The sequence below is a fragment of the Diceros bicornis genome, chromosome 39, assembly GCF_020826845.1.
Source record: "Diceros bicornis minor isolate mBicDic1 chromosome 39, mDicBic1.mat.cur, whole genome shotgun sequence".
NCBI classification, from domain to species: Eukaryota; Metazoa; Chordata; class Mammalia; order Perissodactyla; family Rhinocerotidae; genus Diceros; species Diceros bicornis.
Window position 1 is genome coordinate 11,129,893 of NC_080778.1, and position 261,531 is coordinate 11,391,423.

The 261,531-nt window shown below is 42.8% G+C and overlaps 1 protein-coding gene and 1 long non-coding RNA gene across 2 annotated transcripts; one reads left to right on the top strand and one right to left on the bottom strand.

The window, feature by feature from the left end:
- Positions 1 to 1,861: 1,861 nt before the first annotated feature.
- TULP4 (TUB like protein 4) lies at positions 1,862 to 229,316 on the bottom strand. The gene is given in 16 exon segments (XM_058534065.1): positions 1,862 to 2,625; positions 4,328 to 5,713; positions 5,716 to 6,821; positions 9,229 to 9,372; positions 12,255 to 12,348; positions 13,599 to 13,743; positions 17,068 to 17,212; positions 24,580 to 24,814; positions 25,871 to 26,095; positions 37,119 to 37,285; positions 42,308 to 42,442; positions 44,965 to 45,145; positions 71,886 to 72,047; positions 79,187 to 79,315; positions 167,655 to 169,880; positions 229,260 to 229,316. Coding segments are annotated over 15 exon segments (4,623 nt in total). The 5' UTR covers positions 167,907 to 169,880; positions 229,260 to 229,316; the 3' UTR covers positions 1,862 to 2,508.
- Positions 26,012 to 28,755, top strand: LOC131399669 (uncharacterized). The gene is made up of 3 exons (XR_009217183.1): positions 26,012 to 26,138; positions 26,396 to 26,473; positions 28,694 to 28,755. It is a non-coding gene; the product is annotated as an uncharacterized LOC131399669 (long non-coding RNA).
- Positions 229,317 to 261,531: the final 32,215 nt, after the last annotated feature.

Here is a 261,531-nt window from a genome sequence, read left to right on the forward strand (position 1 = left end):
ATTTCCCCCTATATTTACTCTGATTAAGAAAAGTTCTAAAATGTACCCTTTCGTGGTCTTTACATCTTAAAGACCAGGCAGAACTTTAAAAACGGAAACTTATTCCTAATAATTCCTTCCTCTGCTACTCTCTTCCTAATAAGTCTCCTCTCATTTCATATCACCTTTTATTTTTAATTAAAAATAAAATTTCCAAGAGAAGGGGAAATATTATCTTAGGCTATGTTATCTCAAAGAAATCTTCTCCTTTGTATATGATCAATACCACAAAATGCAAAAAAAAGAGTTACTTTTAAAGGATTAATAGGATTTTTTTCCCAATTAGAAAAAGTTATAAATTGTCCAGCAAAAAAACCTTCTACCATATCCTCTTTATTTCTTGCAGCAAAATATACTGCTACCAAATAAGTCATTACAAACATACTATTTTTCTAAATAAATAATAAAATGGGCATAACTCACCAGTACATAGTAACAAACTAATTCCTAAGAACACTATTAAAGCAAGATAAATAATTATCTTTTGGACAATAAAACAGGGGAATTGCATTTAAATTATTTTAGAAATAGGCTATAACCATTATTGCACAACTAATAATAAGCAATGAAACATCGGAACAAGCTACAGAAACTCATAAAAGAATTATATAATTCTGAATACACTGCTAAATTCTTTCCGGCAGAATTTACCCACCAAAGAATCAGGTTCAATATTTTAAAATATAAAATGGGAAACTCTGGTATTAGCTGGAAGATGGTCTTCACCGTATTTAAAACCTCACCTGTTTTTTCGCAGTCTGGAGAGAACGGTGAGTGATACCATCTTGCTCTGGGAAAGGAACGGGCCAGTGTCTTTTAAACCCAAACAGGGAATTAAAAAAAAATTATTTTGAAAATACTTTTCTGCAGTATCTTCCACTTGTCTGTTTCCAAACAAAATCCAAATTTAGGACCCTAAGCTAGTAGACAGTTCTTGTGCTCCTGCCCTACCTAAACAACATTACAGATGTGAATAACTGAAAAAGAGGAACTGGGGCTTGTTCTCAGAGCTGAATGCCGCCCAAGGCGTCCCCTGAGGAGGGGGAGGTGGGTGAAGATCATCTCAGTGGACTTTTTTGGCGCAATTAACAAAGAGTAGTCAACCAACTACCTAAAGTCCCATAATTTAACCACTTTCTCCCAGTGGTTTATTTCCTCAGTAAACAGTCTGTACAGTTACTAAACAACTTTTTTTTCCCCTAGAGATTTTTTTTTCCCTAGAGAAGATTGTGAGACTTCTGTCAAAGAGTTGACTATAACTCTCTTAATACCCTGGCAAATGCTTAAAATTTTTTTGTTACATTTCTAATCTAGTGGAAACCATTTCTAGTCAATAGCATTTCAATGTAGCCAAGAAGAGGAAAGGAGGGCTTTCAATTGGTATTGTCAGCCTTTTTAGAAAGGGTACAACAGAGTCATCTCACGGGAGAGAAAATGTCCACTGCTGCATTTTCCAGATTAAACAATAAAAGGGGTGGGGGAATAAAGGCTGCTTCTCAGCTGGTGGGCATCCAGTGACTAACCACCGCGGCAGCTGAGAAAATCGCTACCCCACCGCACGCCGGGATCTCTCCACTTCTGTCTCCTACTTTCTCCCGAAGTCAATCATACTGAGTCACTGAGCCTACGGAATTGTGACATATTATAAAACTAGTGGAGTCTTCACTGTAAACATCCTCCGAAGAGGAGCGTAGCCCTTGTACGATTTCAAGTCACGCTGCGTGAACCGCCCGTGCGTACATGTGCAGGAGTTCCCTCCTCACCTGCCGTCCCTTCCCCTACATCTTCATGAGCGACGCCTATTTATACCAGGTAATAGCACCCCCATACAAAGCCTACTTTTATTAGTCAAACACAGTGCATTTGCCAAAACACCCTTCATTAATCAAGTCACCTCTGGGGGAGTAACAGAATATGTGTGAACTAAATGTTGTTCCCCCAAGAGAACCTGTACCTTCAGGATTTTTGGTTGTGTCTTTTAAAAAAGTTTTTTGTTTTTACACTAGTGGTGATGTTGGAGGAGTAATAAAAGCTAGACATTGTGGAGAATGAAAAGCACGCATACTCCTTAGTCTAAAAGAATAGCAGGCCAGAAGGTAGTCCATGTTTCTGCTGAAGGGCCCCTTGTCCCGCAGCTCACACAGGCACACCAGGAGGACATTACCACAGCAACCACGTTTCCTGAAAGAACACCAGGTGCCTCGCACCCTTTGCTTCCAAATACCTCTCTCCTGTGTTTTGTTTTTGTTTAAAAAGAAAGAAGAAAGAAAGACAATAAAGGAGAATAAAAGCCCAAACAAACGACAGCAACTGAAGGTCAGTGCCTGCCCCGGGCCTGACAGACGTTTCCAGTTCTGCTCCTGTCTTCTGGTCCCCAGACCCTGGGGCCCGGGCGGGCTCCTCGAGCATCTCCCATCAGGCCCCTCTGAAAAGGCTCCTCTATCTCTCCTCCTCCACACAGCAGTCTCTTCATTTCAGGCGCTGAGTCACGTTGGCCAGGGCGACGGCGAAGGCCTGCACAGCGGAGAAGGGGTACTGGAAGTCCAGGATGTACGCATTGCCGTCGATCCTTCCAAACTGCATCACCTGGGGGGCGAGGGAGGGAAGCAAAGACATTAAAGCACAAACAAGGCGGGACACAGGGCAGCCGGGTCTGGGCAGCACCTGTTGGAAGCAGACAGCACGGCCTACGAGATGCCAACAAAAGTGACTCTGATCAAGCTTCTCAATCTAACTACGAGTTTGGTGGAAATAAAGGAGCGGAGGAACATGTTAAACAACGCAGTGGGGAGACAATGAGCAGACTTCAGGGCATGGAAAGCTCCACAGGTCAAATGAAGGGGCTTCCTCATCCAGGAAACAGAAAAAGGAAGAACAAATAGGAAGAAGAATCTACAGGCTAAAAGGGGCTGACAAGAAGCATTAACTGCAACTGTCAATGTCACTACTCAGAGAGGGGCAGAATGCCACCGCCTCTTTCCCGAGCCTGCTTGCCCTTGTCATTTCAGTACTCATGGGGACCACGTGACACTATTATTATACAACATGTTATGTATACTTATTTGTTTATTGTCTTTCTTCCATTTTGTAAACTCCATCAGGATAGGGATTTTCTGTTTTCCTCATCGATCTAATTTCAGCACTTAGAGTAGGGGCTGGCAAACTCTCTGTAAAGGGCCAATAATATTTTAGCCTTTGTAGGTCATACGGTCTTTGTCACAACTACTTAACTCTGCTGCTGTAGGGCGAAAGCAGCCGTAAACTATACTTAGTGGATGGGCGTGGCTGTGTCCCAATAAAACTTTATTCATAAAAAGCAGCAGCAGACGGACTGGCCTGTGGGCCATACTCCTGGCTCAGAGGATTGCCAGGCACACAGCAGGTGCTCAATCAACATTTGTTGAGTGAAGTAATGAAAATGAGATTTAAACAGAAGTGAAGGGAATTCCAGGATGGTGGAGGAGGGTAGTTCCAGAACAGTAGCTACACAGCAGGGCTGGGGCAACCGTTCCAGGTTGGAGCAGGAAGAACCGACAAATTACCCAATGTGTTTGCACCAAGAGGGGATTTGCATTCTGCCAGGGGATCAGTGAATGACTTAATAATAAATACACAGAGAAATTAGCAAATAAGCAAGCAAACAAAAACTGGGTAATTATTATGTCTGGGGGAAAAAAACCACGATCCAATAAAAAAAGAAATGTGATTAAACCATATCACATAGCTCAGCTCTGAACAGTACTTACTGGCATAAGGAGGTGACCAATGACTACTGATTCAACTGGGAAGGGGGGTAGGGAAAGTTCTCCTGTGTGTAGTCACAGGGTGGGGGTGAAGAAAACAAACCCTCACGTTCCTCAGGAAGAAGTCAATACACCATGCTGAAAACTGAAAAATCAACAAATAGTAGACACCCTGTTCTTTACAAATATGGTGGCAAATGCCAGAAAAAAGCCAACAGAGGTGGAAGCACTCTGGGGGAGGCTGAGGTTTGGGAGCGCCCAGGGGCCTGTTAGTGGTCCTCTCGGGTCTTGTAGAAGCATTTGACTTGAAAAAATCAGTACATGTGTTACTCTGATGAGAAATAAAGACAAGACAGCAAGGGGTACACTGAAAATCACAACTCCAGTGGGCCCCGAGAGACACCAGCTGTTTTCCACATTTCCCCTGCGGCCTTTTGAGACGCGCCCCTCCAAGGCCAAGGCACTGATACCTTGCCCCCCCTTAAAGGCCCCCGAGGCCCGTCAGGATAAGACAGCCGCACCGTGGCCCCGGGCCAGGCTCTCACCTGCCGCCCCTCCAGCTCGATCTGGAAGTTCTTGGCCGACTCCTGGGTCACCCGCCCCCCGAAGTCCAGCTGGTACACCTGCGTGGCCTCGTTCCACAGCGGCTGCTTGTTGGCCATGACGTACACGAAGCCCTGGCTGCCCAGCCGGCCGTCCTCCCGCTCGCTGGCCCTGCGGCACTTGGCCTCCTCCGGCTCGCCGGCCGCGCGCAGGCTGCGCTTGCCCTTCCAGCCCTTCCTGCCGCCCTGGCTCTGGTTCATCAGCTCGTCCCCGCTGACGAACAGCTCGGGCTCGCTCTCCGAGCTGTCCTGGAACTCGTTCGTCTTGTTCAACTTCTTCGACTTCAGCTGGTCTTTCTGACTCTTCACTTTCTTCTTCTCCCTCCCCAGGCGGGGGCTGGAGATCAGGGAATTAAAGTCGCTCAGAGTCCGAGCCTCCTTCTTCATCTTGCCCTCTGTGATGGCCTGAACGTTCCCCTCCTCGGCTCGGCTGTCCAGGCGCTTCCGGTTCTTCTTCCCGAATTTCTCCGTCCGCTGGGGGACTGGGCTTTCCGTCAGGGAGAGGACTTCCTGGAAGTTGTCAGCGGTCTCTACCATCACCTCTGTGCCCAGGTGGCTCTGGAGGTCGGCAGGCGGTGGGGACACAAGGGGCTTCTCCACCACCAAGTGTGCCTTGGGGGGGAGCGTGCCCTGGGGGTTCTGCACAGGCGGGCACGCGCTGTAGGAACTCCAGGGGTGCAAGGCGATAGGTGGCGGCTGTAAACTCGAGCACGTGCTGCTTCCTGGATACATGGGGGGCAGGGGGCAGTAGGAGAGGGGGGACGGGTAGGCGGGCTGCAGGACCACTGCGGGCTCCTGTTGTGCAAACTGTGTCGGGGACAGGGCGTCTTTCGGGGAGCAGGGAGCCTGCACTCCCGGCAAAGGGGGTGTGTTATAGCTTCCTGGGTAGGGCACTCCCATCCCATAGCCCGTCTGGAAAGTGGCAGTCGGGCTGGCGGGCGACTTGGGGGAGACGAAGGGCACTCGGGACACGTCCAGGTGCTGGCTCTGACCTGCCATCAGAGGGGACAGTTTCAGGGGGTTGGGCACTGCAGTCTGTGCTGTCCTGTCCTGGGGAACCCAGATGTCCTCCCCCAGCACGGGGTCCCACTGGTAAGGGGGCGGCCGCTTCCCGGCCACCGCAGCCTCGGGCAGCGCGGGGTGCCGCAGGGGCTTCTCGACCGGACAGTGCTGGCCCAGCGCCTCGTCCTCGGTGAAGGCCGAGTTGACATAGTCGGCGCGCTCGCGGGCGCCGTCGGGCGGGCTCAGGAGGCTGTAGGAGGACTGCGAGGACAGCGGGGACGTGCCGGCCGCATGCGCCCCCGCCCCCCGCGCCCTGCTCGGCGCGCCCGGCCGCGCCCCCCGCTGCACTGGCTGCAAGTGTAGAGGGCGGGCGGCGGCCGCGCGGGGAAAGGCGCCGCGCCCTTGGGCTTGGCCGGCGGCTGCGGCGGGGCGCGCGGGGGCTCGGCCAGCTGCGCCGCCCGCAGCGCCGCCTCGCGGTTGTTCCTGCGCAGCGTGGCGTGGATGAGGCTGCTGTCCGGCCTCTGCGCCGCGGCCCGGGCCGGGCCCAGCGTCCCGGCGAGGTCGGGATACGGGGGCGGGTCCCCCGGTGGGATGGAGTAGCGCGGCACCGTCAGGCGGTTCAGGGTCGCGCTGGTGCAGGGCTGGGGGACCTTCTTCTCGGTGGCCGTGAGCCTCAGGGTGGCCGAGCTGCCTGGGCCGGGGAGGGTGTAGGTGTTCTGGGCGCAGAGCATCCGCGTCCGGGGCCGGCACACCTCCTCCACGTTGCCGCTGCTGTCGAAGGTGGTGATCCTCTCGTAGCCCAGGGGCGTCTGATAGTGCGCCGCCGTGGGGTACAGCGAGAAGTCACCCTTCTTCAAGCACACGTCCACTGGGGGCTGTGGGGGCGGCAGCGGGGGCGGCGGCGCTGCCGTGGTGGGGGCGGCGGGGATGGTTCCTGGGTAGGGCGGTGGGGGGTTCATCTTCGCCACCTGGACCTCCTGGAGGGCACTGAACACCACGGCATCCCCCTCGGCAGCCAGCTGCGGCACCGGCCGCAGGGCCTTGGCTGGCTTCTGCAGGTGCTCGTGGTCTTGGTCTCCGTGGTCCACCACCGACAGCTGGATGGCCCCCTGTGCTGGCGGCGGCAGGGACAGCTGAGGGGGGTTCGGAATGATGCGGCCCATCTCCACACCTCCGAAGATCACCTGTCCGGGGTTTGAGTAGCGGCTGGAGATTGCGTATGGGTTGGCACTGTCACTTGCATGCTCAGCTGCCCCCACGGCCGTGGTCTGGTTGGTCAGGACGTCCAGCTGCACGTTCTGATTGGCCAGCAGGGACTGCACCAGTCCTATGCTCTGCGTGGGGGACATAGCTTGAGCTGAGCTGTGGATGGGCGCGATGGGGATGTTCACGGTACACGGTGGGTTGTTCTCAGGCACGCCAGATGCTCCCGTCACTGGAAGAGTAGAAAAACCAACTGCTTACAAAACAGTGCCATGAAACTGGGTCAGAATAAGCAACTCATCTAGGCCTTTTACATATAAACTGTAATTCCTACAGACAGATGCCTTTGCCTGGGGAAAGCTGGACCCTTCCTTCAAGTTACACAAAGCTTCTCTGATGTTTCTGTAAGGACACTGGCAATCGGTGGGCTCTGGAGCTAAGGGCATTGTCAGAGCATTTCAATGAATACTTCTGAACCTTCTGAGTGTGGTGCCACGTGTCTGAATGGTACCATGGCAAATAAATGTTTAAGGACACTTTTTACTCATGATGGTCATAAAACGGCCCATTCTTATGCAAGAGGAGGGCAGTGGTACAGTATGAAACTCCACTGAGGACTCAATGCCTAGGCTTCTGAGTAGGTTTATCCAGGGTTTTGGATTGGTTAGTGTGGGAAGTGTTGTGGTGCAGATGTGTATCTGAAATTTGTACGTAAATTAATTTTCTGTAAATAGAACCATGTAAAATGCAGTAGAGAAACCCATGATAAGAATCCTCTGGCAGATCTGCATATGAGGGGAAGGATCATTTCCTAATTTAACTGCTTTTTAGCATTTCAAACAGTATATAAGTTAGAGCCACACTGATTAAAACTCTGTAAATCCACCCTATTTGCACACAGGAGGAGTTTAATGGACTGTGCGTTTGAGCAATCATCTGCAGACCACACGCAGGGGCTCAGCGCCACTGTTCAGTACTGCCCTTTCTAAAGAGCCCACAGAGCACTGGAGGTCTGCTCATCTGGGCCTAAGTGCCACGTGACTATGAGCACGTGCGCAGGAAACAGGCATTAACAGGAAATTGCACAGGCTGGCTGACCTTTCACCAGAACTAGAGAGAGAAGCCAGTAGTCCATCAAAAGCTAAGCCCACCCTTCGTGCCTGTGACAGACTCATCCCCCTTCCCTGGGGTCCTCCACTGAGATGTGACTGTCTCCTGGCTGCAAGAATCTAGGTCCTGTCTCAAGTTTTCTACGATTCCTGTTCAGATCCCTCTTCCAGATGCTCTCTCCTCTGTATGGAGTACTGAGGGCAGGCGTCTTCCTGCTGAAGGAGAGTCTCTCTGTTGCGTCACCAGCAGTAAGTGTAAGCCCTGAGACAAATCATTCCTCCTTTCTCTGGGAACCACAGACAGTGACGACAACAGCAGCAACAGCTGAGCACGAGAGAGCTAGATTAGCCACATTCCGGGAGAACGGAGGGCGCTAAGGGGAAAGTGTGAAAGCCACTTCTAAATCCAAGGTTCTGAAATAGCAGGAGAGCTGCTATAAAGCTCGTGTGTGAGGCTTCACCAAACTGCAGGTTTATGTGGTTGCAAAACCTCGCCCATTAGTCCAGAACATCTGCTCCACCCATGAGGAGAAGGTATACCTATCAGAGAACCAAAGATGGCTACTGTCAGAAAGTACAGTAGAATAATTTTACAGGCAGAAATCTGGCTGAGGGAAGGTCAACAACGCCCCCAAGTTCAGAGCCCGAGTTGGGACGCGTGTCCCTCCCTGTCCCACGGTGAGGTCCAGAGCCCCCCGTTTGAGAACGACAAGAAACAGGAGGAGTCAGTGGCCATGTACGGTTCCTCTGGCTCAGAAGCCAGAGGCTTTCAGAACCTTGCTTGGTTCTAAGTAGAGGAGCCTCTATATTTATAAAATTGCAGGTGGACTTTTTTGAGAATAGTTACATATATATAATTGGTGGACTACTTAGAAATCATTCTAATAATCAAAATAGGATCCCCCTGGTAGAAAAGACTTAAATTAAGATGCTATAGATCTGAAAGTTCGTAAGTTGAGATTTTAAAAACTTATACCAGCTTTGACCTTGAACTCAGACCTGGCCTCTATGCACTGAGACACGCTCTGCACATTAGGAGGGAGACGTTCCGCCCCGGAGGTGGGGCAGGTTTGAGAAACTGGGCTCTGTGGCACCACAGGGAGATCCCATTCTCTAAGCAGGGATTGAAAGGATGAGGGCTAGCCTGGGGTCGGTGAGACTGGGTTTCAGTCCTGACTTTACTGAGTCCGGATGAGTCCTGTTAACTTCCCTATCTGGGCATATGACTAAGAGGACTACCGAGAGGATAAAGTGAGATGGTAGAAGTGCTCTATGATCATGAGCCATCATGGCCACCTCATCGTCCTTGCTCTGGTAGCTCCCCTCCTCCCCAAACCAGTGACAGTAGGTGACCTTTCTCCAGTGACTCGCCACCACACCCACCAACCTTACTGAGGAAGTTGTACCTTTTCCAAACCGAGGCTGCAGGCACGGACTGACATGCTGGCATTCTTGACTACTTACCACTCTGTCCCCGTCACGACCCACTAACAGAGGGCTCGTGACAAACCAGTTGATGTGTGAACACACCTGGTAAATCATCCTCATCTTCACTGAAAACATTCGGGTTGAAGACAGGTAAATTAACATACTCCATGGAAATCTTCCGGACCTCTGGGAGATAGATGGTCATCTGCCGCGGCTGGAGATGCAGGAGGCTGGTTTTATAGATTACTGGTGGGAGGAGGAAAGCACGGTTAATAGAGACAAGCCAGAGGAGAGCCAAGGCATCAACAGTCACGGGAAGAGACGTGGGGTGACCTGCGTGGGCAAGGCCGGAGACTCTGAGAGCAGCTCTCCACCTCCCCTGGCGCACGACTGGCCACCCCAGCCACGGACTGGATTCGGGAAGAACAAATTCTCAGTCTAGCCCAGAATTAAAAACTTATCTTAGACAAATTCTTTTTTAGAATGAGCTGGGGTATGACAAATGTATTTTTTAAAAATCCCATCTGCAATCACAAGGATAACTTGGTGGAAACGGTTGTGATAACCAGAGAGCCAAGCTCAGGGGGATCTCGGGCAGTCAAGCAGCTACTGGAGGGCAGCTACGCGGTGAGCAGGAATGACACTCGGGCTGTATTCGGGACTGGATTCTGGGCTTCCTGACTTCCAGTTTCATGCTCAGGATAGAGAATCACGGAGAACTTCCACACAGTTTCTTTAAACGCTAAGATTTAATTTCATTAACAGGGACATTTAAGAGAAGGCCTAGACTGCAACTAAAATATTCAGAGAAGACAAAACAAGTTAAAAAATAATGAATCTGAATTTAAGTTTCACACTAGGTTAAAATCAGGATGAAATTGTCCCGTCAACTTTCTCTTATGTTTAATAGTCTTTCCTACGAGATATGTAGAGGTTCTTTAATTATTCTTATTCTTATTTTTTATTAAGATGAGCCAAGTTCTACCTGCGAGACTGCCACCTCGCAGCCTGGTGGCTGACTGGCCAGCACTCCCACAGCTCCAGGCCTTCTGCTCTGAAGCACCGTCGTAAGGCTGCTCCTTGGGCTTGAGTGGGCTGAGACGCATTTTCCACGCCAGGGGTCGTTACAGGTCTTATTCATGTTTTCCTCTCTCTTGCCCACAAAAGAGAGTTTGAATTTTGTCTCAAAAATTCTGGATGGTTCCATATAGCTTAAGAATTAATGCATTAAAGTGCTATTCTTTGTTGTTCAGATTGACAAAAGGAAGTAAAATTAAAAATCTCAGGAGGGATTTAAAAAATAATATCAGTTGCCTCCAGGGAAAAAAACTAGGTGGTTGGGGGTGAGGATAAGAAAGATTTTTACTGTATATTCTTTTAAATCTTTTGAATTTTGAATTTATTCCACATTTTTAAAATTAAGAAATGCAAAAAATTAAAAACAAAAATTTCATGAGCCTGATCATTCTAATTGAAGGAAACAAATTTCAATGTAATTATCCAATTATTCAATATAAAATATCCAACAGCACTCACTTTTTGAATCTAACAGAGTGTCAAAGATTATTTAATAGGGCGCCATATGTAACAAACCCTCTAGAATCCAAGAGTTAATTTCTTCTCTCTAGTAGAATCACGTGGAAAATTCTTTTAGCTTGACAAATGAAAACGCTCTTTTTAAAAAGGTCAACGATTAGGACAATGATTTCACCGCAGTCACACACCAAGCTTTTGTCTTGGGCACTGAGATTCCTAATACAGACCCTCCCATCTTAAGGTCCTCCTTGACTTCTTTATGGATCTACTCAACATCCAAGAACTAAGGGCAGAATGAGAAGACCCACTGAGCAAATGCGCACGTCCATTCCTTTTTTCAACGTTTGCTGTAGGCAGATGGCTAAATTCTCAGATTACAAGTGTGGGGTAACCATGCCTCTCACACAGTGGTTATTAGAATCACCATACATGTCATGAGGGTGCTGCTGAATTACTGAAGAGCAGGCTTTTGTGGTCATGAGAGGGTTTCCCGGCTGTTGAAAACATAAGAGATTTCTCTCCATTATGTGAATGGATTGTCTATTGTTATTTCCTAAGTCAGTTTTATGTTTTACTTTTATTCTTTTTTTCCTTTGAGCTGAGAAACCTCAAAATGAAAAATCCAAATGCAGCACCATTTAATGTCTCTGAAGATGCATACACAGCAACAGGTCTTTTTAACATCTGCTTTTCAAGAATTATTTGTTTTAAAGGATCTGTGTCTGAAACAACTCTAATGGGCAGATCCAGAATTTTTCAAAAACTATTTTTAGTAGGTTACACAGACCACATTCAAGATGGGGCCACTAGCCATCGGTGAATCCCACTGGCTAAGCTGGCCTTCTAGAGAGATGCGTGCGTGTTACATGATCAGGCAACGTAGCAAGGTGGGGGACAACACAGGCCCTTAGCCCACACAGGGATGTGGCCATTAGGATGAAGCTGCTTTGAAAAGGACCTTCTGTCATTTCACTCCTTCACAGTCCCCTAGTAAATATGACACGTCAGTCATTCAAGCAGATACAGAAGAGAAGGCAAATTCTGGGTTCTGCCCAGCCTGGTTCTCCCTGGGTTCCATTTTCCTCGATGTCTCAAACTTCTCATGGAGAGGATATTTATCTGGTACTTAGAAATGAAATCCAAAAAGATTTACCACTAAGAACTGTACTAACAGTCAGCCAACTTCTCCTTAAGGTCTTGAACACTTTCTTCTTGACTTTCTTCAGGAGTTTCTTTTGACTCAAGAACCTAAAGACACTGGTACCAAAATCTGTCCACAGTAAAAGGCCAGAAATCAAAGTAACCAGAAGCCTATAAGAGCTTTGATAGAGATTTCGGCTATTTTGTCATTTTTGTAAGTCAGGGCTTGTATAAAAAAACGAAAACACCACTGGCAAAAAAACAATTTGAGTGATAATTCTAATTTTTGTGAAATCAGAGTGGCTAGAGTCAAACTTCGGAGGTAAAATACATGCTCATCTTTTGGTGTCATAAGAGCTCATTTTCTACATTAGGCCACCAAAGGTTGAAATTGCTTATTCAGCCTGAGTTCCAACCAGGACAGCGGGCAGAGAACAGGACGCAGTTTTTACCTGCACCGAGGTTGGTTGGCAGGAAAGCAGCCAAGCCCACAATCTTAAATTTGGTTCCCCAGATATTAGACGTGACCTGAGCAAGATAGTTGTGCTGTGGGAAAAAAAAGGAGAAAAATCACAATCTATTTCCATATTTTCTATTGATCACTCAAGAAGTGAGGATGTTAACACGTTTTGCTTAAAAAGCCACACGTGGGCACTGCCAGAAATATTCGCTCTCTGTCATTCCACTGTTTTTAAGACCAGAAGCTGCCTACAGCATGTCAGGCGCCCATTTGCAAGTGGTGGCTCAGCGAGCTGTCATTCTCAGGTTGGGAGTGGGGGCGGGTGTGTCCCGGTGTGTCCACATGTGTGTAGGTTAAAAAAGGCACAAAAGTGATTTGGGCACTTGTTTCTTTACCTCTCCTTCCTCCCAGTCACTGAACCAGAGAGAGCACCTGGCTCTGAACCCATTTTCATCCTTGATATTTCTCCTGGAAACATCAGCTGCACTGATACCAGTATATCCCAAAACTACCCAATTATCTGTTTCTTATTCAATCAAATTTTTAAAAATTTAAGAAGTTATCACTATGCCCAAACCATGCATGAGTGTGTGTGTGTGTGTGTGTGTGTGTGTGTGTGTGTGTGTGTGTGCAAGGGCAATAATAAAGATGAATAAAATACAGCTCCTCAAAGAGCTTAGAACCTAATGGAGGAGAGAAGGCCTGTAATTATTTATATACAAGGAAGTGACTGAGAAATGTCCTAAGGGAGTTACAAACAAGATGCTCTGGGATTACTGTGGCTGAGCCAGGGGAGGAAGCCTTCACGACAGAGGGGAAGTTCTATCTGGAAGCACGTGGGCAGAAAGGAGGGTGAGGAGATGGAGCAGGTTACCCAGGCAGGGCAAAGGCACAAAGAGGGGAAGAGATGAGTCAACAGTGTGGCTCTGGCACCTGGAGAGGAGGGGGCGTCGAGGAGGACAGGAGGGAAAGACAGGCCAGGCCAGGCAGTGGGGCTGTGACCAGGGATTGGCTCCTGCCGACACTGGAGTCACTGAAGGCTCAGAAGCGGCTTGAGGGAGCAGAGGTGAGAAGTGTGGCTGTGTCTCAACCAGAGCTACCTGTGATGAGATTCCTGTGGCAACAGGGGGATGCCTGAGGTGGGAAGGAGGTCCCTCGGGATGTGGAGGTGACGGGGCATGGAGGAGGGCAGACAGGCTCTAGTTCTCTACACCCGTGTCTGCCACTGTAGTGACAGGCACGGAGAGGGGGGACCGAGGGTTCAGCGGCCATCAAGCACACACTGAGGAGGGGAGCGGAGCGTTGGATCGGGGGACCACCCGAAAGCCGACACTACCTGAGTGATGTCTTCAAAGGGAAACTCTCTTCGCGTCAGGCTGGGCGAGCCAATAGAGGGCTTGCGCATCGGCAACCGTGGAGACCTGGAGATCTCCTGCGCCGCCCGGGACAGCTTGGGGGACTTCCGAGCCTCAATGTTGATCCTGCGGAGGCAAGGCCCCGAGGGTCAGGCGCCCCAGTGGGGACGGTGCCTGCACTCCCAGCACTCCCTTCACTGTCGACCCGTCACCGTGGATGTGCCACTCCCAGGGGCCAGGTCCCTTAATTTACCCAGGCCCCGTCCGCCTGCTTCTGCCTTATGAACACAAGGAAAGAAGGACAGAACTGCATATCAAATAATATATATTCAAAAACATAGTGAGGTTCAATCGAGCGATTCATTTGTAAAGAACCTCAGAGAATTAACTTTCTACTGAAAACTTTCTACTGACTAATAGTAAGTTTGGAATTGTGCACATGTCTTCTGCCAGGGGTCTGCAAAATTTGTCCTGCGGAAAGTGGCGGGTGGAAGAGGCGTTTCTCACCTAAGTCCACAATGGCTTTATAGTTCCTAACACAGTGCTGGGATGTCAACAGACTTACCTAGCATCTCCCCCCTGCAATATTGACATCAAATCAGTGGATCTAAGTTTTTCTGCTGCCTTTTGATCCTATGTTATATCTCTGGTCCTCAGTTCCTTTGTTTATAACATGAGGACACACGTGTTTAATGCCAGTCTACCCCAAAGAGAGTGTTATAAAAGTGAATATGGTAAGGTTGATGACATTCCCTGAAAGAAAAGCATTAAGCCTCACAGATACTGCTTGAGAGCTTGACAAGACACCTAGGGCTCCCAAAGTGTGGGAGGACAGGGGGACCGAGCTGGTTAAAGCTCTGAGCGAGGACAACTGGCCTGGCTGCTGCGTAGGGGCACTCAACACTGAGAAAGACGGAAGGAAAGAGGACCAGCTCCAGAGGCTGCAACATCCGGGAGCTTTCCAGGGACATTTACAGGTGAAAAATTTGGTTGCTTATGTATTAAATGTCCTCTTCTCCTTAAGCAATGGGAAAAGCCAAAACACTGTAGAAGTGTAGAAAAGTTCATAATTTTATTTGCAATTTTAACAAGCCTAGAATAAAGATGAAAAAAATAAATCGTACAGATTGCTGGATATCTGGATATCTATATGGGAAAAAAATGAACGTTTACCCCTAACTCACACTATACACAAAAATTAATCTGAGGTGTAAAATTAATCCGAGATTTAAGTGTGAAGGCTAAAACTATAAAGCTTGTAGAATAGAGCAGAAGAATGTCTCATGATCTTAGGGTAGACAAAACAGCACAAAAGCATTTCCTAAACAGCACACGAAAAGTGCTAATCATAAAAGAAGAAATTCACGTTAGACTATACAGCAATCCATATATCTGCTAAAGGACTCATAGCCAGAATACATGAAAACTCCTACAACTCTAAATAAGAGAAAAACAACTCAATAAAAAATGGGCAAGGGGCTGGCCCAGTGCTGTAGTGGTTAAGTTCGCGCGCTCCGCTTTGGTGGCCCGGGGTTCAAAGGTTTGGATCCCAGGTGTGGACCCACGCATTGTTTATCAAGCCATGCCGTGGCGGTGTCCCATATGAAGTAGAGGAAGATGGGCATGGATGTTAGCCCAGGCCCAGTCTTCCTCAGCAAAAAGAGGAGGACTGGCATCGGATGTTAGCTCAGGGCTGGTCTTCCTCACAAAAAAAAAAAAGGTGCAAAAGACTTGAACAGACACTTCACAAAAGAAGATATCCAAATGGCCAATAAACATAAAAAGCTGCTTAGCATCATCAATCATTGACGATATTAGGATTAAACTACCATGAGATACCACTATACACCCACCAGAATGGATAAAATTATTTTTTAAAAATGACAATACTCCGTAGGTGAGGATGGAAGTAGCTAGAACTCTCATATACTGCTGGTGGGAATTTAATGGTACAACAGGCGCCTTGGAATACTGTTTGGCAGTTTCCAATAAAGTTAAACATACGTCTACCCCGTGGCCCTACAATGCACTCCTAAGCATATACCTGAGATAAATGAGTGCATACACCCGTAGAAAGTCTTGTAGAAGAATGTCTACAATGGTTTTATTCATGATAGCCCCAAACTGGAAACTACCAAATATTCAATTGGTAAACGGAATAAACAAATTGTAGTATATTCATTACAATGGAATTCCACACAGCAAAAAAGAAAAACTGTTGATACACGCAACAACATGAATGAGTCTCACAATCATTATGTTGATTAAAAAAAGCCAAATAAGGAAATAGGACACATGGTTTGACACCATTTATATGAAGCTCAAGAGGAAGCAAAGCTAATCTATGCTGACAGAAGTGAGAGCAGTGGTTACTCTCAGGAGCGGGTGTCGAATGGGAAAGAGTACAAGGGAACTTTCAGGGATGATGGAAATATTCTTTATCTTCAACTGGGTGGTGAATACACTGGTTTACCAACTGCACAATGCACTACGTGTTTACAATCTGGGCAGGTACGTATCTGCACGTACATTAGACCTTCATTTCACACAGCATCAAGAATTTCAGAGCTAGAAGGATCTTAGTGAAGATCTGCTCCACCCTTTAACGTCATAGACAAGGAAACTGGTCTCCAGGTCATGGATCAACGTTACATTCTGAGGTTACAGAGCCCTCGGTGGCAGGGTCAGGACGAGCAAGGCAGGGTTTCTTATCTATGACACTGCAGGCCCTTCCATCTGCTTTTAGCTTTTTGCCACTCTTTAGGACAAACCCTTAGGATAGAAATTTTTTTTTTTTTTTGTGAAGAAGATCAGCCCTGAGCTAACATCTGATGCCAATCCTCCTCTTTATTTTTTTGCTGAGGAAAATATACCCTGGGCTAACATCTGTGCCCATCTTCCTCTACTTTATATGGGACGCCACCACAGCATGGCTTGACAAGCGGCACATTGGTCTGTGCCCGGGATCCGAACCTGTGAACCCCGGGCCGCCGAAGCAGAGCACATGAACTTAACTGCTATGCCACTGGGCCGGCCCCCCAAACATTTTTTTTAGAATACTATTTTTTCCAATTACAGCATCAAAGGCATTTAATTCGGCATTCCTTTCAACACATTACATACACTGTAAAACCTCTGTCTTACTTTTCTCAAACCAGAAATAAAAACAAGTAAGCCAGAAAGCTACGGCCACCCCTGCCACCCACCACCAATGCTGACCCCTAGAAGTTCTGAGGATTCAGCAAACTTCTTCCTGGGGATCTTTTGCTATCCTGAGGGGAAGAGTAAAGGAAAGCTATAATTATCACAGGCAGATGTTCCAGACGACAGATGTGGATTGCCTCTTGCTATGCTCCTCTGGTGTGGGTTAATGGGATTCTGCTGCAGACACAACACAGACACACCTCCAGAGGCTCAAAAAGGGAGGACACCCCTACAGACCAAGATTACCTTGGGAGTTTGGGTGATTTGCTAGCTCGGGAGATTTTGGGAGATTTCTTGGCAGCCCAGTCGTCACTCAGTTCGATGTCACTGGAGTCTGAGCAGTTGCAGCTGTCGATCATGGTAGAAATCAAGCTGTTTCCATAGATTTCATCTGGTAAGATACCAAGCAGTAGATTTTAGGGAAGTGACATCAGTTAGACCCTCACGATGATCATTACTAGGAACTAATGACAGCCTGACCCTATAGGCCACCATTTGAAGTCCACAGGTTGAAACAGAAAGGAGCAGAGCATTGTCTTTCTTTTACATTTTTATGCTATTATATTTTCTAAGCTAAAGTAGGCCATTACTTCTACGGTTAGCAAATGGGCGTGGAATTTTAATGCCTCTGGAATGTACAACAGTCTGGCACCGTTTACTGTGCCAAACCTGGAAACAAAACGGCCGCGCTATTGTGCCTCACCACACACCAGGCTCCATCTGAGTTCACACGGGCAGCCTGGGAACCCAGGCCAGGTAAGGGGCTTGCTAGTCAGCTAGTCTGACTCCCCCAGAACCTGCTTCTGCCCTGGGACCGGGGAAGGCCCTTGTTGGTTCTGGGCCTGCTCTGGACTCAAGACCTGGCAGAGTCAGGTCTATTTCAGGGACTCCGAGAAGTTTATGTCTGGCGTGTCAGAACCGTCTCCTGGAACCGCCAAAAGGATGCTTGTGGGTGGGGAGGGGGTGGCTATCCCACCTGCTAGAGGTGCCTGCCTGCTTCGAGCAACGGCTGGAAGAAGACCTGTGAGGCAGGGCTTTCAGTGGGAGCTTTGGGTTCTCCTGAGGGTGCCTGCGTGGAAGCCACTCAAAACAACCTTGTCAATTGGCCATTAGGTAGAAGATTAGAGGCCCCAAGGCAGAAGACGACAGACACAGCAACGGGGCCATCACAAAACTGCAGAGTAGATGAAGTCCATGTTTAACATCCTCCTCAAAACCCCTTCTCCTTTGCTGCCTTCCTCACACAGCCTCACATCCCCTCACATCCCTTCACCACCCAAACCCTGCTCTGCCCTACCTCAGGTCTGCCCTCACTGGAAGTACCTCATTCTTCAAAATCACTTTGTTTTGCTGACAAAAGCCTCATTCCCTCAAGGCACCAAGAGCCTTGCCAAGCAATAAAAAAGCTGCATCATTCAATCACAATGAAATAATTTATAGACTATGAGCGATTTTACCATTCAAAAGGGCTGTTTACATTTGAAAGGATGAGTTTGTAATCCAAACTAATCTCTGTTTCTGAACACGTGGAGGTGACATCTGTGTGGAGGTGACATCTGTGAATGGGGCCTCTCTGAGGGCCCTGGAGGCAGGTCAGAACAACTTGGCGTGCTACTTGGAAGGAGACTAGCTGACGCCCGATCGGTGTTACTACATCAGCCTCTCCAACTACTTCCTGAATCAGAAGGCACGACTCGTGAATCCAGCAAGCTGGAGTGGTGTGCATCTGAGTTCCATCAAATAAAAAGGCTTAATTCACACGCCCCAAGCAGTGCTTTACATTATTTAACTTAGGAGCCCTAGATCAAAGGAAGCTTGGCCACGATTCCAAAACGCATGTAAGCCCACAGAACGCTTCCCCTGTGTTCACGAGCACAGAGCCAGTTCACCGACCTGAGGAAATTCAGTAACGTATTGTCCACTCAACTCCTGATCGACTTGCTGATGCCGGGGTTTTGTAATTGCTGGATGTCATACCCTTTGCTTTTTTCCTTTACTCACGTCTTAGTCTGTGTGGGCTGCTATACCAAAATACCACAGACTGGACGGCTTATAAACAAGAGAAATTTACGTCTCACAGTGGGGAGGCTGGAATTCCGGGATCAGGGTGCCCGCATGGTGGGGTTCTGGTCACGGCCCTCTTTGGGGTTGCAGACGGCTGACTTCTTGCTGTGTCCTCACATGGCAGAAGGGGCTACTTTCTGGAGCCACTTTTATAAGGCAATAATCTCATGATTATAAAGGCTCCGTCCTCATAACCTAATCACCTCCAAAGGCCCCACCTCCTAATTCCATCACACTGGGCATCAGGATTACAACATATGAATTTGGGGGGCATAAGCATTCATAACCACTTTTATTTTATTGTCTGTCTCCCCAACTAGTGGAAGGAGAGTTGCCTGTCTCGCCTCCTGCTGTAACTCTAGAGACCAGAACAACGCAGAGACTCGATAAATACTTTCTGAAAGAAAAACGAGGTCTCTCCCTGACGCCTGGCTGCACCCCAGACTAACTGCAGCAGGATCCTGGGAGTGGACGCGGGCACTGTCGATTTTTAAGGCTCCCCAGTGATTCCCATGAGCAGCCAGGGCTGAGAACCACTCGCCCAGGAGCAGAAGGACTTCCCCATAGAACGGACTTAAAGGGGGCGGCGTGAGAAGAAGGGAGTTGCTTTCTGAGACAAGCCCCAAGTCCTGCTTGTTCAGTGTTACAGTTACACACTTGGAGGCTCATCACTCTGCTCCCTGTCGTCAACAACTAGAAATTCAGTGCAGCACGTCAGAGTAAGACCCAGGGAGCCTGGGGGTGATGGACATCTGTACCTCTTATTTCTAGAGATTCTGCATCATTAATTTATCATGAAAATTCTGGAAGAAACATCCAAGTTGTAGAAAAATGTAAGTTGGGATTCCTCTTTGAGAACAGAAGGCTGAACTGTAATGTTTGGGGCTTCACATCCCAGTTTTGTCAGTTTGCAAGAATATGCTTATTTCATCTGGGTTGAGGCCTTTTCAAAACACACAACCCAAATCAGGTATCTTTTTAGAATTTGAAAAAAATCTTTAAGCACAGTTTCAAAGCTTTTAAATAAAAGTTCTGTCTTAGTCTGCTTGGGCTGCCATAACAAAATACCACAGACCAGGTGGCTTAAACAAGAGAAATTTATTTCTCACAGTTTGGGAGGCTGGAAGTCCGAGATCAGGGTGCCAGCATGCCAGATTCTGGTGAGGGCTGTCCTCCTGGCCTGCAGACGGCCACCCTCTCACTGTGTCCTCACGTGGGCTTTCCTCAGCGTATGTGTGTGTGTGTGTGCAGAGAGATCTCTCTTCCTCTTCTTACAAAGCCACCAATCCTACTGGATTAGGAGCCCACCCTTACAGCCTCATTTAACCACAATCACCCCCTAAAAGCCCTGTCTCCAAATACAGTCACATGGGGGTTAGAGCTTCACCATATGAACTTGTGGGGTAGACACAATTCAGTCCACACATTCCGCCCCTGGTTGCCCCCTCATTCACATCCTTCTCCCACGCAAAATACATTCATTCCATCCCAACACTCCCAAAAGTCTTAACTCACTCCAGCATTAACGCTAATGTCTAAAATCCAGAGTCTCATCTAAATATCACCTCAATCAGAAATGAGTGAGAGCCGAGATACGACTCACACTGTGGCAAAACTCCCTTCCAGCCGTGAACCTGTGAAACCAGACAAGTTACGTGCTTCCAAAACACACAAGACGGCGGCGGGCCAGGCACAGGGTGACATTCTCATCCCAAAGGGAGACACAGGAGAGAAGGAAGGGCCCCAGGCAAGTCCAAAGCCTAGTAAGGCGAATTTCTAGACCTTAAGGCTTGAGAATAACCCTCTTTGGTTCAATACTCTGCCCTCCAGGCCCACTGGGGTGGCAGTGTCACCCCACAGCTCGAGGTGGGGGTCCCCACGGCTCTGCGGGGCTGGGGTCTTGTCCTCAACGCTCCGGGCAGAGGCTGTCTAGCCTGCTGAAACTGAGGCAGTGGCCCTGATGACCTCTGAATCGCTTTTGGGGTCATTTTTCCCTCTTGAAGAATAGTGCATGTTCCTAGCTGACCAGCTCCATCATCCCGTCCTGTCAAATCCAGGAAGTCAACAGCCTTCCTTCGTCTCGGCCCGTATGGACAGGCTGAGAACTTTCCAAATCTCCAAGTTCTGGTTCCTTTTTGCTTAACAATTCCTTCTTCAGTCTGTCTCTCTCCTCTCTCATTTTACTATAAGCAGTTAGGAGGAACCAAGCCAATCCTCCAAAACTACTTAGAAATTTCTCAAATATCCAATTTCATTTGCTTGCAAGTTTTTTTTTTTTTTTTTGTGAGGAGGACCAGCCCTGAGCTAACATCCAATGCCAATCCTCCTCTTTTTCTGCTGAGGAAGACTGGCGCTGGGCCAACATCCATGCCCATCTTCCTCCACCCTACATGGGACGCCGCCACAGCATGGCCCAACAAGCGGCGCATCGGTGCACACCCGGGATCCCAACCGGCGAACCCCCGGGCCGCCGCAGCGGAACGTGTGTACCTAACCACTTGCGCCACCGGGCCGGCCCCTGCTTGCAAGTTTTATCTTCCACAAAACACTAGAACACAGTTCAGCCAAGGTCTGTGCCACTTTACAACAAGGCTCGCCTTCCTCCAGTTTTCAATAACATGTTCCTCATTTCTGTCTGAGACCTCACCAGATATGGCCCTAATATCCATATTTCTAACGTGTACCTCAAAACCCTTCCAGCCTCGACCCACGACCCAGTTCCAAAGCTGCTTCTACATTATAGGTATTTGTTACAGCAGTTCCCCACTTCTTAGTACTAAAATCTGTGTTAGGGTTCTCCAGAGAAACAGAACCAATAGGAGGCAAATATATATACACACACATACAGAAAAAGAGAGAGCGATCATAAGGAGTTGGCTCACGCGATAATAGAGGCTGAGAGGCCCCAAGGTCAGAGTGCCAGCCTGTCTGGGGTCTCGGCTTGTGGATGCACACCTTGCTGTGTGCTCACGTGGCCTTTCCTCAGTGTACGCGTGCGTGTCGAGAGAGAGCTCTCCCTCTTCCTTTTCTTATAAGGCCATCAATCCTATCCAATTGGGACCCCACCTTCCTTAAAAGCTCTATCTCCAAATACAGTCACATTGCGGATTGGCATTTTAACACGTGAATTTTGGGGGGACACAATTCAGTCCATAGCAAGCTCTGACTAAAGATTTCCTTTGGAAAATTTGTGAACTTTTGCTAAAAAAAAATTATTGGGATTCATGCTATCTATTATAAAAACACACAGTGGTAATACTGAGAAACACATTTGTTAAGTTACTTGGGGGACATTTACAACAGGGGATCAAAAACTTCAGAGCATAGCAATCCCCTGGGGCCCCCACTAAGTTGCAGATTTCTAGGCGTCGCCCCCAACGTGCTGAACCAATCTAAGGGGCAGGCCTAGGAACCTGGATTCAAGTAAGTATCCCAGGCGATCTGCAGGAAGGTGGCCCGGGGACCACATCTAAGAAACGACGACATGGAGGACTGAGAGAGTTCATCAGCTTCTCACGATGAGCAAGTCCTGGCTTCTCAAAGTCAGGAATCCTCTCCTCTCTGAACCAGGTTACATCTACCACTTGGTTGGCAATTAGTCATGTTCTGCCTTGTGACACATCTTCTGTTTTTGTCTCGAGTTATTTAAATCTTGACTTTTTTATTGAACTTTTCAAGTGTTAAGTTGTCTTTCACCCAAAAGGGATCATGAACTCCCTGAAAGCAGAGATGCCCCGGCACTGCTTCACAACCACAGGAGACTCGAGGACCGTGTGCAAGGCAGGCACTCAATAAGTCCCGCCTATCTGCTTTGCTTTACAACTTTTTCATTATAAAAACACAACACCTCCTTCCCCACAGGCCTGTTAGCAACCGGGCCAGCCTGTGTTGGGAGGAGCTGACAAATGTGACCACTACGGAGAAGCAGGCCCTGGGATGCTCAGGTCAGGTCCACGCAAGCAAGGTCTTAGGAGGCTGCAGCCTTGTCCCTACAGCACAGCCCCCACTGCTTCTGTCCTGTTCTTCAGTGGGAAATTGATGCACCGGAGCGGGGGAACAGAAGCAAGCTCTTCACGTAAGTTCCCGTCAACACGGAATCCGAGCATAGGTTTTATAAAACTGCATACACGGGAGGAACCTTAGAGACAACGACCCCGCTGAGAACCGGCGATGCGCCCTCGGGTTCAGGACCTTTCCCAAGTCCCACCATCAGTCATCTCTAACCGCCATGGCTCCTGTCTTCTCTCTTCCCCTGAAACTGCAACTTCCTTCTAAGTTCATGTGCACTGCTCTCTGGCTTCTCTCACTTTGCCTTCCTTCCTTCTGAATCTTCCCTCTCCCTCCTTTCCACCTGCCTCCCTACCAGCCTCCAATTCTTCTCGCTCTCCCTGCTCTTGGTACTAGGTCATCACATGACTCAAAAGACGAAATAACTGACTAATATCCAATTTTTAAAGTATAGTTTCACTGCTTTCAATTTTACGCGCTAACACTGACAGCAGAATGTTGCTACAGATGCGGAGCATTCCAATAAAGAAAAGCAGACAGCAAGTGGATCGACTGTAAAATACTGAGGTGGGCAAGTGAGGCCAAGGTTGAAAAAGCCCATTGCACGTGACACTCGGATAACTGGTGATGCTACACGGCGCAGCGGCTTCAGGGACAGAATGGGGGCAGAGGCCAGTCTAACGGGCGGGAGAGGGAACAGGAGCTGTGAAGTGGAGAGAAGAAGTACGCACTAATGAAAACAAATCTAATTCAACCCACGTTGTCCCATGGTCAGGCGCTTGCCAGGCACTGGGGGTACAAAGATGACTCAGTTCCCTCCCTCCGGGGCCCTCATGATTCAGGGACTGTGTGCCCCGAGGGATACCAGCAGCTCAACTGACTGACGGGCAACGGGCACAGAGGGGAGAGCTGCTCACTCCACTCTAGGTGATGGGCAAGATTTCACAGGGAGGCGGCGGAACGTTTGAGCCAGCAGGTACTGTTGACAGAGGCCACAGGCCTCGACAGTGACTACAAACAAAAAGAGCAAAGTCCCTTCCCTGGAGGCTCACACTCTAGGGTCCCAGAGAGAGGTGTGCAGTGAGCACCCTGAATACGGCAACGGAGTCATGAAGATTGGTATAAGAGAGTCTTTAGAAGGAGGGAGTGACTGTCATGCGAAAATCTTCACGGACCAGCAAGAAAGTCTCCTTGGTCATCAGCTAAAAAGCAGCTAAGGGTGGCTTAGCGAGAGCAGAAGCAGGATCCCAGCAGGAGGCTGAGGAGCAGGCTGAAGGTCTGAAGCGTTTAATCCTGTCACTCGCTCTGGGGGGCAGCGACGGCACCTCACTGCTGTTTTGACTGTCTCAATAGCACATTAAGGCCCTCAGTGGATACCTGACAAATAACTGAAAGAGGAGGCTGCCATTCCCAAAAGGCCCGTGCCAGCCTCCCCTTGATGACAGCCGATGTCTCCTCCCCCCACAGCCCCAGCCACACGGAGCCTCACGGAACGCTCTTAAAAACCCGTCGGACAGTCCACTTAGGGAATCGGTAACTTCAGTAGGATTTTGGAAACGGAGTAGCTTCAAGGATGTTCCACGCTAGCCAAACTTTCACAGATAGGCGTTACCTTTGCGTGGGCAGTCAGGAATACTAGTCCGCACCCCCCGAGAGGGGTCTGCAGTCCCTCGGCGAGGGGCCCACCTGCTTTGCTGTCTGACCGCGGGTCCATGATGACGAACTCCGGCCGCAGCTTGCTGACGCGCCGCCCCTTGAGGACGGGCACGAGCCCGCCCAGGTACTCCAGGTAGAGCGTGTAGCACGGGCCGCCCACCTCCGGGTCGTCCTCTGTGCGCTTCATGGTGCAGTGCAGACGCTCGTTGCCGGCCGAGGGGTAGCTGACAAAGTCGCGCATGTTGTTGGGGTCCGGAATCGGGGGCTGGAGGCAGGACGTGGAGAGAAAAGAGTGTGCACGTCACTGATTACCCTGGTGGAGCACTGGCTGGCAGCTCGGGGAGGATTAACTGTGCGGTGCGGAACAATGACTCCCAACTCTGGGCGCACGTCACAACCTCCTAGCAGCTTTCAGAGACCTCAGCCCGGATGCCACCACAGACGATGGAACTGGAATCTTGTGGGGGTGAGCCTGGGCATGTGTATGTTCTAAAAACTCCCCAGGAGATTTTAACGAGCAGCCAGGGTCCAGAATCACTGGTGTGGAACCAAGAGTGTAAAGCAACTTGAAGAAAATATCACAACAGATTCTAAAACTCGGATGTTTTAGGAAAAAAGTAACCAAGAAGTCAATCTGATACTTAGAAGCAGAGACAGAAAACAAAAAAGAGAACACAGGAAGCAACCTACGTGCCGAGGGCCAGAGGGAACGGGGAACCCACACTGGAACAGCCACAGGCAGGTCCAGTCCACATACTACCATAGCGACAGACCAGTTCTCAAGCTCCAGTCAGCATAGAGGACGCTGACAACGAGGGCTGGGTGAGGGTCGCCCCTCCGCACAGTGATGAGGAGAGCAGGCCCCAGGATTGACAGGGTCCCATCCTGACCGTTCCCCTAACGAGCCACAGAGCAAGTCCCTCACTTCTAAGAACGCGTTTCCTGCTTTCTCAAGAGGGGATAACGGCAGCATCTGCCAGGGAGTCAGGACTGAACAAGGCAGACTGATCATCAGGACGACAACGGCAGCCATGCTCAGGATACTGCCTCTGCCATGAGAAAGCTAATGCCTATCACACAAGGTGACTCTCTTGTGGACACTAAGGGTGATGCTAGGGACAGACTGCATGTGTGGGAGACCAAGGTGGGACTTTGCGGAGCTGCACACCTTCATCTTGCAGAGGAGCAGACGTGACTTCTATGCTCCTGCTCTGGGATTCTCGCCTGTGTTCCCTGTCTCTGCCCTGCTCTTGGCGAGCCTTCGGGAACAGGCAGCCAGCACGAGTGAGGAAGGAGGAGAAGGTGAGTGGAAGCGTTTTACCTTGATGGTGGGGATGAAGGCAGTGGAGAGGTAGGAGCAGAGGCGGGGGGGCAGGGTCAGCTTGCTGACATCCTTGTCCTCTCGCAGGGCGCTGGCGATGGCCTGCTGGCACAGCAGCTGCAAGCTGGACACGCGGTGCTCCACACGGACCACGTACAGGGCTGGTCCTGATGCCATCAGCAGCCGCGAGTCCCGGTGTCCCCAGCAGATGGAGATGATGGGGCGCTGCCAAGAAGTGAAGGGAGACTACACTTAAGCTGTCGCTCTTGTAAGCAAAGATCATGCATGCTTGTGTCAAGCCAAATCAAGTGACCTGATAGTTCTTGAGGATACTGGTTTTAAAAAGCACAAGAGAGGATGTTAAATACCATATTACAAAAATTCAGTATTTCCATTGAAAAGCAGTTAGATCCCCAGGCCACAGCACAAAGCACTGGAATAGTTTTATAAAGTTCTTTTACACGTATTATCTCATTTAATTTGGTGCCATAAAACCTAACTTAGCTCTTATGACGTTTCTCCCAGGAGATGCAATCAGCCTGGGGGACTGTACTGCATATTCCTTACTGAAGCTCTGCTATCTGGAACCCCAAGTAACTGGTGGTAGGTATTCCCATGGCTTGGGAAGGTGGTGAGGAGGCAGACCAGACGGCTCTTCCCTTTTGTCCCGACAGGGAGCATTTTAGAGTCAAACCATCATTGGATTTGGGGTCACAAGCTATGTGACCTGGGAACTATGATGTAACCCTTGGAAGTCTCCTACTTTCTCATGAGCAAAATGGGAGCTGTGAGGACTAAAGGAGATGAAAGACGTCAAGTGCTTTGGGACCTATCACCAGTTATAACCCATAGATATTAAGTCACTGTTATTCTCAGCCATTCTCGAGCTGATGGGGCAGAAAGAAAGTAGAAAGCTATCTGGAAAGGGGAGAGAGGGGAACACAGCTCCTGTGGCAGCTGCTCGAGGGGTCTGTGGCCATCATTTGCTTTGAAAAGGCAGGCTGAAATCCAAATGTGCAAGTTAGAAACTAGTTGTACTGAAAAAAATCCAAAGCTTTAGGGGTGCCATCTATGTAAGATGAGCCAAGGAAGAAAGAGGGAGGTGGAGGGAGTGATGGAGAAGCAGCGAGGGAATTTCTTCACTCCGATCTGGACAGATGGAGTTCTAATTTAATGAGGTCTTGAGGGGTTTCAATGATCAGAAGTGGGGCTATCAGATCTTTTATACGAATGACAGATAGGAACAGAGTTTTCACAACACTTTAGTGACAAACATCAAGATAAAAGGAACACATGAAGACGCTTGCTTAAAATAGCCTCCAGGGTCGGCTAATCCTGGTTTGAACTTCAAAACACAATGCCGGGCTGAAGATAATTCATCTTCCATTTCCATCACAGTGAGGCCAGGCAGCCACAGCCTCCTGGAGGAGGACCACGGAGCCTAGAACTCAAGTCTGGGGGCTTCCGGCGTACTTCCAAGATGGGCCTCCTTCTAAGAGGATCCCACGCGGAGGGTAGACCCCAGAGAGGGGCCTGTTAATTTAGAGCAAGGCAGAATCTCTGCTGAAGACAGGGCAGACAGCACATTAAAAATACACACCAAATTTATTTGGTATCATCAACCCCCTTACGTGCAGGTTAGGACTAAAGTTCTATTCGTACCAAAGTCATGCTTAATCTTAAAGATACACACCACCCGCCACCCCTGAGCCTCCTAAGATAATATGTACAACTTAGAGCTCAAGTCACGAAGGACAGTTTTCACTTAGCACAATCTGACCGGTTGGAACTGGCTGCAGAAATCTCAGACACTGCTTTCTCCCAATTTCCCATTACTTTTGAGCCCATTTATCTGACATGCCAAGGGTTATGATGTATGAATTACATATATATATATATTTTTATCCTCCTGTGTCCTTCCTCCGTCTGGTTCTGTTTTTCATAGTAACTATCTCTATGTAACAGTTGATTACAAGTTTGGGGAGGATCTTACATACTTATCATAATGACAGTTTTATATATCTCTTACGTCTTTGTACAAAGGAACTTAAACCACTTACAGTTTCAAACTGGATAAAAATCCTCTCTGTTACATTTACATGTACAATCACTAAGCATCATAACAAAAATAACAATTATGTCTTAAAAACTTAACTACGTTCCAATAGCACATTGAGTTATCTTGATAAGCACATATATTATCTCATTTAATCTTAACTCTACCACGTAGGCATCACTATTCCTATTTAACATATGAGGAAACTGAGCTAAGAGAAGCTAAGTAACTTGGTTACAGCCAATAAACAGGAGAGCTGCAATTCTCACCCATTTCCCTCTCAACCCCACAGCTTATGCTCATCTTACTACAAGGTGCCACCACTCTCTTTTTTTTTTTTTTTTTTTGTGAGGGAGATCAGCCCTGAGCTAACATCCGTGCTAATCCTCCTCTTTTTGCTGAGGAAGACTGGCTCTGAGCTAACATCTAGTGCCAATCCTCCTCCTTTTTGTTTTCTTCCCCAAAGCCCCAGTAGATAGTTGTATGTCATAGTTGCACATCCTTCTAGTTGCTGTATGTGGGACGCGGCCTCAGCATGGCCGGAGAAGCAGTGAGTCGGTGCACGCCTGGATCCGAACCCGGGCCGCCAGTAGCAGAGCGTGCGCACTTAACCGCTAAGCTACGGGGCCGGCCCAGTGCCGCCTCTCTTAAGTGTCAGTATAGCGATACAACCACCTAAGAACGCGTAATGGCCCACTACCAAACTTAACTATCTGCCCATCACAGATAATAACGAACCCAAATTCTCCCCTCTGGTCTCCCCTTAGTTCATTTGCTCAAGGCCATTTTACCCAGAAACAAACCAAACAACATGTCTGTAGAAGAGACAAATAGACAAGAGGAGAAACTAGCTGCATACACAGCCAGCCAATGGACAACGACTGGAATGATTCATTACAGCAGAAAAGGATCCAGAGGTCACGTGGGCCCACAAGCAGGGATAAAGCAGCCAAGGAGTCCTGGTAGAGGAGCACGAAGCAGCAGTGGGGCAGCCTGTCTCCGAGGCGAGCAAGGGCCGTGCTACTTCATGCTGGGCCTTGCAGCAACGAGGAAACTGAGAATTCTCAGCACGAAGTGAAAGGACCGGACGCCTGGAAGCTAGAGCCCAGGAGAAGAGAGCTGGAAGCGTGCAGCCTGGAGAGGCGGCGCTGCAGGGGCTCAAGGAGCAGCCGTTCTCTGCAGCCAGGTCACCAGGAAACCGCCCCTTCTCCCCGCAGGACGAGACCACCAAGGGCACTGACGGCTCAGTAACCTGGGCTGTGGCCTTCACCCGCTCAGGTCAGTGACAGTTTATCCATTTCAGCAAAGGGGGGAACACATCCTCATCTAATAAAAATAAGTTAAAATAACTAAATAATTAAAAATAATTACAGCATACACTCCACGTGAGACAATGAAGTAGCAAAATACATACTGTACCCTTGCCGTAATAAATTTGAAGGCTGTCTTAGGAAAATAAGGAAGAATTTATAAACAGTGAGAGGTGACCCTCTTGTCTGAAGGTTTTCGAGGTATCGCTGACGTGGGGAAATCGATTACTGTAATTAACGTCGAGTGTGAGGCTGGGCGGCAGGGCTGTGACCTCTCAGGATCCCCTCTGGTCCTGTGAGCCCGCAGAAGATCCTTTATGTGGGATCTAACACACCACACGGTGCTTATAGTTAACAATACTGTACTGTATACTTGAAAGTTGCTAAGAGAGTAGATCCTAAATGTTCTCACCACAGAAAAGAAACGGTAATTAATTGTACACCTTAAACTTACACGATATTCATGTCAATTATATCTCAATACAGCTGGAAACGAACACAAACAAGAAAATTAACACACACAATATCCTTTTATACCTTTATACTTTTTTAATACGTCATCTTGCTTTTTTAAAGTCTCACTTCCTGTTGGTGCTCATTTCTCTGTGCTGTTTACTGGTACTCTAGCCTACAGAGCCCTCACTACAGATGTTCTGCCGTTTTCAGAAAGAACAAGAGTCGAAGTGGAGGAAAGTGCACATGCCTGCAGGCATGGGGTGTAGGGCATCTTGATTTAGCAGTCTCACAACCAGCAATTTCTGCCACTCCTTCCTCTAGGATCTGCCACGCTGGCAGAACACGAGTCCGCCCCATTTGCCGGCCCTCAGCCCTCGCCCACAGCGCGCCGTCCTCCCCAGGAACTGCTCACCTATGGGGACCAGCTGCGGCAGAAGAGAAACATACAAAAGATCAATTCCCATAAACCCGGGAACACACAAGGGTGCACACAGACGCAACTCCCACAGATTAATGTTTGTGTTTGAACAGCTGCCATCTGCTAGGGAAAAACTCAGTTGTAAATCTGTGGACTTAATCTCTTTCCCAAATCACACAAAATGACTATTTTTAGAACCGTGAAGTTGATAACATTCAAATCTTCATTTGCGTAGGGAAGTTCATATATTTTGCACGTCTAAATTCGAGGCAGAAGGGCAAGAAAATGAGCTGTGTTTTCGGGAGCATTAGTGTGGCGGAATCTAGGGCTTTGGTGAGTTTGATGGAACAACGAGAGGTGTTACTCAGCTGGAGAGGCCCATGCGCTGTTCATGGGGAGGTTAGGTGAGTGGTTAATGCATAGTCAAGTTGTCCCCAAGTGTCTCCCTCTTGCCACGTCTGATGCTGAGCCATTTCACAGAAGTGCAGTTACCTGGTTCACCTTCCTTCCCCTGCTAGAGCATCACGGGATGTGTTAGTAAATGCCAGTTTCGACCCCTTATGGCACATGAGGAAGACACACTATATACCCCCAACCTTATCTCCTGCCGCTATATAATATACGCCATGCACCCATGCGATCATTTATTCATCTACTGAGTTGGCAATGAGTCATTCAGTAATATCTGTTAAATGTGTCCAATGGGCCAGCACATTCCAGGTGTTGGGGGTTGACACTGAATCAAACAAATTGCTGGCCCTCATGGACCTGACACTCTGAGGCTGGACGGAGACAGGTAAATACCCAAGTCTCTCTGGCAGGGGCCACCTGATACTGTCAGGCAGTGAAAAGCCTATGAAGTGAAAAGAGAGACAAGTGGCCAGAGAAGGTGCAAGGGGGGTGGCTTCAGCCCAAGGCAGGAAGAGAAGGCTGCTCCAACGAGGGAGTCTCACACGAGGCCTGACTGAGAGGAGGGAGTTTCCTTATTGTTTTAATTGGAATTGGAAGCTTCCTCACTACATCACTATGTTTGTATACAGCAGTGAGTTGTATGGAGTCTTCTAAAAACTTCAGAGATGAAAGATAATTTCCAGATTAAAGACAAGCTGCTCAAGCAGGATTAGAGTCAACAGACAACACAAGGGTCAACAGCAGCCACGCTGGCCCGAGAGGGAAGGCGAGGCCGCCCGAGTGCACGGTTTCCAGCGGGTGCGCCCAGCGGAGGACTGACTCCCGGGCCCATGGAGCAGTCCAATCCCTGGGAAGGTCCCCACAGCCCTTTCCCACACTCTGGCCCTCTTTCTCAGCTCCCCCTAAGAAGAAGGTGGGCATCTCTGTCTTAGAGGAAACGTACTTCAGAAGCTGAACAGCCCCTGGCAGAAGGGGACGTTTAATGTTTGTGCAATTGTGTACAAAGAAGGAAAGCTTTCTAGAATAGTTCACTCTTAAACAGACCAAGCTGGTGACTGGTCACCATCAAATTGTGTTGGTTGGAGCCATGGACAGTTTTGAATACTAAGCTACAATGGTGTGGCCACCACCGAAGTTGCAGTAATAAAAGCCAACTCAGGATTCAGTCACTGAAATCTCCATTTTAAAAGCATACACTCTTCTCGGGGCCGGCCCGGTGGTGCAGCGGTTAAGTGCGCGCACTCCGCTGTGGCGGCCCGGGTTTCGGATCCTGGGTGCGCATCAACGCACCGCTTGTCAAGCCATGCTGTGGTGGCGTCCCGTATAAAGTGGAGGAAGATGGCACAGATGTTAGCCCAGGGCCAGTCTTCCTCAGCAAAAACAGGAGGATTGGCAGATATTAGCTCAGGGCTGATCTTCCTCACACGCACACACAAAAAAGCATACACCCTTCTTGTGTTTTGTAAGCAGACAACCCCAGGAAGGACTTTCTCATCTGTTGACAGCAAACAACAGGAAAAGCGCACCTATGGCAGCTTCGTGAGAACAGTGGAGTCAATCCTCAACAGAAGGAGGCCAAGACATTTTTGCCAGAGGATTCTCCTTCAAGAGCACAGACGTCTATACCCACAGATGCCATCTCTGATTTAATTTTTCAGTTCCTACACCTACATCTTCTTCCTTTTCTTTCTCTCTTAATTTTTTTACCCAAATATATTACATCAACAACTGAACATTATAGAATATAAGGTGACTCCTTCCAACTTGCCTTTAATGCAAAAAAAAGTTCATAAAGCTAAAAAAAAAAAACCAACCAACCAACGAAAACCCAGACCCAAATTACTGAAGCCTGCAAACTTCAGTCAGTAGTGCTAATTCTAAATATCTGTTGTCTGATTATCAGATATGCAATTATATATATATATATATATATATATAGACGGTCACAGATAACAGCTAACGAGATGAATTATAGAATTTCAAATTACAACAAGTAGGAAGGAAAGGAAAATAAATTGTAGCGTATTTCCCTATAAGAGCTTCTGCCATTTACACGTAAGGCATTGCTGTTATGTGTAAATCAGGAGAATCAATTTTAAAGCCGAGGCTGCAGAAGGTTTGTGTTGGGCAATGGCTTTGTACGCAATAACCTACAATGTAATTAACTTGGAAATAAATTATCCAATCTAAACTGCATTTAGTTCTTTTCATAAACAGTCCAATAAATTGCCTAACTTCCTTCCTGCTATACAAATGTCCCTGCCTTTGGACAACTTGAATAGCATAGTACAGATAACATGTGATTTTAGAATCATTACAGACAAGAATTAAGTTGGTGCTACATATAATTTACATTGTACTTGATTTTTAATCTCATCATTATTTAACTTTCTATTATTGAGGCAATTTTTTCAATGATTGAAGCAGACCCTCAAATGAAAAGAAGAATCAATAATTTAAAATGCTGAGACACTATATGGACATTTTTCCCCAAAGGAAGATCAGCCCCTCTCTTGTCCCTGAGCCCCAAATAGTTTAAATTCAGGACTTACGTTAGTTTCATGAGACAGTTGATGAGGCCGTTTGCAGTGGGTAAAGCCTTCGAACTTCTACTACATTCTAGGCACACTGAAGATCAGGAAAATAAAGAAAATGTGGTCTCTGACTTCAAGAAAACAAGACAAATAGACAGAAAAGTCTAATATATGCCTGAGGTATTAAGCGCCCTGAGGGTACATTAGAGAAGAGGGGTGGCATTTGCTGGGAAGATTTACCAAAGGACCTGACTGTGCTGGTATTAAGGAGGATGGATTTCCCCAAGCTGAGATGGCAGGAAGAACATTCCCCGAAGAGGGAACAGAACGCCGGCAAGAAAGGTGTCCTGCATCAGACAGAAGAGTGGACAACGTTGAACGTACTTGGAGTGTGTTTCAGCACTTTGAGCCACACATATTCTAATAAATATGCAAGTCTTAATTCAAAATGGATCAAAGACCTGAAGGTGAGACCTGAAACTATAAAACTCATAGAAGAAAATATAGGCAACACACTATTCGACATTGGTCATAAAGGAATCTTTTCAGATGACATGCCTACCCAGACTAGGGAAACTAAAGAAAAAATAAACAAGTGGGACTTCATCAGATTAAAGAGCTTCTACAAGACAAATGAAACCAGAATCAAGATGAACAGACAACCCACCAACTGGGAGAGAGTATTTGCAAAACATACATCCGACAAGGGGTTGATCTCCATAATATATAAAGAACTTACACAACTGAACAACCAAAAAACAAACAACCCTGGGTCAAAAAATGGGCAGAGGAAATGAACAGACGCTTCACCAAAGAAGATATACAGATGGCCAATAGGCACATGAAAAGATGTTCAACATCACTAATCATCAGGGAAATGCAAATCAAAACAACACTAAGATATCACCTCACGCCTGTTAGAATGGCTATAATCACCAAGACAAAAAACAACAAATGTTGGAGAGGATATGGAGAAACAGGAACCCTCATACACAGCTGGTGGGAATGCAAACTGGTGCAGCCTCTATGGAAAAAAGGTATGGAGATTCCTCAAAGAATTAAAAATAGAGATGCCCTATGATCCAGCTATCCCATTACTGGGAATCTATTCAACGAATCTGAAATCAACAAACCAAAGAGGCTTATGCACCTATGCACCCCTATGTTCACTGCAGCATTATTCACTATAGCCAAGAAGTGGAAGCAACCTAAGTGTCCCTCGACTGACGACTGGATCAAGAAAATGTGGTATATATATACAATGGAATACATAAAAAAAGACAAAATTGTCCCATCTGCAACAACATGGATGGGCCTGGAGGGTATTATGTTAAGTGAGATAAGCCAGAAAGAGAAAGACAAACACTGTATGATCTCACTCATATGTGGAATATAAACCAATGCATGGACAGAGAAAACCGTACTGTGGTTACCAGGGGCAGTGGGGGTGGGAGGTCGGCACAAGGGGTGAAGGGAGACATATATATGGTGATGGACAAACAAAAATGTACAACCCAAAATTTCACAATGTTATAAACTATGAAAACATCAATAAAAAAAAAATGAAAGCCTTATTAACTCAGAGAGAGCTGAAAATTCCCATCCTCGCCTACTTGTCTTTCAGTTAGGCTAGGGATAGAAAGCTAGCATGAGATTTGACTGGGAAGGGCACAGAGCTCACGGGTTCAAACAGTCAACACAAAAAAGTGAAGAAAGCATATGTTGACAACTGTCCATCCACCAGTCCACTGAGCAGATATTTACTGAGCACCACTGTGTTCCAGACAACGCACTGGCAGTAGGGTCACAATTGTAAACAAGGTAGTCTCTCCGTCAATCCCAAATCTGTGGGACTCCAGTATCTGTGCTTATTTTGCCCCATTCCTTGGCCTCACGTTGATGGCCTCCGCTCTCCTCCACTTCAGCTATTCCCCGGGTTTGCCTCCCCACTTAGAATTACTTCACTTCTAACACAGGAAGCTGGATTTCCTATCCAACCACAACTTCCCAGCCTCTACTGATCAATTCTTGAAAATGCCTTATTATGACCTCACATTCCCCAGTCTCAGGTCATAAGGCATCTACCCACCCAGATTCCATGGCTGCCCATTTTTATAACATCCTTAGTGGTTCCCTAAATTTCTTTCTCTTTTTTGTCTTTCTGTTATAGTAATCTTTCCAATTCCTAATTTTAGGCAATCTGGACCACTTCTGCCTCTAGGGATTGTAGAGAAGGCATGGACAGCACTAACTCTCACTTTCAATGAACACTATCCAGCTTTGGCTGGGGCTTAATTTCAGCTTATTATCTTGAATGGTTCCTGCATCATATTCCTGTACACTAGCACTCAGAGCTTAGGGCTCAGTGCCAGCTGCACAGGAGCCCCTGAAAATACGTTTGCTGGATGCTTGAACAAATGAGCAAACAAATATGCTTGTGTGCCTATAGAAGATATTACATTGTCAAAAGATATGTTTAAATCCTACAACTCAACAACAAAATCCAAATAAACCAATTAAAAAATGGGCAAGGGTCTTGAATAGACACTTCTCCAAAGAAGACATACAAATGGCCAAAAGCACATGCAAAGATGCTCAACGTAACCAATCATCAGGGAAATACAAATCAAAGCCACAATGAGATACTACCTCACACCCATTAGAATGGCTACTATCAAAAGAATAGAAAATAAGTGTTGGTCAGGATGTAGAGAAGCTGGAATCCTTGTGCATGGTTGGTGTGAATGTAAAATGGTGCAGCCACCGTGGAAGATAGACGGCAGTTCTTTGAAAAACTAGAAATAGAATTACCATATGACCTAGCAATTCTACTTCCGGGTATTTATCTGAAAGAACTGAAAGCAGCATCTCAAAGAGATATCTGTACACCTCTGTGCACAGCAGCATTATTCCTAATAGCCAAAAGGTGGAAGGAACTCAAATGTCCATTGATAGATGGATAGATAAACAAAATGTGGTATATACATACAATGGCATATTATTTAGTCTTAAAAAGGAAGGAAATTCTGATAGTGCTACAACACACACTTGGAGTGTGTTTCAGCACTTTGATTCACACATATTCTAATAAATATGAATATGTGTGAATCAAACTTTGGATGGATGAACTTTGAGGACTTTGAGGATGGATGAACTTTGAGGACATTATGCTAAGTGAAGTAAGCCAGTTACAAAAAGACAAACATTGTATGATTCCACTTATATGAGGTACCTAGAGTAGTCAAATTCATAGAGACAGAAAGGTATAGAGTTTCAGTTTTACAAGATGAAAAGGTTTTGGGGATTGGTTACACAACAATATAATACACTTAATACTACTGAACTGTACACTTAAAAATGGCTAAGATGGTAAATTTTATGTTATGTGTATTTTACCACAATTAAAAAAAAAGACATATTTAAATAATTAATGCATCTAATTACAAATTTCGCCAGATCTGCTGTACCTGCCTCTCTGATGAGCTGGGTAAGGTTAGGACAGAGGCCCCTCATTGTGCATCAATCACCAATGACCTCCCAGACCCGTCTCCACTACACCCTACTAAGCACTTCATCTTCCACCATAACAGATGCAGACCAGAAACAAACTGGTCTAAAGATTTCTGGGAAATGAAAACAGATAGAAAGGGCCCACTTGTGCATACTTTTTTAAAGACCTTGAAGCTTTTTTACTTGTTGTTTAACAATAATTTAGCTGAAATGTACAAGTACATTACTGGCATAGCAAACATAAAGTCAGAGTGAATAAACGAAGGTTCAGCATTTACTTCTGCAAGTTTCTGATGTCTTTTTCAGACTGAAGACAAACACCAGCTCCTCTGCTCACTCACTGTCCACTCATCCGACTGGGGAGTGGAATAAAGTATTCTGGCTAAAAGGCACAAACTTCTTTTTCCCTTATTTCTTCTAGTTTATACCCCAACAAAAGATTAAAATCTGTCAAAGATAATTACAATGAGCATAAGCGACTCGTGAGTATTTAACAGAGATCGGGGCCTCTAACACAGTGGCGTCACAGTGAGTGTCTGACACAAGTCCTTACTTGCACAAGCGTGTCCAGTGTGAAGATGTGTTCCCCGCGAACATTGTAGAACTTGACCATGGCACTCTTCAGAAGAGGGCCGTTGGGAAGGTCACCAAGCTGGGTTTGCCGTTCCATACCAGCGACTGCCAGGAGGTCTCCCTGTGTGCACCACTGGGCCACCACCTCTGAAACACAAAGAAGAAACGGTCAGCATGAGGATGGGACCCTCTCTGAACCTTTCACTTAAGCAGTTTAAAAACAGAGCTGCTGAGCAAACACAACGGTGGCTCTTCCCCTTTCTCTCATGAAGACAACAGCTACCCGTCTCTGAAGACAATATAGACTCTATTTAAAAACAGGTGTTTATTACATGGATGGGGATTGCAGGTCCCCTGAAACATAACTAAATCCATCAAAAATCATATATGATAAAGCTGGCATGTTAAACATCTAACTCCAATACCTGCATTTCCATAAAGGCACCTGCAGAACTGAGACAGCAGGTAAGATAATAAAACCTATGACTGTACATCCTAGGTGGCTGCCTTTCCCACTGCTGTGCCCCCACTCCCAGAGATGGCTCAGAGGGTTTACAAATGCTCAGAGCCAACCAAGAGCAAAGCCTACATTTATATTCATTTCACTTCTGTGCACCACTGGGCAAAGTTCAGATAAAGGATATATCTGCATATGAAGGCCTTGACTTTTAGTCAACATTTGGATGTCGTGGGGGCTTAGGAAAGAAGATAAATACTTCTCGTGGGTGGTAGTGTTGTTAGAGAAACTTCCCCACTGGAGGTGTGATGCCCACCTACAAGGCATTCAGTACCTATAAGAAATGGCTATTAAATGGTTTGTCTAATCCCAATGTGAGCAATTTACTTATTCTTGCTGGTAAAACACGTTATTTGTACTAATAAGATTTATAGCATAGTTTTCTCCCTCAAGACTCTAAACCCATCTCTGATCCTTGAAATCTGGAACCCAGCGCCCTGTTCTGCAGAGAGGCTGGATGGAATTTAAGGGTGCTCCGCCACGACAGTGAAGTATTTCAGAGCCGAGCCTAGAATTCAGAAGCTCCTGAGCTCTATCAGATCACAGCACCCTTCTCTTATTCACGTGCGGTACTGATTCTGATGTTAATACCAGCCAGCGCATTCTGAGGTCACTGATGTTCCTTAACTTCCCCTTGAAGATGGGACAGTGGTTCCTGGGAAAAGATGGCTCTCAAGACCCAGAGAACCGAGAGCTTGCTCGTCAAGTTAGCCACAGACAGAAACTGGAGAGGAAGAGGTAGCAGAAAGCTGAGCAGAAGCAGCAATAGACAAACACAAAATGAAAACTTCTATAATCTGAGACAGTGAAAGCAGCAATAAGGAGTTTTTTCCTTTTTCTTATAAAAGGATACAACTAAGCTTACGTACAAACCAAAAAGAATCAAGTGAATATGCTAGTGAATGAGATTTTAAACAGATGAGAGGGGAAGCTAGGACTCCTGCATTTACTAAATGTGCTCTGGACATCCAACTGGCCCAGTCGCTCCAGTGAAAAGCCTGGTCGGGACAATGAAGCTGAAATGACCTCTGGATGGCAGCTTTGGACACACAAGGAAGTCAAAGGGAGGAGCAACTGACACCAACAAGTAAAGATAACGAAAGACGGAGTCTACCGTTGTTTAGGAGGGAAATGTCCCTGCGATACTGCAGAGATAAAGACGACAGCACCCAATTCCCGAGGGCCCTCAGCTGACCCACTCTGCTCAGTGGGCGAGTGAATGCTGCACCATTTTTTTTTATTTATTTTAAATTTCAATCATTTATTTGAATTCTGTCACATGGTGGTTTTTACCAACAGAGAAGTGTTTTGTTGCCCCTGCAGGGCTGACCTAGACACACAAGCCATTCAGAGACGGCTCGAAGACTAACACAGTGAACCTGAGCACTATGAGCCCAACGGGTACAGATCTCCGCCAGCCCAACTGTGGGAGGAGACAGCACCACGGACCAACACTGCTCTACTCAAACCCACTCCTGACCCCCTCAGTGTGCCCAGTCAAGTGACACAAAGGAAATTCTGCAAAGCAAAGAAACAAAGCCCAGGGGTTTGAAAATTCTTTTATTTTAAGACAAATGTGGGGTGAAACGAGAAGTCCCTTCGAAAGCATGCTTTACAGCAAGAGACGCACTGGCTTGGTCAGAGAATTTCTGAACTCATGACTGAATCATTTTTCCTTGAAGGGCAGCAGAATGTGCCACCCCAAAATGTGCCACTTTGGCATAAAGATTATTTTGAGCTGAAGGCAATTGAGAGGAAGCATGTACAAGAAAAGCTCTGTGCCCTCCCTTATTTGCCTAAAAGCGGGACATACATTTTCAAAGGGGTCCCCTCCCCCCTTTCTACCAGGAAGGACAGAAGTTAATCACTGGAGACAACTCTAGACCCTGATCAGCCAAGAGGACACCAGAGGAATTCAAGTAACAAACTTTAGGAACCAGCCCTTATCTTCCATTAGTTCCTCCATACATTTACCTTCCCACAATGTGCGGCCCTAGAAGTTCAAAGCCCTTTCCTCCGTCTCGTCACTTCTCTACAAATGTATTGCTCTTTGGTTAACATGCTATATAAGCCACCCCTTGGAGTTACTCATCTCTGCGTGCTTCCAAGAGCAAGTGCAATGCACGTGTTAATATACTTCTGTCTGTTTTTCTCTCCTCAATCTGTCTTTTGTCAGTCCAACTTACAGGGCCCCAGTCAGAGAGCCTAAGATGGGTAGAGGGAAAACAGTCTTTCCTCCCCTACATCCTCAAGAAAGAGTAAAGTTACAACAAAGAGTAAAAACCCCCAATAAGGCGAACCAATTTACAGTTCATTTTTTGATAGACAGAAGCCCCCAAAGCTGGGATACTCAGAAGGCAGAACTTCCTCAGCAAACATCTCCAAAGCAAAATCCCCCCTCCCGCCATGGGATTCTGCAAAGATGAAGTCTGACAGGTGGTGGGGAAGAGGGCTGCTCACGGGGAATACGAGCTCTCTGGCATTCTAAGTTCTTTTGCACTTGACGTAAATGACAGTACTGATGGTAAACTAGAGAATATCATGAGTCACCTTTCTTCACTGGATAAGTTCTCTGAGGATAGTTCTTAGACAGACAGAGCAAGATGAGACCCTTTCAGTCCACTTTAGGAGACAAGTGGCTGACCTGTCTAGGACAGGACAGATTCCAGTGGATGGAAAAAGATGCCGTGCGCCATCTTTGACAGCATTCTGACTACCTCTTCCCAGTATTTACTAACATATCCCACAAAGCAGTGGACAAAAAATAAATTAATTAAAAAAAAACTACTGCTGTTCAAACCACATGTATGATTGAGTCCTTAAAATATTCTGCAACCAAGACAGAAAAGGAAATTGCCTCCATTCACGCAGCACCCAGTGGATAACAGCAGTTCACTGAAACTTCATCTGACTTTCAGAAATTAGGAAGACTCAGTGCAAATGCATCCCCCCCTCCATGAAACTGTAAATGATTGAAAACATTTTTAGATTAGATTTAGATTTCTAGTCAGGCAATGAAAACAGCACTAAATTTGCCTGTATTTTTAGGATAAAACTCAACTCAAAAACTTTCACATTTGGGAGGGCTACTTTGGGTCACCTCCCCACGTCACCTCATATGTGTCCTTAATCCTTTACTGCAAAGTTGCTGGGAATGTGCTAGAAGTGCTGCTCCAACACAGTCTAGTCTGATAGACAGAGAACAAAATAATACATCTGAGGAATAAAAAAATAAAGTTTCCATAGGTAGGCAAGATGGTAAAAAACTAGAAAAATTCACCTTATAAAGAATGCAAAGGAACTGAGTGGTAATTACGTTATTTTCAGTGCAGAATTAGACATAGGTTCTGATGAAATTAAGAAACTTGGTTAAAAGGTTCAAAAGTAGAATTTTTGAAGAAAAAAGTAATGCTTGAATTTACGAAACATATGGGAGAATTTATGATGACCATCTCTATATATTAGCTCCATGAAAGACAAAAAATTCATAAAAGGAACTTAGGAAAAGCCCAAGGAATTTAAGTCGAACATCATCAGAAAAAAATACTTACTCGGCTCTTACTGGGCCCTTTTGTGGTATAAAGAAGGACTTCTACATAGTTCACGTCCCTCAGGAGTTTATAGGCTAAATAATTCCTTACAGTTAAGAGTTCTGAAACAGCAAAATGGGACACTCAAAAGAGTAAGTATAACTTGCTTCTAAAAATATTCCATAGTTTTAAAACAGAATTACTAAGTGCTTGGGAGTGTGCAGGCAGGTAGGATGTGTTCCAGCCAATCAACAGTTAAGTATATGGATTTAATTCTCTACAGCCCTGTGATTCCTGAATAATGCAGACAAGAAGCACAGGGCCACGATCTGGTCTGATGCCCAGTTTTGAATGACAGCAGCAATTTGAACTGAAGGTTCTGGAATGGCCCCCACCTCCCATTCAGAGTACAGCAGGTCCCTTCAACATCGAGGACCAGAGGCAGCCCAGGAATTTCCACACTGCACCATTCAACCCTGAAGAGACAGAACTGTTTCTTCATTGGGGTCACATCAGTAGTATTCTCGAATTGCAAAATTCAGAACACTCTGAATGCCGATGGACACCGATTTTCTATTGAGATAACAGCATTTCACAATGTCTATCAAGAAGGCATCAGCACCTGACTGCTGACCTTCACATCAATGCCTCAGCAGGGCAACTGTGGATCCTCCACAAGTCTGTCAAGGTAACTTTATTGCACAACCATCAGTTCCTTACTAAGCCTTAAAATTACAGGGGCTTCTGAGTAAACCGTCTCGTGCACTGTCTGCTGTCTCAGGAACGGCAGGTGCCACCGTCCAACACCATGCAGACATGGCGTTGGCCAGAGGCACACACTGTACACCCGAGAGGGATCATTCTTGTCAGAGCAGGAAAAGAGCAGGTGAAGACGCAGACTGACTGTCAGGAATCCCTCGTCAAGATAAGACTGGGTACTGACTTGTCAGACAAGCAGAGGAGTGAAAGGGAATGACCTTTATTAACAGACTCCATTAAGCCCAGAAGAGGTCACTGCAGAGGACAGGAATCAGTAAGTACTGGGTGGACGACACCCAGCCTGGAAGGCAAATGTGCACAGGGCTGGTGTGTGGGTCTGGGGTCACGTGCAGCCTTCTGTACCTTTCAGCCCTGAGCGGATGACAGTAGGAGACAAGTCGTCGTAGCTGTTCATTAAGCTGATGTCTCCCGAGGTGAAGCTGACAGTGAGCAGGGGCTTGATGTTCTGCATGGGGATGGGATACGCTGCTGGACCATCTGCGGGAACAAGAAGTGCTGAGTGAAAGGGAGGCAACGAGCATGCGACCCAAATCCAGGTCTGCAAGGCTGCCATCTTGCAGAGGGCCTTAAAAATCGCCAGACGATGCAGATCAGACCCTGGATGAGGCAACATCCTACACCACTTGGGAACTATACAAGGCCATCAGAGGAGTGCTACTAGAGAACCCTGGAGATGCAGGATGGGAGAGGCAGCCCTGGAGTGGGGTTCCTTGGACTCTGTTGTGTGGTAGTGAGAACACGTGTGACAAGTTTATTAACTGGTATGTTAATATGTTGTATGTTTCTAATGACATGTAAACATAAATCATTTTAATGTCATATAATGCATAAGGATGGTGAGAAGAGGGATGAAAACGTTTTCTTAATCCTGATCCAACATACAAAGAAAAGCTGCTTTTCAACACTGACTGCTCTTTCATTGAATGTTATAGGAAATGAGCAGCCACAGCAGCCACCATGAGTTCTTTGCTAAGTTTTTACCAAAAGAGACCCCAAATCTGGAGAGAAGGCTGAGGTTGGACGTCACTCATAAAGAATTTTGCTACATCTGCAGTGCACATAAAGAAAATCCTACTTCGTAAGTTCAAGGTGTACTCGTGGATGTTAAGGAAGGAGCCATGGTGGACCATGTTCTGGATTCTTTCATGTGTTGTTTCAAAAAGTGAAAGTCAGTCCCTCCCACAGGCCAGGGTGAATCAGGGCTCTGTCAGAAGACTCCTGCAGGCTTCACACCCACGCTGCTCGTCTCTGGCAGCCACACTGGCAGCTATCCAGGGCGGGCCAGCTGACATCCGCTCGCTCACTCTTGACTCAGCCCCGCCTGCCGAGCATCCCGTTATTGCTTTCCTTTGCTTCACTTTAAGATGCTATAGGTACCTACCTCTGTGCTCACATTCCCTAGGCCACCAGGAGAAAACATGCTCTATCTGAAAGGCAGATCCCAGTCATCTTCCAAATTACCCCATTTCTTCTGAGAAGGGTAACTGGTTAGACAGCAAACAGGGACTAAATTCTACTCTTAGACTTACTCTGGACTTGCTTTATAAACTTGGTCTCTGGATTTCATTTCTTCCAATAATAAATGGGGATAAGTAAATCGCCATTAAAACTAGTAAAGTTCTGTTTTAAGAGAATGCTGAATCCACTGTTGGAAGACACTGACTGTATCACTGAGGCTGGAGAAATGATGACCACTTCACTCAAGGCTGCAGTCCTACTAGGAAAGGGCATGGTTACCTCCCAGATAGATTTATGGATGCTAAGAACACTCTCCCTCCCAAGACCCACTGATCCTGAAACACTACCACTGATCTGAATTGTTTTCTATGTGTGACTGTCATCTTCTCCTTAAATGAATGAATGAGTATGTATATGTCTCTGGGAAGTATAATGTATCATCATGTCTGGGACAGGAGGGAGAAGACAAAACAAGAGCACTCCAAGTGCCAATGGAGGCAGATGCTGATGGGAAGAGAATTAAAATATTTTCCCTGGAACAGCCCTTCATAGGACGAACATGCCTACAGTCAGAGGGAAGGGTAGAAATTGTCCAGTGTTTGTCCTTAGCCCCTTAAGGGCACTTAGCAAGCAGTATGACCATGTCTCATCAGGGAGTCATTCCTTTCCACTATTTCACAATATATTTTCTTTTAAATAAAGAGGTTGGTGCAGGGGACGGGATGTTGGGGAAGAGCCAGAGCTTGAGCAGGCCAGAGCTGAATGCTGACATTGGTGATGGCTCGCATCAAGATCAAAGGCTTCTGCTTTTTATGGGGAGGGAGAAGGGTGTCTCTGACACATTTGAGGGATGAACCAACCGCAAGAGAAGGAGGCTGGAGTCTGAAATCATCCCCACCAAGAGTCTGAAACGATCTTTCATTATTGGTCCAAATGCTAAAAAACTGGAATGTCAACTAATCTAATCTAACATCACTGTGAGGCTTACGGTGGGGGGAGGAGGGAAGGGCGGGAGGGCGGGAGGCAGACTCTTCTGAACTGGGAAAGGGAAGAGGTTCTGCCTGAAATAAAGACAGCAACACGGATATCAGCCCAATGTACTGGCCTTCATTACGGGCAGAACTAATCCTTTCTCACACAACTAAAGCTACAGGCTTTAATAACATCAGGGAGCTGGAACACCACACATTAACTTATAGTAACAGCACAGCTTATTCCATCTTCAGCTCTCTTTATTCTCACTAAGCAGCTAAGCCCCCAACACCCCAGGGGACACAGGAAGGGTCGTGAGTCTCACTTTATATCTACGGAAACCTAAGCCAATGGAGCTTCATCAACCTGCCCAGTGATTCTGAGAAAAGGGATGGCAGAGAGAAGAGTCAAATTAGACCAGAGATTAGCCCTGTCCTGCCTTGCATTTCAGTTCGAGAACTCTTCCCAGTAAGTTAGGGTGCAGGGCATATGGTGGACCTCTCCCTTCCTCCTCTGAATGAGTTCACTCTCCTTTGATATTATTCTGTCCCCCAGAGCCAGCGAGCTACCTTGGGGTGGGGAGTAGTCATCTGAGTCAGTGTCGCTCTCGCTGCTGTCCTCCACCAGGAAGGCAGGGTAGTTCCAGGACATGCTGAGGATGCCATCTGACTCGTGCAGCAGGACGTGGGCCAGCATCCTGCCATGACAGTCCATGACGATCACCTGCCCGTCAGCCGTGCCGAACAGCACCTACAAGCAAGGAGCAGGACCCTTGACGGACGGGGAGAAAGGGCTGCGTTCTTAGCAATGCTCGTCCTCTTCCCTTGTTTAGAAGGACAAAACATAGTTAGAACTAAAAAAACAGGCCAGTTAGGTAACTGAGGATACACAGAGCGTTAAGTAGTAGAAACTTAGCTGCTTATTACTGCAAGAATTTTAGTCCTCTAAGACTGAAATGTGAGTAACAGCATAATAAATATATCGTTATGTTGCATGGACATTTTTAAATAATACTGGCAAAATCATCATTTCACTTTTTGTAGGTGGTTTTTGTTTGCTTGTTTTGTTTTTTTGGTTGGAGGAGGAGAGTTAAGAGGACGACAATATTCACTTATTTTGCTTGAAAAAAAAAAGGAGCAGCAGAGGTTCACTGTTAAGAATTTCTCAAATTTAGAAGAAAAACTTTAGGTGTATGTTTGACCAAAGAGAAAATACATTTGGTTATGTCAGCATGTTATCTAACCATAATTGGAAAATAAAATACTCCTGAAATAGTCTGTCTAATGTTTTATTTCACTGAGAAAAATGCTATTAATGTATTATGTCATAACGTATCAATGGTATTAATATATTCATTGAGTGCTTACTGTGTGCTAAGCACTATACTAACAGCTTTACCTTATTAACTGTCAAAATAATCCTGGAGCTAAGTCCCAGCATCACTGGTATGGAGCTCAGAGGGGCCTGACGCCTTGGTGTGCTGAGGGCTCTCCTAGGGAACTGCCCCCCTTCACCGGCCCGAGCACACTCTCAGGAATGTGGTGGCGGGCAGGCAGGCCCACGGCCGGAGCCACAGCACAGGCAGGCAGGGCGAGGCTGGACAGGGGCTCACCCCCCGCCATCAGAGTGGCAGAGGGCAGCCCCCAGCAGTGGGAGGCCTCCCTGCCATGGGTGGAGTCATCCAGCTGGATGTCCCTGACAGGGACCTCCACAGGGAGACGCCATGTTATCTTCTGCATTGTGTGTGGGCTCTGTAGTTTCTGCATCCATTGCCATTAAAAACTGCATCTCTTGTGTCTAATGAGATTTGTCTGTCCATCAGCAACTCATCGTGAGAACCACGTGAATTATTTCCATTTTACAGACGCGGAAACAACTTGAGAGGTCAAGTAAGTTGACAAAGCCATTCACTAAGTGGCGAAGCCAGGGCTATCTAACTAGAAAGACCAGGATTTAGACAAAGGGAAAGTTATTTAAAGCTTTTTAGATCCTTGCCTCTTTCTGCTTCTAAGATTTTGATGTTAAGCTCCTTGGGGCAAAGACTGTCCACGGTGTACCTCCGGCACCTAACAGAGCTGTGGGTACACAGTGGACACTCAATATTTACTGTTAAATGGATAAATTAAAGCCAGTGACAATCAAAAGGCAATTTTAGGACATCAATGCTGATGATTAAGACAGATTAATTGCAAGGGAAGATATATACCATTTAAGTAGTAATATGCTCACAGAATTTACAGAGCTGTTTTATCTATTTTTTGTGTGTGTGTGAAGAAGATCAGCCCTGTGCTACCATCTGCCAATCCTTTTTTTTTTTTTTTTTTTTTGCTGAGGAAGACTGGCCCTGGGCTAACATCTGTGCCCGTCTTCCTCCACTTTGTATGGGACGCCACCACAGCATGGCCTGCCAAGTGGTGCGTTAGTGCATGCCCAGGATCCGAACCCGCAAACCCTGGGCCGCCGCAGCAGAGTGCGCGCACTTAACCACCTGCGCCACCGGGCCGGCCCCAGAGCTGTTTTAAATATAAATAAATCAATTGTCTATAAATATTGCTTTAAACATGATCTACATTTTAATGACTGAAAACCAAAAAAAAGGCTAAAACAATTTTCCCCAGAACAGTGATGAATCCATTACCGCATGTCACTTAAAGGAAAAACAGACAAACTACTAGGAACAAAGTGAAAATCGTTTTAGAAAAGTTAAATATTTGGCTGCCAACAGAAGAAATAAGTATCCACTGGTAAGCGTGCAAAGACCTCAGGCGACCCAGGCACAGGGATGGAGACACTGGGGCACCGGGTCAGACCCGCGGAAGCCCTGGACGAGGCAGGTGCCCAACGAGCTTGGTAGGCAGTTTTCAATACAATAAATACGGAACATGACTTCTTGTAACTTGAACTGAAATGTATAATTTACATATTTCAAAAGAATAAGATGTGTGGGAACCACACTGTAAGGTGAACGTCGTGGGGGAGGTCCCCGGGAAGCGGGCTTTTCTTCTCTTCTCACTCGTTTGCTCAAGCGTGTTTTGAAGATCAGCTATGTGCCTTGGTGCCAGGTGAAAGGGGTATCTTATCACTTACGACCTTTGTTTTCAAAAGAGACAGCTCATGAGCAGGCAACAGCAAACTATTATTCTTCACGAGCACTCGGGGTTACTATCCATCAGTCCCAGACCAGTTCCCTGACGGCCCCACTATGGGTTCTCACATGACCCTACAGTCCTCCATTGGCATAACCAACATTACTCTCCTGTCTTTACTGTGGGATTATTTGATGGCCGTCTGACTCCCATGCTCGCCTGTGAGCTTCTGAGGACGTGGACCATGTCTGCTCTGCTCTCTGCTACCTCCCCAGGGCCTGCATGTTAGATGACATGTGGCAGTAAGTACTTGTAACGCCTCTGCAGTGAAGCATCTTTTTTTTTTTTTAAAGATTTTATTTATTTATTTTTTTCCCCCCAAAGCCCCAGTAGATAGTTGTATGTCATAGCTGCACATCCTTCTAGTTGCTGTATGTGGGACTCGGCCTCAGGATGGACAGAGAAGTGGTGCCTCGGTGCGCGCCCGGGATCTGAACCCGGGCCACCAGCATCAGAGTGCGTGCACTTAACCACCAAGCTTGTAACGCCTCTGCAGTGAAGCATCTTTTGAGTAATACAATTTTCCATTTTAGAGAAGAAGAAATACCAGACAACAGCAGACACCTAATTCCTGAATAAAGGACTGGTAATTTAAGGCGTTATCACTGTTCAACATCACACCAAAGCAAAACAGAATAAAAAAATCAGCCCCCAAATTCCCCACCATTAATCAACTCCAACTATAGCTCTCTTGGGAAGATAATGCACTGTTAAGGTTGGGGAGAAGGAAAAAAGCAGCACGAACAGTCTAGTTGTCAAGCAATGACAGAGGAAGTTACTTACTTGGTTTCGGAACAAGTATGTCACAGATAACTGAAGAACACTGATACAGCATGCAATCAGATTTTTAAAAATCTCCTCCATTACAAGTTCTTTTCATGCCTAATCACTTCCGAGAGAAAGCTTATGTGAGCCACGGAGTTCAAGAGGGCAAGACAGAAAAGTCTAACAATAGTGAACAGACACACGGGCAAGTGCATCAGTCTTTGCTGCTTGCTCCCCTAACTCTGGTGCTCCACATAGATTCGTGCCGACTCCTCCTTCCCGGGCCCTGTCTCCTCTTCTCTCTCTACAAGATCCGGTCACGTCCAGGGCCTCAAAGACCCCATTCACGCTGGCTCCCTGGCCAGGCCTCTCCCCTAGGCTCCAGACTCACACACGCAACTGCCTAGCTGCCACTCACCCCTGGACGTGTCGCAGGCCCTCTGCGTCCACGTGTCCCAGAGGAAACGCACGATCTCGTCCTTCCCCAACCAACACACACACAACCTGGTCTTCTTCCAGCAAAGACTGTGGCTTGTGTTTTATCTCTGACGTCCAGAACAGTGTCTGGCACATAACAGGTGCTCAGACATCACATGTGAAAGCTTTTGGGACGCACCACACAGAACTGATCTCACTCTAATCGTGACCTCCACAGCACTCTAAATTCGCTGCTTTTGTATGTCTGTCTTTCCCACTAAATCACGAGCTTCTCAAGAGCAGGTCCTCACGCCCAGTTCTCACATGCTGCTTGTCATGCGTGGATGCTCAGAGACTACTAGTAAATGAATTTCTGCCCAAAGCTTTGGCTTTTTCCCAAATTTTCCTACAATGAAGCAACAACTTCTTTCCTTTCTTCTTTAAACTATAAACCAAGGCTTAGCTCCTCCCATACAACTGGTCTCCAAGACACTTTCAACTATGGAGGATGTAAATTTCTGTCTCATATTTTTCTTGCTGTTTTCTCTGGTGGATTGCAGGCTTCACGTATGGGCAGGGATGATGCTCCCTCTGTAACGTGTATACCAAGAAGCAAACAAGCTGGTGAAGCCTGCGGGTCCTCAGGCCATACCAGTCAATGGCTGTCTCTTGATTCAATTTATTTTCCAACCTTGAAAATACTTATTGCAGGGCAGTGTTTAATAGTAACACAATTTTTAAATAATTATAGTATCCACATATAATCTCTTCATTTCAATGTACTCCATTCTAAACTACTTTAGATGCAATTATTTTAAAATATAATTATTACCAGTAATTTGACTGAACCAAGCCATAAGCCAAAGGGGGCAGGAAGAGGATACAAAATCATTCAAAAGATTTATGTTTTGCAAACAGTGATGATATCTCATTAGTAACTTTATCTTTGGAGACTGGTACTCATCAATATTCTTGAATAAAGACCATATTAGGAAATTTCAACTATAAAAATACATGCTTCTATAAATGGTCACTTCTTTCGTAGTACAGTTTAGTAGTATTGGAACTAGTTCCAGAAGGAGTTGACTTTTTTCCCATTTATTTGCTTTTGTGATTTTAAAGCTGGGGGAGTAGGTAACAAAGTGATGACAAATTCCTACTAGTAACCTCAGCCTCGCTGGTGGCAAACAGTTAAATGTGCCACTATGGAGAGAGGAATGAAGGGACAAGCTGTGATGTCCCCTTACTCTTTGGAAGGAACCTTCTGTTCTGAGGTGCCACTGAAGTACAATTTTATTTTATGAAGATTTCCCTGTTGGGTTTCAGAACTCTAGCCTTCTAATGTGCTTCAAGGCCAGATTTGAATATCTTGCAACTAAAGAACAGAGTCACTGAAATCAGACAGTTGTAAATGACAGAACTGCTCGATTAACAGAATATTTCCTGGTTTAAAAAACAAGATGAAATGTAATTTCACAGTTGACTATAATAATTATTTCTAAAATAGGTATTTTCAAACTTATTCTGATAAATATGAGGAAGTAATCTCACCCAGAGTATCTACAATAAAAAATTTGCATCTTGGACTAAATATGTAATTTTGAAGTCACTTCATCTCTTCACTGCAGAAAAGATCACTTATAAACTAACCCAGAAAGATGAGAGACTATCCTATGTTTAAAGATTTTCAGAGAAAGAGATATTCTATCTGCCTCAGGCATCGAATTTAATGTTAAATAATTCCCATTGCTAGAACATTCTTCCCCAAATCTTTCAGGTTCCATTTTAAAGTTCACTTACCCTTCTAAGACACCTACACAGTGATTTCTGGGGGTGGAGGGAAATAGTTTGACTACACGGCTAATTAAAAAATGCATTTAACTAGGGTATCTCCAGAACGCTACACAAGTAGCTGGAAACACCACTGAGCTCTAGAGAACAGAACTGGGTGGCTTGGGACAGTGGAAGAAAGGGGCCTTTGTATCACATAGCCTTTTGAACATTTAGAATTTATATCATGTGAAGATACTATTAAAAATATACTTTAGTATACACTGAATGAGGTTGAAAGAAATGTTTCAGGAACACAGCCCTCTATCAGGCCTTTGGAGCATGGCGAAATGCCCAGGGTAGCCACTCATCATGCGATCCTTGGGGGTGAATGAGCACCTTTAATTTGGGTGGGAGATGCTGAGTGATGCTGGAATCTGCTTAGCCTGGTTGGTGTAGACAGTCTAAACCTGTTGCAGAAACATCCTTTCCTTTGCAAAGGAGTCGGGACTGGTAGTCAGCTGGCTGGGGGTTTGGTTCTTTTTTGATTCCTAACTAATTATGTAACTTTGAATTGGTCATTTACCTCCCTGAGAGCTGGTCTCCTCTGTCAGCTAAAAGAGTTTTGTGAGACGAGCTCTCAAATCCTTTCCTGTTTCAAAATGCTCCAAATCTTTAAAATATATCTAAATATATTTCTCTGACAATAGTAACTTCTCCCTGTGGCTACTAAGAAACTTCTTCAACAAAAGGGCTAAGAGGAAACGATTTCGTGGTCTGAGGTGAGAAAAAGCCTCTGACTCTGTAGGGGCTGTCGGGGCTCAGTGACGGGAGCAGACGCAACAGCACCTGCGGCTGGAGTCAAAGATAAACACAGCTGGACACTAGTTAAAGAAGAAGGGATGGTTTTTAACCAATAATGACTACAGCATGAACTGAACTCAACTTCCATGTGTGCAGAGGTGACCGAGCATTTTACAGGGAGAATGGGAGAGTAGGGAAGGAGGCGGGGGGGCGGGGATCCAGCACAGTCAGGGAAGTGGAAACCTACAAAAAGCAGGAAGCAGGGTTTGTCAATGTGACTAGGTCATCTGGGTTTGCCAACTGGTGCTTACCCAAGTTAGGGTCCTACCAACGCACAGAGATTGGGAGATAGGAGCCCTACTGTCAGGTGTTATCTGGAAAAAACAGTAAATTCTTTTGGCAGCCTTGAGGCTTCCCAGGCAAGAACGTAAGGGGGCTGGAGTTATTCTCAGGGACACAGCTTGAGTTGAGAGTAACTATGCTCGTGCTTGTGCAAATCTCTTAGAGCATCTGTGTGTGTGTGTGTGTGTGAGAGAGAGAGAGAGAGAATGAAATCATTTGTGATAAGAATCTAGTTTTATAGGCCAAGGTTGAGGCCTAGTGGAGAAGAGGGTTCAGCAGGGCCTGCCTAGAATTTCATCAGGAGAGTGTCTGTCACTGGTAGTGGCACACATATCACCTCCCCCTAACGTGACACAAAGATGTACTCATTGTCAAGCGTAGGGCTGTCAGAGCAGCAACACATTCGCAGTTCAGGAATGCCACAGGGAACCCCAAGAAGTTCAGTTTTGTAGTTCAGCCATCTAGACAAACACGCGTGCATGCAAGCACTCTGCATCAAAACCAAGGCCATTATCACGCTGCAGCATTAACACAGACATAGTAATATAGTATGGACAATACAACACTAAATTAACAAGAAACTGACTTTAAAATAAATTTAGACCCCCAATATATAATTTTTGTGTTGTGGTAAGAACATTTACCATGAGATCTACACTCTTAGCAAACTTTTAGGTGAACAATATAGTATTGTTAACTACAGACACACTGTTGTACAGCAGATCTGCAGAACTTACTCATCTCACATAACTGACACTTCATACACATTGACCAGCAACTCCCCGTTTTCCTCTCCCCCCATCCCAGGGCAACCACTATTGTACTCTCTGCTTCTATGAGTTTGATTATATTAGATACCTCGTATAAGTGAGATCATGCAGTATTTGGCCTTCAGCAATTGGATTATTTCACTTAGCATAATGTCCTCAAAGTTCATTCATGTATGACTCAGCCTTCTTTTTGAAGGCTGGATAGTATTTCGTTGTATGTATACAGCACATTTTCTCTATCCATTCATCCATTGACGGACATTTAGGTTGTTTCCACATCTCGGCTATTGTCAATAACGCTGCAATGAACATGGTTGTGCAAATATCTCTTTAACACCCTGCTTTCAACTCTTCTGGGTAATTACCCAAGAGTGGGATTGCTGGATCATATGGTATTTCTATTTCTAATTTTTTGAGAAACCTCCATATTATTTTCCATAATGGTTGGAATATTTTACATTCTATCAAGAATGTACAAGGGTTCCAATTTCTCCACATCCTCACCAAGCCAAGTTATCTTTTGTGTTTTTGATAATAGCCATCTTGACAGATTTGAGGTGATATCTGATTGTGACTTTGATTTGCATTTCTCTGATGATTCGTGATGTTGAGCATCTTTCATGTACTTGATGGTCACTGTACGTCTTCTTTGGAGAACTGTCTATTCGAATCCTTTGCCCATTTTTAAATCCGGTTATTTGCGTTTTTTGTTTTTTGCTATTGAGTTGAAGCAGCTCCTTATTTATTTTGGATATTAACTGCTTATCAGATATATGGTTTGCAAATATTTCCATAGGTTGACTTTTCACTGTTAATTGTTTTCTGTGCTGTGCAGAAACTTTTTAGTTTGATATACTCCTACTTGTCTAGTTTTGCTTTTGTCGCCTATGCCTTTGGTGTCATATCCAAGAAATCATTGCCAAGACAAATGTCATGAAGTTTTCCCCTATGTTTCCCTCCAGGAGTTTTATTGTGTTTAAATCTTTAATCCATTTTAAGTTGATTTTTGTATACGGTGTAAGAGACAAAGGTCCAATTTCATCCTTTTGCATGTGGATATCAGTTTTCCTGGCACCATTTGTTGAAGAGACTATTGTTTCCTCATTGAGTATTCTTGGCACCGTTGTTGAAGACCATTTGACTGTATATGCATGGGTTAATTTCTGGCTTCTCTATTCTGTTCCACTGGTTTCTATGTCTGTATTTATGCCAATACCACACTGTTTTATTTAGTGCAGCTTTGTAATATATTTTGAAATCAGGACATGTGATTCTTCCAGCTTTATTCTTTCTCAAGATTGTTTTGGCTATTCCAGGTCCTTTGTGGTTTCATTTAAATTTTAGGATTGTTTTCTTCTATTTCTTTAAAAAAGCTATTGGGATTTTAATATGGATTGCACTGAATCTGTAGATCACTTTGAGTAATATGGACATTTTAATAATATTAAGTCTTCCTTTTTTGTGTGTGTGTGAGGAAGATCAGCCCTGAGCTAACATCCACGCCAATCCTCCTCTTGTTGCTGAGGAAGACCGGCTCTGAGCTAATATTGTCAAGCCTCCTCCTTTTTCTCCCCAGAGCCCCAGTGGATAGTTATATGTCATAGTTGCACTTCCTTCCAGCTGCTGTATGTGGGACACGGCCTCAGCATGGATGGAGAAGTGGTGTGTTGGTGCGTGCCTGGGATCCGAACCCGGGCTGCCAGTAGCGGAGCGTGCACACTTAACCGCTAAGCCATGGGGCTGGTCCTAAGTCTTCCAATCCATGAACATGGGATGTTTTTCCATTTATTTGTGTCTTCTTCAATTTCTTTCATCAACGTTTTCTAGTTTTCAGTGTAAAAGTCTTTCATCTCCTTGTTAAGTTTATTCCTAATTATTTTATTCTTTTTGATGCTATTATAAGTGGGATTTTCTTACTTTCCTTTTCAGACAGTTCATTGCTAGTGTATAGAAACACAAGTGATTTTTGTATATTGATTTTGTATCCTGCAACTCTACTGAATTCATTTATTTTAACTGCATGTGTGTGTAGTTTTGAAGGTTTTCTAAGATCATGTCATTTGTAAACCGAGATAATTTTATTTCTTCCTTTCCTATTTGAATGTCTTTTATTTCTTTTTCTTGCCTTATTGCTCTAAGAATTCCAGTACTATGTTGAATAAAAGTGGAGAGAGCAGGCATCCTCATCTTGTTCCTAATCACACAGGAAAAGTTTTTAGTTTTTCACCATTGAGTATATTAGCTGTGGGATTTTTATATATTGCCTTTACTATGTTGAAGCAATTTCCTTCTATTTCTAGTTTGTTGAGAGTTTTTATCATGAAGGAGTGTTGAATTTTGTCTAATGCTTTTTCTGCTTCTATTGAGATCATCATGTCACTATTATTCAATAGTCTGTTAACATAGTGTATCACAATAATTGATTTTCCTACACTGTTCAACATTCTTGCATCCTACAGATAAATCCCACTTGATTATTGTGTATGATCCTTTTAAAGTGCTGTTGAACTTGGTTTACTAGTACGGTCGTGTGTCGCTTAACAATGGGGATACATTCTGAGAAATGCATTGTTAGGTGATTTCTTTATTGTGCAAATATCACAGCATGTATTTACACAAACCTAGATCGTACAGCCTACTACACACGTAGGCTATATGGTATAGCCTATTGCTCCTAACTACAAACCTGTACAGCATGATACTATACTGAATACCATAGGAAACTGTAACACAACGCTAAGTACTTGTATATCTAAACACAGAAAAAGTACAGTAAAAAAATACAATATAAAAGATTAAAAAATGGTACACCTGTATAGGGCACTTACCATGAATGGAGGCTGCAGGACTGGAAGCTGCTCTGGGTGAGTCAGTGAGTGAGTGGTGAGTGAATGTGAAGGCCTAGGACATTAGTGTACACGCCTGTAGACTTTATAAACATTGTACTTAGGCTCAATTTATAAAAAATATTTTTCTTTCTTCAATAATAAATTAACCTTAGCTTACTGCAACTTTTTTACATCATAAACTTTTTATTTTGAACTTTTTGACTCTTTTGTAGTAACACTTAGCTTAAAATACAAACACATTATGCAGCTGTACAAAGATATTTTCTTTCATGTCCTTATTTTATAGGCCTTTTCCTATTTTTAAAAATTTTTATTTTTTTACTTTTTAAACTTTTTTTTTTAAAAACTGAGACACAAATATATACATTAGCACACGCCCACACAGGGTCAGGATCATCAGTATCACTGTCTTCCACCTCCACATCTTGTCCCACTGGAAGGTCTTCAGAGGCAATAACACACATGGGGCTGTCATCTCCTATGCTAAAAATACCTTCTTCTGGAATACCTCTGGAAGAACCTGAGGTCTGTTTACACCCACATCACCACAAACGCATGAGAAATGCATTGCACTATGACGTTATGACAGCAACGACGTCACTAGGCAATAGGAATTTTTCACCTCCATCATCTTAATGGGATAATAACTTTATGGGATCATTGTCATATACGCAGTCTGTCACTGACCAAAACATTATGTGGCATGACTGTAGTTATTTGAGGATTTTTGTACCTATGTTCATCAGGGACACTGGACTATAATTTTTTTCTTATATTGTCTTTGCCTGACTGTGGTATCAGATTAATGCTGGCCTCACAAAATGAATTTGGAAGTGTTCCCTCCTCTTCAAGCTTTTGGAAGAGACTGAGAAGGAATGGTCTTAATTCTTTAAATGTTTGGCAGAATTCACTAGTGAAGCCATCTGGTCCTGACATTTTCTTCGTTGGGAGGTTTTTGATTACTGATTCAATCTCCTTACTGGTTATGATCTGTTCAGATTTTCTATTTCTTCGTGATTCAGTCTTAGTAGGTTGTATGTTGCTAGGAATTTATCCATTTCTTCTAGGTTATCCAATTTGTTGGCATATTATTGTTTATAGTGGTCTCTAATCATCCTTTTTATTTCTGTGACATCAGTTACAATGTCTCCTCTTTCATTCCTGATTTTATTTATTTGCTTCATCTCTCTTTTTTTGGTCACTCTAGCTAAAGGTTTGTCAATTTTGTTGATCTTTTCAAAAAACTAACTCTTAGTTTGGTTTAATTTTCCATTTTGTTTTCTTATTGCTCTAATCTTTACTATTTCCTTCCTTCTGCTAACTTTGGGCTAAGTTTGTTCTTCTTTTTATGGTTCCTTGAGGTGTATAGGTAGATTATTTATTTGAGATCCTTTTTCTTTTTTTTATTATAGGTATTTATTGCTATACACTCCTCTTAGTCCTGCTTTTGCTGCAACCCATATGTTTTGGTATGTTATGTTTTAGTTTTCATTTGTCTCAAGGTATCTTCTAATTTCCCTCTTGATTTCTTCTTTTACCCTTTGGTTAATCAAGAATGTGTTCTTTAATTTCCACATATTTGTGGATTTTCCAGTATTCCTTCTGCTATTCATTTCTACTTTCATTCCACTGTGATTGAAAAAGATGATTCAATCTTCTTAAAGTTGTTAAGACTTGCTTTGTAACCCAACATGAGATCCATCCTGGAGAATTTTCTTTGTGCACTTGAGAAGAATGTATATTCTGCCTCTGTTGGGTGGAATGTTCTATATAGACCTGTTAGGTTCATTTGGTTTATAGTGCTGTTCAAGTCCACTATTTCCTTATGGATTTTCTGTCTGGATGTTCTATTCATTATTGAAAGGCGGGTATTGAAGTCTCCTACCATTACTGTATTGCTGTCTATTTCTCCCTTCAGTTCTGTCAATGTTTGCTTTATATATTAGTGTTTTATATATTTAGGTGCTCTGATGCATGCATACATATTTATAATTGTTACATATATATCTTCCTGGTGAATTGACCATTTGACTGGTATATAATGTCTTTGTTTCTTCTGACAGTTTTTGACTTAAAGTGTCTTTTGCCTGATATAAATATAGTCAGCCTTGTTCTCTTTTGGCTATCATTTGCATTCAATATCTTTTTCCATCCTTTCATTTTCAGCCTTTATATGATCTTAAAGCTAAAGTGAGTCTCTTGTAGGCAACATATAGTTGGATCTTGTTTTTTTAACCCATTCAGCTACTCTGTGTCTTTTGACTGGAGAGTTTAATTCATTTACATTTAAAGTATTATTGATAGGAAAGGACTTACTACTGCTATTTTGTTAATTGTTTTCTGTCAGTCTTGTAGTTCTTTTGTCCCTCTTTTCCTTTCCTGCCGTCTTCCTTTGTGTTTCACTGATTTTTGGTATTCATATGCTTTGATTCCTTTCTCTCTTGTGTATCTTAGGTATTTTGATTCCTTTCTCTCGTCTATCTTCCATAAGTATTTTCTTGTGGTTACCATGGGGCTCACATAAAACAACTTTTAGCTATAGCAGTCTATTTTAAACTCATAACAACATAACTTCAGTTGCATACAAAACCTACTCTTTTACTTTTCCCCACTGAAATTTTATGTTACTGATGTCACAATTTATATGTTTTTATATTGTGCATCCATTCACGTTTTTATACTTATTTTTAATATTCTTGATTTTGACTTTTATACTAAAATTAAAAGTGACTTACCCATCACTATTACAATAACAAAGTATTCTGCATTTGTCTATATATTTACTTTATCAGTGAGTTTTGTATTTTCATATCATGGCTTAGCATCTCTTCATTTCTTTTTTCCCTCCCATTTTATTGAGAAATAATTGACATATATCACTGCATAAGTTTAAGGTGTACAGCATGATAGTTTGATTTACATATATTGTGAAATGATTACCACCATAGGTTCAGCTAACATCGATCATCTTATATAGATACAATAAAAAGAAAAGGAAAAAGGAAACATTTTCTCCTTGTGATGAGAACTCCTAGAATTAACTCTCTTAACAACTTTCCCTATACATCATACAGGAGAGTTAACTATAGTCATCATGTTGTACATTACTTTCCTAGCTCTTATTTATCTATAACTGGAGGTTTGTATCTTTTGACCACTTTCCTCCAATTTTCCCTCATCCCACCCTCCACCTCTGGTAACCACAAGACTGATCTCTTTTTCTATGAGTTGGTTTTTTGTTTAGATTCCATATATAAGTGAGATCATACAATGTTTGTCTTTCTCTGTCTGATATTTCACTTAGCATAATGCCTTCGAGGTCCATTCATGTTGTTGCAAATAGTAGGTTTTCCTCATTTTTAATGGCTAAATAATATTCCTTTGTATATATACACCACAACTTCTTCATCCATCCATCCATTGATGAACACTTAGGTTGTTTCCATGTCTTGGCTATTATAAATAGCATCCTTTCATTTCAACTTAAAGAACTCCTTCTAGCACTTTTTTTTTAAGGCAGGTCTAGTGGTGATGAACTACCTCAACTTTTGTGTGTCTGGGAAAGTCTTTCTGTCTCCTTTATTTTTGAAGGACAGTTTTCCTGGGTACAAAATTCTTGGTTGGCAGTTTTTTCATTCAGCACTTTGAATAAATCATCACACCCCTTTCTGCGCTGCAAGGTTTCTGCCAAAAAAATCTGCTGATAGTCTTACAGGGGTTCCTTAGTATGAGATAAGTCACTTTTTTCTTGCTGCTTTTAAAATTCTCTTTGATTTTGACTTTTAACAGTTAGATTATTATGTATCTCAGTGTGGATTTCTTTAAGTTCACCTTATTTGGGCTCCATTGGGATTTCTGGATCTGGATGTCCATTTCCTTCCCCAAATTTGGGAAGTTTTTGGCCATTCTTTCTTTGAGTAAGCTTTCTGCTCCTTTCTCTCTCTTCTCCTTCTGGGATTCCCATAATGCATATACTGGTCCACTTGAGGGTGTTCCACAAGTCCCTGAAGCTTTCTTCACTCTGTCTCACTTTTTTCTTTTTTCTCCTCTGACTGGATAATTTCCAGTGGCCTGTCTTCCAGTTCACTGATTCTTTCTTCTGCTTGATCTAATCTGATGCTGAAATCCTCTAGTGAATTTTTTCATTTTGTATTCTTCAGCTCCATAATTTCTGATTTTTAAAAAAATTTTCTATCTCTATGTTGAAATTCTCACATTGTTCATGCATTGTTCCCCTGACATGGTATAGCATCTTTATGATTGCTATTTTGAATTCTCTGTCAGGCAAATCTTATAATCTCCATTTCATTGGGGTCAGTTTCTGGAGACTTATCTTGTCCCTTGTTTGGGACATATTTTCTTGTTTCTTCATTTTCCTTGACTCTCTGTGTTGCTGTCTGTGCCTTAGACAAAACAGTCACCTCTCCCAGTCCTCATGGACTGACCTTGTATAAAAGAAGACCCTCGTTAATCAGCCTGTTCAGAGATTCTGGAGGCCTCTCAAATCATTGTGCTAATCCAAACCACTGTCTTTGTTCTTAGTAACCCCCAGGTGTCTAGAGTATGCCGGGTCCTGTCAGTGCTCTGAGACAAAAGCCAGTCCCTCAGGCAGCCCCCATAAAATTGGGAACATTGGATATGGTCGAACTCCTTCCCTCCCCAGGTAGAAGCTGGGATCTGGGGTTTTTCACCAGCTCACTCTGCTTTGGGCTGGGGAGAAGGGCTGTGTTAAGTGCTACCATGCTAGTTCAAACCACCATCTTTGTTCTTAGTGACCCTCAGGCATCCCACCACTCCTTTGAGACAGGAGAGACAGAAGAGACAGAAACCAGTGCCTAAGGCCAAATCCAGAAAAACATGAGGATGTTGGATGTACTGTCCAGTTCTTTCCTTCCATTCCCAGGGAGAGGCTGGGAGCCGGAAGTTTTCTCCCAATCATATGGTGCTTTGCCAGGGGTACTGATTATGGCAAGAGGATATCTCAAATTTTCCTACCAGCTTTGATGTGGCTGGTTTCACATTTGCCTGGAGTGCAGGAGCCTCTCAACTAGTTTCTGGATTTCTCACAAAGGGAACTGGTCTGTGTACTGTTGACTTGGTGTGTCTGTTAGGGAAAGGAGGGTCCATGGCTTGCTATTTCACCATCTGGCTGATGTTACTCCTGTTCAACATATTCTTCAGAAGGTGTATGTTATAACAGCCAGTGTGTATGAATAACTGTCTCCCATCTTTCATTCTTAAACTATATTGTTAAATGTAAACTTTAAGAAAGATTTTTATTTATCATATTTTATAATTTATCTATACTGAGTGTTTGATACAGCAATTCATCAATGATCTGAGTCCAGAGATAACAAAGAGCAATTTAATTTTTAAACGTCTTAATTGCCACTCTCAGTCAACCAAAACATCAACAAAAGAAAATAAAAGAAAGTACAAACACAGCAGCTGCACCTGTTTTTGCTAAAGAAATCTGTTCTCTTCTATGAAGAGCTCAACAGAATTTCCAGAATGCAAATAAAAGAAAAATCTAAAAAAAAACTGAACAATATCAATAGTTGTATAAAGATAGCTAGGAATGGTGGGAGGCCATCTCCTGCCTTCCTTTCCTGAGTATGTTTCCATTAATTTCCTTAATTGTTACTTACATCCTCCTTGCCTACTGTGGCAAGAATCATTCCTATATACGTTCAGTTAAGGGCTTTAAATAAAGATGGGCTTCCCTTTTGCATTACATGCACTACTAAAAAGTCATGGGAAAATCTAATGGGGATGGAGGGAAGATAATCACTCTTTCTGTTGGTTTAGATTAAATCTAATTTCAAAACTGTGTTCCCATAAGTCACTAGGCAGGAGCTCTACTCCACAGGTCCTTTAACCTACTGACAGTTCACTCATCATTGAGGGTCTCCACCATAAGAATGGATCAGTGAGGTGTTACTCTAGTGAGTTTGTGGATTAAAAAATAATAATAATAAACAGTGAGTACAAGAACTTGTGTGAGAGAGATTTCCATGTTATTTTCTTGTTGTATTGAGCACAATGGCTTTCAAGTCCTTCCAGGGAAGCTAAAACCTACACAATAATTACTACCTTAAAGGACGAGGTGCAGGCTCACTGAGGGAGGTGAGAGCAGCACTGTGGGGGCAGTTGGCTGAGTCATCCCATAACCCAGCACTTAAAGGGCCAACAGAGGGAAATGTGTTCTTATAGCGAATAAAAAAACTCCATGCAAATAATAAATTGTGACTCTTTTTATCTTGGTTTTGTAAAGCCTGACTTTTTTCTATCAGACAGTATGTCCATCAATGTGGTAGTCATTACCTGTATGTCAAATATCAGTAAATTACTTTTCACTTATAAAACTGTGGTGGCAACATCACATTTTTAGCTGAGCAAGCAAAGAGTTACATCACTTTTTAAAAGTTTCCTATATAAATCATTTCCTATCTTACAGCACAAGACCAAAAAAAAACCTGGGAATGAATACCCATCTCCTCTGATCCAACAGACATCCTCCTTGAAAGCCCTCTGCTAATCCGAGTCTCAGACAAATTATTTACTTTTATCTGACAAGAACCTCCTTCAAAGAAGAAAAGAAGTGGTGTGATAATGGCACTGTGGTTATGGAAGCAAATGCCACATTTTCAAGAGTTATATTGAAGTACGTCTGGGTGCAAGGACACACTATCTGGCATTTGCCTTAAATACAGCAAAGAAAAAAAACATAAAGAGATAAAAAAGCAAATGTGGCAAAATGTATGGGTTCTTTATTCTACTGATTTTTGCTATGTTACTCAATTTTTTTTATAATCAAAGTTTAAAAAATTATATAATTAAAAAAAACCCTACAGAATCATTTATTACTTGGAATACTTTTAAGGAGTTAGCAAATCTCCTTGAGTTCTATGTTGGTACTTCAATCATAACCCTATATTTAAAAAGTAAATAATTATTCTTTTCAACTAATGTGTTAAAACTTTAAGTGTATATGAGTATCTACGATAGTTCATTTTTCATCAATTCATATCGATGAAAAGATATTGTACAGTAATGATTTTTAAAAATATTTTTAATTATTTTAACTAAATGAACTAAAAATCCTGCACTGAAACATCCCCATTAATAATCCTGCTATACTAACTACTCAAGCCCTGACACAACTCCACTCCAAATGGGAAATTAAGGACATAGTTTTTGCAAAGTATGGACATAAAAACAGCTTTCATTTCATAGAAGTCACAGAGGTACAATAGGCACTTTTAGTGATTTTTCTTGTTGTTGTCCCCATCATGGCACCAACAGGATTTAAAGCTGTTGTACAAACCCCACCGATTGTATCAGCAGACACCAGACATCAGACCAGGCAGGAAAAAATCAGATCACATTTTGTAAAAAACCTCCTTTCAGCTGATGAGAAGAAGCTTGGGACCTACCTTTTGTATCCAAAAGTAAAAAGAATAAACTTCCCTCTTTTTTTTTTTTGAGGAAGCGTGGCCCTAAGCTAACATCTGTTGCCAATCTTCCTCCTTTTTTCCTGTATTTTCTCCCCAAAGCCCCAGTAGATAGTTGTATGTCATAGCTGTACATCCTTCTAGTTGCTCTATGTGGGACACCACCCCAGCATGGCCTGCTGAGTGGTGCGTAGGTCCACACTCAGGATCCGAACCAGCAAACCCCGGGCCGCTGAAGCGGAGCATGCTGGGCCGGCCCCAAACTTTCCCTCTTTCTGTGTTAAAAAACACAAAACAAGAAAACAATAAAACACAAGAATGGAGGCTATGGAAAGAGATGCCACCCCCACTTACACCTGCATGTGCCAAGACCTGAAAAACAGAAATGGTTATTTAATATGTACCCATCTAGACTCTTCCTATCTTATTTGAAGTCATGGTTTAAGGCGCCTAAGAAAATATTAGGCCTATTTAAGTATTTAAGACCTCCTCTATTTAAAAAATGTTTTAGTTTTTGTAAACAGACATTATCTCTACTCACGGAAAAATAAAGTGTGGACTTTTAGCAAAAAGATATATTAGGTGAAGAATTCTCATTTCATACCAAACAACTATCTTCTAAACAAGGGTAATTTCTACAGAATATTCTTTTAAATACTCTCATGTGGATATTTAAAATATAATCACGATTACAAAAACTCAATTCACCTACATTTTTAATCTACTATATAAAGTGAAGTATACCTGTATTCCATGAGGACTACTAACTTCTGTAGCAAATGCTTAAATATTCCAACTATGTGACAAATATTTTTTTCTTAACAGAACATTCCAAAGGAGAAACCACTGGTTATTTATTATAACTGAAGGTCAAGCATAATATATATCTACTGAAATCATGGTTTTCACTTGTAGGATGGCACCTATAAATACTTTTGAGAAGAAAATTTGTTTTTACAGCTCTGCTTCTCTCTCCTCTACTGTATAGGATTGTGCTCCTGATACATCTTCTAAGTTCGTCACCATCACACGATACCCTCTACTGTATAATTTAATCATGGTTTGCATCTTTAATAGCCTGGATAAACTCTATGGAGTAGTTAATTATCAGTACTTCCAAAATTTATGAAGAACAAGCATTTGTCTTTACGATTTTTTTTAAATACTGACTTGTGTCCTCATTAAAGGAAATGAGCCTTAAAGTCTCCTTCTTGTGGCTATAAACTTCCTAAATGTAATTATAGACGTTCATCATGAATACAAGTCATAGGCACACTGGGTAAAGAGGAAAATTTCAGCATATTAACACAGAAAAGTCTGCTGGCTCATGATGCATAAAGATTCTCATTACTGTAGAGAAGAGATGGAGAGAGGGAAAGAGAGGGGCCAGATACGACATAGGAAGAAAAGATGAAATAAGTCCTAGGGTGGGTGGTCTGTGAAGATGTCATCAATCCTATCCTGCTGTCCTCCGGCAGCACCACAGGGACACACGACAGGAAACAGGAACATGTAATCTTTCAAAGACTTTCATCCAAGGAAATCACGTAGATTTTCTTGGTAGGGTATCCTAAAATCTAATAATTTCCACTAAGTTGGATTTTCTACGTCACGGATTAAGATGAAACCGACAATGATTCACATTCAGAAACCATTCTTGGATTTGAGTGTAAAGAAGAATTCAGATATTACGATCCCCATTCGAACTGCTTTCCAAAGGAGGGATAACCACACAGCCCAAAAAATGAAAAAACAAAAAAACACCTAAATCAAACAAGCCCTAATGAAAGACTCCACACCAGTACTGGCAGATGTGAAAAACCAAAAATTAAATAGCAAAGGAAGTTAGGAACCAGACTATGTAAGGCCTCACGTGTTAAGAGTTTATCCTGTAGATTTTCCCTCAAAACAAAATCTAAGACACAATCCCAGTATTATATCTAAAAGAGACAGAGGTGGAGCTGTCCTGGGATCGGGTCTAGGTGTTCTTGGCCCCATCCTCCCTGAACCCCACTCCATCCCCTGCCGCAGGAAGGCAGTGCTACTAAACTCCCTGAGGAACACAGTTTGCAAGCCACTGCTGTTGGCAAAGGGAAATCTCTGAATAACTTCCAAGATGTGAAGAGCCACTCATTCCCTCACTGGACATGAACCAAGAAAGAGGGAGCCCAGTGTGGCAGAAGCAGTCACTGAACACGACAGAAGGAACCAGCCAGGGAACAGAGTTGAAGAAGAGGAGAGATGGGAAAAACTTGAGAGTCACCAAATCAACCAGCCCTACTCCAGAATTCTAGGTAGATGAAACCTTAAATACTTTCATTTAAGCTAGTCTGAGCACAACCATCTTTAACTTTTCAATATAAATAAACACTCCCTGATACAAAAATATTTAGGAAGCAGAATCAATAGGACTTGGTGACTAAGTGGAGGGTGAAGATAAGGAAGAGGGAAAGTCAAGCATAATTCCCAGTTTTTGGCATAAGTGATCCGCAACAGAGGAGGAAGGCAAGGATGAAGACCGACAAGGGACATTTGGACCAGGTGGGATTTGAGCAGGTCTAGGCTGATGGTCTCCAGGCAGCCAGTACTGGTGTGAAGGACAAGAGGCAGAGATGAGCACAGCCCAGATCCTGGAGAGTCCGCAATGCACAGGTGGGAGCTGACAAGCTGTGGCAGTGGGAGAAATCACCCCAAGGATAGAAAAAAGGGGATAAGGCCCCAGGTTGGACCCCTATAAACAGTGGAACCAGAAGAAGGAAGGAGTGCAGGGGCCCGAGGCGGAGGTGTCAGCAAAGACAGCAGCTGGGCAAGGTTCCCAGGAGCAGGGCGTGAAGGATGGTGCTGGGAAGAGGCAAGACAAGGCTGGACAGGGACTGGGTTTGGCAATCGAGGCCTCCCTGGTGGCTGGGGACAGCAGTCCAGAAAGCACGAAGCCTGGTGTGGGGACTGGGATCGGAGACGCAGTCCGCAGGGGCCAAGCAGTGTGAGTGGGGCAGAGGCAAAGTGAAGCTGCTTCGAGAACAGGCTTCACCTGCAGCCAGAACCAGAGAGAAGATGCTCCATGGCTCCGGGGACCCGGGGAGAGAGACAAGTCAGCCTGAGCAGAAACCAGGGTGAACTGGAAAGAAAGGCCAAACAGCAAGGACTGAGGTCAGTGGAAAGGACTGCTGACTCGGAGGGGAACCTGCAAACCTCTGGACGAAACGTATCGATATTTGATCCAGGGCCGCACAGTGTGTGAACATGGGTGTCGCTAACTTCCCTCAGCGTACACAGCTTTAATGCCTTGAGATCGCCTCAAAATGAATCCAAAATTGTTCATAAACCCAACTCTGTATGTGCCATGTTGCAGGAGCTATGGTAGAGAAGGGGCACTGGGGAGGAGGAAGAACACAGCCACCAGCCTGAGAAGCAGCTCTTTGCAGAGCTCCTGTCCCCCTGGCAGAGGAATGCTCCTGGGAGCCTTCTGGGTCTCTCTCAGGAAGGGCGGGAACTAGGGAGAGTTTTCTCCCTGTGTTGGTTTAGGGATGCTGTTTCCCTCAGAACAGTAACCACAGAAGTCTTCCTCCTTTACCCTAACTTCTTCAGACATGAGTTTGCGGCTTTTTCCTTGTGTCCAGTCCTCTGTGGACACACACGCACCAGCTGCTCATCATCCTCCTAGGAGAGCCGCGCTCACGCCCAGACACACCAGAGCATGTGCCAGCACCTCCACCTTTCCTGATGGAAATGCATCTCAAGTTCTCAACAGCCTTTTCCAGTGGAAAGGCTCTCAAAGTGAACTGATGTCGTGCTCACTCAAAGCTTGCTGGATGGATATTTGTGAACGTATATGTCTCAACGTGCTTTCCTCTATCAAGAGGCCCGGTATTCTCCCACACCTCCGGAGAACATAGAAGGAACTAAGCATTCTCTTCCTACACATGGTGCTGTGATGCTGGGCATTTCCTAGTGCAGGGGATCAGAATTGGTCACTTCAAAATATGTGTCTTTGTCTTGATTATTTTCTCTGAAAGGAACTTTGTCCCCCACCCCCATTAACTGCCTAAAAGAATTTAACTCTGGGTATGGATAGACTGGGAGGGTCCTTGCTAAGCCCATTCCAAGTAAAAGTTGAAGTTATCCTTTGTAAGAGACATTTACCTTTACAAGGGAAATCTCCATTTGCAAAGGTATCTCCCTCTCTGAACCAGGAAGAAGGGGGGATGACCTTATCTCTAGAAACTCTTATCAGTGCAGAAGGTGAGGGCTTAAATCTGCATATTAACCTTACTCTTGTTTACTGTGCTTTTCTGGTAATCTCCCACAACTGACTCCCCCCACCCCCAACATCCTCCTTTGGTTACCTGAATATGCTATTTAAGGTAAAAATCGCTGTCATTTGGAGAGACACTCAGTTTTCCCGGGCCTCTCCGATGTACACGTTATAAAGCTTTATTTGATTTTCTCCTGCTATTTGGTCTCATGTCAATTTAATTTGTAGCCCAGCCAGAAAGGACTCAGAGCGGGTAGAGGATGGTCTTCCTCCCCTTCACTAGTAATCACAAAAGCCTCATGGCTGCATTACCTTTGATCAACTTTGGATCCACAGACATTTTTTTCCAGCCATATTTATATTTTTTCTTTGACATTTTCTATTTACACAATTTTATATAATTTGTTTTGTCTCCCAAGCCTTACAAATATTGTTCTATTTATAAACACATGCCAAGTTTATCAAGCCAAGTTTATATCATTGTCTCTTCAGTGAATTTTCTATTCTTCAAAATATTTAAAACAATTTTTTTGGTGAAGAAGATCGGCCCTGAGCTAACACCTGTTGCCAACCCTCCTCTTTTCCACTCGAGGAAGACTGGCCCTGAGCTAAGATCTGTGCCAATTTTCCCCTATTTTGTATGTGGGTCACCGCCACAGCATAGCTTGATGAGTGGTGTAGGTCTGCACCAAGGATCCTAACCCAGAAACCTGGGCCGCCAAAGCAGATTGCACTGAACTTAACCACTACGCTACCAGGCCAACCCCTACAAAGTACTTTTTATGAGTCTATTATGGACTTAATGTTTGTGCCCCCTTAAAATTCATGTGTTAAAGCCGTAACCCGTAATGTGACTATATTTGGAGACAGGGCCTGTAGAGAGGTAATAAAGGTTAAGTAAGAACATAAGGGTATGGCTGTAATCCAATAGGACTTGTGTCCTCATATGAAGGGGAAGAGACACCCAGGATGAGAGCACAGAGAAAAGGTGATGTGAGGACAGCAAGAAGATGGCCTCAAGAGAAACCAAACCTGCCAACACCTGACCTTGAACTTCCAGCCTCCAGAACTGGGAGTAATAAATGTCTGTTGTTTAAGCCCCCTCTACTTATTTAAGAATTAAGTAGAATTCTATTATGGCAGCCCGAGCAGACCAAGTCAGAGTCCTCACCAACTCTGCAAACTCCAGGTAGGATCACATTCCCTTAATGCAATTTAATGGGAGACAAATTTCAGCCTGAAATGAAACACATCACTTGATAAAATTAGCTATAGGTGTAGATGAAATTAAAAACATGCTATGAAAAACAATTTTGTTTTTACAAAGTTTCCATCAAACTCAGCAACTCTCATAGTGGGATAACATGACATCATATACCTTTTAACGTGGTTCAGTAAGAATAATATGATGTCGCCTATAAAGCATTCTTACCAAAATGGTTTAATCCAACTCTAATCTAGACCTAACTTCCAGTGCATAAGAAACACAGGAGCTAGTGGAAGAAGTTAAATGATACTATGAGTAAACAATCCGACAGATCCAGAATGGGGAACATTCTACAAGGCAACCACACCAAGCTCATCAGAAAGGCAAGGTCATAAAAAAAAAAAAATGAAACTGTTCTAGACTAAAGATATAACAACCAACTTCTATACATGAACTAAACTGGATCTTGGTTCCAAATATCAAAAAAAGAAAAAAAAAAGTCTATAAAACACATTCCTGTAACAATCAGGGAAATACGAAGATAGCCTGGATACCAGATAACACCATTGCTCATTTCCTAGGTGAGACAATGTAGGAGAGAATGACCTTATTCTTAGGACACGGATCTTGAAATATCTAGGAGTGATGTGCCATGATGTGTACAACTTACTTTCAAAAACAAGACTACCAAAAATGTGTGCATGTGTGAAGAGAGAGGGAGGGAGGGAGGCAGGGAAAGAGGAAGAGAGAGCACACAAATATGGTAAAATGTCAGCTGCTGAATTTAAGGAGGGTTTATTCTTTCAACTTTTCTGTAACATTTGAATACATGCATAACGGAAAGTTGGGGAAGATTACACCAAACATATCTAGATCAGGATTTGAAGGAGCAGACTCTATGGACAGAATCCTATGAGCTCCCAAAATTCTCTGCAAAGTGATATATATAACTATGTATGTATACGTGCACATTTTTCCAGGGAAATGGTTCCCAATTTCCACCTGATACTCAAACTACTTTATAATCCCCCAAGGGGTATATAAATCACCACTCTAGAATGAAGAAAATATATGACAAATAGAAAAATAGCTAGACTTCAAACTCACTGCTTATATTTTTAAAAGTTCACAGGAAGCAGCCTAAAACCCCATCATGATCAGAACTATCTCAAGAGGTGGGGAGGCTGTTTTACTGTACATTAAGGGTAGGAGGTTCTCGGGAGCCGGGAAGAGATACAGCCGGCCTCCTGCAGTCCACACCCCGAGATGGAGGAGGTGCCGCTTCAAACACTGACTCCCAACGTTAAGAGCTTGGGACACTGCATTACAAACATTAGGTTGTCTTCATACTCTTTTCTCGTTAATAATTTTCAAACCAAGCAAGAGACAGGAAAGAGGGACAGAGATGCAGGAAGCGATGTTATTTTTCCACGCCTCAGTTGAAACGTGACCAACTGAGTCTCCCACACGTCTCTTCTCTGTGTTAAATTCTTCCAAGGACTCTCACTGCTTCACTGGTCTGCAACCTTTTTTTAAAGGCAGTGGAGCACTTTCCTTGAACAAAATCCTACCCATTAGCCCTAAAGACAGAACCAGTAAAAGCAGTCATCGGGAGGGAGGCCATGGGCCAGGAGCCCAACCACCTGCCAAAGCCGCTCTCCGTCCTGCCAACAGGTCTAAGGAGCCGAGTCCAAGATCCCCAGGCCGGCTTCGAAGCTGCAGCCCATCTCCGCTCCATTGTGCCCACGACGCCATGCTGTCTGCTACCTCGGCAACTCTGCCGGGATACAGTACAGGATGCTTGTGGGTCTGTCTCCTCCACCGGCCCCAAGCAACTCAGGCAGGCGCTGCATTTTACTCACTGTGTCCCTAGCATCTCTGGGTCCCGAGCCTGTCACACTCCAGGTGTGCTGTCTGCTGGGGACACTGGCTGGCAAAGCTCATCAGGGGGCCAGTGACATGAGCCTACGGGTTCCATCACTCCAGGCAAGGGAAGAATGTGAAGCCCAGACTTCCACTTACGTGTTTTTAAGTGCTTTCACATCTGTTCCCTCATTTGATCATCACAAAAGCCCTGGGAATCAGGCAGGAAATAATTCACACCCCTTGTCACAGAGGAGGAAACTGACGCAGGGGGAGGTTAAATGCTAGTGCAAGGTCACTTATGGGGCCGCAGCACACTTCTCTGAGCAGGCTCTAGGGGCAGTAAAAACCTACAAAAATAAAACATTCTCATAAATAAATCCAAATCTTTCATATAGACACACACATATGCTACGGGATAATTAGAAGCCTTTGGGGGAGGTGGAGGGAAGAAACTTGGAGTTGAGAATATCTTTTTGTAATTCTCATAATACTAATTTTGAGAAGAAAGAAAAAATATTGGCCATTTATACTTGAAAAAAATGGAAACGTGAAACAGTGACTAAGAAGAAAGCAATTCAGTAAAAAAAAAGGTTCAAAAATAAAAGAGTTTTGTATTATACTACTTGCTTTTACCAGTATTAACCTGAAATCTCTGGTATAAAGTGTTCTGGCATTCTACAGATTCTGCTGTACTTGAAAAACACTAGCTTTACATTTACAAAGGTTTTAACTAGTCAACCCTTATATTTAAAACATGAATTACTGATATATGATTTTATTAGGTTATTACATATTATTTTATTATGAAAGTAAAACAGACACATTAAAGAAAGTTTTGAAATTAGGTTTTAGAAAATGACCCAGAGGCTCAACACCATAAAATAACAACCTACTCGTGGTATTTTGATTCATTTCCTTCCAGTTCTTTTTACTATGTGGACGGGTTTCTTTTGGGTGTTTTATGATGTGGTAATCACACCACAAATGCCATTTCTTATCCTAATTTTTTTTCTCAATGTTATACCATAAGAGCTCTGCCAGATTATTCCATCATCTTCGTAACCACCATCTATAATTTACCGAATGACTATATAATCCTTTAAGTGGTTATACCACAGTTTACTTAACCATTCTCCTATTTTTAGACAAGTAGGCTGTTGCCAAATTTTTACTATCATAAATAATGCTTTAATGACTACAACTTTTATTTTCTTCTGTTTCTTTTAGATAAATTCCTCAAGTACATTACCAGGTTAAAGTGGATGATAATTTCTAAGACTTTTGACATACACTGCCAAATTGCTTCGCCAAAGGTCTAATACACATTATCACCAGCAATGAAGGAGAACGCTTATTTGACTGAACTCTTATCAATAATCAGTAAATCATCTGTATCATTTTACTGCTATTTTTTGCTAATAAGTGAAAATACACCCTCACTATGCTACTGTGCATTTTTTCCCTAAGAATGTATACTTTTCCACCCTATGATTACTGACTAGTTGAATTTCTTTTGTGAATTATTTATGACCATTATCCATTTATCAATTGGCTATTTATGCAGATTTGAAAGTAAATTTGTATGAATATTTTCTATAATTAAAATGTTAATTCAATGTTTACCATATTGCTGGGAAATATCATTTCTCCAATCTATGGGTCATTTAAAATTTTTGTTTTGATTTTTACCCGGACATGTTCACTGTTCTTTTCCTTTCTGATTCTTTCAGAGGCTTTTGAGCAGCTCCCCTTCCCCTGACCCCCGTCTCTGTGACAGTATGGAACTCACTTCCTCCTCAGCCCACGTGGCTTTAACACTGCACATGCACATTCAAGAGGCTTTACCTGCTGGTCATCAGGCGTCCATATGCCACATGTGATCTGACTTTCCAAGTTGATCTCAGATGACCAATGTCTTTGTCCACTGACAGAACCAACCAGGACAAACCCATCTCGATATGAAATAAGTGCTTGAGTTCCATCGTGGCTCCACGTGAAGTCACTCACCTTTGAGACACACACAGACAAAAGGAGTCAATCTGTAATCTGAAAGGGAAAGCACTTTTATCAAAGACTAGATATAGTCACCAACTTAGCTAAGACCTGGTAATGTACTTAACTTTGGCTAAGATCAAGATGGCCTTAAAGAAAACAATATAATATATATAAAAAATATATATTATAAAATATGTATGTATTATAACAATAATATATAATATAAAAGACGTTATTTGAAAAGCATGTGTCAGCGTGGTGCTAAGTGCCTTGCACACGTTAATTCATTAAGCCTCGCCTGGGGGAGGTATCATCATGCCCACTTTACAGGGGAAACAGACACAGGGGACAAGTAACTTATCCTGGGTCACACACAGCAGGTGAGCGGCAGAGCCAATGATCTAGGCTGTGTGGCTCCAGAGTCCTTGCTTTTAGCCACTGTTCTACAGCCTCCCACTGACGGTGAGCAGCAGATCCTCCATCAGTGTCTCCTAGTCACTTATCAAAACAGTAAAGGTCTCAGGTTCTGATTACACACCTGTCTCAGTCTTGTTAGCAACATTCCCTCAATCAAAATGAAATAAAACTTAACTGGAAAACATTACTTATACTTGGGTGGTGAGTTTTATCAAATGCATTTATTCAAATGATCACATATTTTTTCTCTTTTAATCTATGATTGCAGTGAATTACTTCTATAGATTTCCCAATATTTTACTATCCTTGCACACCTAGAAGAAGCCCAACCTAGAGGTGAAGTACTGTATTTTATACACAGAGTTGAAGTTGATTTGCTAATGAATTTCTATATCTGTATTTATGAATGAAACAAACTTGTGATTTCCTCTTTTGGAATGTCTTTGCCTGGATTTATCAGGGTTTTATGTTGACCTCTCAGAATGAGTTGGAGAGTGGTCCCTCTTTTTCCACTGCCTGGAAGAAATCTGCATAAACTGGGATGACCTGTTGCTTGAAAGTTTGGTACAACATGCCTGTAAGACCGTCTGGCTCTGTATTTTTTTGTGTGAAGATTTTTAACCATTGCTTCAATTTATTTAACAGTTTTAGTACCAGTCCAGCTTTCAAGTTTTTTATTTCTTCTTGAGTCAGTTCTATTAAATTATTTCTTTTTTAGGAATTTGTCCATATCATGTAAGTTTTCAAAATTGTTGGCAAGTAGTTGTTGCTAGTTTATTATCCTTTAAAAACCAACTTTATTGAGGTATAATTTACATACAATAAAATAAAGTTGCCCTTGGCAGTCAACCCCTACCATCACCCTTGGTCTGAGGCAACCAGTGGTCTAATTTCTGTCGCTAGTTGGTTATTCAAGAATTTTGCAAGAATGGAACTACATAGTATGTTCATTTTTGTGTATGGCTGCTTTTACTCAGTATAATGGTTTTGAGAGTATTCCGAATTCTTGGATGCAGCAGTTCATTCCTTTTTATACATGAGTAATATTCCATTGTATACATAGAGCACTATGTATTTGTCCACCCAATTTCGGGGCATTTGAGTTGCTTCCAGTATTTGGCTATTATAAAAGTGCTATGAAGATTCATGTGCAAGACTTTTTGTAGACACAGGGTTTCATTTCTCTTGAGTAAATGCTTAGGAGCAGAATTAATTGCTGGGTCACACGGTAACCGTATGTTTAACTGCATAAGAAATTACCAAACTCTCTTCCAGAGTGGTTATGCCATTTTATACTCCCAGCAGCAGCATATGAGGTATAGTAGGGCCACACCTCACCAACACTTGGTGTTGTCGGTCTTTTTTACTTTAGCTATTCTAGCAGGTATATAGCAGTACGACATTGTGCTTTTAATTTGCATTTCCCCAATGACTAATACGTTGAGCACCATTTCATGTGCTTATCGATCATTTGCACATCATCTTTTGGGATATGTCTGTTCAAATCCCTTGCCATATATATCTACTCATATATCTATTCATATTCACCTATTCATATATATATATACACACACACATAATATATATGTGTGTATGTGTATATATAAATGAATAGATATATATGAATTTTCGACCTTTGTATTGTGTTGTAAAAATTCTAGATACAATCCTTTACCAGATATGTGTGCTGCAAATAATTTCCCCCACTCTGTGGCTTGCCTTTTCATTTTCTTAATGGTATCTTTCAAAGAGGAAAAGTTTTAAATTTTGAACAAGTCCAATATCAATTTTTTTCTTTTATGGTTCATACTTTTTGTGTCTAATCCAAGGAATCTTTACCTCACCCAAGGTTGCAAACCCAAAGTTTCCAGAAGACGTTTGGCTTTTATATTTTTGTCTATGATTCATTTACAGTTAACTTTTATGCAGGGTATGAGGTAAGAATCAAGGTTCTTTTTATTTTTTTTTTAATACAGATATTCAGTTGTTTCAGCACCATTTGTCAAAAAGACTACTCCTTGGATGTTAACTAGATTTAGCGTGGGTGATCATTTCATAATATATACAAATATCGAATCGTTATGCGGTACACCTGAAATTAATTAATATGTCAATTATATCTCAATAAAAGACTATTTTTCCCATTGAATTACCTAGGCATCTTTTAATAACCTTTCATGACCTTGTAATTTCTACTTATCTATAGTCCAACTTTTCATTCATAAAATTGTTTTAGGTTGCTTACACTTGGAAATGTTCAACTTTCTTTAAAATCTGTGAGATTACTGGATATATCACATTTCAGATAACAATAAAACGAAAGAACAAACACCAAAAGGACATGAACTTTTTGCTGTTTTCCCAGCAGGCATTACGGGTTTATGCCGAGTGGTCAGCGTGTCTCTGTCATGACAATGGCAGGGTTTGTGAGACGGCTTTGCACAGCGGGTCTGAGGTTACTGAGACGAGCGGTCTGCTTAGGTAAACTCGGAACTTTGGTTGCACTGACCTTATGTTTCAACCAATGACACTATCTAGTTTTTCTTAAGAACTCAAAACATTTTTTAGAGACAACACATTAATTCTGCAATAAAATTTAAAAGTGCTTTCATTTTGCAAAGATAATGCTACTTATTTCCATGTATTTTAATTCATTTATCTTGGAAAAGATTTGTACCAAAAGGAAAATCATCTTACTAGAGAGCTAAAATGTATAGCCAGTGAAGAGAAGCTTCTCTGAGCCTCCACCAAACTTACAGCCACAAAAAATGATAATATGGGATGTTTACAGGAACTACTTGGGTTTATTAAACTAGGTCAGCATAGAGGGATAAGAATATATCACAATTGGAAACACAAAAACAGGGGAACTGACCGCGCAAGGTTGTAAAGGAAATGAGCAGAAGGCCCCCTCTGGCTGTCCTCCTCTGCGGAGGGCTGCAGTGCTCTGCTGCACTGAGCGCGTGCACTCACATGGGTAACCTAAGCTGGGCAGCGGCACGCCGGCCCGCTGCCCGAGGCAGCCTTTCACCAGGCTGCCCAACGCCTGTGCCCGCACAGCCGCCCTGGGTGACTAGGACTGTAAACCATGGACGCACTGTTCCAGACCCATTCCGGAAATAAAAGACCCATAATCATTTCCTGAAAAAGAAACTGTTAAAGCATCACTTGGCTTTTGTCAAATGTTTGATTACTTTGTGACAATGAAAGGCATGCTATATCACAAGGATTACTCTCACTTCTTCTAAAAAGTATTATTTTTCTCTGAGCAGATTTCAAAGATGCTCCTCCTCCAAGCCACAAAACTGTCCCTCCTCCCACCAGATACTGTTTCAAGTGCACAGAGCCCCCACTCCTTGGACCACTGATTCATCATCACCAGCACGTGATGTTTTTTTACTCAATAAGATCTGACTCCAACACAATTAAAAGCAAACAAATCTCCCCAAAATGCAAGCATTTAATGATGACAACTGCTCAGTGGGTCCTGAGGTTTGCAGAATGAGAGTTCCAAAGAGCAAAATTATACAAAAATCTGGATCAGATCACAAGACACAGCAATTACTTTGGTTGAACCTGGCAGGCACAGGCATTTGTGAGATTCTAGGTGCTTCCAAATGTTCTATGGTCCATGTAAGCTCATTCACCTCCAGGTCTGAATTCATCTTCCCTTTCTGGTTTCTAACATGCTTTTTTGTGCCAACTCTCAGTGAAAAGCTCAGGGATGTGGCAGTGGTGGAGACCACACAGTTGTTACATGGAGATGACAGAAGGTTCCCTCCTCAGAGAGGCTGCGTCAGGGGAAAATGGTGTGGTGGCAGCTCCACTTGGCTGTGGGGCTGGGCCCTCTAACAGTAGTGAAGTCTGAGCTCTTCTGGATATACTACGAGTACATGCATTTCTGATAAAAGAGAAAACACTGTCTTGTCTGGGAACAAGACAGTGTGGCAGAGCGTTTTGGACTCAAACCTAGGTTCAGATTCTGGCTTTACCACCCCTGAACTTCCTCGGGCAAGTTACTCAACCTCCTGACCTGGGTTTTTTCTTCCATTAACCGGGAATAACGATATCTTTCGAACAGGGTTCCTGTTGAGACGGGAGATAATACATAAAAAAGCCGAGCACTGAGTGGGCATCTGTCCTAGCTCCCTTCACCGTCTTTCTCTGAGTAATGTGCTTGCAAGACCTCTTGCTGCCCAAAGTCTAAAGACACGTTTCACCGGGTCCCTGGGCCTTTCTAGGGAAAAGAGTTCACACTTTGGTGGATGGGAAATTACGGCATTTTAGAGACCCTTATCGGCAAATTCAGAGGAGTCTCCACTTTACAGAAAGCCATGAAAAGTTGCTGCCTCAAAGCCTGAAACTGGTCTTTGGCAATGACATTATGGCTACAACTTAAGGGCAGGTACCCTCTGTGGTCGGGGGATAGGAGGTGGCAGTACCTCATAATACTACAGGCACTAAAACAATACGTGGTGACAACTATCATGTGCACTTTGCACATTTAATCTAATTTAATCCTCCTAGTGACCCGCAGAGGCAGGTACCATTGGAGTTCCTATGTTACAGATGAGGAAGCGGAGGCACAGAGAAGCTAAGGATCTCTTAGTAAGAAGCCACGGAATGAGGGGCCGGCCTGGTGGTGCAGTGGTTAAGTACATGCGCTCCGCTGCTGGTGGCCTGGATTCGGATCCTGGGCGCGTACCGACGCACTGCTTGTTAAGCCATGCTGTGGTGGCGTTCCATATAAAGTGGAGGAAGATGGGCACGGATGTTAGCCCAGGGCCAGTCTTCCTCAGCAAAAAGAGGAGGAGTGGCAATGGATGTTAGCTCAGGGCTGATCTTCCTCACAAAAAAAAAAAAAAAAAGAAGAAGCCATGGAGTGAGATTCCTGGCTTGTGCGGTCCAACTCCAGAGTTCATGCTCTTGACCACAACATCCACCCTCTGGGTGACATGAACTTCTCAGGGGCATGGAGACTTCCACATCTGCGGCTGTGTTTCCAGAAGGCTGGTTAGTAGTCATGGAGTAGGCTCTTCCTCTCCCTTTGTCACTCCATGGAGGTACACAGGAAACCAATAAGGTCTTTTCAGAGTCAATCAAAATTACTACATTTACCCTACCAAATAAATAAACTCATAGAAAAAGAATGTTCTGTTTCTAACCAGAAGTAGGTTTGTCTGCTGTGATGATGTCTTACAAAGACGATCAGCCTAACAGTAACTGCTAATGATGGTTCAGTCATCAATTTAGATGGAGACCGCTGCCAAGAAATCATGAGAAGACTGAGACTGGGAAGGGCAGCAATGAAAGAATTAGGAAAGATCATCAAGCGTAAGGAAGTGTCTTAGAGACTAAGGCCAAGATTATCCACACCCTCATATTCCCAATTACTATGTATGGGTGAGAAAGCCAGATAGTGAAGAAGGCTGACAGGAAAATAACGGATTCATTTGAAACATGGGGTTGGAGGAGAGCTCTGTGGATACCGTGGACTGCCAGAAAGATGAACAAGTAGGTCCTAGAGCAAATTAGGCCTGAACTATCACTGGAGGCAAAAGTGATAAAACTGAAGCTGTCCTACTTTGGGCATATCATGAGAAGGCAGGATTCTTTGCAAAAGACAATAATGCTGGGAAAAGCAGAAGGCAGCAGGAAAAGAGGAAGATCAAATAGAAGATGAATTGACTCCATAAAGGAAGCCACAGGCACAAGTCTACAGGAACCGAGGAAGACTGTTGAGGAGGGGACACTGTGGACGTCGCTCATTCATAGGGTCACCAGGAGTCAGAGCTGACTTGACGGCAGGTAACAACATCTTCATTCCTTGTAATTTTTGTCACTTCACTGGTCTGTATCTTTCAAATTTGGAGAGCTTATAACTTATTGAAGAAACAGATGGGAGAAAAGAGGGTGAGAATCCATTTTCTTAGAAATGTATAGAAAGGCAGTCACATGGAAACCAGCCCTGGAGAGTTAAAACAGTCTAAGAAATCTCTCATCAACAGAGGTCCCCTGAGGACTCAGTTTTGAAGCCAAAACTCCGTCAACCCCCCGGGATGGGACATATGTCCTTAAACGCATGAGAAGAGGAGCCCATGCAGCCCACCGTCACCTGGGAGGAAGGGCTAGAGCAGTACCATGAGCCAGAAGAATCCGTGGAGCAGTTTAAAAACAGCACAGCTCAGCAGGGAGTCCCTGGAGCAACTGTTTTCCTCAGAGCGAAGACAAATTGGTATCAGAAAGGAAGAGCTGAGGGATGACAACAGGTGGCCACGCTAATTGAAACCTGATGGGAGAGAGTGTTAAAAACTCAGCTTGCTGGGTAGGTTGTGTGAAACAGTCATGTGGAGCTCCCTGTGAGAGAACTATGAAGATCACAGCACAGGGAAAACACCTTTTAAAAGGGAGCAAAAAAGTGATATTCCAGAAGCACTTCAGAGGATCCAAATTTAACATGTAATCACAACACTGAATGGTAAAAAAATGATTTCACAGATTTAATTAAAGCTTAAAACTTGGAGAGTTCACACAACAGTAGCAGAGTTGAAGAGAGGGAAATATGATCTTTCTCTTTTTATCAAGTGATATACTGAAGAGGAATGAAAAGCAGGATTCCAGTTTTGTTTGTTTCGACTCCACCTATCTCTGGAAAGTGTTCATTTGCCCTGGAGGGGGTGGTCTGCACTGTCTCTCCAGCAGTCCTTCACTGGGAGAGGTTCCGGCCCACTCACCTGAGCCCCTCGGTCGTTGACCAGCTCCACAGACCACCTCCCTTCGTACTGAATCCACACAAATATCCCTCCATCTGCGTCACACGTGGCCAGCTTCTGGTATGGCTCATTCCACCTCACCAGCACAACCTGGAAAACAACCGAGGAGAGATTCACCACAGGGAATGAACCAGGGGGCCAGGAGTATGTCTACGAAGAGAGCAGAATTCAGAACTAATCAGAATGCGTGATCAAAGGAAACAACTGGGGGAGGATGTGGGGATTAGCGGAGGGGAGAGGGCACACCCACACGTGGCAGCGTCACAGGGAACCAGGGCCCCCATGACATGGCTTCCTGACAAACAGCAGACACCTGAGCAAACGATATATCACGGTATGAAAATGCCCATCGCTACTGAAACAGAGAGACCATCTGGACCCAGCCCTGCCTCAAGCAAGTGCAAGGACCTGTCATCTGACAGTCCTGTGTGGCGGGAAAGCAACTTCCCAAAATCCATTATGTATTTGAATCAGGGTATTATTTATTTAGTAAAGAAAGAGGAAAAGGTAGGAACTACTCATCTTCATTTCCCTCCTGAAGTGAAATTTTCTCGACTATCTTATGTCTGAATAGTTCAGCATCTAAATATGGCTAACTTGGAAAAAATACACAATTGAAATATCTAAGTTGTTTAGGATTTATTACAGAGGAAATATGAAGAAATTATAAGCTTCAAAATTTGTGAGTGTAAGAACTTAAACTTGAAAAATTCTGAACCTGGACAAATCATTTTCATCTTTCTCAACTATCACTCCTTCATCTAAAAGATGGACCTTCCGGTAGGTGGTTTGTGGAATTACGTAAACGCCCGAGGAGCCTGAGGCTATGAAGTGGTCCTGGGAGCCCATGAGCCACAAAACCAACATCCCACATTCGCTGTGGTGAATGTTCCCCGAGTGTCGCCTGACTGGCGACATGCTGGTGATCACGACGAATGAATTCGTTTGGTCAGACGTTTAGCTCATACTTACTAGGTTCATGTCGTGTGATCCTACGTGACCAATAGGGAGTTGGAGAAGATGGGGCCCTGCCCTCGGGAAGCTGAAAGTCCAGCTGGGAGTCAGAACATCCACAGATACCTGGACATATGCTGATGTGTGTCAGTCAAACGAGGACTGTCATTAACCACAAGAGCATGCCTGCTATTCATAAGAAAGATTTGAAACCCTTTCTCCTCCCAAGACTTCGTGCCTAATAAACTAAACACGTGACAGCGGTGTAAACTGTCTCCAAATTCTAACTTATATTCCAAAATAGCAAAGGAGGCCGAGGACGAATTGCCAAGGACCTCTGCAATGCCCACAGCTCTCCTCACGCCCATCTGTGCCCAAACCACAGACCACCACAGAAGCCCCGTCCCCTCCCAAAGTTGTACCATGGGCACACCTGATTTTAGGTTGTTAAGTTTGTTTTTAGGGCACTGGAGAGCTAGGAGAGGCCGCCAGCCTTGGTCTGCCACACTTGACGCTATCAGCACTCGTTGCGAGATGCGTAATAAAATCCTCAAATTTTCCAAGAGGAACTTATTACCCACTTAAAATGTAAGGATACTGTAGCTCTGTTTTAAAACTCCGCAAAAATCAAAGAGAGCTGTGAAGTGGCAAATGTTTTGAGATCTGGCAACCACTAGACAAATCTAACCCAGTTGATGGCTCCCATACCAAAGTCAAATTCCCTGGAGGTGGCGCCTCAACTCCCGGCAGCCCCATCGAGCTCCATCCCTCTGCCGAGACTGCCTGCCTCACTCTGGTCCCAGCTCTGCACGTGCGGCACTTACGCCATCCACTCTAACTATGGGTTTACGTGCACGCCTCCCCGCTGAGCTGTGCCGCAGGAGGAGAGGCACAAGGGCATGCTTGTCTCTGAATACCGACACACAGTAATTTTGAACGTACTGTGCCAAACAGGAATACCTAATTAGAAGTTATGATCCCTATTCAATTATATCTTTGAACTATAAAAGGTTATCGGAAACTATTTCCAGTAGGTTATTTTCAACTCCCAAAGGCATTTTAACAACAGCAATACTGCCTGCCTGCCTATTATAAACTGTTAGGTGCCGGGGACAGAGATTAAGACATTGTTGTCCCCGTGGGGTTTGGTTCACCAAACAGACACAAGGTAGTGCTCTCTACGCAATTATCGAGTTGCGAACATACACACGAGAGGCCTCAATACAGACAACAAATCCAGATTCATTTTTTCAAGTCTAGTTTCTAAAATTCTCTATTTAAATTACTGATCTAATTTTTAAAAATAGTCAAGCCAATGACAAAAGTCTTTAAATGACACTGAATGTGTCATAAGATTTAGAATTTCCAAATGGTGAACCAAAGCCAACTTCATAAACTACTTTCAGATCCAACGATGATAGGGGCTGAGCACTGCAACCCACGAACGTGCCCACGGTTACAATTTGGTCCCTAAAGACACATCAATCATTTAACCCCACAATCAGTAACGGATCTCAGAATGGCTACCAGAGGAAAGAAAATGACAAATAAGAACACGATATTCATGACTGATCAGTTTTTAAATTATTTCCTTACGTTAACACGGTGAACATTATCTACTGTGACCTCCATTATAAAATGGTATTTGATGACAAGGTGTCATATTTCAGAGAAGAAAGGTTAGTCACATTTTCTGTACTTTTGACTTTTTGCCTTTAACATCCACTGCCATGTGTGGCCGCATATTTAGTTAACATCAATAACAAACCTCTCTTCTTCATGAAAACAGCCTGCCTAGTCATAGCATGACACAAACACAAAAGAGCAGAGACAAAACATATTTTATAATGTTAAAGATTTCTTGGTCTTATGACCACACAGTAGTAGTTGTTGGATAAACAAAAAGTTTCCAGACTCAATTTCATCTTTTTGTAATTCTTGACCAGTTGAGATGCAGCAGTAAAGAGAAAGGGAGTCCCTGTTCACAGACTTTGCTGTGACTTCTAACCGGCATAACTAAATAGGTAGGTAAATTAGAGAAAGAAATCTCTCCAGTGATTCTTGGCTTCAAAATAAAGTCAAACTGCTAACGCTGTTTCCCTGGGTTAGAATTCTCATTTCCTCTCTTGTCTACAATTCGTAGCTGCCTGCCTTATCTCCTAAGCAGCTTATTTCCTGTTCTCCAAATCTTTCCAGTTATTTGGCAACGTTAGGACATACCAGAGCGTTGAGGAATTACCAACCAGGGGGCCAGCTGGGTTCCCAGTCGCCCAAATAGTGTGGCAGGGTGCTAAGCATCTGCCCAGGATTCTAAGGCAGAGCTTTCTTTCCCTTTTAAAGGAAAATGGGGCTCCCGTTTAATCTGGGTACCAAAGACCTTCAGCGTTTGGGTGTTAGCTGAAGGGTGTGTTCTTTTACTAACAAGACAGAGGATAAGCTAAGTTTTGACCTAGGTCTTTGATTATCCAAAAAAATGCTAGCCTGTCACCCTCTCCAATATAAGACATTCTATCATTTTATAGTTATTGTTATCAATAAGTATTTATTGAGGACTATTAAAGGTAGAGAAATCTACACTACAAATATAGGGCAGGTCTGAAAGCCTATTTGTTTTTTTTTAATTAATTAATTTATTTTTTCCCCCAAAGCCCCAGTAGATAGCTGTATGTCATAGCTGCACATCCTTCCAGTTGCTGTATGTGGGACGCGGCCTCAGCATGGCCGGAGAAGCGGTGCGTTGGTGCGTGCCCGGGATCTGAACCCGGGCTGCCAGCAGCGGAGCGCGCGCACTTAACTGCCAAGCCATGGGGCCAGCCCTGAAAGCCTATTTGGATTGTAGTCTAATGCTCTAAATAAGTCACTTCCCTTCCTACACTCAGCGCTATTTTTAGGCAGAACAAAACAAGTGTCAGTCAACCCATCTCAAGGATGTTCATCTTTGGGGGCAGGAATCCTTCAAATGGTGTTGACAGATATAAGTACAATTTATATTTTATAGAAATATACAGGAAACCACCTCAGTGAACAATCAGTATTACCAATGTTCTGAAATTTCCCTCAACCTAAAAAGAATGTAATTTGGGGCCGGCCCCGTGGCTTAGCGGTTAAGTGCGCGCACTCCACTACTGGCGGCCCGGGTTCGGATCCTGGGCGTGCACCGATGCACCGCTTCTCCGGCCATGCTGAGGCCACGTCCCACATACAGCAACTAGAAGGATGTGCAACTATGACATACAACTATCTACTGGGGCTTTGGGGAGAAAAAGGAGGAGGACTGGCAATAGATGTTAGCTCAGGGCCGGTCTTCCTCAGCAAAAAGAAGAGGATTGTCATGGATGTTAGCTCAGGGCTGATCTTCCTCACAAAAAAAAAAAAATGTAATTTGAATGAACGCTAAATACAAACAGCTCAAGTAATAAATCCCTATAAATGATTAGCACTCAGTTCTTATTCTGTAATTCATTAAATGAAACAGCAATAACTTCAATTGTACAAGAAAAACAAAGCGAGTGCCAGTTTAATTTCAGATACATTTAGTCATTTTCACAAAGAACCAAAAGCATCTTGGAATAGAGGCTGGAAGAAATTCAGTGTGAACAACGGTTTCCGGACTGACGCCCACCAGCACGAAGGTTCTGTGAAGTGCTACAGCGGCGAGCGTGGGCTCCAGACCTGAGCCCTGGCCTCACCACGCACCAGCTGTGTGGCCGCGGGCAACCTGCTGACGGGCTGACTGCCCCTTTCCCATGGGGGTAACAGCAGCACACCCTCCTCGAGTTGTTGTGCAAGTACAATGAGAAAGGACCTTAGCACAGTGCCAGGTGCATGGCAGACGTTAGAGCAATGAGAGCTCTGTGTTATTAATGTGTGGACTAAAACTTCCAGAACATGAAGATGGTTCAGCAGTGTATGTCTGTGTATGGTTCTCTCTTCTTTAACAGAAGTCGATCAGTTTGACAATTAGTCCCTCTTTCCAGACCCACCTCCTGCCACATGCATTCCCCACCCAACTCTGTACCTTAAAAATCAATACCACCACACACTTCCTGCCACCTTTGGCCTGGAAGAAACTTCTGCCTTTGACACCTGACGGTGACACATTCCCTGACATTCCAAACACTCTTGCTTGCCATTACCATGGCATCTTCTAGACAGTTCTGGTGTGTGCTTCACAGACTGCACTTGCTTCCTCAAACGTCTCCGTTCCTCACCAGACTGACAACTTCTCTGATTTTCTGTTCCTGGAGCCCGGCACTGGGCCAGGCACATAGCAGCATTCCACAGATCTTTCTAAACTGAACTATTCCTGAAGAACGATTAGCCGTATTTCTGTAGAATTTTATACTATTCTCTCTCTCTCAACAGTAACATGCCAAAACTGGTTCAAATGAGGTTTTTTTTTTTTTTTTGTAACAGCTTTATTGAGACAAAATTCATATACCATACAATTCACCCATTTAAAATGTACAATTCAATGGTTTTTAGTGTATTTACAGAGCTGTGCAACCATCACAATAAATTTTAGAACATCTTCATCAACCCACAAATACTCCCTCCAGCCCTAGGCAATCACTAATGTTCTTTCTGTCTCTATAGATTTGCCTATTCTGGACATTTCATATAAATGAAATCATACAATATGTGGCCTTTTGAGCCTGGGCTTCTTTCACTCAGCATAACGTTTTCAAGGTTCATCCATGTTGTAGCATATGTCAGTACTTACTTCCTTTACACAGCCAAATAATACTCCACGGTATGGATACACTACATTTTGTTTATCCACTCAGTTGATAAAAATTTGGCTTGTTTCCATCTTTTGGCTATTGTGAATAATACTGCTATGAACATTGGTGTACAAGTTTTTGTATGGACATATGTTTTCCTTTTCTTGGGTATATGCCTAGGAGTTGCTGGGTCAAATGATAATTCTGTTTAATTTTTTGAGGAACTGCCAGATTGTTTTCCAAAGCGGCTGCACCAATTTACATTTCCAGCAGCAATGTATGAGGGTCCCAACTTCTCCCCATTCTCCCCAACACTTGCTATTATGTCTTCTTGATTACAGCCATCCTAGCGGGTATGAAGTGGTTCTGATTTGCATTTCCCTGATGGCTAATGCTGTTGAGCATCTTTTCAAGTGCTTACTGGGCGTTTGCACATCTTTTTTGGAGAAATGTCTATTCAGATTCTTTGCCCCTTTTTAATTGAGTTATTCGTCTTTTCTATTACTGAGTTGTAAGAGCTTCTCTTCTTAAGCCGCCAAAACACTGACTACATTTAAGGAAAACTTTAGCTTTTATTTCCACGTACCCCAATTTATTTCTCTCATTTAAGTGTTCACAAATCCAGTCCTCATTCATTCCTTCAATTCAACTTGTTGATAAGAACTCCAAGAAGGAAACGGTCCGGAGACAACACAGGAATTCAGAAAAACAGGTCTAGAGTTTTCTGAGCCCTGGAATCCAGGACCACGCTGTCTCTAAACTGTTCTGAACCTGAACACGTTGGGCACGACCTCCTCAGTCCCAGCTTCTCTAGGACTCCTCTTCCCAGGAAACTCACAGCTACACTTGCCTTCCCGATATTTTCCAAACCTTCTGATGGGACAGAGTTTAAATTATCAGGTGGGGCTGAGTTAGGAGAAAAAAGAACTCTACCAAGTCTGCTGATATGAATGCAAAATTACCACTCCTGGCCCTCTCATCTACTGAGCGGCAGCGAGAGGCTTCCCCTAAAGCAGTCCATACAATGCTCTGAAGAGCTACATTAAAAATCCAGTCTGTAGGCAACCCAATAGTTAACACCGTCGTCTTTTGAGCATCTTCAGCCACTGACTGGCACACACCTCACAATCCAGTGAAATGACACTCCCTGTGACTCTAACTTCCATCCTTTTCCGTTCAGTCTCAGTTGCCATCTCCTGAGTAGAAATTTTACTGGGAAGTATGTTCAATCACAAACACTGTTCTCTGAGGTTACAAAGCACCTCACCATTAGAAAGCGTGTTTCTTCCATCGTCACTTCCCACTTACTCCCACAGAAACACTCTTGGTGTAGACAGTAGTTATCAGCTTAGCCAATTCAGAGCTGACAGGACCATTCAGACTCACAGATGAGGACAAGGAGGCTAATGTGGTGAAGTGGCCAGCCTGAGGTCGCACAGCAGGTTCGAGGTGGGTCAGGGTCCAGGCCAGAGCCCCAGTCTCCTTGCCCCTGCTCAGGGCACTTGTCTCCATTAGCAAGGTCAACCAAACCGGCCTGTGGCCATCAATCACTCAGCACCACTTGGGTGCTGCTCACAGGGATGCACACAGATGGAAGACACGCCCTGCCCTCAATGAGAAGCCACCTCACTTTTCTTTCTTAAAAAGTACGTATTCTTGCTGTCATACTTCTGTAATGCAGAAAGGTTCTGAAAAAGAACTGTAGCAACAAGTTCTAGTTCTGATAGAAGATGATAAAAATTATACGAAAAAGAAACTAAAACATTAGCTATTTTTATTACAGTGCTTTTTATTACGATTTTTCTACACTTTCTGATTTTTCCCACAATGGACATATTCCATCTTCTCATACTTCTTTGACAGGGAATTTGAATAATTTCTTTTGGCAATAATAATAATTAATAGTTTGCAAGTCATTTTCACATACATTAGCTTATTTTATCTCCACAAATATCTTAGAAGGAGGTATTACCATTAGTATAACTTTTCCATTTTACAAATTAAAAATTGGAGCTGAGAAGGTCAAATCTCTCCATAGACAAAAGCCTATGCTTTTAAACTTACAAAAAAAAAAGTTTTTAAACTTCAAAAAATGTTTTAGCAATATTTATGACATATACGAAAGTTTAAAGAAAAATTCACCCCAAAGTATTCTCCTCATTCAGCTTAAGAAAATATCACCAGGACTTTCGAAAGCCCCTGCGTGTTCCTCCCACACCTCAATCCTCCCTCCTCTGAGAAAAAACACTTTCGTGGGCATTTCATGATTTTAATTCACATGCATTTTAAACCTATATATTATATGTTTGTATCCTCACTTCATTATCTTGTGTTTCTTTTTTCATTTTAAATATTATAGAAAAATTTTAATGTACACCAAAGAAGAGCAGCTGAGACAATAACCTTCCATGCCCCCCTCATCCACTTTAAAAATTAACATTTCTGCATGTTTTTAAGCTTTAAAAAAAACTCTACATATTCTTCCTCTCAGCATTCTGTTGTGAAATTCATCTGTGTGGACAGATGTGGCTCTAACTCATTTGTTTTCACTGATGCATAGTAGTCACTGTGTGGACAACCACAATTTATTCACTCATTCTCTCACTGATCAACATTTAGGTTGCCTTCCTTTTTTCTTCCTGCTTTTCCTAATGCTGCTGCTTACGAGGATTCTGCTACAAGCCCCCTGTGAACTAGCACAGGAGTCCCTCTGGAGCATATACGTAAGCGGGACTAACCGGATTAAAGGTACGTGCAGCTCTGCCTATACTAGACTTTGCAGGTTATTGTCCAAAGTGACCGGGACAGTTTACATGCCATCAGCAGTGTACCTCGGCCTTATATCCCAAGTATACTCGACACTACCAGACTTTCAAATTTTTGCCAATCTGACAGGCGAAAAATTATTTCATATTTTACTTCTAATTTTTATTTATCTCCATAGACTTTTATATTCTATTTGGTTTGAAACATCTTAGTTACATGCTCTGGTTTGAAAAAAACACCAAGGTTTTTTTTCCTTCTCTCTGCTCTCCTCTACTGCACTTAAGGAAAAGGATTACTCAGTTCCTGGCTACGTGTCCACCGACTATGCCTCCCTTTGTGCTTTCCTCTAAGAAGAAATCAGAGTCTTGTGTATCCAACAGTCATTACCAGACACCTGCAACATGAGCAACACGAGGCCTTGTGAGGGCTGAAAACATAGAAGGCACAAGCCGTGCCCTTGAGAAGCCTGTGCTGTGGTCTGGAGTCCCAGAGGAATGGAACAGGTCAGGAGGTGGCTGGCCAAGAGATCTGACCAACTTAGGGTAAATTCACGTAATTCCTGATGTCTCCTCTTCATTCTTTTTTGCCGACTTACTATGGCTTGAAAAGTGAGTTCTGCAGGGCCGGCGTTCCTGGAGAGCTCCCGGAATGGGAGGCAACACTGAGGCCACAGAGAGGCAGCTACAGCTTAACATCAGTCTGAAAAGAGGCTGTAAAATCAGACAGCTGAACCCGACAGAGCTGAAAAAGGGCCTGAGGCGGCTCCAATCTGCATCTCGAGCGAAGCCTCGAAGTCAGTACAAGATTTCCTTCAATGCGCAGTTCAAATGTCACTTCCTCTGGGAAAATGTCTCCAACTCTCATAGGCAGAACTAACTGCTTCCAAAGCCCAGCCCTCAGCCAGCTCCAGTCTCATCACTTCAGGGAGCCTCTGCAGAGGAGGTGGCCTCCTCCTGGGGACACAGCCAACAGGCTCAGCAGACTAGGGAATGAGCAGGGGCTAAGAAGGGTGTTCCGGGCAGGGAAGAGCCCACAGTAAGGGAGCGCGATGCACCTGGGAGGGGAGGTCTTGTTCTGAGAAAACAAAGACTAGCTAACACTCACTAAGGCACTGTCCCCACTCCTCCAGAAACCCTCTTTACTTGGTGTCTTGGGTTAGGTTCAGTAAAAGAGCTGAGATGGGATTCTTGTGCACTTACGTGGTTTGTTGTGGCTTCTCTGGAGTGCTCTCAGGAGAAGGGAAGTAGGACAAGGCTGAGGATAGAGGAAGGAAGGAGTTGTGTGGTGGAGACCAGCTGGCTCAGCCTGATCCAACGGAGAGCTCTGGTGTGTGCACTGCTCTGGGGGCCGGCCTCTTGCACTCCCCTGTGTGTCAGTCACGACCTGCTGGCTGCTTGCTGCGTGGCGGGAGGGGGGTAGGGGTGGGAGAGGGGACCGGGTGGCACTGTGAGACTTGGCAGCCAACACACAGCGTCCACTGCACGTGGCTTCCAATACTCCCTGTCAGTCTTGCCTTGGCTACATCTCCTCTTCTATCCCCTAAGTGCTGCAGGGATCCAGGTCTCAGTCATGACCCTCACCTCTTCAGTCTCCACTGACTTTCTAGTGATCTGATCTAGTCTCATCTTTAAAGCCAGTTTAACCATCTAAACGTTGATGACTTCCAAATTCTCATCTTCAATCTCTCACTCTGTATCCTTTCCAGCATCTGCACTTGGATGCCTAATAGACAACACAAACTTAGCACATCCCTAACAGTGCTCCAGATCTATTTTCCCCTCAGGCTGCTCCTCCCCAACGCTCTCCACCCAAGTTAATGACACCATCTGTCAATGAGTCAAGGAAAGCAAAACAGACTCCCCTCCCTGCCCCTCAGGCCTATCAGCTGTGGAGAAGGCCTGTCCTGGCAGAGACGAGGTGCTGCCTCCAGGCTACGGCCAGGCTTCATGCAGTGCTGGTAGGTACCCCCTCTGTGGTCTTTAAGTAATAAACAGATGAAAAACTCAGCCAGGGCAAAAGAGAGTACTCTTTGCTGGATCTTTACCACCCCAATCCTTTGTTTCACAACAGTGACGCTAGCTACCACGTTTTTTAGATATGAGCTTAATGCTCATAAAAAAATAATTCCCTTGCCTAACTAGAAACTAGAGGAGAAACTCAAAGGAAGGAATTGTGAAAGTGTTTGAAGACACTGATGCACTATATAAATATTAGCTCTTGAGGTTACTGCCAAAGGGTAAACAACTTTTTAAATTTCTAATAAACTTTAAATTTTAGAATAGTTTTAGATACAGAGAAAATCACTAAGCTAAAACAGAGGTGCTGTATGTCCCACACCTAGTTTCCCCTGTTATTAACATCTTACATTAGTATGGTACATTGTCACAATTAATAAATCAATATGTATATACTATTATTGACCAAAGTCTATACTTTATAGAAACTTCCTTGGTTTTAATGCAGTGTCCTTTGTCTGTTCTGGATCCCATCTAGAACACCACATTTAGTCGTGATGTGTCCTTAGGCATCTCTTGACTATGACAGTTTCCCAAACGTTCCTTGTTTTTGGTGACCTTGACAGTTTTGAGGACTCATGAGCTATTTCGTTGAATATCCCTCAGTTGGGATTTGTCTGGTGTTTTTCTCATGATGGGCTAGAGTTAGGTTTTGGGAGGACGACCACAGAGGTGAAGTGCCCTTCTCATCACATCACATCAGTGGTACATACTCTCAACATGACTTCTCACTGTTGATAGTTTTGCTCACCTGGCTGAAGTAGCATTTGTCACTTTTCTTCACTGTAAAGTTACTCTTTCTTCCCCCTTTCCACATTGTTCTCTTTGGAAGCCAGTGACTACAGGCAGCCCTCACTCAAGGAGTGGTGAACTGTGCTCCACTTCCTTGAGGGTGGAGTATCTACACAAATTATTTATAGCTCTTCTGCCCGGAAGATTCGTCTATTCTCCTCCATTTATTTACTTATTTTATCAGTAAGAACACGTGGATATTTACTTTATAGTTTGGGCTATAATCCAACACTATCTCATTTATTTTGTCACTTAGATTGTTCCAGCTTTGGCATTGGGAGCTCTTTCAGTTGGCTCCTCTGTCCCCTTTGACTACTCTCATCATTGTTTGTATTTTGTTTTTTGAGACTACCTTACTTTCTGACATCACAAGGCTCACACTGTATATCTCCTGCTCCAGTCCTTGAAGTAGACACTTCTCCATGGAGCCCTGGTTCCTGAGTGCTAGATCCAAGAAACCAAGATCTAGGTGTGCTCATTGCTACTGGGGTGGCTAAATGGTTTTTGACATAAAAAATCAACATATTATAAGATGAACCTGAGACATCTTGTTATACCAGAAGGTAAGACAGACATCAAAAGGCCTCTAGAACCAAAGGGCTACCACTGACCAAGGATGAGAGAACTTGAGCTTCAAAAAGTATCAGTGGAGGGGCCGACCCGGTGGCGCAAGCAGTTAAGTGTGCACGCTCCGCTGTGGCAGCCCAGGGTTCGCCGGTTCGGGTCCCAGGCGTGCACCACTTCCTCCATATAAAGTGGAGGAAGACGGGCACGGATGTTAGCCTAGTCTTCCTCAGCAAAAAAAAGAGGATGATTGGCAGATGTTAGCACAGGGCTGATCTCCTTACAGAAAAAAAAAAAAGAAGAAAGAATCAGTGGAAGGCACAGAGACAAGTATGCTAAAATCCGTGAGTCCATGACGATCCTAAAAATATATAAAATCCTGATTGTTAACCTTTGAGGAATGGAATACAATTTATTACTCTGAAAACTGGTAAGCAAAGGGAAAAAACAAACTCCACATTTATCCTGCCATTACTTACAAACAATACCCCACAACAACCGAAGAGTTGATGAGGTCAAGTTTTTCTTGGAATAAGCATTCCAGTTAATAAATAAAGAGGGAATGATGAAATTAGGATATCACCATGTTGCAACTACTAATGAAACAACAGCTCTAGGCAAAGATCCACAACGGCAGCTATACTCAATAGGTGAAAAGTTGATGGGAATGTAGTATGAATGGATCAAACTGATAAGCCCTAAGTACCTGATCAATTTTAACAACACAAAAAAGGCAGGCAATCATATATTATATACTTCCTGATGGAAGTGCATGATGCCACCCATGAAGTAGCACCAAAACAAAACCCACGTGACAAAAATCAAATTTGAAGTCTCTAGACCTGAACAACTAGTTTACAAAAAATACAGAAGACAGAAAAACTTATAAAACAACATCCTGGGGATGTAATTAGGAAAATCCACCTATCCTATAGAGTTTCTCATGTTCCAGGTTTTCCTAATGCAAGGAAAACAAAGAGATGATGAACCTATAGTTTAAAAGATTTAAAAGACACATCAACCTAACGCAATGCATGTAATGCACCTTGTTTGGATCTGACTCTTACAACTCAAAAATAAGAACCACCCAATTTTTTCTAAAAGATAGAAGACTGAACAGATCCTTTGCCAAAGAAGATCTACAGATGGCAGTTAAGTACATGCAAAGATGCTCAACATCACTACTCATTAGGAAACGGTAACTAAAAGCACAGTGAGACAACACTACACTACTAGAATGGATAAAATTAACTTCTGAGAATACTCAGCACTTGTGTGTTCAAGTCCCAGCTTTTCTTAGTTGATCCTCGCACTCCCCTGATATAAACAAAGGAAATATAATACTGTCCCCCTGGTGTGAATTTCATAAGCATTAAGTCAGGTCCAACAGTGTCTTCCAACAGAAAGGCTAAAGGTCTTGGACTTTATCCTGTTGGTAATGGAAAGCCACTTAAGCCTGTTACTCTTTTCAAAATATGTATATTTATATAGATATGAGGAAATTGTGATACATATTATACACAGAGTATTCAGAGCATTCTTTTTGAGACTTAAGGTTATATTTTAGTTAGTATCCATTCAGTCATAAGACAATGTGCCAGGAAGTGCATCTCAAACAGGGACAGGAGAACATATCAGAATAATAAGATGTGGGGGCACGGTAGGGGGAATGTGTGGGACTAGAAAAGCATATTAAGTATAATTGCTCTGAAAAACTTGTTATTGAAGTATAATACACATGCTTTGATTTTTTAGTCACTTCCTTTGAAATTTCAAATAATATTAAAGGAAGATATGAGTCTTATCAAAAAATACATGAATTTTAAGAAACACTGGCTACCACATAGAACCAAACATTTCTTATAAAACATGATTCACACACATACAAAAAAAGTTCAAAACCAGTGTCACATGCACAAATTGCAATTAAAATATCGTATCACTGTTTCCTTTTACTCATATTTATTTCTTCCCCAAAACCTGATAATTGTGAAACAATCCCATTGCATACCTTGGAATTAATTTCTCAATAAGTAATACTTTTCCAGTTGGCGAGACAGACAAAGAGTGTGTTAAAAAATGGACTCATTGCTTGATTTGAAAAGTAAAGGGAAAGGAGAAGAAAGAAAAAGGCAACACGTCTACCATTTCTACAGTCTACAGTCGTTAGAGCACTTCTATTCTCAGTGCTCCCACCTAGTACCGCTCCCCTAGGTGGGCAGACCCTGCCTCCACCTGGTCTGCCAGGATGCAGTGCCTGCCTCCCTCTCCGTTTAGTCTTCCCTGAACACTGCTCTGGGCTGAGATGTCGTTCGAACACCCACTTCAGCCCACCTGCTGTTGAAGGGTTCCAGGATCAGGAAGGATATTTCCCAGTTTAGAAAGGGATTCTTGGAAAACAAAGCAAAAAAGAGAATTTAGGTGCCAGTACAGCTGCAAATAAAGCAGATCACTGAAAGTACCAAAAGAGTGGAATAAGGGAACCTCAAATTACAAAATAAAGTATTCTGAATAAAAAGCAGTAACTCCATAAATAATTAGCAAAGGTCATGAATTTCTTAAGGTCATTATTGTCTATTAGCAAATGGTACTTTTTTCCTCCTTGCAATGAGGTTTGATTCTAATTTGTACCAGGGACCCCAACTCATTTAAGATTTTCACACGGACCCACACTAGAGGTATGTTCATTTCAGCCAACAAATCTGTTAGCTTCCACAATATAACTCATAGAGTTATTTATTCTTGAATTTCTTAAAATCTCTTCCCAGTCTCTATAATAAATACAGAAAAGCATAAACTAAATTGCCGACCCACCATATTCACAGGGTTTCAAGACCTGCCAAAAAATATCATCTGTTTTTATCATCATACTTTGTTATTATCTAAGCCCCTGCTAAATCACCATATTTATGATTCAAAATGTTCCATTCTAAAACAAGGGAGTTAACCTTATATACCTGTAAGGAAATGGATAGACTACAAAAGGATCTGATTCTCAAAAGAAGCCCATGACCTGGTACCTGGAGCAGGCATTATCATCTTTACTTTACAGAAAAGAAAACTGAGGTTCAGAGAGGTTAATTGGCCCCAAGCACCCAATTGGTGAAAGGCAGAGCAGGGCCAGGAACCATGTCCTTCCACTCTTAGTCCAGTGTGTTTTCCCACTTAAACAATAAAGCAGGGCAGAATCATTTGATGATCCTATTGTTTGGGAACACCTACTCATCTGGGAAAACTATTGTTAGTTGTGAAAGATGCTCCAATTTTTTAAATAAGAAAGCTGAAATTTCTAGTTGAAAACTTCTGACTATCTAGAATGAACTACGAAAAATGTTCTGAGAAAACCAGAAAAAAATCTTGGGGCAGAACTAGAAGACATAAGGACAAATTATAAGAAGCCCGACATTCATTATGAAAGAGAACTTCCTAATGGGGAGAGCTGTCTATCAAGGGAAGGCGCTGCCTTCAAAGGAACCTGGAACCCCGGAAAGGGTTTAAGCAGAGGCCTGACAGCCAATTGCCAGGGGTGCCTGGAAGCAACAGATCTAACTAGGGGTCTGCTGGATTAGAACTGGAGGACCTCCATACGACCATCCAACTCCAAGACTACTCCTAACATCAGGGACGTTACGGCCTCAAAAAAAAAAAAAAAAAAAAGCTGATCTTAAGCTCTTAAGCATCTACCTACTGCTAAACCTCCACTAAACTTGCTAAAGGGAAACTCAATTATTAAAGCAGTTAACTTGGCTATTTCAATTAAAAATTTATATTTTAAATATTATAATCATCTTGTCGACCAGGTGTGTACTTTAGTCATCATTTACATCCAATCTATTATATTAATTTTCAAGCTGTTCATCTTCAGTTCTCAGAGCAGTTAGGACACTAGGATTCTCAACATCCTGCTCTTTCAAATCCCCACCTCTTAGCCCAGCACATCCAGCATTTGGTCAGGAAATGGCACTGCTCCAAACACACAGCCGCCACCTTTGATCTATAGCCCAGTTTGCTTGGCTACCAACGAAGAGAGAACCTTAGCTCATCCTCCCACAGCCCAACTGTCAAGCTGGCCCAAAGCACGCCTCTCACCCTGAGGGCACAGAGCAGAGAACAAGAACAGGAAAACCGTTCTCAGCTGACAACAGAAAATCTGAGCTCGTCTGGGCTTTAGGACTCTCCGTCTTCATTTTGTCTGAAAAATCAAGTTGGCCTAGATAATTTTTAAGGACCATTCTAGCTCTAATATTTTTATACACTGGATTCTATTTGGTCAAGTACTAAGCAAATACAACATGCCCATTCCTAAGTGCAATATCCTGCAAAACTTAAATATCTGTCACCCGAGAAAAAATCTAACACATGGATCATGACATACCACCCGGTGAGAGGGTGGGGAGATGATGGGGAAGGGGAGGTTCAGTGAATACAGAGTAATATTTCCACTCGAAGTTAGGAGCTGAATATACAAGCTTCCTCCTAAGCATTTATAATCTTAAAAAGACGAGAGATGTTACCTCTTAAATAATTAGTTCAAGAGTTACATATAAATCGAGTTTCCATGCATTGTATCACATTGCCCATGATAGTTAATTTTATGTGTCAAATTGATTGGGCCCCTTTGGATTTTGGAGGCAACTGTTCCTCATTTGGGTGTGATACTCTGGCCCATTTACCTAGTGACCCAAAAAGCTGCTAGTTCTGAGTGGGGCCCAGAACAAGAGAAGGCTCCAGGCTGCCGTGCAAGCTGCTCTGCCACCTGGGCCACAGGATCCGGCAGATCCACTGGTGCTGAAGTGTCCATGCAGACAGGGATGCTGTGTGGAGCCTCTGCCAGGGCCCTACAGGTGAATCACAGCACAGGCCCCTAGGATTCTGGAGCAAGGCCTGCCATCCTCCACAGATAACTACTCTCCTTTTGAGAAACAGCTCTTGGCCTGCTCCTGGGCCCCAGTGGAGACTGAACACTTAACCCTGGGCCACCAAGTTACCATGCAACCTGGGCTGCCCATCATGAACTGGGTGTTATCTGACCCATCAAGCCAGAAAGCTGGGCGTGCACAGCAGCACTCCATCATCAAATGGAAGTGGGAGATACAGGATCTGGCCCAAGAAGGCCCGAAGGCACAAGTCAGTCACATGAAGAAGCAGCCCAAATGCCCCTGGTCCCCCCTCCTGCTCCACTATCTTCTCCTCCCAGCCTGTATCTGTGACCTCATGGGCCATAGATCATCCACGATCATCTGACAGAGGAAGAGCTGACCACCCGAAAGTAGACAGCTGCAGCACCACAGCCCCTCCCTGGGACATCCCTGAAGGACATGGTGAAGGGAAACCCTTCAGGGGGCAGAACTTCGAGCACTGCACCTGGTTGTTCACTTTGCTTGGAAAGAGAAATGACCTGACGTGATTATATACGAATTCTTGGGCTGTGGGCAATGGTTTGGCTGGATGGTGATATACTTGGAAGAAACATGACTAAAAAACTGGTGACAAAGAAATCTGGGAAAGAGGTATGTGGCTAGACCTCTCTGAACGGGCAAAACCTGTGAAGATATTTGTGTCCCATGTGAGTGCTCACCAAAGGGTGACCTCAGCAGAAGAGGATTTTAATAATCAAGTTGATAGGCTGACCTGTTCTGTGGATATTAGTCAGCCTCTTTCTCCAGCCAACCCTGTTATCACCAATGGGCTCAAGAACAAAGTGGTTCTGGTGGCAGAGATGGAGGTTATGTCTGGGCTCAACAACATGGACTTCACTCACCAAGGCTGACCTGGCTACAGCCACCACTGAGTGCCCAATCTGCCAGCAGCAGAGACCAGCACTGAGCTCTGATATTCACCACTACCGGGGGGGTGATCAGTCACTTACCTGGTAGCAGGTTGATACACAGGACCACTTCCATCGTGGAAGGGACAGCATTTTGTTCTTACTGGAACAGACACTCTGGATATGGATTTCCCTTCCCTGCACACAATGTTTCTGCCAAAACTACCATCCCTGGATTTATAGAATGCCTTATCCACCATAACGGTATTCCACACAGCATTGTTTCTGATCAAGGAACTCACTTCAGGGCAAAAAGAGTGTGGCAATGGGCCCATGCTCACAGAATTCACTGGTCTTACCATGTTCCCCATCAACCTGAAGCAACTGGTTGACAGAATGGTGAAACGGCCTTGTGAAGACTCGGTTATAGCGCCAGCTGGGTGGCAATACCTTGCAGGTCTGGGGCAGGGTTTTCTAGCAAGCTGTACATGCTCTGAATCAGTGCCCAATGTATGATGGTGTTTCTCCCACAGCCAGGATTCATGGGTCCAAGAATCAAGGGGTAGAAATGGGAGTGGCACCACACACAATTACCCCTAGTGACCCACTAGCAAAATATTGCTTCCTGTCCCTGTGACCTTATGTTCTGGTGGCCTAGAGGTCTTAGTTCCAAAGGGAGAAATGCTTCCAGCAGGAGACCCAACAATGATTCCACTGAACCGGAAGTTAAGACTGTCACCGGGCCACCTTGGGCTCCTCATGCCTCTGAATCAACAAGCTTTACAAAAGGGAATTATAAGGTTGGCTGGGGTGACTCATCATGACTACAAGGGGAAATTGGACTGCTACCCCACAATGGAGGTAAGGAAGAGCATGTCCTGTTGGTTCTGCTTCTCTGGAGAACCCTGCCCCGTACATTGCCTAACATTAGAATTACAAAGATACTTTGTTTTAAACTTCTGATTGCTCTGCACTTGGCTCAACATTTAAGCTTTAAGTTAGAATATCTTAAAATTTTTGTCAAATACTGATATATAATTTTTCCCTTTTAATCTTTTTTCTAATCATGAAAGTAGTAAATATTTCAGACATTACAGAAATACATAAATAGAAAATGAGCATTCCTTTAAATTTTGTACTTTCAAAACAACTATCTTAACTATTTGGTGTACACTCTTCCAGATTCATATTTTCTGTTCCCTGTCAAACGGACCTACATGACATCTTAATCCAAATAAACGTGTACTCATCATCCTCTCTCTAACAGCTAAATTCCTCACATCTTCTCCTAACAATTTCATTTCCTGTGATCATCTTTGCACACACTAGTATTTTGTTTTCAAATGATTTTATATTTCCGTATTTTGTCTTTAAACTAAACCACAAGCTCAGGGGCAGAGGGAACACCCTTCTTCTCCCTCCTCTCCCCACATCACAAGAGTCTGGTGCTAGGGAAGACTAGCTCCTTAATAAAGCTCTTATTAACCAACTAGGACTTCCTCAAGAAATTGATAGGAGCCCTCCATCGATGACACCACTGATTGATCTTCAATAGAGTCCTTGGATAGTTTTCCTAAAGGGCTGTCTCCACCACAGAGCTCCTCAGGGGTCCTAGGATTGGCACACCTTTCAGTTAGATGAGGGATGATAAGGGAGCTTCCCAACTTTCTCAACTGGCAGCAGCATGAAGGCATGAGCCAGCTGTTGCTGACTGCTCAGTCTGGTGGCACAGAGGTAACAGAGCAAAAACACAGTTACAGCTGAGCTGACCTCCCATACGAAGCTTTTCCCGCCCGGCACCTCCAGGGCCTGGCACAGTCCCTACCGACCCCATGGGTAATGCGCGGTCGTTGTGTGAACTGACCAAAGTGGAAAATACAGAGTACACGATAGAGTACACGACGGACTCACAGATTGGTTTTTCTTTCATCCAGTTGGCAAATAGCCGTTGACTGTGGTTACCGTTTCAAAACATATCACAAAAATTGAGGAAAGTAAATAATGGATGTCTGCGAGAAAAAAGAAATGAAGATGGTGTAGCTCTGTACAGAAGATCATAGTCGCGTTAAAGTTAACTAAACTTTCTTTCATATCCAGTTAAGGGCGGGGGTGGGGGAGAGACTTCAGCATTTTAAAAATTATTGTTGGAGTATCCTTGATACCTTATAACACTGCCCATGTGGTTGCATTTCAGTTTTTTACAGATGTGGTCATTAGGAAGATAATACCATATGGAAAGTATGAATCATCTGTGCGAAGTCAACTCAGAATTAGGTTTCAGGTGACGTTTGCACTTCTGAAGCTCGAAGCTGCTCAACAGAATTATATTTAACTTGTCCTCATAGTATCCATGGGAACCTTCATAACTTTCTCATAAGTCAGGGAGCATTTTGCACATAAGACAACATACACAAAAGTTATATCTAAAAGTTATAGAGCTGGCACTAAGATTCAGGCTCCTAAGATGCAGGCCAGAAAACCACACTGCTTTTGAGTGATTAATTTCAACCACACTGAGATACAGATTGAGGTACTTTTACAAAAACCAGATGGTCATTCAGAATTATAAAAAGTCACATAAATCTAAAAAAAGGAAACTAAGTAACAGAGTGAGGAGGCACGGTCTCCATCTATGCCGGCGATTCCAACATACAGTGCGAGTTAGAAGACACACACCTGGAATGAGATGAATGAGAAGGGCCGGCTCAGGTGAGCTGCAGCACAGCTCCGTCCTGTCCCTCACTGCCGTCCAACGTTTACTCTTGACTTCCTGGGTTGTGGGACACTTTACACTACGACCCAGAGCACGTTCAACAGACAGCAGTAATCAGCGCAGACGCACACCGCCACCATGCTTCATGCAGTTCTTGTTTGTTTCCGGGGAAAAACTGATCAGCCTGGAACTACCTGCGGGTTTTCTCTTCTCCATCGAAGGCCTTACTGAGACCTCCTTGTCTGCTTACTTCAGTACATAGCTAGAACACCACACTATCCCATCAACGGTTTTGGGTTAAGAGCTGAAGCGTCTTTTCTTTTCTTTAAGTTACATAATACCTAGAAATACACAAAATCAATACAAACTACCAGGGGAAAAAACGCAGCTGTCTTTCTTATCAAACTCAATTATGATTCTTTCACACTTTGAAAGGCTAGGAATGAAATTCTGCATTACCAAAACCATTACCAGGATGACTTAACTCATTTCCAACAACGCAATTATTTACAAAAAGTCCTGGGTTGGCTAGACTATAGAATTAATAGGCAAATGACACGGGGCTACACCCCAATTAACATGGATAAGAGATACTGGAGGAGCTGCAGTACTTCTTACATCTACTGAGCATTTACCCTACGCCAGGCACCATGCTGGAGCCAGAGAGACGCTGAGGGGTGGCACTTGGCTCGAACACCCAAGCAGCACTCAGGACAGGGAGATAGGAAGGTAAGTGATTATACAACAGTGAGCTCAGCCGACGCTGGGAACACACGCAGAGAGACAGTGTGGGGAGGCTTCCTTAGTCACATGTCTCCGCAAGAAGGGAATCCCCACGTCTCCCACACCCAGAACCAGGGAACCTGAGCGCTCCTTGCTAAAACACTAACTATCTAGAATTCCTTAAGCAGGCAAGAGACTTCCCTTCTACCCAGCACTCCCTTTTACAGTGAAAACTGAGGTGGGCTTATTAACAGCTGCAAACAGAAAATTATAATTACACATTCTCTAACATATTTAACACTCAGGAACCTCCTCAAAATATTTCTTAGTGTTTCACTTTCTGTGCATATGTGCTTCTGCAGTATAACTTAACATTGGCTCCCAGTCAATAACTTGAATTACCTGAAATATACTTTGAATTCTTTTTTTAACCTAAACTCCATTGAGCAACTCTGTATTTGCATTAATTATATGTTACTATTTATTAAAGCTCAACTTTTTTCCACTTTCCTGAAGGATCCATTTTTCCACACATATCTGCAGCCTGCAGACAGATGCAAACAGAACATTCTTTTTGAAGAGAATTATCAAAGGCAGCTTGGATGGTCCAAGAATTCAGCCACTTCTAACTTGTAAAAACAAGAGTCATTTCCATTCCATCATGGGTACTGTTAATAAAAATGGGACACATGACTTGCCAGCCATGTGACTCTGGGTGAGTCACATAACCTCCCTGAGCCTCAGTTTCCCCATCCGTAAAACAGGTGACCAGCACCTAACTGACATGACTACTGCAAAGAGTAAACCTGCAAAAGAGAATAACAATTACCGTTCATTCGGGACTTACCATGCTGGGTTCTTCACACATATTACCTCATTTGATCCTCATGCAAACCCTCTATGGGGTAAGTAGGACCACCCTCATTGTAAAAATGAGGAAAATACGGTTCAGATGTGTTCATCAATATGCCTCAAATCCCTCAGCAAGTGGGGACAGAGCCAGGGACGACCCTGGTTGGTCAGATCCCAAAGCCTGTCTTACACCATACACAAAAACCAACTCCAAATGAATTAAAGACTTGAGATGTTAAGACCTGAAACCATAAAACTCCTAAAAGAAAACATAGGCAGTAAGCTTCTTGACATCAGTCTTGGATCTAGTCTTGGATGTTTTGGGAGCTGACTCCAAAAGCAAAAATAAACAAGTGGAATTACATCAAATTAAAAAGCTTCTGTACAGCAAAGAAAATCATCAACAAAATGAAAAGGCAACCTACAGAATGGGAGAAAGTACTTGCAAATCATATGTCTGATAAGGGGTTAATACCCAAAATATATAAATATTATATATAAATATAAATATCATACAACTCAACTGCAAAAGAACAAATAGTCCGATTAAAAAGTGGGCAGAGGAACTGAATAAACATTTTCCCAAAGAAGAGATACAAATGGCCAACAGGTATATAAAAAGGTGCTCAACATCACTAATCATCAGGGAAATGCAAATCAAAACCACAGTGAGATATCACTTCACACCTGTTAGGATGGCTATCATCAAAAAGATGGCTATCATCAAAAAGACAAGAGATAATGAGCATTTGCAAGGATATGGAGAAAAGGGAATCCTTGTACATTGTTGGCGGGAATGTAAATTGGCATAGCCACTATGGAAAACAATATGGAGGTTCCTCAAAAAATTAAAAACAGAACTACCATATGATGCAGCAATTCCACATCTGGGTATTTATCCAGAGAAAAAGAAAACACATATATAAACAAAACATATAAGAAATATATAACTTGAAAAGATATCTGCACTCCTATGTTCACTGCCGCATTGTTTACAACAGCCAAGACATGGAAACAACCTAAGTGTCCACTGATGGATGAATGGATAAAGAAGATGTGAAATACACACACACACACACACACACACACACACACACACAATGGAATACTATTCAGCCACAAAAAAAGAAAGAAATCCTGCCACTTGCAACGATATGGATAGACCTTGAGGACATTATGCTAAGTGAAATATGTCAGACAGAGAAAGACAAATACTGTATAAGCTCACTCATATTTGGAATTTTAAGAACAACAACAAAAACCAAGCTCTACAGATACAGAGAACAGACTGGTGGTTTACAGGGCTGGGGGATAAGGGGTTGGTGAAATGGGTGAAAGGGGTCAAAAGGTACAAACTTCCAGTTATAAAATAAATAAGTCCTGGGGATGTAATGTACAGCACGGTCACTATAGTTAATAATCCTGTACTGCATATTGGAAAGTTGATAAGAGATATCTTAAAAGTCCTCATCACATGAAAAAAAATTTGTTTTGTAACCATGTATGGTGATGGATGTTAACTAGACTTATTGTGGTGCTCATTCACAATATATACAAATACCGAATCATTATGTTCTATACTTGAAACTGATAGAATGTTATAAGTCAATTATACCTCAATAAAAAAAACCTTTACATTAATTCATTTCAGTAAATTTAAAAAGATTTATAGATAAAATTCTTTAATTTGATAAATTTTATGAAAATGATAATTCTCAGTAAATTGATAACATAGTTAAATTTAATGTTTGTTAGCAAACATTATATCTTTTTAAATGTGGCTTGTAATATACAATTCTGAGGCCACCAGACTGTTAAGCAACAGCTATAAGATGCTAGCACCTTCTCTTGCTTGAGTATTGGAATCTGAATAGCCCGAGTAGAATTACCCCAAGCGTCGTGAGTGACTAGCAAGCCCAGAGACAGAGCGAGGATAAAACTCTCACCCCCGTTTGGAGTGTCCCGTCCTTTCACCAACATCCACATGAATGCTTAAGAGCTCTAAGTACAGTGCAAGGGTGCCGGGCTCGGGCTCTGAAGTCAGACAAACGCGTATAAATGCTGGCTGCAGAATACAGTAACTTGTGGCTTTGACTAAGTCGCATCCACAGATGGAGAGGTTGTGAGGAATAAATTAAAAAAAAAAAAAAACTGGCACACTGAAAGATCTGAACAAATCTTACTCTTACTTAAAGATTATCTCTTACTTAGAGGAGCATTCAGGAAGCGCTGACCTCCCCAGAGCGGGACGTGAAACCCGCTCTCAGGCAGTGTGCTTTGGGGCAGCATTCACCACCACCCAAGCGCACAGCAGTGCACTTTACTGACTCGAGCCGACTAAGTGTGGTCCTTTTCCAGGGCTGTGGGCATCACCTGAGAGCTCATACAATGCAGAGTATCAGCCAACCCCAGACCCAGTGAATTAGAATCTGCAAGTCAACAGGTATTCCACATGCACATGTTTAAGTCTGGAGGCAATGTGCCACAGAACTCAAAGTCCACATCACTGGCTCTGATGTCAGGCAAAACTCTGAGCTGGAGGAACCGCTCAGCTGAGGAGGGAAGGCGGTGCTTCCTTCCATGGGTCGCTGTATGACCTACTCAGCATCTGACCAGACGAAAGCTCCTAAGGGAGCACCCCGAAGCCCACAGGGTCCTTCCTTGCCAAGCGTCAGCCCTTCATGTCCTTTGCCCTTTCTCCTGTTACTCCGAAAGTCCTAGGACAGACTGCCAACCTCTCAGGTTCCCAACAAATTAGGGATTACTCTGCACAGCTGCAGAACAGAGGCTGAGGAAAACATCTATTTCAACAGTGAACATCAAAGCCTGTGAGAGGAAGGTGCTGGCAATGGTACACACCTTTGTGTGCACACCTACACACACACTTACGCACACACATCGATGGTGTTTTCTGCTTAGAAAACGCCTGACTGACAACTGAAAGGTAGAAACTGCCTGAGCCTCAGACTAATACACTGGCCTGCCCCTTAGGGAGTGGCCACGTCAACAACGGATTTGTTACCAACACAAAACAAATGTCAGTTCACTGAGACGTCGCACTGGCTTTGTAGTTTTGTTAAGCCATTTAAAAATAAGAAAACTCAGTATTAGGCGTGTACTAGTGGAAAATGGTTTTGTTGAGTCTACACAGGTGACTTCATAAACGACAACTGTTTTGTTTTGGGGGGAAGGTAGCATCAGCTGACTGTCCATATTAAGTCGCTGCCGGCTACGACTGCCCCTCGGTGAAGGCACTCTTTTATGTAAGGAGAAGCAGCAATGCAAGTCAGTGTTAAACAAAGGCTCCCTCTAGCCTCATCATGAAGGGTGGCCCTCACAATCCTCACTGGCCAGGCACTAAGCCAATGACCGCTGGGAGCTGGGCGAGGCCTGCGCTCTACCCCAGCCGTCACACTGGTGGCTGGGGGGGGGGGGTCACGTGGCCAGCTTGCCAACAAGAAGCCTGCTTGCTATGAGCTTGGTTTGGAGAAACGGTGAAACCTTTCCCACACATGGTATTTACCAGGGGTAATCTGCCGACTTTGCACAGGCTGACTAAAGAATGGAGGCTCCAAAACTATCAGCCCCTGTACCCGCTGAAGAAGGCAGGAGGCCTCTGGCTAGTGTGTCAGGGGCTCTAGGTACCCTGATGGGGTTCAGGACACTTCCCCAAAATATAACGCACATTGGCACACCGAATATTTTAAACTCAAAGAAGGTGAGAAATGGCAGGTGCAGGAAGGACTCTGTAACCTGCCCCCCAACCTTCTCCCCTGAATCAGGTCATAAGACCCTCACATGAGAGGTGCCCTCCCTGTACCCAGAGGAAAGGAGCTTCCTTATCTCTGAGGATGGAGGGATGTGAGAGGGATCTGAATAGATAGGTCTTCTAAGTCTCCCCAGGTAACCACACTTAGCCCATGGCCCCTGTGTCCTGTCACATTTTCCACCACACTCCACTCTTCACCAAACCTAGCATAAAACACTCGGGTTTAACCGCCTCTTCAGGTCTCACTTCCTTATGAAGGCTCTCGTGTCATGTAAAACTTACATTAAATAAAATTTGTTTGCTTTTCTCTTGTTATTCTGTTTTTTGTTAAAAGACCCAGCAGAGAACGACTGAACTACCCACTGGACTAGTGGAGCTGGAGGGAGGAAGGCCCAGCACAAACCTAACACTTGATAGTTTTCTGGGATTGGATCTGTCCTCACTTGCCCTGCTGAACATCTATATCTATATTTCCGACTTTTAGAATCTTGACTTCCAAATTTTCATGATATATGAAAAAAGAGGAGGCCATCAGTATATTTTATACACCAAGATGAACCTATTTTTGATGAGGTAGGAGGACAGGATTGCCAACCTAACACAAGAGATATTCTAGTTCCCCTTGCCCCAGGAACAGGTGACTTGGTTCTGCAGGTGAGGACCAGGGCTGATACCACTAATCAATCAGGAGGGGCTACATTCTACTGCAATAACAACGCCCCAAATCAAACAGGCTTAGAATAGCACAGGTTTACTTCTTGATCATGCTTCATCCCCGTGGGGGTGAGCCTGGCCTGTGTGCCATACTATCTTCACGCAGGGACATGGGCCGATGGAGCCTCTAGGACCTGCACCATCATCAACTGCAGTGCAGGGAGAAGGGGCGTGGAGAACCAGGCAGAGCTCCTCAAGGTTCTGCCTGTATTTCATGGGATGAGGCGAGTTAACTGAAGACATCTAACCTGAAGGGAAAGGAGAAGGGCGATCCCTCCAGGTCCTTGGAAGGAGGAGATCTGGAAAAGTCAGTACACGGGTGGTGCAGTGACCACACCCCTCCTGCCCAGACTCCAGTGGGCGCCTCTGACTCCACCTGGGCTGATCGCACCCCTCAGGGTTACCGGGGAACACAAGCCCCCACACTCAAGGCGGTTTCCATCAAGTCCGCCACGTGAACAGCCCCCTGGCCCCTGGGGTTCTTCACGCCATTCTCGGCTTCTCCACCGGGTTGTGAGGTTCCACCTAAAACTCATCTTACTGTTGAAAACCTCTCTCCTGCTGAGGAGCCACATTCTCCTTTTCATAACTGCAGCAGCTGCTCAATCCCATCATGATCCACATCCCTCAAGCCATAGTCAATGTAACGTAAAAAGAACGCAGGCTGGAGCCCTACCGCCCCCAGCTGCGCTCCTGTCAGACTACAGACAAAAAGCAGGCTGCACCCATTTCTCCAGGATTCTGAACGTCTGTGCTTAAGAAAAATGCATGTACATTTCCTGTAGGGAAGCTAAAACAAATAAGTTTAAAAAAAAACACCTCACTTCCTTGTGACTATTTAAGTGAAACATCTTAAGTTATATTACAGTGTATGTGTATGTGTCTACAGAAAACAATCTGCCAGGAGACATCCCAATATAAACAACGGTTATCTCCAGAAGATGGGACTGTAACAGATTTTTATATTCTTCCTATTGTACATTTTTTACAAAATATTTTATATAATTTCATATAAATATATTACATAAAAATTAGAAAAGCTATATTAAATTTGGTCCCGTTAGTATATTTTCAAAGGATCCAGTTCATAATAATGAATTGCTTTTGTGTATATTATCTCTTCAACTCTACCTTTGTAAAGTATTGCACATGATGTAAAGAAAGTAAAAATTGATTATCATAGTACTTACCTGATTTGTAAACATGGACCTCTGTCTCAAAGAAAGCATGCAGAGTTAAGCTTTCTATAAATGTTTCTTAATCATCTGAGTGAATTGCCTAAAAGCAAGGATGACTCCTGCCAAGAACATGCAAGTGATGACATCAGCATGACAGCAGGACAAAAGAGAAGAGAGAACCAGGGCTCCACTCTGCACACGACAGATGTGACAGGATGAGCTGAAGAGAGAGGAGGTACCAATAAGAGTAATAATAACAGCAGCAGCTAACCCTCACTGGGGGCCAACACTCTGCTCAGCTCTCTGCTAACAGTATTGCACGCATGTTCTCACTTAACTCAAGAACTACTATTATCCCTACTTTTAGCAATGAGAAAACGGAGGCACGGGAAGACTTCATAATTTGCTCACGGTCTCAGGTGCCTTGGGCCGGAGGCGTGATGTGAAGTCTGCAACCTGAAACAGGAGCCAGCGCTGTACACCTCACCCACATCCCATTTCAGACCAACTCCAGGAGGACTGAATCAAGAACAGAAACATCAAATCACAGCACACCCAGCGTAAAACAGAACTGTACAGGTATGATATCTTTGAAAACTGACAATTTTCTAAGCTTTGAGGCAACAGGAGAAAATCAAAGAAAAAACAGGAGACAACTATAGAAACATGCACACACTCCTGTTCAGGCCTATGGTGTACATCCTGTTTCTCTGTGCCCACTACTCTTGGTTTCCACAAGGGAGGGAGCAACTCCTCGTCCACCCCATGTGGTTGTGCCAACACTGCCTATCACTGTGCACCCCAGCCAGCGGGCTGCACAGAGGACCAGGACTCAGGCTGGCCAACCAGGCCTTCCACACGGCTGTTGATGTGACTACTCGTAGGGGAATCTGCCATGTTGCCCTGGGGACAGAGGGTCTACTCAGAGTCAGGAAGTCTGGGGCTATCAAAACCACCTCCTGTGGAAGAGGCTGACTGGAGAACACAGCCAACACGTGGAGAGAGCAGAGCTGAAGACATCACCTAAGTGTGTGCATCAGAATGCACCGAAGCCAGACCAACCCAGGGCATTTCAGCTACAAGAGGCAATCAATTCCCTATTTTTAAGTTAAAGTCAGATTTATGCAACTGGAAACCAAAAGAGACATACCTAATGCTAATTGAAATTGCTAAATTAGTAAATTTAAAAAGTCAAAACAAACTAGGTAGATGTGTCTATCAAATACAATAAAGGATCAAGATGAGAAAATGCTATTATTTATTTATTAAATAAATAAGGAGAAAGGCTCGGTTTCTCTAGCGAGCAAAGAAATAGGTCCAGTGGCAATATAGGATGCCAGTACAGGATGGTAGATGGCTTACCCATCACCCAACGCCAACACGTTCCCTCCTTGACTGCCTCTGCTGATTTCCAAGCACCCCCCAACCATTGCAGTCAGGACTGGTCACATGACATAGTTCTGGCCAATGAGATGTGAGCAGAAACCTGATGAAGCCACCCTATCCTTCTTTCTCCTGCCTTAAAAACTCTACTGTGATAGAGACAGCTGCAGCAGCCATCTTGTGACCATGAGGAAAAGGCCAAGAGAATCGCAGAGATGTTGCCTCAGTCTTCTGAAAAATGGCAGAGCCACTGCTTCTGAGCTTCCTATCATGTGATGCAAATTCCTATTTGTATAAGCTGCAGTTAGGTGGATGTTGCTACTTTGTTCAACAGATATTTACTGAGTGCCTGCCACATTCCAGGCACTGTTCTAGGCTCTAGGAATACAGAGCGAGGAAAACAGAAAAAGCCTGCTCCTGTGGCGCTCCCTTACACGGCAGAGGAAAGCCTGCCTAGCCACTACAGATAACATTAACTGTCTATTCACAACCAAAACTAACAACAGTAACAAAGGTCACCGTAAAACATAACAGCCAGTGCTGGCACCCACATGATAACACTGCTATCCTCAGACACAGTAGGTATATGGCAAAGCGATCAGGCCACAGGATCCAAGCAGCCCACTCCCACTCCTAATTCTTTCTCCTTAATCCACGAATCCCATGTCTTTTACACCAGGTGTGGAAACACATTTGGATGTCCCTGCCATCCAGTATTTCTGGTCTATTTTAAATTTTATCTTAAAGAAAAACACGTTGCTAAGAGAAAAGTACTTTAAGAAATATTCACCAAATTTGCCTTTGTATGTTTAAATTTCCTGAGAACTCTCATCAATTACAGCTGATTCTAAACTATTGCTAATGATTATTTGGCTTAAGACACAGCTCCTTATTATCCTCTCCTGTGGCCATGACTCACTTTATACATGCAATTATTAAAAGGAAACAGAGAATAACAGCTAACAACCTTGCTGTGTACAAGGGCTATACTTGTTATTCAATTTTTCAAGATAGATCCATATTATGCAATTTCATAAGATACTTCCTTATTTTTATTTTTAATTTTAAAAAAGGAAATAAACGGCAATACTCTCATCCCCCACCAGCCCCCCAAACATACACACACAAACACTACAATAAGAAAGAAATTCTTACGACATCAAAGTTGCATCCACACTGCTGTTTATTATTTCAAATGTTTTCATTTTATTCCTACTTTAAAATAAACATAGCACTCATGCAAAATAAAATAAAATAAATGTGGGCCAGCCCCAGTGGCCTAGTGGTTGAGTTCAGCGTGCTCCGCTTCAGCGGCCCAGGTTCGGTTCCTGGGCATGGACCTACACCACTTGTCTGTCAGTGGCTGTGTTGTGGCAGCGGTTCACATACAAAAAGAGGAAGATTGGCAGCAGATGTTAGCTGAGGGCAAATATTCCTCAGCAAAAAATAAATAAAATAATTGTGTTAGCTGAATGAAATTCTTTACTCTTGAGTTTTCAATTTCCAGGAAAACACTCCATAAACGGTGTGCTCTTCTCCTCTCTATCTTCTGACTTTCCAATCACTTGGTACACAGGCTGTGATCTTCTGAGCCTCCTGTTTGTTCCTCTTCCTGCTGTGGTTTGGTTTTCCATCTCTTGGGCATAGTAATGACTCGTCCTTATCTAGGAAACTGTCACTTAGTAAACCCCACCCTATATCTATGGATATAGATACAGTTATAGGGGTCTCTGGAAACACTTCTGGTTACAAATGTATTTGATGAAACGAGTATGCAGGCTGACAGGCCCAACTTCCCCTGGGGTCAACCTTCTGTTCACATGAGGTATGAACGTTTGCTGCATAGGGAAACTCGAGGAAGAAGTCAACAGTGCAATGATGGAGCTCTCCGCAGACCCCACTCCCCAGCTAGGAGCACACTCTCACAGTAGAGAAACTGGCAAAGCTAATTGCAGCTCAGGTTGTTCTTCTTTTAAGTTGAAGATGCTAACAAATCAGTAAGGACAAAACAACTCAAATATCCACCAACACGCAGCTGAATAATTACATAAATAATGGGACATCCATTCATTGGAATAACAATCTTTTTTTCCTTTCTTTTTTTTAGTGTACTGACAAGAAAAGAAGTTCACATATAGTTACGTACAGAAAAAAGCAAGCTGCTGATCAGGTGTGCCACGATTCAATTTTGTTTTATGAAAAGCTGTGTACATATACATGCATGTCATGTGTCTTTCTGCCTCTGCTGGTGTGCACAGAAAAGTTCATGAAGAATTCCAAACTGGTATCAACGGCTGCTTCTCCAGATGCAGGAGAGGATGCTTCCCCTCACATGCTTCTTTATTTCTCACTAGGAATGACTTATGTAATTAAACACCTTTTGACACTCTTAAACCAAATAAAACCACCTAGCCTAGTTGCTGGTTCACGTGCACATCAATTTTTGTTCAATGGACCTGAGCCGGCTCTTCTCTCCAACAGATACTCTGACCTTAAACCAGAGAGTCCTTCTGGTGTGAGGGGGCACCACTGGGCTCTGGCCATCTTCTGGCCAAATCCATATGACAAACAGAAATCTCGTCACAAGCACTGTTTGCCAACTCCAAGGAAAGAGGCACGCCATATGATTCAAATGCCCCTTTACAGCGTTTGCAATTAATTGTATTAATTAAAACCCAAACAATCCCCAAATCCACCTCTATTGACCACATCAAAATATATTTTTTATGTATATGATAAGAAGTACAAGAAAAAAAAATACTGTCTCACTTTTATCTCAGGGAAAGTTACCTTTTATCGATTTTAGTTATAGGATTTAGTGAGAAAATTAAATCCTTTACCTATTAAGTCAGATACTTTCAGCAAAAACGTACCATAGCTGGCAAAATTATGAAATTGTTTATTTTCTTCATCTATCTCTTTGAAACTACAAATCAGCAAACCACATCACCTTGAGTTGGTACATTCCTTTTCAAACCCCAGATGAGGAATCGAAGATACTGGACACTGGGCAGACTGACAACAGGCCTGTGTTCTCCGCAGGAAATACTGGCGTCCACCATGGCTACTGCCCTGTAGCAGAAGTGTCACCTCTGCTTGTCATCATAGAATTCAGATAAACTGTGATCCAATCTAGTCTGTGCTACATAGCTTTTAGTAAGATTTCAATTATGATACTAATTGACCATAATTTACAGAGTTAATTTACCTCGATGACTTCACAAAGCCATCTTTTTAAACAGGAAATTTTATTTTTCAGGTGACTGTTTTGTTAAACAATACTGTAACTACACTTGTGCAGAAAAACTATACCTGTGATGAAGGCTTTGTTTGATTCATTAGAAAATGAGTATATTTTTCTCTAAGCATCTTAAATATAGATAAGACCAATTTTATTACCAGCTTCCTATATAAACAAAATTTCAAAGCTAATTATTTGCTAGTTAAGCATAGAAATTACTAAGTCCTGTACTGTATGAATTAAATGGAATTTGGCAATTTGCTATAATAGAAAACAGAAAAGATGTGATTATTTATATTTATTCTAGCTAAACTATTTTAGATACTTGAATCTCTTAAAGCAGCAATTCTCTCCCAGTAACTATGTTGATATGGACTAAATGAGACAGCAGAACCGATTAACTACAGAATTCATTTGCTGGGGGAATGAGGATGAGTCGTTCACATGCCACATGCATGAATATGAATTTAACTATAAAACCTACGTTAAATTTGCAAAGATTCAATAAAGGCGGGTCACTAGAAAAGATTTCAGTTGAAGTAAGTGAGGGTGACACACCTGTCAAAAATTAGAGAGACTACGGGGCCGGCCTGGTGGCGTAGTGGTTAAGTTTGCACTCCCTGCTTTGGCAGGCTGGGGTTCGCGGGTTCGGATCCTGGGCATGGACCTACACAGTGCTCATCAAGCCATGCTGTGGTGGTGACCCACATATAAAATAGAGGAAGATTGGCACGGATGTTAGCTCACGGTCAATCTTCCTCACAAAAGGAAAAAAAAAATTAGAGCTAGTAGTCTAGAGAGAGCGCACACAGTTAGCTCTCCTCTCCAAGAGACTTTAGAGTCTTTCTCCTACTACATGGTTGTAACCACCACACTGTACACGCAAACTTTAAATAGATGGATTGTATGGTATATGAATTATATCTCAGTAAAACTATTTTAAAAAGAAAGAAACTGTTGGGGCGGGGGGCGCGCAGGAGTAAGAATGACAACCTAAAATCCCATCAGCACCTTTCCTGAGTAAAACGCTGGCAGGGCTGTTTCACAGCAAGCAGCACATGCCTTGGACAATGGAAAAAACATCTCGGTATCCATGTAGTGAACATACGGAGAAACAATTTACCGGTTAATCTGCTACTCAGGAATTATGCTTTAAATTAAAGTAAAATCTTTAAGGTGTTCAAGCATCATTTTTTTAATGATCCCCTATTTTAACCAACTTTTCTCTCTTTTTTTTGGATTAATCAACCACCTGCCAGTCTCAATCCCCTCAAATAAGGACATCTATTACGGTATATTGTGCTGGAGAACTCCACGAAGCTTTAAGATATATATGTGAGTGACAGAGGGTCATTCAGTCTATAAGGTATACAGCAATTTTGATGTTCTAGACGAGAAGTGGTCTTCAACTCTTGATTTGCACTTCGGGGTAACACAAAGACCTTGCACTGAAAGCTTTAATTGACAGGACTATAAAAAGAGCTCCAGAGGGTTCTGCAGCAGCACGATTCCCTCTGCTTCAGCCCCTACATGCTCGACCCACTCTCCCAACTGCACTGATGGCAGTTTGTTCCTGACTTGATCCCCTACTTTTATAGCATTTTCCCATTTTGACTCTTCTAATTTTTTCTCACCTGTTTATTTCTGTCATCACTTTGAGATGAGAGAAATACACAGAAAATAAACCAATTCTCCAATTTTCAAAGTTTTAAAAACAGCTAACACGGTGTGCTAGATACAATTCTAAGTACTTCCCAGGCATTAACTCATTTAGTCCTCTCAACAACCCTATGAGACAGGAACTATTATTGACCTGATTTTGAAAATAAGGATATATAAGAAAAAAGTAATACAGAGAAGAAGAAAAAAAAAAGAAAGGAAAAGAAGGATATAGAAAACAGAGAGGCTTAGGAACTTGCCCAAGGTCACTCAGCTAATAAATGGTGAAGTGAGCTTTCTAACCCAGGCAGTCTGGCTTATGTTTGTGTGCTTAACCACTATGGTACACTGCCTTTCTGAATAAGGAATGTCTTATCTGAACTCTGCAGCTGTATTAAACTATAGTCAAGGTATTAAGAGTTCCTTCTTATACATGAAATAAGTTACGCTTTTAATACATTATTTTGTTAAAAAAAGAAATTTTTAAAATATGAAAAAGAAAACTTACTACATTGTCTGATTAGCACACCTATGAACACCTTATGCAAGTGTTACTCTCTTGAGATAGGGCTTGAGTAAACATCGGTTAGTAATCTGCAAATTTCATTTTGTCATCACGTAAGATTGGATGTCCTCCAAATTATTTCTAATTAATAGAGTTTTACTTGGTTAAATTTTGATAAGTCACCATTTTATTAAGGTTTGAGCAGTGAAATTCCAAATTTATTACTCTAATTCCAAAACCAACCTTACCTAAATTTGTAATACAACTTACCATTAATAAGGGTAGTTATCTATCTGATAGTTGTGGCTAGGCTTAAATAAAATAATGTTTGGGGTGAATATTTCAGCTAGCCAATTGCAATCTTTAAAATCCAGATATTATACAATGTATTTGTGAGCTTTTCCTGACTGAGGTGTATGCCACCATATTTGATGGCAAGATTATTGTGGGAAAGAAGGGAGAAGAGAAATTAACATTAAGGAAGGAACTTTATATACCAAGCACTATACTAAATGATATATAAAATGTATAAATTATAATGTATATTTATATATTGTGTGTATATAACTATACGTGTATACATAGGTATAAGTTATATGTGTGTGTGTATATATTATAAATATATTAGTTTAATCCTCAGAACTCTTTGAAGCAAGTGGCATCACCATTTCACAGAAGAATCTGAGGTTCAAAGAGTAGCTTGCTCAAGGTGACACTTTTACTAAACTGAAAGGCAAGATTTGAAGCCAGAGTCTGTTAACTCCAGAACCTACGCTCTTTCTGCACAATGTGGTTCTTGTTTTGAACAAAACCATCGCCTGTGGCTATCATCTACGGGGCAACCTGATTAAAGGGGCACCAAGCTGGACGCCCTGACTGCAGAGGGGTGATACATAATGGTAACCAGATGCAACAGAAAGTCAGTAAGAATAGCCTTAGAATGTTTTGCCTGTAATGAACTGTCATCATAAGCCCCTGATTTTTTTTTTACCAAGATGATAATTTCAGTGGGACCAGGTGGAGGTGGAAGGCCAGTAGGTGATCATGTTCTTTTTCTATTTTTCTTGGTAATTCCTGAGTGGTACACTCAGAATGTACATTTACAACAGCAACCCACCAAGGCAGGTGAGGGCAACTGCTTTCCAGATGAAAGCATCCATGTACTGCACTCAATCAACTCTTAACCCAATTAAAAGCCTGACTTTGGGGCTGTGTACTGGGAGACAGAATCTGGAATTAATTTCAGAACTTCTAAAGCTACCTCTGGGAAGTTCTCCAAGCAGGTCATTTGATTCTGCCGTCCCTTCGTGTTAACACTCTCCAAACAGTTACGAGATGAGCCCCGGACTATGCTCTGAACCAACAAGCCCCCTGGTCCCAGCCACCCCGGAATGTCTTGCTGCCAGAGTCCGTGAGCCACAACCAACAAGGGCGCGTTCAGGTCCTCAGATGGACATGGAGTCAACTGCTCATCGTGGTCGGGGTGATAATGTCGCCTCAACCCAATTCAGACAGCTGGCTAATAACCTGTCAAACAAATTAAAATACGTGGCCTGAAGAAAGGGTCAACCACTGCCAACTAATAAGAAGACATAAAAGTAAATGCTAAACAAGCGTACAGTTTTTACACTAAAAGTCAAATTTTCAAAATTAAATTACCTCGTCATAATGTGTACTGCACTCAGGGAATAAAAGATTTGGCTTTATATGCTAGAAAAAATTTGCATTCAGATTATTTGCGATGATTATTTTAAAGAAACGGAATCTTACTTTAATTCAGAGGGCCAAGACAGAGCTCACGGAACTTCACCAGTCTCCCCCATCCTGCCCCCTAGACCCCGCAGTCACTGCTGGACCCACCTCCTCCAGCCACGTCTCGGGATAACATTTGGTCCTGCGGCATGAATCCTCATCCACTCACTCCCTGCCAAATCCAGCCATTTCTTTTACTCTCACTTTCTTCCAAAGCCTTATCCAGGCCACATTCAACTCCTAGAGGACAGTCAACCCCCCCGGAACTCTTTAAAAGGTGGTTCACCACATGTGCCTATCTAATCATCATTTAATCCTGGAGACCAAATACAAATTCCCTTTAGTGGTCCGCAGTCACCATGCCACTCCCCTACTACATCCATGTGCCACGTGCCCAGGTTTTTACTCAGGTGCCACCTGCACCCTCAATGGCCTGACCGTGTTCCCCCATGTCCCTTGGGCCTTTAAGTCCAGCTCAAAGCACAGCTCCCAGCTGCTGTGGACTCACCCGTCATCCCCATCCCGGGTGTGGGTTAATTATCCGTCCATCCTATAATCCTAATGGCACATTTCTATTCACCTTTAATAGATTCCTCTCCAGATTAATTATGCATGACCTTGAAAACGGCACTACCCAACCCAAACAATGTAAATCCACACCTTGACAATAATAAATTACGTATAAAATTGTTGTATGTGCCACTTTTACTTGCATCATTCCATTATAAGCCTCACAACAGCACCATGAAGTACATGTAACCATTCCCATGTTCCAGGCAGGGAAACAGGATATAAGATTTCACAGAATTCACAAAGCAATGTTTTCATCATCATTGACTCCTATCGAACCTATACTGGTAGGTGGTGTCATTCCAAGTAAGGGTAAGGTAGCAGGGAGCAGCAAGAAGCACCCCAGGTCTGAAGTCACAAGACTGAGCTTGAGTCTAATTTCTACACCTTAACGGCCATGTGACTTGGAAGTAGGTGCTGAGCATAACGGTCCAGGGCAAGAAGGGTTGAATTTAGTCCCTGATTCAACAAAATCTGCCACCTGCTCCAGCAAATGCTTCTTATGACCTACTGGTGGCTAAACCGGCTGTGACCTTGATGCCTGAACCCAAGTTCTTGTTCCATGTTCAGCACAGCCCCCTTCATCTCTCAGGATCTCCTTCTTGACTTCCCAAGATTAACAGTATTTATTATGGCATTTGACTCACTTACATGAAAAGGACATTGCTCTAATTAATATGTCAACCCTTGCTGTAGTGACAGCTCAACTTCTCAAATGAATGCTTGAGTTAACCATTCGCAAGTCGCATGGCACAGAAAGGGACTGTCGGTGATGAAAGGGAACGGCCATGCATCCAGGCTCAGTAAGTGGCATGCCCTGTACGTTACTGAAAGATCTCATTTCATCCTTACTGCAGGCCTGCGAGGTAGAGCTATCTATTATTCATCATCGTTTCAGAGGTGAGAACCCGACTCAAAGATTTAAGGTAATTTCACCAAAAAGAAACTAGTAAGGAATGGCAGACCAAAGGATCCAATGCACGGTCTGCAGGGCTCCCAGCTCCTTCTTGCCCACTCTACTGCCTGGAGGAACAGGGCAAATGAAGAAGAGAGGAGGGATCCCGCCACCCTCTTTAGGGAGAGAGGTACAGTGTTGGAAGGTTTGTTTCCCATTCAAGCACAAGGGAGAGTCCCCACGACTTCACAGGCACTGAAACCAATTCCTTGCCCTCCACTCCTCAAGGATCCTCAAGGGGCCCTGGATAGAGCCCAAAACTAAATAGACAGATATAGGCATAGACAAGTTTCCCCCGACCCCAGAGCAGTCAGCCAGCCAGATGAATTCCCAGAAATCTGTTTCTTCAAGTTTTGTTCATGACGGTTTAATACACGAGACACAATGACGCCTCTGGAGGTTCTGAAGGACGTGGGAGACTGTGACGCCTGAGCATCAAGCCACAGAGACGTCCCCACCTCCTCCTCAGACCCCTGCTTTTCCTACAGATGTGAGTGTCTACTGTGCAGAGGCCCGGGATAAAAAGAAAATAGCAGGCTCGCTCCCTGAACAGCGCTTAGGGTCTAGTAGGGAAGACGTACGTGGAAATGAATAATTAAATGAGGCAGCGCCGAATCCAAGCAAGCACAAATTATTAAGAGAGAATTCATTCTACTTGGAGTTTCAGAAAGAAAAGTTAAATATTCATAATTTGAGCTTTTAGAAAGATAAATGAAACTATACTATTATCCTTATTAAAGAACACATATACCTGAATTGGTCTTCTTGGATAGGTAGCAATTTACTTCTACGGCTCAGAATGTAAAATTCATCCTACACAGCAAGTCACAAATTCAGCCATTTCACCTCCACATTCTATAATATGCCACACGACCCTCATGAACATCAAGTCCACAAAAGGAGAAGAAAATAAAAAGCAGAGCCCTGTGTTTAGAATATGGGTCCACAATCAATTATCCACAACTCCGAACTCCTAAAACTCTCTGAAAATCTAATGTTTTTCACTAACTCATCTGATGACAAACCTGACCTGACTAATTTGACTATAAAATCTGTCCTGAACTGGCACACAGCTCAATTAGGTTTTTATTCATCCCGTTTAGTGAACTCTGCTGAAATATTACATTTGATTACAGAATGATGCCCCAGCCCCGCAAGGAATCTTTCACATTCTATGGTATGTGCATCATATACCTTCCAAAATCCAAAATATTCAGAATTCGTGAAGAGTCTCAGATAAAATTATGGTGCTGTATTTGCTTTTTGGATGCTTAGAGGAAGTCAGAAATCAAAGAAACACTACTTTGAGAGAAAACTCACTGTCAAGTAAAAAAATGAAGTACTTATCTTTCTGCCTACTGTCATTCCCCCAAATCACCAAGAATCAGAGCACAATGTTCAAATGAGTTACAGTGCGCCACCTCTGGGAAGCCCTCTCTGACTGGCCCCCTGGTGCCATCACAGGGCTCTGAACGGCCCTCCACCGGCCACCTCCAACATGCCGCCGCCCCTGCCTCAAGAGTCTCAAGGACAAGCACAGCTGTCGTCTCTGTCTTTCTGGCTGGAGCCTGGCACAGCGCCTGGGCTCTTACCAGACAGAAAATCATCTGTGTAGCCCCCAAGCTCTACCTGGTCATCATACCTTTAGACACAAACAGCCCTACCGAACCGTCCTGCCCTTCAGGGCAACAGTGAACAAAACCTGGGTCAGGTGCATTTCTTCTGGCCATTCTATTCTGCTTCAAAGTTGTGAGCTAGAACCAGGGGGCTATTTAAGGCATGGCTGCTAAACACAGAAAGGCCATTTAAGGGCTGAGAAACATTTGTTCGGCATAATTGTTTCCTAACTCCTTGTTACTGCCAAGGCAAAGGGGACTGCGTGGTTCAGATGCTGGCGAGGGGCCGTGCAAAGGCTTGCTGAACCTCTGGGGAGGGCCTCAAATCTCCACTGGTCACAGTTTTACTGTATAATGAAGATTAAAATAATCAAGTAAATGAAACCAGGAAGCTTGTCCATTTTTATCTTCAAACTCCCCTTAAGATCTAGGAGGTCTCGTTAAATCCTTGTCTTCCTTAAGGTCTTAAATCATATCTATGAGCAAGTCCTGTTCATTTTTCTTTAAAATAACTGTTGAATTTCCTGCTCTCTATTCCTACTGTCACCACCCTGTCCCAGCCGCTAAGCATCTATGACAGCACCCCTAAGTGAGCTCATTCAGTCCAGTGCCCTTTCTTTAAGTGGTTTTAAATACCAGTTATATATAGACGACCCCAAATTTTTATCTCTGGCCTGAATCTCCTCCCTGATCTCTGGACTCCTTTATGAACCTACCCATGTGACATCTCGCCTTGGACCGACATCCAAGGCATCTCAAACCTAAGTTCAAAGCAGAGGTCCTGAATTCCTGCCCCAAACGTGGTACTCAATCTTTACCACCTCAGCAAGTGGCAACTCCATCCTTCCAGCTGATCAGGCCAGAAAGCTGGGAGCCCTCTCTTTCTCTCACACCTCAGATGTGATTCGTTGGTAAATCCTGTTACTCTACCTTGAAAACATATCCAGAATCCAGTCAGTCTCACCATCATCACACATGCCACCAGGCTGGCCTCTCCTAGATAACTGTAGGAGCCCCGAACTGTCTCCCTGTGCCACCCTGGTCCTCCGAAGGCCATTCTACTGCCTGGACAGCACTCCAATCTCTGCCCTCCTCCCTCTAAAAATGAAATCATCCTCATGGCTCTTTCTATTACCCTGGAGAGATGATTCCAAATAGCTCTCTTTGGAGCCCTGACTTCTCCGGGTCTAAATTTCCAATTAAATACAGGTTTGCTTCAACTTGGATAATCTACTGTCACCTCTAATTCCACAATTCCAAATTGAACTTATCTTTCCCCCCAAAACTGGCTCCTCCCATCCCAATCACTCAATTTTTATATGTGATATCACCATACTCCCAAGACAGAAACCCCAGAATTACTCCTTTTAAGTCTCAATGCACTGGTGTATATTTCGAACACTTGGGGCAGATTAGAAAAATGGCCACGATTCATTCTCTTCCCCCTCTGCAGCTACTCCCATGAAGAGGGAGGGCCTGTTTCTCTCTCCCCTGAATCTGGGCTTGCCCTGTGACTGGCCACCAGAACGCTGCAGAAGGGAGAGAGTGCCAGTCCCGAGCTGAGGCCTCAAGAGAACTTGCACACTCCTGCTCTCTCTTTCTTGGAATCCTGCCCAGCTGTCACGAAAATGAGCCCAGGCTAGCCAGCTGGATGAAGAAGGACATGTGGCCCGGTTGCCCCAGTCATTCCAACTGACAGCCTGCCAACACTCAGCAGAGCCGCCTCGTGGACTGGCAGCTACCACAGATACACGACTGCGTCTAGTCAAGACGAGAAGAACCACCTTGCCCAGCCCAGCCCAGCCCAGCCCAGCTGCTCACCCACAGAATCCTGAGCGAAATAAACAGTTGTGTCACATCCTTAGCGTAATACCTGGCACATAAAAAGCCATGTAAATGTGTTATCATTATTACTCATTTGCTTTTCTCTTTTCAAATAAAGTTACTTAGCAACAGTGATGTTCTCTTGTGCTTTTTTTATCCCCCATTGTGCATAAGGTGGTGCTGGGCCATTAACAGACTGACTTCAAACTCTGCACAGGAAGCTCAAATGGCTTCCCACTGCCCGTTAAAATTTCAACTACTCTGATGTGGTAGTAATAAAAGAATCTTCTTCCTCACCTATCCCACATTACGTAATCTAAGACTATCTCAACTAGGAGGGCATTCAGGTTCAAGCAACAGAACCCTGAGTAACAGTGCGTCACACAAACAGGAGTTTTTCTTTTCCATGAAACAAGCAGCCTGGAGACAAGCAGGCGCTGTCATTCATCCAGGGGCTGGAAAAGTTCCTACAATGGACTGAGTGTGTCCCCCCACAATTCATATGCTGAAATCTTAACCCCTAATGTGATGGTATTAGGAGGTGAGGCCTTTGACAGGTAATTAGGCCATGAGGGTGGAGCCCTCATCAATGGGATTAGAGCCCTTATAAAAAGGACCCCAAAGAGCTCTCTTGCCCTCTTTCCACCACATGAGTTATAACGAGAAGTTGGCAGTCTGCAAGCTGGAAGAAGATCATGACCAGAACCCGACCATGCTGGCACCCTAAGCTCAGACTTACAGCTTTCGGAACTATGAGAAATAAATTTCTGTTCTTTAAAAGCCACCCAACCTATGATACTTTGTGGTAGCAGCCTGAACTTAGTGCCAAAGCCAACCACTATGATTCCCTTGGCCTTTCCTTTGTGGCCACAAGATGGCTGCCACAGCTCCTGGCATCACAGCCATGTTCAGTAGGGTAGGCATGAGATGGTGACAGCCATGACTGCTCCTGTTACATGGAAAACAAAACTTTTCCCAGGGCTGCCAGCCAACTCCTCCTTACGTCTCACTGACATCCTCTAAGAGATGCTGAGAACGTAAGCAGTTAGCTCTTCCAGGCTCTGTGGTAGTGGCAGGTTGTATTTCCCAAAGATGGCCACACTAATTTATCTCATTCCACGTGCTGTTCTTACAGAGTGACACTGAACCTCCCCCATTGAGGGGTGAGATCTAAGTTCCTTTCCCTTGAACCTGGGTAGGCTTCTGACAACAGCAGAGACGATGCCATTTGAGCACAGGGGAGGTGATGCCGTGTGACTCTCAAGGCCAGGTCAGAAAAGGTGAGAGAGCTTCCACCTGCATTTCCCTTGGACACAGGCTTTTGGAGTCCTGAGGCTCCGCATGACGAGTCTGGCTGTGCTGAAGAGACCATGAAGGCAGATCACAGAGAGAGGGGCCTGAGGAGGGCTTTTCCAGCCCAGGCACAGGGCTTGTGAGTGAAGAGCCTTCCAGATGACCGTCCCTCACCATGTGCCTGCGGCCTCATGTCAGACCCTGAGCCAGAACTGCCCGATGGGGTTGCTCCTGAGTTGCTGATTCACAGAAACTGTGAGAAATTATAAATGATTACTGTTGTTTTAAGCCACTGAGTTCACGAGTGACTAGTTATGGAGCAAGAGAGAACTAAGACGGTGGTGGGCGGGCAAGAGAGAGGGGGCCTGGGAGAGGGGCGGTGCGCCCAGCTGCTGTCCTCACCTCTACAGACACTGCACGCTGCCCTGGCCTTCATGCCTTTGCACTTCCCTTACCTGGATGCAGCCTCGGCCAGCACAGTCAGAGGCGTCCTCCAGGACGCAGCCTAGCCTCATCACTTCCATTGAGCCACAACCATCTCTCTCATCACAACCCACAACAGACACTTTAAAATTTAACTACATTCAGGCACACTGTTCTTTTCCCCCATGATTCTGGCTTCTTAGATCTAGATGAGTTCTTGTTCACAGAGACCTCCACACACCTGCATTATATACCAGGTAAGGAACGGAAGCTTAATGAGTACTTGCTGAATGAAATTGAACATCCTGTGTTTTGTGCTATAGTCAGTGTCTCTTAAAACTCCTTCTTCACCAGAAAGCTAGCCTTCTCTTTACCACTTAGTCACGGTCTGTGGCTTTTTCTTCTTCAAAACTTGGATCAAATCTAACCTCTGTCAATCTTCCCTGATGAGCCCCTCCCATCCCCAGAGAGAATCAGACTCTTTCTTCTCCACGCTCCTCAGCCCCTTCACACCCTCCCTTTCAGCTGTCCCATCACGCTGGATCGTGTGGGCCCATCTCCTCACCAGACCACTTTGTTACTGAGGTAAGAAGTAAAAAGCACCCTCTTTGTCAGCTTTTTATTCCCAGCACCAAATGCTGACACATGGTAGGTATTTAACAAACGATCAGCGGAGGAAAACGGAACACATCCTGAATTGCCAACAACTAACAAAAAAGAAAACCCTAAATTAAAAAAGCTCCCACTTAATTAATTATGATTGAGGAACTGACTTCTTCAACACTTAGTTTAGGTAAGCATAGCAGGACTGCAATTTTAAAGACAGAAATCACCCTGATAACTATATAAACGTACCCCAAAATATCCTTAATAAGCTACTTTGGGAAACTGTTACATTTCAGACCTGTTTTAAAACAAAAATATAATGAGTCCTAGGAGGTAACATTCATGAATAAATTCACTGCCGAGAAGCTGAAACCAGGAGCTCTTACATAATGATAGTTGGTGCAGAATGAGATTTCCTACGCTCACTGAATTCGTGTTGTTGGAAAGGACAATGCACTTATAAACAACGCTGAACTCTTCTAAGATATTCAAAGTAAAACAGTGAATATCTGGAATTACATGGAGAACTTCAGGGATAAACTGTTGCCTAAGTCAGTAGCAGCTGAAAGCAAGACTCCCAACCTGCTCCGTGGTCCATGCAACAACTTTCCTCTTCCATCCGGCAGAGCTCCCAAGAATGAAACCAAAACTGGGGAGCTGGTCCTAGAAGACTGATGTTGTAGTTATCTTCTTTGAATTTCAAAACTCCTCCCCAAGTGATTTCCATTTTTGGAAAATCAATGTAACCCACAAAATACCACTCATATTTGCAATACATCCACACTTCTACTTCACTCCTGGAAAACGTCTGCTATTTCTAATCAAGCATTTGCATCTAAGCAGGCCTCTGCATTGTGATGTTAGTATCCTAACATAGTATCCTAATGGCACTAATAAAACAAGTCCAGAAACAGTCTGTGCAATCAAGGTTCCCAAATAGCAAGACATGTCAACACAGAGATTCACAGTTTCCTAGTCTGATTATCTTACAAAATAAAGGAAAATAAGCCTTCCTCGTGCTCATCTCTGAACAACTGCACACGCTGTTCTCATCTAGTAAGATCTCTAGCTTCTCTGCCCCCACAGGCCCTACCCTGTCTTCAAGGACCAGTGTGGTCCTAAATCCCTGTCTCCAATGACTGGGACACAGTGGGGCTCAAGAAACATCTGAATGTATCAATACGAAAGATAACTAAAAACACGCCACATCACAAGGCAGCGAGTAAATAAGTATAATGAATAGATCCACGTGGACTGAGGAGGTTAAATGCAGCTTCTTGGAGGAGCTAACCATTCAGATACCTGAGGCTGCCGTAACCTGTTTAATCCAAATGTCCTTTCCGTGAAAAGCATTCATTTCCTGAAGACACTATTACCATGTGGAGATAAACTCCATAACTGTAAAGGGAACTGAACAAATTGTTTTTCAAGAATCTCCCATATGGTCAAGCCTGGTGCTGTATTCAGGTCTGGACCAAGCGCAAAGCCAGCCGGGATGATGAAGATGAAGGGGGGTGCTGTGCTCTGTTTATTCAGAGTCTTCATGGCAGCAGCTCACTTGGCTTTCTCACCCTGTGGCTCATGAAAGGAACGCTCCGCTCGGGAGGCAGGTCAGGGGGAAGTGAAGTGCGGTAGACCCCTCGTTCCACACTTTCTAACTGGATGCCCAGAGCAGGTCACCCCAGCATCCTGTGCCTGGGCTCCCTGCACGATGGGGGTGCTCACTGCACCTGCCTTGCAGGAGGCTGCTAGAGGATTCAGTGGGTAGTACCTGTAGAGTGCTTAGCGCAGCGCCCGGATCACAGCGAGAGCTCTGTAAGTGTCAACTACCATTGCTGTGAGTCCTTTACCACCATTATTAGACTCTACACTTCCTACTGAAAAACTTTCTCTGTAAGAAACATTTATTTACCACTTATTTACAGTTAAGCTTCTGCCCTCCTCTACTCATGACCTATTTTAGTCTTCAGGTTCTTTCTCTCTGAGTGTGTCAAGCTGGTCAGACCCTGTTCAATATTAGTAGTGCACACTGATGCAGAATGCTATCAACAGTTCCCATTATTACTGCATGAAAATAATCTAAATATCAGCTTGATTTCCTAGTTCTTTATATTTATGCCTAATGTTTTCTGACTAATCTGCTATAGTGTGTACCACTTTTTTAGAAGGTGAAAGTAATGAAGCAGCAAAAACAAATACAAAACCATATATTGTGTATTACACTTGTTAGTAATAAAAAAGACAACACTTTAGAAATATGGTGGCTGGGATGAGATAATCATATAAAAATTCCAAGGGAAAAAATGTCGAAATTATTGCAGATATGGGCCATGAGCTCCATATACATTAGAAACATTTTTATTTTAAAAATCAGGTTAGCTAGTGTATAAAATGCTTGTCATTTCAGAGTTCATTTCTATTATTAAGAAGAATGATTCTGAACCATTACTGAAGCACTCTGGGGCCTTTCCAATTATCTCACACTACTCCAATTCTCAAAATAGAAATTGATTTTTAATTCAATTTAATCTTTAAAAAATATGCCACACTGCACTTTCAGGAGAGCGTTGAGATGTCAGACAACCAACAACGATATTTCCGCTGTTATGTAATCCAATGGGTTCTGTGGTTCAATGTTAACAACTTAAAAAAAAATTTTCCATCTCTACAGGTGCTTGTTGTTCTGATTTTTCTGCCTTGGAGGAACCAGAGAAGAAGTAAGCGTGGTCAAAACCATCAGGCATTCATGAGGTGTCGTCTTCCGAAGGCTTGATCAGTCCTTGCCTGTTTTGTTACTGCTGAGTTCCTGTTTTTGTTTTTTTTTTTAAGTCACCCAAGATAGCTTTCTTTTTCTTTTAATTAGCAGATAGAATATAATTGTATTTCCTTTGAAATCAGAAAACAATAGGAGACTCAAATCACCTCCGGAACCTGAGCAGAGCTAGTGCTTCTTGGCTATAATATACCAAAGAGACTTCTATTTTATTTTAACAGAGTATTTGGCCTTGAACAGAAGTAGAGTTTATTTGTGCCAGGCTAAAGAACTAAATACCCTGTTATAATCTCGCTCGCAGCGTCTACTTCACCTTAGAGCAAGTGACTAGTAAAATGTGAGGTGGACTTCTGACTAAATATTCTGAAAACTACCATTGAGTGCTTTCTCTATGCCAAGTGCCACCCCTTATAGATACATGTCATTTCATCATCCAGTAACACTAAAATTCAAGTACTATCACCCTGTACCAGTTGGGATTTTGTTTTCTGACATACACGACAAGAAACTAACTAACGCCAAAAAGTGAGTTTATCGGCTCACATAAGTGAGGAGTCTAGTCACGGGCCAGGGGCAGAATGAGCTTCAGCTGTAGCCAGAGCCCAGGTCCCTCACTATCCAGGCTCCATGCTTTCCTCCATGCTGGCTTTTTCTCCAGTTCCTAGGGATAGGATGTGGATGGCTACTGCTCCAAACCTCACGTCCTCTTCTGCTTTAAGTCCAGTGGGAAAGAACAAGAATTTCGTTCTTAGATGTGCTAACAAGTCATGACCCCATTCCTGAGCCAATGGCTATTGGCCAGGGACCCATACAGCCTAGGCCAAAATCATCAGACCATTGTGGCTGCACTGGAACCCCAGCAGGAGCCCCAGTGGGAAGGCAGGGCTGGCATGAAGGGTGGATGGCTCCTGGATGTCCCCATTTAACATTCCTCATTTTCTAGAAGAGAAAACCGAGACTCAGAGACTTTAAATAAATTGTCTAAGGTCAGCACTACTACGTGACTCCACCAACATCTTGTTACTGCAATGTACCACAACCAGAGGCAACCGCAGTTACCAGCTTCTTGTATATGCTTCCAGAGACAGTCTATGCATATAGGAGCACACATGCGCAATTTCCCAAATCAAATGACAGCATCATCTGTTCTGTATCTTGCTTTTAAAAACATACTAGCAATTCACTCAGCTCCCACCTTCGCAAGTTCAGGTGAAGATGTCCCGGTCAAGATATAACCAAGTTATCCAACCAGACAGACGTCCTAAGCCTCAGGGTCCCTTCCCGCCCTGGCCTCCTCCTACGGCAGAGGCCAACCCAAAGGCTCTTACGACTCGACTCTCCTCCATTGTAAAACGACATTCATCACAAGCCATTACAACAGTACGAAAGCGGCACAAAATACGGGTTATCCTGAGGTTAAAATCATGGCCTTTCAATGAAAATCTATTTGTATTTTTTTTATTGATTTAAATAAGATATAAAGGAAGACATTTCTTGCAATTTGGCACCATATTTCCTACAATGACTCTGCAGAACTATAAAATAAAATAAGTCTAACAAGTATCTTCAAAACAGATAAAACTACCTCATGGCACATTTTTCTGTAAGGTTATGGTCACACAGAGACCTAGAACCACATGATGGGACTCTTTGTACCATATTGAATGAATAAATAATATGCTAAATACTGTACAAATACTGCAAAGATTAAAAATTTGTTTAAAATTTAACTCTTTGCCTATGCCCCAGGGGAACTATATAATTTTTATGTACTGAAAAAAAAGAGTGTGTGTGTGTGTGTGTGTGTATTTTAATGAAAATGTCCTGACAGACACACCATGCCCAAGTCATCCACCCTGGAGTTGTTTTTGTAACAGCAATGTGAGGATCCATTCCTCTTTCGGGAGCAAGGCTCTGTGCTCAGAAAACTGAAAGAAATTAACTGGCCGACCCAGGGCCTGAAGCAAGACTCTGCTCTCTCCAACAGAGTGTTTTAACCAACTGAGCTAATTAGCCCAATTCACAAACGCCATCAAAGACCATTAGGGATGGGTTCCTGATACGCTTTAAACATAAGACAAAGGGCATATCAGATGCTGTTCAAAACAGCTAAGAACATTACACTGAATCAAGCAATTACATGGAAGAGAACAACTCAATTCTGTTATAAATCATTTTAGCATTAACAATCATAATTTTTCATGCAAAAAATTCTAATCATTTTATAGTCTTTTATTTTACAGACAAACCAATCAAGAGGCAACATAATCATCAAGAAGAAATTCATGGAAAGCTCAAACTTCCACCTGAGATCCGCTATGTTATTTTTTACGTCGGTTTTGAGGGCCCGATGTTCTGAAGATCAGGTAGCACCTGTGTGTGCCAGCAAGTTCAGGGGCCAGAGCAGAGGCACTCGGGCCACAGCAGCACCATCTTCTCCCCAGCTCCACTGAGGAGCCGTCTCCCTTTGTGATCACCTACTTCCTGCCTTCCTTCCTAATGCCAGCCTCTCACCTCCTCTTCTCTGGTTCCCTGAAAACTGCAGTCATCTACAACACCTTCTGCTCAGAAGCTTAACAATAAGAGAATCACTGAGAACCACCAGACTGGAATCGAATTCATAGTTCCTCAGAACTTCTGCTTGCCAAATTTAATATGCTATTTGTAAAAGTTTTAAATTCTAAAGTCTTATTTCAAATTTAACTATGAATGGTTAAATATTATTTTTATTAAAGTGGAGGGAATGTTTCGGTTTGTGTTCAGCCTTTTTGTAGGTCTGTTTTTTAAAACAGACTATGTACCTCCAGTTTTAACAGATACCATATGGCTTCTTCCCTGCTAAGTTATTTATTTTTCAAAAAATGTTAACGGCAATTTTGGCAGTTCTTCATTAAACACTATTCATAAAACATAAACAAACAGCTCTAGCGATCATCCACGAAGAGACTTCAGAAGCTTGTAAAAAAAGTAAATTCCACCTCCTTCTGAATGACAATGACCCCTTCTCCATCCCTTCTCGAGTCTCCTTTGGGCCATGCTGGAATAGTCAGATTGCTGGAAAACCTATTAAACTTCCTAGTAGAAAATGGAAACGAGTACTCAGTTCTTAAGAAGCTGTTTCTGGAAGCATCCAGGTCTCTGAAGTCATGCCAGACGAAAGGAGATGTATGTAGGGGGGAGAGACAGGAGATGGTGGCCAGCTCCATTCCCACAGCTATGTGGTCTTTGGGCCAATAAGAACCAAGGCATTACTCCTATGCTTTAGAGAGGTTTTACTTTTGTTTTTTCCTACAAAAGCCAAGTCCAGCGTGGAAAATAGTAACTGGGAAGGCAAATGGTAACTGGAAACGCTTCTGTAGAGACCACAACACTTTGGATGGCTTTTGAGATCAATAATTCATGAGCTTGTCTGGCCCAGATCCATAAGGACTGGAAAGTGACTGGGTTGACTGTAATGTACCAAACACCTGACTCCACAGACAGCTCTTGTTGCCCGTGCATACAGGGAAGTTAGAATTTTGGGAGCTGGAAGGGACCTTCGAGATTATTTAGTAAAGACGAAGAAACTAAGACAATTTCTGGGCAGGATGCCTTGTGAGTTCAGGTTTTAAATACTACTCAACTACTCCAAATGATAGCAATGATAGATAAAACAATTTTAGGAAGAAACGAAGGGAGGGAGGGAGGGAGGGAGGGAGGGAGGGGAAGGAGAGAGGAAGTCATGTTTACAAACAAGAGAAACAAGATAGACGGAACCAAAACAGGCTGGCAATTAGGGCTGAAGCCAAAGCTCTACTGTTCAGAAACAGGCAGAGGCCTGGAGTGGACCCAGCAGCCAAAGGCACACACTTGTGGTTGGGAGGGTGGGATGGAGACCAATGGTTCAGAGCAACACTCACTGCATTAGACCACACGGCTGGATGAAGCACATCGTGCCTAGGGAAAGAGACCGAGAAGGCTTCTGTGACCACTGCCGGGGACTATGGCTCAGATAAGACCAACAGCTGGAGCAGTAGGAGGGCGCAGAGAGCTTGCAGCAAAACCCAGCCAGAAGAACAGACCTGCCTTCTCCTCCATACCACGAAGGACGGGAGCTGAACCTCCAATGAAGATCCATTCTAAGCGAGGGGCCTGGGGTGGGGTCAAGACAACGGCGAAACCACTGCCTAGGGACAGGTAAGGGCAGAGGGAGGGACAAAGATGCCCCCTTCAGACAGGCTTCTAAACTAAAAGCCCAAGGCAAGGGAGAAAAACTAACTTCAAGAAAGACTGACAAATACTCAACAATCAGATGAATGAAAACATGGCAAATGGAAAATGACTTTAATGTAAATGTGTTAAAACCTTTAAAGAGATATGAAAGAAAAATAACCTCCCCCCAAATTTCTTGAAACAAAATCAGTCAGATAATGAATGAAGAGGCAGATTTTAAAACAAGAATCTATTTGAAATTGCAGAAATGAAAAATACAGTCACAGATTAAAAACTCAATGGGAGAAACTCAACACCATGCATAGAGAGAAAATGAGTAAACTGAAGCTCGCTCAGAGTATAGAAAAAAGAGATGAAATATATGCAGAGAAGTTAAGTAACATAACAGGTAGACTGAGAAGAAACATACATCTAATAGCATTTCCAGAAATGAAGCTAGAAGGAATGGTGGGAAGCAACATTAGAACTAATGCTAAAAATTTTCCAGAATTGAAGACATGAATCTTGATACTGAAAGCTCACAGTGAGTGCCAAGCAGACTGGATAAAAATAAATCTCCTCCTAGACAGACTGTAGGGAGGCTGAAAAACATCAAGGATAAAGAGAAAATCATGGAAAAAAAAGAGTTAAAAAGGGAATGATAATTAGACTAGCAGCAGACCTCTCAACAGCAACAGTGAATACCAAAATAAAATAATATTTTCAAAGTTTTGAGGGAAAACCACTGATAACCTAGAATTCCATACCCAGGAATAGTGAGGATGAAATAAAGATATTGTCTGATATACAGACTGGGTTGACCTTCTACAGACATTTACTACAAGAACTTGTAAAGGATATACACGTCAACAAAAATAATTTTAAAAACCCAAAGGGAAGGAGGGTGATACAAGAAGCTCAGAAAGATAATAAAGGATTTATTTTAGGTTACATGAGTAATTAACGGCTGAGACAAATAAGAAGCCTGGTACGCTGACTCTCAATTTAGTATTGTTTCCTCTAAACTAACTCCTAACTGCCTCTTAATTTTTCAATTTTACATTTTTATATTTTAACTTCCAGTTAGATATAAAACCACAAGTTGACAGCTCCTAAATATTATCAAAATATTTTTCACAACATTCAGATTCTTATCTCTTCTTTCTAAATATAAAAATTTCCCTAGAGTGTGATTATAATGAGGAAGAATTCCAAGAAAAGTTATTTATTAGTCAGTTCACTTACTGTGCATTTCCTTGGTCAAATTACCTGGCGCTCAGAAGTTTGTTCCATTTCCTCCATATTTAAGAAAAAAATCATGATTTTTTTTCACCTATTTTAAAAACGTGAAGTTTTGATAAGTAATTCATAATTATCTTTGATTTGCACCTAAATGAACAGAAACTCTGTCAGTGCAACTCTAAACAAAGCTGTATTTTTCTTTTAATATGACATTAATTATTTCACTATTTTAATATGCATTCATTAAAGTAACATTTTGCAAACACCAATTGTGTACTGACTTAAAAACAAAACACATGTGACTCTCATATCTTTAACTCAAACAGAAATAGCGGAAATAACAACACATAAAAATCCAGCTGGCATTCTAAGTGAATAAAAAAATAGATGCCCTCAAAGATGATTCATATACAAAATATTGGTTCCTTTGCACAATCTGCGATACTTTGACACATTCTCTACTTAATAAAGTCAGCTCAGAGTCTCCACATCTGGATCCCAGAGCAATTACCCACCTAGTTTTAGGCCTTGTAAATTCTCTGTAACCTTGTACATACACCCAACACAAGGGTCTACAGTTTCTCATGTGATAGAACAGGCACCAAAGGAGCATGAATTTCAAACAGCGTGTAGCTGGAAAGCACCCGCTGACCCTAATCCAGAGACTGCGACTTTGCATCTGATTTTCTTCAAGTCAGACTCACTACACAACACTTTTTATGTACGAGTTAAGTACAGATATAGACAATCTACAACCCTAGGCACCAGAGCCCTCAGAGAAGCATAAATACAATTATGAAAATCCCTCAGTGTTGGCAAGTCAGACCTGGACAGACACCAGGCGCAGTCTGTCTGCTGTGCTGTGAGGGACTACAACAGTATCAGACTTCACTGGAACAAGCTTGGTGTTTTCTATAAAGGGTCACTTGGCAGGACATGCTGGAAGCCGGTCTGTGGTCAGAGTCAGTACAAATAACCAGAAGAGTGCGGGTTCATATCCCTGGGCAAGAGCTGATGCTACTCAACTGGTATTTTTAGACACAGAACAGTTATGCAACAGAGCTATTTCAGTGATGCTATGGGACCTTCCACGTAGAATCCAATAAAAGGGATCTCAAACCAATCTTGCAACTACTAGAGAAATTTTCAAAGCTGTGGAGCTTGAATATTCTTGAAACAAAATGAATAAGCCCCCTAAAATTTTTATGTTGATGACTGGAAAATGTTCTAAGCCATAAGGAGAAGCAGACGGAACAGAAGGACTCATCTATAAGTTAACCTGTAAAATCAGGAGGAAGTTGGTACAATTTGGAAGCATACATACTCTTTATTAGAAAGAAAAGACGCAAATAAATGTGAAAGTGGTAACAGATCGCCAGCTTCTCACGTGCCAAGAGACCTCCCTAACACACTCCCCTCCAGGAGGAAAACTCGCATCTTACTCCATGCATTTCTACAGAGGTCAAGTCTTTACAAGGAGAAGGTACGTGTATCAATTTTAAAAAGAAAATAAGTGGCTTGCACCTCTAAAAGAGGAAAATACTAAAATGCTAACTGATTTGAGGAACAAGCTATAAGCTAGGGATTCACTTTTGATTACATGAAATATAATACTAATCCACCAATTAAGGAAAAACTAATGAAAAGCCAGACAACCTGGAACACTGATTAAATGAGATTTTCAGGTTCTCTGTCCGGGATCTAAGGCTCATCTCTTTCAACGATAAGGGGCAACACACTGCTATTTTTAAACGGTGAAAAACACTCTACTCATAAATTTTTAAAAAATCTTATGAGAACTATAATTAAATACTCCTCTATTCAAATACTCACCGGGTCTGGGTGTACTGTTAACAGCAAGGCTGCTCCTAATACTCCTCTGCTCAAAACCTTCCAACGGTGCCAACCTCACTCAGAGTAAAGGCAAGACCCCACAACAACAGCACCAAGGACAAGGAGAGGGATAAATGGACCATGCTGTGGCAGGGCTCCTGTATTTTACCAGAATTAATTCAGTATTAACTTTAAGTATGTTGTGATAAATCCAAGAATGTTATAATCCTTAGAGCAATCACTAAAAAAAATACAGCAAAGAAAGAGAACTGAAAACCAACAGAAAAGTTAAAAAGACATATGAAAAAAAGTTTGGTTAACACAAAAGAAGGCAGAAAAGGAGACTGAGAAGAACCAAAAGAAGGGAGGGTAACAAATAGAAAACAGCAAAATGGCAGACCTAGGTCCAACCATATCAATAATTACATCAAATGCAATTCTGCTAACAGCAATATAAATGCAGGAACGCACTAACTTCTGGTGGAGGAATGACACTGCGGGCGGCACTTTTTGCTAGACTTCTTTATTGAGCAGGGTTTCACTTGCTCAAAGCCTGTTTCACCTGCTCAGAGCCTGTGAGATACTAATCTTATAATCTTCCATCTCTTCCAGCATTCAGTACATGTATGAGCAACAAATATCTGCCAAATAAATATTAATGGATTTCTTTCTTCCCCTTCCACCCAATTTTCTGGTTATTGCTACCTACTCTTTTTCTAACAGAAATCAATCCTTCATAAATGACACATCCTAGTTGCTGCCACTGCATGCCAACAATATTCTTTTAATTTATTTATTTAGTGTGCGTACGCGTGCACACGTGTGTGTGTGTGTGTGTGTGTGTGTGTGTGTGTGTGTGAGGTAGATGAGCCCTGAGCTAACATCTGTTGCCAATTCTCTTCCTTTTGCTGAGGAAGACTGGCCCTGGGCTAACATCTGTGCCCATCTTCCTCCACTTTATATGGGACGCTGCCACAGCATGACTTGATAAGTGGTGCGTAGGTCCACCTCCGGGATCCGAACCTGCGAACCCTGAGCTGCCTGAAGCAGAGCACGAGAACTTAACCACTACACGACCAACGGGGCCAGGCCCAACGATATTCTTTTTAATTCAATCTTCTACATCACTTAGAAAGATAGTGTCAGCTTGGAAGAACAATTTGTAAGGCACACGATACATAAGAATACACCCTCCTGGGCAGATACTGATATCTCATCAGAGACTACAAACCAGAGGAAGGTGAGTTGAGGGTCTGTCAGTTCTTGTGGGTTTCCGTGTCCGTTTGACCCTGCCAAATGCTCCTGGATGGGCGGACGGACACCATGAATGCAGAGTGTGACAAGAGGAGCAAAGCTGTACAGAAGTGCCCAGCAGCGCTGCTCCTCAGCAGACAGGCACCTTGTGCCACGTGAAACCTGTATTTCCAGTTGTGTATGGTGGCGCTAGCCTCATATTTTCGGAGGGATACAGGGAGGGGGCAGGGCACAAAGGCTTCAACTGCTCTAGTTTAACAAAATCAAAAACTTAATTTTGACTCTTAGTCCCGCCGAGTCCCCAAGGCCAGATGAAGTAAACAAGCCGACACAAGGGCTGAACGACAAACCAAAAGGCAATCCGTAGGGGCCAGGCCCCCAGAGACGCTCATCACACAGTCAGACAAAAACGTAGACCTTTCGTGCCAACGTCCATTTAATTGAGAGGAGAGGACATGGTCTAGGCATTAGAAAAATTTTAATTTACAAGTTAGAGATCATATTATCTGCCTTTGATATACCTAGGAAGGAACAGAGCAATCAGTACCAAAGATTTTCCTCTTTAAAGAAGAAGGAATGTCTCCCCCATGTTCTGCCAGCATGCATCGCCATACCCAGTGAGATGCCCATCTCCTCTCAGATTAGCTCCAGGGACATGGGGAGGGGTGTGTGGCACAGAAATCCACACAAATAAAAACAATAAAGTAGGTGTAGAATCATCCTATGGAAAGCCGTCTTATGAGAGAAGCTTATCACATCTTAGTCCTATTTAATACCAGAGAATCTGTTCTGAAGAAAAATGTGCTGACCGTGGCCCACCACACAGAGCTCCAACAGCTTAGGCCAGCATCCGCTTCTGGACCCGGCCCAGCCTGCCTCCCACCCGGCCCACTGCTCGTCTCCTCACATCCCCAACAGGTGCCCAGGTGGCATCTCCTGTTTTCCATTGTTCTGTCCTCTTCGCCCATCAAGACCCAACTCAATGTGCTGCTTTTGAAAAGTGTTCTCTGACACCATCAGAGAGGATATCTAAGTCATCACCCTGCTTTAGTTGTTCATTTACTCTGGAATTCTCCACAATTTATATATTACTGGCCTACAAATGTGTCTCCCGTCCTTGACTAAGAGCCCTGTGAGTGCAGGACCATTTCTCATGGGTCTTTTCACACCCAGTGCTAAGGAGATGTGACCAGCCTACAGAGGACGCTTCTTTTACTGCAAGAACCAATACATTCGTTGGTTATGTCTTCTGACTCAGAACGACACTGAGAAACGCTTCACCCTGAAGTTCTCCTTGCAAAACAGATGCTAACTGAGTAAGCAAGGCATAAATCCACGTGAGCAGTGCGTTTTTCCCAAATGGACCAGTTCAATTAAATAAAGTGCTATCTATCCATCCACACACACAGACACACACATATATTACCATGAGGATTGACAGGTTTGTTTAAATAAATAAAATACCTCAGTAGGCTGAGGGTAGAGCATTCTGAGCACAATTCTGACACAATAATTACAAAGCACACTTAAAATATACAGAGAATCACTTTGCCTCTACGAAGAGTTCACATAGCTGTATCATTATCTCAATTTAACAAAGTTTTTAGTTAAAAAAATTACCAGTTTCTTGGGCCCACTCGCTCTCCCCACCCCCACCCCACGGTTTTACAAAGAAGATTCTGAGAAATAGATCTTTGGGTGGCATGGGAGGGGCTGAAAAGACTGAAAATCAGAGTCTTCTCTGGACTTATGACAACACTAAAAACAACTAACATTTGTGTGGTGCTTTAAAATCTTCATAGCGTTTTGCTTAAACCCTCTCATTTAACGCCCAGGGGGTTCCAGTGTGGTGGGCAGGACAGACATCATCATAATCCAGCCCCCCGAGTGAACTCTAGGTGCAGGAGGTTAGTGACATGCCCAACCTCACCTCCTTACTTACTAAGTGGTGTAACTGGGACTCCAACCCCGACGGATCTTCAGAAACCCATGCTTTCTACACACAACGTGTAACTGAGGTCCTCAGTTTTACCAAGAAACAAATGAAGAGAGTTCAGCAGGCAGCAAAGACGGACGTGAAAGCTCTCCGCCTTGCTTCGCCCAACAGCCCAGCCACTGGCAAAGGCCAGGCATGCAGGAGTTCCTGGTGGAACCGGGCCACGCAGCGCTCACTGCAGGGTCGGGCCAGGCCTGGAACAGAGGAACAGTTTAGGCGCCAGGAGACATGTCCTTTTCTGGGCACAGGATCACAGCAAAAGGTGTAGCTCTCCTGGCCAGTAAAAATAACAGCAGAAACCACAGCTCCTTCTCCACTAATCTGACGGAACTGCTGGCACCTGGGGTCCCGTGAGCTTACTGTGGCCATCGTCATGCAGGATCTCAGACGTGCTTTACACGCCAGTACAGATTCCTGGGGGAGAGAACATTCTCAGGGTGCTCCTCCAACCAGAAGCTAATGCCTATTAGAAGACAGACTACAAACAAATGGCTCTGTCCTGATAGCTCAGATGTAGTCTGACATAAGCCCTCTGCCGAGCTCTGCTGGGTCACACCAACTGTTAATCCTTTCCCGTATTTTCATTAAAGACAGAGTATTCGTGTGTGTGTGTGGAGGGGGGAGGTGAAGGTGATCAAAAGGGATGAACTTCCAGCTGTAAGATGCATAAGTTCTGGGGATGTCACGTCCAGCATGGTGACTATAGTTTATACTATATTGCATATTTGAAAGTTGCTAAGAGAGTAGATCTTAAAAGTTCTTACATGGGGCCAGTCCAGCGGCATAGTGGTTAAGTTCTCACACTCTGCTGTGGTGGCCTGAGGTTCAGAGGTTTGGATCCCAGGCACAGACCTACACACTGCTTATCAAGCCATGCTGTGGCAGGCATCCCACATATAGAGTAGAGGAAGATGGGCACACACATTAGCCCAGGGCCAATCTTCCTCAGCAAAAAGAGGACTGGCAGCAGATTCCTCCTAGAAGACTAGCTCAGGGGCTAGTCTTCCTCACCAAAAAAATAAAATAAAATAAAAGTTCTTACCACCAAAAAAAAAGTAACTATGTGAAGTGATGGATGAGTTCACTAAACCTACTGCGGCAATCATTTCCCAATAATATACATATATAGAATCATTACATTGTACACCTTAAACTTACACAATGTTATATGTCAGTTATAGCTCAATAAAGCAGGGGGGAGGGGGAAGCGTATTCTCCTCAGGGAAAGGGCTCTAATTTCTAGCCAAACAAAACCTTTATTCGGAGAGTCACAAAGTCAATCAAAGTGCACTCTTACCTCCAGTGCGTGTGGGTCACAGATGTGGAGGTGGCAAAGGGCCCAGGACCCCCACCCTCCTGGATGATGCTCTGCACTCCCTGGGAGCTGGGGGCTGCAGACGGACCCAAAGTAATGCCTCTTAGTAACCATATTAAAGAAAATGTTAATCTGGTTATCTAGTTACCTTGCATATTAGTGACAGAAACCTGATTTTCCTGAAATGCTGGGCACAGCTGGAGAAATGACAGCCTCTCCAGGTAGAACCACTGTGTGGTTTCCAGTCTCAACGGTTAACTCTTCTCAGCAGTCTCTTATTCCTCTTTGGCCAGGTCCCTTTCCATTTCCTAGGAGCTAGTTCAAGGCTTCCCCACGCTCCTGAAGCCAGCTCCTCCACCCTCTTCCCTTTCCTCCTCAAGTAAACGTATCCACAGGTGCGCCAACCTTACAGCTCTGTCCCTCCGCTTTCAGAGAGGGGGGCATCTCCTCTGTCAAAGTCTGACCCACCCATCTCCTCCAAGCCCTTGCCCATCAAGTATCTCTACCTAAAACCTGGCCTTTTCCACCAGAGCCCCTCAACCTATAAAAGGGACCTTGAAGTTGTTAAGAATTGGACCCTGACTCCCCTGACCACCTACCTGCCCTGCTTTTCTGGTCCCATTCATAGCCAAAGCTTCGTGAAAGAATGGCCTGCATTTGTCTTCTCCACCCTGTCAGGGGTCTCACGCTGCTCTCACACTGCTCTCAACATCTGCAATCAACCATGATACCACTGAAAAACAATGACGAAACTGCTAAATCCTATAGTCCCCATCTTGACACCTTTGCAGAGATGGAAACTTCTGGCCCCCTCTATCCATGGAATTCTTCTCCTGGATTCATGGCGCTGTCCTCTGGTTCATCTGCACCCCTAACCACTAGCCATTTCTCCCAAGGCTCCTCTTCCTTCCCCTGTCCTGCAAGCCTGGTGTCCCCTAGGTTGCCTTCTTTGGCCCTCTTCTCATCCTCATACTTCACTTCGATCTCATCTCATCTCCTAGAATTTCAACTGCAACCTAAACCCTATTAACTCCAAACGTTACTTAGCTCTGGCCCAGACCTCCCTCTTGAACCTGAACTTTTAAAAAATCAACTTTATTGAGGTATAATGTACATACAACAAAATGGACATATTAAAGTGTACCTTTCAGTGAACTCTGACCACAATGAAGATTCCATCACCCCAAACATCCTACTGCACTCCCACCCACTCAATCCCGCCAGACAACCAACTGATCTGCTTCCTGACACTACAGATCAGATTTGTCTTTTCTATAGTTTCATATGGCATCATGCCCTCTGTATGGAGTCATTTGTGTCTGGCTTCTTTCACTCAGTATAATGTTCATGAGATTCATCCACGTTGTTGGATGTATAAATTTGGACCTCAATTTTTAATAGATCTCCCACCTGATCCTCAAATGTAACACGTCCCAAAATGAAGTCTACAGTGTTTATCTTAGTCAATCACATCCATTCATAAATTTGCAGGTCATTCTGAGTTCCTCCTTACTTGCCATCCACATCAAACCTGTCAGCAACCCCATAATTTGACCTCCTCTGTATCTTTCAAATTTGCCCTCTTCATTCCCATTGCCAAGGCCTGAGCACACCCTTTGTGCCTAGATTCCTGCAGAAGCCCAAAGTCCCAGCTCCCAGGCTCTCCTCTCCTTCAATTCAGAACCTGCACTACACAACAGAGCTTTTGTAAAAGCAAATACACTCAGGCGATCCCCCACTTTCACTCCTCCAGATGCTTCCCATTGTCAACGGGCTAACATTATCTCTTACTTGGTACACAAGGTCCCACCTAATTCGGCAGCCTCCTCCCCCACTACACTGACTCTAGACAAATAAGTCTCCTCACGAACTTGTATTTACCCTTCAAAACTGCTTATGATTCAGCTGGTCTGAACCATCCCCTAAAGAGTTCCCTCATGTTCTCCTCATGGCTTCCAAAACACCTTGTACACACCTCTCCCCAACTACTATTCACTATATGGCAATTTTACTTATATTTGACCATGAGCATCTTGGGGACACACGCTTTATCCTTTGTTCACATTCGTCGACAAGTCACCTCAACAAGTATTTTGGGTATTTTTTTAAGTGATGAAACGAGAAAACTGACACTCTGCTAAGTGTGCCTGTTACACACGTTCCAAGTCTATCAGAAGACAGAGTGTTGTATTTGTTCACAAATGTGGTAACACAGAAGGGACAATGTCAGCCTGTTAGTACACAGAATGTGCACCACACTCTCGTCTGCTTAGTAACAACGTCACGCAGTTGGACACTCCCCAAATGCCTTAGAGATGAACCAAAAGTAGTTAAAACACATGCAAGTTACTCCCACCTTGGCTTCTATCCTCACTAGCTCACTCATTCTTTCTGTCAACTAACAATTATTAAATACTTTTCTGCAAGAAGAAGTGCAAATACTGGGGAAGATAAAGACATAATCCTCTAGTAAAATCCCTAAGGTACAGTGATTTTATAATTACCCAAAAAACCCTAGTGGTGCTCTTTAGCAAACAACGGCGGTGGAGAACCCGGAAGGGCCTCCAGGGTAAGGATGCAAGAGCTCCCAGGTCAACAGAAGAGCTCCCTGAAGATTCTGGAGCCAATTTCCACAGCAACCACTGCAGCTAACTCAGAGAGCATGTTGTTCTCTGACATTCTTACCAAGTGCCCACATAAAACCACTTCAGAGAATCTCAAAGTCACAGGCTTTATTTAGAAGAGTTTTATTGTTAGAGAATTTGCATTGTTTCAATCTCCGGAAAAAAAGAAATGTTAGTGCTTACAGGGACTTTAAGAATGATCTATTCTCAGGGATCTAATATAAAACCAGAAAACACAAGGACCAGTGTATTTGAACATGTCCACTAACGAGCAATTCAGCACTTTAACACTCCGGTTATCCATCTCTCCACAAACGGCACTCAATAAAGAGATGTCTGAACTAATTAAAGAAGCTGTGAACTTACAGCCAGAAGTTGGAAAGGTATTTTCAGGTAGAGCAGAAAAGAGAACAAGCTGCAAATTTTACTAAGCACACTGCTTTCAATTTACAGAGTACTAAACTATGTATACATATAGAATATGTTTTCTGTTCTATGGCTTCAAAATTTCAAGAAATTTTACATAGCTATAGGACCTGGAAACGAAATTGTAAAGCAACCACATTTGCAATAAGAGTAATTTTGGGGAATTAACTTGAAGTAGGATATAAGCAATCTATTTAAAGAAAATTATAAAACCCTAATGGAAGATAAAGAAAGACAAATGGAGAGATACACAAGGATTCTATCTGGAATTCTAAATATAGCAATGGAGACACGTGCCCAGTTAATATGCAGGTTTGAAGCATTATCAAACCCTCGAGGGAAACTACTGGCAGCGCCACAGGCGGTGGGGACAGGAGAAGCAGACGCATTACCAGAGCAAGGCGGTCTGAGCCAGACGGACCACGCGCTGCAAATCAATATCAACCCCACGTAAAGATTTCTAGCCGGCTCACCCTTATTTGGGAAACAAACTTTTTTTTCATAGCTAGAACCTGCTGTCTGCAGCCCTGGCTATTAGGAGTGAAAAAATGATAGTAAAATTTATCAGAAAAATTAAGTAGGCACAAATACCAAAGAATATTTTGAAAGGAAAAAAATCTTATTTGCCTTTCCTTTGTTATTTAAATTATAACAAAAATTTATAATAAAGGGGTTTGTGTATTTATTTTAACTGTAAAATAAAGCTAAATGTGATTCTTAGAGATATGCAGGGTGTGATTAAAGATAAAATAGGATTTTTTTTTATTTAAAAAATCAATATTTTAATGGGTGGAGAAAACATGATAAATACAACTTACAAAAATTTACCATATCCCAAAAGTTAAATAATCAACATCAGTCCATGCAGATAACAAATTGATATTATTTTAAAATTTCAACCTAATTAATAAATGAAGAAATAAAAACTAAAACCATAATATATGACTTTACACCCCTTCATCAGCCAAAAAAAAAAGACTCCATATGATCTAGAACTTCTAGACTCCAGAAGTCTTCAAAAAAATCTGGTCTTCATCATTTTGCCAATCTTTCTGGAAAAAAATCTGGAAATATACAACAAAAATTTTAAATTACTCAAGTCATTAATTCTATTTATCCCACTTTTGAGAATGTAGCTCCAAAAAATAATCCCAAAGGAATTTATACAGAGAACACACTGTTTAAGGAAAACTTGAAAATATTTTGTGTGTGTGTGAGGAAGATCAGCCCTGAGCTAACATCCATGCCAATCCTCCTCTTTTTTGCTGAAGAAGACTAGCCCTGGGCTAACATCCGTGCCCATCTTCCTCCACTTTATATGGGACGCCGCCACAGCATGGCCTGACAAGCGGTGCCTCAGTGCGCAACCGGGATCCTAACCCGGGCCGCCAGCAGCGGAGCTCGAGCACTCAACTGCTACGCCACGGGGCCGGCCCCTGAAAATATTTTTTAAACGCCCCCAGTGAGCAAATGCCTAAACAAATAATGGTACAGCTGTATGAAGAGATGCTACTTAATCATTACAAATGAGAAATTCCGCTTTGTCAGTGCAGACAATCCCTGAGTTACACAGAGTAGCTCAATTGATGAGTCTATAAACACCACAGGAGGTCACAGTTATAAAAGGGAGCACATTTACCAGGAGTTCTTCCCGGGAAAGCTCACCAGTGTTTCTTCATCTCTTAAGAACACAACACGTGTAACCATGAACTGTAAAAGAGATAACATCGTTAAGTTAGTAGCAGCCTTAAGGATCACTGTTACTGATCTGCATAAGCAGGTTGCTGAGCCTCCTCCACTCGGAGCTGAAACCCACTAGGTCCTGCTCAGCCTCAGCCTCAAGAACAGACCTTGACAGGGCTGGAGAAGCAAAACACACATGCCAGTGTGAGGGCCATGCTCATCTTGGTCCACAGGGCTGAGCGAGGGGGAGCAGGAGGCCTGACGCTGAGAGAGCGGCTGACCAAGCATCCATTCTTCATCCACTCTGGTTTCTCCTGGAGGAGCCTACGTAAGTGTGAGCATGTGTGCTCAGTACCACACTGTGCAGGACCATCTGCACGTGAAAATACAAGTCCAAAGTACCAAAGGACAAGTTCACACCCACCTGAGCTCTGTAAAAGCACACACAAACACGGAGAAAGACCACAACACAAAACCATGCATCTGTCAACATTTGGGATTTATGACAGTTATTTATTTAGGGTGACATTGTTGAAGTGACCAACTGTTAGAAACGCAGCATCTCAGCAAGAGAAGGGACTCTAAGGATAACGTACAAACATAAACGTTCAGAGAGAGAGGAAATCAAGAAAAAATCCAGGCAGCAGAGTTTGCATTTGATGAGAGAAACAATTTAGAAAACTCTTTAGATTCTTAATCAGAGAGAGAATCTAATCCAAACATTATTTCAGAAAAAAAATCTAATTGTGATAGGCAAGAAAGCTAGAGGAGGAGTTACTAGTGACTTGGTCAAAGAAGGCTTCTCTGAGGGAACAACCTTAAATAAGGCAGCATCTAAGTGTGACAAGGCACCAGCCGGGCAGGGGCCCGCTGGGTCAGGCCCTTAGGCCTATAAGGAGGTCGGCGCACAGTACTGCGCCTCGGGAGGGCAGGAGGAAGTCAGGGGCACGGGCAAGTCAGGAGCTAATCAAGTCAGAGGGGTGAGGGGATCTCCTAAAACTCAGCAATGTTACTCTGGCCACTGTGTGGACTAAAGGGACGTCCAGAGGGGAAGGAGGTGACCAGCTAGGTCAGTGCAGTACCCCAAACCAGAGACGACGGTGGTCAGACCAGGGCTGGCAAAACGGGAGGAAATGATTGGATTAGCAATGTATGCGTATATTTTATATTTCTCTATTTATAGGTTTATATATATGTGTATGTTAACATACATGTGTATTACTTTTTAAATGAGAAAGTTCTCTTATATATGAAATATGCAGATCTCTACTTTTCAATTAGTTATGAGGCAATAAAATGCAATGAGCTAAAAAACTATGCTTAAAATAATCTTTCTCTAATGATTCAGAAGACACTCTGGAATACTGTAATGCCTGAGGATCGTTTTATTAATGTCAATTACCCTTGCCGTGCAGGAAAATAAGGATTTCCAATTCATTGAAAGCTATATAAACCACACTTATTGTAATGGCTTATTTCAGACAAAAGTCCAACAAAAAGTTATTTGCCAAAATAAAAAGCCCTACCTGACATTTCTACATTCTGGAATTTCATAATGAACTTTACTTGGCATGTCTGCTACGGCTGTGGTCATATTTTACATCCAAATTTTGGCAAAAAATATGCACACACATTAAAGTCCAATGCCAAATTAACATGGAGCAAAGATCAGAGAATTATGGAATCATAATTATTCCAGTCGTGAGGACAGGATAGAAATGTTTTAGGAAGCAAACAACTGGCTGAAGGGGCTTTGCTTCAGCAAAAGCTGCAAGTCTAGACCAGTCTTAAATCATTAATTAAATACTCTGCCAAAATGAATCTTTAGAACCCAAAATACTGGACCTTTTAGTACTAAAAGAAGCCGACACAGATCCTTTTTATATTTGAGGAGCTAGATAGAGTGATAGAAACAATTCACATACTTAGTTTTCTTAGTGTTTTCATTTTAAGTCAAACCATTTGTCCTGACAGGTTAAAACACAAAGCCAGTGAAGAGCCTTGTCTTTTCCTCGTCCCACGCCTCCCAGCACTAACCTGAGCCCACGCCTCCCGGCACTCACCTGAGCCCACGCCTCCCGGCACTCACCTGAGCCCACGCACTCACCTGAGCCCACGCCTCCCGGCACTCACCTGAGCCCACGCCTCCCGGCACTCACCTGAGCCCACGCACTCACCTGAGCCCACGCCTCCCGGCACTCACCTGAGCCCACGCCTCCCGGCACTCACCTGAGTTGTGTTTCGTTTGGTTAGAAACATGCACACACAAAAAGCATACCAACAATGATTTAACCGCCATAGTCTGGAGAAGCGAAATCACAACACCGTTTTCAACCAGTTTCAACCAGAACCTGAGTTCTAATTTAGCTCAGCCCTTTGACCGGAAGCAGGGCAAACCTCACCTTTGGAGCTGGAGCTCCGCCCCTTTGTAGACAAGGCCCGAGCGGGCTCACAAGCAGCTCCAAGTTAAGTGCGCCTACGTGAGCGTGATTTATGCACAACTCCCAGCCCTCCTGGAGTCACTGTCTGTGAGCCCGGGGCCACCTGAACACACCGTCACTCAGAGACCCCTTTCCCTCTGCTCCCCTGCTGCTCTAGCTCCCTCCTGGCTGGTCTGGTGGAGCAGTCCTGGAGGAAGCGGGCCTGGCAGCAGACACAGAGTTCTATGTATATGTGCAGCAAACCATGATTTTGATGATTTTATTGGATTGTAATTGTGAAAAAGCATCCCCAAATTAAAACGTTTTGGCCCCAAGACATTGTTTATTTTGAATCCCATTGTTCACTACGGGAAGCCTAGCGGTTACCATTTATTGAGCATTTTTTCAGGGTCAAACGCTGTACCAGATATTTCATATATGAGATAAATATACATTACCCTCCTCAATCCTCATGACAGCCCGGTATGATTTTAAAATCCCTGCTTCATGGCTAAAGAACCATGTTGAAGATTATATAGCTGGTAAGTGACAGAACCAAGAGCTGATGCAGGGTCCCTCTGACTCCATGTCCTACGATCTTCACACCACGGTGTCTCTAATCCACCCTTCCCAAAGGTCAGTAATATGGGCAGCCGAGCACACGGGCCTGCACATTCACTGGAAGTACTACACATAAAACCTAGAACAAACATTCCATCATTAGTTGTTTCACTATTCCAGGAACCCTACATGCTTAAGACACCAAGATGGCTATGCAATCACTTCTCTGAATGAATCAGCCATGTTGGAGACATTTTCCCTCCACAGACAATCCACGCTATGTAGACAAAACACCAGTTTTCAGGATTCAGATCAAGTGTGAGCAAATGAACGAGAAAGTTAAGATGTGACTCATGTTAATAATACAAGCCTATGTAAATTCATCTTTTGAACGTGCAGCAGTTTCCTAAGCACGGTTTCAAAAAAAAGAGAGCCTTAAAATTGGTTAACTCTTTGGTCTTCCTTCACCTCTGCCACCTTTAGTGGCCCAGCAGCCCCTCAAAGGCTCTAACTCAAACAACATAAACCAGAGGAGCATGATGTGCATACCTCCTAAAAATAACAGAAGGCAATGAGTTCCATGCCCAGTAAGTGGTACAAACCATAAGCGATGAGTGACTGCAGAGTCACTAAGTACTAAAGGAGGAGGGCCCTCCACAACCAGCGGGGCCAAACGTCTGGTGCTTCAGGGAAAAGAGAGGACTAAACCGACACCACTTACCCTGGTGGTGTAAGAGAGAAGGCACCGCCTGAGGAGGGGACCCCCCACTCCCCGTGGAAGGTCGGAGGAGGGAACAGACAGCACGCTCACAAAAGGTATGGGGCCATGCGGTGGTGGTGGTGGATGGTCTGGGAGTGAGCCCAGGCTACTGCGTGGAACCACCTCCTTCCTCCACGACGGATAACACCAGCAAAGCTGTTCCCACCTGATACAGTGTGTGTGTTTACACGTGTGTGTGTGTGTGCGCGCGCGCACACGCGCGCGCCCTACCCTGCCCTCCTCTGCCCACCCCCACCCCCACATGCATACACACGGGAGGGGTGCACACACGGTAGAGGGTGGAGGGAAGGACATTCACTCAGTGACTCAGGGACAAACTTAAGAAAACAAAACTACATTAACGGAGACTTAATTCAGTAAACATGATTAGTACTCAACAGTTAACAAGCAGCCCTATAAACTGAATGTCTACACTACTGTTTGAAGTTTGTTGAACCTAGTGGCTAAATAAATACACAATTCTGATAAACTCCTTTCTCAGAAAATGTATTTTCACTAGTCACCAAATTACCAAGGTTATAATACACTACATCAAATGAAATTACAGATCTCTGAATATGCCTACTTAGTGGCTGCTATAGTTTTAAGAGCGTATTGGGGGGCCTACCCCAGAGGACAAGCCGATGCCCCTGAGGTCCAGGTCAGACCACACTCCTGCTTCTGTCCTCACAGTGAGCTCTTCCATTCAGTGCTCAGGGGGAGATTCACCTCAACTATGCTCACTTAGCCACTGGATCAATGTTCTCTGAGCTCCGTGACGCCTCTCAGGACAGTCCTGACAGGTGAGCATGGAGACGTGACGTTCTCCCCTCCCACCTGAGCCCCTGACACCTCTCAGAAAGTCCTCACAGGTAAGCGTGGAGACACTCACTCACCTGAGCCTGTGACACCTCTCAGGACAGTCCTCACAGGTGAGCATAGGGAACCGTTGCCCACCCAGAGTGCTTATACCTGCCTGCATGAGAAAGGCAGCCCTTGGGGACTCCCCCTAGGACTCCCCCTAGGATCTCAGACGAAATGGGACAGTGCTCCCACAATCAGGAGAAACCTTTGTCACAATCAAGGCCTACCTCAAAAGCCATGTTTGGGCCGGCCCCGTGGCTTAGCGGTTAAGTGCGTGAGCTCCGCTACTGGCGGCCCAGGTTCGGATCCCGGGCGCGCACTGACGCACCACTTCTCCGGCCACTCTGAGGCCGCGCCCCACATACAGCAACTAGAAGGATGTGCAGCTATGACATACAACTATCTACTGGGCTTTGGGGGGAAAAGTAAATAAATAAAATAAAATTATAAAAGCCATGTTTGTCCCGGAAATGTTCTATGATCATCCCTCCACCTCCAAAGTCCCCTCTTCCACCTCTGGTCCCTCCATGGTCCTCCAGGTAGTGATCGGGTCCCTGTGCAGACCTCACCTTGCAGCACCCTCACCTCTCTCTTCCTCACGGGAGGAGGCTGACTCAATGTCACCATATTGAACCAGCCCCTGTGGTAGGGAAATGTAGGATGGTCCATGCCCCGGGGATACAGAGACAGCCATCACTGCCCCTCTGCCCTCGGAGCAGTTCACAGTTCCACCACTTCTCTTCTGGCATGGATCTCGCCCAGAAAGAGTGGACAGGCACTGACTCAACAGATCTGCTGCCAAAGAATGTCCAAAATAAGGTTAATTGCCCTGCTCCTTCACCAAATTATGTTTCCTTTAAAGATGTAATTTTAAGTGCTCATTTTTTATTGTTGTCATTCGTTACACTTTAAAGTAAGATTTGTACTGAAGTGTTCCTGCTGGGTGCCCCCACAGCAGCCGATGTTTTCTCTATCACAGCAGCACCACCCTTTATTGTTACTGCTGTTGAAATTCCTCCTTCCTCCACTAGGCTGTGTGCTACTGAGGGCAGAGGCTGTACGGTAGACATTGGTTATTGCTGCCTCCACTCACTCCCTGCTTGTAGGGCACAGGCTTGATTTTCCCCTGGAACCACCACTCCCTACTCTCAACCTACATGCTAGAAAAGGGATGGCTCCATCCACCTCCGGCTCAGGCCTGGCCAATCAGAGCTTTGCCTCCCTTTGGCCACGGTGATTGGTTCAGGTTTGGGCACACGACTGATTCCACATAATAAAAGTCAAGTCCAGCACTTTTATTGGGGAAGAGCAGTCTCTCCTTTTCTTTGGCGTGAGAACTGGGAGACTATTAGCCTCAGGTTGCCAAGGGCAACCATGTTGGAGGAGCCTGCCTGTGACGCCAACACAGACAAAAGCAGAGATGGAAAGACACCAGCCCCAATGGGTCACGCCATGACTCAAATCTGATGGTTCTGGGATATTTCTAATTCCATGAGCCAATATACTCCTTTTATTAACTGCTTACGCTAATACGAGTCAATTATCTGTACCTGGAACCAAACATATCATAATTAATAAAATCTGTGTTCATCTCGTTCACCCCTGTAACCATAGCACCTACCATGGTAGCTAGCACATAGACGATGCTTTAATATTTTTTCAAACGAGTTGAATGAAAACTTAGGGTCAAAATAGTTTACATAGGTAGTTTTATTTTTAAAAATGTCAACAGCAAAACAATTGCCACAATTCATCTTCATTACGAAAAAATACAAAAAGTTGACTTTCCAGGCATAATAAATCTATTCTAGAAAAGAAGCTTTCCATTTATAGCAGTTATTATAAATCCACGGAACTTAAATGAATTTTATACTACATGGAAGTCTTGGCATTTCCTTCCAGATTAAGCTAAATCTATAGTAACCACTGACTGTTATGTGGCAACATGAATTGTTCTGTACTTGTGATCATTACAAAAGGGACACGGGCAACCTTAAGAGAACATCTGGCTCTGGGTCACACCTTTGAGATTTTAATTGGCTCTTTTTTCCACATAAGAAAACTATGATAGCTGCTCAACAACAGGGCCAAACGTTCCTAATAAATGTCATACCAGCTGAGAATGGATTTTCTTTTTAATAATTAAATTCTCCATTCCTCAGACATGAAGGAAATCTCATTATAGAAGTGAACCAGCAGAAGATAAGCTGGGGGGTTGGCGGTACTAATACTGAACGTGGCTTCAATATGAATTCATTATCATATTTTGAGTTGTTTTTCAAGTTGCTGGGATGGATCTGTAACGAGCAAGCCACACTTTCACCCAATCCTTTCTGCATCCAACAATGACCTCTGGCCATAGTTGCAAAAGGGTACAATTTAGGGCCATGAAACAAAGTCACATTGTGGTCTCTATGGTAATAAACCTGAAACATTAAGGCCTACCTCAATGTCACTGAGCCCCTAGAATTGATTTCCCCTTCCAGAACTAAGCCACACCAAGAAGAAATACACTACTTACTTTTTATTTTAAGGTGCCAAAGCCAAGTCCCTGCTCCCACAGAGTTTACATTCAAACAGAAAGGACAAAATGTCAAGGACAATCAACTTATCTGACCAATACTCTTAAGACCAATAATGTTCAAAAAGAAATTTTTAGAAGGAAGTGAATGTTTGGTTAAAAAAAAAAGACTCAAAAGTATTTAGTAGTTTTGGGGATATAACAACTAAATATATTAAAAGTAGGAAATAAAAGAAACTAGAATAATTTAGAACTTTCAAGCTGGAAAAGTTCTTAGAGACCACCTGGTTTTTAAGATAACAACAATTAAAGGTCAGAAAGGAGCTGGCCGACGGTCACCGATCCAGTGGCTACTGGAGCTGGAACAAACCCACGGCCCCCTCCTGCTGGTTCCAGTCCATCATCGAGGGCACGGGGAGTTCTAAAGAGACGATGGCTCGGATGCTCCCTGGCCCCCACTGTCATCTTTCACTGTATGAAATCATTACAACATTATCTTCAATTACTCAGTAACAGAGGGAACCTGCTCTCTTCCAGCCTCTGGAAGGCCATAAGCTCATTAGCAGAGGAGGCCTTCCACAGAAATCTCTACAGAGAAAGGGACCTGAGTCCCCTGCCTGCCTACACACAGAGTTCATCACTATCCCAAGTCTCTCATTGGTCAGGGTCATGGAGAATAGGCTAAGAAATGTCCCGACATATAACCTCTCTCCAGATAATCTCAGCCCTGCGGTAAAACAGGTCTCTTTTGATGGACTGAGACTTGGCAAGATGCTCTATGAAATCAGAAAGAAACAACCTTAAACAACATGACCCAGTTAACAGACAAGAATCTCAGGAAGACTGGATTGATCTTCGGGACTAACTCGAAATAGACGAATAAATCAAAGAGTTAAAAAAAAAAAAAAGAAAAAAGAGTTATATTCCAAATTCTGTCACTGACTGAAATTCTAACTTTACCTGAAGGGTAATCTCTCTGTTTTTTAGTCTATTTGCAGAAGGAGTTTAAAACCAGACGGCCTGGTAGACCTAGAGTGCTCAATTACCATTTGTCCTGCGGTGAGGAGGCCATGGATCAAAGACGCCATAACAAGTACAAAGTATATGGAGTTTTTCTTACTAGCAGTATTCTGTTATGAGTCTTTTCCGGAAACTAAAGAAAATATGTGTGAATTGCTCTATAACCGATGTGTAGGAAAAAGCTTTCAAATTATGATTCAAACTCCAGATGCAATAAAAGACTAATAAATTTGACTAGATAAAATTTTTTTTAAACTTTTGCATGGCAAAAAATAAGCAAAGTCAAAAGATAAATAACTAGGAGAAAATATTTGCAATAAATATCACAAATAAAAAAGACTAATATCCCCAATAAACAAAGAACTTTTCAAATTTGAAGAAGGCAAAGTGGCTAAAAATCCTAGAGAAAAATGGACAAAAGATGTGACTAGACAACTCATAAAATGGCCCTTAAATATTTGAAAACATGTTCAACTTCACTTATAAAAGATATCCAAATTGAAACTATACCGAGGTGCCATTTCTCATCTAGCAGATTGGCAAAAGTTCAAAGGCTTGATAATACACTCTGTTGGTGAAGCTGTGGGAGGAAAAGGTATTTTCATAGATTGCTGGTGGGAATGCAAAATGGCTCAATCATTACAGAAGGGAGTTTGGCAATATCTAACAAAACCACATATGTTTCCACATTCACACCTCAATGCAGCAATCCCACTTCTAAGAACTCACCCTGAGGAGATACCACCACCAATACGAATCTACACATGCACAAGCTTGCACTGCAGCATTATTTATAATTCCAAACTACAGGGAACTCCCTAAATACTCAAACTTGGAGACTGTCTGAATAAACTCTGGCACACACACAATGGAGCACCATAGATTGTAGAAAAGGAAGAGGATGATCTTCATGAGATGACGTGGAGTCACTGCCAGATGTAAAGTGGACAAGCAAAGGACAAACAAGTACAGATATAGAGATAGACAGATAGATAGATAGACAGACCTAACACAAATACAATGTTATAGGTCAATTATATCTCAATAAAACGGAGGGAAAAAAGCATATATAATATGCTCTCTTTTGTCACAGGAAGAAGAGGCAATAAGAAAACATAAATATATAGAGACACGCATACATATGTGCTTATTTTTACAGAAGATAATAGAAAAAATAAATCAGAAGGTAATGAGGTCTCTATAAGGTGGGTGGTGGGGATGGAAGGGATAAGGGAAGGAATGTCAGTCCTCTGGGTATACCTCTCTATGTGGTTTTTACTTTTGAATGCATGTTAATGTTCTACATATTCAAAACATTAAAAAATCAACAAGAATGGAAAGAGAAAAAATCCAAAAATGAAAACAAAACTAAAACAAATAAACCCAACCATATTTCAAATGAATTATTTAACCACACTGAAGGAGGAGTAGAGGGGAATCAATCCGAGCAACTTAAGAACATCAAGACTTGACTATGTGCACCTGTGAGGGCCAGACGGCATGGCAGGAAGAGCTGCAAGCAGCTTCGGAACTCTTGTCTGAAGTCAGCCGAGGCTGCCACAGCAACATACCATGGACTGGGAGGCTGAAACAACAGAAATTTTATTTCTCACAGTTCTGGAGGCTGGAAGTCCAAGATGAAGGTCCAGCAAGGTAAATTTCACACTGAGGCCTCCTCTGTTGGCTTACAGATGGCCAACACCTTGCTATGTGCTCTCATGACCTCCTCTTTGTGCTCTGTGGGGAGAAGCAAGCTCTGTGGCGTCTCTTCTTACAAGAGCACTAATCCCATCCTGAGGGCTCCACCTCATGACCTCATCTAAACATAATCACCTCCCACACACCCCGTCTCCAAATACCATCACACTGGAGGTTAGGGCTTCAACACATGAATTTGGGGGAGACACAAACATTCAGTCCATAATATCTTTTTAGTAGGTTGGCTTTTTGTATTAGTATGGGTGAAGAAATTCTGAAATTATTTTAGATTTATTATGTGATAGAGCCAATTATGGAAGAAAAAATACAAATATGAAATGAGAGAAGTCATGGGGGTGGTCTGGAACTGGAAATATTGATGTAAACTCATGATTTCTAAAATACACGTATATGCATATATGTGTGCATGTATGTATATATGCACGTATATATACATGTCTTTATCACCTCTCAGCTCCAAACACACGCTTCAATATCTGTTCTGTAATGAAGAATGGAATTCCCTTAAGCATTTCTCCTTTAATGTGAGCACCATGTTAAGATTTCTCAGTAGAGGGCACTGGAGGGACACTGTAGGAGGAAGAGGCTTCCTGCAACTCCCAGGGGTGGGGGATGCTGTGTGGGTGCGAGGAAATCCAGTAGAACCTGCCCCTGCCACTGGCCCAGAGTGTTCACACAGTCCCTCTTGTGACCTCGTAGCCTTGGCCTAGTGACAATCTTTCTGCAGTCCCCTCAACACATAAACCAGAGCCCCTGCCACCTCTCTGTACCCCCAGCTGCCCATGGCCCAGAGTGTAACACACGGAGTAGTCATTCCTTCTGCAAGTCCCCCTTCTCCCAGCCCCCACATGACCCATTCACCTTGAAAGCCTTCTGCCTCTAGAGCCCCCCTGCATACCACACCCAGTAGGTGGTGCTCACCTGCTCCCCTGCCTGCACTCCAGAGGGTTGTTTATGACTTGACTCCAGACCAGCTCAAGTCTAGCTAAGCCAACAAACTTCTCTGCTATCTGCTGGGATGGACCACACCTCCTCCATTGAGATCTGAACCCTTTCCAAGCCTGTCCTTCCTCGGGTCCTCTCCCTCAGCCCTAGGGGACCATATAGAGTTTCCTCATATCTTAGAGCTACTCTTTTGTCAGTTAATAATTCTTTATATTAAACTTTCCCTGTTTAACCTACTATGTGGTCTCTGTCTCCTGACTGGGCCCAGACTTCTACAGCACGTGTGTATGTATATTTGTACGTATGTAAGTATGTCCACTGAAAGGGCCTGGTAGCAAAGACACCCCAGGAGCAATGAGCACATCTAGAGGCCAGATCTTGGTTTCTAATACCATACCCTTCCCTGGCCCCCACCCCCCCTTAAAGCACACAGCACTCCTCAGAGACATGACTGTTTCCAGACCTGGAGCAGCATGAGTACAAGATGAGGCTGGAAGATCTTGCTATGTCTATGAGGGTGTCCAGAGGCACCTTCAATGATTGGGGTGCATCAGAAGGACACATCAACCTGAAGGGGCTCCCAATGGCCAAATCTGGAACAAGGTGAGCAAAACTGGGTATAAATAATGAAGTTCAATAAGCACTGAAGGAAAAAACTGCAATCCATGCGTTCATATGGGTAACAGACAGGTAAGTGGATGGAAGGATGGATGAACAGAGGAGAACGCGGAGTTCTTGCTTACACAGAAATGTCCACTGGCAACATTCTATGAAGGGAGTACTGGAATTGAAAATCACCATTTTGCAACCATCATAGTAAAGACTGGTTCAAACAATCATCAACAGATGAGAAATCTAGGGAGAAAATTTTGATAAGGAACAGGATATTTGCATGGTTTTAAAGTGGCCTCCCACAAACTGCTTATCAAATGCAAGGGAAAAACACAGAAACTATACAGCTAGGAAATGGGACAACACTTTGGCCAGGTGATCAAAATTAACACCCGCAATGAGGGGCAGACAGATACTGTGGGCTCACATTGACACCCTGAGAAGGAGACAACATCCAGCATTGCTTAGGGAGTATTTGGCTGGGGATGATTAACCTGAATTTAATAATAATAATAACAACAACAATCAGACAAACTACAAATGCAGAACCTTCTATTAAAGAGGGAGAGGGGTATACTTCTAAAATGTCAATGTCATGAAAGACAAAGAAAAACTGAAGAACTGTTCCAGATTAAAGAGATCTAAACACACATAACAACTAAATGCAATTTGTGATCCTAAACTGGATCCTGAGGAAAAAAACTGACAAAAGTGGAATATGGACAGTACATTAAGTATTGAACCAATGTTAAATTTCCTGACATTGATAACTGTACCACTGTGGTTAAATGAGAGAATGTCCTTATTCTTAGCAAATAAACACTGAAGTATTTCAGGGTAAAAAACCAAGATATATATTCTCAAATGGTTCAGGAGGGGAATATATATATACATATACACAGAGAGAGAGAGAGAGAGAGAGAGAGAGAGGGCGCGCACAAGCAAGCACAGGTTAACAATAGGTGAATTGAAGAAAAGACTGAGCATTGTTTTTACTTTCTTGGAACTTTGATGTAAGATGGAAATTTTTTCCAAATAAAAAGGTTTTAAAATGCCTTTTATCCAAGGTTCTAAGACATACATTAATAAGTTCTCTGGGGTAAGCATGCAACTCTGCCACAATCCTCAAAAAAAAAAAAAGAATTGTCCAAAACTATGCAGTCTAATATAGTAGCCACTAGCCATACGGCAACTGAGCACTCGAGAGGGCAGCTAATTCGAATTGAGATGTGCCGGATTTCATAGACTTAATACGAAAAAAAGAATATAAATTATCTCATTAACAGTTTTTTTATTGATTACATATTGAAATGATATTTTAGATATATTGGGTTATATAAAATATATTATTAAAATTCACCTTTTTTTTTACTTTTTAATGTAGCTACTAAAAAATTTAAAAGTACATATGTGGCTCATATTACATTTCTATTGCACAGTGTTGACCTAAAATATAATAGTGATTTTTTTAAGAGATGCTGATCTCTTAACAAGTATTCCGTTACTAGGAAAAAATGTCAATTTATATTACAGATCCTGACTCCCCCAAGGTGATTTCAATCTTGGAAATGAAGTAGTTAATTAGGGTTTTTAAGGCATAATTAAGAGGAAAGAAAATTTTAAGGCCTAGGAGACAAGAACTTGGTCATGTTGCTTAAGTAATTCCCTAATTAGCCACAAATGCCATCTGTAGTAAATTTCCTGAAAACGGGAAAGAATAAAATCTGAAATCGTGAAACTATCAAGCAAATGGAGAGACAACAGGTGGTTTTCACACTTTTATTTTCAAACTATTTGAACAAAATGAATAAAATCAACTTCCCAACCCCTAAACATTAACTTATAGAATCTTATAAACAAAGCCAATCCACACTTATTTCTGCTACCAAGGAGTTTACAAAATAGACCTTACTGACAATGATGTTATTTCCAAGGCTATTTATTTTTCTATTTTAAGGCTCTAATTAACAAACACTTCCTTAAACCCAAAAAATTTAAGAAGCAAAGAAAGAGAAGAACAGAGCTAAGACAGACAAAATTGGTTTTTGCTTTGAACACTGTTCCAGGGATTATATAGAGGGAGCAGAAGAAAGGCTGGAAGTGAGCTTGAACAGGAGGATTACTTCAGGATAAAGAAAGGTCCCGAGGGCGGAGACAATTTCCTCTGCATTTCAGTAGACCAAATCTAACTAGGCCAAGCAGAAAAAACAACAAATGCAGTATGAATTCCATAAAACAGCAACAACGAGGACGAGAAACCAAATGTAGGTTGCCAGAAGGTACAATAAAAATACCCAGCAGTAGAATCTTGGGCAAAATGCACAGGCACGTTTGTTTTGGAAGTTCAGAGTCAAGCACGTGGGTGGACCCAATTAGAAATACCAAACGGTTGCACAGCATAGACTCCCCTGTTCTCTCTCCCCTCGCACCCCAGCCCCATTCCATCCCAGACCATGCCCCAGAGAGATGACTTTAATCGACTTCAGATAAAAACTTCCTATACGATTATGATACCCACTGCCCAGTGCACCATGGATCCACTTCCGCGTTATGCCCAACAGCCTCCCTGTTGAGAGATCAAGAGACGGCTCCAAGTACACCTGAGGCCACAAGTTGGGTTCTGTGGGCTTGGGTAGAAACAGGCAGGATGAATGAGCTCTGCTCAAGACTAAGTCAAGGATGCTCTGCAGTTAAGGAACTGACACAGATGAGGGGCCCAACGTCCCAGAATCTCAAGTCTATAATAAAACCAGTGGCACAAGCCTAGCTTTCCTCCCAGCTGGGACACCTCCCACCTTGCTCCTAACCCCTCATCTGCCTCCCGCCTCACATTTCATTCCCAGATTTTGCAATCATGAGGCCACTTCTCAGCTGAGAGGCCGTGGCTCCTCTGTTTTAGCCTTGGAAGGAAATGCAGATGGGTAAAACACCCCAGGATGGCAGTCTAATCATAATTAAACAAGAACTCAGACTAAACGAGCTCTTTGAGGGACACCGTCTGCAGATTACATCTTCCAGTCACCACAACCACTTCAGAGGGCAGGTGCTACTGTTCCCTTACAGACAATGCAACCGGGGCAGAGAGAAATAAGTAACTTGTCCCAAATCACACAGAAAGGAGCTCAGCTCAAACCCAAGCAGTCTGGCTCAAGAACTGACAGGTTCACCTATTAATAAATCATGAACACAGATTCTATACTTAGGGAAATATTTATTTGCCAGGACTTCAGTAATAATCTCATTCTCTCTCTTTTTGACATAATGCAGCTTGAAGCCGCCTCCCTAGGAGGCTATTACCAAAAAAATTATTGCCTTGTACCCACATCCCTCTCTCATTCTGTCTAGCAAAAATACACCCCAAAGACAGTGTTTTCCATATGTCTAAGTTACTTTCAGACATGACCATTTATTTCTATTATGAGAAAAAAAAATTAAACAAAACAAACTGCTAAAGGAAAAAAATGAACAATGGTGATATTTTGACAAATTCTATTTTCTTATTAAAATATAATTCTGGGGCCGGCGCAGTGGCGCAAGCGGTTAAGTGCACATGTTCTGCTGCGGTGGCCCAGGGTTCACCAGTTTGGATCCCGGGCATGCGCTGACACACTGCTTGGCAAGCCATGCTGTGGCCGCATCCCATATAAAGTGGAGGAAGAGGGGCACGGATGTTAGCCCAGGGCCAGTCTTCCTCAGCAAAAAAAACGGGAGGATTGGCAGATGTCAGCACAGGGGCTGATCTCCTCACACACAAAAAAAAAGTTAAAAAAAAAAAATATATATATAATTCTATTATACTCTTTGTTTAGGGAAAATAAATCTATATTTAATGACTTTAAGAACTTTTAAAAATATCTTAACAGGAGACTTCTGATTTAAGATGTCAAAACAAAGATGAACCTAATCCTTCTCTTAGAAATCACCTCATGACAGGGAGCACGAAAACAAACACAAAGGCCATCTTCCAGGGTGCCCAAACTACAGCGCACGAAGACAGAAAATGAGTGAGGAGTGGCACTGGCTTCAGAGAACACAGCAAGGCCAAACTGGGTGCCTGCAGAAAGGTGCCCAGGAAAAGACAGCCTGGGAAGCTCAGGCATGAGGCTGGGGTACTGGGAGAGGTGCAGGCTGGGCTGAAACCAGAGGGCTTGGGTGAAAAGCCACACATGGAACACATTAGCTGTGGGAACCCACACCACCAGATGAGGCTCCCTCCCTCGGAGCCATCAGAGACGGAACCAGGCAATTCTCCCCACCAGCTTCGGACACTGAAGGCTCATTCCCCGGGCAGAGAGAACCACAGGAACCAGTCTTGAGGATACCAGGCACAGCGAGGACAATGACAAGGACTGAAAACAGGGGTGACTTTCTGAGAGGTTAAGAGTGTGGAATCTTGAGGGGTTCCAGAGTCCAGTCTCAGCTCTGTCAATCAGGAGAGATGCGTTACCTTGGTCAAGCTGTTCCTGTTAACATCTCTGTTCCTGTTTCCTCATCTATAGAATAACGGTGATAATGGGTTCAAAGTCAAGGAGTAGATGTCAGGATTAAATGAGTCAGAGCTCTGAGAATGTTGCCTAACGCACTGTAAGGATCAACAGACAGAGGCTCCTCCTCCTGCTCCTTCCACTGTCACTACCTCTCCCTCAGCACACACACACGCACACACACACACACACACACACACATGCACCTGGGCTCTCAGAACGCTGGCAGCTGGAGTAAATTCATGGGTGTGTGATCCAAAGGGCCTTATCTAGAGAAACTGAACAACCCCAGAGAAACATGCCTGGATGCTGACTTTGGGAGGTTGGCCACAAAGCAGTTGGCTCCCCCCCATTACTCCATAGGAAAGCCCATCAGCTGAAACATCCCCCCCACACACATACACAGCAGTGCCAAACAGCTTTATAGTACCTTACTTTTAAACATCACCACAAAATTTCAGAATATCTAGGATAAAGAGCAGATGCCAAAACTTCCAAACTATTTTTAAAAGGTCACATATAAGGGATTTAGAATAATAATAATAGTAGTCAATTTTACCAAGCCCTCATGATGTACCAGGCACTGTTGTAAATGCTTTACATATACAGTCAGGTGCCACATAACGACATTTCAGTCAATGACAAATGGCACATATGATTAGTGGGCCCATAGGATTAGTACGACAGAGCCTAGGTGTGTAGTAGGCTATATCATCTAGGTTTGTGTAAATACACTCTATGATGTTCGCACAATGATGAAATCACCTAACAATGCATTTCTCAGAATGCGTCCCTGTTGTTAATTGACATATGACTGTAGTAACTCATTTAATCCTTACAACAAATCCTATATGAGGAAAGTACTATTTATAAACCCATTTCACAAATGAGAAGATTACAGCACAGGGAAGTTAACACAGTTAAAGCTAGGATTCAAATGGAGTCCAACGTCAGAGCCTGGACTCTTAACTACTATGCTTCTCAATAATAATTCTGCGAGTTTGAAGACTATAGAAAAATGCCTTCAAAATTCTGAAAGCACCACCTCTAAATCTATACCTAGCCAAACTATCAACCCAAAGTGAAGGCAGAAGGAAGACATTTTTAGGCATACAAGTCTTAAAATTCACAACTTAGAAATTCTCTCTTAGGAAGATACTGGAGATTATGCTCCAACAAAAACAAGGAGTTAAACCAAGAAAGACAATATCCAAGAAACAAAGGACCCAAGGGGCAAAGGGAATTCCCACAATGATGAAAGAAGGAAGGACAGGAAAAGTGCTGGGTGGCAGGCCACTGAGCAACCAACCCAGAGAGCAGGAGGACCAAGGACCCAGATGGAGGCCTCCAGGAAGAAAACACAAACAAAAAGAACCAATAAATCATCTTATTGGTGTGAATGTGTAGAAATGTATTGAAGATGTAGGAAGATTCACAATAGGTAAAGAAACCACATCACTGGAAAAAATAAGACAATTTTTATCATGAGGGAAGAAAAGTTGAACAATAAAGGAAATATAATCATAGAACTCTACATGGCTCATTTGGGCACAATAGTGTCACAGTTTACATAACGTAAATGATGAATATTGAGTTAACCAATTATTATGACAGAGCAATATTGGGATGATTAGGTAATGGAGCCAAGCTGGGTTGTATGATTAAGAAAGAAAGAGAGAGAAGACAGCTAGATCACCTACCAAGATGGGAAAGTCAAGAGACAAAATCCCAAAACTGATTAATCAAAAAGATAATAACGTAAGCCTCTGGTGAACAGCCAGAACAGGAGGCAGGTGGGAAGGAGAAGGAGACAGGAGTTGGAACACTGCTATTTTTCTTTATCAGCATTTTCCCATGTGTAAGTATTACTGTGATAAAAATTAACTCACATTACTGAGCTCTGGTATAAAAATAGATAAGCCAACCTAGGTGAAATGAAATTCTGACCTTAATATACAGAAATACTTCTACTTCTGCCTCTTTGTGAGAACAGTTTCCTGTTCAAAATAAGAATTCATAAGACACAAGTAAAAGAGCTGTTTCTCAGATACCTTCTGTCTACAATAACTGGTTACACTCTTCTCTCAAGAGTCCAACTAGGCCCATCCATACACTATCGTAGTATCATGGTGACTGACATTTAGATGCTACTTCTTGAAGACTATTATTTCCATAATACATTAAACATAGCCAATGCTGTCAACTCTTAGTTATCCACATTGGTGGACGAATACGCTGAACTGAATCATAATTTTTATACTCACATCTGATTTTTCCAACACTTCTATTTCCAACACTTCTATTTGAATACAACAGTCTTCTAATGGTCTTGGAACACAACCCAAACCAAAAGCATTGCTTCTTTCACCTCACAATCATTTATCACTGTTGCTTTTATCACGACTATTCAGGGTTTGGTCCCTCAGCCCCAGCAGCTTTGCCTGGCACTGCTCTCCAACACCTCAGCAAACTTCTCACTGGCCAAAACACACGCCACAGTCACTCACAACTCTGTTTCTCTGCTCATTACGGTTCATCTTGTTTGAAGCAGTGTCTTCTTACAGAAGGAAAAACACGGACATGAATCCAAGTCCCAGGTCTGCCATCATCACTATCTAGCTCTGTATCTTAGACAACTTCCATAACGTCTCTGAACCTCAGATTCTTCAACCAGATTGCAGGGATAATAAAACAAAGCTGGAGAGACTTGTTACACGAGAGTTAAACAAAATAACAGACATAAAGTACATAGAAAATTGTGGCCAAATAATATATGGCAACTGTCACCAGCAGTAGCAACATTATTTCCATGGAAACCATATCCATCCTCTGACAAGCAGGTCATCTGGGCAGGAACAGCTCCTCCTTTGTCATTGCGGAGCCAGAGCCCAGCAGCATCAGCCTAGGTGGGCTCTCAAGTGTTTACAGAGCCCAAAGGGGCTTTGAGAGCCAGCTCATGCCACCCCCACCCCGGCCAGAAGCTTTACCCACACTTCTGGCCCTCTGCTCATCCTCTGCTTTACTGTAGCATTCAGTGCCCCCAGCAATCCTCCACCCAGGTTTTCATGCCTCGTAAAAAACAAGACACTCTCACCAGGAAAATTAAGTTAACTACAGCTGTATTGAGGAAATTAAAAAAATATATTTTTAAAATAACACATTTATTTCATTCACATACTGCTCCATCCTCCCAGTCTCACTATGAAGATCCTTTTATTCCGTTTTCCCACTCAGGAAATCATTAATACTAAAAAGCTGGCAGATAAAAATGGAGCATCCACCAGACTCTAGACGGTACATTTTATTATTTTAAATTCCTTCCCAGGATATAAAATTAGATAAGTTTCCATTATTTGTTTCACTTTTAATACAGCAAAATTTATCTGCAAAAAGTACAGGAAAGATTGAGGAGTTGTGGTTTTGCAATGCATATCTTTATATGTTATACAGCTTTGAAATCTGCTGTGCACACCACCAAAGCCGCAAACATTCCACAGGGCAGCCCCAAGCTTGTTCTGCCCCTATTACACTTGCACAGGCATCCTAAGAAGGGCTTTCCTCCACTGACTGCAGTCACAGAACAGTAGCCCCGGGTTCGCACTCTCTGGATGCAACATGCCTACGTGATGGAACACCTACAGGGCCTACCTGGGAAGGACACAAGACAGACACGGCCACCTAGCATGCTAAAATATGCCCAAGAGGTGGTTGCTTTACTAGAAGAGCCACCTTAAGTGAGTCCTTAATGCTAAGTCACTAACAAACAATCTTTAACTCAGATAGGTCATGAACGTGAATATGAAACTTTTCAAACTTGACTACAAGCGCATGCTGATAAATAAGCACAAAAACAACCTTATCTGAGCACTTCCATAAGCCAGATTATTAAGGTAGCACTTTGATTAAACCTTCTGCCACTGAAATTAATCAAAGTACAGAATGCTCCAATGGATAAAATCCCTGTTACAAATCACAAACATTTCAGACCATGATGGAAAGGAGCAAAGAACAACAACTCGTCTGTCCAACGGGGATTTTGTCCCAGGGCAGGAAAAAATGTATAGGTCCTTGTCCAGCCAGATTCCGAGAGCACCTTCCTGGTACGTATGTACGTGATGTGATGAGTTGAAAAGTCATGTGCTTAGGCTGGAGCCAAAGGGAAACATGACACCTTCATGTCGCACAGAAGAGAGAAACTACTTCTCTGAAGCTAGAACGTGGCTTACTCTTCCTGCATCACTCAGAAAAAGACTATCAAATTTTAACTGTTCCTCAAGGCCCCACTCAAAGGTCACCTTTGCCACAAAATCTCTGGTAAACCTCACCCTTAATTCCTTCAATGACCCAGGCTTTCTTCCCGCACTGAACTGAAACGCAAATGGAGAAAGAGATGCAGGTACACACCTCACCTTCACTGCTCGACTGGGGACCCCATGAGGTGGAATCGTGATCTACACTGCCCCACAGCAGCAAGCACACACAGTGCCCGGCACATGACAGATGCAATAAATATATGCTGACTGCATATGCGCTTCCAAATCTTAAACGTGAAACAAAAATCAAAAAACGCTGTCTCTGGCCTCATGTGTCAGACTAGTAACCGAATTTAAGGGTAGTAAGTGGTATCATAAGGACTGGAAAGTAAGAATATAGTTAAGTCAATAGGATAGCAGGTAACATCACCATTTATATACATGGCATTCACCCTTTCCAAAAATGTATTCTCATAACAACTCTGAAAGAACGGAATCATCATTTCAAGTTAACCATGAGTAAACTAACGACTTGAACGACGAGGACAGGACCGTACAAGGCAGTTAAGTGGTAGAGCCAGAACTTCTTGAAATGGAGATGCGACAAAACAGGATCAGAGGGGGAAAAGAACAGGCATTGCCACAGAAAATAAAATACAGTCCTCCCTCCGGTCCATCACTATGACACCATGGTAGGTGATCACAAATCTAGCAGAAGTCATGTTTTATGAAAAATTTATAAGGAAGATAAAAAGTTTGCAGTGACTTTTCACTGGCTTTAACCCAAAATTAGCCAAATTTTCTCACTAGAATTAGTGTCTAGATCCTTAAATATGTTAAATCTTGTATAAATGTTTTAAAATCCCAAGTGGTTTTCAAATCTCTCCTAAGTTTAAGGAAGTTGATCACCACCACACACGGTGATACAAAAACAGGACCAGGCTTGGCGGTCCACCAGCAGCTCTAGGTCTTCTAGAAAGGAGAGTGAACCAGAGAAAGGAGGTTTTCAGACTCACTATGAAGCACAATAGAAAACAAATATTCAAATGCAAGGGAGATCATTCTTATAACCTAGAAATTTCCATTCTTTTTGGAATTGTGACGTATGTCATATCATGGTTTTAGGAAGAAAAAGATAATTAAAGTACATTAGATATAAACTTTTTAGAATATTTTAACAACACTTGAGAAATTAAATATACACTCTTAAGCAAAGCCCTCCACAATGGGTTTAACAGCAGAGTTTAAGTCAAAAGACGGGTGAGGCGGCTGGTACCAGCGTGGTAGGAAAGAAGAAGGAGAGAAGCAGGCGTGTCTGGTGCCAGCGTGATGGTGAAGAAGAAGGAGAGAAGCAGGCATGTTTAGATATCATTTAGAAGTCCAATACAGTGGGAGGTCTTGCTAATAACTGGATTCGGGAACAAGGAAAGGGTAGGGAGATTTCTCCATTGTAAGTGTGAGTGACTGGCTGGTCTTAGGGCCATCTACTGAGATGGAGACGACAGAGGGTGGAACAGGTTTGGAGGCTGAAGGGCAGTGGGAAAACGAGTTTTCTCTGGGTGACTTGCAGTTTGAGATGCCTAGTGACTGCTGCTCAATTCTGTATCTCATGTATCAAGTCAAAGAATGGAGTCTGGAACCAGAGGGTGATGGCAGGCGGGAGATATAAATTTGGTAGTCATCAGCATCTAGGTGGATTTAAAGCCAATTTAGAGATCATCTAGAAAAAGATGCATGCCTGGGGCCCTCGAATATTTAAGGATGAGGTGGAAACAGGCAGAGCCAGCAAAGAAAAATGGAAAGCAGAGGTCAGAAAGGTAAGAGAAAACCAGGAGAGTGTGGTGTCCTGGAAAGCAAGAGAAAATAACATCTCAACTCCACTGAATGCTACCAAGACAGCAAGTGCAGTAAAGGGACCCACGAGTTTAGCCATGTGAAGTCACTGGGAACGTGACCACTTCAGTAGAGTGGCAGGGAAAGAAGCCACACTGAAGTGGGCTAACGAGTTAAAGGAAATTAAAATAAATAAGCTACATTTTAAACAATGGGAAGGTGAGGAAGTTAAAACCACAAGAATAGACAACCTCTCAGGAAGTTTTACCAACCCACACAAGCAGATAACTATAATAAAGCCTTACCAGTGCAACCACAGAAGTCTGTTCAGTGCACAGTAGGGGCAAGCGGCGGGTGGGAGGACAGAGGTCAGAAAAAGCTTCTCAGAGAACGAAGTAACCAAATCTAAGAATCCAGGTGAGACCATTCCTATGGTGGACGTGTCCCTATAATGAAACAAATTCCACCACACATGCAGGACCGCCTGTCTGCTCTTAAGTGAAGAAAATCTCGTTAAATGAAGAATCAGTACTAAAACTTGCATGACATCAATAATATCTGCAAGAAACTGTTTTCTAGAAGAAAAACATTCCCAAGTTTCTCAGCTGTGAAAGCAGCAGAATACTGGATCTGACGTCTGTAATTTGGTTATGTCCTATGAACAGAAAGAGACGCATGATCTTGCCACAGTTCTGACTAGGGTTTATAGGGCACGTCGGGATGGGGGCAAGGGGTTTTCTGCTCATTGTGGTGGAAGGGGCGTGAAGAGACGGTAACTACGCAACGGACAGAGATGAGTTAAATGTCATTCTTCCCGGAAATGAAAAAAAGATAAAACTCTTCAGAGGCTGCTTTCCATGATTCCCTTAAAAGAAGATACAGGTTCACAATCTCTTCCTCAAAATCCTCGCGGCCAGATAAGTTTTGAAATTTGGAGTTTTTGAAATTTTAGAAAAGTAACACGAGGCAGATACCATCAATTATATAACAGCCCAGCAGGGGCTGGGCAACTCCCCTAAATAAAACACATGGATACTTCTGGGGCTGCAGTGACAGGACGATGACAGACAACAGCCTCACATCAGCGCAGGGCCTGCCATTAAATTAGTTACACAAAAACTTTCCATTTTCAGAGCGCTTAGATTTCACAACTATGGATAAGGGACTGTGGACTTACATGGAACACAAGTTTTAAGAAAGTAAAGATAAGCTGAAGGAGAACGATAGGGCCCGGGGTTCAAATTCCAGCTCTCCTCCATACGAACTGCATGAAAGCAGACAAGGTATTTAACACTTGTAAGCCTTAGTTTTCTGACCTGTAAAATGGGAGCAATGATATCTATCCCTAAGTATGCTGCAAAAACCACACCAGGCAATTAGGTTGCGAGGTGCCTGGTGCCATGTCCGGCACACGGCAGTAGGATGACCAGCCATCCCAGTTTGCCGATGACTTTCCCAGTCTTAGCCCTGACAGTTCCACAGCCTGGGAAACCAGGACGGCCGGTCACCCTACTTGGCAGGCACTCAGTAAATAGGAACTATTTTAATATTAAGAATAGATATTAACAAAAGTAAAAATGCAAAATGGAAAGATCACATGAAATAGTTTCAATGGTGAAACGTCCATGCCACTGGGAATTATAATCACCTCTTTTGTGGTAGGCAGAATTCTAAAATAGCACCCCTGGTGTGCACATCCTGGATAATCCCCTCCCCTGGAGGATGAGTGGGCCTGATCTAGTCAGGTAAGCCCTTTCTCAGAGATGGAAAGTCAGAGAAATTCAAAGTTACAGCAGATGCTCTCCTGCTGGCCTTGAAGAGGCAAACGGCCCTGTTGTGGAGAGGGCCACGTGGCAGGGAATGGGGGCCTGCCACTGGGAGCTGAGGGCCTCGGTCCTACACCTGCAAGGAACTGATTTCTGCCAACAATCTGAACAAGCCTGGAGGAGGACCCTGAGCCTCAGATGAGATCACGGTCCCTGCTGACACCACATTTCCCAGCCTTGTGAGGCACCAAGCAGAGGACCAGCTACACCAGGCCAGGACTTCAGACCTACAGAACTGTGAGATACCAAGTGGGTATTGTAAGCCACTAGGTTTGCGTTAATTTGTCACAAAGAATTAGAAAAATACATCTTTTAAGAGGTTATCCACTTCAAAATTAGAGATATATACATGCATATGTATATATGTGTATGTGTGTATAGTAACTATAAAGTATTTGTAAAACATAATTCCTTGCATAAACTACTTTTTTTAATATGAAAAATTCAAATTCGAAAGAAGCTTCTAACACAACTGAAACTTTCATACATTGATGGTGAGGGTATAAAAATGGTAAAATCACTTTAGAAAACTGGCAATTTCTACTAAACCTAATGTACACCTACTCTACAACTCAGAAACTCCATTCTGAGTGCAGAGACCCACAAAAAGACACACACAAGAATGTTCACGGCAGGTTTAGCCAAAACCTGGAAGCAATCCAAATTCCCATCAACAGGAGAATGGAAAAACTGTGGTTTCTTCCTTCGATGGAAAACTAACATCAATTAAAAAGAACTAATAGCAGACACAACATGGACGAATCTCACAGATATCACGTTGAGCAAAAGAAGCCAGACACAAAGAGGATATAATGAATGACTCCACTGACATGAAGTTCAAGCACAGGCACAACATGTCTGTGGGGACAGAAGTCAGAGTCTGGGTCACCTCTCAGCAGGGTGCAGAGCCTGGGAAGGGGCCGCAGGTACCTGTGACAGGCAGTGGAAACGTCCTACATCTATATCTGGTTGGAGGTTACCCAGGTGACCGTGCAGGTAAATAATCGTTGAGACATACGCTGAAGATTAATGACTTTACTGTATGCCACACTTCAGAAATAGTCTTCCTCCTTTACAGCAACTAATCAATAACCATCTAATGACATTTTAAGATGGATTCCTCATAAGAAAACACACAAATAAGCCAGTGAACAGTGCAGCACGAATAGTGTTACCATGCTATGCAAGTACATCTCTTCTTTAAGCACAGCACCTAACACTTAAGCATTCTCAATAAATGTTGGTTGAACCAATGTCACAGATAACGACACTGTTCATGTTTTAGAAGCCCAGAGAAATCTATAGGTGCATAATATCCTCAATATAATATACCCAATAGATGTGAAAAACTATGACTCTTATCCAATTAATTACTTCTTTCATTGCTGACCAATTAATTCCTTTGTTCACTTCCAAGTACAGGAAATATAAGCTAGGTGTTTAACCTTCACCAAAGCAATGCCGATGGTAACTGTGTAGTGTGAAGACAGCACCGCCTTCACTGTTTACACTGCTTGTCTGACACTGGGGCAGGGACTCTTTGCCATGGATACAGGGTGACCATAAAGGCTCAGAGCATGACGAGTTGGTTAGGACTATCTAATCCAACCTCCCACCCTGGTCAGAAAACCATCCCAGTGTCCCTGCCAGTGGGCAGCCCACTGCTGGGAAAGGAGAGCGAGGGATGTCAGAGAGAGCTGACACTCAGAGAGGGACAATGGCTACCGGGAACCGTGTCCCCCTGAACACTCTCCCACCGGAACGCAGCAGACAGAATTCATGGTCTGAAAAGTCTCACTTGGCAGTCAGTCTGAGAAACAGAAGCAAAGTAAGTTTTGAGTCCACGGGAGGTGAAGGAGACTCAAATATACCAGGAGCAGGGATCAGACAAAAAGTGAAACAAAACCGCAGCTCACCTCGCTGTTGTGGCCCCGCAGGTTGAAGTTGATTCTCTGGGGGGTGCTCCTGTCCCGGCGGCAGTGGCTCGAGGTGAAAGTCACCCCGACGACGCCCCGGCCATTGCCCGTGGCCAGCCAGCCCTCCTCGTAGTAGCGCCTCCTGCACACCGGCTTCTCCTTCTCGCTCTTGGGGACGCGCCCCTTCCAGGACAGGCAGAGGATGTTGGAGTCGCTGCAAAGGACAGGCCCATGCTCCACCGCTGCATACATACTTTTTCTGGATGAACTGCTTGACTTAAAAAGTAATCCTGAATGCCGGAAAATTTAAACCAATTCCTTTCATGGACTGATTTATTTTATTTCTGTGGCTGGCTTGCGTTGTCTCCCTCAACCCCCTTTAACAAAGACTGACCTGCACCTACCTAATCAGACGCTCAGTATTTTATAAAGATCCACCAAATGCATAGTGAAAAAATTTCTCTATAAAAGATGATGGCAGTCTGCTAAGAAAAGGTAATGCTTAAAGAAAACGTGGGGTCCATTTTTATTTTCAAGGGGCTTAGAGGAAGAGTGGGCTGACCCTTTGGAGAAAGAGCATTGTTAACACGTGGTATCAAGAAACTGAGTTTTCTTCTTTTTACTCAACTTGGTTATTCTCATTCAGCCTGAGATTCCAGTTTAGTGTAATATGATTCTAGAGACAAAGGGTTGCAAATACATAGATTTCAAGTAACTTAAGGCTTTAAGAATCCCTCGAGCTGGAATTTTCTCTTCAAAAGTTCAGACGCAGAGACAGAACACACGGGATCATCTTCCTTCTGAGGCCACCCTCTGGCATGTTTTCTCAACTAGACAAATTTCTGCTGCTAAAGCTGAAAAAGATTGCATAAAGGGAAAAAAAGGCACACAAACTGTGCAAAACAGACCAGAGTTTGTGCAGACAGCAGTCCAAGTTTAGGAAGAAAAAAAGACTCTTTCTTCACTGTTCAGAGCCAGAAACTTCCCCCCTCAGAGCTCGGTCCAGTTTCCCGGCAGGCCACTATGTCCCCAGGGAGAGCTGGGCACCATCTGACGGCCCCTCCGCAGGCCCATGCACCCCTCAGTGCCATAGGGGCATAGAGAGAAAGCCTCTCCAATGGGCAGAGTCAGAATGTTCTAAAGCTCTTAAAGTGGCCCACGCGTTGTTGCCTTGGGTGAATCCTAAATCCTCCTGCTGACAAAACGGCGCCTGCCTGCAGGATCTCGTCTCCTTTGTCCCTGTCTCCTTCCTCCCTCCCCTAGTCACTTCTCCCCTTTCTGCTCCTAAACATCACATATTTTTCCATCTTGAAGGAAAAAAACTAATCTCAGAATTAAGTCCATTAAGTAATCCTCCTCTTACATGCAATGCAGGTCTTCTTGGACTCAACAAGAAAGAGAATCCCTTGAAACGAAAACACAGGTGAGAATCAGGGTCCTCCCCACTGTTTCCCTTCAGAGACTGTCTCCCAACACCACACGGAGAGCCCAAGGAAAAGAAGCTTTGCTTGGATGTTCCTCAATATTCACCTTGTAATTAGCGGTTTCAATCACTACCTTAGGATGTTATCCTACAGATACAGGAAAGGAAAAAGGAAACAATAAACCAAAATTTCTCGAATACAGTTAACGGAAAGTGGCAAAAGAATTGGTTCATGTTCAAACCTGTCCCATCACATCCCAACTCGCTTTCCCCCAGTCATAACCCACAGTAAGAGTTACTCTCAGTCCAGAATTTTAAAGTCTGTCCAATTCACCAAAACCACTGGAAAAAAAGTGCAAAAAACACTTCATGGTCCCACCTGCAGTGCCTGAAATCAACTTCTCCTCAGTCACCTTCTCACTTAGCTCCTTCTTTCAACTGGAGAGGTATTTTTGAGGCTTGATCTGTGCAAATTTTTTTTTTTTCTTTTTGCAAACTTTCTTTACCCGTGAAGACCACATGGAAAACTGGCCATTAGTGATGTATTTTTCTCCCTGGGCTCCTGAGCCCAGTGGTGTCAAGTTGCTCCATCTGATTCTTAAATTAATTTTCATCAGTTGTGAAACTCTTCAAGTGGCCACAAGAATGAGCCTGTCTCCTTGTGTACAAGGCGTGTGTATAGGAAGAAGGTTTAAATGCACAGAGACATACACTCCACAGGTGCGCACAACGCGTCTGTTCTCCCCGTCACTTCAGGAACCATCCGATTAATCACAGCTTGGAGGCCCTGGAGTCTTACAAATCTGTAAAACAAAATAAAATATAAAGAAAAAAGACTTTAAAATTCTGAAGAATAAAGGTTCTGAATAATCGCTGTAATTGAAATTGGAGACCAATCTTTACACTACATTTATCAAATGGAGCTATTGACTGCATTGACTGGTAAAATTCCAACAGTAAAAAGTGTACACCTCGCCAGCTTACAGACAACATACAACATGAGGAGTTCGAATGCCATGTACCGTCTACCAAACCTGCGAGTGGCCGGGCGCACCTGAGGGAAATCCTTGCCTCCACTCTCCTCCACCACGCTGTCCTTTCTAAGGCTCTGGGCCCTGAATGTGCAACTTTACCCCTGTGGAGGCCGTCATCCTGGTTACGCAGGCATCCTCAAAAAGGAGACCAAAGAGGCTCAGAAAAGTTATCTAAATTGATTTTTTTCACTATCAGTAAAAGATATTCCCTGAAGACACAAGGCAGCAAGGGCCTTTAAAACCCCTCCATCCCTGATTGCTGGCAGTTTGCAGAGCAAAGCACAGCTATTTTCTCAGCCTTTAAGTTGTCTACCAGCAATAAAGTCCTAGAGAATCTTATCCAGCAATCCATCCTCTTGTCCTTCCTACTGCCTTCAGTCCAGGCCCGTATCACATCCACAAAAGCACTGGACAAATCGGTCCCTAACTTCCCAACACCATCCCACCTTCCAGAGGGCCCTCAGACTGATCTTTCTAAAATTCAAGGCTGCTTGAAGAGCCTGGACTGTTCTCCCCGCCCAGGCAGCCCCCTGGAGGGCTAGTGAAACCAACAGCCTAGCCCCACCCAAAACATCTGACACTGAAAGTCTAGGGCTGGGCCTAGGTATGTACATGTCTAACAAGTTCCAAAGAGATGCTAATGCTGTGGGTCTGGCGACCAGGCCTTGAGAACCACTGGTCTATGGGATTAAGTTCCAGGAGGACCCTTTGCGATCTGATTTCAACTTCTCCTCCTCTCCTGCGATAGCCTCCATGTCCAGCCTGTGTTACCACCGTTGCATCTAGCCACTCCCTGTCCCCGAAGTACTGTGTTCTTCCTCTCCTTCATGTCTCCACGCCTCCCACTCCCTTCCCAAGTCAGGCCTCAACACTTCTTTTAAAATCCACCTAAAACAGCATCTCTCCCATGAAGCCTCCCAGGGCACCTCGTACTAACTTCTGCAATAGCGTTCATCACGCTGCATCCTAAGGCTCTTCTCTACGCTCCTAGAGGCCGGAAACCCATCTTTCTCACCACTGGCGTGGAGGTTGGCATAAACTAGGTACTCAACAGAAGTGTGGAGGAGGAGGCAGGCAGGAGCAAGGCAGCAGCCACACGTAATTTCCTTGGGATACCTAATTCAGATGAGACACAGTATATATATTTTGTATGTGCCCATAAATCATAACAACTAAATTCTCTCAGGAAGCACTTGTACCTGAGGGAAAAAAGTGAAAACAAATGCTATAAAATTCAAATTAACGCCATGTTCTTCCTCCTAAAATGCTAATGCCACTACCTTCTTCCCTATCCTGGCCTGGGGGCAGCGTCACAGATGGGAAAAGCAGAAGCAACCTCTCAAGAATCAGCTATACATACACAGGTTTTCAACTATGTAAGAGCATGATCCATGATTATTCAACCATCCACACAAAATACAATGTAAACGATCAGTTCCCCAAAACTCTCCCAGGGTACCATAAGGTCAGCATTATTTTCATAATAATACTAAGTCATTTGCCTTCTTCACTGTGTTGACAATTGTATCAACGGTGCAAAAGCAACAGTGGATCAATTTGCCTGCTGGATAACCCCAATCAAGGCTCTGGTACCGAAATGCACCAGTCCTCATCAGGTTTTTAAAAAACGCCAGCTTCACTTAAGAATGTTCCTTGGATAAAGATGTGGTATACACATGCACACACGTGCGCATGCACAATGGAATACTACTCAGCCGTAAAAAAGATGAAATCGTGCCATTTGTGAAAACATGGATGGACCCTGAAGGTACTATGCTAAGTGAAATAAATAAGTCAGACAGAGAAAGACAAACGCCGTACCATTTCACTCATATGTGGAAGATAAACAAACACACATAGATAAGGAGAACAGATTGGTGGTTACCAGAGGGGAAGAGGGTGGGCAAAAAGGGTAAAGATGCACATGTGTACAGTGACAGATGGCAACTAGACTTCTGGTGGTGAACACAATGCAGGCTATACAGAAACCAAAGTACAATGATGTACACCTGAAATTTATATAATGTTATAAACCACGTGACCTCAATAAAATAATTTTAAAAAAATAATGTTCTTAATGCAGCAGTAAAAACTATTAATTTTATTAAATATCAACCATTGAATACATGGCTGTTTCATATTCCGTATTTCAGAAGAGCAAGCACACACAACGCATTTCTGCTGACTACTGAGGTACAGTGGTAACCCTGAGAAAAAGCACTTGTGCTATAGTTTAAGTTGCAAGCTGCACAAGTTGCTTTTTTCATGGAATACCCTGTTTACTGGAAAGAATGAAGGACAAATTATGGTAATTCGGGCCTGGGTCTTTGGCCGACATCTTCTCGAGTTAAAATCAGAATTTTGGGAAAACCAGCATCTATCACATGAGCTTGATAGCTCCCCAATATTTAAAGACATTCCTCATGTGACTGGAGGTAATATTCATAAATGTGAATTTTTTTATACTGTATTTCATACTTCACCACATGTCAATATTTGGAAGATTCACATAACTTGGTCAACCAATATTTTCCAAACGACCAATGCATGATGACACAAATTATGCTTCAGTAAAACAGCCATTCGAGGTGCAAGAAAGACAAATAGATTTTACTATAACCAAGTATGAAAAATTCACTGATATATTTAAAGCTCTATATTGCTACTAACTTTTAAGAAACTACCACTTGTTGAGTTTTGATATAGTATCAAGGAAAAATATCCATGATTATCTGAAAAGACTATTGAAATACTCCTCCCTTTTCCAACTACATATCTGTGTGTGGTCAGATCTTCATACGTTTCAACAAAAACAGCACATTGCAACAGACAGAATGCAGAAGCAGATGTGAGAATCCAGCTATCTTTCACTGAGTGGGACAATAAAGATATTTTGCCAAAATGTAAAATAATGCCACTCTTCTCAGTAAATTTTTTAGTTAGAAAATAGTTATTTTTCATAAAAATTACATTGTTTCTAACATTTAGTAGGTTTATTATTTTTAAATGAATTAGTAATTTTTTTTAATTTCTCAGTTTTAATTTCTAATATGGTAAATGAATAGCTAACACCCACATAAACAAAAGCTCTTTTGGGTCTTCAATAATTTTTAAGAATATAAAGGGGCCCTGAGACCAAAAAGTTTGAAAACCACTGGTTTATGCTAACTCTCCAAAATGTAAGCCTTAAATAACTATTATACTAAAGTGTGTAGGATAAATTTCCATAGTAAAAGCACAGATAAAAGTTTTACATATGTTGCTATGGTTTTTAACCAAACTTTAAAAATTATAAAACACCATATATGCTAAACAAATAAGGCAGATATTTATGACATGCTACTTTATTATTACTCAAATGGATAATGGATACAAAAATCTAACAACAAGAAACCACTATCATAGTATCCTAATTCCTGAGAGTCTGGCACCTATTTTAGTGCTGCCATAAACAGAAACGGGTGATGTTACACACTTCCCTTCCTTCTGTCTTATTTTCTCCTGAGGATGAGAAAATGAGGATATAACTGATTACTAAGGATATAACTAGCTTCTAAGGGAAGTACACTGTCAAATCAACACTAAGAAAGGAGTTTGGTATAGAAAGATTACAAAGTAACTATTCAATTAAAAGCAGGAACAGATACTTGTACACCCTGTTCACAGCAGCATTATTCACAACAGCAAAAAGGTGGAAGGAACCCAAACATCCATAAACAGATGAACAGATAAACAAAATGTGGTATAAACAGACAATGGAATATTATTCAGCCTTAAAAAGAAATAAAATTCTGTCTGATACATACTACAACGTGGATAAACCTTGAAGACATCATGCTAAGTGAAATAAGCTGGATAAACAAGGACAAAGATTGTATGACTCCATTTATATAAAGTACCTAGAATAGTCAAATTCATAGAGAAAGAAAGTAGAATGGTGGTTACCAGGGCTGGGACTAGGGCACCTGGGGAGTTATTTAATGGGTAAGGAGTTTCAGTTTGGGATGATGAAAAAATTTCAGAGATGGACAGTGGTGATAGCTGCATAATAATGTAAATGTACTTAAGGCCACTGAATTGTACACTTAAAAATGATAAAAATGGTAAATTTTATGTATATTTCACCTCAATTTAAAAAATCAGGTAAATTAAGAAAAGCAACTATTCATACAAAGTCTTTCAATAACAGACTGAAAGTAAATACTCGTTACTTCAGCATTATGATGTTTTTACTCTGAACACTGTAATACAGGCCCAGGAGCAATCCCAGAGCTTTCTTTACGAATAAACAATGCCAACCTTTGAATTCTGGCCCAAACCAGCTTCTGGTAATTACAGCTTATTTTCAGACTATTCCTATAAATCACTGAAAAATCCATTCCTGCTTTTATGAGATTACAATCTTAAAGCAAATACTAATAGATGTGCCTGACTGAATTAATTACGTGAGCATGCCCTGGGAGTCAGTAAACTTACAAGATGCTTCCCACTCTAACTGTCCACACTACCCAGTTCTAATGGCAAACCAGGAGCCCCAGAACTCAGGAAGTACAACTTAGGGGCAGAACGGTACAATGTTAAGAAAAGAAAATGCCATAGTATTATAGACACCCCTGGATTCATCAACCAGCAAATCTTCCCGGAACATCTGTTATGCAAGAGGCCCCTGTGCTGCATTCTCTGGCTCTCTTGTCCCCAGTGAGATATTCTATTTTCTAATCAGAGTTATTTTCCCTACAGTTTATTTTGTATAATCTGATGTCTATTTTCCACCGACATGGATAAAATCTACTAGTGGGGGGAATAAAATTGCGTTTTTGGTTTGTTTTACTTTTTAATTCATTTGAATTAATGTTAGAGATCAGAGATAAAATAAATAAGGAAAGATATTTTCCATTCACAAAATTTTGATAGAAATATAGTCATTAAAAGTTGTAAGAGGGGCCGGCCCAGTGGTGTAGTGGTTAAGTTCACATGCTCCCCTTCGGCGGCCCGGGGTACACGGGTTCAGATCCCGGGTGCAGCGTCCCACATACAAAGTAGAGGAAGATGGGCACACGTGTAGGCCCAGGTACAAAGTGGAGGAAGATGGGCACGCGGGTTGGCCCAGGGCCAATCTTCCTAAGCAAAAAGAGGAGGACTGGCAACAGATGTTAGCTCAGGGCTAATCCTCCTCCTCAAAAAAAAAAACGTTGTAAGAATGCAACCACTGGAAAACAGTTTAGAATTAGCTAGTACAATTGAAGATGTGAATACTCTGTAAACAGCAATTCCACTCCTAAATATGTGAACTAGACACGTTCTTCAAAAGTAGTCCAGGGAACAGATACACAGATTCGCAGCAGCAGCATCGCTTACATTAGCCAAAAACTGAACCCAACGTGAACAGATAAAGTGTAGTCTATTCAAAGAGCAGAATTCTATACGGCAACGTAAATGAACACTACACAGAACAAGATGGATGAATTTAATAAACATAACATCGAGCAAAGGCATCTTATGAAAGAATACCTATAATATGAATCATTTACGTAAGTTCAAAAACAGGCCAAACTAATTTTATCAGTTAAGACTGCATACATAGTACAACTAAAATTTAAAAAGCAAGGAAAATATACCATAGAGCAGTATAGTGGTTACCTGGGGGTGGGTGGGGTGGGGATTGTGAATGAGGAAGGGCACACACGGGGGTGTTGCTGGGCTGCCAGCGATGCTCCATGTCTTGATCAGGGTGGTGGTTACAGGGGTTCCCTCTGTAATTATTCTTTACAACCCATTTGTCTGACATAGTCTTCCACGTGTATGATATATCTCATAGTAAACAGGTTTAACAAGCTGTGAACTATATTAGACACCAGTCCTCTGGGATTTTTAGAGAATTTAAATCAATTATTAAGAAGGAATTTTTAAAATTACTTATCCAACCTTAATGAGTGCTCTCCAAATCCAGAAAATCCCAATAAAGTACCAAAGATGCTATTTTAGTTCTCAAGCTAAGAAGGTATCCACAAAGAAAATGCATATTAACAGTAATGATTGGAGATAAGAGAAAACTTCAGGATAAAGTTCTATTTCTTTCTAAAGGATAAAAATTTAAGACAGTGGTTAAGCAGAAGATTGAGATGAGAAGCAAAAAGTAGATTTAGGGAAAAAATATACAGATGTTCTTAGATGAATGCAAAGCAGGAAGAAAAATACAGTAGAAAATTCTGAATATAATATTCCAAACAGCCTAAAGATTAAGCTTTTAATTAGAGACTTGTTTGGGGGCTGGAGAGAAGAAAGGAGAGGGAAATGAGTTTTCCTGATTGATGATGTAAATTAAACACATCCCAATTTCTCTTCTCTCCTCAGAGGGCAACTCTGCTGCCTTGGCTGTCTATTGTGTCAGATCCAGCTCTACCCACGCTAGAGGGAGGGTGGCTCTCTCCACACCCAGGCCTCCCCTCACTGCCCCTGTCCACAGATGGCAACAGGTCCTGATCTCTGTTCAGCTTCTTTTTAACTAAAGTAACTACCATGACCTGCCTCTAATTACAGTCACTCCTTTCCCTGGGGAATTTTCCACAACCCACAAATATCCACGGAGCCCCAGGCGGTTCTAACTGGTTCCTAATTAGTTTCAATAGCTGCCTAGAGGCTAGTTCAAATCTGCCTTCCACGACTGCCTTTTAAGGTAGGGATACTCTCAGCAACCACTTGTCAAGTGGCTACCTACATAAGAAGGGAAACATCTGCATACAGGAAACACCACTGCAAAGAGAATGGGGTTTAACAATGATTTAACATATTTACTGTATTCATTCTCCAGCTCTTAATTCTCAAAACGTGCTAGTGAGATGCTAATAACTAAAGATATGCATGCACGGTCATGCCCAGGCATATTCAAAAGATGCACTCTTACCACAACTGTGTTACTATCAAATCATTTTCCCATTGACTTGCACCGTGAATTTTAGAGACGCATTCCACAGAAAAGTTCTGTCTTCTTCAGAACAGCACCAACTCCTTGAGATGCAGCACACTGAGGCACTGCACAGACTCACGTGGCAGGGGTCTTCTCTGCCTGCTGTAGAGCTATTTTTCTTTGTAATTCATCATACCTACTAAACCACAAACTCCTAAACTCCAATTTTCACCTCACCGCCAGTGCCCACCAGTACTGCATTTAATTAAGTGTTCGATAAGGTAGGAAGTATGGTACAGAGCCCCAGACAGTCTTCTAAGGACAAGGAAAACAATCAATGAACGAGGTTCTCTACCCAAACCCTGGGTCAACCACCCACAGGCCCTGCAGACCAGGGGAGTAAAAGAATTCTAGGGAGAAAGCTGGGAGTCCACTGCTGTGTTCAGAGAACAGCATAAAGGTACATTTTCAGGGAAAGTTTCTCCCTATTTACTTCTGTGCCTGATTTCAACAGCCAGTTCTAAGAACAGGAACATCTAATTATCCACACAGAGAGAGGAGGGCATGGAGGTTGCAAGACAAACAGCTTGATTACTAGTTGAAAAGAGAGTAGGTTGAAAAGAGAGTGGGAGCTAGATACTTCTAAGAGAGGATCTAGACCTGATACGTAGATGTTGAAATGCTGTGGTACCATCTATGAGGCTCACTGGTCATGTGCCTTAATTAAAAAGGGAGAGCATTTCATTTATCAAATTGACGAAGACTGAAAAAAATGACAATTCCCAGCGTCGTGTAGAGTGTAGAGAAATGAGAGGCCAATTTGGTGATATAATTCAGAAGACTTAAAATGTTGCAAACCTTTGATTCAGCAATTCTACTTCTGGAAATTTACCATAAGGAAATAATGTTGGATTGTGCAAAGATTCAGCTGTAAGGATTTTCACCATGCATTTTTATAAGGGAAAAATCTGAAATAATCTTTATGTCCAAAATGGGATACCGGTTCAGTAAATGTTGGTATAGACATAAAACAGAATACTGTGCAACCACTAGTAATTATATTATAGAAGACTACAGAGGGACATGGTAACACTTTCTCAATAACTTAAGTAAAAAGTGAAATTACAGGTTACATTTCCAGGATGCTCTGGAGGGCCTACCCACTACTATATAACAAGACAGTGGGTAAATTACAACAAACATAATTTTTGCTGGACTTACAGGAAAGTATGATAAATCTCCAAGGAAGGCATACACACAAATAAACACATGAGGAAGCCAGAGTTATCCAGCAAATGCAAATATAAGATACATACTCATCCAGAATTGTCTGGACAAGTGCTGATATAAGCACTGGAATCAGAATCAGGGTACCTAACTGTCCCAGTTTGCCCAGAACTATCCCAGTTTTAGCACTGAAAGACCCAGATCCCAGGAAACCCCTCAGTCCTGGGCAAACCAGACAGCTGGTTCCGCTATCAGAATTCCAAACTTTGGTCCCACCTCAAGGTGGAGAGACTGAGCCTGAGTCGCGTGCCTTCACTGGGCCATCACGGAGGCTGACGCTGTCTCCGACCGTTAGCGCTCCGTGGTTTGAGGCTGGAGCATGTGTAAATCTTGTCTGCATGAAAACATTCCCAATTTAGAACCTAAGGATTCCCACAGATGCAATTCAACGGAAAATCAGTTACCAATCAAAAATTACCAAACGTACAAAGAAAATAAGTCATCACAAGCTCTCAGTAGAAACAACAAATGTAGATCCCCAGGCCTTCAGAAACTGAAATGAACATAAACAGAATTTAAAATAATTAGGTTTGAATTTCTGGGTTCCCGTCTGGCATACAAAAAGCCCGGAAATTGCCACTCTGTCCTAACAACAAGTAAAAAGCTGAGCAAAACAGAAAAATCTATTCTTCTTAGATCCGTAAGAGAAGTGAGTCACAGGGCAAACCACTGCCCCCAAAATTGGATAGAACAAAAGGCTAAAACAAAGAATTACACTCACGGGAGCAGAAGCCAATGAGCTGAAACCTCCATGGGAACCAGTCCCAGGGTGGGGAAACCCCAGCTGTAATTGATGAATTATTGGAGGCTCAGGGTGGGCAAGTCTGAGAGAGAAACTTCAGGGGGACCCACCCATCGGGGCCCCCCAGACCTTTGTGAGTTATTACCTCCAGGAGCTCACTAGATCCTCACAGTAAATATAGAAGAAAAATCCACTCATGCTCTGGCAGGGGAAGGGGAAAAGGAACCATTTCGAAACACACCAGAGCAGACTCTGTTCTTCTGAACAAAGTCTGCCCTCAGGAAAAACTATTTAACCAGGCCTAACCAATTGGGATTTTATCAGAGCCTAACTGACCAGAGGGAAGAGAAATACCCAACTCCAGCCCACACTAGCCATCCTGTCCCATCTGAGAGGGGGAGGGGGAAACTGAGAAAAACATGTAAAGACAGTCCACAGGCAAAGGCCCACTATACGACTGAGATCCAAGTTCTGGGGATGTAATGTACATGGTGATGGTAGTTAACAATACTGTACTATATACTTGACAGTTGCCAAGAAAGTAAATCTTAAATGTTTTCATCACACAAAAGAAATGGTAATTATGTGAGGTGATGGAGATGATAACTAACATTATAGTAATCATTTTGCAACATATAAGTGTATCAAATTATCACGTGTACAACTTAAACTTACACAATATATGTTAATTATATCTCAATAACTAGATATTAAAAAAAGAAACACAGGAAAAAAAGGGAGACGGGGCACAGAGAAATTTTGGGGGGTGATGGAACTGTTCCATATTTTGATATGTAAACACAACCGTTTACATCTGTCAAAATGCATAGAACTGTACACTAAGAAGGGTGCATTTACTGTATGTAAATTATATCTTAATTTTTAAAAACAGTGTCTGGCACATGTAAATGCTATACAGTATTAGTGATTATTATCAATTTTGCTATTATGCACCAGGCACTAGGCTGGGCGCTGAAAAGACAATGTCGAGCAAATACAGATACAGTCCTACCTTCAAGGAACCTGTAGTCAAGTGGTGAAGACTAGACATTAATCAAATAATTACGGCTATGACAAATGCCACAAAGGAGAGGTACATGGTGTTCTGAGAGCTGCAATCTGAAGGAAGAGGAGATGTTAAATATGAGAACGACGGGGTGGTGGAGGCAAGAGGAGGCATTCCAAGCAAATGGAATAGCATGGACAAAGACCACGGAGAAGAAAACACAGTGATTTGGAAAAACTCAGAAGAATGCTGGTAGGAGAATTGAGAACGTATGTCCACACACACAGCCACAATGAGATATCACCTCACACTCACTAGATGGTTAGAACAAAAAAAACAAGTGCTGGCAAGGATGTGAAGAAACTGGTATCCCTATGTACTGTTGGTAGGATTGCAAAATGGCATAGCCGCTATGGAAAACAGTTCAGAAGTTCCTCAGAAAAATAAAAATAGAACTACCACACAATCCAGCAATTCCACAAATCCAAAAGAATTGAAAGCAGGACCTTCTAGAGATATCTGCACACCCATGTTCATAGCAGCATTATTTACAATAGCCGAGAGGTGGAAGCAACCCAAGTGTCCACGTCAGATGAATGGATAAACAAAATGTGGTATGTACATACAAAGGCATATTATTTGTTCTTAAAAAGGAAGGAAATTCTGACACATACGACAACGGGGACGCACCTTGAGGCCATTATGCTAAGTGAAATAAGCCAGTCACAAAAAGACAAATACTGTATGATTCCACTTACATGAGGTACCTCAAGCAGATAAGTTCATAGAAACAGAAAGTAGAATGGTGATTGCCAAGAGCAACGGGGAGGGAGGAAAGAGGAGCTGTTATTTAACGGGTACAGAGTTTCAGTTTTACAAGATGAAAAAGTTCTAGAAACTAGTTGCACAACAATGTGAATACAATTAACAGTACTGAACTGTACACTTAGAAATGGTTAAGATGGTAAGTTTTATGTTATGCATTTTTCACCAGAATAAAAAAAACATACGTAGGGCCGGCCCGGTGGCGCAGTGGTTAAGTGCACGTGCTCCGCTTCAGCGGCTCAGGGTTCGCAGGTTCGGATCCCGGGCGCACACCGACGCAGTACCTGGTAAGCCATGCTGTGGCAGCGTCCCATATAAAGTAGAGGAAGATGGGCACAGATGTTAGCCCAGGGCCAGTCTTCCTCAGCAAAAGGAGGAGGATTGGCATGGATGTTAGCTCAGGGCTAGTCTTCTTCACAAAAAAAAAAAAAACATACGTTCACATATACAAAGACTGAGACGTAATCATAGGACTTTAGAACTCTTCCCCTCCCCCATACCTTACCACCACATTACTGAAGGCCTATTTACAGCACCTCCTTTTAACCAGGACATCACGTCCAGTTATCAAGAAAATGTTACAAGACATAGTAAAAGGCAGAAAACACAGTTTGAAGAGACAGGGGCAAGCATCATAACGAGACTCAGAAATGGCAGGGTTGTTGGAATTATCAGACCAGGAATTTAAAACAACTATGATTAATATGCTAAGGGCTCTAATGGATAAATTAGATGGCATGAAAGAACATATGGGCAATGTAAGCAGAGAGATGGAAATTCTAAGAAAGAACCAAAAAATAAATGCTAGAGATCAAAAATACTATAATAGAAATGAAGAGTGGCTTTGATAGGCTCATTAGTAGACTGGACACAGCAGAGGAAAGAATCTCTGAGCTTGAGGATATCTCAATAGAAACCTCCAAAACTGAAAAGCAAACAGAAAAAAGACTGAAAAAAACAAAATATCTGAGAACTGTGGGACAACTACAAAAGATACACATATAACAAGAATACTAGAAGAAGAAAGAGAAAAAGGAACAAAAGAAATATTTGAAACAATAATGACTGGATTTTCCCGCAAATTAATGTCAGACACCAAAGCACAGATCCAGGAAGCTCGAAGAATACCAAGGATGATAAATGCCCAAAAACCACATGTAGGCATCATTTTCAAACTACAGAAAATCAAATATAAGGAAAAAATCCTGAAAGAAGCCAGAGGGAAAAAAACACCTTACCTACACAGAAAGAAAGGTAAGAATTACATTTGACTTCTCAGAAACCATGCAATAAAGAAGAGAGTGGAGTGAAATATTTAAAGTGTTGAGGAAAAACCACCAACCTAGAATTCTGAACCTGAGAAATTACCCTTCAAAAGTGAAAGACAAAGACTTTCTCAGACAAATAAAAATTGAGGAAATTTGTTGCCTGTAGACACACCTTACAAGAAATGTTAAAAGAAGTTCTTTACAGAAGGAAAATGATATAGGTCAGAAACTCAGATCTACATAAAGAAAGGAAGAGCACCGAAAAAGGAATAAGTGAAGGTAAAATCAAAACTTCTATTTTTCTTATTCTTAATTGATCTAACAGATAACAGTCTGTTCAAAATAATAATACCAACAGTGTATTCAATTATGTAGCGCTAACATCATACTTAATGGTGAGAACCTCAAAGCTTTCCCAATAAGATCAACAACAAGGCAGGGATGTCCCCTCTCACCAATGCTTTTCAACATTGTACTGGAAGTCCTAGCTAATGTAATAAGACAAGAAAAGGAAATAACAGGTATACAGATTGGCAAGAAATAAATAATTAGGTTTAAAATGTTGAAAGGAATGAAAAAGCAAGCACTAAGACACTATCTAAAACGACCACAGAGGACCAAATAAAACTTTCAGCAGAGGAAAATCTGATTACTAAAATAGCATGCAATATATGAGTAGAAACACCAGCCAAAAAAGGAATTAATGAACTGGCTACAACAGCTCAAGAAATTTCCCATGAAATCCTTTGTAGCAGAGAGGGACAAGGAGATACAAATATAAAGGCAAGATTAAGAGAAATGGAGGAGTGATTGAGGGGGACAGATCTAATTGGAGTTCTGAAAGGACAGAACAGAGAAAACAGAAACTATCTGAAGATATAATGATAGAATTTGATACAAGAAGCACAATATACACCAAGCAGGATAAATAAAAAAGAAATCCAGGGGCCAGCCCTGCGGCCTAGTTGTTAAGTTTGGCGTGCTCCGCTTCAGCGGCCCGGGGTTCACAGGCTGGGATCCTGGGCATGGACCTACACCACTTGTCAGCCATGCTGTAGCGGTGTCCCACATACAAAATAGAGGAAGATTAGCACAGATGTTAGCTCAGGGCTAATCTTCCTCAACCAAAAAAAGAGGAAGATAGGCAACAGATGTTAGCTCAGGGTGAATCTTCCTCAGCAAAATTAAAAAAAGAAATCCACACCTGGGCACATTTTAGCAAAACACAGAGAGAAGAGCTGAACAGCAGCCAAAAGTAAAAGACAGGTACTTTCAAAGTCACGACAATTAGACTAACAGCAGACATCTCAACAGCACTCAGAAATCAACGAACTAATATCGTCAAAGTACTGAGAGAAAATATGGAATTATATTCTGGATATATAACATAGAATTATACACTCAGAAAAAATTGTCTTTTAAGCATTAGAGTTAAATAATACGACACTTTAAAAAGAATAAAATGGGGCCGGCCGCGTAGTGTAACGGTTAAGTCTGACACGCTCTGCTTTTGCGGCCCGGGGTTCACAGGTTCAGATCCCAGGTGCAGACCAACACCACTCATCAAGCTATGCTGTGGCGGCATCCCACATGCAAAATAGAGGAAGACTGGCACAGATGTTAGCTCAGGGCCAATCTTCCTCAGCAAAAAGAAGGCAGATTGGCAGCAGATGTTAGCTCAGAGCAACTCTTCCTCACCCAAAAAAAAAAGAAAAAAGAATAAAAGGTAAATTTTAAAACTGACCTCACAAAATAACTTCTAAAGAATATCTCAGGTAGGAGGAGAATGACTCAGAAGGAAGGCCTAAGATAGAAGAAGAAACAACAAAAAAAAGAAATTGTTAAACACGTAGGTAAAATTAAACGATGTCTTTTCAAAAAAGAACAACAATAACAGCAAACACCTATACAGCACTTGTTAACTGCCAAGTACAGTTCCAAATGCTTTATAGGTACTGCATTTGACATTTAAAAGCTCTGGCCTTCTGAGAAAGGTCCTTTCATTGTCCATACTTTACAGATGAGGAAACCGAGGCACAGAGAGGTTTAAGCACTGCCCAATGTTAGTCACCTGGTAGGTGGCAGAGCTGGGATTCAAACCAGGCTGCCAGAGTCTAGTCCACATGCTCAACCACTAAGCTGTGTCTATTTGAGGGGGAAAATAGAAAATCTGGTGAAAGAAGGATGATCAGAAAGCTAAAGTACTCTAAGGCCCTTATACTCTTCAGGACGGTGGTCAAAATGCTGATTAACTTGACCCTTGACTAGCTTAGGCAAGCACAGCGAAATTCACAGGGCAATCACTAAAAGACCAGAAACAAAGGACACAACTTCCAAATCAGAGGACAGAAAAAATGTGGGGGACTCAAATCAGTCTCCTGAAGAGAGGAAAAAGAAACAAAAGGCAGAATAAAATAAAAGAGACGGCAGAAGTACAAATACATCAGTAATCACAACACATCAAGGATTAAAGGACCTACACCTGCCAGTTAAGAGCGTACCAGATTACATTAAAGAAGACAACAGTGTTACATGCCCTCACATACCTAAAACCTAAGATTGCGTTAAGAATGAAAATAAAAGGAGAAGAAGAGATATGCCATGTATACAGAAACCAAAAAAGAAAGCTGGGGTAGCTATATTAATATTTTACACAATACATTTTAAGGCAAAAGCAGTTGACACAGAATAAAGAAGGGAGCAGCCACATAGTGATCAACAGTCCTCTTCACCTGGAGCGGATCACAACTCTAACTGATAAACACCTAATGAAATAACCTGGAAATATACAAAGCAAAAACCAAAGGGGAGAAATAAGCTATCTACAGTCAAAGTAGGAGATTTCAACCAGCTCTCTCAATTACTTATAGATCAAGCTAAAAGAAAAAAGCAAATAATTAAAAGATGTGACTGTCACAATTAACAAACTTGGTCTTAATGAACATACATAGAATCTTGTATCCAATTCAGAGTGTACATTCTTCTCAAGGACACAAGAACATTTACAAAAATTCACCACGGAAAGTGAGTCTCAACATATTTCAAAAAGTAAGTGTCATAGAGGCCTTATCTCATGACTACAAAGCTATTAAGTTAAAAGCAATTACAAAAATATAAATTATAAAACTATATGTTGGAAATTTGTAAACAAAGACATTTCTAAATAACTTAAGAAACAAGGAAGAAATCATAACAGAAAGTTCAAAATACTGAATATTAATTAAAATATTACATACCAAAACTTATCAGCTACAGAAAAAGCAGTACTTTGTGGGAAATTTATTTCCTTAAATGCTTATAATAGGAAAGAATAAATGTTATAAATTAAGGAGCTAAATGTTCAATTAGAAAGTATAGCATAAACCAAAAGACAGTGAAGGAAGGAGATAAAAAAGATAAAACAGAAATTCATAAAAAAGAAAAAGTAACATTAGAGAGGCTAAACAAAGCCAGAAGTTGACTCAAAAACAAGTAATCAGAGGGGCTGGCCCCGTGGCGTAGCAGTTAAGTGTGCGCGCTCCACTGCTGGCGGCCTGGGTCCGGATCCCCGGCACACATTGACGCACCACTTGTCAGGCCATGCTGTGGCGGCATCCCATATAAAGTAGAGGAAGATGGGCACAGATGTTAGCCCAGGGCCAGTCTTCCTCAGCAAAAAGAGGAGGATTGGCATGGATGTTAGCTCAGGGCTGATCTTCCTCACAAAAAAAAAAAAAAAAAAAGTAATCAGGGACCAGCCCAGTGGCCTAGTGCTTAAGTATGAGTCCTCCTCTTGGGCGGCCCAGGGTTCACAAGTTTGGATCCCAGGTGCAGACCTACACCACTCATCAAGCCATGCTGTGGCAGCATCCCACATACAAAATAGAGGGAGATGGGCACAGATGTTAGCTCAGGACTAATCTTCCCCAGCAAAAAGACGAAGACTGGCAACAGATGTTAGCTTAGGGCCAATCTTCCTCACCGAAAAACAAGAAAAATAAAGACACAAACATCTGGCAAGATAGATGAAGAAAAGAAAAGCACAAATAAACAATACAGAGAATGAAAAAGGGAGTGTAACTATAGATACAGTGAAGATTAAAAAGATAAAAGAATACCATGAAAAACTTAATGCTAAAAAACTTGATAACATGCAACGGACAAATTCCTAGGAAACATAATTTAACAAAACTAACTCGAGAAGAAAGATAAAGTCTAAATTGTGCCATAACCATTAAAGAAAATGACTCAGTACTTTAAAATCTTCCCACAAAGAAAACATCGAGTCCAGATATTTTACAGTTAAGTTCTACCAACATTCAAGGAACAGACCCTTCCAGTATTACACAAACTCGTCCAGAGAAAAGAAAAAGTGCTAACACCCACAACTAATTCTGTGAGGCTATTATACCTTGATACCAAAACCAGATATGGAGAGTACAAGAATGGAAAATTAAAGGCAATATCACTCATAAATAAGACACAAAAATCTTAAAAAAGAGCATTAGCCAATCCAATAGCATATAAAGAAAATACTAGATTGTGACCAAACTGGGTTCTCCCCAAGAATAATATTTGCCACAGTCACTTGACCTCATTCACTGCCCGAGGACACCCTGAGCCTGACGTCCAGGGCCGTTCACAGAACGCCCCACACTCGTCTTCGTAGCCTATCTTCCACCTCTGTCCTCTGTAAAAATTATGCTCCTTTCAAAGTGTACTTTCTGCTTGTACACCAAGCCCCAAGCTTATCCCACTGATTACAAAGCGCATCCCAAATCTCTCCAATTTTAGCCATCTTTCCTGATGCATTTTCAAAACCACCCACCCCATCCATCCTTGCCAGCTTTTCCCTACTGGGTGTGGACTTCTTTTCTTTAATCTGCACAGTATACTCTTCTATCGTTCTTAAGTTGGTCATTCAATTCTTCACCATATTACAAAGTATTGGAGCCCCTATATTCCCTGCTAGCTTGGGAGTTACTTAAGGGTAAGGACTTGAAACGCCTGTTCAGCAAGACATCTTGCACAGAGTATACATTAAGTATTCAATAAAGTATGTTCAATCGAATAGAAGTGCTTTTATTTGTACGCAGCGTTAAAAATCCTTTCCCCCAGGAACAAAAGATCCTGTGTAGGAACAATAATGCTTTCCCAATGATGTTATAAATTGTATTCTTTTATAGGCCAGTAAACTACAGGATGTCTTCCCACTGCCACAAGCAGAGATAAACACACTCACGCACGCATAACTCTGGTCACACAAATGCTGGACAGAATTTAATACAACTTCATTCACCCTGTAATTTGAATTGAGATCTGTCTGGATCCCAAACCTGTATACCCCCAGGCTGCCTTCTACTTTTTGTCCCGGTCTCTTTCCTATTACGTTGCGAACCTTCTGAGAGCAGGAAATACGCCTCCATCATTGAATCTCCAGACCTAGGAAAGAACTCAATATTTGCTGCATGAATGATGATTAAATGTAGGAAGAAGCCCAACACACAAACGCCTCCCAAAAGCATCAATGTGTGTCCTCACAGAAGAATAAAGAGAAGACTCCGAATGGTAAATTACAGGTTCTATTATATTCACTGCCCTCTCATTAACAAGGGAATTATTTATTTTGGAAATTTTTCCATTAAAAGAGCTGAAAATTTGAGGCTCTTAAAAAGCTAAGTTCCAGTCATCTAAAACAGTGTCATCTAAAACACTGTCATCTTGGATGACAGTCAATACATCAAATATAATTACATAATAAAATTTGTCTTGAAACACTAACAAACACCATTTCAATACAGAGTTACAAGTAGCTAAAAATGTCCCCACACTCCTGCCAATGTCGCTTTCACAGAGTTCAGGTGATACCACCACACTGAAGTTTACCAAGAACACTGGTAACAGGATCTTTTCACAGATGCACAGCAATGCAGAAAATTCAAACCAGTTATGGTCCAGCACATATACAAGAATAAACAAGTTTAGGTGTGGTGAAGAAATTACCCTCTTGGTCATGACCACAGAGGAAATACAAAATATAAACAGTTTGCTTTACAAAAAAGAAGAAACATAGAAATAACTGTCATGGAAAAATAAAGGATGTGGCAAAACAGCTGTGCATTAGTTCCACTATCACATTCCATATATCCTGAAAATTATTAGCTCTGTAGAAAACAGGTATAAGTGATCACAGTAAATCAGAATTTAATATGACTTTCAGATTATTACTTAAAACTTAAGCTTATTTTAACACTAACATAAATTTCAGTAAATTTTTCACTTACAACTTGAAGTTCTTTCCAAAGAAACTAAATTGAATTGGATTGTAATAGATAATGGCAGTTTGTTATTTTTCTTAATTTTTTATAGTCAAATATTTTCATGAATACCTATATATTGTTAAACTAAAATGAAAATAAAATATCAATTTACATCATGATGAGTAAATCTGTTTTCACATCTGCTGCCATCTTTTTTACTTGCAAAAATAATCCCCTGGCATTTTTGTGGTTTTTATATAGAAAGGGCTCAAATGGATGGGTGAAATGCAGCCAGCAAATGAAGAGAGAACAGAGGCCTGGCAGTGGCCCAGCCTCAGCTGGGTTCTATGCAAGGGATAACTTCCAGGTGATTCCTTCCCAGTTCCGACAGCAAGCAGGAGGGCCTGAGCAGCAGCCGACAACAGACAGGGCCAGCACAGAGAGCGTGCCCGACTGTCCATCGGGCCGTGCACCGGGGCAGAGCCCAGGCCGGGGACCAGAGCTAACCGATGGCCCAGGGCCCATACAAATGGACATATTTCCAATTCTTAACACGTGCTGGGGGCTACAGAGAAGTGGTGGAGGGGTCTTCAATAACTTCCAGCACACAGGAGAGTCGCAGTGTGGCACGCAGCACTCACAAATGTGCCTGGCACTGACAAATGACTAGCCCTGGACCACGCAGGAAACAGCAGCCGGAGATAGGGGGGAATCAGCTTGTCAATCAGGGGCGGAGAGAGCAGAATGCAGACATCTACATCATACACAGCCAGCAAAAGTATTTTCTCACTTGGCCAAAAGTCTCACACAACAACCATAAAGATTTTTTTGGACAGAAATATTTTCATTTCCTAATTACAACAACGTCACAGGCTTAATCAACAACAATAAATGAACATTATAAAACATTTACCAAGCAACCAGCCCAAGACTAGATAAAATAAAGTTAATATAAAGATACAAGATCTGGTCCCTGAACTTAATCAGCTCACCATCTAGCTATGGAAGCAAAACTCACAAACATGAAATATCAGAGCACATAAGAGTGAGAGAGGGGGGCTCTATACGGGCTTGAACACTTAGATCTCAGAGTCGACAGCAACAGAAAAGCATTTAGCCCGAAGATCAGGAGACCTGAGTCCCCGCACTCTACAGGGGGGTGGAGAAGGAAGAACAGGCACATGTGGCAGATGAGGCGCTGGCTGACCTCTCACTGTCACAGCACCACTGTGAGGTCGATATTCCCCCCATTCTACAGACAAGGAAACTGAGGCTCATACCTTGGGCAGGTGACCTAACCACTGTGGTCTGTTTTTTCATTTGTAAAATAAAGGAACTGACATAAATCAGTGGTTTTCAAACTGGGACCAGCAAAGCACCAGAGCTTTCTGGCAGTGACTCAGAGCCCTGAAGTGGGCAGCACCCTCGGCCAAATGCACCAAACCTCTGGTCGACAGCCCGATACCTATTGCCCCATGGAATATTTTGCTAATATAACCCCAGCATGGAGAATATACCTAGAATATAATGAGTGATCCATAAAACTGAGGAACGAACAGATGAACGAATGGAACAAATGGCTCATCACGATCCACTTGAAGGTGACTCTCGTTTGTGGTGGCTCACTTCCTTATATGTCTAGCGATGTTCTTGTTGTTTGCTCTTAATCAGTGGGTTGAGGGGGGCTCTCTTCCAGAGGGCATTTGTGTTTACTTCTGCCAAGCCCTTGGGTGCTTCCGACCCAGAAGCACTGGGATGAGTCTCTCAGCTTGGAGTTTTCCAGACCACACAGGTAGCATAAATTCAAACCCCAAATGCAAGAGATTCAAGAGACTTTTTGTAAAGCTAAGAAGCCTCCTCCCTTTGCTGACGGATGTTCTCTCCCTACCCTCAGCCTAGCCCTTCAAAGAGGTTCAGATGAAACTCCGCCTCCCTCAAATCTGGTCCCTGGTATCACAGAGGTCCCCGTGGTGTCACCTCCCACTCTGGTTTTAGACCCTCTCTCTCTCCCTCAGGAACACTCACTCCTCTGTCTCTTTTTACCCACCCACGAGTTTCTCACTTTCTTGTAGTAAAGATTATAAAAGGGTGCTGGTTTTATCTTCTCCAGTATTTCCACAGGAAATGGAAGGTTTTCCAGAATATCTGCTCAGGATATTCCAGGAGGGGTTGAGACTCTACACCTATCACCTTCAGATGTGCGTTTAGAAATCATCCCCAAGGTGAGCGAGAGCTGACACCAGGTGAGCAGTCAACACAGGAGATGGCCAGAGCAGGTAAGGGAAATACAAGAAGCCAACAGGAGAGGGGCTAAGACTGGCCGGAGAGCAGGATACCCTGGGTGTGCTGAGGAAAGACCTGCAGGGGCAGAAGACAAAGGGTAGGAGTTCACCTCATGATGGTAAGGAGACCAATGTGAACTTGAGAAATTAGTTCTGAAGGGTGACTGGAAGGTGAAGAACACAATGCTTATCTTTATTGGTACTTCCATCAACTGAAGAGGATAGTTTAGGAATAGAGTACTATCACTTGTGTACATAACTTACCAAAAAATTCACGATAAGCACACAGACCCAAAGTTAAATCAAATTCAAGCAGGAGATAGGGCATAGGGAAAGTGGGAGATATGACAGAGGAAACCCCATGTACAGGAAATGAAGTGAATGAAGTGCATGTTCCATTACTGGAAACAAATTTTCAGCTGTGTTATGCTGCTGTGAAATCATACCATTCAGAGTACAAGCCAAATCCTGTCACATTCTACATCAAGGAGCTGGTTCACACGGGAATTTGGTTATACAGAATGAGGAATAAGTGGACCATCACCAAGGGCTTGGACACACTTATTCTGATTCGATTATTATTGAATGTAACCAGGCATAATGCTTCAAGTTTTTTTTATTATGTCCTTTTATTTTAACAACAACCAAATATGGAAGATAGTTACAGGTTAGCAAAATGAGGCTCAAAGAAGCTGGCTGAGGACCCTGAGTCACTACATCTCGGCACTTACAAATGCACGTCTCTGTAGATTTTCACGTAATACTATGTTCTGTATATGAAATAGTTAAAAGAATTCAAACTGAGAAAGGGCAGACATGAACTGGGGTTCATCAGGGAAGCCATCTGGGTCCCTTCCCACAGGTGTCATGACAATAACACTAACATTAATGAAATCTGCCAGGGAAAATTCAGTTAATTCATAATACTGAAGAGCAGGTGCACAAACGGAACACGAGAAAATGAACTGCAGGACTTAAATCTCCACTGTGATTCTCCCTGATCAGTGGAGGAACCCTTCTTCCCAGAAAACAGTCTTACCTCAAATAAAAGAGTAGACACTGGGTAGCAGGAAAAAGGATAATGATCCAGATCTTCCCTTAAACCACATTTCAACTGAGGGCTGTAATCACAGCTGGAGATAACGAACATGCACCTTGGGTTCAGGCAATGATGTATATCACCCAGGTTCTCAGAAGGGATTCATAGTCATTTATCAAAAGCTTAGCTTTTGGAAGAAATAGATCAGTTCTATTTCCTTCAAGTTCTTACACCACAATCTTAAGATCTTAAATAAAATAGTATTTGTACACCTACATTTGGAGATACTCCGTGTGGCCCAGGACTAAACAAGAAAGAAAAATCGACTGGAGATAGTGGGAAAAGAAGGCTGCAGAACCAACAAGCATAAACGAAAAGCAAATTCTTAATGAGTAACGAATATGTACTGTTGTTTTAATGAATCTATTAAAAACATGACGCTCTCCAGAAAGAATCTGAAGCACTTTTTATAAAGTGCATACAAAATAAGATTACTTATCATCTTATAAAACAGAGTTTTAAAAGGAAAAACAGTTAAGGAAAAGGAGAGAGAAAAACGTTAACACTAAAAGCATGGAAAGCCTGGCCTTAAGTATGCTCGCAGTGAGGGCAAGGGCCGCAGGATGGCTTACGTAAACCTTATGGTCAGAAATGAGGAGACTGTCTAGTTACCCGGGAAAGACACCATTTTCCTATCATTGAATTCTGAAAAAATCTCAACATTGAAGCACCAGTAAGGAGATCGAAACAGTAATCAAAAACCTCCCCAAAAATAAAAGTCCAGGACCAGACGGCTTTCCTGGGGAATTCTACCAAACATTCAAAGAAGACTTAATACCTATCCTTCTCAAACTCTTCCAAAAAATTGAGGAGGGGGGGAAGCTCCCTAACTCATTCTACGAAGCTGACATTACCCTGATACCAAAACCAGACAAGGACAACACAAAAAAAGAAAATTACAGGCCAATATCACTGATGAACATCGATGCGAAAATCCTCAACAAAATACTAGCAAATCGCATACAACAATACGTTAAAAAGATTATACACCATGATCAAGTGGGATTTATTCCAGGTATGCAGGGATGGTTTAACATTCGCAAATCAATCAACGTAATACACCACATTAATAAAATGAAGAACAAAAATCACATGATCATCTCAATAGATGCAGAGAAAGCATTTGACAAGATACAGCATCCATTTATGATAAAAACTCTGAATAAAATGGGTATAGAAGGAAAGTACCTCAACATAATAAAGACCATATATGAGAAACCCACAGCTAATATCATCCTCAATGGTGAAAAACTGAAAGCTATCCCTCTAAGAACAGGAACCAGACAAGGATGCCCACTGTCACCACTCCTATTTAACATAGTATTAGAAGTCCTAGCCAGAGCAATCAGGCAAGAGAAAGAAATAAAAGGGATCCAAATTGGAAAGGAAGAAGTGAAACTGTCACTATTTGCAGATGACATGATTTTATATATAGAAAACCCTAAAGAATCCACCAGAAAACTTTTAGAAGTAATAAACGAATATGGTAAAGTTGCAGGATACAAAATCAACACACAAAAATCAGTTGCATTTCTGTACACTAACAACGAAGTAGCAGAAAGAGAAATTAAGAATACCATCCCATTTACAATTGCAAAAAAAAGAATAAAATACCTAGGAATAAACTTAACCAAAGAGGTGAAAGATCTGTACACCGAAAACTATAAAACATTTCTGAAAGAAATTGAAGAAGACACAAAGAAATGGAAAGATATTCCGTGCTCTTGGATTGGAAGAATTAACATAGTTAAGATGTCCATACTTCCTAAAGCCATCTATAGATTCAATGCAATCCCTATCAAAGTTCCAACAACATTTTTCACAGAAATAGAACAAAGAATCCTAAAATTTATATGGAACAACAAAAGACCCTGAATAGCTAAAGGAATCCTGAGAAAAAAGAACAAAGCTGGAGGTATCACACTCCCTGATTTCAAAATATACTACAAAGCTATAGTAACCAAAACAGCATGGTACTGGCACAAAAACAGACACACAGATCAATGGAATAGAATCGAAAGCCCAGAAATAAACCCACACATCTATGGACAGCTAATCTTTGACAAAGGAGCCAAGAACATACAATGGGGAAAAGAAAGTCTCTTCAACAAATGGTGTTGGGAAAACTGGATAGCCACATGCAAAAAAATGAAAGTAGACCCTTACCTTACACCATGCACAAAAATTAACTCCAAATGGATTAAAGACTTGAATGTAAGACCTGACACTATGAAACTTCTAGAAGAAAACATAGGCAGTTCGCTCTTCCACATCGGTCTTAGCAACATCTTTTCAAACACCACATCTGACCGGGCAAGAGAAACAATAGAAAAAATAAACAAATGGGACTACATCAAACTAAAAAGCTTCTGCACAGCAAAGGAAACCATCAACAAAACGAAAAGACAACCTAACAATTGGGAGAAGATATTTGCAAACCATACATCTGATAAGGGCTTAATCTCCAAAATATATAAAGAACTCATGCATCTCAACAACAAAAAACTACCAACCCAATTAAAAAATGGGCAAAAGACCTGAACAGACATTTCTCCAAAGAAGATATACAGATAGCCAACAGACACATGAAAAGATGTTCAAAATCACTATCAGGGAAATGCAAATCAAAACTACAATGAGATATCACCTCACGCCCGTCAGAATGGCTATAATTAACAAGACAGGAAACAATATGTGTTGGAGAGGATGTGGAGAGAAGGGAACTCTCATACACTGCTGGTGGGAGTGCAAACTGGTGCAGCCACTATGGAAAACAGTATGGAGATTCCTCAAAAAATCAAGGATAGAACTACCATATGATCCAGCTATTCCACTGCTGGGTTTTTATCCAAAGAACTTGAAAACACCAATTTGCAAAGGTACGTGCACCCCTGTGTTCATTGCAGCGTTATTCACAATAGCCAAGACTTGGAAGCAACCTAAGTGCCCATCAAGGGACGAATGGATAAAGAAGCTGTGGTATATATACACAATGGAATACTACTCAGCCATAAGAAACGATGAAATCCAGCCACTTGTGACAACATGGATGGACATTGAGGGTATAATGCAAAGTGAAATAAGTCAGAGGGAGAAGGTCAAATACCGTATGATTTCCTCCATTAAGTAGTAGATAATAACAACAATAAACAAACACATAGGGACAGAGAGTGGATTGGTGGTTACCAGAGGGGAAGGGGGGAGGGAGGAGGGTGAAAGGGATAATTCGGCACATGTGTGTGGTGATGGGTTGTAATTAGTATTTTGGTGGTGAACATGATGTAGTCCATGCAGAAATAGAAGTACAATGATGTACACCTGAAATTTTTACAATGTTATAAACCAATGTTACTGCAATAAACAAAAAATTAAAAAAAAAAAAAAAATCTCAACATTGAAGCACCAAGAAGGGCCATCAGATGATGGAAAGAATAATGTCTATGACAAACTCACACAAACGTAGAACAGGATTCACAATTATTTCCTATGACAAACATGAATAAAAGTTGAACATTAATAGGTAATTGGGTAAAAGCGATTTTTTGAGGGCTAGGGTAATGCAGCCCAAAATGTGCCATGGGTGGAAGAGACAGAGAACACGTCCCTCCCGCTCTTCCTAAAAAGCATGACTCTCAATCAGACCAGTTAACAAACAAGACAAGGCCCTCAGGCAGGCACTCCGTCCCCCTGCCTTCCTCTGTTCACCTGTGAACTGTGGCCACCTCGTCCTGTCATCCCTTTGGGCTGATGGAAGGATAAAAACCAGGCTGGGAAAAAAGACCTCATTATTTAGGCCGGTTCTATAAAGAAGGAAATTAAGGCAGGGACTTCAGCCTGGGAGTCCAACGTCTGAATTACCTCTCTCAGATACCATTAAAATGCTTGGAAACAAATGAGATTTCGTTTCTTTCTCCTTTTGCCTTTTTGAATATCCTTCCCAGAACATTCCCAAGCTGAGGCAGCTCAACCTGGCCCTGTAGATAACCCATTTCCCTCCCAGTCATTTACCCAAAGAGGTGCGAGCACAAAGGATTCAAAGGGGCTATTTTTCCTCATATATAACATAAGATACCTGCTACTGTTTTTTTCTAAATAAAATATTTTTTTAAAAAAACAACTAAATTCATTTATCCATACATCTGTCCTTCTATTCGTTCACTGAACAAACACTTGAGTGCCTTACATCCTAGCCTCCGAGCTAAGCAGTGCAGAAACTATGAATAAAACATACTCTTGACTTTCTAATTTAGATGACAAATGAGTGTTTCCTTTCCCAATTTAAACAGTTAAAATGTGTACAGCACGATAGGAGTGCACCTTTCAAATACCATTAGAACATAAGATTGTCCCCTGCAAACTTGAAGATGGCTGGGAGCCTCAAATACAACATTGTATCTTCAATTAATCACCCGGCTATGGCCACCTTCCAAAGGACCGCTGGGCTTTCCGCTCTGTCCCCGCAGCCAGCTGTTTTCTCTCCAGAGGCACTGAGGCAGCCATCTAAGGGGGAAATCAAACTCTGCAGGGACTCCTCCTGACCACGGTTTTCTCCTTTGGCGTGAAGACTTTCCTTTCACTGAAGACTTTCTATAAGAAACTAATCTTCATAATAAAAATAAAATCCACATTCAGGCAGCCACTTCTTCTAAAAAGCCAAGAAAATAGATTCCTGGTGAAGAAAAATGAAGAAAAGATGATTTTCAACAACCAGGGAGGAAAAGGTAATAAATGATCAGCAGAAAGCATCAAAAATGAAAAAGCGATACCAAAAAAAAAAGATACAATGGCATGAAAGCATAGTGCCGTGCACTTGGCAAAGTCTCAATTATTCATTTTATAATGTATGATGTTTCCTTGCTTTCAATGCATTCACATTACATTGGGCTTGCTGCCACAAGATTAATGTTGTACTACAGTTCTAATTAAAATTCACACCGAGGCCTACCTCTCAACAACAAACATTCAAGTTGATAAATAAAAAGAAATGAAGAGTGAATATATAAGAAAAATATGCCATTTTCTCACGTACTGAATTGTCAATTTTTTCGTGTGCGTGAGGAAGATCGGCCCTGAGCTAACATCTGCCAATCCTCCTCTTTTTTTTTTTGCTGAGGAAGACTGGCCCTGGGCTAACATCCGTGCCCATCTTCCTCCACTTGATATGGGACGCTGCCACAGCATAGCTTAACAAGCGGTGCGTCGGTGCACGCCCGGGATCTGAACCGGCGAACCCTGGGCCGCCGCAGCGGAGCATGCGCACTTAACTGCTTGCACCACCGGGCCAGCCCCCTGAATTGTCAATTTTGACTCGCCAGTTATTGAGAGAGCCAAACCTGCCCAGCCGACGCCATGCATCATCTCCTGTCTGTCCATGTGGTTAATGCCGCCCATTTAGCCTGGTCACAGAGAAGCATCACTTAATTCACACACCACTCTGAAATAACAGTCCTGTGGCCTTGGGAACGACTTTCTAGGCAGAGAGGTTCACAAGCTAAATTCCAAGCCAAACAAGCGTCAAGTGCTCATGGCTGTGGCTGCATCTGAAAGCCTGGTGGACGAGAGTGAACAGGTCTGCTGCATGTCTCAGTGAGAATGTGGGGGGACCCATGCTGTTCCAGGGGTGAGACAGGAGATGGGCCCACGATACTGGCCCGGTTTGCTAATGTCAAATGACTGCACTGGGAGAGGGAGATTCTCCGTTTTTCTTTTCTTTTTTAACAAAATTATCTGAAGGTAAACACTAATGCAGTCATTTGAAACTGATTTTTGCACAGTTTAAGCCATGTGTTAAAGACTCTCCTCATGGATGCATATAGAATATCATATACTCAGGCTAGGAAGTATTTTCTACATATATTAGTGCCAAACTATATTATTATCTTCCTACGACATTAAGATCCGACTATAACAGAGAAGGGACAAGAACGCATTTTCTATCATACCTGAGCTAAATCATGGATAAATACTAAAGCAGGTTATGGGTAAACTTAACGGTATCTTTAAAAAGCTTCAACTAGATGGCAGAAAACACATACAAGATTTAAATTCCGAACAATTATTAACTGTTCTACATTATCAAAAAACACGCACAGTCTTCTGGACCCCCAGAGTCTGTGTAAAGGAAGGGGAACCTCACCCACGAGACTCCCTAATACAGACTGAGACGTATGTCCATATCTCCATGCTTTCACAGGTCCTCACACAGTGCCCTGCAGAGAGCAGGCCCTCCAGAAGCATTTGTTCAATTAGATGTTTATAGGAGAAAAAAATCAGGATCAAATAAATAGTTGCTGGCATCTATGAAAAACCAAAATAAAATAATAAAACAGGTAAAATGAGCAAGAAGAAAAAACTCACTATTGTCAGAGCAACTGTTCTTCCAAACCCATGATATAAAAATTTTCTCAAATTAAATCAGACAAAAAGTGATGTCAAAGTAACATCCTAGGAAAGAGCTAAGCATATGTCTTTAAAATTAAGCATTTCAATCAATTCAATCAACACGAGCATAAACACCATCTTTTAGTTCTAATAATAAAAACATCTTCTGGAAAGTGCTGGATCACTTTACATTTAAAGCAAGGGGCCAAAAACACACTATTTTATTCTACAGTTCCCCGCTAAACGCTCCAGAATATATGATACCAAAACAGCTGCAGGGAAAGCTCAGGTGCTAGACTTGGTTCTTTCTTTATGAAGCCGTAGTGTTAATACAGCTCAGTGTACTATACACTAAGACTGGACACCTTACAGAGTCTCAAAGGAGCTGCGAAAACAGACCCCACCCTTCCCCCAATACGCCTCTAAGGCACACACAGTGCAGTCCACTGACAGACAATCAACAGATTTAAGATCCCATGACCCTCTGTCACTCCACGCCTGTGATGATGAACGCAGCACGAGAGGTAGGGAGCCCACACCTCTTGCCAAGAAGGCCCCCCACAAACCACGACCCCAGTATGAAAGGAAGTGGAGAGAGTTCCAGGAATTAGGTGACGGGGCTGAAAGGATGGTCTTCTGAGTGAAGAAAGCAGAGCTGCCTCAAGCCAAGATCGAGATGGCCCAGAAGGACCACAAACACTACTGCTGCCAGAAGAAGACCAGAAGGCATGTTTCTGGTACCCACATGAAACATGTGGGTACCACATGTTTTTCCTGAGGAAGACTGGCCGTGGGCTAACATCCGTGCCCATCTTCCTCCACTTTATATGGGACGCCGCCACAGCATGGCTTAACAAGCGGGATCCGAACCGGCGAACCCTGGGACTGCTGCAGCAAGGAGTGAGTGGATTCAGGGTGTCTGCATCGTTGAAGTGAACTCTCCACTCCTGAGAATCATCCTGAGGAGCCCTGGAATAAGATCTGACATTCAAAGTACAGAGCAGGGCCGGCCCCGTGGCTTAGTGGTTAAGTGCGTGCGCTCCGCTGCTGGCGACCCGGGTTCAGATCCCCGGCACGCACCGAGGCACCGCTTCTCCGGCCATGCTGAGGCCGCGTCCCACATACAGCAACTAGAAGGATGTGCAACTATGACATACAACTATCTACTGGGGCTTTGGGGAAAAATAAATAAATAAAAATTATTTTAAAAAAAACAATAACTTTTAAAAAAAAAAAAAAAGTGCAGAGCAGTAGCTTCCACGAAGAGCCCAAGTTACTCTCCAGGCCACCAGAAAGTCAGAGTCCTCAGCCTCGTGCAACACGAGAAACAAGATCCTACACGACCCACACTGAGCTCCCCCACAGCCGGAAAAGCAACAGAGGACGGGGGAGGAGTTGTTCCCGCCACTGCGGCCAAGGCAAAGAGCTGCTTCTGGTGGTCCTCGTACAAACTGTCCCAGTTAACCAACACACTACGTGGTTCAAGTCTCTTTGTTCAGAACTCTGAATAAATAATTCTAACAAAGTAACGTCAGAGCATTATCACCGCTACACAGGCTAGTCCATAAAAGTCATCCTACCCTACGACGTCCTTGGGCTCTAACACCAACACACTGTCACCAATACTCAAGTCTACGAAGAAATCTCATCTCCCGGACCTCCCTGACCGAGGGGCTGTTAAAGGTGACATTCAGGAAAAGAACATTTGTAGATTCTAATATAATATAGGCCCTCTCTATTTGCACAACACAAACACCTCTGTACATGCACCAAGAAAGTGCTGCTTATACCCATCACTTCTCAGTTATTCCAAATTTAAAAAGAAAAAGTGCTGTGGGAAGGAGATCCTCCAGCACGAGTGTTGCAAGTTGGGACCATCTATATTGATTTACTGTTACTTGTCTGAATTATGAGCTTAGGACCAGAGAACAGTGGACGCCATTATTAATGAAGGTCACGTTTACCCTTCCATTCCCAACTAAGAACACACTGTTTGTGCTGCTTCAGAAGAAAGGTCTCCCTAGTTCACAACAGTCATGACTCCCCCTCAGTAAGAGATGCTGTGCTCCAATCTGGGACGTCCATGTGAAAGGCACACTCCCACGTCTCCTAGCAGGGGCCCACCCTCATGCAGTACTGTCACAGAATGACAGCTCTTTGGAAGTCACGAGGTCTTAAATACGCTGATAATTTATTGCCCTCCACAACAGAACTACAAACAAGTTCTTAATTAATTCGCTAACAGTTATTGCCTATTTACTAAAATTAGCCCAAATTCCATCTTTTTGCTTACTAGATGAATTCTTCTAAGGCACATTTCCTTGGACCCCACCCTGAGAGAATTAGTTACTGAAGAAAGTAAAAGAACTTGCCATTAAAGTGGCTGTACATCTAAGGTGGTTCCAGAAGAATCCCTAGGAACACCGAGGCAGAGCTGCAGAGGGATGGGACAGGCACTAAGAGAGAGCTAAAGAAAGGCGTCACTGTGACTGTCCAGATGTCTCAACTTGGTGCTCAATTTGTAAATCGGTGCCAGGAGAATGTGAGCTGGCGAGAGCCAGATTGGGGCCTTAAAGGTCACCTTATCCAATGGCCTTTCACAGGCAGGGCCATGGCCACACATTCTCGGGCTCAGCTCCTCACCAGGGCTGAGAGCTCCCCTGCCTGGCTTCCTGCCACCATCCACAAAATCGCGAGCATCAGCATGGTTTCGGCAGCAGTGGTCTCACAAGAGTCAAGTTCCGTGGTGTGTGAGGAAGACGGGCAGGACTAAGAGCGAAGGAACAAAAACTGCAGGTGTCAGTGTCCCGGGACTCTTGCAGTCTGTGTTCCAGAAGCGGCAGAACTTCACACGCCTTCTACAACTAGTGGTGGGCGGTGTTCCAGCCTACCTAAGATCCAGCTCTTCTGGAACTCAGAATACATTTTTCAACTGGAAAAAGCTGGGTTTCTAATGCAGCCTAAAATTTAAGCTGTATTTATTTCTTTCAACAAATATTTACTGAGCTCTAGGCCTCAGGGAGCTTACATTTTAATGGAGGGAATGACACCAAAGGGGAAGAGAGAAATAATAAAGTTACTGCCATTGGTGGAAAGTGCTGTGCGGAGGAGGAGGAGGAACTCCACAAGAGGTGGTACGGGTGCTCCGAGAAGTGACTGCAGTGGAGACCAAAGAAGAGACAGAGAGCCGGGCTGGGAACCTCACAGCCAGGGGGATGACTGCGCCAGGGCTAAGAGGCAGGAAAGACTTTAGCACATGTGAGGATATGAAAAAAGACCAGGGCCCGCAGAGTGGAAAACAAGGGCATAATATAAGGTTTAGGAGGGGCCTTGCACGCCACAGAAGGAGCTCATATCTAATTCTGAATGCAGTGGGAAGCAGTGGACTGAAATTTTCTGGTTTTCATTTCAGACCAGTACTGCTGCTCTGTGGAAGGGATCTGCAAGGAGACAGAGTGAAGGCAGAAAGGACAGGTAGCAGGCTGTTGCAGAGATCCAGGGCGAGCCAATGGTGGCCTGAACTAAGGTGCTCACTCAACAGAAGGAGAGAACAGCCGGGAGATGTGTTTTGGAGTTAGAATCAACAACACTTCTGAGGCACTAGATGTGAGAGGAAATGGAGGAATTGCCGCCTTGTCTGTGAAATGGGGGTTACCCCAGTAAAACGCAGTGCTGGCGCGGTGCACACACTCGGTCTCTGCTGGGACTGCATTCCCAGCTCCACCACTTACTCGCCAAGGGATAGTAATAGTATCCACCTCACGGACTTGTTGTTAGAATTCAATGAGTCAGTATTATAACACGCTTAAAACAGTGCCTGGTATATACTAGAGCTACATAATCTATTCTTATCACCATTATCATCACCTACCTCATGGTACTGTTGTTAGGACTAAATAGATTGAGTTAATTCATGTAATGCCTTTAAGGAAGTGCCTGAGACATAATAAACTCTCAATATATGTCAGCTCTTGCTGGCATCATCATGAATGGTTCCCAGTTGGTGGTGGCAATAACTGAAGTCAAGAAGAGGATGGGGGCAGGGGATGCTATCAATGGGTCCAGAGGGCCTATGGAAGAGGTTCCATTTTGCATGTTAAGTTTGCAGTGTCTGTGTGCAGTGTTTGTGTGAGACATCCAAATGTCAAGGTCAAGTAAGTAGCTAGACACGTGAATCTGAATCTCAGAGGAGAAGTCTGGACTTACAGCTATTAACTTAAGAGTCATCCACATAAGGATGACTTAACTACAAAAAACGGTGAGTCAGTGAGGGAGAAGGTGAAGAAGGAGGAGAAAAGAGGGTCTCGTGGTGAACCCCATGGAACCCCAACATTCCAGGTCAGGCCAGCGAAGGAGACTGAGAAAGAAGAGTCAAGAGGAGGAGGAATGCCAACAGGGAATGGAGTCCTAAGAGCCGAGCAAGGACAGGGTCTGCCGAGAGGTCAAGCTGGATGAAGACACTGGCTGTGGCTCCACAGAGGTTATCAGTGATCTTGACGAGGGCATTTTGAGCACCTTATATATTCACTTCAACTCAACCTAACTGTCATTTACAACACTGTCTGTAAAAGAACATGCGTTCCAAGGGCAACGTGCAGTGGGAAAAGCTCTCACCTTGGAGTCAAGAGACGGAAGCCCAAGCTCCAGTGAGGTCTTGGGTAAGTCCCTCAACAACAAGGCCGTCCGTTCTCTCCACCGGTAAATGACAAGGTTGGACCAGATTCCCAAACACAGGTCACGAGTTCCCTAGGCATCTAAAACCCACTAAGGAAAGTCCATAAGCTATCTTTCGATATTTAAAACACGTACTGATGGCTTCTCAGTCTTTTGGCGAAGGTGAGTGTAAAACTTCCACCTAACAACTATGCAGCTACCTGAGATAATGTCTCACAAAGCAAACTGGCACATCTCTTTATTTTTGCCCAAAATTATAACCAGGTGCAGTAGCACTCGTAGACTCAGGAAGCAGCAGTTACAAAGGGGGACCCTGGAGTCTGAATCGTGACTTCAAATCCTGGCTCCATCACTTACTACCCACTGCGTGGCTAGCGCTACGTTAGTTAACCACTCACGGTCTGTTTCCCCATCTGTAACATGCGGATCATGACAGCACCTACTTCTAGAGCAGTTGAAGGTTTTAAATGAGTTAATCCTTGTAAGATCTTAGCAGGAACTCCCTGTTGGCCTTCCTCCTCCATCCCGACTGTTCTTTTTCTGTCTCCTCTGCTGGTTCCTCCCCCTTGGCCTGACCTGGAATGTTAGGGTTCCACAGGGCTCACCATCAGATCCCCTTCTTCCCCATCTCCATCCTCTCCCTCACTGAGCTCATCAGGAAGCATATACCTAAGTACTAAACAAACAGGAACTATTAATACCATCTTAGACTGAACAAAAGTTCTTAGCTATTAATAAGATCTCAGTCATTTCTGAGGCAACAAAGAGGGAAAATATTGAAAAGAAAAATATGATGGTGAAAACGTTGCTAACCACTGATGACTCCCAACTCAAAAATTCTTCTTCTGGATGCCTGAAACACATCTGCTGTCTCATCACATGAGACTCAGCAGCTTAATGAAAATCCAGTGGATAAGGCTTTGCTCCCCCACCAGACTGGAACCTCCCTGAGGGCAGCGTCCACATCTAACTTAGTGACATCACGTGATCAGCAACTGTTGAACTAATCTCTTAGTACTTAACCCCTAACTCCTAAATTCTACTCCTAAATTTCTAATTTAGAAATTAAAGATTCCAGGGGCTGGCCCCATGGCATAGTAGCTAAGACTGGCATGCTCCACTTCGGTGGCCTGGGTTCGTGGGTTCAGATCCCAAGCGTGGACCTACACTACTTATCAAGCCATGCTGTGGCAGCGACCCGCATACAAAACAGAGGAAGACTGGCACAGATGTTAGCCCAGGGCCAATCTTCCTCACCAAAAAAAAAAAAAAAAGAAGAAGAAGAAGAAGAAGAAATGAAAGATTCTAACATTTTTTTCTCCAAATAATTTTAAAGTCTCCACAGCACAGGTGCCTCAATAAATCCTTCCAAAGACCTACCTACCCGCCCCACCCTTTGCACACACCCTTTGTCTTGCCTTAAGCACAATCCTACAGATCCTCAAGTGTAGCCTTCCAGTTAAGTTTTCCCCAGCACAGACTCATTCTCAGTGCTAACTTTAAAATCCAACCTTTCAGGACATTTTATTTTATTTTGGGAGGAGAGTTATACCTGAATCAAAGCTACTCTTTCAAAATTTCCAAAGGGCAAAAAAATTTAAAAATCTCTCTGAGCTACAAGAGACAAAGCATATGTGAGTTAGATGTTTCTCTGCCCTCCCTCCTCAGTGACTCGTGACACAACCCTGAGGAAGCTGGACCAAAATAGCTCCCCACCTGACTAGGATTCAAATGTTTTCTTGATTACCACATGATGAACAACAATTAAATACAAAATAAACAAAATTGGACAGAGCAGAGACTACATCAAAATTGCTTATATTAAATAAACCAATTACAGTTTATGTTTACAACAGGCTGGTAAACAAACTCTGAGACAAATGTGAAGGCAGCCTCGAAAGTTGCCACATTTAAGCACAATGGAAGGTGGGGTAAATTACCTCTAATTCAGGAGATATGTCATCAGTGAAGGATCTAGAATTTCAAGATGAAATTGTGAAAGCTTAAGAACCCTTAAAAAAAAAAGGCAAGCATCGATCAGTAGCTGACACGTGTTAATTTTAGCTGCAAGAGTCCAAAGCGAGGTATGAAATAAGGGAAGCAGACAAGGGACGCTCCAGCTAGAAATGATCACTGCGCGCCCATTACAGGCCCAGGCCCAGGGCTGGGGACCAGCACTGAGAAGAGTAGTGCTGTCCAGTCTCTGCCCTGAGGGGCTCCCTGCAGAGAGGGAAAAGATGGGGTAAGTCAATAAACTTCACTACAGATAAATGCTGTAACCAATGGCCAACCAAGTGCTCTGGGGCAGAGCTGAGAGAATCTTGACCGAATGACTGGTTCTCTGGCAACATAAAGCCAGCATAGGATATTAAAAAGATAGAGCAATAGCAAAGCGAAAAGAGAGAGCTGGAAGTTGGGCCAAGCAAGGAGAATTTACTAACGAGAACTATGCTGACAAGAATACCCATATAATGACATGGAAGCAACCTAAGTGTCCATCAACAGATGAATGGATAAGCTAAATGTGGTCTATGCATACAATGGAATATTAGCCTTAAAAAAGAAGGAAATTCTGATGCATGCTACAACATGGATGAATCTTGAGGACACTGTGCTACCTGAAATAAGCCAGTCACACAAAGACAAATACTGTATGACTCCGCTTATATGAGGTACCAAGAGTAGTCAAATTCACAGAGACAGAAAGCAGAATGCTGGCTGACAGAGGCTTGGGGGAGGGTACACTTTAATGGGCACAGAGTTTCAGTTTTACAAAACGTAAAAAGTTATAAAGATGGGTGATGGTGATAGTTGCACATTATAAATGTATTTAATAGCACTAAGCATACACTTAAAAACGGTTAAGATGGGGGGCCAGCCCCGTGGTGTAGTGGTTAAGTCCAGCGCGCTCCACCTCAGCAGTCCAGGTTCACGGGTTCGGCTCTAGGGCACAGACCTACACCATTGGTCAGCCATGCTGTGGTGGCAACCCACATACAAAATAGAAGAATGTTGGCAACAGATGTTATCTCGGGGCTAATCTTCCTCAAGCAAAAAAAAAAAAAAAAGGCTAATATGGTAAATTTTATGTTATGTATATTTTACAATTAAAAAACTTTAAAAAAAGAATATCCCAATAATGAAGACTTTATAATAATCTAGGACAAAGTTAAACCAGGCTTCTACAGATGTAGTAGAAGCTTCAGATCTGGGTGCCAATTTCAGGGGAGATAAATCAAATTGTACTGCCCAGGTGAGGAAAAAGTCTTAAATGCTACAGAATAGAAGTAACACATTCAATAGATATGAATGCTCTATATTTGACACTTGCTATCTAACTTCATAATAATTAGCCTTTTCAAACACTCAGATTTTTTTTTCTACCTCCATCTATACATACACACACACAATAGAATGGGCTTCACAAATAAAAAAGAAAGGGAACAAACCCTTCAAGACCATGACAGCAGTCTGGGGCAGCAGTGGTAGAGCTACGGAGTCAGGCTGCCAGGGTGTGCTGCCTCGGTCACACTCCCAAGCTGGGTGACTTCTCTGTGCCTCAGCTTCCCATGAAGTAAGACTGTCAGGTAGATTAAATAAATATATGCAAATTACCTTAAATATCTGCCTGCCACATAGTTATAATTGCTCAATAAATGTTAGACACTGCTGTTGTAATTTTATCTATATTCTACCCATTAAGCAATAAAAAAAAATTTAGAATAAAGTAAATTATTGAGGGCTGGCCCCATGGCTTAGCGGTTAAGTGCATGCGCTCCGCTGCTGGCGGCCCGGGTTCAGATGCCCGGCGTGCACCGACGCACCGCTTCTCCAGCCATGCTGAGGCCGTGTCCCACATACAGCAACTAGAAGGATGTGCAACTATCACATACAACTATCTACTGGGGCTTTGGGGAAAAAAAAGGAGGAGGATTGGCAATAGATGTTAGCTCAGAGCCGGTCTTCCTCAGCAAAAAGAGGAGGATTAGCATGGATGTTAGCTCAGGGCTGATCTTCCTCACAAAAAAAAAAAAAAAAAAAAAGAGTAAATTATTGAAAAGATATGTAGGGCCGGCCCCGTGGCTTAGCGGTTAAGTGCGCGCGCTCTGCTGCTGGCAGCCCGGGGTTCGGATCCCGGGCGTGCACCGAGGAACCACTTCTCCGGCCATGCTGAGGCCGTATCCCACATACAGCAACTAGAAGGATGTGCACCTATGACATACAACTATCTGCTGGGGCTTTGGGGGAAAAAATAAATAAATATAAATGAAATGTGGAAATTCCATTAAATTTAAAAAAAAAAAAAAAAGAAAAGCTATGTAAAAACAATTATCATTCACCCTGATTTCAACTTGAAAATTAGGGACAAAGAATGGGGGCGGGGAGGTTAAACTTATCTCTGATTAAAATTAAAGTCTACCGGGGCCGGCCCAGTGGCACAAGTGGTTAAGTGTGCACGCTCCCCTGCGGCGGCCTGGGGTTCGCAAGTTCGGATCCCGGGCGTGCACGGACGCACCGCTTGTTAAGTCATGCTGTGGCGGCGTCCCGTATAAAGTAGAGGAAGATGGGCATGGATGTTAGCTCAGGGCCAGTCTTCCTCAAGAAAAAAGGGGAGAATTGGCATCAGATGTTAGCTCAGGGCTAGTCCTCCTCACAAAAAAAAAAAAAATTAAAGTCTACCAAAATCTTCAACAATTCTTGCCGAACGGCCTTAGAATGTTAATGAACCACTGGGGAGAGAAGAAGCAGAGCAAGAACTAATGATTTCTGCATTCTAAGGGCCCACTTTGCATCTTACTCCACATTCACAGCTCCCTGTGAGATAGTAAAACCCCTAATTTACAAATGATTAAACCAAGGCTCAAAGAGTTTAAGTTGAGCTTATCAAAAATCACCAGGCCATTAGTGACAGAGCTAAGATTTGATTTCCGACTCCCAGGCCCATATTTTTTCCACCAAACTATTGCCAGGATGAACAACAGTGATTTCCACTCCACGCCCGTGTTGCTTTGGAATAGGGAGGAAAAGTTGTGTATAATTGTTCGATGAGAACAAAACGGTGTATGAATCCAGGCCAACTCTGACTGTTCTCACAGACTCCAGAATTTCTAGAGGAAATAACAAATGACCAAACCCAAATTCAACGTGAAAATGACAGAACCATAGACTAAGGAAGAGCCTTTGCAGTACTGTGGTCACTCAGCACTGGTGAGGATGTACGTGACACGCAGGATCCAATACCAGCCCACCTTTCCAGAAAGCAATCTGGTAATACACAGAAGGTAACTTAAAACCAACAGTGCTAAAGGCAGTCTGGCTAAGGTGAGGATTAAGCCAAAGATGTCCATCCATAGTGTTATTAAACATCACTCTAGAAATTCCAGGAAATGCACTATGACAGGAAAAAAAAGTCATATAAATAGAAAGAGCCAAAAATCTTCTTTATTTATAAATAATCTAATTTCCCAACTGGAAAACTCAACATAATTGAATGAAATTAGTACTATTAAGGGAGTTCAGTAAAACGGGAAAACACAATACACACGAATAAATTCAAGATGATGAATGAGCTTATGTGTTTACACATTCCCTCTCCCAAATTACCTTAAAAATGATCAAACAAATATAAAAGTACAAAAAAAATCTGCGGAAAACAGAGACAGGTACCACTGACGGGCCCTTGAGGAATTTCTGACAGACATGGAGCAGATGGGATCAGACAGACAGACAAGTGCCAAAGAGCCTTAAATCAGCCAGACAGAGGCAAGCACACCACGCCACGCCACGCTCAAGTGAGCGGCGTAGGCAGCAGCTGGCCAAAGACGGGCCGGCCGTCTACACTGGGCCAGTGAGGAAAACAGGGAGCTGACCTGGCATGCCTTCTTGTGCGATCCCAGGGCAGGGCAGCAACCCTCCAGTTAACACTGGGCTGCCACAGCATGAGCTGACTGGGAAGGGGTGCGGATCAGCCTGGCAAAGTGGTGAAGTTCCCTAACAATATCTGGACGACTAACTGTCCAATGGTCAGGAACTGTACACAGAGGCCTAAGAGAACAGTAGCAGAAGTGGGAGGGTGAGGGGTGAGGCGGAAATCAAACTAAGACCCTCTTCTAGAACCCTCTTGGGGCCTATCTTCCTCTCAGTCCAACAGTTCTCTAAATATTGAGTGAGCCTGCCTCTGATTTCTCTGCAGGAACCCGTGCCGGCTTCTCTCATCACTCCATGGCTCTGGTTTTGTAGCTGTCTGACACGTTGGCACACCAACCTGGACGTAAGATCTTTGAGGGCAAGAATCACATCTTTAACTCTAGCTCTGTCATCACAGACGTGCCTACGATCGGTAACAATGAAAACAGGAACAGATACCAATTTTTCCCCAGCGCAACCACTAGGTCTTGTAAAAATAATAGTTTCAGCGTTGGACTCATTCTCAAAGATCTGCATAATCTTTTAATCAGCCCACAGACTCTTTTTGAATACTGTCTTCACATTAGCTCTTCAACTACCGAAATGTCGGTCATTCCTGACATCTGTAAAGCATTGCACTATGCTCTGGCACTGAGGAGCCACGATGCTAACTGAGGTAATAAGAATTCTTTAGATGGCCCTTCCGAATTAAACTAGGGCATATTCAATAAAATGCAGAGTAGTACATTTTATTTAGCACACATCTAAATTATCTTCATCCAAAAGTTGAGCCCCAACTCTAATGCAAATAAATCACCATTTGCATAATCCACTCAAAAGGAACAACCCAGAAGGATAAAAAAAGTAGGATGATATTTATTACATCTTTATTTTAAAACAGCCCCAAATTGGAAGAAACCCAAAAACCCAATAATAGTCAAACACTGAAGTATATTATGATTTATCCACTTGGTGGAATACTACACGGTCTTCAAAAAAGCATAATTAACCAAGTGTCCATCAATAGATAAAGGGATACACAAAATGTGGTATATACAGGGGCCGGCCCAGTGGCGCAAGCTGTTAAGTGTGCACGCTCTGCTGCAGCAGCCTGGGGTTCACCGGCTCGGATCCCGGCACGCACTGACGCACCGCTTGCCAAGCCATGCTGTGGCGACGTCCCATAGAGGAAGATGGGCATGGCTGTTAGCCCAGGGTCAGTCTTCCTCAACAAAAAAAGAGGAGGACTGGCAGATGTTAGCGCAGGGCTGATCTTCCTCACACACACAAAAAAAATGTGGTATATACATACAATGGAGTATTATTCAGTCCTTAAAAATAAGGAAATTCTGACACATGCTATAACATGGATGAATCTTGAAGACATCATGCTAAATGAATAAGCCAGTCACAAAAGAACAAATACTGTGTGATTCCACCTAAATGAGGTACCTAGACTAGTCAAACTCACAGAGACAAAAAGTAGAATGGTGGTTGCCAGGGCCCGGAGGAAGAGGGAAATGAGGAGTTGGTGTTTAACAAGTACAGAGTTTCAGTTTGGGAAGACAAAAAAATTTCTGGAGATGGATGGTAGTGCGGCTGCACAACCTGATTATCCTCAGTGCCAATGAACTGTACACTTTAAACTGGTTAAAATGGTAATTTTAGGTTTATATACTTCACAACAACAAAAAAAGTAAAATTATGAAGACCACACAGAAACATAAAAATGCTTGCGCTACGTTAAATTTTGAAAAGCATATGAGGGTGTTTGTAGTCTTGATTATAATGATGAAAAAACGTATATGAGAAAAGAATTCAAAAGAATGTTGTGCTTAAGAGTTATAAAGGTGGAGACTACAGGTGATTTTCCACTGTTTTACAAAAGTACTGTAATATTTTGCTGCTTTTTATGTTTAAACTTAGAAAGTCATCAAAAATTGCCGCAGTAAGTAAAATACCAAAAGAGCAAAGCTAAGACTTCTGTGACCACAGAGCTCCCTCATTCGTTACTCCTTCCTCCATTCTCACGATCCTCTTGGATTCTGAGAATTCTCTTGGGAGAAGAGAAAAAGATTTTATATATGCGTAATATTTGGGAGCTGCACAACGACCTAAGAAGCTCTGGGCACACCGAGAGGGTTTAATTTTATTCAAATAAACAGTTTTCCTCTTATCCTCATTTTCGAAGTTTAAGAAGAAAACAAGTATTTGCCTTACTTGAGCCAAAATTTTCTATCAACATAACTTCCTTGTTAGTCATTACTTTTAAGTTACCTCGACTCTTTTTGGGAGAAGGCTGGGCTCTAAATAAGTAAGTAAAGAAAGTTATCAACAAATAAAATTTCTTTTAAAAAGGAGAGGTGGGGAAAGTGAAATGGGAAAAGAATCCGCCCAGGAATCAGAAGCCGGGCTCTAGCGGGCTCCGCGAGTTATCGGCTGTGCCCAGCCTCTCCCAGACGCGGTTTTTCCGTCTGTAAACTTTCCCCTCTGTAAACGGAGAGGCGGTCTGCCCCCCCCATCACCTTCATCAGCAACACTCTACAGACCAAAGGGGACCACGTTCGTTACAACGCTCTGAAGAATGGAATGTGCTTTATAAACTAAAAGGTGGTACCTTGTCAAATGCACAATATTCATTTGATTATTTCTGTGTTGTCATAAGGCACCACGTGAAATCAGGCCCCTCGTATATGCTTTTCTGTTTTTACCTTATGACTTCTAGCTTGTCATTCTGAAGGCACCGAGTCTCCCCAGTCCTCAGAGCTGCCCAGTTCTGCATTTTTGACGAGAGAGGCATGGTTCAAGGCACTCTATTTAAGACACAACATTTCAGGGCGTCCCCCTCAGTATGCAGAAAGAGGCCCAGAGAAGAGAAAGGTCAGATGGGATGAAGGGCTTCCCACAACCTACAGGCAGTACTCCCAATTTTCATTCATCGGCACAGCTCTCTCAGCACTATTTTAGAACACCACTTGGCTTTTAAATCCTCTAAAGCAGTAATAAATGTTTCCTCCCCTTTTGAAGGCAGGAAATTTAGTAGAGAGAGGGGCATGCAGAGCAGCCTTCCAGAGGGTGTCTTCACTGCAGCAATGTTTACTCAGGTGCTAACCACGCCCTTCCCCTCTGCTCCAGGAATATGTCACACTTCCACACTACCCACACATTCTGAGGAGGGAAAACTGTTCGAGTTTGCATTTTAAAAATGCTAATAAGTCAAGTGGATAATAAACCACCTTTATGACTGATGTGCAAAGAACTCAGGCATTTGAGGAGACAATAAACCAACACATTTATAAATTCCCAAACTCTCAAAAGGCACTAATTCCCAGAATTATCAGACAGCTCTTTCTTCACCTTGAGATCACTAAGTGATACTTTCAGATCTCCTGAGATTATTCCATATAGGTTCACAATTCACACAGAACATTCAATTCCAACGTAATTACAATTCACAGAGGTTTCTCAAATTCATACAGGGGATCTGTGTGTGTAACCAAATAACTAAAAGAGGAACAGCTATTTTTCATCACCTCAGAAATCAGTGGAGTGTGTGAGCTGCCAATGAACCAATGACCCTGACAAGACAGTGACAGCAAGAAAGGACACTCCAGTGGTACACCTTGATTTAAGTGAATGTGATGTAGGAAGATTCAAATTTACAAAGTTAAATTAGTGGATTTTAGAAAAAAATTCACAAAAGGATTCCTTCTGATGGCAAGCTCTCTCTATGCATTTAAAATATAATTTAATTTAAAATTTTCTATTTATACCCAGGTTTTCAGGAATATATCTCCCACATCAAGCTACTCTGCTTAATTAAACTGTGGCCACAATTTCTGAGTTCAAATAATTCTGATATGAAAATTGGCTATAATTTATTTTATTAAAAAAGAAATTTAATTTTAAGAAAAGTAATTCCAGAATTTGTCTAGCAGGTTCATCTCCTCAACTTACTGGAAATTTTGTTGGTAGTGGTGGTGGTAGCATTTTGTTTTGGTTTAGTTTTTGGTTTTAATGTTTTGTTTTGCTTCAATTTTTTTTTTTAATTTTATTTTATTTTTTTCCCCAAAGCCCCAGTAGATAGTTGTATGTCACAGATGCACATCCCTCTAGTTGCTGTACGTGGGACGCGGCCTCAGCATGGCCGGAGAAGCGGTGCGTCGGTGCGCGCCTGGGATCTGAACCCAGGCCACCAGCAGCGGAGCGCGCGCACTTAACCGCTAAGCCACGGGGCCGGCCCTGTTTTGCTTCAATTTTTAATGCAAAGCTTAGGTACTTTCACAGCCTGGGTCCTTCCACAACTGTCAGCAATTAGGGGGTCTCCCTACACTTTCATCAAGTGGAGCAGGGACGTCCTTTCTGCTCAGCCTCGACGACCTCTTTAGCCTCTCCCATCCTCCACACAGTTACCCACGGGAGTCACTCTTTTCTAGAACCACTTACCAGTTCTTCCCAGGAAATTCTGAAACACAGAGAAAATAGTCTCTCTCTGGACACTTGGGTCACAGTATGAAAAACATGGGTGTTGGCAGCCATGTTCTGCCATAAGGACAGAAGAGTAGAGGATGCTAGTCTGTAACAGAAAAAAGTAACTCAGAAGAACTGAGGGAAGCAAAGAGATGGGGAGAGAGAGAGACAGAAAGAGCTTCCCAGGCTCATCCATATAGCGTTCCACTCTCTGGGTCCTGGCCTGAGGCCCAGCTGTATCTCTGCCGAGATTCCGGTAGACAACCTAGAATCCTGAAAATCAATTCCCTGTTTTGTGTAAGTGAGTCCAGTTAGGTTTCTTTTACTTGTAACCAAGAATCCCCTAACTAGTAGAGGGCTCTACAGTCCTTTCTGTGGATTGTTTTGAAAGAGGCAAGACAGAGACCTACAGATGGTAGATGGAACCCAGCAGGGTCTGCAGGCCAGAAAGAGGCAGGCGGCACCTTGGAACCTGCTTCTGTGACAGGGGCTAAACAGGGTAACTCCAACCACACGCATCCTCACCAGGGCCCCAGAGGTCAACTCCTCTGATTAACCTACCAAGTGATGCTGGGTTAAAGGGGAAGTGAGCCATTCTCTATTCCACACCCTTGTTTCAAAGTACAGCACAGGACAACAGACAAAGCAGTCTTCAGGACAACATCAAAAGTCCCTGGGCCTGGCGAGCAGGGCTTCCCGAGTGCAAGAACAGCAAACCAAACCCAGAGAAATGGGGCACAGCGCCCCCATTCCACCTCGTCAACTCCCAGCTGGAAAGGAAGTAAATTCCTGCTTAAAGACCAAAGGACATCAACTACACAGAGAACGCTGATGATTTTTTATACATATGTGGTACACAGAGAAGAAGCACCCGCTATTTTTTAAATATGTCAAAATATTTGGTTAAAACATGACCCATCATGTGTGTGTACTGGTCGCACAACAGTACGAATGCACTTAATGCCATTAAACTGTATACTTTATAAATGGTTAAAATGTAAATTTTGTTATGTATATTTTACCACAATTTAAAGCAACAACAAAAAACATGACACATCAAAAGAATTACAGAGACAGACCGAACCCCCTAGTGACAAACACTGTGCACAGTGTTATGTATGACAGTCACATAAATAACGGGTTCCCTTGCCAGGGCAACTCAGTACAGAACTGGGGCTGACTTGAGTGGTCAGGTGGGTGGGCAGAAAAGAGCTGTGGTTTTTTGGGGCATGGGAGTGGGGACCGTTGAACCCAAGCAACCGTCTCCTGAAATTCATAATAATGGAAACTCACTCCACACAGTCTATTTCCCCCCACCTCCTCCTACCTGATCAGCACGGTCTTAACATTACTGATTCAACATGAACTCCTCAGAAGTCACTGCTGGTTTCCCATCAGCCACAAACAGATGGCAACCCAGAAGAGTCCTGTTCCCATTATGCCAACGAGGCGGGAGGCTCACCTGCCGCCACCTGAAACACCAATCCCTCCCACCTGTACGCAGAAGGCTCCCAAACGCAACTAAAACCCTGCCCGGACGCCCACTGATCAGCATCCTTCAAAGCATGGAGGGGAAGTCTCATTACAACTCCACTAATTAATAAACATAGGGAGGGACCACATCACATCCTAATATAATTACAGGAACACCGCCACTTCCATCGCAGCTCCACTCTATGGTTTGGGCAGCTCCCCCGCCTGACTGCACTGGGATGTACTCCAGTTTTGCTAATATATCCATATGCATGAGAATCAGAGCAGATCTTAATATACCAAACCTGGAGAAAAACCTTTGGAGCTGCTAAAAGTCCAATTTCAGACACCTTAATATATCTTTAAAATTTTATTTACAATGAAACCATCTATCCTGTTTTCATAACCCCAACATAGATTTCTTGGCTGCAATTTTTTAACTTAAAAGATCAAACACTACGAGAATGACAGACTGTTCACAAATTACGCCTAAATTAGAAAACATGAAAGCTGCCTGTGTGTGTGTGTGTGTGTGTGTGTGTGTGTGTGTGTGTTTGTTCACACAGGAGGAAGAGAAGAAGCTCGACTGTTTACTTCATAAGATTTCAAGCAGAGACGCTCTTCTGTGCTTTCTGGACACACCTGCTAATCACCAGGGCCTTAACCACTGACGGCTCCTTTCCTGCTCAGCAAATCAAACTTGACTCTAGAACGTTAAGCCAAGGTTTTCTTTAGCAGGGGCAGCTTAAATTAACTGTAGCTCACTGTACTCCTGCTATAACCCCAGTACCTAAACCATTCAATGGCTCATTCAATGGCCATAAAGACCAAGATCCTTCAACATGGGATACAAGGCCCAGCATGAAGAGGGCTCTCCCTCCCCAACGCCTCTGCATTTCTTCAGGGAAGTCACCTCTGACCTTCTGACCAGATCAAATTCCACCTTTATACCTTGCACTTCTCCTTCATGGTATGAAAGAATGAATGAATCAATGAATCAATCAATCTAATAGCCACTGCATCAGTTAGCATGTCTTCGGGCGCATGTAACAGATAATCCCAACTCAAGCTGCCTTAAACAATAAGGAAACTTATTTCACGGAACAAGTCCAAAGGCAGGTGGATGCGAGGCTCTGAGGAGTCTTCTCTGCTGTTTGCTTGGCTCTGGCCTCTCCCCTGCTCTGGCTTCATGTTCAGACTGCAGCAAGATGGTCAAAACAGTTCCGGACACCACATCCAGACAGGACGATTCTCAGAGGAAAAAGACTATCTTTCCTAGTGTTGTCATTTTAAGGTTGAGAAATTTTCCAGAACCTTCTGGCAGACCTCCCTCACATCTCATCGGCCAGACCCAGGTCTCTGCTTACCCCTATAGCAGTCAGCAATGGTGAATGGGATCAGCATGATTGGCTGAAACAAATCAGGATAGATCATCTTCCCCACAGCCACATGGGGATGCAGAAGATATCTGAACAAAAACTCAGTTCCCTTAAGAAGGGAAGAAAGGATGTTAGATCTGCACTTAATAGGGTCTGCTAGTTATCAATCTGGGACATACATACACTCTGGTTGCCAATGCTGTCTAAGGCTGCCGAGAGCAAACTTCCACCACCCTCAGCCGCCGTGCACTTATAAAACTGGCAGCACCAGCTTGGAGGGGAGGCCACAGGGTGAGCGAGGGGGTGAGAGAAGGCATGCAGGGCTTTTAATCAAGTCCCAAGACTTCTGCTCAACGGTTACGTGACCACGGGCAAACCCCTTGGCCTCGATTTTCTCATTAATAAGAAAATACATGCCTGACATAATGGTCAAGGTTACCGTGAAGACCAAATGAAACGGCATACGTGAAAAAAGGCTTCGTAAACCAAGTGTCATGCATATGAAAGCAATGATCTTAACTCCCAATGGGAAAAGTCACAAGCCACAAAGAAAAACTCCGAAAAACAAAAAAGGCTGACTCTTATCTGGCCAAACTGAAGCAGGTACAATCTACTAATGGACATGTGCTTTAAAAATTGTATTTCAATTGATTTACTTGTGACTTGGTTGGAGGCCTCCCAAAATGATCTACCGATTCTCTCTAACAGTTGAGATGGAATATAACGACTCTACAGAAACCGTCTTCCAGGTCTGTCGAAAACCAAAGCCAGCACCCTCCTCTCTGCTCTTTCATTGATCTCCTCCTCAGGCAGGCACAGCAATCATAGTCTCAATACTTTCTAAACGGAAAGATGTCTTACAAGTCAGAAAAGGTTAAGAACATTTAAAAGTGTTTTCAGTTAGAAGAGGGGAGACCGATTTGAACACACAAGCAGAAGCTACTGGTAACCTATGAGAACGCTCAGCCCAACTCACATGAATGCATGTGAGTCAAGAAGCCTAGACAGTAAATGCAGAGGCATCGAAGGGCTCCCTGCTAACGCTAATTGTATCAGGCAGTGTAGGCATGAAGCCACCCAACATGGCTCTGTTCTACCTACTTTCCTGTCTGCCCTCCTGACCTCCTACTTCCATCTGTCTGTCTCCACATAAGGCAGGGGCACAGTGGGGCAAGGAAGTCACAGAGATTTTCAAACCTTTCTAAAGAATGAGACACATTTATCTATGCCAACCACATTTTTCCCCATTAGATACAACAAGCTTCATCTAGGCAATAAAGTTAGAAAGAAGACTGGTCATGCCCAGCACCAAGATTCTGGAGGGTAGTGACATTCTGGGTTTACTTTGATGTCCAGGAACATAAAAAGCTTCCTCACAGTGAGGGTGCCTTTCTCTCTGAGACTCAAAAATCACAACATAGCATGATTTTCCACTCCGGTCCAGGCAAAAGAAGAACGAGGTGACTGCGAGAGCGAAGACATCGTAGGGAACCACAACGAGTGGAAGATGCGAGCAGCAACCGGCAGGGTGGACAACGTGAGAGGCATTTCTATGCCCAAGTTCCGTGTCCCACACATGCAGAACAGCGCCACTGCCAACACATATGCTCCTGGGGACAGACTGTCTAATAAGACCAATGATCAAGGACACTGTCCATCTGAATCACACATGTGTGTGTGAAAGGACTCTGTAAACTATGAGACTGCCACAATTCTACACAAACGCAGGGTTTTGAGCATAGCTACTCTACAGAGCATGCTGCCAAGCATGGTCCTGCCTCTTCAAACTCCATCCCATTTAATGCAATGTGGCAGCCTAGAAAAATGACATTAGTGAAAAAACTGGTGAAATCTGAATGAAGTCCAGAGTTTAGTTAATAACAGTGCACCAGTGTTAATTTCTCAGTCTGGACAAAGGTTCTACAGTTAGGTAGGATGTTAACATTAGAAAAAGCTGGGTGAGGGGTATACGGGAACTCTCTGTACTACCTTCACACTTTTTATGTACATCTTAAATTATTCCAAAATAAAAAGCTTATTTTAAGAAGTTTAGGGGCTGGCTCAGTGGCGTAGTGCTTAAGTTTGCGTGCTCCACTTTGGCAGCCTGGGATTTGCGGGTTCGGATCCTAGGCGCAGACCTACACACCGCTTATCAAGCCATGCTGTAGCAGGAGTCCCAGATAAAATAGAGGATGGGCACAGAGGTTAGCTCAAGGCCAACCTTCCTCAGCAAAAAGAGGAGGACTGGCAACAGAGGTTAGCTCAGGGCTAATCTTCCTCACACACAAAAAAAAGTTTAAAACATCTGGCTGCTTAAAAAAAGAGAGAAACAAAGAAAGAAAAAAAAAACACTCCATGGGAAAAGCTTTCTAAACAAACCATCAAAGTAGAAACTGTGGCACTGATACGCTTGACCCCATAGAAAATTTAAACTTTTATACATCAATATATGTAAACTTTTATACACCAATATATGAACAGAGTTAGAGTTGAAAGGCAACCGACAAACTGCGAAATATTTATAACATACACACAAGAAAAGGGGGTCAATATCCATAACACAGTAAGCTTCTTATTTTTTTTGGAGGCTACATGCCTAGGTGCTCTATCTGCTACAACTGCTTTCACACATTTCGAATCTATGACATGACCAAACTCAAGTTCAGAGTCTCCTTAAACCACAGGTTTTTTCCCATTCCACCCCCTGCCTCGATTCCCCCCAGCCTGGGAGTTCTCCTAGAGAAAGCAGAGCTTCCGTGCAGCTTTCCCCAGAAGCAGCTCACTTCTGTGTAATTCGTTTGACCACTCCTAACTAAAGTCTCCTTCCAGAAGCCAAAACTTTTTTCCTCTTTAAGAGCCCAGTATACCAAGCTTAACTACTTGGTACCCACAGAAGTGAAAACGGGTCAAACCACAACCAGAAGTGGGAGTCCTGAGAGGAGACTAAGGTGTGCAAAGAGCTTGCATGTCAAAACTAGACGCAAATTTCAGCACCAGCCAATCAGGTGGACAGAAAAAGCAACCAGAAAAGCATTCACCACAGGTGGGCGGTCACCTCCCACCTGGAGGCCCATTTACCTGGGTTTCTAGAGACTCACATATTCAAAGAAAAAGCATCTTTTTAAATAAAATACAGTTACATCTAACTCAGCAGTTTATATTAGAACCAACCTATCTTGGTAATTTTTTGGTTTGTTGTTATTTCTGAGTTTTTAAATTTAGAAGGGGCCCAGAGAATCTGAAGAGAGAATATACTTCTTTCAAGACGTCCCCATCCACATGTATTTTATATTAAGTCAGAGTTAGAATCATATGAAGAATTAATACTAGTCATATTATCATATTAAAAATTAAGAAGCAGAGAGCTATAAATCTCATGCAACATTGAAGTTCCACACATCAGACAATATAGAGGCCAAGAAACAAAATATTTTTCACTCAGAATAGTGTGGCCACGATTAAAACCACTGGACTAAAAATTCAATAGCTAAGAGTTTGCATCCCAGTTGATTAACTACCTTCTTCCAATAACCTTCAGCAGATTTCTATTGCCCTACTTACCTGGAGCGGCCTATGCTATAAGATAGTTCACTTCTCAAAATAACATTATGGGGTAACAGACAGTCCCTAAGGCCAGGTGGACACAAACGAAGAGAAAGCAGTTAACCCGGATCTTAACTTCTGGAAGCTCATTCATGATCTAATTTGTGAATGAGTCCAGACTCCCCAGCATGCCTCCTTCTTCCACATCTCATCTTGGGTCCACTTCACCACTCATGAGCACCAAAGGAGGTTCCAACTCAAACCAACTTTGCTAGTCATCAACAATCGAGTAAAAGGTTTGATAATAACTAACTGAAATTAAAAGCTTGAAGTAATTGGCTTAAATGGACCTCCAGAGATTACTGGTATCTTTCACTGACAGTCTTACCCTATCTCCCACAAAGAGTTTTGGCTGTCTCGTATACACCAGAGCAATGGACCAATTCCCCAAAGCCAAGCACATGCACATCTTTCTGTGTCATGAGAAAAAGAACTTCACCAGCTGAACATGGGCGAAGGACGGCCAAGGAGATTCCACTTCTATGACCATTAGTCAGCCAAGGAGACCACAGTTATTTGCAAAACCCAGAAAGCTAAGAAAGGGACGACACTGTGACATCCCAAGGCTCCCTGAGTCAAAAACGATACTCACACCATTTCTGAGCCATCAGTCAACCTTGAGACTTCTCTACTTATTTTTTTTTTAATTTTTTTTTTTCCCCCCAAAGCCCCAGCAGATAGTTGTATGTCATAGTTGCACATCCTTCTAGCTGCTGTATGTGGGACGCGGCCTCAGCATGGCCGGAGAAGCGGTGCATCGGTGCGCGCCCAGGATCAGAACCCGGGCCGCCAGCAGCGGAGCACGCGCACTTAACCACTAAGCCACCGGGCCGGCCCGAGACTTCTCTACTTATTTACAATAAACTTATTACATTAAATTTACAGAAGGCTGATTTCAAAGCACTTTATAAACATTATTGCTTCTATAGATACCTCTGCAAAGAAAAGCATTTTCAGCATAGGAGGGACCTACAACAACAATGTAATCGTGCAGCTTGTTAATGGTCCAGAAACGGTTTGGCAGTGATTAGTCAAAATTAAAGGTTGACGTAATTAGATAAATCTGAATTACAGTGATAATTTGTGGACTTCATACATCAGCACTTTGCTCTCCACTGATAACAGAGACCTGGCTGTCATAGTCATTAGAATGGTGAGGAGGGAGATGCAAAATGAAACACAAAAAGGATGCCATAAATCCAAAAGGGTTGGGGATTGATGCTCTAGCAAGCTATAATGGATAGATTCTGGGCAGCACCCCAATCCTACACTACTCAATTTACCCCCAAGTCCCTCAGAACCAAAGCCTGGTAAGGAAACAAAACAATATTTGTGCCACTTGTCTTCTCACTTGTGTCACAGTATTAAAAATTATTACTATTGGAATAAGATAAGCAAACTGTGAGCTTTCTATCTTTTACTAAGAGTTGTTGGGTTTTATTCTGAGCATTTCAAATCTTACAGAATTTATTTCATTATTCAGACATAGGAAATTAATTCAGAAAAGTTAATTTCCTACATAGGAAACACAAGACTGGGGGCCTCATTTCATGGGAAAAGATGACAAGAATGAAAACAGAAAAGGTTCAAACTACCTGGAAGCGCTGCAAATGTGACCTGAGTTTGACCCACATCCATCCACCTGGCTGTCCCCATGACCCAACCGCCGTGCACTTCTTTCTCTAAGGTAAATCCAGGTCTGACTTTTTGAAGGCATTCTTCTCTAACTTGACAAATGTTAGCACATAAACTTTCTGATTATTTAACAATTCTAAACAGTAACTCTGGCCACCCAAAACCTCAGCTTTGGCTGACCAGGGTTTTCATACACAGCATAGGTCTAACTTCTTCATGTTTTGATAATCTAACCATTGGAGCTGAATTTGTCCATCTGGTTTTGTGCCTAAGAGGGTTGTCTGAAGCTTAAGAAACTGATTACGCGCAAACATCATCCTGTATGTTCTCAGCATACGGTAACATCACTACTGATCAACATTTTACGAATAGTAAAATTGTCCCAGTACGAGCAGCCTGTCGCTCATCGAGGACCCCTGACACTACTATTTTCTCACAGCAATCAATAGGAATGCCATATAGTTTCCCTAGGGATGTAACATACACTCTTAACAGCCAAAGATGAAGGAAAGCTACATGGAGGAACAATAACATGGCACTGAAAGGGTCTTCTACACAAGATTCCCCATTTCCCTTGCCAGAGAGAGAAAATTATACACACACACAAATCAGGAGTAACTGCCTCAGAAGTTCAAACTAGTCTTCCTTTTGTCGTGTGCAAGAAAAACTGGTGAAAGAAACATTCAGTAGAATGAAAAATTTCTAACCCAGTGACATCTGTCTATAACATTCAAGTGGAATTGGAAAACACTGAGCAACAGTTTTTCAAAGTAGATCCAACAGAGCCTTTAGAACCTGGGGCTCCAACCAGTAACTAGCTGGACCAACTAGTTGGTGAACCTGCGACTTCAAAGTAAAGGTTGAGACTCTTGTCACAAAAATTATTCAGCGAAAAGACCAACTTCTTAGCCTTAACCAGACACGAATAGATCTGACACAACAAGAACTTTAACCCAGTGGTTCTACTATGCCCATTCCAAACTAGGAGAAGATGCCCAAGCATTAAGACTACCAAAAGAAGGAACAGCAGAAATAATTGTTAACAACGTAATACCTCATATTAAGCGTTAACAAATCCTTTCACATCCATTAAGGTCTAAACTGAGTCTTTAATTTTTAAAAAGGGAGACACTAATATCTTAAACTGTAATGTGTTATCTTAAAGCTCTTTCACACCCATTTTGACCTAAATGTGCTTTGGATTAAAAATAATAACAGTGATGAAGATGTTCAAATAGGTCTATATTATCTGCACAGCACCTCTGCACACCTACAGAATAATTTTCTACACTCAACAACCTACTACACCATTACTACTGGAGACTTTCCAGAAACACTACCTTTCAACTCTATTCTTTTTTTTTTTAGGAAGATTGGCCCTGCGCTAACATCTGTTGCCAATCTTCCTCTTTTTCTTTTTTCTCCCCAAAGCCCCAGTACATAGTTGTATATCACAGTTGTAGGTCCTTCTAGTTCTCCTATGTGGGACGCTACCTCAGCACGGCTTGATGAGCAGTGAGCAAGTCCGCGCCCAGGATCCAAACCGGAGAACCCCGGCCGCCAAAGTGGAACGTGCCACCAGGCCAGCCCCTCAACTCTATCCTTAAAATACTCTTCTCTCAAGGGTGGGCATCCTTGACACCATACAAGTACAAACACTTCTATTCCTACTTACTGACATCAAAGAAATATAACTGATTCTGAATTAACCACATTTAAAGGGAAAAACAGCATAATTTTTTAAATCTATGAATAATCCAAAATTTTATTTTGACCCTTCATTTTCCATGAAAGCAAAAAACCAAACAGTGTTGACCCACTGGTATAGGTCCTAACATGCCAAAAAGGGATGTTAAAGGGAAAAAAAAGCCCAAGTTTATCAGTGCTTGCAGTAATTTATGGAGATGCAGTAATTAATTCAATTTTCTGAGCAAAGAATTTATTTAATTTTAACTGAACATGTAGCGAGCATCTATCTCCTTGTCTTCCTGGAATGTCTTCCCCTTTCTTTGGTTAAAACCACCTTTCCTTGTGGCTCCTCCTCCATTCCATACAGTACTTGTGGGACTGTCGGTTGAGAGCAACACTAGACAGACACACACACACACAAACACACATACACACACACAACCAAAGGGTGGGCTAATTACCCAAACTAGGCCAATCATATTCTCTCTCCAGGAAAACTGAACCTTACGACACGAGAATAAAACCAGCTGGTACAGTCTTTGAGACCATGGTGACCGAAACAGACTCTCCATTAGGTGGTTCCTGAGGCCTAAATCCTCAGAGGTCAGTTCTTAACCTCCAGAGCTTAGCTGTTGAGCATTTTCTATGTCTATGTTACATGCAAGTGCTATGCCTACAGTTCTGGAACCTCCCTTTTTCACTCAATAATATATCATGGGCATCTTTCCAGACTGGTTAATATAGGAGATCCATATCATTATTTTCAATGGCTGTATACAATGAAGGTACCATAATCTATTGAATCAAGACCTTACTTAAGGTTATTTACTATATAACTGTACACAGTAAATACTTCTGTACTATATACATATATCTTTGCTATAATTTCCATTATTTCTTTAGGCTAAATTCCTAAATGTGCACTTGCTGGGTTAAAGGCTATGCAAATTTTACATTTCGATAGATAACAGCAGCTATTAAGAATGAGTGCATCAATTTACTCCTCTGCTGAGACTGAGAGCACACATTTCCCTTTATCTTCACCAGCACTGGGAATTACTATCATCCTGATCCCCATTCCAAACTGAGAAATGCCCAAATATTAAGACTACCAAGTAGAAGGAACAACAGAAGTAATCATAACGATATAATACTTTATATTAAGCTTTACCAAATTGTTTCACAACCAGTAAGGTCTAAATTGAGCCTAAATTATACTGCCAATATAATAATTGAGAAATGGCATCTTAATTGGCCCCGGCTGCCATAACAAAATACCATAGCCTGGGGTGGCTTAATCAACAGAAACTTATTTCTCACAATTCTGGAGGCTGAGAAGTCCAAGATTAAGAAGCCAGCAAGGTAGGCTTCATTCCGAGGTCTCTCCTCTTGGCGTGTAGGCAGCTGCCAATCTGGCTGTGTGCTCACAGGACCTCTTCTTTGTTCATGACTTGGGGCAGGAGGGGGAGCACCAAGGTTTCTGGCGTCTCCTCATATAAGGGCACTAATCCCATCATGCAGGCTCCACCCCCATGACCTCACTTAACCCTAATCACCTCTCAAAGGCCCCATCTCCAAATACCATCACATTGGGGGTTGGGGCTTCAACATACGAATTTTGGGAAGATACACTAAGTCCATAACAAATGGTATCTTATTTTTGTTTTTAATTTTATTTCCTTAATTACTAGTGAAATTGAGTACTTTAATATGTTTACTGGTCATTTCTTTTTCCTTTTTTTCTTTTAAATGTGGTCTATTCTGATTCCAAATCTGGAACAGGAAGGTTACAGGACAAGCCTGGAACACCTCATCATACCAGAAAGCAAGAAAGCTACTAGAGATTACTGGAGGCATGTCATAAGGACTTGGAGCCAACCTAAATACGTCTCTCTGCCCCCAAAAAGGGCAATTTGAGCATAAAAATGACAATAACTGAAATGGACTGAAATACATCATATATACTAAAATAGAGAAGTTCATAAAGATACTCAAAAAAAAAAAAAAAGAGGGGATGGCCGGCCCGGTGGCACGGTGGTTAAGTTTGTGCACTCCGCTTCATCTTCTGTGGCCTGGGTTCATGGGTTTGGATCCCACACATGGATTTACACATCGCTCATCAAGCCATGCTGTGGTGGCGTCCCACGTACAAAATAGAGGAAGACTGTCATAGATGTTAGCTCAGGGACAACCTTCCTCAGGCAAAAAGAGGACGATTAGCAACAGATGTTAGCTCAGGGACAATCTTCCCCACCAAAAAAAAAAGAAGAAAAAGAGAAAAGAAAAAAACCCTTATCCATCACCATTGGAGGATGCTAGGGAACCAACTCATGATTTTGAAAAGTGGTAAATACAGGGAAATAAACATTTTTCCCACCCCTCCTATACAATATATACTTCAGGGTTAGCCCTACAAATTCTTTCATATAGCAAATAATACCATCATTATATAACATAAGCTGGAAAACAAAAACATCTACATCAGCCACAAATGTCAGAAAGATGCACCATATGTCACTACCCACATGGATGGGAAATGACAGGACCCAGCAAGGACATAGCATGCATATTAGTTTTATCCCCCATGGGTCCTACATTTTAAAAAGGTACTGCGCATTAAATAACTAATTCGTTTTCCTGTTTTAATTAAACAAAGGTATCTATAATTTCCAGTGAGAGCTCCTGATCATCATGAGGTTACCATGGTTGCTAACATTTAGTATGTGAGGGCCAGCCCCAATGGCTTAGTGGTTAAAGTTCCACACACTCCACTTTGGCGGCCAGGGTTCGGTTCCCCAGGCACAAACCACACCACTCATCTGTCAGTGGCCATGCTGTGGCAGCAGCTCACATAAAAAAAAAAAAAAAAAGAAGATTGGCAACAGATGTTAGCTCAGGGTGAATTTTCCCCAGCCAAAAAAAAAAAAAAAAAAAATTTAGTACGTTAAAATTTAGAATATTTATAAACAAAATGTAGTATATGGATACAATGGAATACTATTCAGGCTTAAAAAGGAAGGAAATTCTGATACACGCTATAGCATGGATGAACCTTGAAGACATCCTGCTAAATGAAATAAACCAGTCACAAAGGGACAATTACTGTACAATTCCACTTATATGAGGGACCTAAAGCAGTCAAACTCACCGAGATAGAAAGTAGAAGGGGGCCGGCCCCGTGGCTTAGTGGTTAAGTGCGCGCACTCCACTGCTGGCGGCCCAGGTTTAGATCCCGGGCTCGCACCAACACACCGCTTCTCCGGCCATGCTGAAGCTGTGTCCCACATACAGCAACTAGAAGGGTGTGCAACTATGACATACAACTATCTACTGGGGTTTTGGGGAAAAAAAAGGAGAAGGACTGGCAATAGATGTTAGCTCAAAGCCGGTCTTCCTCAGCAAAAAGAGGAGGATTAGCATGGATGTTAGCTCAAGGCTGATCTTCCTCACAAAAAAAACAAAAAAGAAAGTAGAAGGGTGGTTGTCAGGGGCCAAGGGGAAGAGAGAATGGGAAGTTATTGTTTAATTGATACAGAATTTCAGTTTGGGAAAATAAAAATGTTAGGGAAATGGATGGTGGTGATGGCTGCACAACAATGAGAATGTCCTTAATGCCACTAACTGTACACTTAAAAAGGGTTACCTGTACACTTAATTTTATATATATTTTACCATCAACAAATTGAGTATGTTAACATGTAGTAACCAAATTAACATTATCCCAGCCAAATTAAAAGAAATTTGACATTTTCATTACATATTCCCTGCAGTCTCAACAGTCTCCCTAAGGGCAAATGTACCACTTCACTAAGGCTTTTGGTGATATTGAAAATACTTTACAGAATCCTAAATAGGAACCAATGCAATAACTAAGTCAATGCATTTCATACCAGAAGTTTCACTCCAATTTTTAACACATCTGATGAATCACATGCAGTTGGGCCACTCACTGTATCTTCAGTCTTTCTCCATCCACAGAAGAGAACAGGAAAGAGACTGTAATTGATACTGTAAATACAGTGGAACAGATGAAGAACCATGTCCTAGCTTAGCCATGCACATGGTAGGCACTCCATAAAATTCCTGAATTCAGATACTCAGTGAATCTGCAGTAAAACCAAAAGGAAACCCTGGGCTTCACTTTCTGTCCCACACACTATATCTAATGAGAAGGCTGAAATACCGCCTGAAGGAAGGCTGCTGTCTCTTTATTGTTCTTTTATTACTTGGGGTCTCAGCGTCAATGTTAGATGGTGTAAAACAGGTTTCTGGTACCACGTATCCTTTTATGGGTTAAAAACAAATTTTTTTTCTATTCAGAGTTTTGTTGGGAAAAAAAGTGTGAATAACCAAACTGCCACTCTTATAGCTCCACATGAAAACTAGAAAGTTCAATAACAAGCACACATCTTTTCTAAATGAAGAAGTCATTGTTTTAAAATATACAGTAATAAATACATTATATTACTATTTCTCAGGCACAGGAAGCAATCCTGGCTTTCTGCTCTTCCCCCATGTCTGAAAGCTCCATTGTGTTAAAAATGTTTCCCTATATGACCCCTCTAACTCAGAACGACGACGACAGCCTTCTGACTCTAGAGGTCAACATCTCCCCCATTACATGAAAACACTACTTTCACAGCCCTTACTAAAATAGAGCACTGAAAATTCTTAAAGGAAATTCACATCCTCTAACAACGCGTTCATGCAAATTAAGGACTATTCCTTAAATTGAGGAACTAAACACTAGACTTGGCTATTCACGATTTACTCAAATACTCATTTCCACGACAGTAATTATCAAGAAAGAACGGGCGACACCTGAGACCCTCCCAGTCTGAATGCAGCCGTCACTGCATAATGTTGAGATGAGCTTCCCAACTGCCCCGCCAGCCGGCCAGGAGTCTAGGCGATTGCTCTCGGGATTGCGGCGTGGCTACGTGCAAGGTGCCCTGTCACTTCGCATCCATCACAACCTCAAACCCCAGCAATCGGTGCTGCGGGGCCTGGAGACGAGCACGCTCCAGGACCACAGCACCATTCCCACTGGCATCGCCTACAAGAACTAAACTCCAACTACTAAGAAATGGAAACCCCAGACACAGACAAAGAGGCACAAATACAGGGACCACCCCCCCAGATGGATTTTTACATTCTTCAAAACCTTAGAAATAAATGATTTTCCCTGTGCTCTGTAAAAAACCTGACTACTGGGTATCCTTAAGGCACCGCTGAACTACTGCAAAATACACAAGAGGAGGAGAACCCCCAGACAGAGAAATTAAGGAAACAGCTCCCAGCAAGGGGAGCTGATTGTCCCCAAGGGGAGAAGTGTTAGAAGACTTTCTGATCACCATGGCAATTTAGCAGGTAAGTCACATCCATCCCCGACAGGAGTGTGTCACCCTCGTTTCCTCCCAAAGCTAGATGGCCCTCACCTTTCCAACCTTGAAGCGGTGTGACAGGCAGAAGTAGACACCTCTCCCGGCTAATTGCCCGAGCGGGTCCAACTTCCGACCCAGCATCATGCACTTTGTTTTTCAGCGCAGGGAAAAGAGAAAAGGCTGGCACTCGGCGCGGAATCTCCGTGATTTGCCAGAGGAAACGGCACAGACCAGACAGCAGAAGCGCCAGCATTTCCAGGCAGCTGCCACGACAGGTGACCGGACCGCTCTGCAGACACCCCGCTCGCCCGGGGGTTGCACGGAGGTGGGGCGGGCAGGAAGGGGCAGGAGGGAGGGGACAGACTGGGGGACGAGAAGGTGGGCAGGGGCCGGGAGGGAAAGCCACCCCATGCCGACGCCGGGGAGGAAGAGGAGGAGCGCGGCCCCGTCTCCCGGAGGAAACCGTTTTAAGGGATTTTCTGTCTCCACAATTAAGAAAGAAAAAATGGCTCCAAGCCAAACGCCTCCTGATTTACACACACACACACACACACACACACACGCACACCGAGCGCCCCATTTTCTCACACGCTGAAACAAAAGGCGAAAACAGCTCAACAGCACCAGCGCCGCCGGAGCCCGGGTGTCGGCCCCCGCCTGCCCGCCGCGCCCTCCGAGAGCCCACCCAGGCGGCCGCCCGCCGCCCCCGCCCGGCCCGGGAGCCGCCCCGCCGCGCCCCCGCCCGCGCCGCACAGGGGCCTGGCCGGGGCAGGGGGCCCGCTCCCGCCCCGAGGGCACAGGCGCCCGGCCCCGCTCCGAGGCGCCCCGGGCGGCGATCGGGCCCGCCGCCTCCGCGTGCCGGAGGGCGGCGGTGACAGCGGCCCCGCGCCCGCCTTACCTCCGGGCGGCCGAGCGGCGGCCCCGCGCTCCTCCGCGCCTCCCCGCCTCCGCCTCCAGCAGCCCCGCGCCGCCGCCGCCGCCGCCTCCCCCCGCGTCTCGGCCGAGTCTCCGCCTCCCTCGGCCGCCGCCGCCGCCGCCGCCGCTGGGCTCGGCTCGGCGCCACGTGACCACGCCACGTGACCCGGCGCGGCGGGCAGGCGCCTCCCCGGCCGGCCTCGCGCCCTCGCGCCCCGGGACCCGCGCCCCGGCCGTTGACGCCCGCCCGCGCCGCGCGCCCCGCCCCGCCCCGCCCGGGATGCTGTCCGGCCGGACACCTGCTCCCACGCGCGACACCCCCGGCTCAACACACCGTCCAGCGCCTCCACACTCACGAGCACAGCCTGTCAACGCACACACGCGCCCACGAACACACACCCTCAAGGCAGACACACGCGCAAGCACACTCACACCAGCACTCACACACGCGTGCACACACGCACATCCTGCAGTCCTCATCCCTCAGGGCTCCTACACAGCCTGGACAACAATGAAACTCGTCTAGTCTGAACCCCGCTGACTTGAGAAATCCTTCCCACCAGAAAATGTAAAGAAGCGTGTGCGGTCCGAACTTCATTTGAGCTGGGAGTGGACGTCACACTGACCAGAAACCACAGGTTCACTTGTACTATGAACCAACGTGTCTCCCCATGAAGACAGTCATTGCAGAGTCTCTGATGGTAATGTTCTCACATATAGTATCTCTTTTTCAGTTGGTCTTATGGAGAAAAGGCCGGATAACGTCGTTTTAACTCACAAAGGAAAAAAAAATTCATAGCCTTTTCCCCCCTATTAAACTGATATCCTGCTGGAAACGGAAACTTTATGCATCCGTCCTTCATTTTCCATCATGTACAAAGAAATAGCATTGCTGTTTGTGTGACTATTCACATGCATGGTTTTTTAAAAGTAGACAAGATCAGCATCATTTCCTCCTTGATTTGAGGCATAAAATGCCCTATATAGTTAAGTATGGTGGTGCCCTTTGCAAAGGCTCAGCACTCTTTTCTGTTATGTCTATTTGCCAAATTTTTCAAATCAGCTTCAGATTTAAGAATTCCTTCTTCTGTGAATTTCTGGTTGTTAGAAAGAAAATTAAAGAGTTGGACTAAAAGCCCTTAAATTCTGAAACTCCATGCCGATGATTTTACAAATGTTGGAAAATGCTACCTAGACTTTTTTTACCTTTAAAAAAGGTAATTTTTAAAGATATTTGCCTCATGCATGTAGACACATAAATGTAATGCATTTAATAGAATTATTATCAGCTTCATTTGATAACTATTTTATAAGCACTCCTAAAATTAATTTTGAAACCTTAAAATTAAGCTACATTTAGGTATTAGAGTACCTTAAACATAAAAGAATCCTCCTTCAATACAGAGTAAAGAGTGTTATGCTTCAAGTGAGGGCTCAATATTATGCTAAACACTGTAGAGAAATTAAAGGAAGTATACAATATGACCCTTACCCTCAAAATTTACAACCTCCAAACAGAATTACTTTAAAATAGATACAGAACATATTTTTTAAAGTCTCTTTCTGTCTCTGTCTCTGTTTCTGTCTCTGTCTCTCTCTCTCACATACACACACACACACGCACACACACGCACGCACGAACTGTGATCAGTAGTCAAGGGCGTGAAACAAATTATGAAAAATCTGATCCTTACTGTCAGACTTTAAAAAGTAAGTAAAAGGATCAAAGATGAAAATATGCAGTTGAAGAACTTCCTTGACCTAACAAACACAAAGCTATATGATAATATAAAAATGACTTAACAGGGCCGGCCCCATGGTTTAGCGGTTAAGTGTGCGCGCTCCGCTACTGGCGGCCCAGGTTCAGATCCCGGGCGCACACCAATGCACCGCTTCTCAGGCCATGCTGAGGCCGCGTCCCACATGCAGCAAGTAGAAGGATGTGCAACTATGACATACAACTATCTACTGGGGCTTTGGGGAAAGAAAAGGAGGAGGATTGGCAATAGATGTTAGCTCAGAGCTGGTCTTCCTCAGCAAAAAAAGGAGGATTGGCATGGATGTTAGCTCAGGGCTGATCTTCCTCACAAAAAAAAACAAGACTTAACAAATACCATTGAGACTGAACATCATGGGTGTTCTTTCTTCTGTGAAATGAAAAAATAATAACCTTGTGACCACTTCTCTAACATCACAGTTTTCCTTCAGGCCCACATGTGAAAACTCTTTTGTTTATCACTATTGGGCACACACACCTGTAGCCAACTCTCAGCAAAATCATCAAGGCTCTCAAGTTTGTGTTCTGCCTCTGCGGTTTCCACGGTGCTGGTGGTTACGCGAATGGTCTTGGGAGCAAGTGTCTTCATTGAAGTCCTGCTTCTCCCACTTATGAACAAGTGACAACAAGAATGATATTCCTAACACTGTTTCTTTAATCATACATTCAAATAACAATATCTACCTGGCAGGGCTGTTCAAAGAATTAAATGACATAATTTATGTAAAGTACTTAGTATAGTGCCTGATATATAACAGGTACTCTATCAAGAAGAATAGCTCAGGTTTATTAAATGCTTACCACAGGCCGAACACTGTGACTTGTTGGCTCTTATTTTTACTATTCTATCTGTTCCCCCGTTCCTCTTGGTGAGTGCCCTCCATCCCCCACTTTATGCCCCCAACCCCATTAGGGACCTATTATCTCTCTCTGCCATTTCAGGACAAAAATGGTTTTCTTAAGACATTTTAACTTGAAGGCCCATTTACAGTAATCTATTAAATCTGTTGTGAAGCTGTATTTTAAGCTTTTAAAAAAATCTTTCTAATTATGAAATGAAAATGATTGCCTCGTTTAGAAAGCTGAGGCAACTGGAAGCCATTAGGAAGGAGATTTGGCAATGGGGACCCTTTCAATGGCCTTTAAAATCCCACTGGTCCAATAATTCTCATTTTGTTGTTTTTAAAATACTTTGTTTGTTTATTGCTGAGGAAGATTGGTCCTGAGCTAACATCTGTGCCAGTCTTCCTCCATTTTCTATGTGGGTTGCCACCACAGCATGGCTGCCAACAAGTGGTATAGGTCCGCACCCAGGAACTAAACCTGAGCTGCCAAAGTGGAGCACGCTGAACTTAACCACTAGGCCACAGGGCCGGCCCCCTAAAATACTTTTAAATATTAAAAAATTTGGCAACACAGTTGAAGAAATTAAACCAATCCACAATAATTGTTAAATGATAATTACTAGAAGAAAGTGTCTCTCATATGACATTTATGATTGTGGCTCTATTAACGGCTGTCTTAGCTCTAGCTTCAAGTTTGAGAAAAACTTACTACCCTGACCAAGCTCCCAAAAGTTCTGAGAGATATGTGACCTTTCTTTGAAATATAAGGTCTTATATCTCTCTATCCTTACATACTATCCTTACATCTGCCTTGAGCCCCACAGTAAGCTCAAAGTTCAAACTGGATCTGATAGGCATCTTGGGAACAGTATGACAACTCGGTTGTAATATAAGTATTCTACACTCATCAACATTTGGCAGTGCACCTGTGAAGGAGTGGGGGGCTAGCACGACGGCTGAGCATCACTGTACTACTCTAAGCCTGGGCCTGAAGGCACAGGGGATCAGAAATCACAATGGGTTAGTCTCTGTGCCCTCCCTTTTCTCCCCACTTCTCTGCACCCCTCCCTCCCCATCACATTACTCTAAGACAGCCAGATACTGAAGATCCAGAAGCTCTTCTCTCAAGGCCTCTTCTGCCTCCCTATCACACAGCATCCCTGGTCATATTCCCCCTCCCTCCTGGCCACGACGTAGTTCAGATCCCAAAGTTTCTGTGGACTCAAACCCTCTAGTCACCAAGACACTCAGCACAGGAATCAGGAAACTGGACCCTGGATCTAGGGAGACAGAAAGTGTCCATGGCAAAGGAGCTAGAGCTTTTGGAGAGTGAGATGCAAGCTTTCTATCTTTTAATATGTCCTAAGAACAAAAAATGCCAGTGCTAGCTTAGGCTTCATTACGGAAATATAGCATTCAGAATAAAGGAGGAAATGCCCGTGGTCCACTGGATCTGCAGAGCCAGCCACATCCAGACTGTTTCTCTGAGTTCTGGACATAGCACAATCTCATTTTAAGAAGAACATTGATAAGTTGCAGCACAACCTGTGAAGAGTGACCAGGATAGTGAGGACTCTACAAGCCATATTATAATGTTATACAGTTTATGAATAGCTGTTGAAGAAAATAGGAATGGTCAACTTGGAAAGAAACAGTCTTAGACGACTGTGCTGATGAGCTTCGTACATTTGAGAGAGATCATATGGGCGTATTATTCCTTTTTAATTATTTATTGAGCTCCGACTTTGGACCAAGCACTGTCCAAAACAAGAACCAGTGTGTGGGTGTTCATGGGGTGGGGGATTTGGTTCAGGTAAGGAAGAGCCTTCTAATAGGGTGGTCCATTAGGGAAGTGGTAGCCTTGTGAAATAGCCGTGAGCCCACCCACGCCTCTCCTTTCACTCCGGCGAGCTGGGCTGGACACATGGAGAGCAACTGAAGGGTCCTCCTCATCTGTCAGTCTTACAGCCTAGAGCTTCTCCTTAGCTACCTGCTTCCTCCTCCCCATCTTGCTGAGTGCCTCCAGAGCCAAGGGAACACCTGGATGCAGTGTCTAGGGCCAAAAGTACTGCTCAGCTCACTCTGGAAAGGAAAAGGCAGAAAACAGGACAAAATGGCTCTAAAAAAAAGAGAGAGAGAGGGAGAGCTTTTGTCATCATCTCCTTCCCCCCATCCAGGAGAGAGAGTTGGTGAGCAGGCTGCCACACTTTGCCCCAGAGTTGAAGTGTCCTTCTCCTTCTTCCCAATCCTTTCATCGCCGAACTGTCCTTCAGGCAGCCCGGAATTCTGACCAGACCCTGTCTGAGTAGGTAAATGTAGTTGGGTACAATTTTTTCTCTAAGTGGAGTGTCAACGGTCTTCCAAAAGATGCTAAAGTGGCCTTGGTTAAGCAACTGGTAAGTCAGGTAGGCATCGTTGTCTTGGGCAAACTTTTTTTCCTGGCAGTGTCCTAAAACTGCCTCATTTCTTGATATGCAGATTGATCTCTAGGAAGGAGGAGAGGTCCTCTGTAAAATAGATCAGTGAAAGGGGCACAAGAGGACTTTTTAGAATAATTAAAAAAAAAAAAAGAGATCAGTGACCCCCACACCCTCCTCTGCAAGGCTCAGAATTAAGGCGGTGGCAGGCCCGGGGCCGGGAGGCCTCTGAAGTGAAGTCACTGAGAGGGCAGAGCAGATGGAATCCGTGGCCTGCACGCGGGGCTGTGTCAGGGGAAGTTGGCATGGACATCCCAGTGCTGTGCTAGAACCAATTTTGACCCAAATCTCAGGAGGCTGACCGCTCTCTGAGAAGCTGCTGGGAATGAGAGCTAGGTGCTGAGGGCTGTCATGTTTAGGACTGAAGACCGTTAGGGTATAAGGTGTACAGCTATAGCACAATACAGTGGAACTGACTTCACTCAAATATCAAACACCTTGAACACTTTGGTCTTATCTATTATTCTGTCATATACAACCTGTTTGTTATCTCTTGTTTTTGTCTTTGTTTTAGCCACCACATGAAAGAACTAGTCAGAACTTCTGAAGAATAGACAAGGTCACAGGCCTGTGTTATCATTCTTCCACCACTTGGTGACTGAGTGGCACATAACTCATCTATTTGCCTTTATTCCTCAGTCTGTAAGATGGGGAGAGTGTTGGTCCTCGATCCTTTCCAACTCTAAAATTCTATCTATACCTCTTTCAATGAAATTTGTTAATAGGGATAAATAGATAGGGCCCTTTCCTAACCCTTGGCTTCTCTGTAGTTTGGAATATTTATACCAACCTACCACAAGGAATATTTCATGTTAGGAAGCCATGTGAAAGTGAAGAACAAGGTTCACTGCAAGGGGGTATGGGCTTGGCTGCATGCAGTTTTAGCCCTTAGTAGACTTCTTAAAATATGAAGCAGCCAAATGAGTTTGCAAAAGGGTAGACCTCTCAGTCACATTTACTTTCTCCACATCAAATTCATCCAAGTCACGTTTCTTAAGCTAGGAAGGCTGTAGAGAAAGAGAGAAAGACAAATTTTCTTTTTTTGGTGAGGAAGATTGTTCCTGAGCTAACATCTGTACCCATCTTCCTCTATTTTATATGTGGATGCTGCCACAGCATGGCTTGATGAGCAGTGCGTAGCTCCGTGCCCAAGATCTGAACCCACAAACCCTGGGCTGCCTAAGCAGAGCATGTGAACTTAACCACTATGCCACTGGGATGGCCCCAAGACAAGGCATTTTTAAGTTAAAGTTCTATCTCTACCCCATCCTTTCCTTTTCTGTCCCTCCTCCCTCGATAGCCCTTTTCTGCCCTTGACCATGAATCCAAGATATTCTTGGTAACCAGTAAAAAGTCACTAACAGGACCAATGTTCAGATAGTTCTCTATTTTAGAAGAGTCTACCATAAATTTTCTGAGGATATAAGTGTAGCAAACACAGTTGTACCAACAGCCGTTCTCCCCTCTTGCTTGCTCATGAACTCTAATTTATTTATTTATTGACGATTAACCCTGAGCTAACGTCTGTTGCCAATCCTCCTCTTTTTTGCTGAGGAAGATTGGCCCTTGGCTAACATCCTTGCCCACCTTCCTCTACTTTATATGGGACGCTGCCACAGCATGGCTTGATAAGTGGTGCGTAGGTCCGCACCCAGGATCCAAACCTGTGAACCCTGGGCCGCCCAAGTGGAGCACGCTAACTTAATCACTACGCCACCAGGGTGGCTCCATGAACCTTAATTTATTAAGCTATCGTGTCCTCCACATACCAGTGTGCTCCAGGTAGCCTGGCCATATCCTGGCTGGTCTGAGTCAGCAGTTCTCACAGTGGGTCCCACCAGCAGCAGCACCTGGGAATTGTTAGAAATGCACCTTCTCAGGCTCCCCCCCAAACTTTCTGAATCAGAAACCCTGGTGTTGGGGCTGAGCAATCTGTGTTTTAACACATTCTACAGGTGATTCTGATGCATAGGAAAGAACCATTGGTATAAGCCAACCCTGCCAATTCTATTCTCTTGCCTTAGAAATAGGCAAGTGATCCCATCCTGGTCAATTAAACATGAGGGGTGGTCTGCTGGGAAAGCTTCTAGAAACAGCTTCTTAGCTTTTAAAAAGAAATATAGGGACCCCCTTTTCCGGGGATCTGTGGGGTCTGTTTTCATAATAACACTACGATGTCATTTGCATTTTTCACTCTCATTCTCTCATGAATGTAAACCGGTCTTTTCCAGAGGTTACATGATGTGCGATGCCATAACAGATTGAGGACAAAGCAGCAGATATAAGAACCCACCTGTTCTCTATTAAGCCAGACATCACAGAGATTTGTAAAAAATGTGAAACAATGTCCCTCTTCTCACTAGATTTTTTGTTTTGGAAAACATAGCTGTTTTTCATAAAAATGTGTGATTTATGTTAACACATAAAAGTTTATTATTGTAAATGAATTAATAAATATTTTGAAATTTTCTCAGTTTTAATTTATAAAATGGTAAATATTGATAGACATAACACACATTATTTTTAAGAAACCTCTTTGGGGTCCTTAATTTTTAAGAGTATAAAGGGAAGAAGACCTGAGAAAGTCTGAGGGCTGCGCCTCCAGGAGAGGGTGCCGTGGCTGGGGCTGCTGCTGCCATCTTGTGACCATGAGAGGAGCCAGCCCACGCAGCCAGGACAGCGGGGCAGAGAGAACTGATCTGTGAGGCCACACCGACCCTCTGAAGACCCAACTCTGGTATGTAGTCTACACACCTTCACTATCTTGAAACTGCTTGTTCTCTGAGATGATAAATGCCCTTCTTACTTAAGCAAGTTTAGGTTGGGTTTCCTCTTACTAGCCGAAAAATCTTCCCAACTGTTGCTTACATTTAGCTCTGAGGACTTCAATGACCTTTAAATCCGTTTTGTTTATATTTCCATACACAATATTAGTGACACTATTTACCAAATGAAGGCACTGAAGCCCCACGACAAAACTTTAAAAAGGGATACAGAATAAAATGTGATAAAGTTGTCATTCATGAGGTTAACAGAAATCATCAGCACTCTAAAAAGCAGATGTCAAAAAACAGCCAAAACAGTGAAAATATACTAGAACCCACACACACTTAGGAAAGTAAACCTTCTGATTAAGACTATGTGCTTAAACCATCATATGTGCTTAAACCATCATAATTTCTATTTTGTAAAATTGTTAATGTTCATGTAAATACTAGTCATTTTCACTTTAACTCAGTAAAAAGCTTACATTCTGTAACTGCAAATTCTGAGAATCAGACTCTGAAGGTGATGTTTACCAGTAGGACCAATGGATATGAATATCAAGTCATACCTATGTAATTAAGCATCACTCCAAAGAGAATCACTTATTAGATACTCAATAACTTGTTAGACAAAAAACTAGATAGAGGAAGAGAATTTCTGAAAGATTTAAGTACTGTTTAAGTATCAGACTACAGAAGAGATCAGTCCCAGCAATGAAATACCTACATTGTAGTAACCTTACTCACAGCTGCAAAATAATGCACGAGTTTGGGATATTGTAGCAGAGATGGCTAATTGTCCACCAAAAGCCTTTCCATATGATAGAGTTTTAACTAGGAAGTCTCTGCCCAGCCAGGGATGACATTTCCCAGTGCCCTGTCTTGTCCCTCCCACCACCACCACCAGTGAAGGGCCAATGATGCCTTGCCAATGGAAGTGAGAAGAAGTAATGTGTGTCACTTCTGATCAACTAAGGCAGTTAAGAAATGAGTGTGCTTCTCCATCCTTCCTGCCAGCTAGATGCAAAGAACTTGAGGCCCCAGGGAACAAAGCCACCAGATGGACAGGGCCTAGGTTTCTGAATCACTGGTGAGGAAGAGCTGACTGCCAACAAGAGATACTTACATGGGATTGCTAAAGGAGTATAAAATAAATTTCATTTTGTTAAGTCTCTGAAAACTGCAGCTAACGTTAACACAGACGCTAAACTATCTTGAAATGCTAAAGCTCTAAGGAGGCATCATACAAGTTTTTGACCGTAGGAGACAAAAGAGCAGGTCTCCTGTTTGCTAGTGTATCCCCCTCTCCAGTGCCTAGAACAGTGGCAGATAGTGATTCAATATGTGATGAATAACTGAATGGATGAATAAATAAACAAATCGATGGATGGATAGATGGATGGATGGATGGATGGATGAACAGATTATGGATGAATAAATTAGGGGTTCATGTGAAAGCTATAATAGTTTACAATTTTTAACAGTAAACATTTGTGGAAAAGGTTCACATGTTAACTAGTATTTGTTTCTGGATATTTTAAGTAAAGGATTAACTGGAGGTATTAAAGAATAGACTGGACAACTATGTGGCAGGGGTGTGAGATGTGATAGAAAGACTTAGCTGGGAAAGGTGATTAGACTAATTTTGTCTTGATATTCTCTGATCTTTTAAATAAAGTGATTAGATATATTAGTTAAGGATTCCATATTGAGCTATTTTAATAATGAGTACGATTTTTAGGTTTTTAAATTATTATTTAGAGAAGTAAAACTATAGGAGATGAGAAGTCCATCTCTCTAAATGGTTTTCAGATCACCTACCAAAGTAATCATTAAAATTTGAGCACACAGGGGCCGGCCCGGTGGCACAAGTGGTTAAGTGCACGCCTCCACTGTGGTGGCCCGGGGTTCGCCAATTTGGATCCCAGGCGCACATCGACACACCGCTTGTCAAGCCATGTTGTGGCGGCATCCCGTATAAAGGAGAGGAAGATGGGCAGGGATGTTAGCCCAGGGCCAGTCTTCCTCAGCAAAAAAAAAAAAAAAAAAGAGGAGGATTGGCAGATGTTAGCTCAGGGCCAATCTTCCTCTCACACACAAAAAAATTTTGAACACACATAACTATAAGCAAGGTACCCTACAGGAAACCACCAGCTTCCGGAGTTCTACCATGCAACTCTAAACACACACAGTGATAACAATTCGTAAGGCAGTAAGAAAAATATTTGTTTTTGATATTAGTTTTAAGAAAAACTTAGATCGTATATGAAAAATTTCAGGGGATGAGAGGGGGCCGGCCCCGTGGCTTAGCAGTTAAGTGCGCACTCTCCGCTACTGGCGGCCAGGGGTTCGGATCCTGGGCGCCCACTGACACACTGCTTGTCCGGCCATGCTGAGGCGGCATCCCACAGACAGCAACTAGAAGGATGTGTAACTATGACATACAACTATCTACTGGGGCTTTGGGGAGAAAAAGGGAAAAAAAGGAGGAGGATTGGCACTAGATGTTAGCTCAGGGCTGATCTTCCTCACCAAAAAAAAAAAAATTTCAGGGGATGAGAGAAAATATACATTGACATTCATTCCTTTCTTTAAAGTAGAATTCTAAATATTAATTTTATTTGTCATTCTAAGACTGAAAGATGGAATAGAAAGTTCGCTTGGAGAAATAAGACAACACGAAGTCCACAGATTGGATAGTTGTCCTATAAATGATTCTATTTAAAAATATATATGTATGTATGTATATTTGTCTTAAAGATACATACTTTCTGCTAACCTTCCCGTATCTCCTGAGCAAAACAAGAGATGCTTCAGAGAAGTAGACTAGTTGCCTAGCAACCTGAAATTAGTGAGACATGTCTCCTCTCCTTGACTTGATTTTAAATCAAGCTCTACAAGAGCAAGTATGGGATAAATGACAAAAACATAAAAAGAATGCTAGCACCATACATTGAGCTTTAGGGACAAAGCTACATATGTGGTCCACGTGAAGGGATATTGAGGTTGGTTTGGACAATATTAATTTTAGTCTGGAATGTTCTATCTTTTCCCTGTGGTGATTAAATTCATTTAAAATGGCTCTTGCTAAAGTGGTAACTCTCTGAAGAGATGGATATGTTAATTAGCTTGAATGTGGTCATTATTTCACAATGTACATGTATATCAAATCATCAAATTGTATATCTTAAATATATACAATTCTTAATTGTCAAATATACCTCAATGAAAACAAAAACATCATACTTCTAAAGACTACATAGGTAAAGAACAAGTCAAAAAATAGGAAAAATATTTTGAATTTAATAAAAATGAAAACACCACAAAGAACAATGCTCTTGCTGATGAAGACACGGCTCTCCAGAGTATCTGTGTGGGTTTTTTTTTTTTAAAGAATAAAGGGAGTATGAAATCATAAGGGTAAATTTGAAGTCTGAGGCCAAAAAGCCTTGTAAAGCCTTCTAGACGGTCTCAAAAGAAGGAAAAATTATATAAAGATACTGTTTGTAATCCCCAACTGTAGATGTTCATAAAGTAGGAAATTACACTTTTTTTGCCAATACAAGTTAAATGCACGATTTTTCTGTAGAATTAAATCTGAAATCCAAATCAACTTCATTTATTACAATGTACTGCCTCTAAGGAAAAAATATATAGTTTGTAGCAGCATTTTATTTCACTAACATGACACGGGGAGCACAGGAAGGACAAATTCTAGGGCTTGGAAGGTCTGGATCCCCAAAGCAGAGACAATAGCATGTGTCTGTGCTTTTAAAACTCTTGGTCAGAGCTCCTCCTACTGGAATCACTTGTTCAGTACCATGATATAAGACTCCTGGTTAAAATTCAAATTTTTAATAGATCACATATTCAATAAGTCACAAATTCCTTCTCTGTGGCAGGGAGAAAGATTTCACATTAAGTGCTGATTTAAAAAAATCCGTTATCGCATCTTCCATTTACCTTATGGTTGGTGTGTACTTGGAGATTTTGGTTAGCATTTACATATGTTGAAGACTTATGACCTGCCTGGCAGAATTCTAAGTGTTTAAATATAATATTCATTAAGCCCTCACAACTATATGAGGGAGGGACTGCTATCATCTTCCTCTCATGGGTGGGGAAACTGAGACACAGTTTCCTAGGTATCTGATACTTTATGCTATTGTAAATGACATTTCTAAAATTTCATTTTTCAATTTTTCATTGATAATATATAGAAAAATTTGATTTTTATTTATTGATCTAGTATCCTATGGCTTTGCTAAATTCTATTATTAGTTGTCTTTTTTTTCTTTAGATTTCATAAGGTTTGCAACATACACATGTTGTCTGTGAATACAACAGTTTTACTTCTTCCTTTACAGTCTGCATGCCTGTTATTTCCTTTTCTTGACTTGTTGCACTGGTGAGAACTTCCAGTATACTGTTGAATAGAAATGGTAAAAGCAGATAATCTTGCCTTGTTCCCAGTTTCAGAGGGGAAGCATACAGTGTTTTGCTATTATATGTTAACTGTAGTTATTTCAATAGATGCACTTATCAGATTGAGGAAGGTCCCATATTTTCCTATTTTATGGAGAGTTTTCATCATGAATGAGTGTTAAATTTTGTCAAACATTTTTTGGGCATGTTTTGATGATCATGTGGTTTTTCTCCTGTATTCTGTTAATGTATGAGTTATGAGTTACATTGATTGACTTTTGAATGTTGAACTAACCTCAGTCAATTAGTCATGATGTATTATCCTTGTCATATATGGCTGATTTAATATATATACTCTCCTTATTATATATTGCGAGATTCCATTGGGTAATATTTTCTAAGGATTTTTGTGTCTATTCTCATGAGAGATTTTGGTTAATAATTTTTCTTATACTATTTGTCCAGGTCTGGTATCAGGGTTATGTTGGCCTCATAAAACGAACTATTATTTTCTCAAAGTTTGTGTAAGAAGGGTATTATTTCTTCCTTAAATGTCTGATAGAATTTCACCTGGGCCTGGGGTTTTATTTGTGGGAATATTTTTGATTAAACATTCAATTTCTCTAATAGTATAGGGATGTTCAGCTTTCCTATTTTATCTTGTATGGGTTTTGATAAATTGTATTTTTTCAAGGAATTTGTGCATTTCATCTAAATTTTCAAATTGATTGGCATAAAGTTCTTTGTAATTTTCTTTAAGCTTTTAATGTCTGTAGGATCTATAATAATATTCCCTCTTTCTTTCCTGATATTTCTAATTTACGTTTTCTCTCTTTTTTTCTATCCTTTGAAATTTATCAAGACTTTTATGAGACAGCCTATGCTCTATTTTGGTGAATGTTGCACATGCACTTGAAAGAATGTGTATTCTGCTTTTGTTGGGTGAAGTATTCTGTAAATATCAAATAAGTTGCAAGTGTTATCCAAATCTTCTATATCCTTACTCATCTTATACTTTCTGTGCTCCAACTCTGGGATCAGCCATCTCTCCAAGGACCTCTGATTATTTTTTAGTATAGTATAGCATTTAGAAACCAAGATCCAGTGCTTTTGCTCTGTAGGTGTCATTGCTTCTAGGCCTTTTCTGGAGACAGAGATAGGAAATTTTGTACACACACACATCTTAACTATTTCTAGAATTCTCTGGATATATATTATATATATCATGAGTTTATATCATATTTCCAATGCCAATACAACATTCCTGTGTTCTTTCTAGCCTTCCCCCTTTCCATGTTTGTAAATCGCTTCTCAGACAGTGAGAACTCTGGCTCCTATTGTCCTCAATGTATTTACTTATTTGCTCAAACCATTAGCTTATATGCTCAATGTAGCCCATCTCCCAACCACTCTCCTCAATGCTTCCTCCTACCACCTCTGCATCGTCCCTCCACTGCTGTTTTGTCAGCCATCAAAGCCTCTGCATGACATCCTTCCCTCATCCCCCACGTTCTCAGCCACCAGGGCATCCCACTACTGCCTCTGTATGACATCCTGTCCCTCTACCATGCCACATCCTGGAACTCTGGGGCATTCTACACTGTGCAACATTACCTCTCCCTCACTGCCTCACTTCCTCCAATGCCAAAATTTCTGTACCAAGAGGGAAGGGAAAGAGAGGATAGAAAGAGGAAAAAAGAAAAAAAAATATTTTAAGGTCTTTTATATTTGTCCACGTATTTACTCTCTCGGTGCTCTTCATTCTCTCCAGCAGATCTAGGCTTTCTTCTGGTATCGTTTCCCCTTGGCCTGAAGAACACCCCTTAGGATTTCTTATAGCACAGGTCGGCTGATGACAATTCTCCCAGCTTCTGTCTGTCTAAAAATGTCTTTATTTTAGTTTGGAAAAATATATTTAGAATTCTGATTTGACCATTCTTTCACTTTCAGCATTTTAAAGATGTGTTTCCATTGTCTTCTGGCCTCTCCTGTTTCTGATGGTGTATGTCATGAGTATTTTTTTCCTCTGGCTGCTTTTAAAGACTTTTCTTTTTCTTGGTTTCAGCATTTTCAGTTATTGTGCACAAGTGTGGCTTTGCTTTGCATCAGTCCTGCTTGTAGTTCCCTGAACTTCTTGGATCTGTGGCATGATGTTGTTCATCAGTTTTTGAAAATTTTCAGGCATTCTCTTTTCAAATATTTCTTCTGCCCAATTCTCCCCCTCCTCTCCTCACTTCTCCTTTACACATATGTTAAACCATTTGATTGTTTCACAGATCTTAGGGGGTTCTGTTCCTTTTTTAAAAATTCCTTTTCTCTTAGTATTTCAGCCTAGATACAGTCCATTAACCTATATTCAAGTTCACTGATCCTCTTCTCTGTTGTATCCTGTTTTATGTTAATTTCTGATATTATTTTTAAACGTTATTTTTAGGTCCGGCCCGGTGGCACAAGCGGTTAGGTGCGTGTGCTCCACTGTGGCGGCCCGGGGTTTGCCAGTTCGGATCCCGGGCACACACTGACGCACCGCTTGGCAAGCCATGCTGTGGCAGGCGTCCCATATAAAGTGGAGGAAGATGGGCATGGATGTTAGCCCAGGGCCAGTCTTCCTCAGCAAAAAAAAAAAGAGGAGGATTGGCATCGGGTGTTAGCTCAGGGCTGATTTTCCTCACACACACACAAAAAAATTATTTTTAGCATTTACATTTGATTCTTTCTTGTGGTTTTCATCTCTTTGCTGAATGTCCCCATTTGTTTATGCATGTTGTCCACTTTTTCTTCTTGATCTTTTAACATATTTATTATAGTACGTTTCAGTTCTCTATCTGATAACTCTAATGTTCAGGCATCTCTGTGTCTATTTCTATTGATCATTTCCTCTCTTGACTATGAATCACATTTTCTGGCTTCTTTGGGTGTCATAATTTTTATTGTATGATTGATAGTATGAGCAAAAGAGCTATAGAGACTGAAATAAAAAATATTTGGTCCCAGAAAAGGGCATGCCCCTTCTCCTGTCATGCCACTAATGCAGGAGGGGGAGACTGAGTGAAAATAATCTGTAGAATTGCTAGGTCTAGGCTTTGTTTCAGATTTAGTTAGATTTTCCACTATTTTCAATGTTTTAAGATTAGAATTAGGACTTTCCTTTTGATAGGGCTTCGAATCTGAGCACAAGTGTGACTCCAGAGATCTCTTGATGCCTTGCAACCCAGCCACCAGCTCCCTGAACAGCAGATCTGTGTGCTTTATAGTTAATTAATAGCCTGGCTGCCAGCTTTGGGGGGTCACTAGAGGGTTCTCTTTTCTCAAGTCCCGTTCCTGGCTTTCTGTGCTTGGGATGTCTCTTCTCACTCTGCTGCCCTGGCCCCAATTTTCAGGCCACTACAGTGTACTTGGTGAGGGCCAGGAATCTGTTGGAGGGATTTCTTTCTGCTCTCCTGCTCCACCCCCAGCCTTTGGAGGATCACAGAAGTACACTAGGTAAGGCCCAGACAGCTTCAGCGGCACTTTTCTCAGGTCTCCTGCCCTGGCCCCAGCCTCCAGAATACTACCCTTGTGCACTCTGGTGAAGGCCTGTGGAAAAGAGTTGGCAGATGGGTGCAGACTTGCTGGGTGACTGGAGCTCAATCCATCATGCCAGCTCACACATGGCATCAAAAATTTGTTAAAACTTAGGCAGATTTCTCCACATCTCCATCTACGGTGGGTTCCTCCTCCTCTTGTCACTATGCCAAGAATGAAAGTGGTTGTAGATCTCTTTGGCCTAGGAAGAGCTCATTGTTTTCTGGAATTTAGTTTATTTCAGTTTCTTTGGGAACTCAGCTTTCTGATGAGTTTATAAAAAAATGATTTTCTACCATATCTAGCTTATTCTCATTGTTAGAGTGAGAGCGATGTCATGCAACTTTTACTAAATGGAACTAGAAGTTAAAAATTTTTTTAAATCTTGAAATTTTCTTTGATCTGAAAAGATTATGATATATAGAGAGAAATTTTTATTTTTAATTAGTACATATATATGTATATGTATATATATTAAATGTAGCATAAATTCAGATTTAAACTTTGCCTCATGGGAATCTTTTATTAAAATGTAAATGGTCCTTGGTCCTACCTCGTTATTGTCCAAACCTTCCACATCACGACAGCCCACTGGAGGAGCAAAGGGAAGCACCCACTGGAGCAGGAAAATAAAAATGAGGCAAAGGTCCAAGGAGCACAGATGTATGGATACCCTGAGAGAAAGTGTGGGGTCAGGGGAGCAAGTTGTAGATTGTTGTGTTATTGTCTAAGACTCAGACTGCTCAGATCTTCCTCATATGCTCTTGATCGAGAACATGTGATCCAACTTGCTGACAACACCTATGGTTCTGTGTCCTGTCCTGGAGTCATTCTACAGTGCTTTGTTCTCTATTGTGGCTGCATGTAAGATGTGTACTATAAATCTTCCTCTCACCTGCTTTTTTTTGGCTAAAATGTTAGTGGCTATTTCCTATCTCTGTCTCTATATTTGAACCTCACACAGTTTATTGTCCCCGTGGACAACATTATTTATCAAACCTTTATTTCCCTCGACATGAAAGGATTAAAATAAAAACTTAAGGTTTAAAGGGACATCTAGTTTGGAGCTGATATGTCAGACAATAATATAAAATTAGCTCACCCAAATGTATAAGAAAAATATTAAGACCCCAAAAAGATAAATAGGCAAAGATCATGCCCAGATAATAAGAGGGAATAGTCAAAACTATAGCTACCTCCCATACACTAACTTCCAAATATATATTGCTACCCCACTTGTTTTTTCTCCTGAATAGCAAATCATATATCATAGGGCCACTGGATTTCTTCATCTGCATGGACTCAACTTCTACATTCAAAAATCAAACACGTCTTCTTCCCTAATCCTTCTTCTCTTGCTTGTCTTGGTGAATGGGTTAACCAATCCTCTCCCTCCTCCCAAATACAATCACTTACCAACTCCTGTCACCTCAGCTTCCTAAATACCTCTGTTTGACTCTTTCCCATGCCCATTGCAACCTCACTGGTTGAGACCCTCTCATTTTTCACCTGGTATGTTGAGATGACTTCTTACCCAGGTCTTCTGCTTCCAGTCTACCCCCATTCCAGTTCATACTCCTGCAATGGCTCCTTTGCCCCTTCTAAATAGATACCAGAAACAAATCTATATCAGAGTAAATGAAGGAAAATCATGAAATTGTTTTGCTTAAAAATTTTCTGTGGCTTCCCATTGCATACAGGAGGAAGTTCAGACATTCTGTCATAAAAATACAAGGTCCTAGAGAATCACTTCTCCTGCCCCTCTCCCAAGCACACCCTGTCTGTCCTCTGGTCTTCCTAAATAGCATGCAGCTCTTTGAACATGACGGACTGTTGCACACCTCATTGCTCTGCTCGTGTTGTTGTTTCTGCTTGAAATCCCTTTCTTGTCACCTTTAAGTTTCAGTATGAATGTCACCTCCTCTGGGAAGTTTCAGGCAGAATTAGATGTTCCCACTTCTCTCATACAGCATGTTATAAATACAGTACATTTATGGTATTTATCATGTTGTCATCTCTTTCCTGCACTGAAATCTGAGCTCTGTGGCAGCAAAAATTTTGTTTTTATCTCCCCAAACCCTAATCAGTCCCTAATGCAGTACCTGTTCGTTGAATGATGAAATGAAGGCATTCTGGTCGGTATACTGTGCAACTAGTACACTTAGATACTGATTTTGGCACTTTGAGTTGGTATCATCATTTTAGAAAGCAATTTTAGAAACATATATCAAGAACCAAACATATATCATAAAAATATTGATATTCTTTAACCCGGTGATTCCCCATCTAGGAATCTTTCTTAAGGTAATAATCCAAAATTTTTGTACAAGTTGTTCATCATTGTATTACTTAGGTACTAAAAATATTGGAAACCACCTAAATTCCAGCAATAGGGAAATGGCTAAGTAAATTATGACAGGATATTAAGATAGATACACTGCCATCATTAAAATTTGTGATTTTTAAAGAACTATTGTGCCACATGGAAAACTGCTGATATTACAACACCACAGGATGCTCCAATTACAATGGTCTCCCGAGGGTGGCCCCAGGACCTAGCTAAGACTAGGTCTCCTTCTGGGATTGTCTGGGCCAGGCAGAGCCAGCAACTTGAGTAACTTGAGTCCAAACCGAAATCCTTCAAGGGGAGCTGAAAGTCAGAAGACAGAAACCAGGCACAATTGCTAAGTTCAAAAAGCGACGATGCAATGTGAAAAAAGAGAGTAAGTGGATGCAATGAAGGCAGAGTGGGTAAAATCAGAAGGGGAGTTTGGGCACTTTGCAGTGAACAGTGTTGGTCTTCTGAGGCCTCGAAGTTGAAGTGACTTAAGGCACAGGGTCAAGGCACATAGCAGTCAAGTAAGTTGATACGTGCTTAAGAGAAAAAGAACCCAAATTCCACCCTCTGGCTTCAGGGCAGGGAGGGAATGGTTCAGGACCATACCATTTAGTGAAAGTCGAGTTCTTGGTGAGCTGGGTTCTGGATTGAGCCAAGTGGGAGCTCCCTCCAGGTCAACTGTCTGAAGAGGCACTGGGCTATGGGAGAGAAAGCACGTTGGCAACCAGGAGGTGCGGGTGTCACAAGTCGGGACAGGAGCCTGAGTTGTTGACTGCCTGGGGTGTTTCACTGGGCCAGCAGATGTCCACAGAGCTCAGAGCACAGCAAAGATTTGTAGGAAATACAACAAAATGCTAGTTTTGGTTGGGTTAGGGTGGTGAGGTCGTGGCTAACATTTTTATTTTCTTTAATATGATATATTGCTTTCAAAAGGACAAAATTAACATCTGAAAATAAGAAGTGGACATCTAAAGACTCCAGGTGCAATAACAGGAGAAATCCTGTCACAGTGTTGTATAAAAGATTAGCAAGTGAAGCAGTTTACTTGACTGGCGTCATAAGGGAGGGAACTTGAGTGATCTGGTAGGCAGAGTCAGCTGCCCTGTCGTCCTGTCCTGTCACGTGTCATCATTTCTCTTCTGTGCTCAGCGTTTCCAGGTCCCTGCTTATGGTTGTACACAAGGGCATCCTGCTGACGGTGAGTGGGGCCAAAGTCCCGTGGAAGGAGGGGTGGCTTTTTCTTCACCCAAAGGCACTGACCAATAGCAAAGCCAGGTACCGGCCACCTTTTTCTGAGTCACACAAAGGCACTGGAAGGGGCGGATCTGTGCTTCCCAACTGTGAAGTGGCACATCTCAGCGTTTGTATTTCTTTTACTACAGAAATTTGATTCTATTTCTTGTGAAGTAATGAGCCTGGCTTTATTTTGGTAGAGGTTTCTTTGCCCCTCTGGACTGGGTGACATTATAGCGCTGCTTCACAGTAACACCATACCCATATCGCTTGCTTTAATCCCTAGGTTTCTCCTCAGAATTGGGGCGGGAGCAGAAGGGAGAGTTTCAGGTCACATGTTCGAACAGCACTAGGTTGATTAACAGCCACATAATGAGTGCTGGAAGACCCTCATTGACCCCTTAATTTGCTATTCCTGTGGCTCCCCAAATCAGCTTTCAAATCTCTCCCTTGACCCAAAGTGGCTCCTTTATGGCAGTTCTTCTCCAACTTTAATGTGCATGAGAGTCATCTGGGAAACTGATTAAAATGCAATTCTGATTGAGTTTAGAGTGGGTTTCCAGCTGAGGCCCATGCTGCTGGTCTGCACACCACCCTTGGTTTATCAGGGCTCTAAGGCCTCCCAGATGCCTATGGCAGAGGCCAAAAAGGAATCTGGGGTTCCCCAAAGAAATCTGGTTACTGAGGAAAACGGTACTTCCTCCAGTGAGGGCCTCTGCTTCCCAGAGTAGATTGTGGACTCACGTCAGGGCATCCTAGAATACTAGCACAGCTGCCACGAACATTGGCTTTCTAGAGAGGAGGCCTCTGCTGTCTGAATCTGAGGCTCCTGGCTTCACAAGGAGAGAGGAAGGTGCAGAGGGGAAGGGGGAGAGAAAGCATTCTGTTCACCAGATTGAGGGCATGGAGTTTGGGGGCTTTGGGGGGCACTGAGGATTTCCGAGAAGCGGCGCTTGCCTGTTGACGGCGAGAGAGGAAAAGACCAGGCACTCCCTGTCCCTGAGGTATATTATTTTACAATAACCTCAAGTGCTTAACTCCTTGTGCATTAGGAAGCCCTTCCACAGGGCTTTCCCTCCTGGCAGTGTGTGGCTCTCAGGATCAGCTGTTGGAACTGATAGGAAATTTGCTGGAAGAGCTCATGTGTTATGTTGCTTTTGTTCTTCCTCAATAGAAGTGTCCTGTGACTAAATAACACACTATATTGTTTTAGGATGGTGGGATAAAGAATTACCAACCAGACTAAACTTCTGTTCTTCTTATGAGCTTTATTAAGTACCTAATTGGACCTAATCTGGGTTTTATGAAAACAAAGGAGCCATATTTTTCTACATTAGTCCTTCCTTATATTATTCCCTCTGCATTGATCCTTCCTGAGGATACAATTTAGAAAATGTGACCTGTTCACTTCATGAGAATTAGAATCTGAAGTCTGTTTATTTTGCTGTGTTCAGTAATATTTTTGGCTGGACCTGCTTAATTATCATTGAATACTGTTGCTTTCTGGCTTCTGCCGGCCTTGTATTTTCATTTTAGAATTTCCAGTACTGATATATAAACCAAAATATCAATTTAACAGAGAGGAAGAGTGAGTACCCCTCAAAAAATTTTACTACTCGTAAAGTGTTAGAATATTATATGAAATATAAAGTTCTAAAATGTCATGTGAATATTTGTTCTTTATCAAGGTTAACTTTGCCAGAATACTTGGGATTAAATTTGGAGACTAAATTCAAGTTTTTGTGACTTTAAGATTTAATACTGGGCCGGCCCCATGGCTTAGCAGTTAGGTGCGCACGCTCCGCTACTGGCGGCCTGGGTTCGGGTCCCGGGCGTGCACCGACGCACCGCTTCTCCAGCCATGCTGAGGCCACGTCCCACATACAGCAACTAGAAGAATGTGCAACTATGACATACAACTATCTACTGGGGCTTTGGGGAAAAAAAAGGAGGAGGATTGGCAATAGATGTTAGCTCAGAGCTGGTCTTCCTCAGCAAAAAGAGGATTAGCACAGATGTTAGCTCAGGGCTGATCTTCCTCACACACACACACACACAAAAAGATTTACTACTTACTGGACCCTTGCAGGAACAAGCATGCCAAGAGAATTTATTATATATTTTTTTTCCTAACTATACACCAAACAATCAAATGATCAATTGACAGTATTTATGCACAGCTTGTAATACAATTAAAAGAAAAAACTGTTTTAGGCTTGGGTTTAGGCTCTGGGGGGAGGAGAGGGAGTACACATACCATAAAGTAATCAGTTCAAGAAACAGGAGAATCAAATACATGATAATGAGGAGGAAGATGATATTGATAATGAATTTTTATCTTTGAAAGGGAAACTGCAGTTTTGTTCCATTTAAACGTTAGAAGACAAATACATATAATGTATATGATATTTATAACCTATCCACATGGTCATAGTCTCTGCCTGGTTAAAAATTTTTCTTTTACTTTTATTATTTCTCTATTATGCATGTCGTATATATTAATTGTAGGAAATAGAGATAAGAATAAATCACCTGTAATTTCACCCAGGTGGAGTTTTGGTTTTGTTTATAATTCCAGTTTTCTTTGCATAGATATATACATTCAAACATTGGTCTTGGTCAAAAGTTTTTCTTTCAATAAAATGTTAATTACTCTAGTAATCAAGAACTGGGAACATGTAGTTTTCCTTAGATTTAACCTATCAGTCTTGTTATCGAACACAAACACAGGTTTGTTTACCTACCGCACAGTAGGGCCGATAACTGAACCATCAGGTTTGTGGCAAGGAAAGAGGTTTACTATCGAAAGCAGCCAGACAAGGAGATGGGAGTTAGAACCAGATCCACCTCCCTGAAGGGAAAAAGGTAGGGGTTTTAGGTAGGGGAGGGAGAGCATGTGCTGGGGTCTTGGGTAGGGGAGGGGGAGCGCGTGCAGGGGTTTTAGGGAGGGGAAGGGGAACACGTGGCCTTGCTGGTTGGCACCTTCCTGTCAGCCTGTGTTTGGCCCTGAAGACTGAATCTTGATGTCTGGACCTTGAATTTCTGGGCAAGACTGCTCACTCATGTACTAAGGAGGGACAGAAAGACCCAGTTAGTTTTGAACAACAGTTGATTATGTTGAATATGCACAGCTGCAGTTAGCAAAGCTTATCTTAAAGTTTTTCCTCTAGGGAAGACTTTTTATTCCTTAGTTCTCGGTTTCAGTCTGACACTGAAGGGAAATGAGACTTTGAGGGACAGAAGTGGAGATTTCAATATTTTTAAATACAAAATTATATACTAATTAACATTTGGTGTTTTAGTGCAGAGTTTAAGCACTTTCTCTGCTAGGACACTACACAGATGCTGGTGCCATCAGACGCTCCTTGCCCGAGTACCCATGGCTTCTCAGTCACAAAACGAAGGAGGAATAATGTCAGCTGTGATAGGAGGAATAAAACAGGGTGTGACAATGGAATGATAGTTTCCACTTGATTATTTCTCATTCAAAAAGGATGTGAGGCTGTATTACCTACTTTTTCCAGAAATTAGATTCTAAATATTATAAATTATAAATATTATAAATCTACTTACACAGAAATCTTCAAAACTTAAGATTACGAGTTTTATTCATTATGTACCCACAGTGCCCAAGCACATCTTCTCTGGTTCTAGCATGAAGCTGAACAAGAGAACAACTACTAACAATCATGTGCACAGACCACCCTCTCCTGGTGACCACATGCCAGGCCAGAGGGTTGCCTGGTGAGCACAGGATTAAGACAAAGTAAGTGAATGTTCCCAAGGACATCTACAGGAAGACAGCAATATGATGGCCTTCACTGTATTTTTATCTGCGTAACCTGACTCTACGCTTCTGAAATTAGGGTGTGTGCACTTCTGGGAAGTACACTGTAAGGAGGAAGAGGATCCATGGAAGTCACAGGCCGTACACAGCACACCTTCCTTAGAGCATCGGTTTTTCTCACGTTTGGAAGAAAGTTTTGAATGTCTGCACTTTTGTCACAGGCACTTGCAAGTAAATAATTTAATTCTGCTTTTGTATTGCCAGAGGAGGACCAAGTCTGTCTTGTTCTATATATCTTCAGCCAGTTACATAGTGTCTGGCATTTAGTAGGTATGCAATAAATATCTGTTGAATGAATGAATGAAAAAAGCATGGATATTACTAATTTGATTTTATTGCATTCTAATGTTTTTATATAGAGAATCTGGTGAAGACATTCCACTTTTCAAAGCCCATGACTGTAAATGAACTGGTTTTAGTGAATACTCTTCTGTTGGCTGCCCACGTCCATCCACGTGCCTACCCCAGTTATGCTTGTACAAGGTGACTGTTCTCGGCCACATTTGCCTGGGCCAATGGGCCCTTCCTGGGAAATTGGGCATTGGGATCAAGAGATTTTAGTGTCAGTCTGGAAGGAATCTTGAATGGACAGATATGAACCTTAGAGCTGTGGGCCACCACCGTTCCCTCTTGAATTCAAGAGTGAGAAGCAGAAAATGTTGGTCCTTGACCAGAAGAAGGAAGATGTGATTGCAGAGGGGCCGGAAGGTCTCTGGTTTTAGCTCATATGTGAAGCTCAGCTGCATCCTTGTCTTTGGGTTTTATGAGACACACCTTGATACTAAATTCCTCTGCTTTTTTTGCTTAATCTAACTGAAGTGTATTTCTGTTAATTAGAGCTAAAAGAGACTAAATTTACATGCTGGTGAGGATACTTTCAAATTGTTGAGTGCATATTATGTGCCATATACTATAACAATGCATATTACATGCTTTATCTTACTTAATCCTTAAAACAACTCCATGAGGTAGGTATTATCATGATTACCTGCATTTTACAGATAAGGAAACCAAGCTTTAGAAAAGTTTAGTAATTTGCCCCAAATCACCAACTGTTCAATGTAAAACTGAGATTCAAATACAGAATTCTTGATACCAAAATCCATGCTATCAACCATTATACTTTATTATGTATTGAAACAAATGTAGGCATATTATGTACTAAAACAAAATATTCACATTTTAAAACTTTTAATGGAAATCTTCAAGGACATACAAAAGCAGACAGAATAGTGTAATAAGTCCCAGTGACCATCACCCAGCTTCAATATTTATCAACATTTTGCCAATCTCAGTTCATCTAACTCCCCCCAGCCCCCACTATGGTTAACATCTTACAATCTTATGTTAGCTTGGTACATATGTCACAGCTGAAAGACTGAGACTGGTACGTTATTAACTAAACTGCAGACTTGACACAGATTTTCCTAGTTTTCACTCAGTGTCCCTTTCCTGTTCCCAGATCCCATCTGGATACCGCTTCACATCAGTCATCATGTCTCCTTAGTCTCTTCTGGTCTGTGGCAGTTCTTCAGTCTTGCCTTGTTTTTCATGACCTCGCTGGTTTGATGAGTACTGGTCAGCTATTTTGTAGAATTCCCTTAAATTTGTGTTTGCCTGAGGCTTTTCTCATGGTAAGACTGGGGTTCTAGTTTTTTAGGAAGAAAACCACAGAGGCGAAGTGCCCTTCTCACCACATTATACTGGGGTCATGCTCTCAACATGACTCATCTCTGATGTTTATTTTGCTCACTGGGCTAAGGCAGTATTTTCCAGGTTTCTCCACTAGTACAATTACTTTTTCACCATGTCCAAATCTATTCTTTGGAAGCAACTCACTGAGTGTGGCCCACACTCATGGTAGGGGACTAAAGTCCACTTGGACTGGACAGTATCTACATAAATTATTTGGAATTCTTCTGTAAGGAAGACCCCAGGTAATTTTAAAAGTAGAGAATCACTGATCTAAGCCCATTATGATTATTCCATTTATCTTTGTCAATGAGTAATCTAGGGATGGACATGTGGGAAGATTCTGGTAAAGATTTTTCTCCCTGATAGAGTTACACCAGGAGGAAGTTGTTCCTTATTTTCTCTGCTGGCAAGTGGAGCCTTCCTTTCCTTGTCTGGGTTGCTGCTGTGAGCACGTAATCCTTGGAGTGTCAGCGACCACCTTGTGACCATGAGGGAATAAGCCAGGGACAAAAAGCCAACATTATTAGGATGGCAGAGTAGAAGAGGGGTGAAATCTCTGGAACTATCTGCCTCCAGACTTCTTGTTATATGGGACAATTAAACTTCTTTATTGTTTAAATAACTCTTCGCTGGTGTTCTGTTACTTTAAGTTGAAAGCATTCCTGATAACAGGTGCCTCATCTATCTTTTTCACAACTGTCTCTATCTTCCACATCTAGGACATGGTAGGCATTTAATAATTATCTTTTGAATGAATAAATGAACAACTGAATGAACTGAGGAAGCTATTATAATAATCATAGAATATGAATATAACTAATGCCAGTATATTTTGCAACTAGATTCTGTACTTCCATTTTTCTCTTGATAGTGGTAAAATTTTTTGATGTATGTAATCAAGTTCAAATGGAGGTTTAATGCATGTATAGTTATTTATTAAAAATTTTTAGGATTGATTGATTAAGCAAAATATCTCTAGTGTGGTTGAGGCAAACCTACCATACAGCAAAGAGAATGAAAAAATTATTACATCATGCAACAGCATGGATGAATCTCACAAATATAATGCTGAGTAATAGATGCCAGACACAAGAGCGCATGCTGTATGAGTCCATTGATATAACGTTAAAAAATAAGCAAAACAAATCTATGTTGTTCAAAGTCAGGACAGTGTTTACCCTTTGGTGGGTAGTGTCAGGAAGGTGTTTCTGTGAAAGGGCTTCTGGGATGGTGGTAAGTTTGTTTTTCCTGATCTGGGTGCTGGGAGAGGTGTGTTCAGTTTGTGGAAATTCAGAGATTTGTATATTTACGACATGCACTTTTCTGTATGTACACTTCAGTTAGTAAGTTTGCTTAAAAAATTCAGCCTGAAAATTTCCATCTCTAGCATTGTATCAATCAACTTTGGAAGCAGACAAACCTCTTTAAGTTATGCTTATTTACAAACAGCACATAATGGTTTCCTTTTTTTTTTTAATTTGCAAGGAAACATTTGCCCTGAGCTAACATCTGTTACCAGTCTTCCTCTTTTTTTGTTTCTTTCCTCCCCAAAGCCCCAGTATATAGTTGTATATCCTAGTTGTAAGTTGTTCTATTCTTCCATGTGAGCTGCCGCCATAGCATGGCAACTGACAGACAGGTGGTGTGGTTCCACGACTGGGAAGCGAAGCTGGGCCACCAAAGCAGTGAGCCCCGAACTTTAACCACTAGGCCATCAGGGCTGGCTTGGTTTCCTGTTTTTAGTAAAATTTAGACTGAGTGGGGGGGAGACTAGCTTACTGCAGGAAGTCTTTAACTTATGAATATAAACTGTCTTTGTATAATAGTTCATTTCTGTAATTCAGTCAATACAAATAATATTTTCCCATTTCTGGGAAATAACTCAGAGGAACTTGCACAGGTGCAGGAGGACATATATATATATCTATGTTTACTGCAGTATTGTTCCTAACATTTGGAAACCTTCCAAATGTCCATCAAAGGAATCGGCACGTAAACTGTATGTATTCATACGACTGAACAGTAAATAACGGCCATAATGAAAGAAACCACATGTATCAACACGGATAGACCTCAAAAATAGTGTGAAAAGAATTATAGAATGATGGTTTACATCATGATACCGTTTACGTACCATTTATGTTTAAAAATACACAAAACAATAGTATGTAACTTTTCTGGATACATACTAAGTAATAAAAGTAAAAAATGTGGATGATGATACATCAGCTTCATGGTCAGACTTGTATTGGGAGAGTAAAAAAAGAGGAATGTGAGTGAGGAAGAGCACAAAAGGGAATTCAAGTCTGTATCATTTCTTTCCTTAAAAACATCAGAATCAAATATGAATGTTAACATTGAGTGGTACAGATGTTCTGTGATTCAATCTACTTATGCATGTTTGGATGCTTTCATAGCAAGAATAAAAGAAATGAGGAATTTGGAATGAAGGAAAAGTCAGGATATGAAATTAAAAGTCATGGCTAAATTAACATACTGAGATGTGTATTACAGGACCTATATAGTTTCCAGGGGCGGTTAACTAATTAGTTCTTTAGCAGTGTCTGCAAGATCAAAAAACAAAACAAAAAAATAGTTGAGGTGGAATGCACCTCTGCTCTTGCTAAGTATTGAGCGGTTTTTCCCACTTCCAGGTCCTCAACTACTGTGTGACAGAGCTTTGCTACTCAAAGTGCCTGCCACAACAGCATCACTGACATCACCTAGGAGCTCCTTAGAAATGCAGACTGTCAGGCCCCAGCCCAGACCTGCTCAATGAGATTTTGCATTTTAACAAGACTGCCAGATAGCACACTGAAGTCTGAGAAGCCCTAATACTATAGAAGAAGCCCTCAATAGCATATCTGCCTAGATCATGACCAAAATAATTTTATTCTGGAAAATTTTCAGACTAATTGCCCAGTGTAGCCATAGTTAAAGGTTTAAACAGTCATAGAACATTTCCTTTTAGACAACGTAGCTTCAACTAAAATTTCCAAGATATGTTAATTGCAAATTCTAGCTGCAAGTACGATATGATTTAATGAGTTTTATAAGACTGACTTAGGACTAGCTCCTCCATTCCATGTCCCATGGAAAGTTCATCAAGATTTCTGTGAATTCTACAAGTCATTAAATAAATTTTGTTTATACACCACTCACGGTCCTGCCTCTGCTCTCCGTTTTTCTGAATGAGAAACTCAACTTCTCTTCTTAACAAAATCATACACATCCAAAGACCTTGTGTAAGTGCAGATTTACTGAGGATTTGGAGAAGACTGAGGAGTGACTACTCTAACTATGCAGACAAGTTAATAATGAATATTAGACATCCTCCCCAGAAAGACCCTGCCTGAGAACTGATGTACTGACATAGCTTAATAGTTTGTTTCATCAAAAAAGTCGGCCACATGGTAAAAAGTAAAGAAATGACTAAAGTATCTTACAGTGAATTTACGTTTAACCCATTAGGAGGGCTGCAATTACTGTCCTCAATCCAACTGAAGGGTCTAAACCAAGGTAACTGCCGTCACTAAGTAAGATTCTGCAACTACTTGGGGAATCAGTTATCTAATTAGTGGATTTTAACAAAAGCTGGCTCCTTGCTGGACAGGCTCGGCCATTTCCTTGGCAGTAAAAGGAAATAGCTGTGCTGGTAGGTTAGCCTACTGAACACCAAACAAGGCCCCACACCAAAGCCTTACCCCAAGTCCCTACTGCACACACTTAGCCAGGCGCTCGCAGCTCTGACTGCACATTAGAAACACCAGGGAAGCCTTTTAAAAATGTTGACGCTTGGGTCTCGTCCCAGAACAATTAAATCTGAATACTGGGGGCTGGGCATAGGCATCAATATTTTTTAAAAGCTCCCCATGTAATTCTAATGTGCTCAAGAAATCAAAGGAAAAACTTTCCTCTGAAATAGAAATACTGCTCTCATGTTTTTAATACATAAAAGCTGATGAAAGATTAAATGAAAAATCAAGTGTCAAAGCAGTGTGATGTCATGGGACAGGGGAGTGGGGACTGTTTTACACTCTTAGAAAAAGGTTTGAAGACTGTCATCACAATTTTAATTGTGGTAGGATTATGGATGAGTTATATTTTCTTCTTTTGCTTCCCTTTTCCAGTCTACCAGCAATGAACATATACTGCTCATAAAAAAGATAACTTCAATTAAAAATAAAAAAGATACCAGTGGACCTTATCTTCACTAAACAAAAGTAGGCTGTGACAAGGGACAGTTTAAAAAGTCCAATGCGCCCAAAAGCACAGCAGCCAAGATCCACATTGCAAGCAGTGGGAAGCAGGTTTTCATGACAGTAAAATGAAATTTAGTGACAAATTTGAAAGGCATTACTGGAACAGAGAATAAAAAAAGCAATGAAAATGAGGATTATCTAACGGATAGGTGTTTCTAAAGAAAACAAATGGAATATAGGCATGAAACCTGCAACTGAAAATTTTTCATTTCAAAAACAGAATCCTCCTCAAAGCAAAATAAACCACCTGAATTTGGAGAGATCAGGAAGACTCACATATCCTAGGCAAAATTAACAAGGGATATATACTTTGGCTAAGTTTTAAAATTTCAAAGAAATAATAAACAGTACAGAGGAACAAAAAAAGGGAGGGAGAGAAGGATGAAGAATGAGAGCCAGCTAGAAAAGAACAATGGGGTGAGAAAGCGATGAGATGACAGCAACTCCTGCAACCCAAGTAGAAAAAGTGATTCAGAAGAATAAAATCCAAACTGGACTCACTCAATAATGTCTGAGGACAATGAGAAAAAAGGCCCAGATTTGATGGAAATGGATTGTGACCCAGAACTCTCTAGAAGACTAATCACCATTCAAGAGTGAAGGCAAAGAGAAGAATGGTCTCAGAAAAGTTAACTATTCAGATATTTCCTGACAAAGTTGCTCCGAGACAGTTTTGAGATCAATGAAGGGAGTGGGCCCCTGTTGAACTATCCACCCAAGGCTATTTTGCCAGGAATTCCCCTCCTCCCCCATCTGCTGTTGTCTCACTGCATTGTGATTGTGCAGCCAAAACAAAACAAAAAAGAAGTGGTATGTGCTGAAATGTCTTCCTCCCCTTTCTCATTGTGCTCTTCTAGATTCAAGGTAACTCAATTTCAGAACCACCTGCTTTCTATATGTTAACTACAGCGTCCACAAAATTTTTGAGGACAGGTACTCCTGTTTTCACAGTTGAGTGCTCAGAGGCTCAGAGAAATGGGATTGGAAATGACATGTCCAAGATCCCGGAGCAAGCAAGCAGGGAGCTGACGTTTGGATCCAGCCAGTGCTCTTAATCACCTTCCTACAGTGAGAACAGAGTTTTTTTGGTGAGAAAGATCAGCCCTGAGCTAACATCTGTTGCCAATCTTCCTCTTTTTGCTTCAGGAAGATTGTCACTGAGCTAACATCTGTGCCAATCTTCTTCTATTTTTGTATGTGGGTTGCCACCACAGCATGGCCTGACCAGCAGTGTGTAGGTCCACACCTGGCATCTGAACCTGCAAACCCCAGGCCGCCGAAGTGGAGCATGCGAACATAACCACTGCGCCACTGGGCCAGACCTGAGAACAGTGCTTTTATAAAGCTTATTCAATAATCTCACCAAGAGACCTTTCCATGTTACCTTTGCTGCAAATGAAGTAGAGCTATGTACTCCTGAATATTCATTGACTATATCTGCAAAGTGCATCATTTCTTCATCTTTAAAATATACCCTCTTCCTATCTGTTAAGGTTGTTAAGAGATAGATTGATCCCAGTATTCCAGTTAAATCAGAAGGAATTATGTCAGAGCTTTTATTTAGTTTCTTTAGAGCTAAGTGAGGTTTAATGTGTAACTACAGGGCCGGCCCTGTGGCTTAGCGGTTAGGTGCAGGTGCTCCACTGCTGGCAGCCCGGGTTCGGATCCTGGGCGCGCACCAATGCACCGCTTCTCTGGCCATGCTGAGGCCACGTCCCACATACAGCAACTAGAAGGATGTGCAGCTATGACATACAACTATCTACTGGGGCTTTGGGGGAAAAAAAAATGTGTAACTACAAAATAGCGTAAGTACATTATTTACCATCTTTTCAGAAAACTAGTACAATTATGTCAAATCACCTCTGTTACAGCTGATGTTCAGAGCAATAGAATCATTAATAATTTTGACTACCACCTATAGTGTCTATCAGAAATAAAGGATAGTCGTCTTTGATGCCTATTAACGGTAATGGTCAATTACTGTTCACCAAAACTGATTTCTCAATACACATTTTCACATTAACTGTGATGCATACTGAGGAGGCCCAGAGTTTTAAAATAATTACACTAAATTTCATAAGGAAATCAGGGTTCAAGGAATTAAGCATTTTTGACTTGATACAGTATTGAAAAAAACAACAACAACAAAAAACACCTTTATCAAGAAGTTAGTATAGCTCTAAATATCACGATTTTAGTACGTGGATATCTGTGACTGGTCAACTATCTTCCATGAATTAAAATATGATTCTTTTATGTGGCTAAGAAAATTTAATACCTTTTCACAATATGTAGGACTTTGTTAAAAGTAAAAAGACAGTAGTAAATTTCTCCAGTACCAAGCAGCCAACATCTCTTGTTCTAGACATGTGAAATGTGCCAAATTAACAATGTCAATCAGATTCCAAGAAGCAGAGGCTAGGTGAAATGTCATCTGGTTGCTTCCTAGTCTCTAATCGTTGAGGAAGTCAACTAAGCGGCTGCAGGTGGGGTTCCTAGTGTCACACTGTCCCATCTTTCTAATGCGGTGTCCAGAGACAGTTAACATTTGCCCCAATGTGACTTTTTAAAAAATAGGAGCTAATGAAGATTTTCGTTCACTTAACACTCTTTGCAGCCACTCTCCAATATAGTTTTTTCTGTACCTTTTAGACTCTGAGATTCTAAGAAAAACTTTATCTAAGTTTCATGTTAATATAAAAGGTATTAGGTGATAAGTGCCTGAGGCATATTAGAAATTGATTTAGACATGCCTGAAATACCAGATTCAATAACATTTCAGTACAGCTGGAAATTCTAAAGAAATATGTTTTCTATTCAATAAATTTTAGTACCAAATGTACCAATAACTCATCAAAATTGTGTGCATTGTTACATGGGAATCAAAATTGTGTAGACTCATTTATTTGGGTGAGAATCATGGTAAATATACCTAACGCTGGAAATTTCCAGCTTCAGTAATGCATGTATAAGTGAATGAAAGTGGTACACAGGTGCTCTGAATAAACATAACATAAGGAGGAA